Here is a 233,263-nt window from a genome sequence, read left to right on the forward strand (position 1 = left end):
TTCCCACGTTCCTTACCACCACCACCATGTTTTTGTTTCTTTTGAAATGAAGTGTTATTTCCTTGCAGTTTTGTCTTCTTCTGATGGTACGCTCATAAACATATTAATATTATTAGCCAATTTGAGAAAGTTGTTTAAGTGCTTTAATAACCCTGGGTTCCTTTCTCATACTATTTGCCGCTCTTCAAATCGATCTCAGTTGGTTGACTAGTTACCTTCTTCCTAGGGAGGGTAACAATGTACATTGTGCACACTGTGTCTGTAAATTGTACAAACTTTATAGATCCCTGTTTTTTAAACAGAGCACCAACTCACACCTCATTGTCAACCAAGTGACTGAAAACCTCTTATTCTGCTTTCACCTTGAAACTAAAAGCCACTTCTTGACATATTTCCCCCTCACAGATGTTTAATATTGGATCGAGAAATACTGACCGAGTCTAATATTTTTGGGACTGTAAAACACTGAAAATGTTTTAGATGATAATTTTGCAGAAATCTGAAAGCTTTTGCAAGCTTTTTCCTTCAAGCATACAAAGATGTTTTTGCACAGGAGAGAAAGAGGATGGTCCCCCTTTTGCCCACAGAACTGCCTTAATTCTTCACGGCGTAGATTCAACAAGGTGCTAGAAACATTCCTCTGAGACTTTGGTCCATATTGACATGATAGCATCAGACATTTGCTGCAGATTTGTTGGCAACCTTGCACCTCATTCCAAAGGTGCTCTATTGGATTGAGATCTGGTGACAGTGGAGACCATTTTGGTACAGTGAGCTCATTGTCATGTTCAAAAAACCAGTTTGATTTGAACTTTGTGTCATGAAACATTATCCTGTTTGAAGCAGCTATCAGAAGATGGGCCCACTGCGGTCATGAATGGATGGGCAGCCACAATGCTTAAGTAGGCTGTGGCGTTTAAATAACACTCAGCTGGTACTAAGGTGCCCAAATCCTGGATCCCTTAGTGCTGCCTGATTTAGAGGGATCTAATGAGCACCGGTCATCAGACTATTCAACCAGCGGTTTTGAAGCATTAACAAACTCTCACACAGGGATAAGCTTTCCCCCAAATCCAACTGCCTCTGGAGCTTCTGCTCCACCACTTTCCTATGGGACATTTGGGACGTACCCCTCCTTGATGGGTTTTGATAGAAAGCACTAGAAGCCCAGCTATAGATTTGGAGGGTACAGAGCCCTTTCTAAGTATTCAGGATAATTTAGGGACCTACCATCATAAAGAATAAAACAGGTTTTTGATTAGTCTGTTGTCCTGGCAAATGGAAAGAATGACCCCACTGCAAAAACTTGTTCATGTTAAGTGATATCAGACTAGTTGAGCTTGCTGTTCTGCAATTGTGCACTAGTTCTAAATATGCTGCAGTCCAGCTTGTCTCCAATAGAGGACAGCAGTTTGCAGGTTTAAAGGATGAAGAGGTGCAATTTAGCAGTTTACCTCTTACCCAGAGGCATAGCTCACAACTCTGAGCCCTATACAGTACATAAGCAGTCTCGGTAGGCTGCCTGCCTTTCTTGATCTATAACTATCAAACTTTTTATTTTTTTTTTTTAAACAAATAATTGAGCTGACAACTGTGTAACAATCTGTAATGTCAACAGGGTACACAGCAATGATCTGGCATGTATTACATTTAATAAAATCTGTGCAGGTTGTAATCTCCTCACATTTCAACCTTCATTTCTCAACATCCTTTAGTCTACAATTACTTTATGATAAATAAGGCTTGCCTGGCGTATCAGGCTCAAGAGTGCATTATTTTCTTCATGTTTATTTCAGTATTTATGATTTCCCTGGTATAAAAAGCTAAAAACATTTGTATAACACCCTCTGTCTTCTCGTCATCCTTCCCATCAGCCTCAGGGCAACCTTCATTTTCCTCTCTTTTTACTTCCATTGTCTTCTAGCACATCGCTCTCTCACTATCTGCTACACAGACAGATATTAGCCACTTAAGCTGCTTACAGTCTCATACTGTTTTCAACCTGTTTGGTGCTAAGGCACATCAGAGGTCAAACCAGATCATCAAGGCACACCATAAATATAAATAATGTAATTATAAGGATCATTGTGAAAGTTTAAATAAGTGCCCAAACTTATTTGTGTTTATGAAACTGCAACACTAAAATTGTGCAACATGTCCTCCAATCAAAACGTAAGCATCCGTCGTTTCTGCAGGGCCCCGAAATACGACCTATATTTACGTTTCCAAATGACCGCGCCTACCTCCGGCTTCGACTTGCTTGGGTAATGTCGCCGTGGCTCAGAGGGTAGAATCGTACTTTATCAGTCGGAAGGTTGATGGTTCGCGCCCAGGCTGTCATGTCAAACTATCCCACGGCAAAATAATGACTTCCCTACATAAATAACGAATGTGTCGAAATCGATACGTCTTCTTTTGGGGTCTGCCGCACAAAACCGAACACATTTTTTTAGACTAGATGTCGCTTTTTCCCCTTCCAAAACGTAAATATTGGTCGTAATTCGTGCCTGCAGAAACGACCAATACCTACGTTTTCACTCTGAGGACAGGCTGAAATTGTGCTACCTAGATTGAATAGGATTAACAGCAGTATGTTAAAATGCATTGCATTAAATTAGGTTTATATGTGCAATTATATGACATGCAATGTAATATACTTAACTTATGTGCTACAATTAGTTAATTTTAGTGCACAAAGCATTAATATAATACAACTATAATACAAAAAATATATATAATTCAAAATTTTTTATCATGTCCTTTGTAAAGAATTTTCTTTTGCCTGTATTCAAATTTCTCATGCATGTATAGCGTTACCTCGAGGTGCTTCATATGAATACGGATGCATTCAGTATTTCCACTGGGTTTAATCACATGATCCATCCTTATGGCTCAAAGGTTTAAGACACACCAACAGCAGGAGTAAACCAGGAGTATCACATGGTAGCACAGATTATGCAATCAGTAATGCTGTTTGCACCTACACGCAGTAACAATTAACTCTTTGAGGACGTGGCATTGTTTCAGTTTCATCATTCATTGATGCACAGAAGCAACATGCACATATATATTTTATTTATACAAGGTTTCTTTCCTTAAAACTTTCTATAAAAATAAATATGCAGTCCTTTAACAAAGCAGTTTGGAGCAGTCAGCTTTGGGAGGCCCTCACGTTCCTGTCTCTGGACAGATTTTTGGCAAGTTGTGGAGTTGGAGTGGCTGATGAATGGAAACCTGACTGGCAAACAGGTCGTGTACATGAGAACACAGAGGGTCAGATTTGGCCAATGGGCTATGACCACAGAAAAATGATTAAGGACTTTTTTTCCCCCTATAACCTTACCTTTAGACACACTGATGTATGGATGCACTCCTCTTCAAATACTCAAACTTTCCACTGTGTTTGTTGTTCAAACACACCCATAATATGTGATCCAGGGATATCAGGCGGTAGCATAGAGCACAACGCTGTTTGCTCCTGCACACAGTAAGAATGAGGAAACTGCATTGTTTTGTCAACTCATTACTTTATAGAAGCAAAATGCAGATATGGTTTATTTACATTAGGTGTCTTTTTTCAAGCAACCTTTTGTCAGTGTCAGCTGTGAGGCAGGCAGAGGTTGGAACCACAATGCAGGACTCAAAACAGGATTAAACTTAACACACAGGGCTAACAGAGCTGGACGAGACCAGCAGCAGCAGAAACTAGGAATATTAGTTCATCAAAGATACAGACAGACATGAGAGCACGCAGTGGAGAGGGAGCCATAGATGATGACATGACAAAGGACCAATCGCATGAACTGAACTGAGCAAAACTGAACGCAATACACATGGAACAAAGGACTGGCAAAATAAACCCAGGAAGTGTGTAAACTTCAGAAACAGACTGGATGGGAGAGGCACGCACACTGAGGAAAACCCACAATACACTAAAAGAAGCTAAATACTTAAAAACTGAAACACAAAGGAAAAAATACAAAACCTACAATAAACTCCAAACACAGGGCAAAAGGCCCAGGACCATGACACCTTTTATATTTTGAGAGACAGCAGTACTTTATTTAACATTTAGGAGAAAGTTTAAACCCAGTAAACATGATTTATTGAGGGTCCTGTGGTTTAATTGTTACCAAAACAATGTAACTCTATGTAAGTGCACCCCTGGACTCTCATCATGACACATAAAACCTCTCTCCTCATTCTCAACTGGCACCTGTACTTGTAGCACTGTGCAACATATTATGTTGATAGTATTAAGAACTTTTCAGTGGGATATAATCCCAGTAACAAAAGCAATACTTTCAGTAGCGGCTAGTGTCTTACAGGACAAATCACAGAGTTGTCACAGGAATGCAAAATACTGAAAGGAAGCTGAAAGGAAAGGCAGAAGTCTTATGGCATGGATATCATGGAAAAACTGTTCTAACATACCACAGCAAAGACAGGTACTTCAGCATCAAGCAGTGTGTCATTCAGCAATCTCAGGGTAAGTAAGCTTAAACCTTTGAATTTAGTAATCTGCTGTAATCAGATATAATTTTTTGTTGCAACTTTCATTAATGTGCAGGTCAATCCCTTTCACCCTTCTCTTTAAAAAACAAAAATCAGGCAGTACCGTGGAATGATGTCTTTCTCTTTTTTATTTCCATTACAGTACTTTAGACTACAAATCCAGTTTTTAAATGATAGACCACACTAAATGGAGAACTTCAAGCCTTTCTTTAATCAGAAATGAAAGCTGCATTAGGTGACTCTTTTATTACTTCCCAGACAATAACGTTATTCCCCCAGGCTGCCATGTCTACCCATTCACCTTTCACATCCCAGCACAGTGAGTTCTCTCTAAAATGTTTCCTGAAAAACTATTATTACCATTGAGTTTAAGGGTAAACACTTTCTAGTGTGTTCTCTGTTTTCTGAAATGACATCCTGCCACTCACCCAGTTTGATTTGTAAATCGTATTGTCCTGTCTGACAGAGAGCTGCCGTCCTCCTTCAGGGGCTTGTGGGGAAAGATTGTGTACAAAGTGGAGGCAAATCTGAGCTGCTCGATGAGAAAAGACAGCCAAGCAAAGGCAGAGTTTACCCTCATGCACAAAGCAAACCCTGATCCAGAGCTCACGGAACCCTTACAAACTGCCTTGCAATACACTCACAGTCATAATGAACATTTGCTGCAGTAATGAGAACACTGCATGATTGCACTGCATGAATTTCCTGTCAGACTCCACAGCAAAATATGAAAGAAGATGAAGCTCTTCACATCAGGATCAGTAGCCATGGACATTCCAAAAACAGCCTTCCTCCAATATATCCCAGTCTTACAGTACATTCAGTCTGCACATTATTCTAACAGTGGGTCGCAGTTATAAAAAAGCAATATTTTTATTACTGCAATCCGTGATCTTACAAGTCAAGGACTCTTTGCTCATGGAACTTTTTTCGATCCCTGGCTGCTCCAGTCTGCATGCCAAAGTATCCTTGGGCAAGATGCTGAACCACAAGTTGCTCTCTGATGTAACCGTCAGAGTATGAATGTGTCTGAATGTTAGATAGAAAGCACTTAAGCTTAGAAAGAAGTGCATGTATGAATGTGTGTGAATGGGTGAATGAGGCATGTTTGAGTGCTCAACATAAAGTAGAAAAGCGCTATATGAGAACCAGTCCATTTACCATTTACCATTCCACAAGCCAGTCATAACAGAGATATGATAAATAATTAAGTGGGTAATCTACATTTAGGAGTGTGGAAATGTGGTAATATTTCAGGCCATATTTTTAAATGTAATTGAACAAGAAGAATAATACCCCACACATACAAATCCAGACTACAGATAAAACAAAGCAAATACAGACACAAATCATTAACAGTGTACTAGACACCCCACCATCACCATGAAACAAAAGAGAGAGAAAGGCTACGCCCATTTTTAAGCAGACAATGACGATTCACATTCAAACTCAGAAATAAAAGGTTGACAGACTTTATGGAACCTCTTAAGTGTCGCCCTGCAGCGTAAATCTGAGGTGCTCTAGTTTAAGGTGTCCCATCACTTCCTCCACCCATCATTTGAGACAGAGGTGTTGCTTTTGTCCAAATATTTTAAATTATTAGTCCTTGAGGGAAGTCCATACTACTTAAGCTTTATTAGCTCGAGCACAAGACACAACAGAGCTGGACGGGAGCCAGCAGGACAAAACACAAAACTCTCTAGAACTTAGCTTGAACATGAACATGAACATGAACATGAACATGAACATGAACATGAGGGCACACAGCAGGGAAGCCAACGACAAGGACACAACAAAGGACTAGGGAAAAATGCAGACAATATAAACACACCAGGGTGACAAGACAAGAGGGAACAGCTGGGAAGGGCAGGTGCACAGAATGAGACAGGCGAAGCAAAACTGAACACAATACGCAGGGAACAAGAGAATAGGAAAATAAAACAGGAAGTAAATAACAGAAACACAGACTTGACACATGAGGGGGGCAGGCGCACTGAGGGAATCAAAACATAGCAGCAGTTGTCACCCATAACCTGATCTTATTGGTTTTTTTCCAGGAGAAAGCATAACTGCTGTGACCTCAGTTCAAATCATCTCATTGTATAAAGCACAAGTACTGCCTGTATAGAAAGGAAAGTAACTTCGCAAAGAAGGAAAGTTGAAACCAAACACATTCTGAAAGAGCAGGGGTGAAGCCATCCCACGTTCTGCAGGTCAGACTGTCACCAAGATCGTCACCATCCCTTCCACCGAGACTGTATGTGTGGGTAGGTCTATCAATCCTCCTGAAAGTATTTCACGAGTATGCATTATTAGTTTGTCATCACGGATTCTTTCTAGGTCTGTCTGGATATAAAATATGCTTTCAGACCCAGAGATCAAGTTCCCTATATTCATCTTGGCTGCTTTAGAGGGTTCCGATAAGCAGCAGTCATGTGACTATTCAAGCAGTGGATTTAAAGCATTTCCAAACTCTGACTTGCCAGCAGGGATAAGCTTTCTACAAAATCTAGCTGCCCCTGGAGCTGCTGACTTACCACCTTCCTATAGGACATATGAAATGTACCACTCCCTGAATAGTTCATACAGAAAGTCCTAGAAGCTCAGCTATAGAGTTGGAGGGTACAGGGCTCTCTCTCTCACAATTTAAGGAAGTGTTTCAGTGATGATATGGTAGATTAAAAAAGCATTGTATCTAGCCACTTCATTTTTTTTAATGCCAGATATTACGTAGTACCTCAGACAAAATGTACAGCTTTGTATTCATTTATTTTATCAGTCTGACAACAGAAGACTCCCATGACCAATATGTACTGTGATAATTTTGTGTGAACATATATATGTAAACAGGAATGTGTATTATCAAATCATCTGAGCGATGAATAAGACTATACAAATGCAATCCTTTAACAAAGCAGATTGGAGCAGTCTTTGGGAAGTCTTCATATTCTTGTCTCTGGACAGATTTTGCTAACACAGTTGTGCGCAGTCCTACATTACTGAAATATCACTCAACAGATTATTCTAACAGTGGATTGCAATATTTATAAACCAAGATTTTTCTTACTGCCATCCATGATCTTGTGAGGTCTTTTTGCTCAAGGCCATATTTTTGCAGAAATATAGAAAATCTTAAAGTTCTTGTAAACTCATTCCTTCACTTGCACAGACTGGGGAAGAAACAAGTGAAATTTGGAGATTTCAGTATGTATAAAACTATTTAAGAAGGGCTTCAACAGTAACAACATAAGAGACATGATGTTTTACGCTAACAATAATAATAATAGAGATTATGACACAGCATATACCTTTAAGCTTTAAACTCAGATAGTGAAGCTGATGTCTCTTCTGTCTGGAATGGATTCAGGAACGCTGTACAGACTCACTGGTGTATGGATGCCCTTCTCTTTAAGTAAATACTCAAAATTTCCACCGTGTTTAAGCACATGATCCATGCTTATTGTGCAAAGGTTTAAGACACACCTTTAACAAGTGATCCAGGAATATCACGTGGCAGCAGAGAGTATGCTGTCGGTAATGTTGTTTGCACTTGCACACAGTAAAAATTAGTTCATTCAGGAAACTGTGTTGTTTCATCAACATTTCAACATGTATATACATTTTTATTTGCACCAGATTTCTTTCTTTGACCTTTTACATTTCCAGAGACTGCAGTACTTTAACTTTAACGAGCAACCAGGATTTATTTTAGGCCCTGTGGTTTAATTATTACCAAAACTCTATGTAAGTGCACTATAGACCCTTCTGATGATATAAAACCTCTGTCCTCATCCTTATCTGGCACTTATTTCCACAGTATACCATGTCGAGTAGTGTTAAGAACTTTTCAGTTGGATACAATCCCATAAACAAAAGCAATACTTTCAGCCCTGGCGATTTTCTTACAGGACAAATTACAGTTGAATTAACCGATGAGTGCAAAATACAGTCACTCTGTGTAAAGCTGAAGGGAAAAGCAGAAGTCTCATGGACTGAAAATTATGGAAAAACAGTCGTAACATACCACAGCAAAGACAAGTTCTTCAGCATCAAGCATTTTATCATTCAGGAATCCCAGGGTGAGTAAGCTTATGTTTTTCAATTTAGCAACCTGCTGTAATCATTTTTAATAGTGGTGTATTTAATTACGCTAAAGTTTATACGTTCTTGACCTATTTAATTCACCCTGATGGTAAGCAGAAATAATAACAGGAATAATTAATTCCTCTGAGCCTTACAGACCTACTACGTAAATGAGCGGCTCTTCTGAAAAGAGTAGTCCAAGAGGATGATTTACAAACCTTTCTTCAATCAGACATAAAAACCATGTCATGCAACTAATTTGTTGTTTCTTAGGCAATAATGTTATTCCCCAAGGCTGCCATGTCTACCCATTCAGCTTTCAGATTCCAGCACAGTGAGTTTTCTTCTAAACAAAGTGTCTCAATAAGCAATTATTACCACTGGTGTACAAAGATATTTCTTTGATTTCTAAAACAATATCCTGTCTCCAGTTTGACCGTACCTCGTGTTGTCATGTCTTACAGAGACTTGCCATCCTCCTTCAAAGGCTCATGGGGAAAGATTTTGTACAGAGTGGAGGCAAATCTGAGCCGGTCGATGAGAACAGACAGCAAAGCAAAGGCAGAGTTCACCCTCATCCAAAAAGGAAACACTGATCCAGTGCTGATGGTACCCTTACAAACTGCTGTTGAACAAACACAAATGCATCCACTCACATAGAGATTTTCCGCAGTAACAGGAATTAAATATGAACTCACACTTTTCTGTCAGACTCCACAGCACAATATGATTGATAAGAAGATGAAGCTCTTCACGTCAGGATCAGTGGCCATGGACGTGAGCATTCCAAAAACAGGCTTCTGCCAAGGTAGTTTAAATCCTGACTGAAACACACATTCACTCCACCGATTGTTCTAACAGTGGGTTACAATAGGAAAGGCAAACAAAACATAAATAAATTAATCTCACAGCTGAAACATGCGCAGCTCAATGTCCATTTGCTCATGGAACATTTTTATGGCATAAAGATAAGATAATAACTGATGTAGACCACATGCCATGCAAGTGACGACCAAGATATGATATAAACACTTCATTCCTTAAATGCATACAAACAAATGTCCAAATGTAACCGTGATATATTTGGAAGGCCTTTAATTCAAAACTAGACAAAGGTTTAAGGCATTAAAATGCACTTCTGCTCCATTCAGTGCTCTTAGGGGTTTTGCTGCAACAGCTTTATTTTATTAGGACCACTGACCTATAGCTAAAGTAGCCTATATATAAAGTCGATATAATAAGATACCATAATGGATATCAAGTTTCATATTTCGTGAGCAGTATTGCAATTACTTGCATATTCAACCAGAGCGTAACACTCGTGTATAACCTGCTGCTGTTTTTTTTTTCCAGGTGAAGGCATAAAAGTTGTGGCTTCAATTCAGAACAAATCATATCGTGATATTAAGCCCAAGTACTGCCTGTACAGAAAGTACAGCTACTTTGCAAAAGGGAAAAGGAGAGTTGAAACGAAAGACATCCTGAAAGAGGAAGGTGAAGAAATCCCAAGTTCTGCAGGTCAGACTGTCACCAAGATCATCGTCATCCCATCCGCGGAGACTGTGTCAGTCTTAAACTGCAGCATCATCAAAGCTGAGTACAGGCTTCGGGTGGGTAGGCCCAACTATCTTCACTTTTATGTCTTTCTGCATTGATAAGACTGCATGACCATTATGGTAATTATTGACTCCTTCTCCACACAGGTTTATCTGGATGTGAAGTATGCTTCAGACCCAGAGATCAAGTTCCCCATAATTATCCTGCCGGCTTCAGAGGGGTTTTATGAGGAGCAGCCATCTGACTATTTAACCAATGGATTTGAAGCATTTCCAAATGCTGGCATGTTAGGAGGAATGAGCTTCCAACAAAATCCAGCTGCCCCCGAAGCTTCTGCTCCACCACCTTCCTATGGGACATATGGGCTGTACCCCTCCTTGACAGGTTTAGATAGAAAGCCAATATGATATGATTGATTACAAGAATTGTCAGAGTAAGAATAACTGGTAACAGCCTGTTTTAGAGGATATATTTAGAGGATAAGTGTAACTATACCTCAGGTACACTACGATAATCAGAAAATAGAGTAGGTTTCTCAGCTGTTATAACTGTATACAAAAGAAGTCTTAATAATTACCACCATGGAGAAGAAGAGGTTCGTTACAAGACACTGTTAATCTATCATGACTCTGAATATTAAATATTTGCATTATTTTCCCACCTGGAAAATACATTATGAGTGTAGTGGAGTGGAAATAGAAGAATGAGCTTATGTGAATTATACTAAAACTGATAAAACTGAATTGCCATCAGAAATTATGAAGTTAAAGCAGTTGGTGCATTGGCTTGGTTATGCAAAACTTATAAGGCGTGATAAATGTTTCTAAAATTCAATAAATTACTGAAATTTACATTTGTTGATTTGACTTCATCAAACCAAACTCAACAAACAGTGTTGAATAGAGGGAACAAATAAAAATAATAGACACAACAACAAATGTATCAAATTTGTGAAAAATTTCTTAATGTTTAGATAAAATTAAATCTTCCTCTATCACTGCAAAAAAATAAGGCTGGAGAAGAAAAATGATCTCATTCAATACACTTAAAAAAAGTAAATGTTAAATATCAGCAGAGGATTGTTTAAGTGCCCGACAGTCCTGTCTGCACATATTGTTTACTTGACCATGTGCATACTTTTAAATATGATTGGCTGAACTTCTTCCCTGAACCACAGTTGCCCACAATGACTCTACATGGTCATGTAACATCATAGCTTGTCAGGTAATACAGCTACAACCACACATTACAACAATACAGTCAGTTCTACTGTTACTACACCCGTAGGCAAATGTCAAGGCTATTGTGATAAGTGTTTGTACTAACAGGTGGTGTTAGGCTGAACGGCATCAGTGGAAAATATTAGTACAACCAGAGGTCATCTGGGTGGATTCAGTAGTAGTAAATTAAAAATAGTACCACAACGAAAACATTAGTGAAGTGTTCTAAAAATAAATACATAAGAAAAGTCTGCACAGTTTGGAATCAAGCTCATTTTCAACATACTGTAACGTTGTAAACACACTTCCACAGTCGGCGATATTCACAACAAAGGTCGTCTTTATTAGCAGAAAAACGGCTGCTGTAGGCCACAGCCACGCCAACCACAACTACAACAGCGGAACAGCAACACACACACACAGGCAAGCTCTCGGTCTTTTCTCTCTCTCCATGCTGCCTTCACGAACCTCCCGAACAGTCCGAAATCCCACAACATCAACACGCTCTCTAACTAAGAGAATCGCTACATTGCCCCCCCTCACTAAATCCCTCGCCCCGAGGGATCCCGTACAAAGTCTCTGAGGTGACCTGGGGGTCTTCTCTGCCTCTGCAGCCCCCTTGTAGACGACACTTGGGGCTGTGTCTGCTGTCCTGCAGCACCCTGCTTTTGATCTGGGATGGGGTGCAAAAGTGGAGGAAGCTGTGGGGCAGTAGAAGGGGGCACAGTCAGTGAGTCTGGGGCTGTGGCTGTTTCATTTCTCAGGGGGGTTGACTGGACTGGGCGCACATCACCCTTATATGGAGCCAGCCTGTCTCTATGAAGGGCCACTCGTCTCCCCCTAGTCGGCAGCTGAACCCTGTACACCACTTCCCCCAGCTTCTCTACCACTACACAAGGCCCCACCCAGTGGCAGTCCAGCTTAGGGCACCGGCCTTTCTTCCTCCTCGGGCTGTACACCCACACAAGGTCACCGGCCCTGAAGTCTTTCCCTTTTACCCTCAAGTCATAATTCCTTTTCTGTCTCATTCCCGCTTTCTCCAGCTGATCACGGGCAAAAGCATGGGCCGACTCCAGCCGGTCCTGCAGTCTCCTGGCGTATTCCGGACCCGGTACGACTACCGGAGCGTCCGGAGGCCTCCCCAGTGCCATCTCCGCTGGCGTCCGTAGCTCTCGCCCCAGCATGAGCAGGGCAGGCGTACACAAGGTGGAATCCTGCACAGCGGACCTATACGCCAACAAAACAAGGGGGAGATGCATGTCCCAATCACGCTGGTGCTCTGCAGTGAGGATGGCCAGCTGTTTCGCCAGGGTCCTGTTGAAGCGCTCGACGAGCCCATCACTCTGCAGGTGTAACGGTGTCGTCCGGGTCTTTCGCATCCCTAAGCGCTCACACATGACAGAGAAAACAGCCGACTCAAAGTTCCTTCCCTGGTCACTGTGAATGGTTTCTGCCATCCCGAACCTGGCAAACATGCCCTCCACCAGCCTGTCGACCACCGCCTCCGCCTCCTGGTCGGGTATGGCATATGCCTCCGGCCATTTTGTGAAGTAGTCCATGGCAACTAAGACATAACGGTTTCCTCTGTCTGTGCGTGGAAAAGGCCCCATCACGTCCACTGCTACTCTCTCCATCGGGGCTCCCACTGCTAACTGCTGTAGCTGGGCCCGGGACTGGTCTGAGGGACCCTTGTGCGCTGCACAGAGGTCACACCGGCGGCAAAAGTCCTCAACATCCCTCCTGAGCTGCCCCCAGTAGAAACTCTGCCGGAGCCGCCGAAGGGTTTTGGAAACTCCAAAATGCCCCACCCCGGCGGTTCCGTGGGAGGCCTTCAAAACTGCCTCCCTCAGGGCCCTGGGGACCACCACCTGCCACCTCTCCTCCCCCGTAGCTGGCTCCTTCCAGGCTCTCTGCAGCACTCCGTCCTTTACTCGGAGAGCTGAAAATTTCACAAACAGTCCTTTAGTTGCAGGTGAGTATCCAGCCACTCCGCTCCACTGCGGTCTTTGACCAGACTCCACCCATTGTAGCACTGGCCGGAGGTCAACATCCTGCTCCTGTTGCGCTCTCCACTCGAGCGGGTCAATCACCTGTGCCACTCTGCAGGCCAGCTCACCTTCGCTACACCTGGAATCATGCTCTCCCCCAGCCCGGAGCTCCTCCTCCCTGGCTTCCCGCTTTTCGCAGTACCGGCAACCAGCTGGAGCACAGGGGCGGCGGGACATGGCATCTGCGTTGGCGTGGTGAGCCCCCGCTCGGTACTTCACTTCGAAGACGTATGGCGCTAATTCCTCCAGCCAGCGTGCAATCTGCCCCTCTGGCTCCTTAAACGCCATTAGCCACTGCAAGGCTGAATGGTCTGACCGGACAGTGAAGGGCAGGCCACAAAGGTAGTACCTGAAGTGACTTATTGCCCGTACTATGGCCAGGAGCTCCCTTCGCGTCACACAGTAGCGTCGTTCAGCCTTATTAAAGGTTCTGCTGAAGTACGCCACCACTCTCTCCCCCGCTGGCCCCACCTGGCTCAACACTGCCCCCATTCCGACATCGCTGGCATCTGTGTCTAGAATAAACGGCAGACTGGGGTCCGGGGTGGCGAGGGTGGGAGATTCTGTTAGGGCGTTTTTCAGCCGCTCAAAAGCCTGTTCACATCCTGCTGACCAGTCAAAGTCACTATCCTTTTTCTGCAGGCGGAACAGGGGCGCAGCAATACAGGAGAACCCCCTTACAAACCGCCTGTAGTAGGACGCCAGACCAAGGAAGCTCTTTAAGTCCTTCAAGTTTGTGGGGGTTGGCCAGTCCTTCACCGCCTGCACTTTCTCCTCCAGCGTACTGATACCCTCCCCCCCGATTTTGTGTCCCAGGAACTCCAGCTCTTTCCTCATAAAGCAGCACTTATCAGGGTGGAGTTTCAGGCCCGCTGCCGCTATCCGCTGTAGAATCTGCCGCAGGGATGCCAGAGCTGCCTCGAAGGAACTTCCGTGGACCAGGATGTCGTCCAAGTAGACCAAACATTCCTGTCGGGGAATATCGGCCAGCACCTTTTCCATCAACCTTTCAAACGTGGCCGGCGCATTGCATAGGCCGAAGCAGAGAACACGGAATTGCCACAGCCCCCTGCCTGTGCTGAAAGCAGTCTTTGGTCTGGCTGCGGGGCTGAGGGGCACTTGCCAATACCCGCTACGCAGGTCCAGCGAGGAGAACCAGGAAGAGCCGGAAACCAAATCCAGGCACTCATCGATGCGGGGCAGCAGGTATGAGTCTTTCTTAGTCACACTGTTCAACGGCCTAAAATCGACACAGAATCTCATTTTGGGGCTCTTCTTCTTTTTAACCATCACAACCCCCGAGGCCCAGGGGCTGTCGGAGGGTTCAATGACGCCAGCCCTGAGCATCTCCCCGATCGCACTATCAGCCGCAGCCTGATGCGCCAGGGGGAGGCGGCGAGGGCGTGACTTCACAGGCCGTGCATCTCCCGTGTCAATGTCGTGCTGCAGGAGGTGAGTTAAGCCTACCTCGTCTTCTGACAGAGCAAAAATGTCCTTGAACTCCAGCAGCACCTGCCACAGCTCCTCCCGCTGTGGATGATCTAAATCTTGGCAGCTACGTGTCCATATGTCCCTCACTACTGCCAGTCTATCCCCCTCCCCCATTACAGTGTGCTGGTCTGAGGCAGGAGAACCCACCACGGTGGCTAAATCAGGGTCAGGGGACAGGGGTGCAGGGGGGTAGATCGGGGGCGGAAGGTGTGCCTCATGGTGCACCCCCGCTGCTCTCGACTTTGGCGGGTGTAGGTTCGGGGCCTGTGCGGGGCGCACCAGGTCAACCATGGGGCCCCCTGGAAAGGTCAGCGTGTTATTCCCCAGGTCTAAGACACTCTGTGAGGCCCGCAGAAAGTCCAGGCCTAATATGCAAACGTCCTGCACCGCTGCCACCCACACCTCCAAGTTCACTCCCAGGCCCCCCACCTGAATAGGGACCAGTCCTTTTCCCAACATCGGGGCTAACTCACCAGTCACTGTACGCAGTTTTACTGTAGTTGGTTCCAACTGGGTTCCTACCGGCACCACGTCAGGTCTCATCAAGGTCGCAGTGGAGCCAGTGTCAACCAGAGCTGTGCACGGAGCCCCTGCCAGGGTGATGGGGATGTGACAAAAATCCCCTGCACGCGTCCAGCCCACCACCCTCGCGGACTCTGTGCTGTCGTCTGCTTCTGGGGGGAGCTGAGCCCCGCACCCCCAGCTGTACCGTTGGGCTCTGTCCACCGGCGCCCCAGCGGATTGGGACACAGTAGAGGGGGCCTGCGCCGTCCCGCCTACGCAGGCCCTGAGGCGTTTCCCTGAACACCGGCACGGTCTGGGCATCGCACGCTGATGTGGCCCAGCTGTCCGCACGTCCAGCAAACAGGAGGGTCTCGGCGAGGACGAGCACCGCGGCGTGAAGATTGTAGAGACACGCCTCGAACCAGTTCGGTCAATTCGGCCGCCCAAGCTGGCACCCCCTGGCCCGGGGCCTCCGGCACCGCAGCCCCCACCACCGGGTCATACTCGCTATGGTCGCACCCCGCAGAAGCCGCCACGGCCTCCCTCTCCAAGGCCATCTCCAGGGCCTCGTGCAGATTGCGGGGGCGGGAAAGTTGAGTCTGGATTCGCAGCTCACCAGGGATAATGGCGCGGATGAACTGGTCTCTGGCCAGCTCGTTCTGCACGTCGATGGGCATGTGGGCATATGCTTTCTTCGCTAGCATCTCAATGTCATTAGCCAAAGCGCGAAGCGGCTCACCCGGTTGTCTCCGTCTACTCGTCAGTTCGGACCGCAGGACAGCAGGCTGGCCACACTGCCCAAACCGCCGCTGCAGAGCACCAACCAGAGCCCTGTAGTCACCCCTCTCTGCTGGGCTAAGCAGCAGCAAGCATTCCAAAGCGTCGTCAGTGAGGCACAAGGCTAGCTGGAGTGCTTTAGTGTCTTTGGACCAGGCCGCAGCATGCGCTAACAGTTCAAATTGAGCATGGAAGGCCTCCCAGTCAGCCTTACCGGAGTACTTGGGGGTTTTCACATTTGCCTGGCAGGGCCGGGCGCCACTATCGCCAAGCATGGGCCCCGCGCTGTTCGGGGCGGGCGTCTCCGCGCCCGCGTATATTCCTGCAGTCGACGGGCTAAAGCCAGCGGCGGCCGCCAGGCCTCTGTCAGTCCGTCTGAGGCGGGCCAAACGCTCTCCGGCACTGTCCGCTCCCTCAGGACCCAGCGTGCCCCCAAAGCCACTGTCCATAGCCTCTCTCTTGATCTTCGGGCGGGCCCCGGCCACATCTCGCTGCGCTGCCATAGTTAGCGCAGGCTGTCAACTGAGGTAGCCGAAGCAGGGCTAGCCGACGGTTAGCAGTTTGACTTCTGACACCAATGTAACGTTGTAAACACACTTCCACAGTCGGCGATATTCACAACAAAGGTCGTCTTTATTAGCAGAAAAACGGCTGCTGTAGGCCACAGCCACGCCAACCACAACTACAACAGCGGAACAGCAACACACACACACAGGCAAGCTCTCGGTCTTTTCTCTCTCTCCATGCTGCCTTCACGAACCTCCCGAACAGTCCGAAATCCCACAACATCAACACGCTCTCTAACTAAGAGAATCGCTACAATACCAAAGTCTATGGTGACGTTATGGTTAAATGAGTTTTGCTACTTAGAATGAGATCTCATCAGAAACAGACCGACTTCCTCTAAATGCTGCAAAGGTTAGTGGGCCAAAGCTTTCTGTTTAATCAGAACACAAGATTGTTTGGAATAACTTTTATATGAGCGCACCTTCTGTCATTTTACAAAGAGACTTTCATGGTGTAAAGTTGTGTCACTCTGACAGATAAGATGTTACACTGGTTTACGGTCAATAATAACTGCTAAATTTTCTTCATGTTCATGTTTTGGTTGCTTAAAACCTTCCACGATTAGTACCCTAGCATGCTGAAAACGTTTATATCAGTCATCCAATGCGACCATCTGACCAAATGAGTGACTGAGTGCATGCATTATGGGATGAATGAAATCAGAGACATAGCGGAAGGCAAAACCGCGGTAGTGCAAGCCTTCCTCTTCGGGATTGGGACACACCCACCACATACCTCAGAGGCAGTTGGTCTTCTGTACTTGGGAAGGTTTCCTGTCCGCTGCTGCTACTCGTTATGCTGTCCACAGTAAAAAGATTAGAAGTCACATACAAGCCTGTCAATGACAGCAACTCCTTTACTAACGGCGACATCGTTGCCGGGGAAGTCACGCTGGAAGCGGCGAAAGACTTTCAAATAGGCTCTCTGTTCATTAAATTTAAAGGGAAAGCGGAAGTTCGGTGGACCGAGAGGCACGGTAAAACTACCCATGTGTACCACGCAAAAGACAAGTACTTCAGCGTGAGACATTACTTCATTCTCGACAAAAATGGCAAAGGTGAGTCTTGTTTTTTCATTCAGCTCTGCTTGCACGGAGGCTGCAAGTTAGAAAACAAAAACGTAAAGATGAACTATTTTAAGTGAAGTATTGATGAATTCAGCACAGCATAGCTAATGTTGTATAAGACAGCAAATTGCTTGGGAGGGGGAGGGGGTCGTTGCTTCCTGTTGTTGGATAGCAGCGAACAGTGAGCTGCTGCTGCTCTGTGGCGTCAATTTCATGTAAATCTAGCTTAAATTCCACTACAGAGCCTTTCTGAAGTTTATTTTGTATGTAACAAAATTTCAAATTCCAAAAGGAATGAAATTTCAGTGGTAAATAGTAAATGGACTAGTTCTTATATAGCGCTTTTACAACACATGTAAGTGCAGTGCTGATGGTCATCAGCGACTTATATTTGAGACAGAATACACATAGTAAAACTAAAACACCAGACTAGCAGTTTCAGTCTGTCCAGTGCGGTGACTTAAAATATGATTCAGCCAGATGTGAGCAAATGATTAGAGTTAAAATTATGTTAAAATGATTTTTGTAGAAAGCTGCTGGCAAGTCAGAGTTTGGAAATGCTTAAAATGAATTATTTAAGATATTTGTCAAGATTCTTCAGTACCAGCTTCTAAATTGGGGCAGTTTTGGGACAGTTTTAATCCAACTGTTACTTGAAAACTCAAGAAATTCACAGAAATTAATACGTGGCTTGTTTAATACCTGCAGAGCTAAGTAAAATGTTTTTGCCCAGCCTGAATAACTCGTAAATTGAGCCTGACTCAATGTGTTGCTTTCTCTTCAATTTTTCTCTTCAGGGAACGACAGACAGACACTGGTGACAAATGAGAATTCACAAACATGTAAGTATTTCCCGTCCTCTCTCCGCCTGTGGTGGTGCTCACTCTTGTTTTTTTTTTTTTTTTTTTTACTAAAATATAAATGTGCAGCTTGTGTTTTGAGTTCAGTTCAATTTTATTTCTGTGGCACCAAATCCCAACAACAGTCACCTCAAGTCTCTTTATATTTGTAAGGCAAAGACCATACAATAACACACTGCTGGTGATGATTAACTTTAACAGGAAACACTAATATTTCTATCCCAGCAGTTTTATCTGTTACCCGTTTTAAACAAATCTGCCTTTCTCAAGGATGCTGAGTTTTTATTTCATTCAGCAATATCTTGAGTAAGTTGTTGCGCGCTGCGACCGCGTGGTTGGTGGTGTTTCCATGCTGCAAGTCTGTCGCTGACACCTTCTGGCGTGTCATCTACTGCAGAGGTGGAATAAATATCTTTGTCAGGTGTTTACATGTATCAGTATGTCTGCATATTAAAACAGTTAAGATTAAAATGAAGGATCATATCTTTATCTGGTATAAATGTAATATTTTTGACACACTGGAACTCACTGCTGTTGTGGCTAGTGTAATCCTGTTGCGGGTGGTCTGCAGTCTCAGTCTTAAAGTGCTTTATGATCACTGATGTCTAATTACGAGCATAAAGAACCCCCAAAGACGTTAGCTAAGTGTCGCAATTGTGCATTTTCCCCTTGAGGCTTTCTTGAGTGTGAGGAAATGATTGCTTGTTGCGTTACTGAGAGGAGGGCAGCCCCAATATAAACAGGAAGCCAAACCCAGCATGCCATTACGACGGGTTGTAAATTGAACACACGCCTGAACAGTTCTTTTTTTTTTTTTTTTTTTTATTTATCTTTTACATTTCTTTTTGCTTTTTACTTTGTTTTTCAGACTGCAGTGTCGTTGCCCCAGGATGCCACGTCTACCCATTCAGCTTTCAGATTCCTTTCCAGTAAGAAACATTTCTTTAAATGCTTCCAGTAATAGTTAGAGCAAACACAGCCTCATGCTTTGTAGCTGCAGTTGTTACAGAAAAGTAAGCGAACACAGTGGAATTGCCAGATCATTATCAAAGTAATATTTTATTTGCAAACACACTATTAAGTAATTCTATTATTCTTGTCCTCTATTAAAGCATCATCGAACATTTACAGGCAGTGTTTACAGCCAAAATCACATCAACAAAAGCTAATTAGGAGAAGCAGGATTTAATCGATCTGGATTCAAATGGCATGTAAAGAGCACTTTATGCCAATGTGAAAACATCACATGAAAACATCACAGTTATGTCATTTGAATAAACTCAGGCTCAGACGCAGCAAGGCACCATCTGAGCCTGCGTTTATTCCAGTGATTCCCTCATGGATCATTCCTCTTGGATTCTCACAGCAGATCTGGAAATCCAAGGGTTCACCCGTTTTCACTGCCAGCAGGAAATGTTTAAAGGGTGTGTTCAAAAACATGCAGTGCATTCTAAGTATCAGCGTAGCGTTTGCTTGAGTCAGTTGTTTGTTTGCACTTGCAAATGAGAAGAACATTGGACCACATGTTATTTATTAAGTGCAGGAAAACGGTTCATTCTAAACTGATTCCCGTTCTACGGGCTTTTGTGCTTGTGCAATAGGGATTTGCCCTCCTCCTTCAGCGGTGCAGATGGTAAAATTGTGTACTTGCTGGAAGCTGTGCTGAGCAGATCGATGAGGATTGACACGAAACATTCGACTAAGATCAACTTTGTGTCCAGGACAAATATGAACACTGTGACTTGGTTACAGGTATGCAGTGACTTGCGTCTCATTTTCTGTCATTCCACATTGGGAACACCAAGTGTTTAGACCTACCTGGACATGTATTGAGCAGCTTGCTTCAGTATTTGAGAGCTGACCTTGTATAAACACTGGTTTTAAGAGGCACAAAACATAATGTTACTGGGAGCGCCCTTTGGCTTAGGTTTGAAGTTAATCTGGCTGACATAATTTTTAGTGTATCCATGGTAGAGATAATATCTAAATATTTTAACGGATTTAAACTAACGTTAATGTTTTGGGGTTTTTTTTGGTGCATTTGTGTTACATTCTTGCTTTTCTTGCAGACACCCCAGCATGAGTCTAAGGATAAGAAAATTTTTACCTCAGGAAGTGTAGCCATGGATGTGAATCTTGAAAAAATGGGCTTCCACCAAGGTGAGATGCCTGAAAGTGATATTGGCATGTATTCGTGTAATGCCACGACTAGTTCTGACATTTCTGTACTGCATTGCAGGAGAAGGATTAAAGGTTGTGGCCTTCATTAAAAACAGTTCATCTCGTGAGGTCAAGCTCAAATACTGTGTTTACAGAAAACATAGTTTCTTTGCAAGAGGGAAGAGAAGGCTCCATACTAATGACCTCTTGAAAGAGGTGGGAGACCCCATCCCTCCATCTGCAGAAGAAACCGTTACAAGGGTCATTACCATTCCCCATGACCTGGAGCCCTCGGTCCTGAACTGCAACATCATTAAAGTAGAGCACAGACTCAGGGTAAGCAGTTTGAAGTGTTTGCTGAAAATTGCACTAATTCTTAATAATTTATTAATCATTTCAATACAAGTTAGTTATCTTACAGTACTGTGCAAAACTATTGATCCACTTTCTTGTAAATTCTTTAAGTAGTCAGAGCTCTTCTTTGGATGTTGGCTGCCTGTTGTTACTTCTTGTCAGTGTGATCCCAAACTGCTTCAGTAATGTTGAGGCCTAAACTCCGGAGAGGCCAAAGCATGTTCAAATTCATACCATTGATGCCTACTGTTCAAACTAGGCCCATCAAATTTCACACATTTCTTCAATGAATTTAACAGCACTTTGACTAAACAATAAAGTGACTAAAAATACAATTTAAAATTGGTGCATTGCTAAGCTCATCCCTTGAGTTAGGTGCGTTTTGTATGCTTGAGTGATTCATTGGTCAGTGTTAAGTGGCTTAACAAGCAAAAGAAAAAGCAAAACATTCCACAGGTACAAGAACTGGACTGAAAATGAGTGAAAAAGCAGCCAGCGTGCAAAAAGAAACTACGAGAAAGCCTGGAGAACTATTGCTCAAGTCTGGCTTTGTAAAGCAAAATGTTAAGAAACAAGGGGTGGCTCAAAGCTTTTGTATAGTCCTGTATGTCGCTTCTAGTCAAAAAGTTGACTTGAGGGGCTTTTCTTCAAATTAAAACAAAACTTAATAGAAAATACCTGTAATGTAACTGTTTTAGGTGATAGATTATTAATTAAATGTGATAAGCAGGTATCTGTATCCTGAACATGAGCTTAGCAGAGCAGTATTTAAAGCTGTCTGTTCTTCATTTTACACAAGGCAACTTTTGTCTAAAGCTGCTGAAAGCTTTTGAACACAATCCTCGCTCTTTGTTCATGTGTTTGCTGAAGGTATTTGTTCTGCACATGTGAAAGCATAGTAATGTACAGAGGATAGTGCAAAACTAGTCTCTACATAGGTCGCCTTTTTTTAGAGCACGGATCCAATGTTTGCCATGGTTTATTCACTTATTTTTTCTTAAAAAAGCATGAATGTGAACAAAAGCATAATCACAATAACCTGCTAGTAGTAACTGAAGGTAGCAGTTGTGTTTGTGTTTAATAGGTAACATCTGCAGTCCAGCAGGCCAGCATCATGTTTGCAAAATAGATGAGCTACAAAATAGGCATAGTCTGAGACACATAAAATAAGCAAAGAAAGAGCTGAGAGATTTCATCTGTTGAACATGTTGTTATGAAAACTAATGACTAAATCATGCAAATACTCAGTGAAACTTGAACAATCTAACATTTTCCACAGGTCTACCTTGATGTAAAATATGCCTCAGATCCAGAGATCAAGTTTCCTATAGTCATTCTGCCAGCCTTTCAGGCCTCTGCTGCACTGCCACCACCACCTGCTGCCGCTGCCACTGCTCCTCCTGCTGCGCCTCCATTCTCTTCTGGATTCAACCCAAACCCTCCAGTGTGGGGTTATGGGCCACAACCGCAACAACCACCAGTAGTCCCCAATCCATCAGAGTCCCCTCCTCCTTATGGAGCATATGCAATGTACCCTTCTTTGACAGATTTTGACAAGAAATATTAATAACAGGGCTGAAAAGATGCTTAGCCTGATTATATCCTCTTTTTTTTTTTTTTTTTTAAATATTTCACAACTTAAATGTTAAGAATATTTGCATGTTATAGAAACTTGACATAATACATTGAGAAAATGTTAATCACATTTTTCTGAAAATATGCGTATATCTTAAATAACCAGCATACAGTATTTTCTATTCACGGGTTAACAACATGGTGGCGCAGTGGTTAGCATTGCTGCCTCGCCTCCCTCTCTCTCTCTGTGTGGAGTTTGCATGTTCTCCCCGTGTCTGCGTGGGTTTTCTGCGGGTACTCCGGTTTCCTCCCACAGTCCAAAGACATGCACTTACTGGGGTTAGGTTAATTGGACGCTCTAAATTACCCATAGGTGTGAGTGAGAGCATGAATGTGAGTGTGGATGTTGTCTGTCTCTCTGTTGGCCCTGCGACAGGCTGGCGACCTGTACAGGGTGTACCCTGCCTCTCGCCCTATGTCAGCTGGGATAGGCTCCAGCCCCCCAGCGACCCTGAACAGGATAAGCGGAAGTGAATGGATGGATGGGTTAACAACGTTCCACAACAATATATAGACCGAAAATAACATATCATGTACTGTTTTATTTATTCATTTTCACCTGTGTAATAGAGCTTTGAAGGACAATAAACCCTTTAAAGAAATAAACTGTATAAATAAACTGTAAACATGAAGCTGACGTTACTAGACATACTTTGAATTAAATATCCTTTAAGGGGGCATGGACTCTGTCCACATGTACTGCACATAAATTTGTCCCAGTTCTTCATCAGGGCCGTGAGATGATTTGTGGGATGAAATTATTACTCAGCAGCTGTGGTGCAAATTCACTTTGGCCATCAGAATATTGACAGTAACATTTTTGTTTTCAGCATTTTTAGAATTTATAAGTCTTTCCAGATTAATGTTGATCGTGAAGACTGAGGGCTATTCTTAGGCCTTTACTGTGCAGCAGGATTTCATCTTATCCAGGTAAGCTCAGGTTGACCTGGGTTGTCTGTACTACGGTGGTTCGCTACTTACCCGAGTCAACGGCCATGGTAACTTATGGTGTGAACCTAACCTGCTCCGGAGTAGGTTGGGTTCCAGATTAGAGATCAGCAAGTACAAAATTACCACCTACTGACCAATCAGTTCTCACACACACACAGTGGGGGAAAATAAGTATTTGATCCACTGCAGGTTTTGCAAGTTTTCCCACCTGCAAAGAATAGAGAAGTCTGTAATTTTTCATCGTAGGTATGCTTGAACTGTGAGAGACAATCCAGAAAATCACAATGTATGATTTTTAAATAATTAATTTGCATTTTATTGCATGAAATAAGTATTTGATTACCTACCAACCAGCAAGATATCCGGCTCTCACAGACCTGTTAGTTTTTCTTTAAGAAGCCTTCCTATTCTGCACTAATTACCTGTATTAATTGCACCTATTTGAAACTGTTACCTGTATAAAAGACACCTGTCCACACATTCAATCACGCTCCAACCTCTCCACCATGCCCAAGACCAAAGAGCTGTCTAAGAATACCAGGGACAAAATTGTAGACCTGCACAAGGCTGGGATGGGCTACACAACAATAGGCAAGCAGCTTGGTGAGAAGGCAACAACTGTTGGTGCAATTATTAGAAAATGGAAGAAACGCAAGATGACTATCAGTATTAATCGGTCTGGTGCTCCATGCAAGATATCACCTCGTGGGGTAAGGATGAGTCTGAGAAAGGTCAGGAATCAGTCCAGAACTACACGGGGGGGTCATTGACCTGCAGAGAGCTGGGACCACAGTCTCAAAGATGACCGTTAATAACACACTGTGCTGTCATGGATTAAAAGCCTGCAGGCCACACAAGGTCCCCCTGCGCATGCCACCAAAAATAGAGCTTTTTGGTATGCTCCACTCACCGTGTTTGGAGGAAGAAGAAGGATGAGTACAACCCCAAGAACACCGTGAAGGGAGGATGGATGGGGGTCACGTATTGCAAGATTTTGGCCAGCAACCTCCTTCCCTCCGTAAGAGCATGGGTGGGTCGTGGCTGGGTCCTCTAGCATGACAGTGACCTGAAAAACACAGCCAGGACAACTAAAGAGTGGCTCTGTAAGAAGCATTTCAAGGTCATGGAGTGGGCTAGCCAGTCTCCAGACCTGAACCCAATAGAAAATCTTTGGAGGGAGCTGAAACTCAATGTTGCCCAGCGACAGTGCTGAAACCTGAAAGATCTGGATACAATCTGTATGGAGGAGTGGGCCAAAATACCTGCTGCAGTGCCACTTGGTCAAGAACTACAGGAAACGTCTGACCTCTTTATTTCATGCAATAAAATGCAAAATAATGATTTAAACATCATAAAAAGTAATTTTTTTGGATCTGTTTTTTTAGATTCTCTCTCACACAGTTGAAGTGTACCTACAGTAAAAATTAAAGACCTCTCCATTCTTTTTAGGTGGGAAAGCTTGCAAAACTAGCAGTGTATCAAATACTTATTTTCCCCAGTGTATATAAACAATTTAACAACAATTGTATTGTTCTGTAAGCATTAATAAATGAAACCACTGAATGAAGCACAAACTGTGCGTCGCGTTGTCACAGGAATGTATATTCATTTGGTAATGCAGGAAATGTATAAAATGTTGTTCTGCTTGATTCTAATCTGCTGCTAACTCTCTTTTACACTTCTGGAATTGGTGCTACTAGAACAGAACACACGCCGAGAATGCACGTTCAATCAGTCACATCTGCACAGTAAGCTGTAACGTTTAAATTATCCAGTTTAAAGTTTCAGAGCTCTAATGTGCAGCTGTCCCTTTAAAGGTGAACAGTGGCACTGAAAGTGCACTCAGATAATGATTTGCATTAAAATGTTTACTTACACCATTTTCAAAATAAAATAAAAGGCCAGTATTTTTCCGCCCACCCAAATGTGGTTGTGAAGAGAGCATGCTGGTTCTCCACAGCGTGTGTGTGTGCATGGCTTTGACTGTCAGGAGTGTCAGGAACCAGTTGCAATGTAATCTATTTTTGAACCCTGTTGACTTTCCAAGGCTGAGTATCTTTTAATGGCACACCTTGCCAGGTATGATAGAAGAAAAACCGGTTTCACAAGATTTTCATACCTGAGAGTGCATATAAATGCTGGTGTGTGGCTGTGCTGAGGAAAACTGGCTTGAGTTTTTCCCCAGGTTTTCATAACATATTTTGACCTTTTTTTTTTTTTTTTTGGTCTTTTCTCAGTTGAAAATGACCATTAAAAACTTCTCAATCGAATACGATGCCATCAACAGCAAAAACATCTTCACAAATGGAGATACCATTAATGGACGAATTGTTGTGGAGGTGTCGGGTGAAACCAAAGTTCAATCGTTGATTTTTAGAGCACAAGGAAGAGCGAAGGTTGTCTGGACTGAACATTACGGAGAGAATCAAACCCACGTTTACTGGTCTAATGAGGACTACTATGATGTCAAACATGATATCTTGAGAAAATCAAGACAAGTTGGTAATGTATTGACTTAATACAATTATTGATATGTAATACACTGTTCCAAACTTAACAGATGTTTCAAAACAACGCCCACTTCATTTCCAGGCACTGAAGTCATTAGTAAAGGAAGACACGTGTTTCCTTTTTCGTTCAGGATTCCTAATGGGTACCTCTTCTTTTCTTTTCTTAATCTCTAGTTTAGACTTCTGTTCAGTCATTTGAATGCTCTTCTGTTGTATTTCACAGAAGACTCCCATCGACCTATAAAGGAGCCCATGGCAAAATTATTCATAAGGTGAAAGCAGAGCTGAAACAATCAATGAGGCTGACAAAAAAAGCTAAAGTCCACTTCCAGTTTGTATCAAAGGCAGATATGGGTATTCCTGGACTTCTGGTAAGAAATCATTAAGCCTAAAAAACACAACCATTTAATTTTGTAATTAATAGTGTTCAGGCAGAAAAGACCATTACCTTAATGCACTGTTATAATGAGGGGGATCTGCTTTTTAGGAACCTCAGTATGCCTTTAAGGATAAATCTGTCGGTGTTTTCGGCTCTGGAAAGGTTTCAGTGGATGTCCATACTAAGCAGATGGGATACATGCAAGGTAATTATCTTATCTGTAAGAGAAATCAGACACACATTTGGCTCCTCGCTTTTCCTTTTTCAGTTACAGGACATGCCCCCATTGCTTCTTTTGGAAAGTGAGTATGTTTTGGTTAAGTGAAGAGCTCTTATTCCGTAGACACTTCCTCAGGGAAACATCATGTTAAACACTTTGTTTTATTCCGTTCCAACTACTTACACTGTTTGTTAACAGGAAACCAATGTGCATAATTCACTGAGTGGATGGTTTTTGTTACTTATGCCAAAAATGTTTTGGTGGAATTGATCCTTAGATTTTTAAAAGGAACTTGAAGCTGATGGAGTTGAACTTTGTTTTGTTTTTTGAGTTGTATATGAGCTGTATGTAAATGTTACAATGCTGATATGCTACTATTTCTAATACTGGAATAGATTCTCAAAGAAATGAGGACAAACTGCTGGATACTGAGTTTGACTGGAGCAGTGACATATGGTTTCAATTATACATTTGTGGTATATTTGAAAAGATTTTACATGATTTGATAGGTGTGTTTTGGCTTTTTTTTGGCTACAGACAGAAAATGTGAGGAGAATGACACAAAGCAAGGTTTGAACCCATGCTGGCATTTGCCCAAACCAGTCGGTCTCTGAATTGTCCTGGTTTAGCCAAATGCATCCTGATCTCCTGTGCTGAGATATAATTTAGACGTAAAGAAAAATCTTTCTGTGTTTGACAGTAATTTATAGTGATTAGCTTTCCTCAATTTACAGGTGAGGCTATTGTGGTCACACTTGAAATCAACAACAACTCAAAACGTTCAGTGAAGCCCAAATTCATACTGTATGAGAAAAACAGTTTCTTCGCCCAGGGTCACAGGAAACTTTACATGCATGACATCCTTAAGGAGAAGGCTGAGGCCATTGAGGGATCCTCTGGCAGAAAAACTGTGACCAAGGTGATCAACATCCCTAGAGACCTACCTCCCTCCATCCTGAACAGCTCCATCATTAAGCTGGAGTACAGGCTGAAGGTAAACCGCACTAGTAGATCTATTCTTTTCTTTATATGCTTTAATATTGTTTCAGTCAGATAACTAATGGTAGGAAGCTTGGTTGACTTGTTTCTGTATATGTCAGTTCAAATGTTTTATTTGTGCCGTTAGTTGGTAAATGCTGTTTCCTTTTTCTGTTACTGGTGAGTATAACAAATCCTTTCTAAGGGAAATTGTTGTCATTTTCTACTTCCTCTTGTTAATGTTTATAATACTAAATACATGATGCAAGTACTCAAAGGAACTAGGAAAGCTTGCGTCAAACCACTAGAGACCTCTAGTGGCAAAACAAGGCAATAACAAAGCCCCACTGACTAGAACTAGTTAGATACAAATACTACCCAATCATGCATATCAACATTTACAGTGATTTAAAAAAAATCATGAATAAACACTGCTGTTTGTGTGTTATTTTGTTTCTACAGGTCCAACTGGATATCAAATGTGCCATAGACCCAAAGATCAAGCTCCCTATAGTTATCATGCCTGGAGTTCCACAAATGGAACAGCTGCATGCTTCTGCTGCCATTGGATTTGTGAATTTTCGGAACCCGGGAAAACCAGCCTGGGCAACTGTACCCCAGCAAGCACCACCCCAATGTGCAGACCTTCCGCCTGCCTACGGAGCACATGCGATGTACCCCTCTTTCCCTCTTGATGATTACAAGACCACGTTATGAATATCTGCCTCGAACGGGGACGTCACCATTTTAGTCTTCCGAGCCTTAAACATAGACTTGTGACAAATAACTTAATACATACAAAAAAAGCAGAGCTGTGCTGTGTAGCAGCTGATAAAGCTGCCGGCCACCTAGTCTTTGTTACTTTGCTTCCCCAGATTATCAAGATGACAGTTAATCAGAAAATACTGATTTTCACATTAGCAGTTGTTCTCCCCTAACTGCACACAGATTTTGATGTGTAATATTGCTTTGTTTTCTTATTTAATTTAATCTAAAATATTGTATACCTTTAATTTCTGTGAAAAATAATATATTTGCGAGTGTTGGAATATTTTTCTAATAAAATCTTATATCTGAAATGTAAAATAAATATATTTCATTTGTGGTTGGTGTGTGCAGTTTAATGCAGTTTAATGTGCTCAACAATTTTTGTATCTTTCTGGAAGTGTGTGCTGTTTTCAAAATGTTTTCAAAGGATAATGTGATTGTTGTTGGCAACAAAAAAATTAATGAGCTCCCACCTCCTCAATTCTTCCTCTTTTTAGCTCAGATGACAAACTTGACAGATTCAGTTATTTTTACTGGAGTTTATTCTGTGAACTCTGCAGTTTCTATTGTTTCAATAACGTAAAGCACAGTATGACACACGTCTCTGTTTCCAGCTTTACAGTCTTCAAGTCTTAATTCAAAGCAAGGTTTGTATCATGTGTCCTTGTTAAGCCAAAATGCAAAAACCATGCATTAAAAACGAAGTACACCCATTCAATAGGTTGTAGAACCACAGCAATAACTTGACATAATTGTTTTCTGTGTGACTTTATCAGCCTTTCACATTGTTGTGGAGGAACTTTGGCCCATTTCTCTTTCCAAGCTTTAGCTGTCAGACAGATGGCCTCATATTTGACTCTAAAATGCTTTGGTATCCAGAGGAGTCTATGGTGGACTCAATGTATACAACGTGCTGCGGCTGCAAAACAAGCCCAAATCTTCACCCCTCCACCACCTTGCTTGATAGTTATGAGGTGTTTGTGCTGTGTTTGGTTTTCACCAAAGATGGCGCTGTGCACTTTGGCCAAACATCTCTGCTTTGGGCTCATCTGTCCAGAGGACATTGTTCCAGAAGTCTTGTGACTTCCTCAGATGCAATTTTGCAACCCAAAGCTGTGCTGCCTTCTGGCAACCCTCCAAACATGCCATACTTGTTCAGTCTTTATCTAATTGTACTGTCATGAACTTTTGAATTTGAGATGTAGCGCTTGGGTTTTTTGCAGTTTCTCTGAGCACTGCACGGCTTGACCTTGGGGTGAATTTGCTGGGATGTCCACTCGTGGGAGGATTGGCAACAGTCTTGAATGTTTTAAACTTGTGAATAAACTTTCTCACTGTAGAATGATAATTTCAGATTTCTTGGAAATGGCTTTATGACCCTTCCAGATTGATGGGCAGTAACAATTACTTCTTTAGATTGCTGCTGACATCTTTCCTTGGCATCATGTTAACACACACCTGAATGCTCCAGAACAGCAAACTTTTATAGAGGTGCTCACACTAATGCTCAGTTAATTAACTGCATTTGATTAGCAGCACCTGGTTGGTACTTTCCCTCATAATTCTCATGGAAGCAGTCAGGATGCACTTATTTTTTCAGATGCTGCTTCTGCATTTTGACTTAATTTTTGTCAAATAAGGCGCCAGTTTAGCTCAGTGGGTGAACAGGCGATGCCACATGGCTGGAGTGCAGTGGTCTTCCCCTTCTCTCTCCCCACTTTCCTGTCTATCTTCACTGCTCCACCATCCAATAAAGGCAAAAAATAAGCTTAAAATTGTCAAATAAACCACACAGTGCAATATGTAATTTTTTTTGTTTATCTGAGATTGCATTTGAGTAATTATAAAACCTGCTAAAGAACCCAATGCAATAATTTCATATCCTGATACATTTGAATTGAAAAGGGGGCGTGCTTTAAAACAAAAAAACACGATTCTATACGATATGAAATATTATTTGTAAAGTCAGTAGCAATATTGACTGCAGTGTTGACATTACTGCCAATTATATTTCCTTAGGAACACCAATGACATAGGACACATTCATTTAGCCTAATGTAGCCTACAAGGCCTCTGGCTAGAGTTACCTTTTTGAAAGTGACACCTGCAGGCTTGATCACATGATCTTATGTGACACAGATACAGGTTCTGGAGAAGTCCACTGCTCCACTGCATACACCAGCCTTAAGGGCATCCTTATTCATCAAAGAAAGGCTCCGTCTCAAAGGATCAAGTCAAACCTGCTTGCAGTAAACTGATGCAATTTAATTTTCACAAAAAAGAGGATTCTCTCACTTTCACTCCATAACCTCTGGGAAGACGGTTTGATGTAGCCCTGTAATGGCTGTGAAGCATCTCTTTGTGGAGTATGACAAGGTGAACGAACAAGGCACCTTCTCTCCTGGGGACATCCTCTCTGGAAAGGCGATAGTGGTGACGAGCAAGGAAATCAAAGTGCAGTGTTTTTCGGTCAAAGCCAAAGGGAAAGCTAAGGTAACGTGGCACGAGCAAGAAGGAGACTCTGTAGTGGTCCACAGCAACAAGAAGAAATACTTTCATTTTGAACACATTATTCTTCAAGATAAGAAAAAGGGAGATGGTTAGTATTATTGCATTAAAGCTTCTGAGCTGATGGATATTTAATTGGTGTAAACACACATACATGTAACTCTGTGTTTCTTTTCATAAGGTTCAGAAATCATCAGCTCCGGGAGGAATGTGTATTTATTCAACTTTGTAATTCCGAATATGTATGTGTGCCCCTATAACATTGCCTCTTTATATTAAATCTATATTATATAAACACTTTCTTACCATCTGTTGGAATGAAATCATTTCCCTCTGGGTTCTTTCAGAGACATGCCTTCATCTTATGAGGGGAAATGGGGCAGGATTGTGTATAGTTTGCGAGCACAGCTGACTCAGTCAATCTGGCTTGTACACAAAACCAAGACTGAGTTTCCTTTTCGGACCAAATCTGAGTTTCCCTTCGCCTCCAAATCTGAAATGATAATCATTGGACTTCAGGTACAAAAAAATAAATAAATAAAAAATTTGGCCTGAGCTTCACTTGAGCCCTCTTGAATGTGTAATGACTTATTTCAGTATCTTTATATTATACTAGGAGCAACAATATGCATCTAGGATTTCATTTTATGGCTCTGGAAAGGTTACTATGAACGTTTCCTCGGAAAAAATGGGATTAAAGCAAGGTAATGTGATTTCACACAGAATACGTTTTCCTGAGTTTTCCGAGCTATAACTAATGTGCTTTTTCCTTAACATAAACAGGCGAGGCAATGGGAGTCTCTGTGGAAGTCCTCAATGATTCAGCACAGACAGTGATACCCAAATTCTACCTATGTGAGAAGCAGACCTTTGTTGCTGAGTCAAAGAGAAAAGTGCACACCAATGACATCCTGTTTGGGACAGGAGACCCTGTTCCAGCTGAGACCAGTCAGACTACAACCAAAGTTCTGAGTGTCCCTCCGCAGCTCCCACCTACCTTCTTCAACTGCTCCATGATGAAGCTGGAGTACAGACTCAAGGTACAGACTGTGTCTACAGATACAGTATAATGGGATTAAGTTATGGCCCCCATTGTATCATAACACAGTGTCATATTGAGAGAGATCTGACTTTTAAAAAAAAGAAAAGATTTATGGTGACAACAGCGCCACGCAGTGGCTGCATGATGAGGACAGGAAGTGTGAGAGGGAGGAAAGGTTAAGGGGGGATTTCCTCGTGGCTTGTCCACACACTGATGAGACTACATCAAGTGTCACATTGCAGTCCAACCTGTTCCATCATGCCATCCGCTCCAACAGATTTAAGCCAGTGCTTTCAGTAAACACTGGTGCTGTGGTGGAGAGACAGAGCGTACTATACAATTAAGTTTGCAGAGGAAATAGATTTTGATTTAAAATGTCTGTTTTTGTTGTATCAGCACTCACAATTTAAAAAAAGCTTAAGTCATCAAAGCACATCTATTCATTTTTCAGCTGTATTTTAATTTTTATTTCATTTTTACAGGTTACCCTTGATGTCCCTATGTTAAGAGACCCTGTAATCAAACTCCCTCTGGTCATCATGCTGAGTTCACCAAAACCACATCAGAAAAATACAAAAAAGAGATCCATCTGGTTTACAAAACTTCCTGCTTAAAAGGATGTGTTAGATCAGCAGGAAGGGGCTTGCATGCTCTTTGAAAGGAGTAAAATAAAAACATGAGTGACTGCTCTTCGTGGCTGCTTTTAACTAAGTGGATGTTTTCGAGGGAAGTTGGAACTACCTAAAGTGCGCAAGTGTCCACTAGGTGGAGGTGTGGGCCCCATCAGTTAATTAATTTGAGGCTTTTCCCATATATTTATTCTTCAGCTCTGTATTCAACAGCCACGCCAAGGTAATGTGGGTATCATTTTACAGCAGCAAAAGCATAAAAAGTTGGTCGATTTTGCAGAGTTCATAAGTTAATACATTTAAAACCACAGTCAAATGTATCCCCATGTGTCCCTTTATTTTCATTACTGATGAACAGAAACTGAAGCAGTGGCCAACAGGCTTGCAGAATAAACTAAAACTATTAAAGCAACTGAAATAAGAGAGCCCTTGTTCCATGTTTGTACTTAATATCCTAGATAGACTTCCTGGATATTGGTTTTAATATTTCTTCCTGCCGTGCTGAAGAGCACCTGTCAGATCAGACATCAGAGCGGTGCACTGCTTCGTCTTATGTTTATAATTATTCTGATTATTTGAGGAAATATTATGACTATCAAAATCTAAAGAAAAAATGCAAAAACTTAGATACAATTAAAAATCCTTCACTTAAAATCATCCATCCATCCATCCATCCATTTTATTAATAATTTTAATGATTTTATTTATTTTTAGGCTTAATGTATACAAATTCTCATTCTTGAAAAATGGACACTGTAACTGACAAAAGATCATGTGTTAGACTGATATATGAATATATTTATATTTATATATATATTTATTTTATTTTTTAAACATTCTATTTTATTTTATATATTTATGTGTGAATTTCTAAACTGTGGCACTGAAACAGGAGTGGCCCTCCAAACTCATTGTACATTCTGAATAATTACAAACAAAGCACTTTATTCTATAAATACCAATTTATCAGTTCCTATATACTTTAAGATGTGCTCTGTACTTTGGTTGTGATTGGCCTGTCTTTAAGTACTTTATAAACCAAGAGGCAGTTTAATTTGGTGGGTAAAAGTCATGAGATAAACCATTTTTGTTTGTTTGATGTTTGCTTAGTTTTGTTTTTTGTAATTTTGTAATGTTGCCTTTATATATCACCACAATGGATTCTAAATCAAGTAATCAAGATGCGATAGAAGTGAAAACTATCACCTTTAATTCAAGGTGTTTAATTAAAGGGAATTTCAGCTATTTTTATACACAGCCGCCCATTTTCAGATGCTTAAAAGTAATTGGACAAGCTGACATACAGTAATACTAAATATGAGGATTGTTTTTAATACTTGTATGAAAATCCGGTGCAGTCATTGACTGCTTTGACATGCTCTGTTAGGCCTTTCCTGCAGCCACCTTCAGCTGCTGCTTGTCTGTGGTTCAGTTTGGTCTCCTGTAAATGAAAAGCACGCTCTATTGGGTTGAGATCAGGTGACTGACTTGGCCGTTGAAGGATATCCCATTTCTCTGCCTTGAGAAGCTCTTGGGTTGCTTTTGCAGTCTGCTTTGGCTCATTATCTGTTTGCACTGTAAAGGTCTGTCTGATCAGTTTTGAAGGATTTGTCTGAATCTGAGTTGGCATTGGCAGCTATATATTCCCATACCTCCACCATGTTCAACACATGATGTGGTATGCTTCAGATCATGAGCTGTTCCTTTCCTCTTTTCATTATTCTGGTTTCATCTGGTCACACACACACACACACACACACACACACACACACACACACACACACACATATATATATATATAAAACCTTTGCTTTTATATTCATTAAGGTGTCTCTTGATTGCAGACTTTGGTAATGACATGCCGACCATCTTGTGACTGTTCTGCATTTTGATTGCTGTTGTGAAGCGGTTTTCTTGACCAATCCACTTTAGTTGCCTTCTGTTGCTGAACTGTTAAGTGCACTCCTGATCAAGAATAAACCACATTGTGGATTTGGCCACTTCTAAAGTTTTTGTTGTCTCTCTGATGTGGTTATTTTTGGGGTTTCAGCCTAATAATGGCCTCCTTCACTTTATTCAACATTTCCTTGGACCTCATATTGAAAGTTCCTGTAAACGGCTACCAAAATCATTTGCTTCTTTTATCTGATTAATTTGTAATGGAAAAAAAAGCAGCGAGACACAGTGACTCAGAGAGAGCTGAGAATCAGATGTTAAGGGTTTCTCAAGCCTGTCGTTGTCCGTGGACTCGTTTTGCAACAGAGGAAAGTATTTAACAAAGGCACATTCATGATTCTAACAGAACATGTGTTACCCAACCAGCGGTTCTTAAGTGAAACCAGGCACATGTTCCTGACAGAAACTCAGACATCTTTCCTTGCCTAGGAGGGAACAAGATGTTGAGAGCTGAGCATTTTATGGTTGGGATTCATCCTAGAAACATTAGATCTGACTATTGTGGGACCAAATACAGCACACCCACCTACCCACAGAGAGAGAGAAAGAGAGAGGGAAAGAGAGATGGAGCGAGAGAGCAGCGTCTGGTTCTGACTCAGCAAAAACAGGGCTTCACGATTTCACAGTCAGCCCACAAAACAGAGGAAAAAAAAAAAAAGAAATGTCAGAAAAGACCTCAACATTAATGATACAAAAATATGAGCGTGCTCTGCACCGGCTTCAGATTCTAATGTTCTGGACTACTTGTCCACCGCACTGCTATTTTGGTAATTGGAAAATTAAAAATCATATTTCGGCTCACATCTGTTGCGACTGGCTTGTCAGCATGCGTGGTTTGAGTGTGTTAGGAAGTGTATTAACATTTGAGCAGAAACATAAAGTGCAATATGTCACAAGTAGATTTTAGTATATCAATTATTATAAGGAACTGTAATAACTTTGACAGTGCAATGACTATGTGGGCAGAGGAAGACTGGCAGCAGTTGACATATCTCAGCATAAGCTGGGAAAAAAAGAGAGGACATTACAGGATCTAAACAGTTTATGGTTAAATACAGTAGAAATCTGCAGTGTGGTAACACACAGATAGACCAAGCTCATTCTGCATCCTCCACCTGCACGGGGATATCTGCAAAGCAGCAGTGTAGGCCATGTTCTTCAGTGAAACAGAATACAAACTGTCATTATGGTTGAGGTACAGCGTGTGACAGATTCCTCTAATTCCGGGAACACCTGCATGAAGGCGTCTCTAGGGCAGCAGTTTGGTTCAGTCTTTGGCAGCAGTCCTGGTCTTGGCTGTGCTGTAGCAGAGCCTGCCTGGTAACCAGTCTGGCTCCATGTACAGTGCAAGCTGTCAGCCAGCCAGCTCCCTACACACGCACTCACACTCACACACAGAGAGACACTCGATGCACGCCACAGCCTTCCCTGGTTTTGGAGACAGGGTAGGGGAGGTGCGGCCTCTGGCACCTCCCACCTCCGTAGCCAGAGCGAGTACCATGACAACCATGTGAGCCTGCTGGCGACTCCCTGTCTTCATCGGCCACGGTTGCTATGGCAACTCCCCATGGGGCTCCCGCAGATCAGCGGGATGGGCGTCCAGTTGACTAACCCTCTCCCAGCTGGGGAACGGCTGAGGGAGTGCAAGAGAGAGGGGCGAAGAGGAAGGGAGGGTGCATGAATGTGTAGGATGGCACAGCAGAGCCTGGGGAGGGAGAGAGAGAGGTAGAGAGGGCGCTGGAGATGGAGAGAAAGGAAGGAGAGAGACTTCAGAAGGAGAGACACAGGAGACGGGGAGTCTGACCTGCTGAAGCGGCCTATTTCTGCCTACATACAGGCTTTTAGCTTGCCAGCAGACAGCAAAGTGTGCAGAAAATCTTTGGTGCAAATACATATTATGTCTGAATAATTGTCAATGCTTCTTCAGGAGCAGCTTTGATTCAGCGCACAGTCATTTGACTAATTGTGTTTTACCTGTTTTACACGATTCAAATTCTAATCCATCTATCAAAAAAAAAAAAAAAAAAAAAAAAGCTTCCTTAAAATGTGTGTCGTGCTGTCTTTCTTCCATTTTCCATTCGTGTCAGTGACAAGTACCACTTTTTGGGTTTGGACTCAGTGTAATAGGGCCACAGATGGCTCTGTGTCTGTAGTGTGGTTGGAGAAAGAAATGGCATCACTGCGTCCATTGGCTAGAGACTACTGAGGGGCTTTTTCTGCTCTCTAATTGCTCCAAGCTGCGTCCCCTTGAAGGGCCAGAGACACACAGATTTTCATGTGTGAAGGAGCGGGGGCAACCAAAGCTGAACCTGTTTTTAAAGGGGCCAACGTCCGTTAATGCTCGCATTTCACTGCTTTTTAATATGAATAATGTGTTTTAGTGTTGCAAAAATAAAAGGAGGGATTCACTTAAGTGCATTAAAATGAAGTTTTTATTTTGGAAAAGGAGAAAGATAAACTTCCCATTGTAAACATTTTCTGATCTTTTTCCATAAGTGCAGAAAAGTCTGATTTCTTCTTCTTCTTCTTTTTATTTTAATATAAAATCCTTAACATATTTTAAATGTATAAAAAAGTGACACAAGGCAATTCTGTCAGTGTTACAGAAGGCAAGTTGCCAAAAACATTCTATACTAAATTCAAATAATCTACAGTTTCTCCGATTATTTTCTCTATTATACGTGCAATAATACTCCTAAACTAAAACTAGCTCTACATAAAGTGTGACTATATTGTGCACTTGTAGTGGTAACCTTTGGAATTACAAATTGTTTTACTGTTCTAAAAAAATCCCTTGACACAAGTTGTTTGATTACACAAAGGATACAGTATAAAAACAAAAAAAGTGTTCAGTCTTATTTATGAAACTCAGAGAAGCACCCTCCCCTGCATAGGTGGACATTGCATATCTTGCAACCGAACACGCTTTCATGTCGCAGTCCCTTGTTGGTGCAGTTCCTGCAGCGGCGTGAGCGCTCAGACATGCGCTCTAGGCGATGTCCGTACTCTATGGGTGAATCTGCGTGTCTCTTGCGTGCTGCCCGCTCCATGCCCCTCGCCCCTTGGTAGTCTCCAATTAGCTGCTGTGCCAGCCGAACGCGGAAGTGGCGTTGGGTGAACTGCTTGCCGTTGAAGCCTGCTGGTGGCGTGCCCCCTCGGCTCTCCCTCAGGATAATATAGGCGTTGACGATGCACAGGTTGACATAGAACCACAGGAAGTAGCGCCACCACTTCTTACAGGGCCTGCCAACCTGGTAGCACTCCCTCAACTGGTCGCACAGGTCCACTCCCCTCATGTTCTCCTGGTACAACAGCAAGGGCAAAGGTCGAGGAACGCCAAAAGACAAACCTGCACCGTCCATGCTGTCATTCTCACCCTCCCCATCTGTCTCATGCTGCTGGCGGCCTGGACTGATACCAACAATTCCTGGAGCACAGTTGGTGGAGAGGCAGCTGACCACCTTCACATCCCTTGTCACGGTAGCAACCAGGTTGCCACGCTGGCATTGGTAGAACTCACCCTGGGACAGCTTTCCGACATTTCGTGGGCGGAGGACCTCTGGGTAACCTTTGCGTCCGGGCTGAGTGGGCCCACAGGCGTACAACCCGTCCCTCAGCAGCCTCTGGAGCAGGGGCACGGAGGTGAAGAAGCTGTCCATGAAGAGATGGTGGTACTGACCCTCCAGGCCACGCACTAAGGAGGTTACCACTCTGTAGCCCAGGCAGGCTATGGCCTCATCTTCACTGGGCTTGCCTACGTAGATCTTGGCTCTATGACAGTAGCCTGAGCGAGAGTCACACAGCATCCACACTGTCAGCCCCTTTCTCATGGGCTTGGAGGACATGTACTGGGTGGGGGAGAAACGTCCCTTTGTGACAATGGCACACTTGTCTATGGTCAAACAGCGATTGGGCACATACGCATCCCACATAGTGTTCTCCACCATATCAAGGAGAGGCCTGATTTTGAAGAGGCCATCATATCCACGCTCCCCACGCGCAGGCTCTGACTCACGGTCGCACAGCTGGAGATACTGGGTGAGTTTTTCAAAGCGCCTTGCTGTCATTGTCTTTTTAAAGCCTGCATTGCCAATGAAAATGTCACTCGCCCAGTACATGCCAGTGTCTGGAAGCTGATTGATCCCCATAAGAATATTCAGACCTACATAAGCTTTCATCTCTCTAACATCAGTGGGGTGCCAGTGGGGGTCTGATTTTCCACTCCTCCTTTGCCGATAGAGGGCGTAATTGTTTGTTTGTTCTACCATGTGTTCAAAAAGAGAATCTGGGAAGAGTATCCGGAAATAGTCACGGGTGTCAGCATCGTCCCCCAGCGAGTGCTGAGGGCCACTGACAGCGGAGAATGGTTCGATTGAAATTACCTGGTCAGGTTCACCCCAGAAGTCGGGAGAAGTGCAGTCCTCATCCAAGTCATCTTCAAAGCTGAAAAAACTCCTGCGCTCCTCCTCCTCCAAATCGGAGAAATCAATATCCGAATCGTTTGAGGTGGTGTCAGAGCAGTTAGTGGAGGTAGAATAATAGCAGTCCTCCGCATACTCCTCCTCGTCGTGCTTGATCCCATTGCTGCCAGTGACCAAAATTATGTTGCAGCCTCCTCCCGCGATGAAGCTGGCCGCGTCTGCAGTCTCCGCCGCGGCTGCTGTGCTCGTGAATCCATTCTCCCCCTCGCCGTCCTCCTCCTCCCGCACTTCGTCTTCCTCGTCCGAGTCTGGCTTTCTGTACGGAATCTCAAACCACTTCACATCGGCTGAAAGGTTAAGCGGAGAGTCTTGGCTGTCGCACACCGCTGTACTTTCTGTGTCCGCGCTAGTTTCCAAAATAGTAAAAAGCTCTCTCCCTTTTCTTGCCGTCGCCATGTCGGGGTATTAAAGTGCCCCTGCATGAGTCTTTTTATGTATATTTTTTCACCGTGGAAAAATATTCGCACAAACCGGCCATCCGAAATGAACTGATGTGCACTTAACAGCAGCCTCTTCTCAAAAAACTTGCCAGTGGTGGACCTATGCGGCGTCTATAAGCTTGATTCTCATTGTTTCCGCTCCTGGTTTTTCTGGGCTTTGTAGCGCAGTGTGGCCGCAGACGTCAGAAGCTGCATGCATGTCCTGCTTTGTAGGGCGTTTTGCGACTGCAGCTGGTGGGGTTGCTAGTTCGCTAGGCTGGCAGATGGCCGCTTGCTGTTCTAATGCCCGCTGGCATTCCCCACCATCAATAAGCCCGATACCCATTTCTGAGGCCGCGGAGATACAGAAACCTACAGCTTAAAAACCCAAACGTCAAAATCACATGCTGTCAATCAGCTGTCAAATCAAAACAGCTGTGAAAACTTGTGGCTGCTGTAAAACGGATCACAAACTGTAAACGGGACCCGCTTTGCAAACATCTTTATTGTTTTTAAGTTTATTGAGGTTTTTTTTTTTTTTTTTGAATGCAAACTATGATGAGGAGATGCGTGAAAACCCACACGTCGGTATTAAAAGTACAGGGATGGATGTTTACACGCCGTGCAGCACTCCCCATCCATCCATTTGCCAAACAGACTCCACAATGAACTCGGGCAGAGAAGCAGTTTGTTCATTCATAAACATGCTTCTTCCCTCTGACAGGTTCTTACATGAATCTGAAGCCCTATAGGCTATTGTGGAATTAGGGACCTCCCTCTATTTTATGAATGTGGGCAGATACTCTTGTGTTTTACTCTCAGACTGAGGTTGAAGATCTTGATGAGATTGATCCCCCTGCAGGTAGAGGCTTTGACCCAGGAGATGCAGGGCTTTTCCGTCCCACAGTGCCATTTCATTGTTTTGTGCAATGTAAATAAAGATGTCTTATTTCAATTAGTTTTTTCTGTTTACACAATATCCACTGATGGCTCTGCCAAGCACTTTCTAAGAGTCTGTGAGGTTTGCCAGTGTAAGGTATCTTTCACTCTTCATTGCCATTATGCACATATCAGTGCAACAATTGTAGTTATAAACCACAGCTCATAAAAAGCAACCCTTTTATTATTATTGTTTATGTTTTACAGGGTTTTTAATTGGCAGCTCAAAATGACCCTTGCAGTATGTGGTTTAGGGTTAATCAAGGACGCTTTTGATATTTCTGTACCATTACGTGTTATTGTAAATTAAAGCCAATGTACACTACTCTGTGCTGACATAGCTGTGGTAGTTATATATTATCATACATAAACAGCATATTGCTGTGAGTCACTTTCCTACAACAAATGGCAGAATGAGTAAAATAAGACCTTTGCGTTTGACTTGAAATATTAAAACTCTTCTTCATCAGTCATTTGAGTGAGGCCTGGTTAAATCATGTATTTTTCGTTTTGTGGGGGTGGGTGGGGGCTGCAGGAAGGGTCCTTCCCAAATTCTTTTAGCTGTGGCCTGAGTCTACATGGCTGGCTGAGCACTGGGTTGCTGCCCCTGGGCCCTGCAGCAGAGGCACGATTTATGCGTCCTTCCTCACTAGCTTATTGCACAGATTCTTGTTGTCTCAGTGGTATCATATTGCCTCCCTGAGCTAGAGGCCTTGCTGCTGTTTGTATCTGCAGAGAAGGCACTGAATGACGTATGAGCAGCGCACACTGGGAACCAGTATGTTGAAAAACAGTGGAAAATGAGGGAGGCTGTGGACCTTCGATATCCAGCCCAAAAATAGAAGTGGAGGGGGGGTGGCGGCTCACTCCAGCGTTTCCAGGCCCCTGGAGCAGTGCACTGCAGCAGACCCCTCAGAGACTCCTGCGGTGGGGTGGAGAGACGTCAACCAATGGGGGTGCAGGCGTTCTGAGTGCGTGCGTGCGTGTGTGCCTGTGCGGTAAACTCAGCTCCTTCACTGCTCAGATCCTTTTCTTGTGGAGTTCAGAGATGGTTTTTGAGTGAGATCGTGTGTGTGTGTGTGTGTGAGAGTGTGTGTGTGTGTGTGTGTGTGTGAGTGTGTGTGTGTGTGTGTGTGTGTGTATGTGTGTATGTGTGTGAGTGTGTGTGTGCGTGTGCATCTGCTTGCGTGTGAGCCAGTGGTGCAACCACTGCAGCTCCTGCTTTAGAGAGACGGACTCTTCTCTCTGTCATTCCTTGGCAGAGTGTCTGCTTTGCTTATGTGTATGTATAAGTTTGTCAGTGAGGGGCTTGTTATTAATCATAACGTCTTCTTCCACTGATAGCAGCACCCTTAGACTCAGCTGATGTGATTGGAATTAAGAAAGCAAACCATAAGCAGTGTGGTAGATTAGTTAGTAAGCAGACCATCAGATGATTTGATGAGCTGATATTTGACATACGTTTGGGAACTGATTAAATGTAACTTATTAAAGTAACCTAAGGTGCCTTTTTTGGACACCTGTGTATATTATGGACTCTGCGCCAAAGTGTTGCCTGATCATTAACTGGTTTGTAGAGTATTTTTGAACCCTCTCACCTGCTCAAATGCTTGATGATGTGTAATTTTGACCTTGAGAAATATTCACCTGATTGCCCGCCCCCTCCCTTTAGGCAATAGTAACACACTGCCCTCTTGTGTTGGCTGAAGAGAAGTGATCACTAAGCAGTTTTATAAAGTTGGAGACCAAGTTTTTTTTTTAATGATGTGTATTTTATTTTCACTGTCAAATATTAATATGATTATTATGGCCAAGCTCATCTATGCAGTGAAACACATAGATGCTGTATTTTGGTGTACTCAGAGTGTGATGATGTGAAAAATCCAGTGTGCTTTGAGGTCAGCAGTCTTCTCCTGATTTCCTCATTGTTTATTAGTGTTATTTACACTGATAGTGTGTCTCAGAATGAATATGGTAACTACAATGAAGATTTATTAATGATGATAGTGAACAAACTGGCACCCTTTTTGTTCTATGGCAGCCAAGTGTTTGTGCATATTTAAAAATATATATTTGTCTGTAAAAAAAATAACATTTTAATTATGCTCTACGCAGCAGATGAGGAAATACTTTGAGGTGGGCAACAGGTTATTTTACAAAGCAGATAAAGCTGCTGCAGAACTTTATATACTTTGGCCACTAGATGGAGGAAACAGACAGAATACTGAGGGAGATGAAACCAATACATCACGTTTTATTCTCTCTTTGTGTACAGAGTTCTCTTAACAGAGCAGTGGAATAAGGAGTCTCTGTGTATTACTGACCTAAGTTCTCACTTGGCTCTTAGTCCTCACATCATGTGTTCCTCATTATGCCTTTTGTACTGGAACAGGACTCACAGACCTCATCACTGAGGCCTTGGCTCTGCTTTTTGCACAGTTAGCGCTTCTGCAACTTCAGGTCTTAGAAAAAAAAAAATCAGTAAACTTACTTATTCCTTCACTTCATTCATTTTCTCACATAATTCAGCCTTTGTGCGGTAATTTTATAATTTCACTGGCCTTCATTTAAAATGCTAAGTAGAAAATGTTTTATGAGGAAAACCACAGTCTTTTCTGTAGGAAGGTGATGCAAGCTAGGTGAATTTATTATTCTGAGGACTGGAAATGTACAATGTTTCATATACCAGACCCTACTTTTTTATAACTCTAACTTCTCTCTATTAACATTCCTAAAACTGTTTCATGAATTAAACAATGGATGGATAAAAATATCAACATCACTGTCATAAACATCCTAATTGGGTTTATACCAAATTAGAAGCAACTGCTCATTAGTTCAGGCCAATCAGTTTTTGCCCACAAGAATCAGGGTTGCACACAGCTGGCCAGGAGAAAGAACAGACAGTATAAAAACGGGGTGGGCAATTAATTTCTTCAAGGGGCCACACAAGAGTCTGTCACTGTTGTGGTGGGCCACAACAATAAGCTTATAAATTCATATTGAGCAGAACTGAGTTCAGGTTATTGGTCCTAGTATCTCATGTGGCCCTTTGGGAAAATTAATTGTCCACCCCTGGTACAGGTTTGAAAAAAAAAAAGTAATTGCAGGAGTGCCATAAACCTGCATTCTTCTTTAATAGCCAGCAGGAGGAAGCTTCTCTGGTTGCAGAAAGACTTGCAGTTGTATAGCAATCTATGGGGAAATGGCCCTCAGCTTTCCTGCTCTGTGCTCTCACTTCTCCTGATGACTTTATTGGCTCACTCACTATTTTCAGGTCATATTGAATTATACTTGGAGTTTCATTTAGTAAGTTATGGTCATTCGTTCATTCTGTTAGTTGAACCTTGGATTCAGGAGGAACAATGGGGTTTTCATCCTGGCCCCGGAACACTGGACCAGCTCTTTATCCTCTCAAGGATATTTGAGTGTGTGCAGGAGTTGTACAACCACAGCTTGATCTGCCAGCAATAAGTCGGTCCGAAGCGGAGTTCTTGATCTACTGGTTGATCTGCATCCCTACCCTTTCATGACCTCTGGGTAGTGACTGACTGATATTGTGGATACAAGTGGCAAAATTGAGCTTTCTCCAAAGGGTGGCTGGGCTCAGCCTTAGAGATAAGGTCAGAAGTTCAGTCTTTAGAGTAGAGCTAAAGTTGCCAGCTGAGGCGGTTCAGGCATCTGATAAGGATGCTTCCTGGGTGCCTCCTAGGTGAGCTGTCCTGGGCATGTCTCACCTGGAGGAGGCACTGGAGGACATGCTGGAGAGATTATGTCTCCCAGCTGGCCTGGGAACGCCTCAGTGTTCTGCTGGATGAGCTGGAGGAGGTGGCTGGGGAGAGGGAGGTCTGGGCTTCTCTGCTCAGACTGCTGCCCCTGCGACCTGGATGGATGGATGGATCTTAATGCTAAGAGTTAGAAAGAAGAATTATCAAGGAAATGCTCATTGTCTAGCAATTTGTCAATCACAAGTCAAAAGGCAATGTGTGTATGTGGCGTCCTTGGTTTCACAGATCCACCCCTCACTTGTCACTAGTTTCAAAACACCAAGAGGGCTATGGCAAAAACACTCAACTTGAGGCTTCATAACGGAGTTTTGCTAACCAGTGGGTGAAGTCACAGTGGCTACGCCCATCGTTTAAACTGCCTATGGGAGAAAGGGAAACACTGAATGTTGTCAACAGACTTCATGTGCAAATAAAACATACACAATATTCCTAATAATTCCTTCAGTCGACTAAAATGCAGTGTCTGGTGAGGAAAATTGTTGAATTTTAACCTTTATTCTCATGATTATTACTTATTTAAATTAATGTCATTCTTTTTAAGTGTTTCAAAGTTTCAAAAAAAATGCTCTAAGGGAGTACTAAGGGAATTCCCTCTGCCCTCTACCGCTGGGCCTGCATATGGGTGTCGTTATGTTGTTATCATGTGACAAAACACGCAGAGACAGATTGCCACAGTGACGCACCAGAGACCGCGAAATATGGCACTTATGGGGATTGTGTAAGTGATTTGTCTGCTACATGCAAAGAATGACCGGGAAACTTTTCACACGGTAATAAACAAACAAAACAATTGTTTTGAAGAATGTGTTGTTAATCCTCTAACACATGTCAGCTCATAGCGTCCTTTGTCTGCATTCATGGAAAATGAGCGTCACTACTGATCTGAAATGTAATTAATGTTCTCTATGAATGACAGTCAACGTAGAGTGCCTATCACTAGCTTATCCCTTTCAATTGAATACACTGCTACGATTTTATTATTAGCAGTAAATCATGTGTTCGCATCCGAGTCTCCCAGATTAAAAGAACTGTTTTCATGTTGTCTTTAATCAGATCCAAATGTTCTGGATGGGAGAGAATACAAACAAATGGATCATGTGTGTTGTACACAATTACTTTTCAGTCCTGTAAGTAACAAACAACGGACTGATTTCACTGTCAGATCACGACTCACGTCATTCAGAACTCAAAGCTACACAAAGTGAAAGCTCTTGGAGAAGTCCATCTCAACTGCCTGTTTCTTTCTTGCCTTCTTTTCCCATGGGTTTATGTTTCCCTCCTATTGGGTCTGTATTGGTGAGCAATTCAGAAAACCTGCTAACCTCACAGGATTTTTGAGGGAGAACAATCACCTTGAACTTTAAAAGCAGCACATTCATCCCCATGACAAATTCATTTCTCACCACTGGATCCACATTACACAATCAATATGCAGCGGGGGCCTTTGTTTCACGTCTTTTGCAAAGAGCATTTAATGCGTAGGAAAAATGACCTCACTACGGGCTCGCAGATGCTTGACTGCAGCCTTATATGATTTTGAAGCAAGCAAGGTTAATAACTATACTGCCCAGAGCAAGCTGATCCACACCTATGCAACATACTACGAATTCAGGTTCAGATTTGCCATTTGAGATTCTTATATTTCACAGAAACTAAAGAAGTGACTTTACTGGGTGTAAGTGCAGAATGACTGACAGCAACATGCGGTTTAACCATTCATTTAAAGACGTGCCAGTTATCGGTTATCCTCAGGCCATCACATTCTGTAACTGTTATCACTTTTAAAAGCCATTAAAGTTTCAATTGTCACATTACCAGATAACTTGTTTTTCTCAGTTTTACAAGCCTGATTGTGTTCAGCTTCAACAGATGCCAGTGACCACTTGCACAATCTATGACGGCGAGCAAAAAGTTCCAGATCTGCTGCTTCATGAACATCTCAGCGTCAAAGAAAGTTATTGCACCAGGAAGCTTGGACGCCTTAATTTCTTTGCTTGTGTCTTTCTTCTTACTCTTGGGAATTACTCAATGGACTCTGGGCTCTCGTTAATACAGCCTTCTCACATTAGGGCAGCAGAGGGAGGAAGTGACCACATATGGACCTTGTTACCAGCCCTTGATGCAGACATCAGGTCACAAAACAAGGGGCTGCATGGGGTGATGTGTGTGTGCATGTGTGTGTGTGTGTGTGTGTGTGTGCGTGTGTGTGTGTGTGTGTGTGTGTGCGTGCGTGTGTGTGTGTGTGTGTGTGTGTGTGTGTGTGTGCAATAGAAGGACACTCCACACTCTACAAAAGTCTGTAATCCTGCTGTACAACCACAACATCTCCTCTCAGGTCATATCTTTAGGTACTTACAACTGTAATTGGTCCTGCCTTTTGCTTTATCCTTACATTGACCACAGCTGCTGAACTTGATTATAAACAGCTATGTGTATCATCCTTAATGCATAATAATTGTATTACACTAACAGTGATCCTACAGCTTGAAATAAGTGACTGTGAAGGATGAGTTGAGTTTGATAAATTAGAGTACACTGTGGAATAAAAGGTTTGCAGGGTAGACAGCCAGTCTTTTAAGATGAAGAGGACCTGGTTCTCTGAAAGGAAATGACCTATAAACAGACTTGCAAATTTCAGTCCAAACATTCTCATGACTTCTCTAAACAAAAAGAAAAAAAAAAAGGAAAATATTTCACAGTGAGGGAGCTATCACCCCTCTGCAAGTGTTTGGGTTAAACACCTGTGCTGTCTGTAAAGCATAAGTGACAGTTTTCAACCTTGACTTTAAGGTTTAAATGTGGGAACAGTTAATGAATAAATATTATTGACACTATCGAGCAACACATCCATAACAGAGAAATAGCACTATGGTGTGCACTGCTTTTCAAGTAATACCCAGAAATTTACACTGTGAGTTGATGAACCAAGTGGGACCACTATTGTTATTTCATACATCTGTTTATTTTGATCACTTTTTTCGTCAAAGGGGTGACTGAGTGGACAACACACACAGAAAGAAACCTGGTATCTATAACCACAGATTAACCGAGGAAAGGCATGTCTGGTCTTTGAACGTGTATGACTAAAATAAGGACTCATATTTATTTGCTTGCTGTTGCTGTTGTGGCGTCAAAGCCAAGTGTAGGGAGGCTTGTTACTGTGAGACATCTTCCTCTCTCAGCCTGAGTCATGTCTGAGAGCAGGAGGGGACAGAGGAGCCTTTGTAGCACTCTCAGTCTCAGTTCCCACCTCTGAAAAGCTTGGATTTTTTTTGTCCAGTCTATGTTGATTTGCGAGAACATGCAATTTTTAAAAGAACGACATTCCTAGATATTAACTGATCTCTTTTATGCACACAAAAATTCAGGGATCTCTGCTATCAGGTCGGAAATGACAAAACACAGAGCACGTGTTCTACACGTGCAGCCTTGCAACATATTATACAGTGTATCACAAAAGTGAGCACACCCCTCACACGTCTGCATATATTTAAGTATATCTTTTCACGGGACAACACTGACAAAATTTGTCTTTTAAGATCCTCAGAGAGTACTTTGCCATGAGGTGCCATGTTGGAACTTTCAGTGACCAGTATGAGAGTGTGAGAGCTGTACTACAAAACTGAACACACCTGCTCCCTGTGCACACCTGAGACCTAGTAACACTAATGAGTCACATGACATTTTGGAAGGGAAATGACAAGCAGTGCTCAATTTGGACATTTATGTGTGTAGTCTCTTAGGGGTGTACTCAATTTTGTTGCTGCTGGTTTAGACATTAATGGCTGTATATTGAGTTATTTTGAGGGAAGAATAAATTTACACTGTTATATAAGCTGCACACAGACTACTTTTCATTGTGTCAAAGTGTCATTTTGTCAGTGTTGTCCCATGAAAAGATATACTTAAATATCTGCAGAAATGTGAGGGGTGTGCTCACTTTTGTGATACACTGTATACCTTAAAGACCACTGTGGCTTTTTGTGATAAATTTACTGGGAATTCTGTTCTTCATGCAGCAGTTTCATCATTGTATCACATACCAGTCACACCCATGGACAGAAAAAAAAAGTAATGATGATGAAGAGACTCAGCAGAGCAACTGAGAAAAACAGTTCCAGACATTGTGGAATTAATCTAATCTCTTAGACTAAGGACAAAGGACACTTCGGAAATACAGGATCCCCAGAGTATTCTCCAACAAAGAGGTGTTTTGTTAGTGGTTCAGAATAAATTATATTCTGTTTTAGATAAGACTGGAAACTTTTTCTCTTGCACTTTAGTTAAGACTCCTTTTTAAGAAAAACCTTGCTGTTCATGCTTAACTATTTATTTGTTAGTTACTGAAGATGATTTGTGTGTGATTCTGACCTCCAGGGGCTTGATCAGCTATGCATTCTGTAATATAGATAATATTCATTATTCATTATTCTTTATTCTTTATTTTGATCTCCATTAGCTGTAACAATTACAGCTACTCTTCCTGCAGTCTTCACCAACACAATGACATCATTTTACCAAAAAAATAAATAAATAAATAAATAAATAAATAAATAAATAAATAAATAAATATCCCCATCCTCCCAACCTCCCCACCCTTACACACACACACACACACACACACACACACACACACACCTACAATTACACAAATATTCACAAACCCAGAAACTCATAGTTCAATGTAAATATAATTTCAATATGATTATTACAAAATTAGTCACAGGAATGTAATTGATCACCATGTGGTTTTAAAAAACGTGTAAACGCACACTATATGGACAAAAGTATTGGGGCACACTCTAAATCTCTGAATTCTCCTTTGGAATCAACATCTGCACCAGGAGTTTCAGGCCATGGGTTTCCATGGTCGAGCAGCTCCTGTGGGTGTAATGTAAAGGTGGCCCAGTACTTTTGCCCATATTTTTGCAATCTGTCTAGGAGTGCTAATTTCAGTGCAAAGTTGATCCCAGGGCGTAGCACTCACTCATCCGTTTTCTCCTTTGTCCTCTTCAGTTTGTTCTGGGCAAATGTATCCAAAAGGGTTTCAAGGGGGGGCAGGAATTAAATTGTGTGTGGGAGTTGCTTTAGGATCATATTGTTTTAATTATTTTTTATCATAGTGTAAAATATGTAAATTATCCCATGGCTTAATTGCCATTTGGTGAATATGGTATGGTAAGAGCAAAGTGAGGCCCATCAGCAGCAAAGTATAAAAGGCTACCTGTTGCCCAATTAGTGGTTGCTGCTGGTGGAGGCCATGAGTGCTGTATATCCCCTCCGTGTCCTTTCATTACAGCTTTAATCTAAGAATTATTGCAGATTTCATCAGGCTTAAATTGTCTCAGTGTGACTTCCTGATTGAACAGTGATACTGTATAAAACATAGGATAGGATTCAATTATCTTTATTTATTCAATTATCCTTGTTACATCTGTGCCTAAAAGTACTTTTAGTGCTATCAAGTGCCTTTTGAGATGAAAATGAATTGAGGAGCCCATTGCTTTCTTTGTGAATTACTTTGTGTATAAGTTGCTCTGTTTTCTTTACCATCTGCCTCAGCATGGGCATGATTGAATGCTCACATCCAGAAATGCTGGTTTCTCCTGCTTGCTTCAACTCAAAGTAACATTTGAAAATCAGTGCCATGACCCCAGTATGCATGAGTGATTTAGCTCAAGCTGTCCAGGCACTGAGCTTGTTTGGGGAAAAAGGCGAGGTCATCTTACAATGTGTCTGCTAAATGAGCTTGGTAAGAAAATAGATAAATAAAAAGGGAACACAGTTTACACTTTGGATAATTACTCACCCTCTTACTTCTGTGATCTGACAGGCATGTGTTAAAAAGTCCCAGAGACAAAACTTATTTCATGGATTTGTTTTCTTTACAGATAAACAGTTTGAGGAAATAAAGCTATCATAGTGTGAGTGATATTTGGAAACTCTTTACTGTGCATAGATTTAAGCTTCTTACCACTAGATTTCTATTTTGTGTATTGAAGGTTCACTTAAATGTATTACAACGAGAAGTATTTTATTTATCCCACATCTTGAAAATTCTTTTGTTACAGCAGTTGAAATGATGACAAACTACTACCACTACTACTAAATGCTCCCGTTTTCGCAAAGATTTTTATGCTGGATGCCCTTCCTGACACAACCCCCAAGGGATTTGTGTCTACTCCTGGGTTCAAACCAGGAATCTTTTGTTTGTTAGGCTACCACTACCACTATTATTATTATTATTATTATTAATTTATATAGATGTACTGTTTTATTTATGGTGATGTGGATGTGGTACAAAAAATTTCCTAATCTGTCCTTCTGGCAGCTGAGCTGAATCAGGAGGAGTAAGAAATGGTGAAAAGAAAACAAAGAAAGCAAACAAGAGCATGGTGGTGGTAGTATCATGTTTCAGGGCTGCCACTTTCCTTACAGACTCCCATGTTAATATGTCCAACTTTACAGTATTCTAAACACATGTTTACAGCCTGGTACAGAAAGGCTTTGGCCTCTACGGATAGTTTCCCCCTTCACAACAACTGTCCAGTTGATAAATTCATATTAAAACTCTGTATAGTGGAATTAGGGTCATGTCTGCTATAGATATAGCTATTTGCTGTCTGCACAAACAGATCCAGTTCGGAAGTGAGGCCTATCACTTCCGAACTGGATCTGTTTGTGATATTTGTGCCTTTTAATTGAATTATCTGAAAACTAACATGGTCTGCAGTGCGGTACAGACTGTCTAAGAAGTCTGTCTTTCCGTTCAGTTATTTTATTAGTTATTTTACATGTGTTCAGTTTATGGTTACAACTTGCTAAATAAGCTTGCTAGCCTTGCTAGTTGAAAACTCAGCAGTCTACCCTACCATCCAAATATGGAAACCTTTGGCTCTAAAAATAACTCAGGTGGCTGCAGTGAAAATGCCAAAATTGAGTCTTCAAAGTGTTTTTCTATACAGTCTATGGTAGAAAATTGATTCTGTGTATGTCTATAGTGTCCCTCTATCCCTCATAGCTTTTCACTATTTCGCAGTTCTTTAGGAGAAAACAAATGGTCTGAGCAAAGCAAGACTGTTGTTTCCATTGCACAACACCAACTCTTTTGGTTAGCTGAGTGTGAAAACTGTGTGATTGCGGCCCTGTACAACATCAGTGTTTTGTTGAATTTACTTTAACTTTAACTAGTGTGCCAAAGTGTGGCAGGCCAATAAATAAATCAAATCATAGGCCTGTTTGCTAATTAGAAACAGTTCTTTTTTGTTAGACTTTTCATCAGTCTTATGAAGATGCTTATGCACTAAATTCCCACAACTGTACTCCACTGGGTACAATTTCTGATACAGCTGGAGATTATTCATGTTATTATTTCTCAATTTGCAGCTACACCCATAAGTTTTATTCTAAGATGGGCATCTGACTTTTTTTTTTTTTTTCATGTTTTCTTTGGCCAGATGTGTCTCACCACAGCTCCATGAGTTATACTTCTGTCATACATATTACTGTGCCAGGAAGGGCCTGGTGATTTCTATAACTGTGGATACACTATGAATTACACTAGCATTAGTACAGCCCAACAACAAATATAGCATTGTACTGCCTCCATTTTAAAGAAAACCAATAAAAAAGATGAAATGCTAAGAGTAATTTAAAATCAGACCAGTTGAAATGGCCCTGTAAAGAGAATTATAGACCAATAATTTGATTTATGGTTATGTGGGAGAGTTATGATAAATCAAAGATGTTTACAGAGTCTTCTTGTGGAACTAGGAGAATCTTAATTGTACCATGCACAAGATATTCAGCTGCTTTCCACATAGCACTGTGCAATCCCTAATATTTAAAACTTAGTAAATATACAAGAATCAACTTATCTCTGATTTCTGCACACAAGAATTTATTGTGTCTTGAAAATCTTGTTTACTAGAGGCCACAGCGCTTAACCAATTGCAGTTTTACACAGTTTGGCAGGTGTTCATAAGTCCATCTGTCAGTGAACACATTTTTCAACACAATAGCTTCCAAACCCTGCAAGACACAGTAACAAAACTTTACAGGTGTGAAACCAGATTCTTTACAGTGCCAGAGAAGTATGAAAAACCAGATGGATTCAGGCATGACTTGCTGTGTAATCACAGGTAATAAAGTACAATTTAAGTGCCTCCATTTGGGCTTTGTGTCAAAGAGACAATGCTAGAAGAAAACGCTCTTGGCTGGAGAGAGGAGTCGTCAAGTTTTGTTGATGAAACAGCTGCATGTGAATGTATGTGCCGACCCCACACCTGTATATCACAAGGGCTCTAACATTTGTTCGTATCTGCAGTTATTATGTCTGATATTCCTCTTAATCACCAGGCCTCACTCAGCTGTACAAGTGCAAGCTGTTACAGTATCTGTGTTGTTCTATCCTCTACACGGTTCCTATGGCAGCTTCGAGAGTTGCAGTAGTAGAGCTCACATCCCAGCTCATTTCTGGAAACATGCCTGCTGGACTTGGGTGACCAACTCAGCTGCCAAAGTGGAAAAACTCTTTGGTTTTCCTAGAAGTGATAGAGGAACTCAAACTCTTAAAACCACTTCACACTACAGTCACATGCTCCTGATATATAGTATAGTTACACGTTTTCATGTAGTTTTGTGATTATCCCGGGGAAAATTATGGTTCTATAAAGTTGATTTATATGTGCAAATTTGTAATTTGTAAATTCCATTGAAATTTTAAACAAAAGAAAGATGATAAAATAGTCACTCTGTGAATGCGTTTCAAGGTTTTGTGGTTTTGAATACGCCTTGCAAAATCACATACTTCATCACTTGATAAAAAGACAGTGACTAAAGCCAGGATCTTAAGATTGCCACACTACACGTGTGAGCTTATGGGTCAAATGTGTGTTAGTCAAACAGTTAGCACAAAACTGTGACTGTGCTCATAGCAAAACACGAAATCTGCCCAGAACCAGCTACATGGACATAGGGTGTAAAGTGTGTGTGTGTATTTAGTTATATTTTAGATATTTATATATTTATTAGGTACACCTGTTCAGCTGCTTCTTACTGCAAATATCTAATCAGCCAATCACATGGCAGCAACTCAATGACATGGTCAAGATGGCCTGCTGAAATTGTGACAACATCAGCTCAAATAACTGCTCATTATAACCAAGGTGTGCAGAAGCATCTCTGAACGCACAACATTTTGAACCTTGAAGCAAAGTGGCTACAGCAGCAGAAGACCACACTGGGTACCGCTCCTTTCAGCTAAGAATGGGAAACAGAGGCTACATTTTACACAGGTTCAACATAACTGGACAAACGGAAGATTGGAAGAGCATTGCCTGGTCTGAGGAGTCTCAATTTCTGCTGCAATATCAGGGTCAGAATTTGATTTGAACAACTTGAAAGCATGGATCCATCCTGCCTTGTATCAACAGTTCAGGCTGCTACTGGTGGTGTAACACACTTTGGGCACCTTAGTACCAACTGAGCATCATTTAAATGCCACAGACTACCTGAGTATTGTTGCTGACCACGTCCATCCCCTTACAAACACAGTGTATCTTCTGATGGCTGCTAACATGCCATACCACAAAGCTCAGATCATCTCAGTTTCTGACCATATATAACTTTGAGTGCCTCAATTTTATATTGGTGTGCCGTGCAAAGAAACCACTAAAATGAGCCAGCATAACCAGCAAATGGGAACACTTTAATCAAAAAATTTGGACACAAGTGGTCAAAACCAGACTGTGAACCTTCAAACTCCCATTGTTTAATTTGGCTTTTTATGAAGTCACTTTTCAGTGAATGTTTACTTCATGTCATTATGAACTCAGGCAAAGACCTCGGGCTTGCCGGATTTTTGGAGCTGCCTTGGCGTGCAGAGACTCCTCCTGCCACAGGTTAATGAGCCAGGCTGAGATGTCCCAATGAAGAAACTGAATGCTACCTTCAAAGGAGACACACAGAGCCCCAGTTACAGTGGCCACAGGGTGCTGCCTGAGTTAAAACATTTCTCTTTCTGGTAAAAAGATTACATGTGGAAGAGGTTAGAGTGACTAAAAAGGCTTGGGTCTCTCAATGACTCTACATAATATAAAGTTTCAAGTAGGTATACTTGTTTAAGACATCTGGCATCCATAATGGGATCATTCACACAAATTGTCATCAGGCTGGTTACTGACCCAGACTTGCCCTACATGGAGGATATTGGTGTCTTTTAGCTACCAACATCGTTTACTTGTCGTTTGCGCTCTCATGGGCAGAAAACAGTTTTCATGATTCTAATGAGGAAGTGAGGACAGAACAAAGGCTTTATAAAATGAATGTGATGTCAAGCATTTTTAATCTATCATAATGCAGCCTTTGTAATCCTCTGTGTCTAAGAGTTTGGTTGTGTGTCTCAAGCCAGAAGCAGCCACAAGAGAGAACTTGTCCTCCTAGGTATCAGTAAACCAAGAAGCCTCAAGTTTTTAAATATATAATCAAGGAGGAAAATATGGGGTCAAAGGGAGACTGATCACAGAGATACACCAATAAGGAATAATCCACTACTCTTGCATGTTTCCCTCCTTTACTCCCTGTCATTATCTTGCTGACATTCTCACCCTCCAGGCACCTCTCAGTTTTCTTTCCCTCCATTCATCTTTACCGTCCTTTACAGCAATGATTCAAACAGGCTCCACTGAACATTTTATGGGTCAAGGTCTGTTTGGACCCTTCTGGTTCACCCAGCAGGAGATGATAGAGACTTTAACAGCCTGATTGCCTTTGAAGTCCACAAAATGACAGCAAGAAACTCTCCAATATGATCAAAGGAGGACAGAGGCAAGGAAATTAGAGTAATATACTTTGAATATTCTCCATTTTGAACTTATGACTAATGATTTCAAAAACTTATTCTGTACTTATGGTGTAGAGTTGCACTTTACTATTACAAATTTCTGTTGAGGGAAATGTTGGCAAGCACAATGGTATATTCATGGGAATTTAATATTACTCCCCCCAAAATTAGGAATGATTGTACAGCATACATTTCTGATGACTTTAAAAAAATTGAGTGCAAATAATTTTGAATTTACTTTGGATTTTCTCTCATTCTCATGGGGTCAAATGTATACATACAGGCTCAAATTTAATTTACATAGAGTGTAAAAGAAATGCATGTATATTTCTTTATATTTTATGTATTAATTAGGTACCCCCACTAATATATAGTTAAATGTCACGTAGCAAGCCACACCTCAACCAGACATTTTTGGTAGCCACCAACAGGCTTCTGGCATAATTCTGGCTGGATATTTGATTACTCTTCTACATTTAATATGGCACAGACCCAGCTTTTAAGCATAGTCCACTTCCAGCCGTCTAGCTGTTGATTTGAGGTGAAGTTGAAGAATTTGGAGGTAGCCTTCCTCCTTCATTTTTTCATTCACTTTGTGTAACATACCAGTACCACTAGTAGCAAAACAGACCCAGAGCATGATGATACCACCACTATGCTTGACAGCTGGTACAATATTCTTAGGTTTGAAAGTCTCACCTTTACTCCTCCAGACATACCTCGTCATTGTGGCCAAATAGGTCGAACTTTGGTTCGTTTGACCAGAAAACTTTTCTCCAGAAGGCATTTGGCTTGTCTATGTGGACAGCTGCAAATTTCAGTCCAGCTTGAAGGTGTTGATTTTGGAGCAGAGGCTTCTTTCTTGGTTGCCACCCGCTCAGTCCATGGCAATGTAAAACTCACTTCACTGTGTACAATGATGCTGGTGGTCCAGCAGTTTCCAGTTCCTGGGTTGTTCCTGAACATCCTAACCAATGTCATCTCATCTGAGGGTGTCAGTTTGGGTCTCATAGAACCTGGCAAAGTGGTGACATATTTGAATAACTTGTACTTACGTACAGTTGTTTGAATTGCTAATCTTGGTATCTGCAGTTGCTTAGAAATGGCTCCAGAAGACCTTCCCTACTAGTAAAATCCACAATTCTCCTTCTTAGATCTATACTGAATTCCTTGGACTTTCTCATTGTTCAGAGTATTGGTCAGTCAAATGAGTGCTGTCAAACAAATCCTTTTTATGCTGACAAAGAGAAACTACCAGTTGTAGTCAATCTTGATTACTAATGAGAAGTTATTAGGCCTTGGCCTTGTCAGGTTAAAAGACACCGTAGGACCTTCAGTACCACTTATTAAAAGATTTAAGTGAATGCATGTTTACATTTCAGCCTGTATGTATATTTTTGACCCTGTGTGGAATTGAAAAGATCCAAAAAAAATTCATACTTGTGCACCCAATTCTTGTTTTTTAAAGTCATTAAAGATGTATGCTGTACAATCATTGACATTCATGCCCATGATGAGTGTACGTAACCACAAAAGTAAGTCGGAATAGGATATACAAAAATAGCAAGTCTGTAACTAGGACTGTTTACATACTGAGGGCATGACTCAAAAGTTTATGTTCAGTTTAATGAGACTGTAAATGGATACACAGCGCCTTTTGAAAACTGGAATAAACTCTCAAAAATTATTGTTTAAATGCTAAAAAAAAATACATGTCTGACATTTACAGTCTCACTTTGAATTCACTATTCCTGCCTTTTATAGTGAAACTATTTCAGAACCGACTCAGTTTATTAGCTTTATTTTTTCTAATTAAAATGGTAATATATCAAATCATGAGGGAATCGATACCTGATCTGTTTTGTCCACATGGCAGACAGATATGCTTTATGATGTCACTATAACATCACATTTTATTTAGCAGTCAGTTAAATGAGTTTGCTTCACATTGTTAAGCACACTGAGTTTAGAGTGTTTGGTTGCCATGCCACGGCTGGTGGAGCCAAGAAATAAACATAACTTTTAAGGATGAAGGTAATGATGCTCAGCAGATGACATTTAAAACAGAACCCTGACATAAAAAATAGGTCTATTTTCTGTGCCCTTTGCCATTTGACATCCATTTTAATCATTCCTGATCAGCCAATTCAAACATAGAAATCAGAGCATGCATTAAGTGAGCTAAATCCTAAAGTTGTTTTAGGATTTCAGCTCACTCCATTTCTGCCAGATGTTCCTTGTCGTCATTGCTTGGCAAATGTCTCCATAGTTTATGGGAGATTAGGAATAATAATTTTGACCCAAAAAGTGAAGAACAATTACATGTTTAGTTTGATTTTTGTCCCCAAATTACCCTACCAGAGGAGTGTGCAGCTGCCTACCACCAGTTTGTCAGTGTTCTACAGATATTCCATTTTTCCTGTTTGCAATGGGACCAATGATAGGAACTACTACTGCCTTCCTTTCATCATCACCCAAGCCATTCTCTCAGTTCATTGACCCAGTGATATCCTTCCAGTCAACCAGTATCTCTGTTCCCCCAAATAGAAGCAGAGGACTGTGCCGCTGTGTCTGCTGTATCGGTGCCACTGCCTGATAATCACAAATTTACCAGCAGGCTTGATGCTTTATCTTAACCGGGAAGAGCTAAAACGGATGCACACCAATATGGGATCTATGTTCTCGAACAGGGAGTCTGCGTGGGGGGTGCTGGGATCTGGATGCTCATCAGAGACCACAGTATCAAGGGCGTGCATGTCTACAAGTGTCCTCTTTTAGTCTCATCCTCTGTACCCAATAGCAGAACTGGGTGCAGAATTACTTTCATTCCCCCTGCCCCCTCCAAAAAAAAACTATTCCAGGCCAGCATTTTTTTTTTAGGATTTCACCAACTGATCAACTTCTGTGGCTGACAAAACATTTCATGGCTTTTTTCATAATAAATGTATAATTTAAGCCTGTTGAAGGCAGTTTTATGATGTGGTCACATGGAATTGTGGTTTTATGCCATTTATCTTGTACACAGTTCAAAAATGAAATCACCAGAATTTGTCCAAATAAGAAATCACACATAGTTGTAACTTTTCAAACATATCCTGGACCTGTTTCATAGGCTAGTAAATTGCCTCTAGATTTTAAATCAGTCCTTTAAAGGTTTTCTTAGTATGAATGAAATCCCAGCTTTCCTGCTTTTTGACCAAACCATCCCAAGATGAGTTTAGACTGCAAGGTTATAGAAGAGATTATCACAAAATCTTCACCACCTATATCGCTCCAGGAAGATTCCTACATGTGAATAAATAAGTACTTAAACAGTGAAGAATGACACAAATCTGTCAGCAACTTGTATTTATCATATTTGAAGTCATAATAATTACTGACATTTTGTACAGTGTGGCTGAAAATATAAATCATACATATTTAAAAAAAACAAAACAAAAAATAAACCTAAATCAGCCTCAAGCCAGATTTCCAAAAAGGTTATTTAATAAATAGCTGCAAACTAACTGACATTAAAAACATCAGTAGCTCTGAAGAGGCAAAGATGTAGGACAACTAGACACCCGAGGAGCTTTAATACCAATTTGTTTGCTGCAGAATATTATCACCATTTTCAATACAATAGGACCAGGGTTACAAATAGAAGTCAGCATGTAAATCCCTTAACAGATTAAACATTTGTGAAGAGTTTCAAACAGATTGATCAGCTCCTATAGTGACAAAAATGAGGAAAACAAATCTGTTAGAAATGTTTAGACAAACTGTATTATTTGATCCCACAAATAGCAGATAACAGAAAAGCGGTGCACCTCTGCCTCCCACAAACACTCAGATGTACAGACCTGGAAAGTCTGGGCAGGGATTCACACAAATGCTATCAGCTAACCCCTCTCCTCCTCTCCTTCCTCCTCCAGAGACATACACGGTCTCTCCGTGACTCAGTATGTGATGACAGGTCTCTGTTTTTACATTATCTAATTGATAACCAAAGGAGGTCTTATTGTGCTTCTAGGATCATACTGTCCATGTCTCGTCTGTTCACTCCTCCAATGTTTCCATTTGTGGTTTTCTTTAGATTGCTACTGTAGGAACAGTATACTAAAAGCCATAATGACACAGCAGCAGGCCACCCAGGGACTCTTCCGCTCACCTGGAATAAAGAAATAACGAAGCATTTAGGCTATGCCAGGAAACATTTCTGTATATATATATATGTATGTATGTATGTATGTATGTATGTATGCTTACCTATTCTGGCACACTTCCAGAAGATCCCTAGAAGCCTAAAAAAGGTAAAGGAATTACAAAACTTACATTATTTTGATATTAAAGGCTGTATTATTTTAGGGTCTTTACCCACAATACAAAGCGCCTTGAGGTGAGAGTTTGTTGTGATTTGGCACTATATAAATAAAATTGAATTGAATTGAATTGAATTAAAAAAAAAAAAAAAAGAGACCTGTTATGATACGTGCATGTACAATATCTATTAGTCAGGCCTCTGTCACAAGAGGCCTGAGCTACTCCACAAAACCCACACAGCCATTGGACATCAAGAATGTACAGGAAAAGACAGACAGCGGGACAGCACATCGAGTGGGAGCAGAGGCAAATTACACATATTTGACGTTTCTGAGAGGTCTGTGTGTGTGTCTGTGCATTTAAAGCAAGCTTTTTAAACTTTCATTCTGACCAGATGGTGTCAGCATCCCATTGTAAAATTTTCCTCAAAGTAGCTTTTGTATAACTGTTACATTTTCTACAATTTAAACTGTTTTTGAGTGTAATCCTGTTTTTCTTTATACAGCACATATTTTCCTGGAGATGGTATTCCCCTCAGATTTTGTGCCTTTCCCTACCACACAACGATTTGTGAAATGTGTGGCACCAAATCAACACAAATAATGTCTCACGCTTCAGTCAACAAATCAATCAAGGGGGAAAACGATTAAATTATCCCATCTTACATTCTCAGTCTCATGCACTTGTCTGAACAGGATGTCCCTCCCTTTTTAAATGCTGTGTGTATGTGGGAGACTGTTCCTGGGATATGTCAGAATTATTAGAAATAAATTACAGAACTTATATAGCCAAGAATAATGTTGATCCTGTAATGATGAAAACGAGCCCATCTCCTACTTTAAGGAGCTGTTTATTAGCCAAATGTTTCAGACAGACAATCTCTGCTTAATAAAGGAAGTTTTTTTTTTAATATGAGCAAAAACACAGAAGTGAATTACTTTGAGTGCATTGTTTCTACTGGGAAAACTGACAGTGTCAGAACCTTAAACGATGCACACTTAACATTGATGGTGTGTGTTTCAACAATTGACATATGGCTCAGTCACAGTTGAATAAACAGGACAACCAATTGCAAATAGTTATGGTAACCAACTGGTTGTCCAGAAGTTGAGGGTGCTGCATGCTCAACTTCCCCACCTCACTTTTGATTCCAAGTTCATCACACAGGTTGCCTGGTGGGAGGTGGGAGGCAACCGTCTCCAAAACAAATTACAGTCCAGCTTAGACTGACTGCAATTACTCTCTAATCCGTTTCACTCTCAGAGAGAATGGAGAAGTTTTGTTTATAATTGCGACACAACTTTGGTTGTGTTGCTGTCTCAAGCCACTGTTTTCCTTAGTGTGACTAGCAGTATCATTGTGACTGACTGCTGTGTCACTATACTGCAGGAAGCACTGATTAAAATTACAGAAGCGTAAGACTGGGATTTCAAGGGTTTTTCATTGTTCTACCCTGAGGCTGAGACTGCCCACTGTGAGGCCTTATTTTAACTTTCTTCATACGAATGTGTAATCTTTATTTCTCCATCTATTGTGATAAACATTAAGTTTAAAGTTACTATTTAATCCTAACTTTCTATATTTTGCAAGATGACTTCTTACCTCAAAAAAAATTTGCAATAATGCACTTTACATAAATTTTACCATTCTGAATAATTACACAGTGAAATGGAGCATGAACAAGTTTTTCTAAAAATTACTGAGTCAAGCAATATGCCATGATTGCTGATGATGCGCTTAGAAAATATTAATGATTTAGTCATTTTGATCATTTATCCTGCTCAGAAAGACAAAGACAGATATTTTGGAAGCCAATTAATCACTTCAATGGCAGCTGATCTTACCCAGTCTTATTCTTGTCCAGCAGGCTGGGAGCCATTGCTCTGATGTAGGCACAAGTACAGATCAGGAGGAGAATCACAGTTAGCAGTGACTGGAAATTGAAAATAGCTGACTGCAAGATAAAAGAGAATGAAACATTTAGTACAGACATATTTTCAGCTTAGGTCATAACAATTAAAAACAATTGGTGCTGTGACAAAGATGAAGACTGAATGTGCAGAATGCTTTAGAGTCAGTATTGCTGCATTTCCATTAGTACCTACTAAGCGGGAATACTGACTCTACTTGGCATGGTTTGTTGGCATTTCCATTAGCACCTGGTACCAGGTACTAATGGAAATGCCAACCTGGTACCAGGTACTAATGGTACTTTTTAGTACCCACTCAGCCAGGGGTCCAAGCGATCCAAGGAGATCTGAAAATGTGACGTCGAAGAACATGCCACTGATTGGCCAGGGAGTGTTGTCACTAGCGGAGTCATGAGAGCGACTCCTTCGCCAGAATCAACCACACCATTTTTAAAACCCGACAGCAAGAAACTGGAGGCACAAACCAACACTGTGGTTTCCTCTAGGGTTTAATCCCGGGACCTGGGATTCCCGGGAAATGCGATCAGAACCATTTCCCGTTTCCCGGGAAACTGGGAAAAAAGTCGCATTATATAGCCTATAAAATATGCCTGCCCTGAACAATAAAGAAATATCTGTTTAACTTCGAGTGTTTCTTTTCCTCGTTTGCAGCCGCTTACTAACAATTATGAATTAGGATACGGGCCTAATGTGTGAAGAAAGTATCGTGAAATAGATTACTTTAACATATTTCGCTTTTAAAATGGAGTTGAGTAAAATGTATATTTTTTAGGCTATAAGGATTGGCCAGTTTTTCAAAAGACGATTCACAACAAACCTACTTTAACCCTTAGACACGGCGTTATAAATTTGCTGTTGCCAGAATGGCAATGACCAAGTCGTAGTGCATTACTCAAGGCCCTGTGTTATGTCATATTATAGTGTAGTACGGTAGTTAACTTTTCAATGACTATTACAGCGTTCCACTGGTGGAACGGTGTGCACGACAGCACAAGTGGCTGAGCCTTTATCAATGCTGTGTGGAGATGAACCGTATTGTTTTGCACCAGCAATTGTAAAATAGCTTGGCATAATTCCATGTACAATGCAGGAATATTCGAATTATATTTGTTAAGGGAGTGTTGAAGAACGATACAACACTGCATAGCTCGAGCACTCGAATGCCGAGATGTAGGTTTTATTGCATTAATCAAGCCAACGTTGCCCCCTACTAGGCATAACAGGACATAGCTGGAAAGCTACCTCTACAATATCAAAATAGGTTAAGCCCGACACAGGCTACAGAAGGCCTAATTAAAATCAAAATAAAATAAAAAAAAAACCTTTTTCATGGGGATTCCCGGGATATGGCTCGTCTATTCCCGGGATTTGATTCATGTCATTTTTGGGAAAAATATTAAACCCTAGTTTCCTCCCACAGTCCAAAGACATGCAACTAGTGGGGTTAGGTTAATTGGTGATTCTAAATTGCCCATAAGTTTGAATGCAAGTGTGAATGGTTGTCTGTCTGTCTCTCTGTGTTGGCCCTGCGACAAACTGGCGACCTGTACAGGGTGTACCCCACGGCAGCTGGGAGAGGCTCCACCCCCACCCTATGAGAATGATTAAATGTTGCATTAAAGAGAAATCTACTACAGTTAGCGTGCTACCAAACTTCACATGACGATTGAACAGTCAGTGAATATAACCTGCCCTATATTTAACATGAGAGGGAGACAATGAATTGCTGCCAAGAGACTGTATTTTCCTCATACACGGTTTGTGAGCCAATCCACCTCTTCTTGTTGCTCACATTTAAGTGTAATTGCACATCCACTACAGTAGGTGTCAGTGGCGCTCTCATTGTCAAAGTGTGCGCAGTAAGTAATAGCTCTATGGTGTACGTTTTTTTTTTTTGCCTACTCACAGCGTAGAGCAGGCTCTGCCACTATTTATTGTCACGGCAAAGTGTGTGGGTGGGGTGGGGGGCAAAAGGTTTTCTTCTTCCTAGTGGGGCATAACAGAAAATAATTGAGAAGCACTGGTATAGAGGATTGCACCAATGTAAGAACTGAAAGACAATCGGACTAAGAAACAAGAACAGCTTAGCTTCCGCCACTGCCTGCTATTGGAAATTAACCCTTCTAGAGCACACTGCACCGTTGAAATAACAATGAGTGTAACAATTAAATCAAAGTATGTAAATTTAATTTACTTAGCTTCTCTGGAGTTTAGGTAAGTTTGTAGCACATTCAGTGGATGTTGGAATAACTGTAAATAAGAACTCCATTTCAAAGTCAGCAAAAAGTGGCTTGTTGAGTCACTGCAGTCACATAGGAAGAAACATGTTACTAATTTTGTATTAGTTTGTAAAGGTTAGTTAGTGTATGTGCAGACTGACGTAATTAGAAAGGTTGTTTATTGGATGCAATCCTGATAAAAACAAACAAACAAAACAAAAAACAGGTAGAGCAATATTTATTTATAATATTGGAAATAATCATTAAAAGGCTGCTCATCTTTGCTATGAGCAGTAAATTACAAACTCATCTGCTTTGTAGCGCTGAAAAGCAAATGTACACGTTCTAATCTAAGGCACACATGATTTCATAGTAAAATCAAGTGTATTAACAGCTACCCAGTAATTACTCAGTCTTCACCATATATTTTGCAAATAATTTAAACCTTTTTTGTTTTAACCACTTGAAAGAACATCGTCTGCTATCTAGTTACTATAGGGCAGTCTGCTCACTTTTGTTCTAAAAGTTCAGTGGGTGCTAACCAGTCCCAGAATTTCCCGTCTCCTGTTTTCCCAATTGGCTAGGTTGCAGGCCAGATTGGTACTGCAGATATCAGCAGTTTTTGCATGGAGGATCTCACTCCATGGTCTGATGTATTTCAACTCCACATGGACTGCAGCTGGTGATGGAAGTCCTTTTTCTGCTCTGGAGAGTTGCTGTAAGCCACTTCAACCAGAATTTAACAATTCGAGATGCAGTTCACATGCTGCTGCTATGCTGAGCTCATCAAAACTGCAATGCAAAACAAGGACTACTATCGCCAGCTCCATGATCCAAGACTGGAGTTGAAGTGCATTTGCAAGATGAGGGACTCAGTGGAGAGGCTGCTGATTATATTACTCAATTTCTCTCAAATAACTTGGCAAACAAAATATTTAAAACATCCAGCATCCATTCATTTTCTTCCGCTTATCCAATTCACGGTTGGTGGGGTGAGGTGTCGTGGCGTGGGGGCACTGTGTAATTAACTAACTGTCTTAATCTTATGGCACTCCAAAGCAACGAAAGGGCTTTGCATAACTTTCTGATGCAACTCCTTCATTCAAGTAGTGATCTGAATTAATATTTACCTTCAATAGTTCAAACTGCTGTGCTGCTAATTTATAACCATCACTATTTTACAACGACTTAATTGATGTCAAAAGGGACACATCACAACATCTTTGAACTTTTTAAACCGAAATGCTATCTATGCTGTTTGTTGTTATTAGGTTCAAGATGCAAACATACCGTGTAAAAAACGCCTGTCTTTGAATTTCCACAAACTATACGGAAATAATTAACTTTCCAGGTCACATTGTCGCTTAGAAGGTTTAACTCCAAATATCAGTGCACCCTTATAAACACCCTCGTAGTGTAGCGGACCCACGCACACACACGCAGGTGTCCATGCTCCTTGGGTCCAGCTACGTGGCACACGCCTCAAAACATCACGATGCTGACACTCATCATATTTTAAAATCAGGGATAATCTGACTTTGCTGGCAAACGACTCCCACTAGGCAGTGCGTCTTAGCTGAAGATATAAGGTATAAAGTATATGCACGGAAACATTACACGATGGCTGGATTTGCTAAACTTTTAGCCTAACTCAGCTAACCAATATAGCAGCTCGGTAGTTTACATTTACGGTTTGTCATGCAAGCACAAGCTGCTATCACAGTTTATTGCCGATACGGGTCATATCTGCAATACATGTAATAAATAATGCTTAAACGTCGATGTAAAAGCGAGAAAAGAGTTGTCTTTTAAAAAAAACAAAATAAACTTACCATTTTTGTTAGTGGGAATCAAAGCCACATCACACTTCCGCCTCACTGGAACTTACGTAACGAAAGCCGCAAAGCACGGTTTGCGTGACGTAATGACGCACTGCGCCGCAAAACCCTGTTCGCTGATTGGCTGAGAGAACACAAGAGTTGAAGGTTGAATCTTCTGTTGAAGCTGTTAACAGTGAGTGCTGCGGTGATATCAGTTTCATACAAAAAAATTACTTCATTTTCACATCGCAGTTACTAGTCCATAGAGAGCCGTAAGTTCTCTGAGAAGGATTTGAATGTAAGGTGCACCAAAACTACAGTAAATTGAGCCATACTGAGAAAACGCGGGTCGTCTAACACGCTAACGACTGGGAGCCTGGCCATAGCGCTTTTATTACTGAGCTTTTTCCTGTCATAATGCGCTGATAAACTTATTTAAAGTCTAGCAAGATAGCATCTGCAGAACCAGGACGTTGATGTGCTATATTAGTGTAATTAGGCAGTGCAGAATGACAAAATGTGTTATGTATGTATGAAGGGTGAAAAATAGAAATGAGCATCTGTAATAGAAACCAATTGGTACTCCGAGACTACCATAAAATCAAAACTATGTCGTTATTTAAAAATATTAATAACTTTTATGCTGAAACTTGAGTGCTAGCTTGAAGATTTTGAGTATCTCTGACAAAGACTGCAGGCGATCTACAGACAAACATGTAAACACTAGTTTGCTTATTGGTAACGCGGGAGTGGGGTGCTTGTCTGTGTTTTTAAAGTTTTATAGATAGAAAAAGACATTATATGTCTCATATTTCTCTCCTGATGATGTAATACAGAAATTTTTGTGGTCCACTTTTCTCTCAAAGTTTTCACAATGCTGTTCACTCCCTCTCTAACCAGCCATGAAATCTTCCCCAGACGCTTCCCTCTGCAGCACTCCTAGAAATTAGAGGAATAAATTTGTTTACATATTGTTTTCAAGACTGCTAATTATTTAGCAGTCTAAGACAAAGTCTGCCTTCAGTTGTGTTTCTAAGACAAAGAGACGGGCTGGGTTTATATGTAGGCTTGCATTCCTCTTAATGTGGTTCATTTTTATAGTTTACAGTGGACTGATCCATTTTAGCTACAGTACAGTACATGCATATCTGATTACTGCAGTTAAATTAAGACTTGGTGTGTCCTCAGCATGTGCATTTTTTGTTTTCTGTTTGTGAGATATAAAACCAGGCCATTCATAGGTCTATTTGCAAGAATGAAATGGTCCTCAAGCTTTTTTTCAGATGTTCTTGAGTGTTTGGTTGTTTTCAGAGGTGATACCCGAAGGGCTACAGCAAATGTGTTTGGTGCCTACTGTGACCTGATCTGGTTCATTTCACCAGAATACAGAATACCTTTCTTTTGCAAACCACTTGTGTTGTGGTTTCTGTTGTAAAATGTGTGGTTTACTGTAATAGTATTTGTTCTTTCTGTGGACATATTATTAAATTAGTAGAAATTAAAAAAAAGAAAATTTGCAGAACTCCATTGCATGCATTTTTTTGTGATCATGTACCTTATTAGGTTGGCTTGCATGAACATATAATGTGTTCAGCTAAATGATGTTGCCAGCAGTAGTGGTTTTGCCTTCATTATGCCTCCTATGGTTATCAAAACCAGCAGTGGGGGTATAGGTGTTATTCCAGGTCATATCAACTGAGTAGCAATCTAAACATCTAAACTATAGTATTGAAGGTTGTGATTATTTTGAAAGTTCAGATCATTTTTGTGTCCAGTGTCAACTTATTTTCCTACCCAGTGGTGAAAAGAAATCTTACCATCAATAGTCTATAATTATTCCCTCCGCCAAGGAGGTTATGCTTTCGGTCGCGTTGGTTTGTTTGTCTGTTTGTCTGTCTGTTTGTTTGTTTGTATGTCAGCAGGATTACTCCAAAAGTTATGAACAGATTTCGATGAAATTTTGTGGAGTGGTTGGAAATGACAAGAGGAAGGAAGTGATTAAATTTTGACGGTGATCCGGATCACGATCTGGATCCAGGAATTTTTTTAAGGATTCTTCACTATTGCGGGATAGGGGGTTATTGTTGTCTGGGAAAGATGAAAGATTATTTCACAGTATTTAGATACACATATTACAGCGTCAGTGACCCTATGGCCTTGGCGGAGGTTTGCGCTCTCTGAGTGCTTCTAGTTTATAATTGAGTTCAGAAAAAGGTTTCTGCATGTAAGTGAAGGCACACCATGTTGTTCAGCGTGTCCTACATGACCCTGGCCCATCACCACTACATCACCTTTTCCCCTTGTAAACAGCAGGAATATATATTCTAAAAGTTTCTTGTTTAATTACAGTCATTTTTCAAACCTGGTTCTAATGCTGAGGCATCTATCAGTTAGATTATGGTGACATTTCACAAAGTCTGGCTCTGACATGATCAGGGTGTAGCCCAGTTCAGACAGATGTTTTAGCTTTAAGGCCTTGATTTACTGTAGTAAATATTATATTTTCTGTAACTGTGCCCAGTGGCTGAAGCCAATACCTGGAAAAAATAACGAACAAAAGGCCTCAGCCCCGCTCGCTGCTGTTTAGGGCAGCGCTGCTTTAGTCCCTGACTGGTCATAATAACAGTGGACTTGCCAAAGAGTTGTCCTTTGTGTCTTGAACCTATTGTACTAGGGAAAGTCCAGTGAAAGTGCAGTGAGAAGATGGTCTAATTGTCAAGGCTCACAAAGGAGAAAGTTAACTATCTTGGCTTTTTCTTTACTCCTTATGAACTCCTTGTTTAAGACACAAGATACATAATTAGAGACTCTTTTTGTGACTCATTTGCCTGCTACTTCCTCTAAACAGAATTAAGTCTTGCAGTTTGCATATGATACTCTCCAGAAGGAAAGACAATGAAAAGGTTGAGCAAAAAATTACAGAAGGAGTTAAAAAAAGAAGGTAAAAGCTGTGTGTCGAAGCTGTATGGGCGTTTTAGTCGATGATTTAAGCATTCAGATGATTGTGTCTGCTGGTTGAGTAACTGAACAGATGCTAACAGTGAGAAATCAGGCTTGGCTTTGATGGTACTTAGTAGCTCTCCATTCCTGACAGACAGTGCTGTTTGTTTAATAGAAGTCCGTCTGTCATTACCACAGGGTCGCCGTCCCTGAACAACAGATGTTACAGTAACTAATGAGTAGCTGGGCTCACTTTATGAGGTTAAAGTTGATGCCTTCAGCCCCCTCATCTTGGCTGGCCCCTTTGCCTAACCACACCCCTTCGTGAAGCACAAAGGGTCAACTTTAATCTTTTGCACAGTTCCTCGTGCATGCGGCTAAGTATGTGCGTGTGGTGGTGGTGTGTGTGTGTGTGTGTGTGTGTGTGTGTGTGTGTGTGAATAGGATACGTGTCTACTTCTGTGTCAGATCTCATCTCATTTTGATTAACCTTGACCAGTGCTCTGCGAGCATATATGGTGGGGGATACATGTCACATCATAACTTAAAGCACAACGTCCAAAGGCACTCATTTTCATTTTTTCAAACCTGTCCAGTTTGGCTAACTGCCAATTAAGCTGTCCTTTTCCCTCCGTCTTTACACAGTTTGCCCTGTATTTAAGTAGGGAAGCTGTCCAACTCACCTCTCACTCAATGTGGAAGCAGTAATCATACGTTCTGGCCTAGATATCCATAATCAAGTAAAAGTTTACTTGCAATCTAAGAAGAAAAACTTTTTTAAAGAAAATTTAGCAGATATTATTGTAGACCAGCTTTTTTCATAACTAATAATGTAGGCTGTTTCTGGCATTACACTATAGGATTGAAGGAAAGATGTCCTTACTAAGACATAGTAGTATTAGCAAATAATCATCTAATATCACTACTTAAAGTGAACGGATACCACAGTCTGCTGGAATGGCTATGAATGTTTTAGTTGAAGTTGTGTTTCATGAATCTGAATAGGTGTGAGTTGAGAAAAAATATTTAATATATATTTAATACACTGTATTTTAATAGTCATAACAAAAAAAAAACAATAAAGCTTAATCCATTCTGAAGTGGATGTTTAGAAACTTAAATCTTGTACGAAGTTATACAAGGTGTATGTTGGCAGTGGAGGGTAGAAAATTAAAGGCGCCTATTAAGAAATATAGTACTGTGCAAAAATCACCCCTCCTTCCTTTAGATTTTGCTAGGAAAATGGGAAATGGATGCAGCGATTTATTGAAGCATGTGCAAACACACATTCAAATACAATATATAAGGCAAAAACAGAATTGGTACAATTCTAATGAGATTGAAATTCAGTATCTCTGCATTCATAAGTAGATATATTTAGATTCCCAGCACCATTGACTGAAATGCAGCCCCTAACCATGACAGTGTTTTATAGATGGCTGTAGACACTTGCTGCTGTACCTCTTTCCTGACCTTCTCCGTACATACTGATGACAATTTGAACCAAAAATTTAGATGAATCATTCCATAAAACGTATTGATGACTGATTTTCGGTCAAGGTCATTTGTAATTTGGCCTTTTCGTTCTCTTTCTCTACTTAAGAATGGCTTTTTGACAGCCACCCTGCTTCCACTGAGACTATTTCTGAGACTTTGGCCAATGGATTTACTGAAGGGCCAGGTGCATCTCTCAGGTCTGGTGTCAGGTCTTTGCTGGATTCTTTCCTTTTTCTTAAGAACATAACTTTCAGATACTGTTCATCTGCTGTAGATTGTTTTTTTCTTTGGCTAATAGCTCTTTGGGAATCACTTTGCTGGTGTAAAAGTACTATTTTATGTCTGTCAAAGTGTGTTATCTTTGGCATTTTTCACAGATTTTGCTAAAGAAGTATATACAAATTATGTGTTTTTTATCCAACAGTTCACGAGTAACAAAGTGCCAAAAGTCACTTCTCACTAATTTGCTAACTTATCTGTTATGTTTAGAGACAACGCTCACTTAAGTGAGTTAGGTGTCTTTTTTTAATGCTTGAATGATGTATATAAGTCAGTGTTAACTGGCTTAACAAACAAGCAAATAAAACCTTCAAGTGAAAATGGTTAGGTACTGTATAAGGACTTGACTGAAAATGAGTAAAAAAAGCAGCCAATATCTGAAGAAAAGTTTGAAAGACCTCCAGAAATCCTTGAAAACTATTTCTCAAGTGCTCAAGTGGCTGAAGACTTTCACACAGTATTATTATATGTACTGCATACATTTTGTTAATGTACACATTGTATAAAACCAGTGAAACAACTGGTTTGTTTCAGGGATATTCCTCTGTTTATCTTTAACAGCATGTAATTAGTTTCCTGGTGGTTGGAAGGCCGACAAAAAAACCTGCCAAAACATGTTAATCTCCGTGTGGTCCCACTGACTCAGAGAGACCCCCATTGAAGGCAGACACAGGAACGTTTATTACCAAATCCAACTAGTGAAACAACGAACCGCATTGATGCAAATGGAAGATTAACACAACGTTACACCATGAAAATGGATTGATTAGAGGGCTGTCTTCGAAGGAGGTCTTGGGAGCCAAAACTAACAAGCCTACAAAATTTTCTAAACACACTGCATGGGAATTTTTACTGGAAAAGTGCATTATAATGTCATCTTGTTAAGAGTGTCTAAATTTCTGTCTTTGATTTTGCACAGGTCTACGGGACATGTGAGAAACATGAGTGGTACAGTTCGCCAGATTAGTCTAAGTAATGATCCATACACCCCGTACTTCCTGCGAGTGGACTGGGCCATAGACCTGGGTGCTGGTTTCACATTAGCTCTCACTGATGGCAGCTCAGCATGGATTGGAGAAGGTAAAGATTTAAGATGTGAGAAAATAGTTCAGAATAATTATAAATTACCTAGTTTTAGGCTTATGTGTAATAGAGAGACTTGCATTTTTTTTAAATGAACTAGTCTGAGTGGTTACCAGGGCTGCTATTCATCAGTCTGCCATTCATCCAAGCTGTGTAGGCACCTGGCTGACCCCCATATCATAATGTTATAACTGTTGGTCTTTTAACAAGAGGGACAGCGGTGACCTTGTTTCATCATCCTCCTTCTCTCCTATGCTGCAGCTTACAGGTGTATAAAGCAGATTAAAATCTACAAGGCTTGTCTTTGTATATAGTAAGCCACTGCTGAGCTTCTGTGTATATCTGTACATGACTGCCCAGACTCTGGAAGGACATCTGGAACATAACTGCTCCTTAGTTTTCCATTGCTGTCTATCTGCAGCGCTGACAGGTGGAGCTGGAGTTGCAACAGCTACGTGCAGGCCTCTGGCTCGTCAGTGTTCCTCTGTTTCATGTGTTAATTGGGACTTTCAAGCCCACGTTAGCAGCTGTGCAACAGCTGATGACAGTCCCCTTGGTTTCTCTGCATGCTTCCTTTCAAATCCGCTTTCACGTGCATTCATGGGTTACTACATAATTAATGTTTATACTTCTTGTTCTGTAATCTGCTCTTTCCCCTCTGTCCAGTTTTTGTCAGGTGTGCAGCTTTGAAATTATTTAAGAAATGAGAAAAATGTCTTTAAAAAAAAGTTAGATGTTTGATAAATGCCTTTTTTGTCAGTTTCAGAGGATGATATGACAAGGGAAGCCAATGACATAGGAGTCCCAAGGGAGAGATATGTTGAGGATCTTCTTCAGGCACTAACGATAAGTGAAGAAGGAAGAAGGGGACACAAGGAGATCTATTTTTTCAGCCTCTCTCCTGATCACCGTCATCTCTTGTATGAGAAGACTTGTAATGATTTTTTGGTGAGCACAAATTTGGGGTCGATTTCTACAGTGTTACTCTAATAATAATCATTATATGTAGAGCCCTTTATGTTACAAAGTATTCAAGATAAAAAAATGAAGCAACTAGATCATTAAATAAATGAACATGTAACCAGGAAAGCATTTACACTGAAATGTAAATGAAATTCTGAAAATAAGTAGAGTTAAAGCAGGAAAGGCTTTTTATAAAAAGTATACACTAAAAGGAGTGTTGAGTCACTTGGAGTCACAGATAAGAATTTGGTGTTCAAAGGTCAAGGTCACAGTGACCTTTACAAAACTTATTTATGACAATAAGCTTCTCAAGGATTGGAAGACTTTGGAACCATAGGAATCATTCCATGTTGGCTTCACTTTTTCAGACCTAGACACTATATCCTGCTTTTGTACCATCAATGATCTGGCAATCTTGAAATCAGTATTTCTTTCATAGTGAGGCACGAAATCAATGCTTAACTTCAGCGAGTGCCTCACCAGACCACCTTTCTTGCTGTAGAAGCATGTAAAGTAAGAGCTTGTTTTGAATGACCACTGATGCTATGACAGCCTATTATGTAGTAGGAGGGTCCTAGCCCCTCTTGACATGAATCACTATGCTTACCTGCAGGGGCTAGTGTAGTGGTATTTGAGCTTCTGATGAGGTGACACATTTCCACAGAGAGACGCCAACCGGGATTATAGCCATAACCTTGAGTTTTGTTTTTGCTTTCATTACAGTGCAGTGCAAAAGTATTGACAAGGTGGTTTGATGGCTAATAAAATGTCTACAAGAACTGTTCTTGACAAATATTTTAGAACACAAAAAAGATATATCCCTACTGTTTACATCACAGTTGTCAGATAACCTGTTACAGTTATTAAAATCCAGTGTCATTATATTAGAGCATTATGCAGCAATATGGCATCTGAAACACCTCAGTTCCAATGGATCTATTTCCACTACGTCCACTATTGCATTTGCGTACATGTTTTAATGCTATATTTAATGCTAAGGTTATTTTTGGACCAGATATTCATAACAAATGAAAAGAGAGTGCTGCTGTTTTGTGCTTTGCATGGAGGTGTAAAAAAGTGCAGCAGTTGTAACCTTCCTTTCCTGTAGCTTTGAAACAGAGGCTCCGGTCATATTTGCTGAAGCTTGTTTTGTGTCTTTTGGATCAGTGGTACAGTGTGCATTGAGTAAAACACGATGTAGATCTATCAGTATTTCATCTTCCACAATATCATGCGCTCACCTTTTGTTACCGTTCCCCGAGGACATCTAACGACACACAACAAAATCGAAAGAAAGTCTTCTTGCTTTCTTTTTTTTTCTTTTTGTTTTTTTACAGGGGACCATTGAAAAGATAAGGTTTATAGTCTCCCCAGATTAAAGGAGAATTAGAAAGGCTTGGTGGCCTTCAGGCTACAGACAGGAAGTATTCAGTGCAGTTTGCTACCAGTCATCCAAAGGCAATGTTATTAGTTAGTGGTCTAATGGCTTTAGCTTGAAAATGAGAAAAAGGTTGCTGACTCAAGGTTTGTTACATGAGAAGATGGTGTTGGCTTGCATTATAATGTTGTTAAATTTATGCAACAGTGACTGACAAATACTGAAAAAAAGTTCAGAAACATATGTTATATAGTTTGCTCTCATAGGCAGGAGTGATACATTTGCTGAAGTACGTGTCATGGTGCTTTGGCTTGAGTTTGATGTTAGTTTTCCAAACTGTCAGACGGTGCCTCCGGGGAGAAAGTTACTTTGGGATGTTGTGATGCTGTGCTGGCAGAGGAAGAACCCCAGGAGGTTAGGAACACTGTAGTAACCATAAAACCCAGATTTATGGAGAGGGCCATCTCCATCTAGCTATGTTAAAAGACAGTTGATTAGACCCCTTTTCTTTCTTCAGCTCCTCTTTCTTTGTCTCTATTGTTGTGGGTAATGTGTACAAGTGTGCCTTTACATGCATGTGTTCATGCCCAGACATGTGCAGACATACTGTTGGCTATAACAAAAAAATGGCAGGGAGGCCATCAGCCTTAAGGTACCATACTTGACAAAGCTGTTGAGTGAATATTTGGTTTCTGAAAGAGAAACAGAAACACTGATTTCCCAAAATGTACCTCAGTTTTAACACAAAATATAATCAACAATGTCTTGCTTGTATTATTACTGTGAATGTAGTAAGGATATTATTAGAGAAATCCCCAACTGTAATTCAACTGAATCAAGTTTTTTTTTTTCTCAAAATGGTTGCTGATGTTTACAATAATTCGCACATAATTTACGATGCCTTAATTATTGTAACACCTTTTACTTTCTATCAAAAATGCCCAATTACACTTCATTAAATCACCAGCTGTTTTCACGCATGATCTCACAACAGTCTGGGGAAATCAGTCAGAGCTGCTGTGTCTGATCTGCATCGGAGATTTACATTCCTACACGCACCTGTGTCTGTAGAGGAGATAATTTCAGGGCTGCAATGCATGTATGAAATCGACTACTGGAACTCATTTGTTCTTTCACGGGGGGAACCATTGTTGCCAAAAAAGCAACCAGACCACACAAAATGATTGACAGTGGCCTAAAACTCATTAGTCTTCTGTGTGCTTTAAAAAAAAAATGTCGTCAGTGCTTTGTTGTTGCAGTTATCTTCACTATGTGCAGAATGTGTGTGGTAGAAAAAAATTCTCAGAATCCATATGGGGCTATTTATATGAAGTGCAATTTTTTAGTTTAATCTTTTGCCTTCTGTTCTTTGTAGTCCCCCCCCCTTTTTTTTTTGTTTTTTTGTAAATGTCAGAGATTAAAAGGTTTAACATATTTCTCTGGGCTAATTTGAGGGTGCAAGTTTCCTTTAGGAAGAGAAGAAAAGAAGGCAAAGACACGACAGGTGGTAAACTTGACATGACGTTAATATTTTATGATTATAACCTCAGACGCTGGAATGATGAATGCAGCCAGCTATTTCTTGTTAAACTACAACTAAGCAGGTGTTTTACACACATAAGTTAAACATAATCTCCTCCTTATTGCTGTTTAAGTACAAATCTGTCAGAAATTGAACACAGATGCTTGCCTGAACAGTAACTGAAATCTTTTACAAATTAAGGACTTTGCAGTGTTAAATCCCTAAACCTAAGATTATCATTAGGTCACTTGTTAACATATGCTGTCATATTATCAACTAAGATTTTGAGTTTAGTTTTTTTTTCTAGGTCTGGTTGTGTCAGTTGCATTATCTGTGCTATAGTCCTGTAAGGTGGGTTAATTCATTGTATAGTCTTGTATTATTTTTTTTTTTAAACTAACATTAAAAATATAATTGGTCTCCATAAAAATGCATTTTTTCACTATAAGCATTCAGATACAGTGGTTAACAGATATGAGTCTTTGTGTTGCGTACTGTACTGAGCAAATAGGGAAAAAAAAAGAAAAATAGGTTTAGCAATTTGCGTTTTGTCTTTGGCTTATATGCAGTCAAAAACAGTGTTTGCATAATTCAAACAAGCATTAAAATCAATATCTGGTGTGACCGCTTTTATTCTTCAACGCAGTCTGAACCCTCTTATTCAGCGTTCTTGTAATTTCTTTAAGCAGTCTTCAGGAATAGTTCTCCAGGCTTCTTGAAGGACATTGAAAGCTCTTCTTTGGATTTTGGCTGCCTTTTTGTTCTGTTCTGTGTAGCTGATCCCACACTGCTTCAGTAATGCTGAGGTCCGGGCTCTGGGCAGGCCAATCCATGATAGTGTTCCATTGTGTGTTTTTGTATCCAGGTATAATTTACTGCATCATATTTGAGATCACTGTTCTGCTGAAAAATGAAGCCTCAAAGCCTTCACCGTGTTTTACAGATGGCTGTAGACACTCACTCACGGACAGAGCTGTAAGCCTCTCACTGACATCATTCTGATCAAAGAGTAGAAAAAACTGACCCTATTTTTATTATTTAATTTTGATTTTATTTTTACTAGTATTATTATTTGAAACTTTGGCTCTGTTTGCTATTAGCATTTTAACAATATAAATTTCACAAAATAATTTTAACCACTAATAACTCAAACAAGTACAAATCTTTTAATGGATAACTCTAGACAAGCAAACAAATGGTGTAAAAATAGCTAAAAAAAAGTGGCTAGGTGCCTGTATAGGAGAATTACTGGAAATCACTTGTTAATTTATTGTTAATTTTTTTATCTATAAAATCTTCACTTTTGGCCCTTTATATCAATTCTTTTGTAATTTGTAATTTCATTTTTCATTCGAAGTCCTCAGCTCTCAAAAAATGATGGTGCACATGATTTGCTGACATTTTGAATCTGTCATGTTCAAGTATGTATTGGATAATTTCATACGCAAGAATAAGAGAACTTGGGCTCCTCCAGTGAATTTTGTGGCTGGTGTCAAGCTGCACAGCTGGAATCCCCAGTGAACTACACGATAACTTTTATTTGACAAATATAAAACACAGGCACATCTGTGTCTCATTCATTCGCTTGTGGCTTCAATCATCTTCTGTCAGCTGTCAAAAATTATAGTCCAAATCCCCATGCTTCGAGGCTGGTGCTGAAATATGACCCAAAGTGAAAGTGACAGGTTTTAGAAAATCACAGGAAGCTTCTGGATAATGGATAATGGCTTTTTTTCATTTTTTGTGTGTGTGTGCGTGCGTGCGCTTGCGTGTGTGTGAAAATTACGGTGCTATTCATACTGCATTATTGTGTACAATGTTAACAATAGAGCTGTTTGGCTAGACCAGAGAATTGCTTCCTAAATCCACTTTTTGGCATTGCAAATTTTTCATTGCCATGAAGTGGGCCAAATGCTTTATTGTGGTTTGAATTTGAAAAAAAAAGAAAAAAGAAAGAAAGAAAGAAAGAAAGAAAGAAAGAAAGAAAGAAAGAAAGAAAGAAAGAAAGAAAGAAAAAAAGAAAAAAAAAAGCAGTGATTCAAACACCAATAGCAAAAATTAGGACAAATTGGTTGCATGTTTAGCTTTTGCTGTTCCATTGAAGTCTGGGAAACTGGCACAGCTGGAAGCCAGATTTGAACACTAACCTCACAGAAGGGTCGGATACACCAACGCGTCTCTCCTGCTGGTGCCACCTGCAGATTCCTGCAATAGTAGTCAGAGTTGTAGTTGTCTCTACAATGTTAATTTGAATGACTATCAGTGATTCGAATGACTGTTATTCATTTTTTGCTACAACCTCTCTGACGCCAGTTTTCTAAGCAGAAACCAAAGTGACCATTAAGTATTTTCCCATGGTATCTGTGCTCTGGTTAGTTCAACGCCATATCGTCCTTGCTGCTTATGTGAAAGTATGTCTTATCGGGGATGGACTCACTGCTTTCGCCCCTCACTTCCTGCTCTGTATCTGGCCTCACGCCTCTGCAGAGTGGATAAGGGAACTGATAGGACAAACTGATCTTTGCTTCGATGCCCACACGTCAGAGTGTCTGTGCCCACTCTTGCACACTGTCTCTTTGTATCATGTGCACAGTGCTCACCCACTCACTTCCCTGGTCCCTAAGACACAATAGTTATTTCCAGATAGAGAATGAAAAAGGCTGTTATCAGGGACATGTTCATTATATTTCCCCCTTGTTTTCTCTATGTTTTAAATGGACATGAGAGAGTTGACTTGATATTGGTATTACATTCTGCAGTAATTCTTTGAATTATTGTTATTTTCATATCATTGATTACTGGTTCTTGATTAAAGCAAGTTATTCTCTTGTCCTCAGGACCACATTGCGTTTTAGCTCTCCAGCAGTATGCCAGATGGAGTGACACGGAAAGCTTTTAGTCCTCTGTGGCCACAGTGTGTTATGGTATCATTTTCACTGGGGCTGTGTTCCTTTGGCTTTGTCCTCGACACCTATGTCAACATTTGACCTTATGGTCTGGGTTTTTAGCTGGAGACACACACACTAACATAAACAAACAGTTAGACCACACACACTGGACCACATTGAAATGTTGGACAAATTTACATACAGAGAAGAAGATCTGGCTAAAAGTGTGTGCAGAATATGTAGATTATTCATCGCTTGCAAGGTCATAAGAAACCAGATGAATGAGGCATCTCACTTAGTTGTAATGGTATTATCCTTGTCTCTCTGTCCTGAAAGTTAAGTGCTATATGTCATATATCCAGTATTGCTGGAGGCTGAAACAGCTGCTATGACCAGTTTGCTTATTTTAGTGTTTGTTCAGTTCAGCAACACAGTCCAAAAAAAACCAAAAAAAAAACGAAAATGTGGTAGTGGGTTGTGCATCACAGACAAACAGTCTGACCTCCCACATCTTGGCAGTTGCTGGCAGCAGTGTGCAGAATGACCTTTAACTTTATCTCTGTGTCCCAGGAGAGGAGCCCAAGCACAAGAAAATAAGAAAAGAAGAAAGCATTTGTAGTCCTTTGCTTTCTCTCAGTGTTCATTACCTACATGTACAGAAACTAAATTACTGTCTGTCACTGATATCCAGAAATTAGCATGCTGCTTGCCTACATTTTCATATTTAAAGCTCTGTTTAGTGTAATCTCTTCTGTTTCCATATGGTAAAGTTAAATTTTTGTTGATGTGGAATTTGTGTGTTTACGGTCTTCTCAGATAACCTTAGACCAAAGACAGTGAAACACACTACCTTTGGTAGGAGGAGAATAAATAAACAGCAGTTGACTTTGATTTCCAGTGTTAATCTGGTAAATAAAGGATGTTCTTCCAGTAGTTTAGATGTCTCTGTCTGGTGTCTTATTAGGGTAATAGAATGTTGACATACTGGTTAGGAAGATTTGTGATCAGTGTCAGTGGCTAAACCATTGAAGATAAAGTTTGGCAAAGATGCAGTCATTATTATAGATTGAGAGTTCTGTAGAAACTCTAGAGAACAACATTCTTTAAAGCACTGAAATATTAGAGTGTTCAGCAGAGCTTTCACATTCATGAAGCTGAATTATTTATTTATCTTTCCTCTACAGTAGAGCACAGCAGAGATTAAGATGCAAATAGTAAGAAGTCAAGGAGAAGTTTGATCTTTTCTCACACCTCTCTTACATCTTTACTTCAATGTTGTCTTAAAGCTTACTTCTCACAAATTGTGCATATGTGACTACAGACGATAATACAGTTGTGGTCAGAAATTTACATACACTCATCATGGGCATGAATGACATGGTAATTTGGGGGTTTTAATGATTTATTTGAACTGTTCTTTTTCCACATCACAAGAACTTGTACTTGAATATAATTTCTTTTACTGATGATCATACCTGACTATGCTTAAAAGCAGGGTCCGTGCCTGGGAGCCAATGAATTTAAATGAACTCTACCAATTCTGCTAAGAAGAGTGGCAGTGGTATGTATAATTTTGACCTTGTGTGGATTAGAGAAAATCCAAAATAAACTCAAATTTGCGTGCCCAATTCTTATTTTTTAAAGCCATTAAAAAGATATGCTGTACAATCATTCCACTCTGGAAAAAGAACAGTTCAAAGAAATCATTAAAAGCCCAAAACTACCATGACATTTTTGCCCATGATGAGTTTATGTAAAATTTTGACCACAACTGTATGCAACATGTCATAGTGTACAAGCTGCACTTGTTTCAATGTTTCATATTAAGGCCAAATCTCATCTTGCACAATAACTGAATCACAGCTATGTCAGCTTGTTGTTAAATTCTAAAGCTCAGCGTCACACATTTTCCCCCTGCTAGAAGAGCTTGCACTGGATCACTGATGTTGCTCCGCTTTTTTACAAGTTCTTGGGAATAGTATCCGGGTGGTCTTCTCTGAGTCCTGAGTCCATTAAGCTGGCTTTTGTTGTGATCAGTCTGAGCACTGTCAGCATGGACACTGAAGAAGCTGAATATTTTGAGGAGCTTTCCCCAAAAAACTTGCTCAATTTAAATAATTATCACTCTATACTAAATGTATCGCCTGATAATACTAAATGAGATCATTATGTTTTAACAGTCACCACAAGTATAAAGTTGAACAAGATTTAAAAATCTAATAGTTATCAAGGTTGGTCTGTGTAGTGGGCTTCAGATTGACCCAAGACTAGGAAGACCAGATGCAAAATCACAAGGCAGCTTTATTGCTGAGCTCTTAAAAAATACAGAATTATGTAGGTCAGCAGCAAATAATCCAACCAAGTTCCAACACAAAACAGACAACAGGAGAGTTCCACGGGAGGAAAAAACCCTGGATGATCAACTCAGCCAAGGAATAGAACAGTGGAGCTGTTCGGGAGGTTGACCAGGAAACCAATAGAGGAGGCAAAACAGTTCAGTGGGTTGAACAGGCCACTTTGGAGCTGAGGCCAAAAGCAGGGACAAAGCAACAGCCAGCTGGGTGGCCAGCGACAAAGATGGAGCAACTCTGGGGGTTGGCTGGGTGGCCAGTGACAGAGAAACTCTCTCTGAGTAGCCAGAAAGCCTTGCCAAAAACCCTCGGTTGGCATGGCTGGAGGTTGCTACTGCTGACCCTTGAGTAGCATACCTGTGGGCCACCGTCACTGCTGCTGCCACCCCCTGGGTGGCATGGCTGGGGCTGCTTAGCAGGGCACGCACTGGATACTCAGAATGCACAGGTTGCTCTGGATATTCAGGTTTCTCAGGTTGCACAGGATACTCAGGATTCTCAGGTTCCTCAGCTCAGGCTGTGCAGGGCTCACAGCCATCTCTCCTGACGACTGGGGCTGTGCAGGGCACACAGCTGATTCCTGAGGCTGAGGCTGGCGCCTGGTCATGCTCACCCTGGGAACAAAAATGGGTGTAGGAACGGGCAGGGCCTTGGCCACCTTCACCCCTGAAGCAAGGAGAAGTGCAGGGCGCTCAGTCTCTGGGAATGCCTCGGGCAGAGCAACCTAACAACCAGTCTCTCAATGAGCTGGCTGAGGAAAACCAACAGTCTTTGGGGAAGCCAGCTAAGCAGCACAACAAACAGTCTCAGAATGAGTTGATCGAGTCAGTCAAATCAACAACATCATAAATGGTCTTCAAATGAGCTGGCTGATGATCACAAAATACAGTTTTGGAGAGCTGGTCCTGTTCATGAATGAAAATATTGTCGCTTTAGTTGCTGACTAAGAAACACGACACATAAATTTTTCATTTTGGCTGGCTGGGAAACAAAACAATCAGAGGCCAACTCAGAAACTATACACTTAGAGACCAGCTTGAAACACAATACTTTATTACTGGCTTTCTCAGAAACTCTGGACAGCATTTTATTTTCAGTTGTCTCAAAAACACGTTATGTCAGAAACAGAACTTAACTCAATATGGGCCAGATCAGAAACAAGACACATATCTTCAGAAACAAAATACTCGGTTTAGCTATTGGTAGGCTCAAAAACTCCAGATTGTTTCAGCATTGGTCAGCTCAGAAACAAAAACTGTCTTAGATTTAGCTGGCTCAGCGACAAACAAAGCAGTCTTTAAACTTTCTGAACCAAGAACAATAGTCTTAATAGTGTTTTAATTTTTCCTGGCTCAATCCGTTGAGGTGGGATGTGAAGACCAGGCATCGGTAGACTTTGGCGGGTCTGCAGGTTCTGACAGAGAGGCAGGCAAACACTAGGAACCAGTGTCCACTAGCGGTAAGGAGCCCCAACAATGGGAGCCCCACTTCCTCTTCAAAGAGGGGGCAGAGGAAGTAGAGGAAGTAGAGGGTGCAATGGTGGCAAGCTCTGCTTCATCAGTCCATAATTCTCCAAAAAAGAAGGCTGGTGAACAGCAGACTGGCTGTGGTGGTGAAGAGGAACTGGTCTGCTGATGTAGCAGCGAGGAAGACCTGATTTGTTGCAGCAAATCTAAATAAAGTCGAAAAGCCACAAAACTCAAAACCCTGGGTCCAAGACTCAGACCATGACAATAGTTAAATAGTTTAATGGTACAGTCACAGTAGGAACCAGATAGTTTGGCAGTGCTCAAGCCTATTCCAGCTATCACAGCATCCACCCTGGGCAAGTGTTGCCAGTCCATCGCAGGCAGGCAGGAAACAGCTGTGCTTTAACATAGTCTGGAAATCAGCATCTCCCAGACCATGCAGTGACCAGAGGAGAGCAGCGTGCCAAGTGTGATTTGGCACAGCTTATATCAATCCAAACAAATTACCATCTAGGAAACAGGAGGGGTAAATGCATCTCCAGGCCTACAGTTCCCTGGAAGGGACACTGAGCTGGCTACATCATGATTGTTGCTGCCATCGATTTTTAGTTGGTCACTGATCTCTCTGTATTCTATTCCAGATTTGTGTAGTCATACACACTGATGGATCCCTGATGTGGATATGTAGAGATACACACATAGGTCCAAAACTGAAAAATCTAGTGCTCTTGGGCCATTTTATGCCAGTATTATGTTAGGCTAATTGAACCACAGTGCTTAATTTTGCTTCATTGGTCACAGGTTTTCAAAATTTTCTCTCACAGGAGATCACAAGTTTGTTTAATTATGCTGCATTTGCTTTGGGGAAACATTCTACTTGTCACCTTAGAAATATTGCCATTATTGACAGGTGATACAACTTGTAATCATTTAATATTTAAGTGATATTTCGCAAGGATGGAGACCTAAACACCTGGAATAAAGCCCATCTGTTAAGCTACAGCAGTGCAGACTGTGTGACATATAGTTGCTGGAATTTGCATTTGTTCATATTAGATGGTCATGCAGAAAATCATTTTTTCATGTTTGGACATGATCTGCTGCCAAGTCTTTTTTTTTTTTTTTACATTTTTGTACACAACTGGAATTGCAACTACTAGAGCACAGATTAGAAAACTGATCAGTTACTTCTGTAGACTATTTATCACCCAGAAGTTATTCAAACAATAGAATTAATTTCACTTTGATCTGGCAACAAACTAAAGCGATGCCTACATGTCCTTGAGACACGTGGCCATGGGACAGAGTCAGAGTAATATTCAGTGTTTAAATGTATGCACTTTAAAGTTTCAGAGCTCTCAGCTGTCACATTGGAAATAAACAGCACCACCAAGAGTGCACTGAGCGGTGAAATTACATTGTGCACTTGTGATGATCATATCCCCAAATTAATGATTTTATGCAGCCTTAGGCTTACTCTTGTGTCTTGTTTGCACTCTTAGGGTTGCATTTTAATATGTTTGTTTTTTTTTCTACTTTATAGATTTCTACCATCAGTTCTTCTGATAATTGTCTCTGATTTGAGTAGCTCAGTTCATCCATTTTATACAGAAAACGAGTTAGATGATGCATCAAATGCCTCTTTTTATTTGAGTGCACACAGCACCTGAAGTAGAGTCTCTGGGTTAGTGAAGAAAGCTGATAACCCCCATCATGATACTAATTATCTCTGACTGGGATTTTAGGTTTTGTCAAGCGAGCTAACGCACAGGAAGTCTGGCTATGTTGAACTTCCTTTGTAGTAAATCCTTCACGAGCCCTGCTCTTATCACATGTCTTTGTTATTGTCAGAGTTCTGTAACAGCCATTAGTAGTGTTCAAGGCCCTAAAAAACACATTCAGCCACTTCTAAACACAGAGTACAGCTGGGACTGATGGGAGTCTGAGATATCTAGATGGAAGGAGAGAAAAGAGACAGTGGAAATTTTTGAAATTGAAACAAACGCAGAGGACTGCTTAGGAAACAAAATTGGGGGCAATATGAAGCCACTGTCTTCTCAGTAAAACATGTTCAGATTCACCATAAGAGTGGAAAACAGGTGTGTGGCCTGCCAGGACAGAATCAGCCCAGGACAAAAATGACAAGTATTTTATGAGAGCTTTTGAAGACAGTGGCTTTATTGCAGTTTGTCTGCGACCTCACACAGCCAAGTGAAGTTTTAGCACCTCATTACCTTCTGGTTTTTCCGTTCTTTATGAGAAGTACTTTATTTGTAGGTGTGTAAATGGAAGAATCTTCAGGGCAACAAGCAAAGATAATATGATATGCACCAAATTAAACAATGTTTCTATTGTCAATTCAGTTAAAAATTTCCTATTTAAATGTTAGAATTTCTCCGTGTCTCTGGCTGCTGTTTTTTGCCTCAGCCCTGGCCTGTGACTTAGAGCCAAGATGCAACCCAAATGAGGAATGTTTTATTACTTATGAAGCCTGCCTGTGATTCCAAAAACTCACCGACAAAAATCAACAGAGAGGAAACTTGCATACTTTGCAGGTGCCCAGTGAATTCATCTTCTGTTTCTTCCAGACAGAAGAAAATGCCTCCTCATCTTAAAAAAAGTCTCTCACTTGAGGGTAAATGTTATGTAATGTTTGTTGTACCTCTGTATTGTAGAACTGGTTGCAATGACAGAAGTGTGCATAAGCTTACTCACTTTTCGCAGTGGACTGATTTTGGAAGCTAGATGACAGCTTTGCACGGATCATTTTCATACCCTGTTGTAGTTCATGCCAAGATTATGATGCCAAATGTGATTTTCCCAGATAACTTCCTCCAACTTCTAGCAGAGGATCCCCAGGTACTTCAGGAGTAGTCCTAAATCTGTCCTGTTGTTGGGTGCCCTCAAAGGGAGACAAGTGGAAGTTGCTTGTCAGTGCAGAGGAAGAAAGAATAAGTCTATCTTCTCCAGTGACTTGCAAAGGAAACTCTATGTTGAACTCTGTCCTTTGTCTTGTTCTTTCATTTTGCTTTTTGTTGCTGTTCTTCTTTCCCCTTTTACTTCAGGTGCACTTGGGCTCCGTGGAGCTACAGCCATCTCCAGACCCTCTAGAACTGACCCGTGAAATGATTGGACAGTCCTTAAAGCATAGCACAGATCTGGAGACAGAAAACTCAAAATTGTTGGAGGAAAACCGTAAACTGAAGCAAGATCACCAGCGAATACTCGGAGAGTAAGGATCACGAAGGAAATAATTTAACATAATCTCGTAATTTTCTTAAGATGTTCAAGGTTGGCATTTAATGTTGATTGCCTTCTTTGCATGCAAGCTCCTTTTGCTCTTTAAGTTGCCAGCTTGTTTATATCTACAACAGTCACCCAGTATGACGTCATCACTGGTCGCCCATTTGAGAATATTGTGGGTTCCACCCATTGTTGCAAGCTGGGTTTGTGATTTCTGGGAACTTACTTCAAGTGATTCACATGTCTTTAATTTTATTAATGCCTGGTATGTGACTCATTTAAAAAATGTGCTGTTGTTTATCTGCCTGTTGATTTCTTTGTTAATGAATAGAGTACAGGATGAGGTTCCCACAGGGCTGTGGCATTGGCGTCATTTGTCTTTGCAAATTACTATCAGCCAACAAACATGAAACCCCTTGGTTTTAAAACATAGCATATTCTGGGTGGCAGATTAACTCCCGCCACGAGCAGGCAACCGTATGCCTTAGGGCTGAAAGTCAGCGGCCCAGGTTTGACTTCAACCTGTGGCCCTTTGCTACATGTCTTTCTCTCTGCTTTCCTGTCTGGCCTTCAGTGCTGCATTATCCAATAAAAGCCAAAATAATAATAATAAAAAAAACATTTAACATATTCTTATTAGCTCCTGTTTACATGCACATGTGTTTTTCTCACCAGGCTCCAGCAGCAGGTTCAGAAAAAGGAGGTGTTAGAGAGGGAACTGTACTCACGTTTTGTCATGGTGCTGAACGAGAAAAAGGCAAAGATCAGAGGCCTGCAGGAGGCTGTCTGCCAGCTTCAAAACACAGACAACCAGCAGAGAGATGAGGAGGGTGGACAAAGGTCAGCACTGTGTCTGTAAAATGTCATAAAAAAACTGCATGGAATGAAATGCTAGCTACCAGATATTACTGTACAGAGATACTGTACTGGTTTGTCCATTCAAAATTTATCTGTGAATAGGGGCAACTAAAAAATACTAACTATTCTAACAATTTTGATTATCGATTATGAATAAGACAACATTTTTTAACTTTTAATGTAAGATGGGAAAAGACAGCTCTTTCTCAAATTTCAGAAACCAGTACTATCAGGTGATTGTCACTTATGTTTGAAAAATGAATAATCCTAAACCAAAATTGTAATTTTTCTATCGACTGACAAGTATTTTGCACTTTCAGTCTATTTTTCTTGTAGTTTCGTGTTACACAGTAACAAGTAGGTCCTAGTCTGTTAATACCAAGTACAGTTTTCAGTCAGTTAGACTGTATAAAATGATTTTACCAATTTATTTTCAGTGGTGCAGGCTTCACCTTAAAGGGATACTCTCCCTATGCACTGTGTTGTAAATACATGGAACTATGGTCACAGATCATTTAGATTTTGGCCAAACATAGAATAAATCAAAATGTTCTTGTCTTTGTTTTAGATGCACACTTGAAAGTTTTGTTTTCTAAGAAACTCAACAAAGTGCTGTCAGATCCACATGTGTGTTTGCCACACCTCTGGCTATGACTGACTTGTTTTTATTCAAGTCTGTTAAATAGCTTTAATCATTACAGGCCACAGAGTATGAAGTATGGAAGATTTTACTCATAGTTTCTGCTCACATGTCTGGCTTTACCCCTGTCCTTTGTGGTCAGTAATATGTAATACTGAAGGATGATTACTCGAAAGTTTTGCCAGCACAGTAAAATGAAATGCTCTACTGTAGTTTTTAAAGCATACCCACCCATTTTCACAATCGCTTATCCAACGAAGGTCCTGTTTAGGGGTGTTACATGAAACACTTCTTCTTTTGTAATTTCTTTCAGTGACAATCTCACAGCTCAAGGTGAAGACAGTCAGGACAGAGGAGAGGAGACAAGTCAGAGCATCCAGCCCTCTCTGGAGCCAACTATCCTCATTACAGGTGTGTGTGTGTGTGTGTGTGTGTGTGTGTGTGTGTGTGTGTGTGTGTGTGTGTGTGTGTGTGTGTGTGTGTGTGTTTGCTTGAGTCAGAAAACTGCCCTAATAAAAAAGAGAAATTTTTAAAAAGTAATTGCAACAGGTATATGTATCCTCACTGATTAAAAAAAAAAGAGAGCGAGATTAATAATAACCAATGATCAAATACAAAGTGGATATAAACACAGAGAGCAAAAAGAGGCGAATGAAAAAGAAGTACTCAGTATGGGAACCCCTCAGCAGACTAGGCCTATTACAATGTATCTAAGGGAGGGTTCAGGGTCACCTGATCCAGCCCTAACTATAAGCTTGATCAAAAAGCTAAGTTTTAAGCCAAAATACAGAGGGTGTCTGTATAGTTTATTACTAATACTACAGTCACATTAGGAAAGCAGTGGGATGTTGGTGTTGCCATCTACATACACAGAAATTTACATTAACTACTTATATTCAAAGTCCAACCAGAACCTTATAGATTTAAAACTTAAATTCAGAAATTCCTCCACAAATAGTGACATTGTTTCTGCAGGTTGGCAATTTAACTACAAAGTGATGTAGGTGCTTTGCAACCTTGTTTTAATATAGGAATACAACCAGTTGGCAACCAGACGAGTCAAATCTCCTGTTACAGTGAGATGTGTTGCAGACAAATTGCACTCATAGATGCAGATAGACTGCATATGTCTGCATGTGTAAATTAGACAGCAGCTATTTGCAAACCTTTGTCAATCTGTCTGAGAGTGATTGCAGTCATTTCAAGTAAGACAGAAGTTGTTTGGAAATAGGTCTCCTCCCACCTGTACAGTCACCTCGTGATCAAAGGTGGTCGCCCAGAGGTTGAGGGTGTTGTACGCTCAATCCCTGACAACTTGGCCGCCACAATCACTTGCATGGATTGCGAAAAAATTGAATGAAATCACAGGACAACCTTTCCTACTATTTTTTATCTAGTGTGACTGACCATGATATGCTACTTTGACTAAAATGCAACCCTAAATATGCTCAAAGGTCCATGTCAGAGGGTTAAATACACAGCCATTAAATACTGCATGTATTATTAACCCAGAGGTTTAACATTTTGTGTTACGTTTCAGAAGGTCATTGAAAATTCAAGACACAGTTAGAGTCCCGGGGCTTCCACAGGGCAAACAATAAAATCAGAAGGTTTTCACTGTCAACACTTGTGCTCTTGTGACGGCAGAAATGTAACCACATGGGGAAATGATCCCGGTCCCAAATCCATTTTGAGCAATGCATGGTTTTTCAGTATGCCACCAAGGATCAGCAAGCTGTTTCAGATGGAAAACTACTGCTAGCTAAGTGAACCCCCCACCCTACCTTTGCTGTTTTCAAAAATTGCATCGTGGGTTTTATCAAAATGTTGCTTTTGCAGTGTCAAACCACGAACACATTGTGTTCCAGTAGCTACTCACACACACACACACACACACACACACACACACACACACACACACACACACACACACACACACACACACACACACACACACACACACACACACACACACACCATGTCTTGGTGGAGCAGGGTGTGCACGTACTGAACATGGCAAATTTACTCCTTTTCCTGATACTGTGATGTAATAGGTCACAATAGGTCTGATTTGCTAATGATGCAGACTCAAGTGAAGCCCTTGAGTTTTAGCTTTCCTCTCACTGATTTTACTGTCCAGTAAACTTGAAAGTTGAATGTAAGTGAGTATTTGAGGAGTTGAACATAAACTTAAAAGCACACATAAGCAGAGAACATACCCTCTGGTCGCAGGGTTCTGGGAAACACTTGTCAGTGAGTCATAAACCCACACAAGACTGTTGCTGAGATTGCTTCAGCACTGCCGGCCATGAGGTGGTCTTCACCTTCCTGCATCATGCAGCGCTGGAGTAACGTCACATCTGAGTCATACCCCCCTGTACTACAGTGCTGCAATCTACTGGGATAACCTAGATCACTGTATCAATGGTTGTGTTTGTGTTTGCAGCCAAAGTCAAACCACCTCGAGAGAATACAGTTGAAAAGCACATTGATGTCGTTCAGCAGATTGTGTTGTTTGGCTCTAATTTTCTGCACTCTCATTTACAAACACATGCACATACACCCTCCACTCCATGCTCTCTGTCCTGTCTTGGCTTCGGTGAAGATGGATGGAGGAGGTAGATTACCCTGTGTGGGGCTTGGCTCACACGCTCGCTTGTTTGCAGCCCAGAAGGGTTTTATAATGCTTTATTGTATTTTTCAGCTTGTCAGTGACATCTCCAGGCACTTATCTACATGTGCCTTCATGAATCTGTCTTTACACAGAGGCGTTTAACATTATGGGCCTATTTCCAAATTTATAGTAGTATTTATATATTTATGCTTATGCTGCTGTCCAAAGAAATCAGTCTTTGAGCGTTTTTTTTTTTTTTTTTTTTTCCTTGGCCAAAAGCACAGTGGTGGACAAAAACCATATACTCATGCCACTGTCTACTGATATTTGTATTGCATAGCTTTAGAATTGTAACTCCAGCAACTGATTAATTCATAGACACCTTCACAATGACTAGTGGACATGAAATATACAAGTACAGTAATAATATACCTCACTGATATTATTCCAGGTGAGTCCACAAACATGTGGCCATTGCAGAGTGGTACCGGATCAAACGTTAGGCACCACTGCAGATGACATATTTTCCCTTTGGCCTGCTTGCCCCCTGTTGACCTTTGTGCCTCAGGCAGTGTTTTCATGTTGAGCAGAGCTGGAGACTCTCTTTGACCTGCTACCCGAGTTTTAGCATCTGACAACATAGGAAGAATCACTCACAATGAGGTGAGTTGAAGATAAGAGAGATAGAGACTGAAAGAGATAGAGACAGTAGGAGAATAAAAGGACATTAAAGAAACGCATGTCACCTGAGGGACACGTGACTCCTCAGAGGGAAAGAAATAATGAGTCTCTAATACCAGTCCCCACACCTTCTTCATTAAGTTAACTGTGAATACTGAATCTACAGTACCATTACCATTACAGTACCAAGTTTTAGCTTTTAATCAGTTAAGCTGAAGTATGTCTTTGTTCTTAAACAGCAGCTCAATCTATCGATCTTTGCATCTGAATAGGCTAGCAGCAGTGTTGAAGGGCAAACAGGTGTGTTTTTCATTCTGTATATAAACTATTTTATCCAAGTGTGACCAAGATTGTTAGGAATGCCAGATCTTAATTACTGATAAAGATCACACCGCTGAAGGTGTGGAGTCCTCTGGGGTTAACAATGGTTATCTGAGGTAATTTGTCTTTGAACTGCCAAAAATGCACCATAAATGACACTGAGAGAGAATGAGCTTAAGCCATAAAGATGAAGAATTTGGGCTTTTGTAATGTAACCACCCAAGTAATTCCACAAATTTGGAACAAGACATCAGACCATTTTTTTTTAGATTTTTGAAGAAATGTAATTAGACTCTAATAGCCTGTCCATTTCTCTGTATGTGAATTATGAACTGTTTGTGCTCTATGCAGGCCGTAATCTGCTCTGGCAAGGCATCCCCGTTGACCGGACCTTTTCTGATGATGATGATGAAGACGAACAACCGAAACGGAAGCGAAGGTTGCTTCACAGCTCGAGCCCAGAATCGTCTGAACTACTTTAAATTGCAGGTTTGTCAGATAACTAGTGCAACTAATGTGAAATCATCACATAGTTGTTTGATACAAGAAAGGCCTAAAGACATGGTGTGGAGCCTGTCTCTGCAAATAGTAGCAGTCAAGTGTCAGGCCTGTAGTAGGCAGGGTAGGGCCCAAGTACAGGATGTGAGAGACAGAGCTGAACTAAAGAGCATTAATGCTGAGTCTTCTTACAATATCCAAAATGCAAAATCCCTGAGCCAAGGCGGGGCTGGAGTCACCAACTCAACACCTTGGAGACAAATCACTAAACAAAGGAACTCTCACAGCTAGCGGGAAACAGAGATGATGACGCAACAAGGAATTGAAGAAAACACAGATAATATATGCACACGAGGTAAAGAGAGGAGAGCAGAAACAGCCGGAGAACAGGTGAACAGAATTATACCCATGAGACAAGGGGAAGCAAAACTAAACACAACGCACACGGAACAGGAGACTGGCAAAAATAAAACAGGAAGTGTGAAAACAGGGAAACAAATACAGATTTGACACAATACAGAGAGAAACACCAGGAAGTGAAATCAAACACAAAATGTGAAACAAAGGACAAAACAGGCACAGGAACACAGACTGATCAAAGGACATGGCTGACAATGGAGAACTGGGAATCTAATATAACTAAACTATACCCAAGAACACGGTTCTGATAACTAAAGACCTATAAATACAAAATGCAAAACCCATAATGAATCTAAGTCAAAAGCAAATTAAGCAACAAAACAGGAGAAATTAAATAATAATAGAACTTCAATGAACAAATACAAACACTGGGCAAAAGGTCCAGGACCATGATAAAATGTGTCATTCTAAGAGTTTGAATCTTGAATTTTAAGAGAACGTGCAATTATATATTATAGATTTTCGAGTAGCCTATATCAAGATAGTGCCGACATGACACACAGTGGCTCCAGTCTTGCATCAGTTAAAGAATCAATTGTTCCGTGTGACCCCAAATCAAAGTTTAACAGCAATGCAAGAAAATCATTTCAGGCTTCAAGTTTTATAGTGCTTTGAAAGCCCTTTCCCTCAAGTTTCATTCAGCACTTTTTTCCTTTGTAAGTTCTGTAAAACCACTGCAGTGACAGATGTGGGCTGATCTACTGATTTTTTTTATTCACCATTCCTTCCATTTAACCTAATTAAGGAGGATTAAATCATCATCTTGTCGTCATCTGTGTTTAAAAACAACAACAACAAAAAAAAACACTTAAGTATAATTACCAGCATCCAACACTGGAAATTTCTGGATGAAAAATCTCTTCTTCTTGTATTACTGATTATATTACTCCACAGAGGTATAAAGTAGTCCAATCTCTGACTACAACAGTGGTCTTAGAAGTGGCCCTGGGCCACAGCTCCTAAAGAATAGCTGCTGTCTCCACCTGATGAAAAGGCTTGATTAAGAGACATAATTTTATTTGCACTCTTCAGAAAAAAAAAAGCACATAATGATTTTTAATATTGTGTCTAAACATTTAAAAACTGTAGAGTGAAATTTAGAATACCTTTTGTGGTTTGTCACAACACACTGCAGTAGAAAGAGCTGAGGTTGTTGGACTGCTGCCTACAAAAGGGGCTCAGACTTATATTACATCCTGTAAGCTACTAATGTAAAACAGCAGTTAGAAAAGCAACATTCCCCAGACTTTGTCTACAGTCAGAAGAGGCACAGATAAGTGAAACAAAACAGGAACTTCTGTGTCCTGATTACCATTTGTGTGCTTTGCATTGTGTTGTATTAATAATATCAACTTCCCTTTGTTTTTTTTTTATAAATCACCATACAGTATAGTTCATTTAATATTACCTCTGCTGCCTGTGTTGCAGCAGCAATTCTTTTAACTCTGAAAACCTTAATAACATCCGACCACTGGCTGTGTTTGGGTGTTGGTTGGCAAAATGAATAACACTAAAAATCACTGCAGTGTGTTCAAGTCAGCAGTGTGAAAGCAATAGCATTTGAGCTCCATGCAGATACTTCTTCTCTCACTTTTGCATTTAATCAGATTTAATTTGTCTTCCTTTGTTTAAACAAATAACATGAACTTGCTGGGTTGAATATAAATCTAATGTATTTCATTCTGGTTTATATCAATATATTGAACTGTATTTCTCAAAGTACAACTCCATATTATGGGACAAATATAAAATTTAAATCTGATGCATTAGTTCAAACCATATTTTACTTATATTTTTTCTCTCTCTCTCTCTCTTCCCTCTCTACACTTCTGTATTTGCTTCTTTTCCTCCCTGTCTTGTTTCCAGCCTCCTATTTAAATAATAGAGGTGTCCAGGACCAATTGCTAACATAATGAAGAGGTTTCCTCAATCACTATCTTCCTGTGTGGCAAGCTAGGTTTGGGCATTCAAGTCTCACAGCGATACACACAGCCAAGACAGTGACAACCGGGCAACAGTGTCCTGGAGTGTCGAGATTTGATGCCAGAGTTTCTCCCAACTTGTGAAAGTGAATTTAGAAAGCCAGCACGCTCACTGCATCTGGATCGCTTTAACTGTGACAATTACCTACCACATCTCCTAAGAGACTAGCTGCTTGCCTCTCGCTTTACAGTAAAGAAGTGAAAAGCAGTTACTGATATAATCATTTCCCAAATTCTGTGCTGCTGTAAAGACTTTTGCGCAGATGCATCAGTGGTCATGCGATAACAGCCACTTAACACCGTCTGGGGCTTTCTCAGGAACTAATAGTGTTTCTGCTAATAAGCTGAAGAACTTGAATCTGGTGCATGACTATGGAAGTAATTTACAAAGAGTCTGACTTTACCCTGAGCTTGAATTTGACTGCTGTAATCCAACCTTGGCTCAGTGTGATACTGAAGAAAGAGGGGGACAACATGCTACACCCAGAAAAACAGGGTGTCACCACCATGGATCTGAAACTGCTCTGTTGCTGCTTACTCATCGCGTCTTGTTGATGCTTTCCTCCCTCTTTCTATTATGAAAACAAACTCTACAGCATCTCTTTCATTTCCACTTCCTAAACTAGCATTTTACAAAAGATAATTTGACCTCTGTCTATTTTCTCATTTTCACGTGTCCGTTTATTGTGTAGATGTCATGTGGCCCAAATTACCTGAGGGTTGTTTTCCAGACGGTTAATAAGGTTATGTTGTCTCTAACCATCTTCACTTGCTCGCCTTTTCCTTTACATCTGCTTTGAGCTTTAGGTCCTTAGGTCATCGCAGTGTGTTTTCACAGAGACAGTAATGACCGTTTGGATTATTTGACCCTTTTACCTTTGAATTCTGGACCTTCTTGCTGTCATTTTGATGATACCTTTATGTCTGTTTAAAACCACGGGTGGCCGCCAGGATTATCCCACTATGTTCTTCATGGTTTAGTAATCCCCACTGGAATGTCACACTGTCTGTTTACATCTCATCAATAACGTATTCTGAAAGCAAAACAAAGAAGAGTATCAAAGGTTAATTTACAGATGAATGCATGACAACATGTTATGGACAATGAGATTAAGCGGGAAAAGAGACAGCGCTGAATATTTAAGGGATTTCCCTTAGATTATAATGCTTAGTTGTTTGATTTAAAATGCTCTAAGGCAAGATCTCTTTCTTCTTTTTTTGAATGAAAGGTGATGATTCATTTTGAAAGTTTTAAATCAACTTGTAAATGGCCACATTTAATGTCTAATTGTGTATTTTTTATTTGATTAAAATATTTTTCTGTAAATGTAAACACATAAAGGAGATTTTGTTCCCAAATGTACAAAATGTATTTAATGTAAAATGTATATGCAAATGTCAGCCATGAATAAACATTTAGCATTGCAGTATATTTGTCTTTTTGCATTTTCTGATCTATATAGCCTTGCCGAGGATAATTTTGTTTAATTCTGAGGGTAACACTTTATAACAGGGGTTGGCAGTTCATTTTCCCAAAGGGGCCACATGAGAAATTGGGATTGTTGTAAATTGAGCAGAACTGAATTCAGCTTATTGCGACCCATCGCAAACAACAGTCCCAGTTTCCCAGTTAAACAACTTATTTTACTCTTAACAAACAGTAAAATAATGCTGTTTACTAGCTGGCTTATAATTTTGCAAGCCATCTGTGAATGTTATTTGGAAGGCTACTATAAAGTTACAAATTGATGTTTGTAGTAGTTGTTTCAAAGAGGTTACAAGCAGGCAGATAGGGTGGAGTGGGCTGGGGTGGCTCTGGTGTAAATCACAATTTCATTAACTGGTTAACTGGTTAGGTTGACATACTAAAATTTTTAGATTTAGTCATCTAAAACTACTTGATTTGGTTTGGGTAAGTTTAGACACTAAAATTTATTTGGTTAGGTTTGGCCACTGAAAATGATTTCATTTGGTTTAGGCATCTAAAAGCTGCTTAGTTAAACCTGGGAAAATATTGATGTTTGGACCCTGCACATAGAAAAATGTATGCTTAAGTTTACCTGGTGCGTTTAAGTCTGATGACAAGAGCTCTGTCACAGTGTTATTATGGGAGGTGTTGGGAGTGACTGGTCTCTTATCTTCAGCTCCTCATTTAATGTGTAGGTTTTTGTTTGTAAAGGCATCATTTTTTAATAGAATTGTTACAACTCCATGGCCTTCTCACCTGTACAGTCTATATCAGTGTGCTGCACATGCTTCTGCTGCTAAAAGGGCTAACTGTGTTTGTGAGAGAGAGCAATGATGGCTGTGCAAGCCTGAAATTATATGTTCAGTCTCTTGCTTATCATCGTTATTCACTTAGAGTGCACCTGTAGAGTTCCCATTATCCAGGGAAGTGACAGGAGTCTTCCTGCTTTCCCGCCACAAATGTGCAGGGAGACAGAGTGGTCTTTGTCTGTCTGCCCGTGCTCTCACTCTTCACAGTCTTACACTGTAATACTGTATATGAAACAACTTGGTGCTTCATATGTATAAACTTAAGATTTTATCTTATTTGCTAAATTTTATCCCCAAATATGCCAAAAACAATAATGCTTACACTTTACTCATGATGCAGGCATACTGAACCAGCTGATGTATGTTTGTGATTGTTGTACAACCCCAGTTCCAAAAAAGTTGGGACGCTATGTAAATAAAACATATTGCAATGATTTGCAAACTTTATAACTCCCTATTTTATTCACAATAGAACATAGAAAAGAGATCGCATGTAAACTGAGACATTTTACTATTTCATAAAAGATATTAGCTCATCTTGAATTGAATAACAGCAACGTGCATCAGAAAATTTGGGACTAAAAAGAAACAGCTGGAGGAATATTTTGTAACTAATTAGGTTAATTGGTAACAGGTCAGTAATATGATTGGGTAGAAATACTATTTATTTTTTAAGCATTCATCAATGCTGAAAGCTATGTACAGGTTTTTAGAGCAGTCTGGCAATCTGCTCCCATCCAGACGATGTCTTTCAGGGAAGGCCTCACATATATTTCAGCAAGACAATGCTAAAGCACATGCTGCATCTAGTACAACAGCATGGCTTTGTAGTAGAAGAGTTCTTTCGCCAGCTGAAAACATCTGGCGTATCATGAAATGAAAAGTACAACAAAAGAAGCCCCAGGAGCAGCTAGACAAGACTCCCAAAGGTCCAGCAACTGGTCTCCTCAGTTCCCAGATGTCTCCAGACTGTGATTAAAACAAGGGCGCTACACAGCAGTAAACATGTTCCAACTTTTTTTCTGCTATCAAGTTTAAAATTACCATTTTTTGTTTTTTTTGCTTAAAATTGTACATTTTCTCAGTTTAAGCATTTTATATGTTTTCTGTGTTCTATTGTGAATAAAACACAGATTTGTGAGATTTGAAAATCATTGTATTCTGTTTTTTACATTTTAGACAGTATTCCAACTTTTTGGAATTGGAGCTGTGAAACAACAATATTGTGTCATTCCATAAAATTGTATATACTTAACATAAATGATTTATGTTTAATTTTTCCTTTTTTTTCCTGAATAAGAAATGTAGGCAGTTTTATTGGGGGAGTCATGTCAGACTCAATTACCTGCTGCTGTTTTTGCTCACAGTGGGAAGTGCTGATCTTTCTGTGGGGGGTGGGACATATGAAAGTAAAGCAGTGGGCAGGCTCTAAAAGACTGTTTTCACACATGCACTGCAGCCCTAAACTTGCAGCCCCCCCCCCCCCCCCCCCTTCCCCCGAAGGAGGAGCATTTGAAAGTGCACGTCCAACACAGTCGACATTAAACAGTTGTCTGTGTGTGTCAAGTTCTGCCAATTTGGGTCAATGCAAGAATAAGAAAGGTGCCTATTGAATTCACAGTGAGGGGGTGTCATGTGTCTGGGCTCCTGCGTGTTCTCAGGCAACCTCTTTGCCTAGACTTAATAGAATATTTCCAGTACTACGAATGCATGTAATGCACTGTGACAAAAGGGCAACATCAGATGTCTTGATCTGAATGTGCCATGCTGGCCTTCTATTGTTTTTGGTTTTTTATTCTAATGTTTTTGATTATTCTCTTTCTGTAGAATGAATCAGTTTTGCCTTTTTTTTTCACCATTCTGATAGAAATATACGGTACAATTTTATTTACCCTTGCAGTTTCTTACATGTTTACGTGTCCGTGAATGTTACATTTTTTTTAAACTTTACTTAGTAGCTAAATTATGTAGAAATGTCAACACAACATTTAGAGTTGAGTTGTCTCTCATTCATGATGTCTTTTCTGCAGTAGAGCAGAATAGCCAGTGGCAAAGAGTACTCACTTTGTTTCAACACAGTGATTAAAACAGCCTTGAGATAATCACGAATAATGAGGGCCTTCTCTTTGAGATGCTGGTGTGAACTGATTGTCCTCATTATTTGAATTAAGCCAAATGTTCTTCAGGTTTGAAGAGGACGGTGGCTGAACATTAAGTGTGATAATGGCTACCTGCTGCAGAGTGTGCTTGAGGGAAGCTTTTTTCCACGTTGTGCAGTAATAGCTTAAACTTTGTTCAGAAAGAGCTAAAGGTACTCTGTAAATATACTTTCCTTTTATTTTGCATCATAGGTAAAAGTAGTTGACAAAGCAGCAACAGTAAGGTTTCAACACACTTTCAGAATGCAAAGTTTGAGATTTGTTTCATTATTAAAATTATTTATGTTTGCAAGTATTTTGTGTCCCTATCATTGCAGTTCCTTCATGTTCCTTCATGTTCTTGCCTGACTTAGAAATGTACAGTAACTGCCAAGCTATCTTAGGAGTCATGTATACCACCCAAGCATTTTAATGGGCGACCAAAAAAGATTTGTTTTGCAGTTTTACCAAACCATCCTTTAAAATGGTAATTGGAACCATGGAAACCAAAATGACTTTCTACAGTTGACTTGATTTTCTCTCATGACAGGGAATGCATTATGTTATTATCTTGACTTCCTCTTGGTCAGAGACCAAAGAATTGCTGAGCTGCCCATATTGCCTTCTCTTGTGTAGGCCTAATTTCTGCCTGGCTTAATAACTGACTGTCTCTCACTCCCATTTCTTCAGTGGCTGAAGTAACAATAAGAAACATAATTCCACTGGGAAGTTTAGCATAAGGAGTCAATGAATGTTTGCATAGTCAGCGTGAATATCTTAGATCACAGAGTTTTAAAAACCTTAGCACTGAGTTGTCCACTATGACACCAAAATTTAATTTGAATTACTGCAATCTTGAGTCCCATGAGGTCATGAACAGGCTGGGAGGGAATGAGGTTAGAGGATTAAAAGGTTTCCAGATTGTTACATTATGTGAACTGCAATTGGCAAATATCTGTGACGTGGGAATGGTTTGTGTTCGATTATCAACCCCCACCCCGGTTTTAACTCACTTCCTATGTCTTTGTTCCACTGCCATTCATTCAGTGTAAGTAAAAGTGTGCCAAATGCAGCTATTCATAAAGTTCCAGTCTGCTGGGATTCTCAAAATATCACCACAAGAACTTGACATAAAAACTTGAGGTAAAGACATTGTTTAGAAGTTGGAGTTTGCAAACACACACACACACACACACACAAGTCAGTGTAGATCAGTGGCTTTCCATAGAGACAACAATTAGTCCACAGAGGAGGAAATCTGTGTTTTCCCTCTGCCGGTCAGCTGTCCCAACATAACTGACACCTACTTGTTGAGTGAGAACAGAGGAATCCAAACAACTGTCACTTATTCAGGCATTCTCACTGTGACAGTGTGCGGCACTTTAAAAAAAAAAATTATTTCTTTTTCCTTTAAATAATTTTTACGATATTTGGAAGTCATAGACAGAAGTAAGTGTGGCTAGCTGGGAACCCTGTTGCACTTGTCAATTTTTTTCACTTTACAAACGTACTTGGTTATGGGAGCATGCAGAGCTGGAGTCCATCCCAGCTAGTCCCTTAGGGCAATAATTTGCTGGTCCCACAGGGCTAACACAGAGAGACCGACAATATTCACGCTTACATTCACACCTACAAGATTAGAGCTACAATTTAGAATAACCAGTTAACCTAACATGAATGTCTTTGGAGAACCCAGAAAGAGCCCACACAGGCACAGCGAGAACATGCAACCCCCCCCCTACCAGCCAGCCAGCCAGCAGGCATCATTAGGCTGTGATGCAACAGTGCTAACCACTTCATCAATACAGGAACTATTTTGATTTTGGTTTGAGAGCCTTATTTTTATATATAAAGTTATATATATAAGTTTTTTATATATATATATATATAACTTTATATATAAATATACTGAATATATATATATATATATAATATATATATTATTTTATATATAATTTTTTTTTTTTTCGCCATGAGGCCTTTTCTCACTCTTGGTCACAGGTTTAATTTTTGTCTGACACCGAAATTACAGCCGATATAAGCTATCGTAGGACAAGAGCCTGCGTACACCCAGGCCTGTCCAAGACAGGGCTAAGACAGAGAGCATGTTCTTCCTGTACCTGTGTGGGAGGCACGGGGAGAACATGCAGGGACAAACACATCAAGTAAGAAAATGCAGTTTTTCTTTTGTCAGCATATGTCTTGTAGACACAGGACAATTTCCTCTTCCAAGAAATATCGAAAAGAAAGTGATCAGTGGTGACTCTATTGAAAGTAATCAATAATAGAGATCATTTTTCTATGGGATTACATCAGCTGCAATCAGATGACTCTTTACAAAGGGAGTTACACATTACATTAAAAATGCAAAATAAGGAGCCCTGACATTAATGGTGTTCTTTACTCAGTACTAATAGGTGAGATCACACCCATTTTCAAACTCAGCCTTTATTTATTTACAATTAAACACACAATTCTGTGACTACATCTTTCATAGTTAAAAAGTGATGCATTTGCTTGGCACAGTCCTCAAAACTACCTTTAGAGTTCTTCCTCCTTCTGCAGATGCCTCTGGACCCACATTTGCTGATGACACACAGACACACTCAATTTAAAAACAAATTTGAAAACCTTCAAATTTCTGAGTTCAGGTAAGGCAGCTCCCTTTAGGCTGGAGCCCCTTTTATCCTGTCTAAGGTGGCATGTGACCGGATGGCGACCGCCTTTATAGGCAATGTGATACGTAGAGCCTGCACAGCGGATCACCATGATCAAACACTCTTTGATTGGCTCTTTGACCCACTGGTTTTTAGGTACAGAAAAGCAGCAAGTTTTAGTGGTTACTCATACAGGAGAGATGTTGAATACTGTTACTGTTAGTGACTTGCAATGTTTAGCTTAGCAGTGACTCAGCTGTAAAATTAATCCTGTAACCTAAAACTGAGCAGCTGTTAATTCTGCTTAGTTAAGGTGACATATTTCCCTCAAATTATGTCCATTTTCCCCCTGTTGATAAAAGGTTATGAAAGTTATTTCAATCAGTCTTTGTCAGTCTCTATTAACTGTGTTGCAAGCACTTTGGTCTCCGCTTCATGCTCAGAATGCTCTCAGACTGCTAAGTTTACAGGTCTGTTTAAGCATCAGACTTCCTGTGTTTATAATTAAGCTAATCCATTAAAACTGGAACACGTTACATCCAGCTTTCCCTGAATATCTCACCCAGTTCTTCTGTTGCCTCCCCTCTTTCTCGGAGTCTGGCGCCTCAGACTGGTCCTGTTTTGCAGGGGAGAACTGTATTATGGGTAACTGTTGCTGTGCCCTGAAATGATTCCAGTTCACACAGGTATGGAACTGACACCTTTTTACAACTTTTTACAAGGGTCGTCGGACCTCAGGGTCTGGCTTTTCTCAAGAGGCGTTTCACCTCCTCTCTGCCTCTCAGCTGGTTTCAGACAACAATACCATAATTTGTGTGCAATTATTACAATTAGTGCAAACTCTAGATTGACTTTCAGTCTAATTCTAACTTTTAGATAGTGTCATCATTACCACAACAATGATATTCCTTCCTATATTTATATGTGGCATTACTATAAAAAGTACTCTGTACTGTGTGTGTGTTTTTATGAAAGCAAATGACAGCATAATTACAATTTAAAAATATCAATGAGATTTCTGAATACCCAAATGCAGAGTTTTGATGGTTTTGTTTTAAGGTAGATAATGTTTGAGTGGTTGAGAGACAATTCTCTGTGCATGACACTGAATCTTCAGTCTGTTATCCTTGGGTGTAACAAGATGAATAATGTCCAAATTATCAATAAGTAAATAAAGAAAGTGACATTAAGCAGCATTCGTGTTTTGAGGCAATGCAGACTCAAAACAAACTGAATTGTTTTGTATTTTTAATCTATGTTATCACAGAACACCTGATGTTCTTTTTAACAGCTAATGCACATTAATACTGTAGCCCCCATACCTGTTTAGAAGTATCCAGTCATGGTGATCATCAAGCCCCTTCCCCTTATGTGGATAAGCAAGCAAAAAGCCACAAGCTGACCACTATTGGCTGACTCTTTGTTACTCAATAATTATACAGATCAGATATAACACATTTTTATTAAAAATCATCAATTTCTCTTGATGAAAACTTAACTTTCTTCTTAGCACATTAAAAGCTGCATTTATGGTAACTCATCAAATACTTGCGTGAGGGATGGAACTTTGAATTGTATAAAGTGGTTTAGTGGGATGGATGGGAAAACTCCTTCACAGTATTGACAGAAGTATGTTGTGACTCAAATTCAACCAGCCATGTCTGCACCGCCCATTTTCCATCATACAGCCTTGACTTGTGCGCTCTCCACATAGTTGATTTATCTGTTTCTTGATATTCAAATGGCAGCTATAAAATACATTTTAATGTGATATTATTTCTCTTATATTTGGTTACTTTCATGCTATGTCATCTGGCACTCTATAATCTGACATTTGGATTACCAGCCAAAAAGATCGGTGTGATTTGGAAGCAGTCTGATTGGTTGAGGGCATACCTCTAAATTAGGCTTTTTTTTCCCCTCCTCCACTCTGTGTCTCATTCACTTTTTTATGGGCTCCACCTCTTAACACTGTGACGAAATAACAGCGTGAGTTGGGTAAAACTGAAGTTATTCTGTGCCAGCACTTCACGGTTTCAGTCGCTGTGTGCAGTTTATCCCAGAGTGGGACACTACAACTGCGGAGCATCAAGGGAAACTGAAAAGCACGCCGGGTAGATAAGTGCTGTGGACCTATTTAGGCACTTTTCGCGCACGCATGTTGCGCACTGGGACTAATTCGAAATAAGGACATAAATCGATATTTGCACATTTTATGGAATAAAAGTCATTTAAACGTAAGTATTTTTCTGTTTGGTTATTTATTTTTTTATTAAGCATTAATTGAGACAGTTGTTGCAGGATGACTGATTTCTTAGTGTTGGTTTATTGTTTTTTTTTTTTTTTTTTTTTTTTTTTTCATTGTGCATTTTGCTACAATATAAGCAAATATTAATTGAAATGAATAGAAATTTCAGACCACAAATCACTTTAAGACAAACACGCAGAGCTACACTGCTGTCCTTAGATAACCTGCACCGATGTCTGAAAGACAAACTAATTTAGAGGGGGGAAACTAATTAAACTAAAATAATAAAAAAGGTCTGTGAATTGAAGACTACTCCGAAGTTAGAGTTAGAAAGGAGAGTAAAAAATAGACTAAGCACTTCCGTGTCATCATGTCATAATTTCTGTGGAGCATCCAGAAGCAACAGGTGTTCCTGCGGAGGGGAAAAAAAAAGTTACATTAAGCGTCACTAAAACCAAAAGTAGGGTTTTGAATCAGAGACTGCCGTTCAAGCAGATGGTTGTGCTTTCTAGCAAAGGACATCTCTGAGCTGTGCTTGAAGAATCTAACTCCAAAAGCCTGCAAGCAATTAGTTGCCCCTGTGATGCTTCAGTATTGATCTGTGTTTTTTCAGCTTTCTTAGAGAGCGCGAGAGAGAGGGAAAAAAATAAAACAAAGCAAAAAACTTAAGAAACTGCATCAGGTCATGCATATATGGCTAGATTTTAGCCCATGTATATATATATATGCGCAGCCCGTGATACAAAATGATTACACACTGTGAAGAATTGATCCACACAAAGTGTCATTTATTTTCCGTTAGAGTGGGTCTTCTGAATAGGCGTGGGCTCACGGCGGTGCTGATGTTAAGTCCAAGGCGCAGACTGCCATCCTGCAGTATTTTAAAGGATGATCTTTTGAACCTGCCAATTGCCATTAATGAGAGATTGTCTCGCTTTGAAAATAAACAATACTAGTTTTCAGGTCCCTCTGTGACCCACCGCATGTGTTTATGCAGTGGGGGGCAAATGAGGGTGAGGGGCGCACAGCGCCTGTCCTTCTGTCTCCAGAAACTCAGAAGTTCGACCTCACAGGAAGTTTTCTCCTGGGACATTAAATCTCTGTTCTTGCCTTAAGATCTTATTTAGAACAGAAACGAAGTAAAATATTCTGCTCGATAATGTTGGATATTATAAATGCAATATCCGTTACATCTAAGGGCATTTAAAGCATATTTTAGAGAGTGGGATGCCTCCATTATTATCATCGCAATAATTTTCACAATTCTGTGTGAAATGCTGGCTGGATATTTAGCAAATAGGCATGCTTAAGACTTTGAATTTGTTGATTCCTAAGATGCACTCCTTTTTTTATTCAACAGATGATACTGAATTTAAAGCATATCCTGTGGTTGTATTGTCTATGTGAAGCTGCCACTGCAACAGGTAAGCTCTGAACGGGTTACTTCTCCTCTCTTGCTCTCTCCCTCTCCCCCAGCCTAAATTTTGGATGAGCTAATACTTCTCCCTTGGATTTTCTCTGTTTTCTTCTTCCACTCCTCACTCCCCACTCCCCACCCGCCCCCTTCCCCCATTTTTCTCCCCGCCTCTGTCTCCTTCTTTCCTCTCCTCTTCTTGAAGTCTCAGTGGTGTCCCACAGCATCAAGGCTTCAGCTTTTTCTTAATGTAGCCTGCTTGATAAGCTTCTTCTGGTCTTTGGTGTGTGAAACCTGCAAGACTCTACTTAGGGGTGAAGGTCAAGAGGAATTAAGGGTTACAATCTTGCTCCCCAGCCCCCATGGCTCTGCACGCCACTTGTCCCTGTCCCTGTCTCTGTCTCTGGGAATGGATGGAAGCCTTTCATTTAGTCTTTTCTTCCAGTCTGCAAGCTGAACAGCTGTTTTCATCCCACACCTAAGACCCTCTGTTCAAGCACACAGATTCATACCTCTGGGGCTGTCCATCCACAGCATTCCTCCCATTATTCCTCGTGAATGCTTCCGTACCCCATCCAAAAGAGTGTAATCATCTTATTTCCATTTGTGTTTGGAACTTTATCTGACATGCAGACTACACATAATATTGTTCACTGGCATACCTCACCTCTGTTTGTGTGGCTCTACCTGTCAGAATCAGTTAAGCCTGTCTAGACCCATTGGGGCCTGTGCCAATGTTCACGTGGTATAACTCCTGAACAGCTTAAGCCACCAAACTTGGTGATTTTTCCTAAAATTTAACTGGCAACAATTTTATCATAATGAGTCAAATTTACCACTTTTGATGTTTCCATGGTAACACCTTTTTGACAGGCATATTTTACAACCCTTACGAAAATCCACCATGGTTAACTATGGTTTTTATGCAGTAACCATAGTTTTACCATGGTAAAACCATGGTTACTGCATAAAAACCATAGTGAATTTTTGTAAGAGAAAATTTACTGCTATCCATTTAATCAATGTAGTCTCCCAGTTTTCTTGTTTAATTGCACTTTTTAAAAATTACTTTAACAGCATTTTATGTAATTTTATTGAACCTTTATGTCAGGAAAACTTCTGAAGAATAATGACCAAGAAAAGGTTATAAACGAAATGCAGCTTTATTAGAACTTGCAAGTCCTGAGCAGTCACTACACACACTCTACAAGAAGGATGCGAGGAGTGCCCCAGAACACTTCTCTTCATCAGCTTTTATAGTTTACATATCATATTGATATGTTAGCACGTTTCTCTGTAAGGTATATCAATATATCATACATGGTATCATTATTCTTAGCAAAGTGACCTTAAACCTTAGTGTATGTGTGCTCATATCAGTTACTTGCAACTCTCTGTCTGTCAGCTTTTAGTCAACTTCCTCTTTTTTGTGTATCATTAAAATACTTTCAAGCTACTATTGACTTCTCAATATACTAGTGAAAAGCAAACTACATATTTTCTTTCTTAGTATTAAAGGATTAGTGTAACAGTGATTATACTGTAATACGATTAACTGTAAAAGGTTAAAAATGGGATTAACTGTGAAAGGTTAAACATGTGGTTAACATAAAAGATTAATTTTAGCAAAATTTTCCCATCACTTTATTAATTAACATAAATAATTAAAATTATTTCTGCTAATTTGATGACTACATGGAATTATGAAGTGCAAAATCCAAGACTGCAAATATGTTCAGCTCAGGTACATTGTTCCTCTAACTCCATTACTGCCTTGCATGTTTTGATTAAAAAAAATTCTAAAATGAACAAATAAACCATTAGTCCATTTTAATGGTATTTTAGGGTATATATTGAAAAATATATACTGATAGAAAGATGTCTGCTCCAAGATGACAGCAACCACAACAGCAAAGATATTCCTAAAAATACTTTATAATTTTTTATTCTGACCAGAAATACTAAAAATATTTTTGAGTGCCTACAAAAGCTGTTTTTTTTACCAATTTCATGGGAAATGATTTGCAATGCATTGTGGGCTATAGCAATATGGTGACACCCATGTGGTAGTTACATTGAATTACATATATGTGGTGGTTACATTCGTGGTAAAAATGTCTAAACGGACCTCTGTAAGGTATGACACTGCTGATGAAGTAAGAGCTAAGCTAACTGACATCTGAACTAAACTGAACTGATGTATCATTTCATGCCTGGAACACCTCACCCAAGAGGCACCCAGGCGGCATCCTTGTCAGATGTCTGAACCCTATCTCTAAAGAAAAGGCCAGAGTCACCCTTCGGAGGAAGCTCATTTCTGCCTTTTGTTTCTGCAATCTCATTCTTTGGGTCACTACCCAAAGCTTGTGACCATAGTTGATCTTAGGAACGTAGATTGACCGCTAAATCAATCGCTTTCACGCTCAGCTCCCTCTTAACCACGACAGACCAGTACAGAGTCCGCATCACTACAGACTCAGCCCCAGTCTCCCGCTCCCTTCACCCGTCACTCTTGAACAAGTCCCTGAGATACTTAAACTCCTCCACCTGGGGCAGCAACTCATCTTTGAGCTGGAGTGGGCACTCCACCCTTTTCCGGCTGGGGACTAAGGCCTCAGACTTAGAGGTGATAATTCACATGCCAGCCACCTCACACTTGGATGCAAACTGTTCCACTGCAAGCTGGAGGCCATCACCTGATGAAGCCAACAGGACTGCATCATCCACAAAAAGCATCGATGAGATTCTGAGGCCACCAAGGTGGAAGCTTTCCGCTACTTGGCTATGTCTAGAAAAAAAATTATGTCCATAAAAATTAATAACAGAATCAGTGACAAAGGGCAGCCCTGGCGGAGTTCAACGCCCATCGGAAACGAGTCCGACTTATTGATGTCAGTGCGGACCAAGCTCTCGCTGCAGTTATACAGCGACTGAGTGGCTGGATGGGCAAACTCCCATGCACACTTGAAGTTCAGTTCATTTTTCAATATAAGTGACATCATTTTACCTAGTTGGCGTAGCTGACAACAAAGATCTAAGAAGACACTGACACTTTATCAGACATTCGTTCTACTGACGTCATGTATACCTCTGATTGTTAAGGGAATATTGCACATAAAACCAAAATGATAATGGATAATGATAATGATAATGTTACACCAAAGTAGTGATTTATTATTGTGTATACATCATTTCCTGAAAATTTTGTGGCAATACCATAAATAGTTTAGGAGTTGTGGAAGCCCAAAAAAGAATGGTCTGAATAGAGTTAATCCTTCTGTAGATGAAGGACATTTTTTTTTTTAGGAGGAAATCTGACACTGAACTAAGCAGCATCAGTACATGAAGTAATGCAACCATGGTGGCTTCCCTCTTTCCCCGATTATCTATAACTTGATACAAACATGCTGTACATACACTGCACGCAGTGTTGAATGTGTTCCCACACCCATCCTTTTAAAGTTGACGTTTGACTTTCCAAGAGTCAAGTCATCATGCATGATTTTTTTTTAGGCTGGGTGCAGTGGTCACACCCTATCAGTGCAAATGACTTGTGCATTTCATACTGTCTGGTTGGATCTGTTAGAGTAAAAGTAAAGAGTAAAGAAAAGATATTTATTTTGAATGAATGGAAATATAACACAGAAAGACATCATTAAAATGTGAATATTAAATGAACTTAAGCTGCATTTAACTTTTTCCCTTTCAGACTCCACTGCATTATCGATCATCCGACCAGTCACAGGGTCCCTCTCAGGGAAAGTAAATCTTCCCTGCTTCTTCTCCACAATCCCAACCTCAGCACCCGTCATAAGTCCCAATGGAACAGTCATATACAGCGAGGATTACTTGCGGATCAAATGGAGCAAAATACAGGGAGGAACTGAATCCACAGTTTTAGTGGCACAAAATGGGGTCATCAAGATAGGTTCAAGCTACAGGAACCGTGTATCAGTGCCCAGTCACCCTGAAGATGTTGGTGATGCCTCACTGACAATGGTAAAGCTACGTGCCAGTGACGCTGGTACTTATCGTTGCGAGGTCATGTACGGCATTGAAGACACCCAGGATACAGTTAATCTTGATGTCAGCGGTAAGAGATTCACAATATCCTTCCTTTATTATGGTGGAATCAGACAAAAAACTTAGAAAATTGCAGAGGTGGGTTGCTGCAAGGGCTTAATAATAGTGAAACGTCACACAAGTGTTGATAGAAATGTAAACGGGATAAGAAAGCTATGGGCGTCCTTTTGCTTACATTGATAGCAGCTGCTAACCATTAGTTATACAGAGTAACCATAGTTTTTATTTTAGAGATGACGCTCTCTTGAAAAAGAGTCAGATGATTCTTTTGGTCCTTTTCCATATCAAATACAACAGTGCCTTAGTTCTATTGCTTATCCATTCAAGTCAAAATGTGGATGATATTTCAGAGACAGTACATTGCTATAATCTTTGGTGCCACCTTGTCAGTATGGATTTTTCTATTGTAAGGGCACACAGGAAGTGTTAGCAAGTTTGCTTTGTCTGTGAGAGACAGTATTCTTCAACATCCTAAAAATTATAGCATCCTTATGGTGGCAGGGAACGTGGTGAGGTGGGGGAGTGGGGTCATCAATCCTTACCTAGTGTCATGTGCATTCTACATGCTCTCATTTGGGAAGTACTCTGGGAGATATAACTCATGTAGAAAACATGGGTGGGTGGGGGTGTGTGTGGGGTGCTCGGATAGTTTTGGTTTTCACTGGTGTACAATCTGCACAACCTCTTTTCCAACTCTCTGCAATGTTAATTATGACTATCAATCATATCTTTTGCATCTATTTACTGTCCACAAATATGGGGATTTCAGGGCCATGGCATCATGTGGAACTATCTTGTTTGTTTGTGGTGAACTGTATTTCGCATTGCTGCTTCATTTATTGCAAAGATCCTCCTTTCCAAAGAGGCTGAGTGACCCAGTTATTTCACACATAGAGGGTGCTTTGTAAGACATTTGCCATAATTTACAGCTCTGAAGTTAAACTAATGATTTCCAGATCACTCTACAATCAAGTTTTTAATTTCTATTTTCATTTTTTACTTTGTCACTAGGTGTTGTTTTTCACTACCGAGCAAACACCAGCAGGTACACTTTGGACTACCAGAAGGCTGTACAAACTTGCAAAAATATTGGGGCAACCATTGCTACCTTTGAGCAACTGAAAGCAGCCTATGAGGATGGCTTTGATCAATGTGATGCTGGTTGGATTGCTGACCAGACAGTGAGGTTAGCTGCATTTTAATTGCCTGTTCCAGAGACAGCAACACTGCTGTTTAATGACATATACTATATGTTCAGTTGAATTCTGGGTGATCTGAAAGACAAAGACATTAAAATGGTTCTGTTTTTTTTTCTGTTCAGATACCCAATTACAGAACCAAGAGAGGGCTGCCAAGGGAACCTTCCCAATAAACCTGGCGTCAGGTCATATGGAACCAGGAAACCTACAGAGACCTACGATGTATACTGCTATGTCGACAAACTGGAGGGTAAGCAGTGTCATTTAGAAGCATCGACCTGTGTTTCATCTGAAATCAAAAAGCCTTCAAATTATCATCAGTGCTGAAGCACATTTACTTTTACAGCCTATAAAACCACTTTGGAAATGCACTTTTTTTATTTATAATACAATAGGCTGTGACTACAGGCGACTATGGGTGACCTTTCTCTATTTTCTTTATAAGTGGGAACTGAAACATATTTTTTACTGTGGTTTTTAAATAAGACACCAACAAAAATGTGATAATGGGGTTATTAAAGGTTTTTGGCCCTGCTTATGGGGCGTCTTAACTTCACAGCTGACAGTTTCTTTTTTCTCTGTTCACGATCCATCCTGTTATTCCTGTCATTTACTAAAGTGTTTTAACATTTACCTTTGGAGTTGCACAGTGCAATCTTGTTAGTCTATATAATATATGTTCAGATATATATGGCATAGTCTGCAAGGCATGAACCCATCAGTACTGTTACATGATTGGTGGTATTTGATGTCTTGTTTTACTGGGAGCGTTATGTAAATGCATATACTTACCCCTCATGATTACTGTATGCATCAGAGAACAGAAAGTCACAAAAAAGAAATGGAGAGAGATGGTTGACATGTTACAGGGGCCTTATTCTGGAACTGAAGGGAAATTTGGCACACCACAACAACCTGAATATTCATTTCCATTATACTATAATGTTATCTAAGTTTTCTGACCATTTATGATCTAGGAACAGACATTGGCGGATGTGGTTTGATGTGTTTTGAGGTTGTCAAATGTAATAAATTAGTCATAAATTAACTATGAAAATAAATGAGTGAGCTGTAATATATTGTCAGCAATAAGTTATGTAATTCCGAGGAGCTTATTGCATAGATAAAAAAATGGAAACCCCATTAACATACTAACGGTCATGAAGATAATTTCTAGAGCCCAGGAAATGTCCAATGAATCCACTGTGTAAAATACTGAAACCCTGTTGCTTTTAAGGGTATAATGTGTGCTCTCTTTTGTAAAAGGGAATACTTTCCTGTGTGAACGGTATCTCCTAATCTCAATACCCTTGTAAATCAATTGGATGAAACCATCATGGGATATTTGAGACGCTACGCCCAAGACTAACTGAAAACATGCAGTCAGTCAGCCATCGTCTCTTTTAATGTTGTTTGGTTTTAGTTAAGATCTTGGTTTTTAGTACCCTTTTCATTTATATAATCCTGTGAGCAAAGACAAATGTTCATAGTGGTCATTTGGCAGAGATCCCGACATGAACATGAGGGAAGGAAACAGAAGGTGTTATCTGGTTCAGTCTAGCCACTCAGGGGAAGCCTAACCAGCAATACAGACACATTCGTGGATAGGCCATGCACATTTTCAACATTGCTATCCCACCTCAGAATAATATAATAAAGAACTACTGTTGTCCTAAATATGGTTGGTGGGAGATATTTTGGGTCTCTGCCCTGCACAGCTGTGACTTAACTCAGCTGTTTTGGCCTCTTTTGAAAGGTCAGAATGGTCTAAACATCAGTATTTTGAGATTGCTCTAAATGGTAGGCTCTGTCCAAAATGTCTTATTTTTTTTTCTTGATGTGACCACAGATTATTTGTTATTATCTTGTGTATGTGTTTGTCTACATTTAGCCTATGTTTCTTATCATTTCTGTATCAGGTGAAGTTTTTTATGCTCCTGTGACCTATAAGATGACTTTTGAAGAGGCCCTTGAAGAGTGTAGAAACAGGAAAGCTGTCCTGGCAAGCCCTGGACAGCTGCATGCTGCCTGGCGACAGGGAATGGACAGATGTGACTACGGCTGGGTCTCCGATGGCAGCGTCCGACATCCTGTTGCAGTGGCCAGAACTAAGTGTGGTGGAGGCCGACTCGGTGTCAGGACCATGTATCGCTACAGAAACCAGACTGGCTTCCCAGAACCAACTAGAAAGCTTGGGGCTTACTGTTTTAAAGGTAAAAACTCACTCCAAGATGCCCGTTAGTATTTGTTGCATTTGTAAGTCTTACCTACATATACGTTGTATATATTAGAAGAGACAGACAGTGGCTGAAGGCACATACCACTCCCTGAGAAAACCAGGCTTGACTGTAAGGAGCTATGATCTCATCTCCTACATTTACTCACTTGTGCTTCTCCACCCTTTGATTTTCTGTCTTTGCACCACTTTCCACTTTGCAACATCCGAACTAGACCGAGCTTTTCAAAATTCTCTAAAACCTTCTTTGTCCTTCCTCTCAGTCTTTGTCTCTGTTTCATGCATTATGATTACATAGTTTCAGTCACAATAACAACATGAGCAAAGCAGAGGGAGGATTTTCTTCTGGGCATTGCACGCTATGTGCCAGACTACAGCATCCAGTTGACCTCACTGTCTCAAAGTTTGTCTCCCGCCCATTTCTGGGGCAACAGAATGAGCTGAGAGGAAAGTAAAAAAAAAAGTGGTAAACTCTGTTTTCTTTGAAAGCAAAATAATTACCTTTTTTTTTTTATTTGTTTGTTTTTTGATTGAGGAATTATGACCAATAGTTTGCTTAAGAGAATGAGAACAATTTGGATCAGTTTGGGTCTTTATTACTTCCAGCTGGGCTAATCAAGGTTCCTTAAGCTTCATCCTCATACAACCTCAATGTTATTGTGAATCAGACTAAAACAAGTTAATATACTTTTGTCCAAAGATATCAATCTTGGTAATATATAGAGTCAAATTAGCTGCAATCAAAGTTATAACAAAAAAGTAACCAAAGCATAAGATCATGAGGATTTTTTTTTTTTTTGCTAACTCTTGTTACACACTGTGATAATTACTGACCATGAGAGGGAAAGGAATTATCGCTGTGGATCTTTACAAATAGTGACACTTCATGGTTCAGTGGAAGTAGGCAGAATTGGACTTAATCCCTTAAAATGTGAGTGTTCTTAACTAATCAGTTTTCCTGAAGCAACACAAAATGACAGGTGATAGTTGCCATTTAGAGAAACAGCAACAGCAGCTAATGCCATGTCTGTCAGCCTTTTTAGCCTCACTATCAACCACTTTTCCATCTTTCACCTCTCATTTCCGCTGTCAGTTTGCTGTCTGTCATTCTCACTTGTACTTATCAGAGCAGACGGTTGGATAATGGACAAAGCTACTGCTGGACTTCTAAATTCAGTCATCCTCGCTGACCTCTGACCTGGCCTTTCCATCTTTACAAATGAGAGGTTGACAGATAAGCCGCCCACTGCCTGGCCATTTACTGCCCCCGGGCCATGCTAACTCTTGTGGTGATAAATCCTCACAGAGTTCAGAGGGCACGCAAACGGGCCACCTTCAGCTCCTGCTCAGTGTATTTCATGTCAGCCCTCTCAGTCATGTTGTATTTACACCCCCGATGTAAGTGCTTTTCAAGTACCCTCATTTGGCAGGATTCATTCCATCATTTCCTGAATTCCCACGCCTGATGATATCTTCAAAACGGAATACTGTGTAAACCTACTCCACTTAAACTACACAGAAAGACAAAGAGAGAAGAGGTAGTGCAGTGGGAAAAGTAGGATAATTGGTCTCTGATTGATTTTTGAATTGGCCTAAAGAAAACAAAGGCCTCAGTAACGGCAACAGCTCAAAATCACTGGTGACATAATGCACTCCCTCTGAGAGCAGGCACAGTTTTTCCTGTTAGGGAAAAACATATGTCACACCTTACATCAGAGATAGTTTTATGAGGAAAGGGGTCTGCTACGTAATGGTCAGCAGCTGCCTCTACAGATTCTGCCTGTTCCCCAGAGGAATGCTTTCCAAAACTGTTTTGGTGGTTTTTATGTGTAAATTAGATAACAGTGGGCTCCCAGTGGGCTCGGGAAGGCAGAGGAGCACCCAAGAGAATCACAGGAGTGTTAAAAGGACTTATAAATGATTGTCGACAATTTTAAATATTATCATTGAAATCAAGAAGTCAAGGGCTACTCCTCAATGATAGGTCAAAACACAGGTGAACAGTAAGATGATCTGTTGGGTTCAATAGAGGAATAAAACAGGGTAGGGCAGCGCAAACAAAACCATGACACCAACTCACTTAAAATTTATCCATCCATCCATTTTATTGTGCTGGATATGCAGAATTGGATTAATTAGATGCTCAGAGAAACATTTAAAGTGTGCTTGGTTTTTCATATAAATCTAAAGTAGTCCAGACTAGCCTCATTGATTAAGAAAACTTTGAGTGTTTTCCATCCTCTTTAACACAGAGTAAAATGTTGCAAACGTTAACAAACAGTAACTACTATATGACAAGTAAATGTTAGAGTTTTTCTCAGTTTATATTTATAAATTCTGATTATGTGCTTATGTATATTGTATAGGAAGGAGAGTGGATTTCGGCCAGACTTCCTTTGTGGATGTGTCTGTGGTAGAAATCACCACCACCATCAGTCCCACTACCTCCATCCCTTTACTGGAGAGTAGCACTACTCTGACAACCCCAACATTTGAAACAACATCAGAAGCAGATGTTTCTCCAGATTCTCCTACAGATCCTCCATCTATGTTCTCTGCCAGCATGGCGCCGCCTCGCCCCATCCCAGAAGGCCAGGAAGAAGACTTAATCACAACAGTTGCACCCACTATCAAAGAAGACCACGAGGATGATGATAACCATTCAGTGATTCAGGTCAGCACGATCCAGCCTGAGGTCCGTATACAAGATGCTCCTCTCAGCACAAAGCCCATGTTTGCTGAAGGGGAGACAGAGGAAACTATTATAGATTCTGGGAATATCACAGCAATCTCATCTGACCTCACTGACACTCCAACAGAATCAACTGAACTTAGCCATGAGGAAATGTTCAGCTCTTCAGAATCAACTCCATCAGCTCCAACCAGCATGATTCATACACCAGACTATGATTTCAGCTATGATGACACAGAGACTGTTTTTGCCATAGAGGCTCTACCACATCCTACTCTAATTCAACCAGACGGCTCATCCAGCCCATCAGACACCACTGGAATTGATGATACAATCACATCCTTTCTGTCTTTAAATAATACCCAACCTGGCAGTGATGTGAAGGTAACCACCACACTGACACCAGAGACTGCCAGCAGTGTGACACAAACTCTATCTAAAACACGGGATGTTGACACACCGCCAACATCTGAAGTTTCAGCAGGCACCCTCATCCTGATGGACAGTGAAACAGCAGAGGAAGTGAAATCGTCAACAGCTGTCCATGTCTTTGATGAGTCTTTCACTCAGGTGACAGACCACACTGGGGGCATCCTGATGGAGGGTGATACAGCAACAGACCTTGGCACAGAGTTCTTTACATCTGCTCCTCTGGCTTCAACTGTGACTAGCACAACAGCCCATCCAGCTGCAGTGTTCACAGCTGAACAGACCATCCCACTGACCACCACCATCACGCAGATTCAGAATGTTTCAGGTAAGACAATACCTTAAATATTTTAAGCGCTCTTGTGAAATATTTGTGTTCAGTGCAGTTGTTTTTTTTCTAGATTTTGTTGTGATATTAAGGAATGACAAATGAAAAGAAGACTAATGTTACAGGTATAGTTTTGTACATTGTTTGCATGCTGTGTTTTAGGCCCATTTATAGCAATGTTGCTGTTGTACAAGAGCTGCAAACTGGGTGTTCCTCGTGATTTTTTTAAAGAGAAAATTTTTTAAAATTTAGCAGCTGATGAGAATACAGCAAAGTCCTAAATGACCATAGCAAAGCCAACACTTAAAAATTATTCTTTTCCCTCATAAGCACTAATTTTGAGTAAACTGCAACTTAAATTTATAGAATCGAAGATTTATTTATCCAAATAACTAATCTTTAAGGAAAATATGCCTGGTATAAACTGAATATATAACAGTCAAGTAAATTTCATATGACCAGATTCCATTAAATTTACATTGTGCTTATGTAAGATAGTTTTTACATGTAATCAAATTACTTTAAGTCAGCATTTTGGGAAAACTATTTTTTGGGGTGAACTGTGATGGAGTTTCTTCTTGAGAATTTTATTTACATCCAGTAAAAAGCAAACAAAGGGCTTAAAATCTTCTGTCCTTTTTTCTGTATGAGCCATTAAGGGCACTTAAACAATAGTGGTTTAGTTATGGTTCACTGACTTGATCTCTGAATTTTTCTAATATTTAATTGCAATTATGGTCTATGCATACACTTAAACATAAGTAGTCACAGTGAGCGAGGACTCATGCTTGCATGATGTTTCAAATTACCGGTTGTAAGTCTTCACTCATTAAGTAAGAGGGATCCCGTTACCACATGTTTATGTTTTATCAGTGTGCTGAAGTCACTGCTGCTGAAAGACTTGCTTTGCCTTAGGGAACCAGATGTTCTCATGATGATTTTGACACAGAAAAAAATACAGGCAGAGGAAGAAAAAAATGACAGGAGGAGACACATTTAGAGAGTCTGACCATTTTTTTTTTTTTTTTTAATATATGGAGGTAAAAATAGAGAATGAGTGTGACCAGTCTCATAAAAATAAAATTTATGATTTTTTTACTGTTTTTACTGTTAAAGATATTTAGTCACGCTAAAATATATATTTTGGTCATTTCTAATCAGTACATAGACCACATGCAAAGAAATACTTAGCAAGGTGTAATGTCACCAACCTTTATAGATGATTGGGAAACTTTCTAGGGAAAAACCTGGTCTTGTTAGGAGAGACAGCATCCATTCCACTTTGGATGGAGCAGCTCTCATTTCTGGAAATCTGGCCAAACTTATTAACCCCCCAAAATGTGACTATTCAGAGTTGAGACCATGATGCAGAGTTGCAGTCTTACACTCCTCTCTGCAGCTTCTCACCTCCTGTCACCCCCCCCAAAACTCCATCCCCATAGAGACTGTATCTACTCCCAGTCATCTGCTGTGACTAGGCTAGACTATTGTAATTCATTGACAGTGAATAGAAAGAGAGAGAATATTTCTCACATACTAGCTTCTCTTTATTTATTCCTGGTTAAATTTAGAATCAAATATAAAATCCTTCTCCTCACATATGAGGTCTTGAATGATCAGGCTGCAGCTTATCTCAGTGACCTCATAGTACCATATCACACCAATAAAACACCCGCTCCCTTTGGACTGATGCAAAAATACGTAAAAGAAACACAAGTGAAAGTATAAACATTAAACTTACTAAATATTGCTTTCAGTGGTGGTTTTGTTTGTATAACTTCTTAACTGCAAGCACAACAGGACTGAATTTTTGTAGAAAAAATATAGTTTACTTTTTTAATAAAGCTACAAAAGTAAGACTGAGTGACAGTGTAGAGCTGTGGTGAATGAACTGCCAACCACAGGTGTCAGTCAGCAGCCACAGAGTAGACATGAAAGCCTCATGAAGAAGCCTTTAAATTTTGTCCTAACATTTCTTTGTGAAATCCACACAGCAGTGATTAGGTCGTTTCTATAGAAAATAACACTTTATGAGTCAGTTACAGCCAGGGAACTCATCTAGCAATCATCAGTGGCACATCTATATTCTTCTTTACTGGCTTTTTTTTGGGGGGGGGGGGGGGGCAGTAGTGCATGATCTCACATGCAAACAGCAGCTGCATAATTTTTTACTGCTTGAATTTTGCATCTGCGCTTCAAATATTGTTATGGTGACTCATTCCTTGTTCCTGAAGAGCAGTTTGTGTTGAAGGATTGGGATCTGCTGAATTGGAACATGTACAAGTGAATGAACTGGTCATTTTGCAGAAATAGAGAATAACTTTGTGGTAGGTTCTAAGCCTGCCTGAGAGAGTAATGATCTGTTCTCCAAATTATACACGATCAAAGTGCTAGTGTGGCAATAAGGACTGTGTATATCTAGTGTTGTTAGTTTAGATACCAAGAGTATGCATGACATTGCTGTGTGTCACTGCGCTGTATGTGAAAGACATACAAACTCTATCTGTATTTCTGTATTTATACTGCAAATAACTATGCAGCTGCAGTATTTCTCTCCTTGTGTGTGCACTTACCAGCTTGCTGACAGCCAGCCTGGCAGTAACAGAGGTGTGTTGGCAGTCTACCTGAGTAAGCACAGATGCCTGTCTTCAGTGCAGACTGGACACCACCTCAAAAGATGATGTCATTTCTAACTCACAGTCTCCCTTCTCTGTCAGAACAGCTGGAGGCTGCCTGACCAAAGTGGGTGATTATAGCTACTTTTACTGCTACATCATGAGATGTAAGTCAGCTGAGACACTCTCTTTGCTGCCCTCCCAGTTTGTGTGGGAAAAGCTTTTGGAAAATATTGTGGCACTGGGAAGAGTGTGCTGTCTGGCTGCATGGTAACAAAGTGCATAATAATTTAAATGAATAGATGTTTAATGCTCTCAAAATCTGTCAGTGTTATTGTGAACTGTGTGCATGTGTTTCTGATTAATTAGTGACAATTAAATTCATTGTTTAGAGCTTAGTGTTTATATGACATATTATGACTTGTTGAAATATTGGTACTGTGAGGCGTGGCAACCACAGATGTCACAAAACCACCAACAGTACATTCTTACAGTAATTAAACGTCTATTTAACATTCAGTCCACAAAAGCTTGCTAAACAAATCTAAATAGGAGTACTGAACATTTTGAGAAGCAGGCTTAATTGTGTTTTGGTAAAGTGCTAGCTGAGAAGATTGTACTCTAATGATACTTATTAATGCTATTTTGTGCAAAGTTTGTACTTTTAACCCTCTCACATCTATCTATGCAGTAAAATAACCCTCAGCCCTTTCACTTTGTTCAAATTACATTCCTGTAACTTTATCTGTATAGTGCACACATATACTTAGCTTTGCTAAGAAACAATCAGAAACTGTGGAAACTCTAACATCCACAATCTGTGAATGTGAATATGCTCTGGTACTGAATGATGCCACAAGGCCTTGTGGTGCAGGTTATTTTGTGTATGTTTTACAAGACAAGTCAACGTAGTGCCGGTATTGCAGGGTTATTGATAAGTTCTGCTAATTAAATGCACGATGCTATATTATCAGTCGTGTCTCAGAGCTCACCTGGTAGTAGCTAGTGCTAACAACTAACATCACCAACTTACACCAGCTAACATCATAAAACTTTAAGACTGATTTGAAACAAATCAACAAGGCCTGGGTGTGAGTTGCTGTGTTTCCATGTTGTCTCTTGTGCTTCTGGGCCAGCTAAACTCAGCTGGCTTTATTGTCAGCATTCTCTCATGATACACAACGTGTTCTTCCTTGACTATGCTCTAACTGTCCGCCAACTTTCCAAGTAGTATTTGAGTTATCTTTCTGATAGACAACACAAGCAGTGGTGAGGTTTTGTCCCATATCACCTTTACTTACAGTTGTGGTCAGAATGGGCATGAATGTCATGGTAATTTTGAGCTTTTAATGATTTCTTTGATCTGTTCTTTTTCCAGGGTGGTATGTTTTACATCTTTAATGACTTTAAAAAATAAGAATTGGGTGCACAGGCTTGAATTTATTATGGAATTTCTCCAATCTACATAGGGTGAAACATATACATGTACCCCCACTAATATTTGGTTAAATGTCCCTTTAGAAATTCTACCTTGACCAGACACAATCCCCTCCAAAAGTACTGGAACAGTGAGGCCAGTCCCTTTATTTATGCTGCAAAAACGTTTGGGTTTCACATAGAAAAAAATCAATACAAGACAAAAGCTACATCTCAGTTTTTATTTCCAGGTTATTTACATCTAGATCTGATACAAAGTTCAAAAGAGAGCACCTTTTGTCTGAACCCACCCATTTTTCTTTGTAAGCAAAAGTGTTGGAAATAGATTAAAGTGAATAAGACTTCATATTTAGTTGCAAATCCTTTGCTTCCTGCTTTCACTGCCACCACTTTTAGTTTTTCTTTCTTTTTTTTTGGGAGGGGGGGGGGGGGGGGGGGGGGTATTCCCTTCCGTTCCCTCTTTAGCAGGTAAACTGGATGCTCTATAAGGTTTAAATCTGGAGATTGACTAGTCCAATCTAAAACCTTCTGCTTCTTGCACCAGATGAACTCCTCTGTAGTTTCTGTGGTGTGTTTTGGGTCATTATCTTGCCGCATGATGAAGGATCTCCCAACCAGTGTGGTTGGATCATTCTTTAAATTGACAGACAAAATGTTTCTGTAGACTTCTGGGTTCATTGCACTGCTGACATTATGCATGACATAAGCAGTGAAGATTAATGAGCCTGTCTCAGAAAAAGCCATGCAAGCCCAAGCCATGACCTTACCTCCACTGCGTTTCACAGATGAGCTTGTGTGTTTGGGATCTTGAGCAGATCCTTTCTTTCTCCAAGTTTTAGGCTTTCAATCACACTGGTAAAGGTTCATCTTTGTCTCATCAGTCCGTAAAACTTTCTGTCATCAACTGCTGATATTTTCCTTGGTCCATCTGTTCGAAATCTCTTGTTTAGTACACCTGTGATGACTTTCTTGTTCGAATGCTTGTACTGGCTATGGCCAATGTTTATGCAGTGGCTTGGATTGATTTTACTTCTTCTCTCAGCTTGGCAATTGCTTGTTTTTCATCCATGTCTGGTTTTCATGTTGGTTACTCCTCTAACTGTAAATGCACAGTCTGCACAGGCAAAACCCCAAACTGAAACTGAACATAGACATTCAGCGCTATTTATTGTTTGAATAATCAATGTAACAGGATACACCTGGGCAACAAACCACACCTGTCAGTCACATTTTCCAATACATTTGCTCATAAGAAGAATGGGTGGGTTCAGACAAAAGGCGCTATCTTCTGAACTGTGTATCAGATCCAGATGTAAATACATCGAAATAAAAGCTGAAATATTGATCTTTTGTGTCATATTCATTTTTTAATGTCAAACCCAAATGTTTTCAGTCTACACCAAAAATAAAGGGATTGGCTTTACTGTTCCAATACTTACTGATGAGCACCTTGAGGTGGCTGTTTGTTGTGATTTGGTGCTTTATAAATAAAATTGAATTGAATTGAATTGAATTGAATTGAATTGAATTGAATTGAATTGAATTTATGGTAGCCATGAACAAGCTTCTTGCTGGATATTTGACCACTCTTCTTGGCAGAATTGATAGAGTCCATTTAAATTGTCTGATTTCCTGGCACAAGCCCAACTTTTAAGCATAGTCCACAAATTTTCAATAGGGTTGAGGTCAGGGCTTTGGGAAGAAACATTCGTGTTTGGAATTGAGAATCTAGTTCTTCATAAACTCCACACTGTAAAAAAATAATCTTGTCAGAAAAATTCAATTAGGAAAAGGAAATTTTCTCTTCTGTAAAATAAATAAATAAATTTTAATCCTGCTGACAGGGCTCCAATTGCCAACTTTCTGAGGTGACATGCTCTATTCCCTAAGATACAGTCAGGTGAAACAGCATCTGTATATCCCCATTGGTCTCCTATCCAGAACTATCCAGGCCCAACCCTGCTTAGTTTCTGAGCTCACAGGACAGCTGGTATGATCAGGCTGTAAAGTATCTTGACATTTCACTACTACTTGCAGATGTTACATACTCCATCCATCAGTTTTCTTCCGCTTATCCAGGGCTGGGTCGCAGGGGCAGCAGCCTAAGCAGAACCACCCAGACCTCTCTCTCCCCAGCCACCTCCTTCAGCTCATCCAAGGGGATACTGAAGTGTTCCCAGGCTAGCTGAGAGATACAATCTCTCTAGCATGTCCCGGGCCTGCCATGAGGACTCTTCCAGTAGGACATGCCCAGAACACTTCACCTTAGAGGTGCCCAGGAGGCGTGATCTTGTTCTTTCAGTTACTACCCAAAGCTCATGACCATAGATGAGGGTAGAGACGTAGATCGATTGGTAATTTTACAGCTTCGCTTCACTCAGCTCTCTCTTTACCACGATGGATCATTGCAGCATCCGCAGCACTGCAGCTGCAATCCGTCTGTCAATCTCCTGCTCCTATCTCCCTCGTCTCCTCTGAGGGAGATGTTATATAATAATAATAATAATAATAATAATAATAATAATAATAATAATAATAATACATTCTGCCCCAAATGGACACTTGACAAAAGGGTCTTGTTCATGGGAGCGGGAGATTGACTGATAGACTTTTTCCACCATTTCATGAAACAGAAAAAATTTTTATTTTCTTTTTAAAAGGATTTTTCTGCCACCCCAGGTGCCAGAATATTTCCATGATTTAATGAGAATATTTTTTAACAGTGTACGGTCTCAAGCTTTGGCTAGTGACTGAAAAAACACAATGTTGTCAATATAGCAACTTTGCTGCTAGATTTACCAACTTTTCAGACCCCAAAAAGTGACTAGGGACAAATTTAGCAGTTTTTCCTTTTTTCTTTTGGAGAAACCCCAAAAACCTGTGTAAATGCAGCACTAAACTGATTTGAATTGAATTGAATCACTCAGAGCTCCCTTTGGCATTGCCCAGAGCTTGCTTTGGCCCCTTTAGCAACTTCTAGTGACTTTTGAGACAACTGACAGCAAATTTTCTGACACAAAAGTTGGCAGCAGTGAAAGAACGAGATCACAGATACAAGCAGCGTAAATGAGCTTCCTCTATTCAGGTTGGGGGGCTCAGAGTAGAGCCGCTGCTCCTCGAAGGGAGCCAGTTGAGGTGGTCTGGGCATCTGACTAAGATGCCACCTGGGTGAGGCCCCAGGGCAGACCCAGGACACGCTGCAGAGATTATATCTTTTGGCTGGCCTGGAAACACCTTGGTGTTCCCCCAGATGAGCTGGAGGAGGTAGCTCAGGAGAGAAATGCCTGGGTTTCTCTGTTTAGGCTGCTGCTCCCCAAGTGGGAGAAAATAATACATTTTGTTCCCATGATTTTTCTGGTGAAAACTTTCATGATGACACAATATGTCTGTAATTTAATGAACAAATCCATGTGAAATTAGATATATTTTTTGTCATTATGCACTCAATGCATCCAATTTCAGTCTGTTTTTGTGATTTTATTGATATTTCACATATTTTAAAATAATGGGAAAATTCTGTAAAATGTATATAATAAATTCTGTTAAATCACAGAGTTTTATTTTATAGTGCAGTTTGTCCTGCTTGTTGATTGATGATTGTTGTCAGCTGAGGTATTGACTTGTATTTGTGAGTGATCCTGAAGACAAGGTGAAGTTGTGTTTCTTTGGAAAATTTTGAGCAGTTACATGATGCTGGCAGGTGATGAGGACTACACACACAAAGAACGGCTGTGTGTGTGTGTGTGTGTGTGTGTGTGTGTGTGTGTGTGTGTGTTGTGTGCAAAAGAAAGATAGTTTTTGAAGGTGTGTGGGTCAGACAGGTGGGAATATTGCCTGAGTTCCCAGGCCTTACCTGGATTTCTAACAGGTGTCTTTCTGCAAAGCTGAGCTGGTGCAGGTGTTATTGGTTGCAACCAATAATTTTTGCTAATCATCATTTGTGGGAAAGGAGAGAGACAGAGAAAGAGAGAGAGAGAGAGGACAAGAAGCAGGAACACAGAGAAACAAGGAGAGGGAGAAAGAGGTAGAGGTAATTCAGTTTGTTTATGAAAAGATTTTGTATTTTTATGTGAGTAGTCTTTTCCTGCTATTTGCTTGCACATCATGCAAACACTGGTAAGGAGCACGCCACATTGTTATTTTTAGGATTAACCTCAGGTTTTCTTTTTCAAGAAGCCCTATACATATTATGAACTTTGTTAAAATCATGATTCTATGGCTCAGTATCAAGGATTTTTTTCGTAAGGAGGCTAAACAGATGATATCCAGAGAGGAATTGCTTCCCTGTGCAGCAGTTATTAGGTCAGTTGCCAGTTCAGTAAAGTTCAGGTTTTTGTTCACTGTTTCTTATGTGAAGCGCTTTGACTGTAGCTCTTTTCAGTTTTGTGGAGCAGTTTAAGGCCTCTACCTTTTAGACATGAAATGGACTACTTCCAGCCAGACAAATCTTGTTTATTTATAGGAATACATAAACCCAGTTGAGGAAACATAGTGTAGGCGGATATAATAACATTGCTGCAGTGGGAACAGAATGCTGCTTCTGTGTAAGACTTAGGCAGAATGACATCTGCATTTCTTCAGGTAACCTCTTTTTACATTATATACAAGGAGTGGACACAATAATTTGAACACTTCTACAACCCAATCATATCCAGATTAAGAGTTGTACTGCATATACTATGTAACACTGTGCTATGCATGTCAGCTTTGTGATACTGGCATGTTTAGTACAGTAATGTTGAATAAAGAAACCAGGTAGAAATGTTGTATTTTGGCTAACTTTTCATATGTTAACGTTGTTCCTTAGGGTTTTGGCTTTGCTGCATAACCTAAAGTTTCAGTTGCTTCACAATCAAAATCTTCCCTAATTTTCCTTTATTCTCTTTACAGTTGACCAGGCTTTAGAGTCACAGGATACTCAGTCATCTTCCATGCCAGTTGTGCCGGACTATCCCACTACCTCTGTTGCTGATGGTGAGCCAATCATACAAAGCAGAGACCAAGAGCCTCAAACTGCTATAACCATCACCCCAATTATGGAACCTCAGAGTCCAGAAGAAAAAGAGGCCAAAGGTACCCAGATTTTGACAAATATGACAACTCTCGGAGTTAGCAATGAAATAACCATGGCATTTGATCATAATTTGACTGGTTTCTCTGATGGTAGTCCCACTGAATCTACACAGGAACCTACAGCACCTCTGGTTTTTACAGAGACCCTGTATATGGTTGACTATGAGCCTGATAGAATCACAACAGTTGAATCAACACCTCCTCATTTAGGGGATGATTTGACCACAAAAGGCCCAACACAGAAAGACTTAACCTCTGTTATGGCCACAACAGTGGAGGACAAAGGTGTTTCAGAAACTGTACAGATAACTGTGGCTGCCTCAGCTGTCACAGATAATGCTGATTTTGTTCCTGCAGTAACAACACCTGAGCCACAGAAAACCAAAGCAGTTGAAGAATCTAAAACATCAAAGGCTGATGCGAGAACCCCCCCTTTCAGCACTACGTCTATAAAAGAAGAGACTTGGGAGACAGGGAAGACTCCCGCACATGTGAAAAGTGACTCAAAAGTGACTCAGAGCGAAAAGACTGAGGATGAATCCCCTACTACTTCTTCAACCAAATTTCACACATCTGAAGGTAAAGCTGAAATCACAGAGGACATAGAAATAGGGAGCACATCTATAATGCCAATTGTTAAAGATGGCACTCAGTCTGTGTTACAGATTGCGTTTACACCTTCTACTGATGACAATGATGGAAAAACACCAACATCATCAAGAGGCCCCACTCAAGATGTAGAGGGCAGGAAAGAGATCCAGACCCAAGAAGAATTTGCCTTCAACACATCAACTCCTCCTAAAGAGATAGCCAAGACTGAGATCACAGACGAGAGTTCTAGCCTACCATCAACAGTAGAGGAAAGTTCACGGGAAGAGAAAACTGAGATCATTAGAAATGTCACTGCAGTTCCTACGACTTCCTCATTGTTCACAACAGAGAAACCAAGTGGAACAGCAATTGAGGAAGATGACAATACTCTCTCAGATCAGACAGAAAAGACTTCTGTGTCTCCTTTCACTAAGACAGAGACATCTCCAGTTGTTACTACAATGGATGAGGAAATTTCAGGTGACCACACCCAAGACATGTTCACCGCAACCTCGTCTTACAGAGATGTATCTCCATCTGTAATATCATCATCATTAGAAGTAACAGAACATCTGGATATTGATAAGACTCAAGTGCCATCACTTAGCACTGTTCCAGAATCTGAGGCTAAAATTAAAATGAGTGAAACTACTGTGATGGAGTCCTTTGCTTCCCTGAGTCCATCAACTAAAAAACCCTACACTGCATCAGCCCTGACTAGCAAAGATGCAGAGAGTTCTGGAGACACCACTACTGATTTCCCTAAAGAGTCAAGCATCACAACATCTGCAGTGTACTCAAGTGATGCTTCAAAAACTGCTTTTATGACATCTTCATCACTCTACAGTACTCAGACACCAACACCAGTGTCATCTGGAACCCAAGGATCTGTTTCGACAAGTACATCAGATGAATATTCAGTAACACCTGAGGACAGTTCTAGTCTGCCATCAACAGTAGAGGAAAGTTCACGGGAAGAGAAAACTGAGATCATTAGAAATGTCACTGCAGTTCCTACAAGTTCCTCATTGTTCACAACAGAGAAGCCAAGTGGAACAGCAGTTGAGGACGACCATAGTACTCTCTCAGATCAGACAGAAAAGACTTCTGTGTCTCCTTTCACTAAGACAGAGACATCTCCAGTTGTTACTACAATGGATGAGGAAATTTCAGGTGACCACACCCAAGACATGTTCACCGCAACCTCGTCTTACAGAGATGTATCTCCATCTGTAATATCATCATCATTAGAAGTAACAGAACATCTGGATAGAGATCAAACTAAAGTGCCATCACTTAGCACTGTTCCAGAATCTGAGGCTAAAATTAAAATGAGTGAAACTACTGTGATGGAGTCCTTTGCTTCCCTGAGTCCATCAACTAAAAAACCCTACACTGCATCAGCCCTGACTAGCAAAGATGCAGAGAGTTCTGGAGACACCACTACTGATTTCCCTGAAGAGTCAAGCATCACAACATCTGCAGTGTACTCAAGTGATGCTTCAAAACTGCTTTTTGACATCTTCATCACTCTACACTACGCAGATGCCAACACCAATGTCATCTGGAACCCAAGGATCTGTTTCCACAAGTACATCAGATGAATATTCAGTAACACCTGAGGACAGTTCTAGTCTGCCATCAACAGTAGAGGAAAGTTCACAGGAAGAGAAAACTGAGATCATTAGAAATGTCACTGCAGTTCCTACGACTTCCTCATTGTTCACAACAGAGAAACCAAGTGGAACAGCAATTGAGGAAGACGACAGTACTCTCTCAGATCAGACAGAAAAGACTTCTGTGTCTCCTTTCACTAAGACAGAGACATCTCCAGTTGTTACTACAATGGATGAGGAAATTTCAGGTGACCACACCCAAGACATGTTCACCGCAACCTCGTCTTACAGAGATGTATCTCCATCTGTAATACCATCATCATTAGAAGTAACAGAACATCTGGATATTGATAAGACTCAAGTGCCATCACTTAGCACTTTTCCAGAATCTGAGTTTGAAATTAAAATGAGTGAAACTACTGTGATGGAGTCCTTTGCTTCCCTGAGTCCATCAACTAAAAAACCCTACACTGCATCAGCCCTGACTAGCAAAGATGCAGAGAGTTCTGGAGACACCACTACTGATTTCCCTGAAGAGTCAAGCATCACAACATCTGCAGTGTACTCAAGTGATGCTTCAAAAACTGCTTTTATGACATCTTCATCACTCTACACTACGCAGATGCCAACACCAATGTCATCTGGAACCCAAGATCTGTTTCCAGAAGTACATCAGATGAATATTCAGTAACACCTGAGGACAGTTCTAGTCTGCCATCAACAGCAGAGGAAAGTTCACGGGAAGAGAAAACTGAGATCATTAGAAATGTCACTACAGTTCCTACGACTTCCTCATTGTTCACAACAGAGAAACCAAGTGGAACAACAATTGAGGACGACCATAGTACTCTCTCAGATCAGACAGAAAAGACTTCTGTGTCTCCTTTCACTAAGACAGAGACATCTCCAGTTGTTACTACAATGGATGAGGAAATTTCAGGTGACCACACCCAAGACATGTTCACTGCAACCTCGTCTTACAGAGATGTATCTCCATCTGTAATATCATCATCATTAGAAGTAACAGAACATCTGGATAGCGATCAAACTAAAGTGCCATCACTTAGCACTGTTCCAGAATCTGAGTTTGAAATTAAAATGAGTGAAACTACTGTGATGGAGTCCTTTGCTTCCCTGAGTCCATCAACTAAAAAACCCTACACTGCATCAGCCCTGACTAGCAAAGATGCAGAGAGTTCTGGAGACACCACTACTGATTTCCCTGAAGAGTCAAGCATCACAACATCTGCAGTGTACTCAAGTGATGCTTCAAAAACTGCTTTTATGACATCTTCATCACTCTACACTACGCAGATGCCAACACCAATGTCATCTGGAACCCAAGGATCTGTTTCCACAAGTACATCAGATGAATATTCAGTAACACCTGAGGACAGTTCTAGTCTGCCATCAACAGTAGAGGAAAGTTCACGGGAAGAGAAAACTGAGATCATTAGAAATGTCACTGCAGTTCCTACGACTTCCTCATTGTTCACAACAGAGAAACCAAGTGGAACAGCAATTGAGGAAGACGACAGTACTCTCTCAGATCAGACAGAAAAGACTTCTGTGTCTCCTTTCACTAAGACAGAGACATCTCCAGTTGTTACTACAATGGATGAGGAAATTTCAGGTGACCACACCCAAGACATGTTCACCGCAACCTTGTCTTACAGAGATGTATCTCCATCTGTAATATCATCATCATTAGAAGTAACAGAACATCTGGATATTGATAAGACTCAAGTGCCATCACTTAGCACTGTTCCAGAATCTGAGGCTAAAATTAAAATGAGTGAAACTACTGTGATGGAGTCCTTTGCTTCCCTGAGTCCATCAACTAAAAAACCCTACACTGCATCAGCCCTGACTAGCAAAGATGCAGAGAGTTCTGGAGACACCACTACTGATTTCCCTGAAGAGTCAAGCATCACAACATCTGCAGTGTACTCAAGTGATGCTTCAAAAACTGCTTTTATGACATCTTCATCACTCTACACTACGCAGATGCCAACACCAATGTCATCTGGAACCCAAGGATCTGTTTCCACAAGTACATCAGATGAATATTCAGTAACACCTGAGGACAGTTCTAGTCTGCCATCAACAGTAGAGGAAAGTTCACGGGAAGAGAAAACTGAGATCATTAGAAATGTCACTGCAGTTCCTACGACTTCCTCATTGTTCACAACAGAGAAACCAAGTGGAACAGCAATTGAGGAAGACGACAGTACTCTCTCAAATCAGACAGAAAAGACTTCTGTGTCTCCTTTCACTAAGACAGAGACATCTCCAGTTGTTACTACAATGGATGAGGAAATTTCAGGTGACCACACCCAAGACATGTTCACCGCAACCTCGTCTTACAGAGATGTATCTCCATCTGTAATATCATCATCATTAGAAGTAACAGAACATCTGGATAGCGATCAAACTAAAGTGCCATCACTTAGCACTGTTCCAGAATCTGAGGCTAAAATTAAAATGAGTGAAACTACTGTGATGGAGTCCTTTGCTTCCCTGAGTCCATCAACTAAAAAACCCTACACTGCATCAGCCCTGACTAGCAAAGATGCAGAGAGTTCTGGAGACACCACTACTGATTTCCCTGAAGAGTCAAGCATCACAACATCTGCAGTGTACTCAAGTGATGCTTCAAAAACTGCTTTTATGACATCTTCATCACTCTACACTACGCAGATGCCAACACCAATGTCATCTGGAACCCAAGGATCTGTTTCGACAAGTACATCAGATGAATATTCAGTAACACCTGAGGACAGTTCTAGTCTGCCATCAACAGTAGAGGAAAGTTCACGGGAAGAGAAAACTGAGATCATTAGAAATGTCACTGCAGTTCCTACGACTTCCTCATTGTTCACAACAGAGAAACCAAGTGGAACAGCAATTGAGGAAGACGACAGTACTCTCTCAAATCAGACAGAAAAGACTTCTGTGTCTCCTTTCACTAAGACAGAGACATCTCCAGTTGTTACTACAATGGATGAGGAAATTTCAGGTGACCACACCTTAGACACGTTCACTACAACCTCTTCTTATAGAGATGTATCTCCATCTGTAATATCATCATCATTAGAAGTAACAGAACATCTGGATATTGATAAGACTCAAGTGCCATCACTTAGCACTGTTCCAGAATCTGAGTTTGAAATTAAAATGAGTGAAACTACTGTGATGGAGTTCTTTGCTTCCCTGAGTCCATCAACTAAAAAACCCTACACTGCATCAGCCCTGACTAGCAAAGATGCAGAGAGTTCTGGAGACACCACTACTGATTTCCCTGAAGAGTCAAGCATCACAACATCTGCAGTGTACTCAAGTGATGCTTCAGAAACTGCTTTTTTGACATCTTCATCACTCTACAGTACTCAGACGCCAACACCAATGTCATCTGGAACCCAAGGATCTGTTTCCACAAGTACATCAGATGAATATTCAGTAACACCTGAGGACAGTTCTAGTCTGCCATCAACAGCAGAGGAAAGTTCACAGGAAGAGAAAACTGAGATCATTAGAAATGTCACTGCAGTTCCTACGACTTCCTCATTGTTCACAACAGAGAAACCACGTGGAACAACAATTGAGGACGACCATAGTACTCTCTCAGATCAGACAGAAAAGACTTCTGTGTCTCCTTTCACTAAGACAGAGACATCTCCAGTTGTTACTACAATGGATGAGGAAATTTCAGGTGACCACACCCAAGACATGTTCACCGCAACCTCGTCTTACAGAGATGTATCTCCATCTGTAATATCATCATCATTAGAAGTAACAGAACATCTGGATAGCGATCAAACTAAAGTGCCATCACTTAGCACTGTTCCAGAATCTGAGGCTAAAATTAAAATGAGTGAAACTACTGTGATGGAGTCCTTTGCTTCCCTGAGTCCATCAACTAAAAAACCCTACACTGCATCAGCCCTGACTAGCAAAGATGCAGAGAGTTCTGGAGACACCACTACTGATTTCCCTGAAGAGTCAAGCATCACAACATCTGCAGTGTATTTAAGTGATGCTTCAAAAACTGCTTTTTTGACATCTTCATCACTAAACACTACGCAGACGCCAACACCAATGTCATCTGGAACTCAAGGATCTGTTTCCACAAGTACATCAGATGAATATTCAGTAACACCTGAGGACAGTTCTAGTCTGCCATCAACAGCAGAGGAAAGTTCACGGGAAGAGAAAACTGAGATCATTAGAAATGTCACTGCAGTTCCTACGACTTCCTCATTGTTCACAACAGAGAAACCAAGTGGAACAGCAATTGAGGAAGACGACAGTACTCTCTCAGATCAGACAGAAAAGACTTCTGTGTCTCCTTTCACTAAGACAGAGACATCTCCAGTTGTTACTACAATGGATGAGGAAATTTCAGGTGACCACACCCAAGACATGTTCACCGCAACCTCGTCTTACAGAGATGTATCTCCATCTGTAATATCATCATCATTAGAAGTAACAGAACATCTGGATATTGATAAGACTCAAGTGCCATCACTTAGCACTGTTCCAGAATCTGAGTTTGAAATTAAAATGAGTGAAACTACTGTGATGGAGTCCTTTGCTTCCCTGAGTCCATCAACTAAAAAACCCTACACTGCATCAGCCCTGACTAGCAAAGATGCAGAGAGTTCTGGAGACACCACTACTGATTTCCCTGAAGAGTCAAGCATCACAACATCTGCAGTGTACTCAAGTGATGCTTCAAAAACTGCTTTTATGACATCTTCATCACTCTACACTACGCAGATGCCAACACCAATGTCATCTGGAACCCAAGGATCTGTTTCCACAAGTACATCAGATGAATATTCAGTAACACCTGAGGACAGTTCTAGTCTGCCATCAACAGTAGAGGAAAGTTCACGGGAAGAGAAAACTGAGATCATTAGAAATGTCACTGCAGTTCCTACGACTTCCTCATTGTTCACAACAGAGAAACCAAGTGGAACAGCAATTAAGGAAGACGACAGTACTCTCTCAAATCAGACAGAAAAGACTTCTGTGTCTCCTTTCACTAAGACAGAGACATCTCCAGTTGTTACTACAATGGATGAGGAAATTTCAGGTGACCACACCTTAGACACGTTCACTACAATCTCTTCTTATAGAGATGTATCTCCATCTGTAATATCATCATCATTAGAAGTAACAGAACATCTGGATATTGATAAGACTCAAGTGCCATCACTTAGCACTGTTCCAGAATCTGAGTTTGAAATTAAAATGAGTGAAACTACTGTGATGGAGTCCTTTGCTTCCCTGAGTCCATCAACTAAAAAACCCTACACTGCATCAGCCCTGACTAGCAAAGATGCAGAGAGTTCTGGAGACACCACTACTGATTTCCCTGAAGAGTCAAGCATCACAACATCTGCAGTGTACTCAAGTGATGCTTCAGAAACTGCTTTTTTGACATCTTCATCACTCTACAGTACTCAGACGCCAACACCAATGTCATCTGGAACCCAAGGATCTGTTTCCACAAGTACATCAGATGAATATTCAGTAACACCTGAGGACAGTTCTAGTCTGCCATCAACAGTAGAGGAAAGTTCACAGGAAGAGAAAACTGAGATCATTAGAAATGTCACTGCAGTTCCTACGACTTCCTCATTGTTCACAACAGAGAAACCACGTGGAACAACAATTGAGGACGACCATAGTACTCTCTCAGATCAGACAGAAAAGACTTCTGTGTCTCCTTTCACTAAGACAGAGACATCTCCAGTTGTTACTACAATGGATGAGGAAATTTCAGGTGACCACACCCAAGACATGTTCACCGCAACCTCGTCTTACAGAGATGTATCTCCATCTGTAATATCATCATCATTAGAAGTAACAGAACATCTGGATAGCGATCAAACTAAAGTGCCATCACTTAGCACTGTTCCAGAATCTGAGGCTAAAATTAAAATGAGTGAAACTACTGTGATGGAGTCCTTTGCTTCCCTGAGTCCATCAACTAAAAAACCCTACACTGCATCAGCCCTGACTAGCAAAGATGCAGAGAGTTCTGGAGACACCACTACTGATTTCCCTGAAGAGTCAAGCATCACAACATCTGCAGTGTACTCAAGTGATGCTTCAGAAACTGCTTTTTTGACATCTTCATCACTCTACACTACGCAGATGCCAACATCAATGTCATCTGGAACCCAAGGATATGTTTCCACAAGTACATCAGATGAATATTCAGTAACACCTGAGGACAGTTCTAGTATGCCATCAACAGTAGAGGGAAGTTCACAGGAAGAGAAAACTGAGATCATTAGAAATGTCACTGCAGTTCCTACGACTTCCTCATTGTTCACAAAAGAGAAACCACGTGGAACAACAATTGAGGACGACCATAGTACTCTCTCAGATCAGACAGAAAAGACTTCTGTGTCTCCTTTCACTAAGACAGAGACATCTCCAGTTGTTACTACAATGGATGAGGAATTTTCAGGTGACCACACCCAAGACATGTTCACCGCAACCTCGTCTTACAGAGATGTAGCTCCATCTGTAATATCATCATCATTAGAAGTAACAGAACATCTGGATAGCGATCAAACTAAAGTTCCATTACTTAGCACTGTTCCAGAATCTGAGGCTAAAATTAAAATGAGTGAAACTACTGTGATGGTGTCCTTTGCTTCCCTGAGTCCATCAACTAAAAAACCCTACACTGCATCAGCCCTGACTAGCAAAGATGCAGAGAGTTCTGGAGACACCACTACTGATTTCCCTGAAGAGTCAAGCATCACAACATCTGCAGTGTACTCAAGTGATGCTTCAGAAACTGCTTTTTTGACATCTTCATCACTCTACACTACGCAGATGCCAACACCAATGTCATCTGGAACCCAAGGATCTGTTTCCACAAGTACATCAGATGAATATTCAGTAACACCTGAGGACAGTTCTAGTCTGCCATCAACAGCAGAGGAAAGTTCACGGGAAGAGAAAACTGAGATCATTAGAAATGTCACTGCAGTTCCTACGACTTCCTCATTGTTCACAACAGAGAAACCAAGTGGAACAGCAATTGAGGACGACCATAGTACTCTCTCAGATCAGACAGAAAAGACTTCTGTGTCTCCTTTCACTAAGACAGAGACATCTCCAGTTGTTACTACAATGGATGAGGAAATTTCAGGTGACCACACCCAAGACATGTTCACCGCAACCTCGTCTTACAGAGATGTATCTCCATCTGTAATATCATCATCATTAGAAGTAACAGAATATCTTGATAGCGATCGAACTAAAGTGCCATCACTTAGCACTGTTCCAGAATCTGAGTTTGAAATTAAAATGAGTGAAACTACTGTGATGGAGTCCTTTGCTTCCCTGAGTCCATCAACTAAAAAACCCTACACTGCATCAGCCCTGACTAGCAAAGATGCAGAGAGTTCTGGAGACACCACTACTGATTTCCCTGAAGAGTCAAGCATCACAACCTCTGCAATGTACTCAAGTGATACTTCAAAAACTGCTTTTTTGACATCTTCATCACTCTACAGTACTCAGACGCCAACACCAATGTCATCTGGAACCCAAGGATCTGTTTCCACAAGTACATCAGATGAATATTCAGTAACACCTGAGGACAGTTCTAGTCTGCCATCAACAGCAGAGGAAAGTTCACAGGAAGAGAAAACTGAGATCATTAGAAATGTCACTGCAGTTCCTACGACTTCCTCATTGTTCACAACAGAGAAACCACGTGGAACAACAATTGAGGACGACCATAGTACTCTCTCAGATCAGACAGAAAAGACTTCTGTGTCTCCTTTCACTAAGACAGAGACATCTCCAGTTGTTACTACAATGGATGAGGAAATTTCAGGTGACCACACCCAAGACATGTTCACCGAAACCTCGTCTTACAGAGATGTATCTCCATCTGTAATATCATCATCATTAGAAGTAACAGAACATCTGGATATTGATAAGACTCAAGTGCCATCACTTAGCACTGTTCCAGAATCTGAGTTTGAAATTAAAATGAGTGAAACTACTGTGATGGAGTCCTTTGCTTCCCTGAGTCCATCAACTAAAAAACCCTACACTGCATCAGCCCTGACTAGCAAAGATGCAGAGAGTTCTGGAGACACCACTACTGATTTCCCTGAAGAGTCAAGCATCACAACATCTGCAGTGTACTCAAGTGATGCTTCAAAAACTGCTTTTATGACATCTTCATCACGCTACAGTACTCAGACGCCAACACCAATGTCATCTGGAACCCAAGGATCTGTTTCCACAAGTACATCAGATGAATATTCAGTAACACCTGAGGACAGTTCTAGTATGCCATCAACAGTAGAGGGAAGTTCACAGGAAGAGAAAACTGAGATCATTAGAAATGTCACTGCAGTTCCTACGACTTCCTCATTGTTCACAAAAGAGAAACCACGTGGAACAACAATTGAGGACGACCATAGTACTCTCTCAGATCAGACAGAAAAGACTTCTGTGTCTCCTTTCACTAAGACAGAGACATCTCCAGTTGTTACTACAATGGATGAGGAAATTTCAGGTGACCACACCCAAGACATGTTCACCGCAACCTCGTCTTACAGAGATGTATCTCCATCTGTAATATCATCATCATTAGAAGTAACAGAATATCTTGATAGCGATCAAACTAAAGTGCCATCACTTAGCACTTTTCCAGAATCTGAGTTTGAAATTAAAATGAGTGAAACTACTGTGATGGAGTCCTTTGCTTCCCTGAGTCCATCAACTAAAAAACCCTACACTGCATCAGCCCTGACTAGCAAAGATGCAGAGAGTTCTGGAGACACCACTACTGATTTCCCTGAAGAGTCAAGCATCACAACCTCTGCAATGTACTCAAGTGATACTTCAAAAACTGCTTTTTTGACATCTTCATCACTCTACAGTACTCAGACGCCAACACCAATGTCATCTGGAACCCAAGGATCTGTTTCCACAAGTACATCAGATGAATATTCAGTAACACCTGAGGACAGTTCTAGTCTGCCATCAACAGCAGAGGAAAGTTCACGGGAAGAGAAAACTGAGATCATTAGAAATGTCACTGCAGTTCCTACGACTTCCTCATTGTTCACAACAGAGAAACCAAGTGGAACAGCAATTGAGGACGACCATAGTACTCTCTCAGATCAGACAGAAAAGACTTCTGTGTCTCCTTTCACTAAGACAGAGACATCTCCAGTTGTTACTACAATGGATGAGGAAATTTCAGGTGACCACACCCAAGACATGTTCACCGCAACCTCGTCTTACAGAGATGTATCTCCATCTGTAATATCATCATCATTAGAAGTAACAGAATATCTTGATAGCGATCAAACTAAAGTGCCATCACTTAGCACTTTTCCAGAATCTGAGTTTGAAATTAAAATGAGTGAAACTACTGTGATGGAGTCCTTTGCTTCCCTGAGTCCATCAACTAAAAAACCCTACACTGCATCAGCCCTGACTAGCAAAGATGCAGAGAGTTCTGGAGACACCACTACTGATTTCCCTGAAGAGTCAAGCATCACAACCTCTGCAATGTACTCAAGTGATACTTCAAAACTGCTTTTTTGACATCTTCATCACTCTACAGTACTCAGACGCCAACACCAATGTCATCTGGAACGCAAGGATCTGTTTCCACAAGTACATCAGATGAATATTCAGTAACACCTGAGGACAGTTCTAGTCTGCCATCAACAGCAGAGGAAAGTTCACAGGAAGAGAAAACTGAGATCATTAGAAATGTCACTGCAGTTCCTACGACTTCCTCATTGTTCACAACAGAGAAACCAAGTGGAACAGCAATTGAGGACGACCATAGTACTCTCTCAGATCAGACAGAAAAGACTTTTGTGTCTCCTTTCACTAAGACAGAGACATCTCCAGTTGTTACTACAATGGATGAGGAAATTTCAGGTGACCACACCCAAGACATGTTCACCGCAACCTCGTCTTACAGAGATGTATCTCCATCTGTAATATCATCATCATTAGAAGTAACAGAATATCTTGATAGCGATCAAACTAAAGTGCCATCACTTAGCACTTTTCCAGAATCTGAGTTTGAAATTAAAATGAGTGAAACTACTGTGATGGAGTCCTTTGCTTCCCTGAGTCCATCAACTAAAAAACCCTACACTGCATCAGCCCTGACTAGCAAAGATGCAGAGAGTTCTGGAGACACCACTACTGATTTCCCTGAAGAGTCAAGCATCACAACCTCTGCAATGTACTCAAGTGATACTTCAAAAACTGCTTTTTTGACATCTTCATCACTCTACAGTACTCAGACGCCAACACCAATGTCATCTGGAACCCAAGGATCTGTTTCCACAAGTACATCAGATGAATATTCAGTAACACCTGAGGACAGTTCTAGTCTGCCATCAACAGCAGAGGAAAGTTCACAGGAAGAGAAAACTGAGATCATTAGAAATGTCACTGCAGTTCCTACGACTTCCTCATTGTTCACAACAGAGAAACCACGTGGAACAACAATTGAGGACGACCATAGTACTCTCTCAGATCAGACAGAAAAGACTTCTGTGTCTCCTTTCACTAAGACAGAGACATCTCCAGTTGTTACTACAATGGATGAGGAAATTTCAGGTGACCACACCCAAGACATGTTCACCGAAACCTCGTCTTACAGAGATGTATCTCCATCTGTAATATCATCATCATTAGAAGTAACAGAACATCTGGATATTGATAAGACTCAAGTGCCATCACTTAGCACTGTTCCAGAATCTGAGTTTGAAATTAAAATGAGTGAAACTACTGTGATGGAGTCCTTTGCTTCCCTGAGTCCATCAACTAAAAAACCCTACACTGCATCAGCCCTGACTAGCAAAGATGCAGAGAGTTCTGGAGACACCACTACTGATTTCCCTGAAGAGTCAAGCATCACAACATCTGCAGTGTACTCAAGTGATGCTTCAAAAACTGCTTTTATGACATCTTCATCACGCTACAGTACTCAGACGCCAACACCAATGTCATCTGGAACCCAAGGATCTGTTTCCACAAGTACATCAGATGAATATTCAGTAACACCTGAGGACAGTTCTAGTATGCCATCAACAGCAGAGGGAAGTTCACAGGAAGAGAAAACTGAGATCATTAGAAATGTCACTGCAGTTCCTACGACTTCCTCATTGTTCACAAAAGAGAAACCACGTGGAACAACAATTGAGGACGACCATAGTACTCTCTCAGATCAGACAGAAAAGACTTCTGTGTCTCCTTTCACTAAGACAGAGACATCTCCAGTTGTTACTACAATGGATGAGGAAATTTCAGGTGACCACACCCAAGACATGTTCACCGCAACCTCGTCTTACAGAGATGTATCTCCATCTGTAATATCATCATCATTAGAAGTAACAGAATATCTTGATAGCGATCAAACTAAAGTGCCATCACTTAGCACTGTTCCAGAATCTGAGTTTGAAATTAAAATGAGTGAAACTACTGTGATGGAGTCCTTTGCTTCCCTGAGTCCATCAACTAAAAAACCCTACACTGCATCAGCCCTGACTAGCAAAGATGCAGAGAGTTCTGGAGACACCACTACTGATTTCCCTGAAGAGTCAAGCATCACAACCTCTGCAAGTGTACTCAAGTGATACTTCAAAAACTGCTTTTTTGACATCTTCATCACTCTACAGTACTCAGACGCCAACACCAATGTCATCTGGAACCCAAGGATCTGTTTCCACAAGTACATCAGATGAATATTCAGTAACACCTGAGGACAGTTCTAGTCTGCCATCAACAGCAGAGGAAAGTTCACGGAAGAGAAAACTGAGATCATTAGAAATGTCACTGCAGTTCCTACGACTTCCTCATTGTTCACAACAGAGAAACCAAGTGGAACAGCAATTGAGGACGACCATAGTACTCTCTCAGATCAGACAGAAAAGACTTCTGTGTCTCCTTTCACTAAGACAGAGACATCTCCAGTTGTTACTACAATGGATGAGGAAATTTCAGGTGACCACACCCAAGACATGTTCACCGCAACCTCGTCTTACAGAGATGTATCTCCATCTGTAATATCATCATCATTAGAAGTAACAGAATATCTTGATAGCGATCAAACTAAAGTGCCATCACTTAGCACTGTTCCAGAATCTGAGTTTGAAATTAAAATGAGTGAAACTACTGTGATGGAGTCCTTTGCTTCCCTGAGTCCATCAACTAAAAAACCCTACACTGCATCAGCCCTGACTAGCAAAGATGCAGAGAGTTCTGGAGACACCACTACTGATTTCCCTGAAGAGTCAAGCATCACAACCTCTGCAATGTACTCAAGTGATACTTCAAAAACTGCTTTTTTGACATCTTCATCACTCTACAGTACTCAGACGCCAACACCAATGTCATCTGGAACGCAAGGATCTGTTTCCACAAGTACATCAGATGAATATTCAGTAACACCTGAGGACAGTTCTAGTCTGCCATCAACAGCAGAGGAAAGTTCACAGGAAGAGAAAACTGAGATCATTAGAAATGTCACTGCAGTTCCTACGACTTCCTCATTGTTCACAACAGAGAAACCAAGTGGAACAGCAATTGAGGACGACCATAGTACTCTCTCAGATCAGACAGAAAAGACTTCTGTGTCTCCTTTCACTAAGACAGAGACATCTCCAGTTGTTACTACAATGGATGAGGAAATTTCAGGTGACCACACCCAAGACATGTTCACCGCAACCTCGTCTTACAGAGATGTATCTCCATCTGTAATATCATCATCATTAGAAGTAACAGAATATCTTGATAGCGATCAAACTAAAGTGCCATCACTTAGCACTTTTCCAGAATCTGAGTTTGAAATTAAAATGAGTGAAACTACTGTGATGGAGTCCTTTGCTTCCCTGAGTCCATCAACTAAAAAACCCTACACTGCATCAGCCCTGACTAGCAAAGATGCAGAGAGTTCTGGAGACACCACTACTGATTTCCCTGAAGAGTCAAGCATCACAACCTCTGCAATGTACTCAAGTGATACTTCAAAAACTGCTTTTTTGACATCTTCATCACTCTACAGTACTCAGACGCCAACACCAATGTCATCTGGAACGCAAGGATCTGTTTCCACAAGTACATCAGATGAATATTCAGTAACACCTGAGGACAGTTCTAGTCTGCCATCAACAGCAGAGGAAAGTTCACAGGAAGAGAAAACTGAGATCATTAGAAATGTCACTGCAGTTCCTACGACTTCCTCATTGTTCACAACAGAGAAACCACGTGGAACAACAATTGAGGACGACCATAGTACTCTCTCAGATCAGACAGAAAAGACTTCTGTGTCTCCTTTCACTAAGACAGAGACATCTCCAGTTGTTACTACAATGGATGAGGAAATTTCAGGTGACCACACCCAAGACATGTTCACCGAAACCTCGTCTTACAGAGATGTATCTCCATCTGTAATATCATCATCATTAGAAGTAACAGAACATCTGGATATTGATAAGACTCAAGTGCCATCACTTAGCACTGTTCCAGAATCTGAGTTTGAAATTAAAATGAGTGAAACTACTGTGATGGAGTCCTTTGCTTCCCTGAGTCCATCAACTAAAAAACCCTACACTGCATCAGCCCTGACTAGCAAAGATGCAGAGAGTTCTGGAGACACCACTACTGATTTCCCTGAAGAGTCAAGCATCACAACATCTGCAGTGTACTCAAGTGATGCTTCAAAAACTGCTTTTATGACATCTTCATCACGCTACAGTACTCAGACGCCAACACCAATGTCATCTGGAACCCAAGGATCTGTTTCCACAAGTACATCAGATGAATATTCAGTAACACCTGAGGACAGTTCTAGTCTGCCATCAACAGCAGAGGAAAGTTCACGAGAAGAGAAAACTGAGATCATTAGAAATGTCACGGCAGTTCCTACAAGTTCCTCATTGTTCACAACAGAGAAGCCAAGTGGAACAGCAGTTGAGGATGACCATAGTACTCTCTCAGATCAGACAGAAAAGACTTCTGTGTCTCCTTTCACTAAAACAGAGACATCTCCAGTTGTTACTACAATGGATGAGGAAATTTCAGGTGACCACACCCAAGACATGTTCACCGCAACCTCGTCTTACAGAGATGTATCTCCATCTGTAATATCATCATCATTAGAAGTAACAGAACATCTGGATATTGATAAGACTCAAGTGCCATCACTTAGCACTGTTCCAGAATCTGAGTTTGAAATTAAAATGAGTGAAACTACTGTGATGGAGTCCTTTGCTTCCCTGAGTCCATCAACTAAAAAACCCTACACTGCATCAGCCCTGACTAGCAAAGATGCAGAGAGTTCTGGAGACACCACTACTGATTTCCCTGAAGAGTCAAGCATCACAACATCTGCAGTGTACTCAAGTGATGCTTCAAAAACTGCTTTTTTGACATCTTCATCACTCTACAGTACTCAGACGCCAACACCAATGTCATCTGGAACCCAAGGATCTGTTTCCACAAGTACATCAGATGAATATTCAGTAACACCTGAGGACAGTTCTAGTCTGCCATCAACAGCAGAGGAAAGTTCACAGGAAGAGAAAACTGAGATCATTAGAAATGTCACTGCAGTTCCTACGACTTCCTCATTGTTCACAACAGAGAAACCAAGTGGAACAGCAATTGAGGACGACCATAGTACTCTCTCAGATCAGACAGAAAAGACTTCTGTGTCTCCTTTCACTAAGACAGAGACATCTCCAGTTGTTACTACAATGGATGAGGAAATTTCAGGTGACCACACCCAAGACATGTTCACCGCAACCTCGTCTTACAGAGATGTATCTCCATCTGTAATATCATCATCATTAGAAGTAACAGAATATCTTGATAGCGATCAAACTAAAGTGCCATCACTTAGCACTTTTCCAGAATCTGAGTTTGAAATTAAAATGAGTGAAACTACTGTGATGGAGTCCTTTGCTTCCCTGAGTCCATCAACTAAAAAACCCTACACTGCATCAGCCCTGACTAGCAAAGATGCAGAGAGTTCTGGAGACACCACTACTGATTTCCCTGAAGAGTCAAGCATCACAACCTCTGCAATGTACTCAAGTGATACTTCAAAAACTGCTTTTTTGACATCTTCATCACTCTACAGTACTCAGACGCCAACACCAATGTCATCTGGAACCCAAGGATCTGTTTCCACAAGTACATCAGATGAATATTCAGTAACACCTGAGGACAGTTCTAGTCTGCCATCAACAGCAGAGGAAAGTTCACAGGAAGAGAAAACTGAGATCATTAGAAATGTCACTGCAGTTCCTACGACTTCCTCATTGTTCACAACAGAGAAACCACGTGGAACAACAATTGAGGACGACCATAGTACTCTCTCAGATCAGACAGAAAAGACTTCTGTGTCTCCTTTCACTAAGACAGAGACATCTCCAGTTGTTACTACAATGGATGAGGAAATTTCAGGTGACCACACCCAAGACATGTTCACCGAAACCTCGTCTTACAGAGATGTATCTCCATCTGTAATATCATCATCATTAGAAGTAACAGAACATCTGGATATTGATAAGACTCAAGTGCCATCACTTAGCACTGTTCCAGAATCTGAGTTTGAAATTAAAATGAGTGAAACTACTGTGATGGAGTCCTTTGCTTCCCTGAGTCCATCAACTAAAAAACCCTACACTGCATCAGCCCTGACTAGCAAAGATGCAGAGAGTTCTGGAGACACCACTACTGATTTCCCTGAAGAGTCAAGCATCACAACATCTGCAGTGTACTCAAGTGATGCTTCAGAAACTGCTTTTTTGACATCTTCATCACTCTACACTACGCAGACGCCAACACCAATGTCATCTGGAACCCAAGGATCTGTTTCGACAAGTACATCAGATGAATATTCAGTAACACCTGAGGACAGTTCTAGTCTGCCATCAACAGTAGAGGAAAGTTCACAGGAAGAGAAAACTGAGATCATTAGAAATGTCACTGCAGTTCCTACGACTTCCTCATTGTTCACAACAGAGAAACCACGTGGAACAGCAATTGAGGAAGACGACAGTACTCTCTCAGATCAGACAGAAAAGACTTCTGTGTCTCCTTTCACTAAGACAGAGACATCTCCAGTTGTTACTACAATGGATGAGGAAATTTCAGGTGACCACACCCAAGACATGTTCACCGCAACCTCGTCTTACAGAGATGTATCTCCATCTGTAATATCATCATCATTAGAAGTAACAGAACATCTGGATAGCGATCAAACTAAAGTGCCATCACTTAGCACTGTTCCAGAATCTGAGTTTGAAATTAAAATGAGTGAAACTACTGTGATGGAGTCCTTTGCTTCCCTGAGTCCATCAGCTAAAAAACCCTACACTGCATCAGCCCTGACTAGCAAAGATGCAGAGAGTTCTGGAGACACCACTACTGATTTCCCTGAAGAGTCAAGCATCACAACATCTGCAGTGTACTCAAGTGATGCTTCAAAAACTGCTTTTATGACATCTTCATCACTCTACAGTACTCAGACGCCAACACCAATGTTATCTGGAACCCAAGGATCTGTTTCCACAAGTACATCAGATGAATATTCAGTAACACCTGAGGACAGTTCTAGCCTGCCATCAACAGCAGAGGAAAGTTCACAGGAAGAGAAAACTGAGATCATTAGAAATGTCACTGCAGTTCCTACGACTTCCTCATTGTTCACAACAGAGAAACCAAGTGGAACAGCAATTGAGGAACACGACAGTACTCTCTCAGATCAGACAGAAAAGACTTCTGTGTCTCCTTTCACTAAGACAGAGACATCTCCAGTTGTTACTACAATGGATGAGAAAATTTCAAGTGACCACACCCAAGACATGTTCACCGCAACCTCGTCTTACAGAGATGTATCTCCATCTGTAATATCATCATCATTAGAAGTAACAGAACATCTGGATAGCGATCAAACTAAAGTGTCATCACTTAGCACTTTTCCAGAATCTGAGTTTGAAATTAAAATGAGTGAAACTACTGTGATGGAGTCCTTTGCTTCCCTGAGTCCATCAACTAAAAAACCCTACACTGCATCAGCCCTGACTAGCAAAGATGCAGAGAGTTCTGGAGGCACCACTACTGATTTCCCTGAAGAGTCAAGCATCACAACCTCCGCAATGTACTCAAGTGATACTTCAAAAACTGCTTTTATGACATCTTCATCACTCTACAGTACTCAGACACCAACATCAGTGTCATCTGGAACCCAAGGATCAGTTAGCACAAGTACGTCAGATGAATATTCAGTAACAGCAGAAGACAGTTCTAGCCTGCCGTCAACAGTAGATGAAAGTTTACGAGAAGAGACAACTGAGGTTATTAGAAATGTCACTGCAGTTCCTACAAGTTCCTCATTGTTCACAACAGAGAAACCAAGTGGAACAGCAGTTGAGGACGACCATAGTACTGTCTCAGATCAGACAGAAAAGACTTCTGTTTCTCCTTTCACTAAGACAGAGACATCCCCAGTTGTTACTACAATGGATGAGGAAATTTTAGGTGACCACACCCAAGACATGTTCACTGCAACCTCGTCTTACAGAGATGTATCTCCATCTGTAATATCATCATCATTAGAAGTAACAGAACATCTGGATATTGATAAGACTCACGTGCCATCACTTAGCACTGTTCCAGAATCTGAGTTTGAAATTAAAATGAGTGAAACTACTGTGATGGAGACCTTTGCTTCCCTGAGTCCATCAACTAAAAAACCCTACACTGCATCAGCCCTGACTAGCAAAGATGCAGAGAGTTCTGGAGACACCACTACTGATTTCCCTGAAGAGTCAAGCATCACAACATCTGCAGTGTACTCAAGTGATGCTTCAAAAACTGCTTTTATGACATCTTCATCACTCTACACTACGCAGATGCCAACACCAATGTCATCTGGAGCCCAAGGATCAGTTACCACAAGTACATCAGATGAATATTCAGTAACACCTGAGGACAGTTCTAGTCTGCCATCAACAGTAGAGGAAAGTTCACGGGAAGAGAAAACTGAGATCATTAGAAATGTCACTGCAGTTCCTACGACTTCCTCATTGTTCACAACAGAGAAACCACGTGGAACAGCAATTGAGGACGACGACAGTACTCTCTCAGATCAGACAGAAAAGACTTCTGTGTCTCCTTTCACTAAGACAGAGACATCTCCAGTTGTTACTACAATGGATGAGGAAATTTCAGGTGACCACACCTTAGACACGTTCACTACAACCTCTTCTTTCAGAGACATTTCTCCATCTGTAATATCATCATCATTAGAAGTAACAGAACATCTGGATATTGATAAGACTCAAGTGCCATCACTTAGCACTGTTCCAGAATCTGAGTTTGAAATTAAAATGAGTGAAACTACCTTAGACACGTTCACTACAACCTCTTCTTACAGAGACATTTCTGTTTTCAGCATGGTGGAATCAATACCATCCTCACTAGCTGTAACACAACATCTTGATATTGATCAGACTAAAGTGCCATCACTTACAACTACTTTTGAAACTGAAGTAGAAAGTAAAAGCATTGACCCTACCATGATTAAGTTGTTTCCTTCTCTGAGCCCATCAACCAAAAATCCATACACTGCATCTATTCTGAGTAGCACAGGTGCAGAGAGTTCTGGAGACAGCACTGATTTTACTGAAGGTTCAAACACTACAGCAACTATTGTGCAGACAGTCAAAACAATTCATACTTCAGAAATAGCTTTGACTCCTGCTTCATCACTCTACAGCACTGAGGGTTCAACAGTAATGTCTCCTGAAACACAAAGAAACTTTTCTTCAGTTACAGAAGATGAAATTTCTTCTTCCTCAATAACAGACGCTGAGACCTCAGGTGAAGGGATAACTACGAGTCCCATTTCAATCCATGCAGTTCCTATAGGTTCCTCCCTTGTCACAACGGCATCAACAGCAAGTCCAATCACATATTTTGACAATCCTTTCACAGATGAGACAGATAACGCCTTACTTTCCCTTTTTACTGATAAGGCAGTGGTATCTCCTAGGCCCTCTTCATCAAGTTACCAACCTGTAGATCTATTTTCTCCAATGTCTTCTGTCAGTGATACAACTCCAGGTGAAACAACAGAGATTTTAAGCAATACAACTGTTGCTTTTGACTTCATCACTGCGACATCAACACCAGCAACTGCTTTCATCCAGTCTCAAAGAACAGTCACATCCTCTATGGCAACAAATGAAAGCCAACAAGATTTGACTCACAGCACATCACAGCCTGGTGTTGAATCTTCTTCCCGGTTCTCCTATGAGTTCATGACAGGGCACTTTACAGATGCTCACCAGTTATCTACCATGACTGAGGCAGTGACAACTTCTCTGTCTGAGTCAGAAAGAGGTCATTCTACCGATGCAGAATTTTCTGGAGATGACACATCTGCATACACAGATGAAACTTTAGAAGAAGAAACAGCCTCTGAACAGCCCTCTGTGGAATCAGCAACCACATTTAGTCCATCACATACATCCATATTTGTTGATGAAGAAGGTTCAAGTGACAGAGCTTTTACAACTTTCACAACTAATCCCTATACACTTAAAAGTTCTCGGCCAATGGCGATACCCATCATCACCTCAATGATAACCTCTGCCGACATTGACATGGAAAACTCAGGTAGCTTACCTGAAGACTCTGATTTGGAATCAAGTCAGGATGGATCAGGTGGTGACGTATCAAGTGAAACTACTACAAAACCACAAGAAGAATTTACTGTGCAAACAGATGAGACTGAAACTGATGAGACTGACAGCACATCTGACATGGTCAGTGTTGCGTTGTCAACTCAGTCCAGTACACAGATTACCAAAGAATTTGTGTCATCAACCCAATCTGCACCCATGACAAGCCCTGAGATGTACTCTGCTGGTCAGAGCAGTGGGGCAATCACAGATGAAGATGAATGGTCAGGTGATGACTTAAGTGGGTCATTTTCATCGCCATCCTCCACAAGAGTACCTGAACAGCCAGCTTCAGCAGCTTTGGATAGTACAATTTTCTCAACAGGTACAAGTTCAGTGTATACAGAAGATGATGGTCCTGATGTTCCTAAATCTACTGTAACTACAGCGTCTTCTCTATACAGCACTGAGAAGCCATACACAACAACATATGCTATTTCAACTGAAAAATCAGCACCAACTTCAGCTTTGACAGAGACAGAGAGTTCTGGCAACCAAACCACTGTGAACTTGACCTCAAAGTCTTTAGAAGTGGAGAGTGTCACATTTACAGAAGCAGTAGGTGAATCTGCAGGTTTTGTTTCAGCAACACCAACATCTGATAAGAAGGATTTCTCACAGGAGAGTAAAATTACTCCCGCAACAGATCATTCCCTTTCAAGCACTGAGAAAGATGATGTTGCTGTGGCTGAGCACACAACACTATCCTCCTATACAGCCCTGCTCTCCCATACAGCTGATGCCTCAGTAAGCAATCAGAGTGTTGTTGGCTTCGACACAGTAAGCTTCAGTAGTGAGCATAAACAAGATGAATTTACATCAATATCTACCCCAATTCCTACTGTTATGTATCACAGCGTTACAGACCAGCAGGTTGAGATCATTACTTCCAGTAGCAGCCAAGCCAAGGATGGATTAACTGAACAGGCACCCACCATAGTCCTGCATGTATCTAAACCATCAACCAGCACCTCTATCATATTCACAGAGGATACAGAACAGGAAGATAAATTATTCTCTGCAGTTACAGATGGTATGAAAGAAGACAGCTACAGTCCAGAGCCTATTACCAAAGATGATATAATAATTGATGTAGATACTATGTCTATAGTTCCTTCTTCTTCATTTTATCCAACTATTCAGACAGAGGAAGCTGGGGGTGTCACTGCAATTACAATGACCCAAAAGCTGGAGGTTACAGAAGAACCAGAGGGTTCGGGAACTGTTGTTGACACCTTTTTGAGTCCTACGCCAACCTCAGCCAGTGATTCATCATTCCCAACATCTTCTGAATACTTGTTGTCCACCTCAGAATCACCACCTGTGAAAGATGTTTCTACTGTAGAGACATCAAGCGAAGTGAAAGGCACACAATCGCCACAGGCCACACAAGCTATTTCCGTGTCCATGGAGTCAAGCTCTGAAGACATCTATGATTTAACCACACCACATATAGTTTTCTCAGTTGAGACTACCAAACCAGTGCCTGATCTATTCCAAGAAGGCACTACTGAGATTTCCACTTCCTCATCTTTACCTTCTCAAACCTTAACTGAAACAGCAGACTCTAGCTTTGTCACCCCAGTGTCCAGTGAAGATTATGTGGTCACCACAGCTAAAAAAGAAAAATCCATGGCCTCATTACCCACAATTCAGACAACAGCTACAAGTCATGGCATGACTGATGAAACCAGTAAAGCATCTGATGATGAACCTTTAGATGATGGTGACTCTGCAGGAGAAAGCTCCGAGAAAACTTCAACATCGTCTTTGAAAGGTTGGGCCACTGAAATACCAGTAACATCTACACCCTCCTCACTGCTTAGTACTGAGCAAGCCAGTTCTGAGATCATGCATACTCCCGACACTGGCATCACATCTGAGAAAACTGTGCCAGCCACAACAAGCCCGATGTTGTCTAGTGAGATGTTACGCCAAAGTGATGTAACTGCCCAGACTGAAGTTAAAATCACAGCACCGAAAGCTTCGACTGATGCAGAAAGTGGTTCTCATGCTATAATAACTTCATCTCACATGGGGACAGGAGCAGAGCCGGTTGGGATAGAATCTACAACTGTAAAACTTCAAAGTGACATAACTGCCAAACCTGAAGAAGAAGAAACTATAGCTGCTGACTCAGCATCTCCTACAGTGTCAAGCTCTGTAGACACAACACCAGAGAGCTTAAGTGAACCAACTTACTTGCTTTCCTTTGAAACAAAAAAGACTCCATCCCCATCTGTGTCCTCAATGTCTAGCACTCAGATTGGAGGGCTGGTGTCCACTTCAGAAATTACTGACCAATCATCCAAAATGATCACAGAACCTGCCCTTACCACTTCCCTCTCTGCCACTGAGAAGTCAGCTGTAGTGTCACATGAGAAGGATAACTCAACTGATAAAGACAATTCAAGTTATGTCAAAACTCCAATGGAGAGTGAGGAGAGCTTTATATCAACAGAAACAAGTTTAATAATTTCGACAGGAGAAGAAAGTTCAGGTGAAATTAAATCTAGCACCTTTGGGTCTGACTCTGTCACTCCCAGTCTATCCACTGCTAAGATGAATGTGATTACTAGCACTTTATCCTCTCAGCCAGCAAGCACCCAAACAGATGAGCCAGAATCTTTTAAGGTTGAACAAACCTCGAGTCAGAAATCACATAAGATCTTTAGCACTACAGCCTATGCAACACAGTCCCCTGCTGTGACCAGATCTATTAAGCCATTCAATACATCATCATCTTTTAAGTTGGAACCAACATTTTCTGAAAGCAAGGAGACACAAGATGCAGATGTGACAAACACAGAGGCTCCAGATGTCTCTACCAGCTCAAATGAAAAGGAAACTAAACCAGCTGTAATAGCCGAGGCTATCACTGTTGAGGCATTAGCTCCAACCAGTGTGGAATCAGTTTCTAGTTCTCAAGAAGAAGACATGACTACAGCAAGCACTGTTAAGCTGGGTGATGATGAGGTTGAGAACATCTCCCCCGAGCTCCTATCTCCCACAACTAAGTCACCTCATGTCCCTAATAATGAGGCGGAAAGTGGGTCTGTAAGTTCTGAGATTTCATCTCACAGCTATGATAATCTATCTGGCGAACTGATGACTACAAAGATGCCAAAGATTATTGATATAGAACAAAGGCCTCTTTCCCCAGATGAAATCAAGAAAGTATTTAAGGTAAATGCTACAGAAGCTTCAGAGAAGGAGGGTGCTGATATCACCTCTGGGAGAGGTGACATAGATGTCTCTACTTACACTGAAATACCCACTACCACCCAGTTGAGAGCAGTATCACCAGCCCAGATGCAGAGCCAGCTAGATGCATTTGTATCAACCACACCATCAACATTTTCTGAAGAAGATGAGAAACTGGGCAGTGATGTTACTGCGTCACCATCACTTATTGAAGGAATACCACCAAACAACGAGGAGGAAACAACTGCACTGCCTAATGCAGGAGTTGATTTGGGGCACACTGTGGTTGGCGAGACCGTGGATATTCCTGGTATGTTTTTTTTAAACATCTGGCAAAGAAAATACAGCAAAATATTAAAGCTCACATAAATTTCTGTATAATTCATCTTTTATTTTATTTTTTTATCAGGAATTAACTCATGCGCAGAGAACATTTGTCTAAATGGAGGATCTTGCTGGAAGAGTGGCAGCACCTATGCCTGCCACTGTGCTCCTGGTTACAGTGGTCATCGATGTGAGATAGGTAGGACAGTCCTTGCAAATCTCACAAGTAGCATTGCTAGTATTACATTTAATATTACTAGGGCTAGATGTTGTTCTGGTATTGTGCTGTTATTAATTATGTCTGTTTCTTATGAAGATACTGATGAGTGTCAGTCAAACCCTTGCCGCAATGGAGGTACATGTGTTGATGGCTTGGCTTCTTTCACATGCATGTGCCTCCCAAGCTATGCTGGGCTGTATTGTGAGGAGGGTAAGTTTAGAGTTAATTTAACAAATTTTATCTCTAAATTCTTTCTTATTATTCTGTTTCACATCAATAAAACTCATTGGTGGGTTTGGACTGGTCTCAACTGTCTCGACTGAGCTTATGCTATATGCATATAAGAGAGGATAAAAACTTAAACATTATAGCCTCTTTTATGTGATAATGTATTTAGACACTTAACATAATTACTCAGCTGAGCGAACCAGAAAAAAAAGTTATTACATTTTAGACATACCACAGAAATATCATTCTATCTGTATATGGCTGAGTAACGTCTTGTCCTCAGGCTTCAGTCGACTAATTAACACTATCTTTATTTCATGACAATAATTTCTTTTTTACCGTTTCTTTTTAGTGTTGTATGATGAAATTACACTGAAGTTTCTGAGTTCATGCTGGATAAACAAGCTTATCTGCACAAGGCATTTCTGTAATATATAAGAAAAATCTATTTTATTGTTAACAGTGGCACCGTATATTTATACCAAGTGTGATGGACCCAGGGCATCATACAGTATGATTTCTTTTGACCAGTGTCTACACCCTAAATTTTGTTCAGTGAATCCCACCCAGATATGCTACTCAGACACAGCTGCTGTCTGAGTAAATTTTGCCAAAAAACAACTTGAAGTGGAATAACACGAAGAAACATCCTCTCTCTGTTTGTGTGTTAGCCTTCTAAGTTGTAGATGCTAAGATTTTCATTGAGAGTGACCAGGGTGGACAGGATCAGAAATGAGTATATCAGAGGGACAGCTCAGACTGAGCAGTTTGGAAACAAAGTTAGAGAGACAAGGCTGAGATGGTTTGTGCATGTGCAGAGGAGGGCCAGTGGATATACTGGACAAAAGATGTTGAATATGGAGCTGCCAGGCAGGAGGAAAAGAGGATGATCACAGAAATGTTTTATGGATGTAGTGAAGGAGGACATGCAGAGGGTTGGTGTGACAGAAGGGGATGGTAGGGACAGGGTGAGATGAGGCAAACAATCTGCTGTGGTGACTCCTAAAGGGTGCAGCTGAAAGAAGAAGAGGAAGAAGTTTTGCACATATAAATAACTGTTAATTGCTCTGAAAACAATCTGTTTTAGCATATTAATCAAACTTCAAAATAGCCATTGGCACTTAATTGTATTGTCTTCACATCTACACAGCGATCACATCGGCAGTAGGCCTGATGGATCAGTATGCTGTGGTGTAAAGCCTGCTGTACATTTAGTAGGCTGGGTAATGCCATAAATGTTAACTGGTGAGATCAATGCATGGACTGAACTAAGAGCTAACATTTGTTCCTTTGGTTATTTCATGTCTGTTGATCTTTTGCAGATCTCTTTCTGTTTTCTGTATACCTGATCCCCTCTTATTCTGTCTTCCATCAGATACAGAAACATGTGACTATGGCTGGCATAAGTTTCAGGGGCACTGCTACAAGTACTTCCCCCAGAGGAGAAACTGGGACACAGCAGAGAGAGAGTGCCGCATGCACGGGGCTCATCTCACGAGCATCCTGTCTCATGAGGAGCAACAATATGTCAACCGTAAGTTAACGGCAGTTGTAAATAATCAATAATAAGCACAGGAACGTGATAAAAATGATTCTTAATTAAAAAAAAAAAACTTCAACATTATAAAGTTTAAACAGGACATTTTCTGTCATAAAGCTACCTCAGAAATGGATACATGTTGGGTAGGAAAAATGCAAGATAAGGATTCAGGCAATGAAAATGTCCATGCTATCTTGGTCTTTCTCTGGCACTTTCTGTGACTACCCAGTCCTAAAATGGAAATATTGCAAGTGAGAAACATAATCTGTTGTGTTTTACTCTGTAGGTCTTGGACAGGACTACCAGTGGATCGGTCTCAACGATAAGATGTTTGACAATGACTTTCACTGGACTGATGGTAGCCCTATGGTAAGACGGGATGCATTCTCACTTATTTTTGACTCAACAAACATGGCACAGAAGCAGTGTGATGTGATGCTGGCGAAAGATTCAGTCATTTAGGGAGGGTCGTTCTTTTCTGGGAGCTGCGTTCCCTTTCTCATGACACATTCTCCTCCGCCTCATGTCGCTACACCCTGGTGACTGCTCTAGTAATAAATCTGATGGAGGACACGGTGTATTTCCTTTTAACTCATTTAATGAGTGTGAGGCCTGTGCATTAAAAACAAATAGCTTTAACAAAACAAAAAATTTAAAAAAAAGATAGAGAGAAGGAAAAAGGCATGTAGTTTAGAAATGCAGTACTCATGAAACAGACTGAAAGTACATGTTTGCTGTCGTGACTCTAACTGCTGGTCACTTAACAGAGAAGTAGCTGAATGCAGTGTGCTTCCTTGTTGTACAGGCTGTTACTGTAGCTGTTTTTACTTCAAAGATGAACCTCCAGGACCAGAGAAAGGGAGGAAGCATTAAGGCAGCTTAGGGGTTAAAAGATAAGCGCAGGCCTCCTGTGGAGACTGTGTCACAGCTGAAAGATGAGGGGTGATGAGAGTGTGAGTGACACACCGTAGAGAGGAGTTTGGCAGGCGTAGACAGGTATGGTTCCTCTTTATCCCCCCACACACATGAGTGGGCCCAGCCAGCAGGCAACCACCCGGGGGAAAGGCCACCAAGCAGGCAGGCACACAGATGGACAGCACCTGTGCTCAGCTGCAGAAAGAGAAAAAAATCTGGATTGAGGGTGCCCGGGGGGTGGGGGGGTCTGTGTGGGTGGTCACCTCCAGTGGACTTAAACGTAATAAATAAGACTGCTTTTAAACAACTGTGAACTATTTAGAACTGCAAAAGAAAAGAACAGTGATTAAATAATAACTATAGAGCATTGAAACACACAGGCTGGAAGACCCTTGGATGTGTGTTTAGGTGTGGGTGATCAAAGTTTGTTTGATTATTTTGAGGAGGATGCAGGCCTGCTGAGCAGTTGATGGGTCAGCCATTTGTTAACCTGAAGTGAGCCAAGCAGGAAGTCAGTGCATGTTTGTTAACCATAATGAAAGAGGAGCAGAGCCTCGAGGCATGATTGGAGGGGTGGAGGGGTGTGGGGGGGCTGCCACAGCTTTGAAGAAGCCTTTTGAACCTAGAATGTGCTGAAAGACCACAGGTAGCATCAATGCCAGCAAAACAGCTGTGTGTATACTGTATTAATGTATAAATGTACATCTGTGTTTGTGGAATTTTGTACCTGGAGATTTATACTTGTAATGCTTGACATGCAGACTCGTGATGAAATCTCATCACAGACTCATGGTTGCCCATTATCCCAAAGCTCTATTGTCTGAAAGATACTGTAGCTGTTACATTGTATGCCAATCATGTCAAGTAGGTGAAGTCACACCATTTAGTGATACTGAATAAGGTACATAGACTGTACTGACTATAAAATCCAAGCTACTCATATTTTTGTATATATTGTGGGTTACTGTGCCATTTCTAGCATAATAATGCAGCTGGCTCTTCTCTGAACCAAGTTTATGAGCCCATTTTATAAACATTTTCTCTGCTTTTTACAGAGTCTGAAAGGGTTGCTCAGACTTGATGACTTCAGGTTTCTGTTGCTATCAGTTTAAGTTGGTTTACACAAAGATACGCTTTCTCCCTCTTGTGGACAGTAGTTAGAATTGCAGTAATAGACAACGTCCCAAAAAAGCAAAGGATTTAAGGTTTACTTTTGCCTGAAGAGCTGCAGCACCAGTCAAAAGTTTGAACACACTCACCCATCCAAACTTTTGACAAGGTAGAAACAATATTTGTTGTGATTTGGTAACCTTTATCCTACTATTGTCTACAGGTATGCTCATTTTTGCCTAACAAGGAACAAAAAAATCCCCAATTCTGGAAAGAGACACAAATCCCAGGGGTTGTGTCAGGAAGGACATCTGGAGTAATAATCTACTAAATCAAATGTACAGAGCTAAGGGAACAGCTGAAAGTAGCTTGACCCTACTCGTGTCTGTAGATTATTGCACCCTTTGCGGTGCATTCTAATGGTTAAAAGAGCAGCAAAGTATTGCCATTAGGTTTAGAATATGGTTTAATATACTCTCTTATCTGCTCTTATTTCAGCAATATGAAAACTGGAGGCCCAACCAGCCTGACAGCTTTTTCTCTTCTGGAGAAGACTGTGTAGTAATGATATGGCATGAGGATGGTCAGTGGAACGATGTTCCTTGCAACTACCACCTCACTTTCACCTGCAAGAAGGGCACAGGTAAAATGAAAAAAAATTGCTAAATTTGCACCAATCCACTTTTCTTTTTTTCTTTTTTTAAGGCAAATATACATTTCTTCAGTTGCTGGAAAATTCCTCATCTGAATGTCATTGTCTCTTCCGGTTCACAGTGGCCTGTAGTCAGCCTCCTGTGGTAGAGAATGCACGCACCTTTGGGAACATGCGTGAGAGGTATGAGATTAACTCACTGGTGAGGTACCAGTGCCGCACAGGCTTTATTCAGAGACATGTCCCAACCATCCGTTGTCGTGGGAATGGACGATGGGATGTCCCTAAAATCACCTGCATGAACCGTAAGTACAAAAATATTGCTGATATTGTTCTGAGAGTATGGAGGGCCAAAAATGTCAAAACTGAAAAAATAAAATAGAAAAAAATCGAATAAATATAAAATGTATTATTCCATCAAATGCACCATTTTGACATTTATTTATTTTGCATTTACTTATATGTTGTTATTTGGTTGCATTTTTCCCAACCTTCAATATTTTTGTATTTTCATTTGCATTTCTTAATACAGTGAAGGCTGTTTTAATATTTATTTAAGACTTAATTAATCTGTGAGCCTGTTCTAAATGACAGGAGCCTTAAAGCTGTTTTTTGTGTAGCTGGGCATTTTTTCGGTGTCTAACATACATTTTGCTGTTGATCCCTGATCAGCCAACAACAAAAGCTGACCCCATGGCAATCCCTTTAATATTAATATTGAAGCACAAAAAATGTATGTTTTTGGTGCATTTGATAAGATATCAGCCTGTTGACTGAGTTTAAATATGTTTGGTACAGGTTTTTGACAAATAGTTGTATTGGTTGAGAGTTAAATGTGATTTTTCTGCAACAGCCTCAAGCTATCAGCGGACCTTTATCAGACGGCATCAGCACAATAGACTCTACAGCATCAACAACTTCAAAAGCTCGCAAGATGAGTCCTTCCACTTTCATCATCAGCGCTACAGAGGAAGGAGGAATGGAGCATAAGTGGAAGACACGGTGATTACCAAATAACATAGCACAGCCTACCTGAGACGAGAACACATGCCTGAAGCTTGTGTGGAAGGAGCAAAAAGGAAAAAGCACAAGAGAAAACTCATCAAAGAAAGAAAAAGGGATAACCTGCAGTTTTCTTGCATTTTGGATAACGACGGAATCTTACAAAGTGCCTTTTTGTAGAGATGTAGATACAAGACCTTTCTTGTCAAGGGGCACTGTTTTATAACGATGCCAATGTGGATTATAAAAAAAAAGAAAAACAAAACCTTTCAGCTGGCTACTGGAAAAGCAAGAACTACTCTCATTTAAGGGGCAAATTCTACTCTGACATGGTTTGGCAGGTTTTCTGTATAGTAGTTATTCAGATTACAGATTAAAATATCACCCAGGACTGGGGAAAATCTTTCACTGACCGCTGGGTTATCAGCTTCTTTGTGGTGGCAGCTTTTAGTGCCTAATTACCACCTTTCATTTCTCTTCTGCTTTCATTGGATATACTGTATGTCAGTCTAAATGTTTATAAAGAGATTTCTATGGAAAGATTTTTTTTAAAATGTTACTGACATTTCTTTTATATGAGACAGTTCAATATGAAAGACTGCTTTCTAAGTACTTATCGACAAAGCCTTTATCCACAGATGGAAATTGATGACCATCATCTATTTCAAAACGAAAGAAGGGAAGCATGGCTGAAGTAGCCTCTATTTTCTACTCAAGTATGTTCAGTGCATAGCCTGTAATTAGTCTCAGCAGCATGTTTACAATAACTTTAATGCTGTGCATAATCACACACCAGCGACTCTTACTGTTGTCTGTTGTGTGGTAGCTTATATGTATGTTTTTCTTCTTCTTCTTTTGGTATGATTTCTAAAAAAAAAAAAAAAAAAAAAAATCTTTTCTGTTATTGTGGTCAATTAAAATCAGCCGTTGAGAGAATGTATTTTGTGAAACACTCAGAAAGACTTGAACGTAACAGCTGTTTAGGCAGAGATGCATATAATTTATTTTCAAGCTGCTCTTGATCTCTTTACTTGTTTTACTGATAAAATATGATTCTGTCGCTTGGCCCAGCAGTTCTCTTTAAACATTTGTATTGTTTGTTCAACAGGACACCCGCAGCATTCACTGACTAACAGCCTAAAAGAAATTACTCAACCATATCATCAATGTACATGTTTTTAATGCCAACAGTGGACCAAAGAACTCAGAGAGCCACATCAGCAATAATCTGCATCAATTTTGCTCAGTAACATTAACAGACGTGAAAAATTTTAAAGGAGAAATGTTGTTTTGTTGTCTGATTATTTGTGTGTGTTTTAGCCTTAATGTGCACATAATATAATTTTATATTTATAAGTGTTTCTTGTTTTTTTTTTTTTTTTTTTTTTTTTGTTTCTTTTTGTTTTAAATATTATTTTACAATGTGAATGTCTGGGACCTTTGTGAAAAATTTTTTTAAACTGTTTTTTCCCTGCTTTAAATCACCAAACAAATAAAAATAAATATATAAATATTATTTACTTACAAAATTTAATTTGGATTTGATTGTTGTCTGGGTTCTCTCTGGGCTTATGTAGGGTTTTTTGGTAGATTTCATGCAGGTCTAATGTGTCCATAGTTTGATTTTTTTCTAATGCTTTGATAGTGTAGTAACCTTATAACAGTAGTTGTTGTTTCATGCTGGAAAACAGTGTTACAAAATTCAAGCGGGCAGGTAACAAAGTTGAACAAATGTAAATGATTCAGATTTTGTACTGAGGGTGCACTGCAGGGATTTCACCAGCAGGTAGTGCTATCAGTCTTACTCATGAACCTTGAGATTGTGTGCACTATTACAGTACATTTCGTTTTCAATAATACCCACACAACTTGTGGAAACGAAGCATATAATGATGAATTTAAACTTCATGTGAATCACACTCTGTGGAACATAATACCAGTGCACCATTTTTCAAGGCATTGCAGTGTCTTGCACATAAATCACACACTTGTGGAAAACCTATCAGACATGCTCTACAAGCCTGTTGGTAGACAGTTGGTACATCCAGGGGGAGCAGAGAGGAAGTGGCAGTGTGGATTGTAGCAAACATATTGAGCTAAAACTGGATTAGGGGAAAGTGATGCCATGCAGAAAAGGCTGATGCGTCAGAACTGTGGACCTGCATAAGTACACCACGGTACTTTTTTAGTGAATAGTATGACTAAAGGTGGTGTTCTAGAAAAACATCTTGTGTCTACATGGTGGTGCATAAAGGAAACACATGAATTCCCTTGGTGTAAAATCAGAAACGTTTTGACTACATTACCTTTCACTGCTACTCTGGGAGCCCGTCCTTATGCAGCAATAATCACTCGGAGTTCACATTGTTCCTGCCTTATAGCACAGAGCACCATTACCTGAGTAATAACAGGTTGGTCAGTGTAATCTTTGTGTAAGTTAAGGTTGCTGCATTTTTCACTGTGAGTGCCAATTCTGTCATTAGAGGAGACATGACTTGTGATTAATGGCTGCTCCAGTGAGACTCAAACCTGCAGTCCTGCCTCATGGAGGGCAGATGTCTCATGGCTGATCAGCGGAAAAACTTTACCTCTGGGTCTGAGTCTCACTGGGCTTTAGCAGAAGTTATAGGTTTATTTTGGAAATGAAATGCTCCCTAGCGCTTACTGACTTCTTGGGCTTGGCAGGCACCTCAGACTAAAGTATATCATTCACTCAATACTATGCAGATCAGAAATTCTGATTGACAAGCATTTACAGTAGTATGTAGATAAGTAGCTAGACTAGTGCACTGCATTTGATTGGTTGTAGCCAACCAAATGATTCCTGCAAGACAGCGACAATGATGGTTCATTGTCACTGCTCATTGAGCATAGACTGCCCACTGATTTGAGTGTCTGCTTAAAGAAACCCAGCCAGAGGCCCAAAGAAAAGTTCACCTTTATGCCAAATGTTTTATATATATATATATATATATATATATATATATATATATATATACAGCTCCAAAAAAGGTTCCTAAGATGGATCACACATATTTACATTTGTCTAGCATTTCCCTGCTGTATCCACCTAAATCTGACCCCATTCCCAGAGATTCCCACAAGCCTCTTAAAGACTGTGGTACTGTTCCCTTTGTCTGACTTAGTGGTGGGTTGGCAGCCTGGCACTAAAGATAAAAATGGCAAAGAATAAATGAATGTGCGGAGAGTCTAATCTTAAGCCCTTTCGGTGACATGGCTTTACGCCAGATTCATGGCCTCTGATTTGGCAACTTAAACAATCCCATTTAGGTCTCTGCTTAAACTCCAACATCTCCCATAATGCACGATTTTACTCCTGTGGGGAAAAAAAAGGAATGTTGTTAAAAAGGAACATATGAGATTCAAAATGGATTAAAAAATTGTGTTCTTTATTTCAAACAGCTTCATTTGAAAAGGTACATGGTGCTAAGATACAACATCGCCTTTTTTTTTTTCCATGTGCAAATTTCAATTTGAGTTTTGCTATTACAAACAATGCATCACCTCATTATCACATGTGCTCTACATGCAGTGTGTCTGTATCCAGGATTAGAAAAGTTTTGTTGCACCTCTAATTATCAGCTCACACCGAGAGTGTGATTGATCATCAGAATAAAATGACCTGTTAAAAAAACAGAATACCAATTGAAATTTGCAGCTCACAGCATGAATATGTGTGACTGTGCCAGTGGTCATGTGCAACAAAACATTTAATAGTCATACTTTAACTGCTGTAATATTAGATTTTTTTTGGGAATATCACTCTTTTGTTGGAGAGTCATATCTGCAGCTAATCTGAATTAATGTCTTAGCTAGAATCCAAATAATGTTAGAGAAATTATGAGACTGAATCTGTTCTTTTTCTTAAAAAAAAAACCCCACACATGCTAGAAAAACAAAAATAAAATAAACTATTGTTAAACATCATTAAAATGTAAAAACATTTTGTTAGGACAAAAGAGTGCGTTGCATTAGATTATATTGGTCTTTGTACCTGGAAATGGCTCTAATAGAAGCTTCCACAGCAAAAACAGTAACAGACCAAAACATTTACCTTCATTTTCTTGGCAAATAATGTCATCACAGCTCTTCTGTTTGAAAAGCTTTTTTTCAGTTTCAGACGGTAAAAGCAAACATTAACTGCAGCTGATCATTTTGTACAGTGTAACAGGTACCCATAGCTGTAGACTTTGTCAAGAACAAAAATATGTGATATTTTATTTTTTATCGAGTACCTGAACATGAATTTTAATGCAGCTCATTTCAGCTGCAGATGCACGTCTTTGCACTAAATTTTGAGCTTCATCAATCTAATCATTTGTGGGAGACAAACTGAACTCAGATGATGCTGACCATTACCTTCTAACCTCGTCTCTGTCACATTAGTCATACTTTGACACAACAGACCTTTACTTAATACTCTGCGTAAAACCAACGAAAGCCCAGCATAAAAAAATACAAAACACAATAGCTACAAATCATTTTTCTCAATGCTTAGGTGGGTATAAGATGTATGCATGTATATTTTCTTAGGGTTATTACAGCTTCAGAAAGGTATTGAGTTCATGCTAGGTTAGATCAAAAGCTTATCTGCTTCATTGTTGATTTTACTGGTTGTGGCTGTTGCTGCTCTTTGGTGGTCATGGCTTCTTTAGACCTATCTACCCCCTCACTGATCAGCCTTGTAGCAGTACACGCCATAGGACTTCACCGTCTTGTCAGGAAACCCAACAAAACGCACTGCTGTTTCTGTAGGGCTGCAGTTCTTGCGGGGCCTGGAGATGGGGTAGCGGACACTTCCATCAGCCAGCCAGCCAGCATCACAGCGATCGTAGCCCTCGATCTTCCAGGCGGCAAATATTTGGCCAACCTTGGCAATCTCCGCACCGTCGTCTCTGCATGCCTGCACAGCCTCATAGAAGGTCAGCCTTTCAGGCTGGACCAGCCAATAGAGATGTCCTGAGAGCAGATAAAGCAAACAAGAATATTTCTAATAACTGCAGTACTATATATATAGTACATTGATCTTTGTGGTCATTGTGCTTCCTGGACAAATATTTTTTTTATAAACTAACCTTTGAATGCAGAAGCAAAGCAGAACACATCAAATCGGCTAATCTTCTTGTCTTGGCGTCCATAGTTTCTGAGGCCAGGCCCGTTGTTGGAGCCACCACAAGGCTGCCTGGGTTTGGTGATAGGATACTGCACTGTGCCATCATTCAGCCATCCAGCATTGCACCAGTCCAAACCGCCCTTCCATGCCTCAAGCAGCTGTTCATGTGAGGCAATCACAGCATCCTGGTCCTCACAGGCTTGCACGGCATCGTTGAAGTTCAGGTTGTATCTGCCCAAAGGGGGGGAGTATGGGAACACTACACCTGAATGGGGCAGATAAGATGAAATTATCATGATAATGTTTTAAGATATTAGTATTAAGGATAAGTTCTGAATACAAAGGACATGCCATCTAATTAAGGTCTCAAGAAAAAAAAATAGCTTTTACAATCATATTATTCTATTCTTGTTTGTATTGAATATCATTCAGTCATCCATGCTGTAGTTTCAAAACATACTCAGGAAAAATATTGCAGATAGGTTAGAGCTACTTTGACTGCACTTACATAATGCTGGAAAAGGTTAAACGTAATCCCAGAGAGTTTAGTTATTGATCAGGCCATACATATGAATTGAGACGATTTAGTACTCAGGCTACTCTCTGTAGAAAGGGGCTCCGAGCTGACTCAAAACTGCAGAAAGCTCAGCAAAAAAAAAAAAAAAAAAAGGCCCAGAGTAACTGCTAAAGAATCAGTGGAATATCATAACATCTTAGTTCATGAGTTTGTGGAACGTGGTGCATGGAGTGCGGCGTCAGTGGGCAGAAAAGGAGAAAGGGAGGGAGATTTGTGATTCGGAGCTGATTTGCTGCCTCCAGTTTTTACAGTTCATCCAAGTATATCAAGCCATGATGTCAGAGTGGCTGTTGACCAGCTGAAGCTCAAAAATATGGATGATGACCCTTTCTACTGAAATAAATCTTCTACAGAATGTAAGAAAATCTGCTTTGTATGGTGGCACAGTCAAAGCACAGTAACCAAGTAGAGATGGGGTGGACTGATTTCAAATAATCTTTTTTCACAACAGCTTTTGAGAAAATGTCAGAAGAATCTCTGTTAAGAAGAATAATCCAAATCTCCTTGATAGCTGTGCTACTATCAGACCACTGCCATATCTCTATGTATATCGCTACAAATACAGAGGTTTGCAGGATGCTTTTAAATGTCGACCTTTTAGTAGTTCAGGTAGAGAAGCTTGCAGCGATTTTTCCAGTGGTCTCAAGAGATGAGACTTTGCTATCTTCTTAATTGTACGCCACCTCTGTATGATCATCTTATGCAAACTAGGTGTTCAGTTTTGCTGCATTAAAACACTCTAAAGTGCTTTAACTGCATTAATCCAATAAGAGGTGGCAAATGAAAGGACTCCAAAGTAGATTTACACATTAGTACAATTCAGATCAGGAATGCTATGCTAAGGCAGATTTTTAAAATAAATAAATAATACATTATCAAATGCATTTCATGATTAGTGAAAAAAAAAAAAAAATCATAATTATTTTCAGCTGGGTACTTCCTGCCCATCCCTAAAATTAACTATGGAAATAGTAACAAACACAAAATAAAACAGAACTTACCATCTATCAGACCACCTTGCACCTCCAAGATGACCTCTTGCACTGTCTCTTCAATCCCGTTCATGATCTCACATTGGTATTTTCCCATGTCATCCATGGAGACTGCAGTAATTATTATGGAAGCGTCTTCACTGTCAGAGTTCTGCATAAAGACCCGACCGTCGAAGCTCCCATAGGTCTTCTTGTGGTATCCCATTGAAAGCAGAACATCCTCATTCATTGCTTCATCATCTTCCACTTTGGTCCAATGGATCCGGACATTCAAGGATCCACTGTCTGAGGACCAGAGCCTGCAGGGCAGGGTGATGTTGTCACCTAGTTGAGCAGAAACCTTGACTAGAAAAGAAGAAAATATGATATATTTTTTTTCTGTGGTCTGGTCTTGATCAGAATTATGATACTTGGATTAAAAAAAAAATGATTGTATAACTTTTTATGTACTGATTTCCTTTTACATTTTAGCTTTGCAAATTTGGAAATAGAAAATGTTTTTTGGGGTTCTTCCCTCTGCACTTCTGCCCTCTTTGTTACATGTTAATTGTTTGCCTTTTTAATATAATGGCTACACTACATATTTTGGCATGTCTATACTGTTTGTATTACTGTAATATATAAATGCACCATCTGAAGCATTGCCTCACACAAAGCTAGTGAAGAGTCTGGAGTCTGTTTGGTTTATTAAATGTAATATTGGGCACCAGCCAGTCCTCAGCCCTGAAAGCCAGTAATCCTTTTTCAGTCTCCTTCCTGCTGTTGTCAGTCCTTACATTTATAAGCCTTTAGTTCCTCAGCATTAACCCACAAAATGAAGTGCTTTTCTTTCATCCACTACATCTGATTTGTGTTAAGTATGTCAGGCACATAAATAACAGGAAAAGTGAGCAGATAATATTGTTGACAAAATACAGAATCTAGCTGTCATCATTATTTCTTTTACTTATTTCCTCTGTGCACACCCTCTCTATCTTCCCTGTCCAAGCTAGGCCACCCTTTAACTCAAAATGACAGGTCATCTGTGTCTCACCACTGGTTCCCATCTTCTATCTTTAGACCTCACAGGAGTTGCTTAGTTAAAACCCCAGCCAAGAACGAGGGTGGGGGGCTGTCTGTGCCAGACAATAACGAGCACTAGATAAATGTATGCAGACAGGACCGCCGACACCCTCACCCCCATCCACACCCCATAAACACACCACAGTTTAAGCTTTTAACAATCTAACTTGGAAACAGAAGCACAGTAAGGTAAGAGGCAATGCACAAGACTTGACTCATAAGATAAAATCCATTTCCTCTTTACTTGTATTCATACGCAAGCAACATTGTTGTTTAAGTTTGTGGTATTCATTGGAAAAGCTGAGCTACTGTGTGTCTTTTCTTGTTTACTCAGTATGGATGATCTGCATCTAAACTAGTCTGCTTCTGATTTCTGACTGAGGATGCCAGCATTTATGTTGAGACGCTTCACTTTGAGGAGCCACACCTGAGCATGACTGGAATACTGTGTCTCTGGCTCTTCAACGGGAAGCCATTTCCCACATGGCTATTACAGGAAATGAAAAGAGACACTGGCTCTGACTCTGCTCAACCCACAGGCTTCCCCCAACACACACACACACACTCACAGTAGAGTGACACTGAATCAACTTCTTGTCAAAGGCCTGCTGAAACTGTCACAGTCCACGCAGAGGAAGTGTGTCCAGAGTTCGTTGAGTGGTTCTCTGATCATTAGAATTGAGAACTCCCGCGCAAGGAATTAATTAGCAAAGCCAGTGCTGACAGACCTAATCTACCCTTCAGTCCCACCTTACGTCACTTTACACTCCATGTTCTCATTTCTTTTGTAAGGCTGCACATGCCAATTACTACGCCTATTACCAAATCACCACACCCACTGCCTCGCTTGCCTCTTGAGTGGTTAACAAGACGCCAGGTATTTTATGAGTTAGGAAACACACTTCTGCCACTTCTAATTGCCAGTGTCTGGACAAGATTCCTCTTTGCCTGTTTTGTCAGAGAGAAATGACTCACATCTTCTCGGTGCCTCGTAAATTCTCTGCATTGGTAGCACTGTGCATAAAATCCGATTGAAACCTAAGGCATCCAGGATGACTAAACTGCTCATCAAAAGCTCTGGCAAAGCGCGATGCAAACGTCAACACAGACTCACCAGATGTAATTACATCCAGCAGTGATGTCTGAAATTGTTAGACTACAGAATAAAGGGCTTCATTGTAATGCCTTGTGGAAACACTGTTCAACTAAGAAATTAAGACCACCTATGTGAGAGTGTGGAGCAGATTAATTAGATACTGCAGTACGATTACAATGTAATAACAAGAGCTTTGAGTGAACTGCTGATATTAAACGAAAGCACAGTACTGGTAAATAAATTTGTGTTTATTGATATATTCTGGAGCACCCTTGACACTTACAATCACAGAGAGAAAGAAGCATGTTGAAGCAATTCCTGACTTTTAGCTTCTCCTGCGGTTACCTCTAGACAGATATCCCAGAGGAGAATGTGGCCCTGGCCATACTAGACATGCTGCACATATAAAGCAACATTCAGTTGCAGGTAGTAATCCTTCTGGGAAGAGAAGGAAACCTTTCTTTTCTTAGACATTCTCAAATCGTATGTGACCCTTTGAGGCCCAAGGTGGTTCCAAATTGTCACATTTATTGGTGGTCAAGTAATACGGAACCATTATGCCTGAAAATTTTGTCAAGTGTGCAGCAGGAAATAAAAACTAAATGAACACATGTGTAGGACAGAATAATAAATGAACATGTGTAGTGCAATAAAAAAAAAGCTTAACAGCTGCAGCCAAGACCTACTGCCATTTTATTAGCAAGCACAGTTCAGTTTCACTCTGTAAAGTGTAGTTTTAGAACGTGATTAGAACCAGCTGCTTCTTTACAACACTGAACTGTAAATTATATTTACAGTGATCTAGATCCACTCAGTGCCCCGTGTATTCTTTTGCACTGTTATGCTGTAACCCCTGAACTTTTGAAGTTGCTTGAAATTACTAAATGATCAACACTGGCTTAAAACCCCTCTTTGAAAGGCTGGAAATCGACAGAGCACAGCTTGCATGTTTATATCTGCATGTGCACATTGTGCCACACCCTCTAGCAGAGCAAGGGGTGCTTTCCAACATCCCAAAGTGTTGCTCTCTTCTCTTGCTGGCCCACTTGTGTCAGTATGGAGAAAGAATTAACAAGCACAGCTGGGATAAGCACAGCAGGCCAGCTCCTACACATGTATGCCAATGAGCTCTTTCCTGTATTCTGTCATGCAAAACAAGCACAAACACAAGAAGTGTGTGTACACGCTCACGTGCACATGGTAAACATCAGTGGACATGCACCATAGATTGCCATCGGTGATTTGTGAAATTTTTCTCAAGCTTAATAAAACAGTATCAATACCATCAAACATGCCTCTGCGAACATCTCATCTCCTACCCTAAACACATCTTCACCTCAGCCCTCACCCCTTTTCCCCACTCAACCCCAGTAGCAACCAGGCCAGGCTTCAGTAACCAACAACCACAGTAAGCATTAGACTTAACAGACTATTACTTCACAGGAAAAGACAGAGTCATTTGGCTGCTGTTCAGCATGGGGCTCTATACATTTGGCTGTGGGTCATTAATCTTAACTCTGCTCCTGTCAGGCTGCCTGCTACCATGGCTGATTTCCAAAAGCTCCCAGTGGCAGAGCAAGTCAGTAGGTATAAGGACAGGCAATTCCCCATGAGCAGAGAGAGAATACATGGCTCATGTGGCTAATAAAATATGCTGTATGGAACAATGGCAGCTGGCCTGAGCTGAGCAAATGCTTTTACATAATTCGGGCAATGACATCACATACAAATGCTCGAGTAGCACATAAACATGCAAACGCGCACACAAACACACTCTTGTGACGTCACTCGCAAAATTTAAATGTTTGGATGGAAAAAAAAAACCCCATAATTTCTGTTCCCAGAGTGAAACTCTCGTCCTCAAGGATGAGCCATTTCCTCTGCTCCTGGAAGAGAGAGACGGCTGAGACATTCCTAATTTGACATCTACTGAGTCAGCTTGCAGAGATGCTGAAAGCACATTAAATATCAGTCAATACATATAACATGAGGACATCTAGCAAGTCCTTTTTTCTTTCTCTGCAGCAGTAGATCTAGCAGTATTTTATAGCTTGCATGGGGAGCAGCAATCAAATGGTGTCAATCTGCAGGCAGGTGTGAATTTGAAATTACAACAGCATTATGATGGCGTGCAGGTGCTCTCTGATAGTAAGTTTTAATTTTGTGTTTGAAACAAATACTGTCAGTCAAAGGGAATAATAACACTATAAATCACATCATAGTCAGCATTTACATCCAAAAGCAAAAAAAAAGGAACAAGCACTAGTAGCCCAATTTCATCCACTGCAGCACTTGTGACCTATTTTAGGAGTACAACCACTGGTATTAGTCATTCTGTGGCGTGGGTAGGAAGTCCCTGTGAATAACAAGGGTAATTTATTCACCAGCCAGTCCATGCTGTGGTGGTCTGTATGCAGCAAGTCAGTGAGTTTAATGGTGAGTTACATTGTGTCTATGTGAGTGTTACCCCAGAGACGGGTTTGTTACCTACTGCTACAATGACGCTGTTATAAGACAAGCCTTTGCTGGGGTACCACTTTGCCCAGGTTGCTTAGACAGCTCACCGCCCTTTACTTATTCTTCCTGCACACCGTTAATGCAAAATCATGCATTCATAAAAAAAATGATAGGCACACATGTTAAAATATTTGACATCTTTTTAAATCTTACCTCTCTTTAGTGAGGGAGGGGTTGTCTCTTGACTGTACGCACTGCCAGCCAGGGTCATGAAGAGTATAGTGATGCACAGCAACCTCATCATTTTCTCTCTCTTTTGTTTTTTTCCTCAAAGGGATCCCTTCACCAAAGAAAATTAAACAAAATATTAGTAATTAAAATGTATCTTATCTAAGATGTAAATATTTAAACAATTTTTCTTGTCTTTTAATTTTATTAATCTAGCTGCCCCCTTTCCGTTTTTGTTTGCTCAGCAGCTGCCTGTGGTGCTACTGGAAAGTTTAGGCTCCTCTGAGGTCCAGACAAGTGCCTTTTATTGTAGCACAGCATGGTTGAGACCACTCCTTCTCCCTTCAGCCCATCACCATGCATAAGCTCTATACTAGCCCCCCTTTGCCACTTTTTAGATGAAAAAAACCTCCCTCCTTTCTCTTGGGAGAAAGAAAGATAGCGCCAAACTCCGGACAATTAACCTGTTGATAATTACCAAGAGGCTCGGTACATTAGATACAAGAGAATCTTCAATGATTTGTCTGTGGCGTGCTTTGTAATACAACAGCTACACCAGCAAGTAAAACATAGCCTTAAAATATAACAACTCTTTTTCATGACATCCTTTGTTGAAGGACTTGCATCCAAGGTATGCTTTTGGTCCATTAACTCTGATTTACTTGTTTTGAATCGTCTGTTTATTAGCCTTCAATTAAATATAAGTTAAGTGATTAAGTCATGCATAACTCTAAACTTTATGAAAGGCCAGATAACATCTGTCTGCCCGTGAAGAGATGTGAAAAGCACTTGCGATGATGACCTGCAAGTTACATAGAGTTGATGCAAGCCCATTAAATGTTAAAGGGTCATAAAAAGTGATGTATGCATCTCCCTGTGAGTGATGCTTTTATTTTAACCTCCTTTGCTCCTTTTATGTACAAAGTCATCCTCCTCCTGTCTTTCTTTTCCCTTTTGAACTAAACATTTGTAACTAAGAATGTAAGACAAAGTCAGCTAAAACAGACCCTTCCCATAGTTACAGTAAATTGTCTGAGCATGTTTCTCTCAGTCTCCTCTGATGTTCTTGTCAGGGCAGATAGCAGTACCTCAGAGCATTCGGAGAAGCACTAGGGAGGTAAAATGTGGCTCTGTGACCAGCCGCGAGCGAAGATAGCCTGTGTGCTCGCTCCTAAATGTAAAGCCTTAGGAATAGGGGAATATGTTGCAGATGCTTCTCTGGACCTCTCTGATACTAGAATTATAACAGATGGGACATCCCAAACTATGTATTGCTTTCTTTCTGTAGCCTGCCCCATCTGTCAGTCCTTCACATGCATAGAGATGACAGCAGGGTACACTGTGGTGTAAACTGTAGTAATCAAAATCTCCAAGCTTAGATTGGATCCTCTTATTCAACACAGAGGCAAAAAAACAAGTTACATAAGACTGCCACAGGGCCACTGAACAAAGTGAACTTAGGTTTAGACATTATCCCAGTGTGAGGCAGACTTTGAGCTTGAAAGAGCGCTGCAATCACCTGTATCATATGGATTAAATATAGGAAAGGATATCAAAGCCAGTGCAATCTGTAAAAGACTTTTTGGCCAAACTGTAAGTAAGTAGGAAAGCCCTTACCTCCCATCAACTGGCTATTTGTGACAATAATCTAGTACGCATGTTTGAAAGAATTGATTTTTTTGTTATAATATTCCCATCGAGTCCTGCTGATCAAAAAATAAAAGAGGAGCTGTCGTCAGCATTGGCATTATGCATAAAACCAGAAAAGTCAGCAAAATGTGTTAAATAGTTTAGGCTCCAGATCAATTCAAATATACTTAAAATGTACAAGCATAATAAAGCATCATGCATCTAGAAGGCCAACATAATTTTGAGATCTACAGTGTGGCTCTGGGTTTGAAGGAGCTGTATGATTTACAAGGCTTGTGGGCAAATGCATTACAATTTTGGCAGATGCTGAGGCACAGCAGCTAACGTGCAAACTCTACTCATTTTCAGGATCCAAGTAAAAGGTCTTTAACCAAGACATTTTCTTCAGTCATGTAAAGACATTAAATTTGTTTTCAGGATAAATACATTTTCCCTTGTTTGTCCTAAAGGAGATACAGAAAACAGATCTGAATTCCAAACTGAGACCTTTTATATTCAGTGCTGGAAAATGTACCGACACATAACACTCTAAGTGAACCCCTACTTGCAGCATACTAGAAAGAAAAAGCATAAAACATCTTTTCAGTATATGCAGATGCTTAAAAATATGCAAATACAAATGCATCTGTATAGCTTGCAGGATTAGGTGTCCTGTGGAGAATGCGTGGGTCTGCTGTGTCAGAGCCAGGTCTCTGGGCCATGAGCACATTCACAGCTGGCTCTCTGTAGGCTGCACTCTCAGGCTTTAGCCAGGTGGTAAAATTTCTCCGTCCTTCCATCCTTTCCTTCCTTCCTTACATCAATCCATCTATTTTCAGCCACTTATCCTGGTCCAGAGTCATGGGCTGCTATTTGTTAACAAGAATTCATGTTAACAAATAGCACTTCTTTGGATCCTGGCCAAAGAAGGCACTGACAGGCAGGCAGGATAGCACAAAGCATCAAAAGAGTGACTGTTAGGACCCTTGGGAGTCTCTTATATAAACCTCCCCATAACACTAGACAGGAAAAGGTCAAGCTGAACAAGAATGGGTTAACCCATGTTAGACATATTCACATTAGCCACCGCCAAACACGTGTTCCTTATTATCTGCACAGTATGACACATGATTAGGAGATAGAAGAAGTTTACATGAGGATAATATGCTGCTCACTCTTGGTAGTGGAACAAAGAAGTGAAAAACTTGGACTTTAAAAGGTTTTGGGTGGGACGAAAAAGCCAATATGCAGATACGTTAGCAGAGCCTCTTTGACGCCCCACATCTGGCGTTTCACAGTCATCCCCTCCATATCAGATCAGGGAGAAACAAAAAGGGCCTTTTTTCATTTTATGTTTTGTCATGGATATTCTCTGTCAACAGATCCTGAGATGGGTTGAATCAACACCTTCACTTGGCTCCTCTGGCTCTTCTGTGCGCCATCTGTGCGCTCTGACTGAAAGGCAGCCAGGGTGGCTGAGGCAGAAGTGTAGCACCCCACCGCTTTATATTGTGTTCTGACCGGGAACCCCAGGATTGACCAAACTAGGTGGGGTGTGGGTCCGATGCAAAGTGGATACCACGAAGGTTCACTTGTGGACAATGATGTGATGACTATTAAGAAACTTAAATCACACGCTATTTAAAATAACACTGACTCAGATGACTCTTTAACTCCAAAACTGAACATTTACTGAACGTGAACGCAAGATAGAAAACCACACTTTTAAATGCAAAATGTAAGACACAAATGAAACACTAAAACACTTGTATTCTTATAATACCAGTAAAAATATTGAACTCAACCTTTGCTTTTCCCAATCAGTTCGAATGGATTAGGCTTATAAGGGTTAATTCTGACTACTCAGTCATTCAAATATACACAGTCACTTAACAGTACTCATACATGGGCCCCACACACACGCTCGCATTCACACAAACGTTGCAGGCCTGATTGATGCGTGCTGCAGCACAGTGGCGAAACTCCTCTTCACTCACCGATAGCTGCACCAGAAACGTCTGACTTACAGTTCCGCGTTGCGAACCAGCTCACCCTCTCGTCCCCTCCGGACGACAGTCAACCAGTTCTCGTCTGCAGTCTGTTTCCGCTCACCACTCGCCACCGACAGGGCAAAGAAGATGGCGCTCGTCACCACGACGAGCTCCTGCTAGCCGTTAGCTGCTAGCCGCCGATGCTGATGCCTCGCTCTGAATCACCGTCGTCTGCGGCTGCACAGCTGTCGGGCAGGCGGTTTCCCAACGCCTCCTACTAACAGTCACTGGATAGTATTTACTAGTCAGTTCTCTTCTGTTAGTTTATCGTGTGCTAGCGCGCTCCGAGCCAACACTGCTGCGTCCGTTCTCCGTTTTTCTCTCTTCTCCTCTCCTTCCTCTCTCACCACACCCAGCCAAATACAACAGGTAGACATGCACAGACCACCTTCACTGACCACTCAGAAAATACGAACTAAGAGTGTTAGCTCTGTTACATTCAGCAACTTTGTAAGAAAACATTATATTTACATAACATTATTCCTCTTCCATTACACAATACACATTATATGCAAAGTACATTACACTCCTGTTAACTTTGCTTTTATGACCAAAGGAATTAAGCTTATTTAATCCCCATTTTTCCATCCGGGCTACACCCTCCCCCTTCTAGAATGTTTTGATGTCCCCATCAAACCAACAGCTTAGCTAATTTGAATCTCCATGCACTGTCTAGTGAGATTCAATTTAACGCAGGAAGGGCATAAGGCCATAGGGTGACACCAGAGGGTCTGGCAGGGGTGGCATCGTGAATCTCTGTACGTGCCGCTTCCAACCAGCACTCCCTGGCTCAATACCGTTAAGGGCTGATCAGATGGTCTTCCCAGTTCATCATAACTCAGTCTGACAACTGGCTTCTTGACTCTCTTTGTGCGTTCCGTTGGAGGGTCCCTGTCTTCCAGTAGCACCTCCCTCTCCACTGCTACTGCCTGTAAGTCAGTAACTGTACCTTCCTCAGAGTTGTGAAGCAGATTTGGGGAGTCGAGAGCTTCTGGAGTTGAGTCACCCTCCTCCAGTTCAGGAGATGAAACTTCAAGAGGAACTACGCTTGGGGCTTGACCTTGGCCTCGGTCTCTCAACAACAGTCCTGGTCGTGTCAGAAGTTTCTCACAGTCCATATGTAATGATCGTGATGGGCCTGCATATTCACATTCAGACTCTGATGAGAACATGGCATATTCCTGATCTACAGTTTGTTTGGTCGCTGCGAGTCTCCTTTGGGATCTTGTGACCGGTGTCTGAAATGACTCGGGCTCAGTGTCGTTTGGCAGTCTCACTAGATAGCCAATCGGTAGTAAGTGGTTGCGGTGTACTGTCTTTTCTACCCCCAGTCCCTTCTCAGGTTTTACTCTGTAGACTGGTAGGTTGGGAAATTTCTCCACCACGACATATGGTGTAGGTCGCCACTTACTTTTCAACTTGTGTTTGCCGGTAACACCCAAGTTTCTCAGTAGTACTCGGTCTCCTTTTCCCAGAGTCTGCTCTTTCACATGTTTATCATGAGCTTTCTTGTTTCTCTGATGACTCTTGTCAGATGCTTGTGTTGCGAGGTGGTATGCTTGACGCAGATCAGCTTTCAGCTTAGCCACGTACTTGTGATGTGACAAACTCTTTCGATCCTCATCCAGGGCATCAAAACAGATGTCCACAGGTAGATGCGCCTCCCTGCCAAACATGAGCAGGTAGGGCGAGTACCCTGTTGCTTCGTTTTGAGTGCAATTGTAAGCATGCACCAAATGACTGAGACTCTGACCCCATTTCTGCTTTTGCTTCGGATCTAGGGTTCCGAGCATAGACAGCAGCGTACGGTTAAATCTCTCTGGTTGTGGATCTCCTTGAGGATGGTAGGGCGTTGTCCTAGACTTCCGAATCCCCAACATTTTGAGAAGATCTTGAATGAGTTTGCTCTCAAAATCCCGACCTTGATCAGAATGTATCCGTGCCGGAAGTCCATAGTGCACAAAGTATTTCTCACAGAGAATCTTGGCAACTGTGGACGCCCGTTGATCTTTGGCCGGAAAAGCTTGGGCATATCTGGTAAAATGATCGGTTACTACAAGGATGTTGGCATACCCCTGGGAATCTGGTTCCAAGGACAGAAAGTCTATGCATACCAGATCAAGTGGTCCGCTACTGGTAATCTGGTTTAATGGTGCAGCTCTTTGGGGCTGAGCTTTACGCGTGATACATCTACCACAGTTTCTTATGTACTGCTCTACTTCTGCACACATTTTGGGCCAGTAGAATCGATCCCGTATGACTTTAACAGTCTTGTCCACTCCTAGATGACCGGACTCATCGTGCAGCGACTTCAGAACCATGGCAACCAGCTCCCTTGGTAACACTAGCTGATATACCTCATTACCAGATTGCCTCTGCACCTTTCTGTAAAGCAGATCATCTCGGATCACCAACTTATTGGCTTCTCTCTGAAGCAGTACGGCTTCTGAGTTGGCCTCCTTGTCTGGTGAAAACAGGAATTCTCCATTCACAGATTTCTTGACTGGAGCAATCACTGGATCATTATCTTGTGCTTTAATAAGTTCTGCCTTACTTATCTGGGTCAAAGCACTGTGGTCCAATCGAGTGGGGAAAACAAAACACTCTGGGAGTGCCTCAGGGGAAACCCCTAATGACTCGGCATATCCCATGTTCCCTCCTGCCGACTTTCTGCAGGAGATTTGCTTGCAGAGGGCTTTGACACTGTCGAGGGGCATTGCTTTCCACTCGGGGCTCTCCGATGGCAGAGGATTGCGTGACAGTGAGTCAGCATCAATATTAGTGCTTCCAGGTCGGTACTGTAAAGTGAAATCGTAAGTTGAGAGGGCAGCCAGCCAACGATGACCAGTGGCATTGAGCTTGGCTGTGGTCAGAATATACGTGAGGGGATTATTATCGGTCCTCACCGTGAACTGAGCACCATACAAGTAATCGTGAAACTTGTCCACTACGGCCCATTTCAACGCCAGGAATTCAAGTTGGTGCACCGGGTAGTTCTTTTCCGAGGAACTGAGCTTTCGGCTAGCAAACGCCACAGGTCGCAAACCTTCAGGATGTTCTTGATTGAGTACTGCGCCCAAACCATGAAGGCTGGCATCTATGTGTAACACATAGGGCTTGGATGGATCGGCGAAAGCCAGAACGGGTGCATTTGTGAGACAGTGTTTAATCTTTTGAAAAGCCTCTGTGCAAGCAGGACCCCACCTATCTCCAAAGGGTTGATTTACACTGTAATAGGTCTTTTCTGGGACTTTAGCAGTTTTCTTCTTTCTCTGAGTGGGTGGGTAACCTTTGCAGAGCTCGGTGAGTGGTCTGACTTGAATAGAGTAGTTTTTTATAAAGCGACGGTAGTACCCACAAAACCCCAAGAATGACTGCAGTGATGGAAGGTCAGTGGGTTGCTTCCAGCGAGTTACTGCTTCCACTTTGCTTGGGTCGGTGGCAATACCATTTTCAGACACTATGTGTCCCACATATGTCACTTGAGGTCTGCAGAACTGACATTTGTCTATTGCCAACTTCAGTCCAGTCTCTTCCAGTCTGTCAAGGACCTTGAACAGTCTTTGTTCATGTTCTTCCAAGGTTTTTCCAAACACTATTAAATCATCCAAATACACTATGACCTCAAGCATGTGCATGTCCCCAACCGCTTTTTCCATTACTCTCTGGAAGGTTGCTGGGGCTCCTGTTATCCCTTGGGGCATCCTTTCGAATTGGTAAAATCCCAAAGGGCATATGAAAGCGGTTTTTTCCTTGTCGTCTTCTGCCATTGGAATTTGATAATACCCGCTGCGCAGATCCAGGACTGAAAACCATCTGCTTCCAGACAAACAGTCCAAGGCCTCGTCAATTCGAGGAATGGTGTACTGATCAGGAATAGTTCTGCGGTTCAGTGTTCGATAGTCCACGCACATCCGCAACTTCCCCGTTTTCTTTCGTGCCAATACGATGGGTGAAGCATAGGAACTCCTTGATTCCTTTATTACTCCTGCAGCCAGTAGTCCTTGAAGGTGACGGCGCAAATCATCCAGATCAGCAGGGGCCACACGGCGAGACCGTTCTCTGAAGCGGGTGTCGTCATTTAGTCGTATATGATGGTGCACTCCTTTAGCCAATCCAACGTCCCACTCGTCGGTTGAAAACACATTACTTCTCTCTGCAAGTTTCTGTTTCAGCCTCTCTTTCCATTCAGCTGGTATAGGGGAATCCCCAAAGTCGAACAGTGATGGGTCCAGCTGAGATGAAGCTCTTGTGTGTGTGCCAGGGATGTCAGTCACTATATCCACCACATGCAAGTGTGCAACCACAGTACCCATTGGAATGGCAGTGGCTTTGAGGGACTCATTGCGCATAAGAACCAAGAACTTGTCTTTGTCAAGGGTCTTGGAGAACAACACCGTTGGCTGCACTAACACACTTGGGGGAAGAGCATGTGAAGGTGCACGTTCTGTGATCAGGATACTGTCTCCGATCGTGTGTGTTTCTTTGACTTTACAGATGGCTATATGGTTTTTCCCTGCCGGAATAACCAGTGGTCCAGGACCCGTCCACTTTACTTCGGCTACAGGAAAGTCATCATCTGTAGGCAACTCGTACTTAATGGTAGGTAAGGGCTGAGACTGCGAAACGTTCACCTTGCTGGTGCGAACAGTTTTTGGGCTCCCCTCTTTCTGACTTGAAGACAGAGGTCTAATTTTGTGAACATTGGTGCCAACTAGAACAGGTATGGTATCTGAGCAACGAGGATCTGGGCACACTAAAGCAAGAACTGGGACAGCCTTCACGTTCCCTTGGGTCTTTCCAGGCAACTCCAACTCAATTTGGATGTAGCCTCGGTAGGGGTAGCTGGTCTCTGACTCACTTAGGCCCCAAATATCTAAACCAGTGACAGGTTGGAGAGGCACATGAGGCAAGTACCTTGAATACCAACTGTCGAAAACTATCGTTACCTGAGACCCGCTGTCTAATAGGGCAGTGCAGGTTATGCCATCCACCTTCACACAGGCAGTGGAGGGTGGCCCTACGAGTCCTTCTGGGACACCAGCTGTGTGTACACTCACAGCGCTCCGGTTGACCCCTACATTTGTGGTAGTTTGTTCTTTTGCACTACCAGGAGCTTTCTGGCTTGCTTTCAGTTTCCGTTGGGCATGAAGGAGTTTCTGTATCACTTTTGGGTAGTTCTCTGGGGATTTACATTTGGTGGAAATGTGCCCATCTTCGCCACAGCGATAACAGAAAAAGTCACTGGGATCTCTGAGTGCCGTAGCTCTCTGATGCATGCGCACGGGAGAAGTCTGGTTACGGAGTGGTGACACTACGGTCTCTTTGCTGGATTTAACAGACATAACTGAGATCTGCTTTCTTAGTTTCACCACTTCTTTCTTTAAAGCTTGAATGTTGTTGTTCTCTTCCAAGCTGTTGGGCTCTGCCTCATCCGTGGGTGGAAACTCAAGGGAAAGGACACATGGAGCCCCTGACGCAGCCGTGAGCCCACTGACTTGGGTTTTGAGGTCTTGGAGCTCAGCTCTAAGATCCTGGACATATGCCCCTGTGGGTACAGTAGCACTTTTGACATGCACAGCTTTTGTGGGGTTAAGTCTACGGCGGGAGGCTTCATACTCTTCTTCAATGCGCACCTCATTCAGCAGCTGCAAGAAAGTAGGTGGATTATCTCTTCGCTCCCTCAAACGCAAACTTAATAACATCATGTCAGACCTTGTGGCTCCTTTAATGAGTTGATCAAGGCGGGCTTTGTCTATGGAAGTCGGGGACAGACCTCCTTTTTTCACTACTTTGTTCAGGGATCTTTCCATCCTTCGCAGAAACTCAGAAAGTTTTTCACTGGGATGCTGGCATAGCATTCTGAATGAGAGGTACAGTTCTTCTCCTGTCTCTGGTGTGTCAAATGTGTTCTCAATCACATCCACGTACCCTTGGGGTGTGGCCTCTGGGTTATTAAAGCGGACGGCCTGCAATATTTCCAGAGCAGGACCTTTTACACTTTCCATTATTCTCATTTTCTTTTCTTTGTCAGGCCGATCATATTCCTCTATCATCAAACGAGCTTGCAATATCCAGTTCTCCAATGGCTCCTCTCCTGGGGGAGTAGGTACAATCCCTGAGAAGGTTCGTAGCCTCCGGTAGTTGCTATTATCACTTACCGGCTTGGCTGTGCTTTGCAGAAGATCTCCCACAGCTCTGATGATAGCTTCCGGAGTAGAGGCCTGAAGTGGTGGAACAGGGCCTAACTCTGTTGGTGGCACCTGCAAGTCCTCTGCGAGCACTTGGTCAGCTGACCCTTCCTCCTCCTCTGAATATCCAACAATTCTCCATGGTGCATTACTACCTTCCGGCAGGATGTCTAAGGGAATAGCTTTGGGATTTACTTTCTCTCTGCATTCACACAGTACAGTCAAACATTGACTCTGAGGATCGTACATGCGTCCTCTGACTTTAACACGTCCAAGAACTTTAATGGATTGCAGAGTTCCTTCTATGCGTTCAATCTCAGTGTCTTCGGGAACATCTTTGAGCAGAATGGCATGGGTAGGGTTAATGCCCTCTCCTTTACACCAATGCCGTAACTGTGCCATCCCTCTGGTGTACCAATTTCCCTTCTATTACACAGAGTCTGCTTACTGGTTTCCTCCGAGTTTACCTATAGCTTATTTTCATTTCAGATTATCTCTACTTAAAGAGTTGTCTGAGCCAGTAACAAGGGTAGACTAATATTAGCATTTATCCCAGCGGTGCCTCCATTTTATGTAGCACCCCACCGCTTTATATTGTGTTCTGACCGGGAACCCCAGGATTGACCAAACTAGGTGGGGTGTGGGTCCGATGCAAAGTGGATACCACGAAGGTTCACTTGTGGACAATGATGTGATGACTATTAAGAAACTTAAATCACACGCTATTTAAAATAACACTGACTCAGATGACTCTTTAACTCCAAAACTGAACATTTACTGAACGTGAACGCAAGATAGAAAACCACACTTTTAAATGCAAAATGTAAGACACAAATGAAACACTAAAACACTTGTATTCTTATAATACCAGTAAAAATATTGAACTCAACCTTTGCTTTTCCCAATCAGTTCGAATGGATTAGGCTTATAAGGGTTAATTCTGACTACTCAGTCATTCAAATATACACAGTCACTTAACAGTACTCATACATGGGCCCCACACACACGCTCGCATTCACACAAACGTTGCAGGCCTGATTGATGCGTGCTGCAGCACAGTGGCGAAACTCCTCTTCACTCACCGATAGCTGCACCAGAAACGTCTGACTTACAGTTCCGCGTTGCGAACCAGCTCACCCTCTCGTCCCCTCCGGACGACAGTCAACCAGTTCTCGTCTGCAGTCTGTTTCCGCTCACCACTCGCCACCGACAGGGCAAAGAAGATGGCGCTCGTCACCACGACGAGCTCCTGCTAGCCGTTAGCTGCTAGCCGCCGATGCTGATGCCTCGCTCTGAATCACCGTCGTCTGCGGCTGCACAGCTGTCGGGCAGGCGGTTTCCCAACGCCTCCTACTAACAGTCACTGGATAGTATTTACTAGTCAGTTCCCTTCTGTTAGTTTATCGTGTGCTAGCGCGCTCCGAGCCAACACTGCTGCGTCCGTTCTCCGTTTTTCTCTCTTCTCCTCTCCTTCCTCTCTCACCACACCCAGCCAAATACAACAGGTAGACATGCACAGACCACCTTCACTGACCACTCAGAAAATACGAACTAAGAGTGTTAGCTCTGTTACATTCAGCAACTTTGTAAGAAAACATTATATTTACATAACATTATTCCTCTTCCATTACACAATACACATTATATGCAAAGTACATTACACTCCTGTTAACTTTGCTTTTATGACCAAAGGAATTAAGCTTATTTAATCCCCATTTTTCCATCCGGGCTACAGAAGTATAACAGAACTCTGCCTGGGTGCTGGGACAAGTCGTCCATTTGCTGTTTTGGACCTGAAACACATAAACCACAATGCAGCAGTTAAGAAACTCATGACGTTTGAGTGATTCTTCAAATCTCAAGAGGTCAAAAAACACTGAGATGTAACTTGACATTTATATTATCTAACTTGTGATTGATGTCTGATACTGGTGTCTGGGTAGATATTGTAATGTCATATTATAATTTTCTTCTCTGTTGTTACATGCTATATGTTACATTTTATTAAGCCAATGCTGAAATGAGGTCTTTAATTTTTCTTGAAGCAGTCCTTATTCACTAAAACTGTTCCCTTTGAAATCCTCAAACCTTTCCAGGTCCATATCTGTCCTGAGATCCTGGCAAATTTTCAGATACAATGATGCATAAAACCCCTGTTATTACCTGTAATACAGCACACCTAAGATTTCTTTGCCTTAAGAGGACATTGTTTGTTAGCAATTTCAGAAACATTTGTTACTGTTTTATTTCTGTATCCTTCATCTCCTATCTGCATCTGATTGCTAGACTTCTTCTTGTACTTGGCTGCCAAGCTCTCAGTGGGTTGGGCCATGTGGTTGTAGGGCAAACACCTGTGGGAGAGTCCCCACAGTGACAAAACTTGACAAGCACTTATGTCACTTCACAGCTGTAATTCATAATGTCCAGAGTGATTAGTCACCACCGACTGCCTGAATATTGGCTGTAGGCAACCACAATTAAACTTCTAATCGACGTGATAGAATTGAATCATTGTGTCTACATGGATCACTACAGAAAGCACATGTGATGATTTTCATCAATAAAAGATTTACTGGAAACTGATATTTATTATGAACATTTATTAAATCTATGTTTTGGTTTGTTTGTTTGTTTTTTTTTTTACCTAGATGGTGAAGATAGCTCATAGGGTTTGGTGTGGCGGGGGCTTAGAGGGCAGAGTTGTTTTTGCAGTAATCGAACTGTCCTTGGGCAAGACAGTGAGCCTAAAAGTAGGACAATCCCTTCTTCAACCATCACTGAAACCAACCAGCTGATGTCTATCATGGCAACAGTGATCCTTGAGATGCATGGCTATAAGATGAACAGCCACAAGGAGCAGTTTCTTTCATGAATAAGGTCAAGGCAGCAGAGAGGAAAGTCAGCCATCCATCAGAGCTGTAGAAAGGTATGATGAAAAAAGGGGCACTTAAGAAGTACAACAAGCTGTCCATACCTTAGGCCTTAGAAACTGCCAAGCAAAGATCAACAGCCTTGGCTAACCACTTGAAGAGGTACACTAGAGACATAGAAGCCAGGAGAATGAACCAGATGTTCTCCACTGAACCATCCAAACTGTACTCACTGGCAGGGGAACAACATGAAAACAGTCCCTCCACCAAGTTTATAGATGGAGCAATACTGGAAGAGCATATGGGAGAAGGTTGCAACACAACAACAACAATTTTAGTGGCTAGTGGATCTATGAGCACACTACAGCAACCTCCCTGAATGCCAGTAACTATCACAGTGGCAGACATCCAGCAAAGAGTCTCACATAAGAGCTGGACAGTACCAAGCCCTGACATGATTCACACCTACTGACTAAAGAAGTTAACTGTGCTCCATGAGCACCTGGCAGGACAAATGAATCAGCTGCTAATGGATAAGACATGCCCGCAATGGCTGACCGAAGACTGGACAGTCCTGATTCCCAAGGAACCCTAGAAGGGACCAGTTCCATCCAAACTCTGACCAATAACCTGCCTCAGTACAACATGGATGTTCTGTTCAGTCATCATTGCAGTGGCTCAATACATGAACGGGGCCCAGAAAGGAACTGGCAGTAACTGCAGAGGAGCAAAACACCAGCCACTGGTAGACAGGGCAGTCACTCAAGACTGTAAGACCCGACTGACCAACATGTGCACTGCCTGGATTGATTACACGAAAGCCTATGACTCAATGCCTCACACGTGGAGCCTGGAACTATACAACATCAACAGGACCCTAAGAGCCTTCATCAAGAACTCAATGGAAATGTGGAGAACAACACTAGAGGCCAACTTCTAGCCAACTGTTCAAGTCACCATCAAGGAGATGCTCTGTCTCTACTGCTGTTCTGCATAGGCCTGAACCCCCTCAGCCAGATCATAAACAAGTCTGGCTACGGATGCCGACTATGGAATGGACCGAACATCAGCCACCAACTCTACATGGATGATGACATCAAGCTGTATGCCAGGAGTGAACAAGACATTGATTTACTGATCCACACCACGAGGATCCACAGCAGTGACAGCAGAATGTCATTTGGACTGGAGAAGTGTAGTGTGTCCAAACTTTTGAGTGGCACTGTACTATGTAATAATAATAATAATAATAATAATAATAATAATAATAATAATAATAATAATTATTATTATTATTATTATTATTATTATTATTATTATTATTATTATTATTATTATTATTATTGCCTTTGAGGATTTGACATCCCTCCATAAGAAGTGGGATTGAGAGCACTGATGTATTATGTTACACATGAAGATTTCCACACTACAGTATCACACACCAGGATGTGAGCATACATTCCTTCTCTGTTTAAAAGGACTGGGAAATGGGGAAGCTTTGAGAAAATTGTCATTGATATAGTAGAGACCTGTTGTGCCAGTGCCACGTCTGTGTGTTCTTTAAAATTTTTACTGACAATGGAACATTTGCGGTTTCTTTTACTTGCTTTCTATTTTTCAACAAAGTTCTGAAGAATATTTGAAGTAGTATTTACATTTATGTATTCAGTATTAACAGTCTGTTTGCACTATAGTAGTCAAACACTACCTGGTGTGCTCAAAGTGTTTAATTCAGAGAACGCAACGTTTCTAATAAAATGTCCCCAGTTGCACGATGCGTGTTAAAATGCAGTGTAACATGCAAAATCTCTCCTGAGGTCATAAAATAACATAATACCCATTTGTAAATTCCACATAAGAGCTACCTAAAGATAAACAAGAGGGAGGCATGGAAACCCAGATGTAATTGCTGTATGTTGCCGCAGCCCACACATTCCTCTTTATGCTTTCTGGGATGTGTTTACATGCCACACTGGCACAATGAAAGAATTTAGTTGCAGTGGGAAATTTAGTAGAGCTCAACTGGCATTTATCTTTTGGAAAAATAGCAAAAACACAAGTCATGTGACTTATGATGTGTCATTTAAGTAGCTACTGCCACTTCACCCCTCTTTAATTGCTGCTGCAGGTCATATTTTTTATTGCTACTCATCTGTACTTCCCAAACTTCTTGAACTGTTTTATGCCACTTGAAATGTGTAAAACTGCAAAAATTACACACAATTAAAGCTGAGAACAATTTATGAGGGTTAAGTTTTTCGTACAATTTTTAATTCAATTTCCTTTCATTGCAATACAATGATTTTCACATAGTTTATTGAATTTATACAGATTTTCACTTGGAGTAGAAAGAAAAGAGAAAGTAATTTTTGAAAAACCTTGTTGAGCCACAAGGTAGTAGGATGCCAGAATATGGTCAAAAGGGATTTAACTGAGAGGAAAATTCAGCATAAAATGTTACTAAGGTTTGGAGTATCAGGAAACTGTTTGGGTGGATGGCAAATTATTGCACCGTCAGTGATTTACTGAATGACCAAGAAGCCAGCACTTGAGCCCCATATGCTTTTTATTCATGGCTGATTTAAGGTGCAATAAAAAGTCACACAACACACCTAGACTTCAAGGTCTCAACCCAAGCTCTAGCCTAGAACAAGGGTGGGGACACATAGGCACCTGTGTGCGGTAAGCTTTGTGAATAAATGACAAAAATCAGCTTCAGCCAGATCTTTGTTTAGTGCCTTAAAAAGCAGGATAATCTTGTTTCTTTGTGAAGGTGAATAAACCAGGACAGCAGCTTTGTACAATGGGGTCTGTTTCCAATTGGGGAAAAAAAGGTTTTTTTTTCCATCCATTTGCAGATTGGAAACACATGATGTCATTCAAAGTGCAGCACAGAAAATCAAAAGGCAAGCGAAATATTAGTAAAGCCAGAACTAACCAACTCATTTACTAATTTACTTATTGGTATTTAGGAAAACAAGCTGAACATATTAAATTAACCAGTAGAACCAGTAAGTCTCTTCACAGTACAGCTGGAAAACCAAGTGAGAGTTGAAGTGAAATAATGTAAATCACTCCTAAGCTGGCAGTTCAGTAAAATTATAGATACTCTATGCTTCTGGAGACTGAGGGTGAGAATGTTTACAAAGCCAACAGCACCGTGCACAGATTTCCCCAAGTGAAAAGCTGAAGGAACAATCATCCAGTGAATGAAAAATACTCACAATTTAAACTGTATGATTGGTTCTTGGCTTGTGTTTAACAAAGACCTGGAATTATTCCAGCGCAGTTCCTTCATTTAAAATCGATTAGACATAAAACCTATCAAGGGAGCCTAACACAGGGGAAAAACTGATGAGTGCAGATCTCTATTTCTCTGCTGAACACTAACTCTGTAGCTGTTTAGGAAACTCTGTCAGTGTCTAGAACGCTCTAAAAATCTGCATGAATTCATTCATTTAAATCGGTGTGCATGTGTTGAATACATTATAGCAATTTCTTATAGCAAGTATCTTGACTAGTTACAATCTTAGCTTTGTAACTGACATAGCTGATAAATGCTGTTTAGTTGGAGGTTTATGCCTTATCTTCGTTGAAAGTACTACATCCATCTTTTATCTGCAAATGAGTGCCACATACAGTACAAATAGGATGTAGTATGTAGGAGGACGTCTGCTTTTAAACTCAACACGAACTGTTGTTTCTCCCAGTTGATTTTGAGGCTGCATTACAGGCAATCAATATGCATGCGATCCCTGACTGTTTCTTTGTTTCATTGTTGAAAAAACAATTACTTGTTCTTTTGAGTTATTCCTCCACCCATGGTAAAAGTTGAGTATGTGCTACGTGTTTAATGCTGTTGGTTCGGACGTCTTTACTGTTTGTCTGTCTGTCCATCTGTCTTTCATTAAGATTACTCAAAAATCTGAATTTAATGAAATTTGGTGGGGAGAAAGAGCATGAGCAAAGGGAAATCTTTATTACATTTTAGTGCAAATTCAATTCACTATATTACTTTTTTTTTCTTTTTTTTTTAATCGGACATTTGCCATGCTGGAGGACTACACTCTTCAAGTGCCCATCTAGTTATTGATAATTACGTCTTCAGCCAACAGTGCAATGACATAAAACACAGACCCTCCCATCTATCCGGATCCAACTCTCTGCACACCACCCTCACTCCCTGCTGCACACAATTTCCTCACACAGTGGATCCTTTGTGTGTGGGGAAGCAGTGTGAAAAAGTGAAGAAAAGGGAGAGGAACAAATTTGTTCCTCTTCTCTTCTCAGTCCTGCTGAACAGACTGCTGTTTGACAGGAAATAATCCTTGGATTGAATGATACTTGTAAAGCTCATTTTGCACTCAGCATTGCTGGTGTCATCATCACAGCCCATGTCTCACCCTGAGCTACATGCTGATTTATATTCCCATGCAAGGTAACACACGCTGTCCCCTCCTTGCTCAAAAGCATTTAATGGCGTTGTGTTTACCCAAACAAGGCAGCATGAAATATAAATCTAAAACAAAAAATGAAAGAAAGAAAGAATGAATGAATAACAAAAAAATGAGTGTGAGTGTAATGAATAAAGTCTCAAAATCAAAGATTTTCTCTAAGATGACATACTTTTGTCCTGACCGATTGCATAGTTACCAGAAGTGAGTAGTTTCAGTTACAGTGTTGTCCGTGACACGTGAAACTAAGACCTAATCAACAACAACAACAACAACAAAAAGCACCACAAACTGGCTCATAATAACATCTGAAGTAACCCCTGCCTGACTATATATACAGCTGTCAATTCACACCCTGGTTTAGTTGGTACCAATAGTTCAAACCAGTAAACCTAGAAACCAACATGAACATCTGAGAATCATGTAACACTCACTAACCCATCACTAGCCCATCACTAGACCATTTAAACAGCTAATGGGTACCTGCGAAGACAAATACTGTCAACGAAAGATTCCATAATCCATAAAACAAACAAAAGAAAACCCCACTGCTTGGTTTAGCCCAGATATGACAAATATAACATCACCTGCTCTATAAAAGTCAAGAAATGCTTGGTGAATCCCTTTCCCTAATTACTTGATGTGCACCAGAACAAAGACAAAACATTAAGTATGTAATAAAATAATGTAATAAAAGACATAACGTATAACTGTTTATTCGCTTTAATCCACTTTGACGTTAATTGTAACATAATGCTAACACAAACAAACCCAGGATAGTAAGTGAGGCAATGTTGCCTTAGAAATGGGAACTCGCAGCAAACAAACTCTTGTAGAAAAGCAATATGCTGTGGTGTGTAAAATTAACATGTATGAGACAAGTGGAGAGTATGAAAATGTTCTAATTGCTCACCCACGTTGTCACACACTCCAGTGTTAAGTGTGATAGTTTAATAAACAGTGAAGTGTTCAATAAAAAAAAATGCATTTTTCTTTTTACGAGTATTTCTCAGCACACGGCATGCATACAAACGAATGACCAAACAGGTTTTTCCCTTAGTTTTTTGACTGCATGTGTAAACCTCCCATCTTTGCACATGGAGAACATAAACACAGTCCCAGTCCTGGGGTGACCTCAGGGGGGATGAGTTTTCAGGACCACCCTACACTCTAAAGCATCAGTTTACACCGGAAGGCTATCTCCAAACCTCAGATGTGTTCAGGGACTGTGTAGGACATATTCCAGCTGCTTGTATGCTTGTAGGGTTCTCTCCCCTAGTTTTGAATTTAAACAACACATTGGGTTAATCAAGATTTAAATAAATAGGTCACAATTATCTGCTCTCAGTGCCATAGCCTACTGCACAAAGTTCCTTTGTTACCACAAAATATGTCCTTCATCTGGAATTTACTGCGTCAGCATCTTAAAGCTGACAGACCTTGCACGTGTCCAAAATCAAGATCAGTTCAAGATCAGTTCTCAGCACAGCACTGAATCAGAGTTTGTCCCACAATTACATCCAAGAAAGTTCAGATTTCAGCTGTCCAACACTGATGTTCTCTGGGCACAATAACAGGTCTCTTTTATTTCAGGACTGTGTAATTCTCTATTCAAGCCCTTTCCCTTTCATTCGCACAGTTTGTTTCCCATCCACCCTTGCCCTGTATATCTCCTTTCTTCTCTATCACAGCTTTCTCACACTGTTCCTCCTCATTTGTGCACTCCGTGAGCAATACTATACAAAACAATCAGCAGTACTAAAAAGTATTATGCACCACAACTTGACCTAAATGCAAATATGGATACACAAATGGAAGTTGATCTTATGAATCACAGTCTTACATACAGCAATCTTGTCATGGACTCCTGTCCTGCCCTTTAAACCAAATTACAGCCCAAATCTAGGGTATCTCTGTGCGAAATCAGCTTGGTTGACTGCACAAAATAATGTGCAGCTGCCTCTAACTGCTTCCTTCTTCTGAGGTACACACAGCAACATGAAAATAGGTTCCACATGTCCTCTAAACACAGGAGGGAAATGAAAAAAACTTGACCGATGAAGAGAGGGGAAAGAAGAAGAAAAAAAAATGGTAAGATGGCATACGGTTTTCATTCTATGATTGATTTTTGGTGGTTTAATCTTAAAATATAAAAGGTGCAAAATAACTCAAAATTAATCTGGTACTATAACTCTGGCAAAAACAGAGAAACAGAACTATTTCCAAATGAAAACATGTTACTATATTGTAATTGTATCAATTGTAAAACATGGTAAGAGCAAAAACATTTGTTATATTGACAATTTGAATATTGTGTAACAGTATGGTAGAAATATTTCATTTAATGTGATGTTTTGATGTTCTTTGTGTGTCTTGTTGACCTGGTAATTTAGGTTTAACATAACTGCAATATCTGCAATAGAGAAAATCCCAAGTTATGTCATGAAAGCAAAAAATGAACACAAAAAAATTTGAATCAGCTTGAATTCATGGTTGTTGTAATAGTTACCAACAGCAACAGAATTCTATAACAAATAATGTGCTGACGCCTCCTCCAAATCTACCCCTGCAGCAAAATCCATTTCTTTTCTGTCCATCTGTTTGCTTACTGAGTTCTGACCACCTGTATTTTCTTTCCAAAATGCAGCCAAATGCACTGCACAGATCATCTGCTTTTGTTGGCTAAATGTAGCAAACGCACACAAATGCAGTCAACAGCCCATCTGTCAGAATCATGTAAAAGAAAAACACAGTATCATCACAACACTTCACAGGGCTTATTAAATGAAATGACAATGGACCACCGTCACTGGATTTTACTTTTTTGCAAGACACTTTTTGGCAAAAACATGAATTCTGGGAGAGACCCTGTACAGGATCTATCTGTATCATGTACAGCAGAGACTCAAGCTGCGCACGTGACGAGTTAAAAACTTGACCGGTTAAACATTTGAACCACCACATGCTGAGCAATAAAATTGTTTTAGTAGTGCTTCTGGTATACAGTGGGCAAAGAGCTCTGCTGTTTACTTTAATACACCGCTCACTGTAAAACCTTAATGGTTTGTGAGTGGAAAAAACGAGCTGAGGTTGGTTTCGAGATCAGAGAGTTCATATAGCTATCTTTTATCTGTCTTATAAAGTATGGCATGTTACTAAAGATGAAGAAAAAATGAACGTCAAGTAGCTGGCTGAAGTTCTCACGTGGGACCTCATGTACAATGCACAAAGAAGAAAACCCTTCATGTTAGCATGATTTTTGTCTACTCTTTTTGGAGCATAATTCCCCTGGACTGGATCACGTACATGCTGTATTCCCTGCTGGGTTATAAAAATCACTGGCTACTGAACATCAAGCTGCTTCCAATCTATTCCTTTGCCTTTCCCACCAGCAGCAATGTGACAACAAACACGTAGTTCTGGAAACTTTTTTGCAGATTCAATGTTAAATGCATCACTAATAATGCTGTATGGGTGCAGCCTTCAAACAGGAAAATATCAGAGTCTGTTTTTGTCATCTGCCTGATTTATGGTAGCAGTGAGTTTGTAGATGTTCAGAGGTGATTTTTCTTTCAGAGCCTGATGCAATGTGGAAACACTGAATGTGTCTCTGGTTAACAAAACATGATGCAGACTGTGATTTGCTACACCATACTGCCAAAAGTATTCACTCATCCACCTAAATCATTGAATTTAGGTGTTCCAAACACTTCCATGGCCACAGGTCTATAAAACTAAGTACCTAGGCATGCAGACTGCTTCTACAAACATTTGTGAAAGAAAGGGCCACTCTCAGGAGCTCAGTGTGGTACTGGGATAGGATGCCACCTGTGCAACAAGTCCAATTTTTCTCACTACTAAATATTCCACAGTCAGATGTTAGTGTAGAAGTAGAAGTGATTGGGAACTAAAGCAACTCAGCCAGAAAGTGGTAGACCACTTAAAGTCAAAGAGCAGGGTCAACAGATGCTAAGGCGCATACTGTAGCATGCAGACAGGGCCGGCCCAAGACTTGAAGGGGCCGTAAACAAAATTGGATTTGGGGTGCCCTTTATACTGCTTCATTGTCACCTGAGCTTAGTAATGCTGGAGGGCTGAAGTTGAATATTATTTTTTTGGGATGCATTGCTGAATCAGCCCCATGTACACAAGCCTGTTGAAAAATAATGCATTTCTGTATGATACACATTGTAAACTGTCATGTCCACGACATTGACAGTCGTGGACATGACAGATATGGCATGCACTGAGTATCAATGCATGCTGTATCCAATCTAGAGGGGATAGACTTTTTAGGAAATATGTGATTTAGGGTATTTGATCTGCTTTTGGACATGCTATTTTAATCCAAAAAGATGTTCAGTTTTTCATAACTATGCAAATGCACCTAATTACAGACTAATAAATAAGCAATTTGTAATACAGTACCAGCATGCAGCATACAGAATTGCTGAGCATCAATGGAATAATATCACATACAAGTGGCCAGCAATTGGGCCCAGTGCCAAAAGAAGTGCAGTGAATATGTTATTACGCTATTATACTGCAAAATGGCATGGTGGCACCCCAAGACCACAAATGAGGCATGAGAGCAAGTTCTACTAGTCTATCCATGCAACCTGACCACAGCGTGAAAACAATAAAATGGTCACAGGAACAGTGCGTAAACCAGTCGGATTAAACCACCACAGCATCCAGATGCACAGTTATGTCTGAACATGCATGCGTGAAGAAAGCCAAGATATGCCCAGCTAGCATGTCCCGTCCAAAGAACCTTATATTCAACAGTTACTCGTGGAAACACACCTTTGTCTTTTTGCCCTTTTCTTCCTCCAATCTTCTCTTTTTCCCCTTGCTCTACCCCAGAGGGACAGTTCCTTTTCAGCGACATTTCTGTTTTGTAGCCTCATTCACAAATGACCGTAACTACTGCACCATCAAGATCACTTGGAGCACTGTCAGTGTGCTTGCCTGCCCAAACTACCAAATGCACAGTGGCACACGAAGTCAGTCAGCAAGTAGTCTACTCATCAAATTAGTAGTGATACTGTTCTGTCTTGATTGTTTATATGTTAATGATACATAGAATAGAATAGAATAGAATAGAATAGAATGCCTTTATTGTCATTATACAGGATGTACAATGAGATTGGAGGGCCACTCCTGTTCAGTGCCATGTAACAGAAAATCAAACTCTCTAAAATGAAAATAAAAATATTATAAAAATATTATAATCTAGTATAATCAATATGATCAAGAGATATACAGAAAATAAACAATGTGTAAAATATACAAAAAATAGAATGTATAAAAATATATACATACATACCTACATTGGTGCATCTGTACATTGTAAGAAAGTAAATGCGTGTATACATATAATAATGAAGATGATGAATATTGCACTTGGTGAATGAATATTGCACTAGTGAATGAATACTGGATATTACACAATATAGGAATGTTAGATATTGTTCAGTATGAATGATATAATATTGCACAGAGATGTGGGTGTTGCACAGTTACAGTGGGTGAGTGTGTGAGTTCAGGGTAGTGATTGCTCTGGCGAAGAAACTGTTCCTGAGTCTGTTTGTTCTGGCTTTGATGCACCTGTAGCGCCTGCCAGAGGGCAGCAGGTCAAACAGGTCAAAGCCAGGGTGTGAGCTGTCCTTGATGATGTTCCTGGCTCTGCTGATGCAGCGGGAGGTGTAGATGTCCATCAGGGAGGGGAGAGGGCAGCCAACGATTCTTTGTGCTGTCTTGACTACCCTCTGAAGCCTGACCCTGTCTGCCTCAGTGCAGCTGCCGTACCATACTGTGATACAGTACGTCAGCAGGCTCTCAATGGATGAGCGGTAGAAGGTCAGCAGCAGGTTTGAGTTCAAGTTGTTCTTCCTGAGGACCCTCAGGAAGTGAAGTCGCTGCTGAGCCTTCTTGATAACAGCTGTGATGTTATCTGACCAAGAGAGATCAGCAGAGATGAGGACACCGAGAAACCTGAAGGTGTGGACCCTCTCCACACGCTCGCCGTTGATGTAGAGGGGAGCTGGGTCAGTCCTGTGCTTCCTGAAGTCGATGATGATCTCTTTGGTTTTCATGGTGTTCAGTACCAGGTTGTTCTCTGAACACCAGGCTGTCAACTTCAGGACCTCCTCTCTGTAAGCTGCCTCATCTCCCTTTGAGATGAGTCCGACCACTGTGGTGTCGTCAGCAAATTTGACGATGAGGTTGTTATTGTGGGCCGGACTGCAGTCATGGGTGTAGAGGCAGTACAGGAGGGGGCTCAGCACACAGCCCTGTGGGGAGCCAGTGCTCAGTGTGCGGGTGGAGGAGAGATGGGGGCCAAGTCTCACAGTCTGGGGCCGGTTGGTTAAGAAGCTACAGAGATGGCGTCCTCTGTGGATCTGTTTGCACGATATGCAAACTGATGGGTGTCGAAAGTGGGGGGCAGATGGTCTTTTATGTGCTGGAGAACCAGCCTCTCAAAGCACTTCATGATTACCGGTGTGAGGGCCACAGGGCGGTAATCATTTAGGCTGGTGACAGATGACCTTTTGGGCACGGGGATGATTGTGGCTGTTTTTAGGCAGGGGGGGATGACTGCTTGGGCCAGGGAGAGGTTGAAAATCCTGGTGAGAATCAGGGTGAGCTGGTGGGCACACAGCTCACATTATATAACTATAGGATGGTTGCTTTGATGTCTCTTGTGTTAGTGTTTAACTATGCTTACCTGTAGATTATATGACAATCTATTGAGAGTTTTTTTTTGTGTTTTTGTAGTTTCACTCCAGTTCATGGACGTCAGTTCAATGTGATTGCTATGTACGAAGTCATTAAAGGAGCAAGTACGCTCAATTTCCTGGCTCCAGAAAAGGAGTTTGGCTGGCTGTTTATCTATGTTCACGCACAGGGAGTACAACACATAGAGAAAACATTACAGATACAATTGTACAATTCTGGAGTGTTGTGATAGTTTCTTCTTTCTTTTCTGACACTGGCACCTTAAAAAGAAAAAAATAGTTTCCTGAAAAATTTAGGTGAGCTTGGGGGCCCTGGTGGTCAGGGCGCCCTATGCAGCCACATATGTCGGCCTATGCCTCAGGCCGGCCCTGAGGCATAGGCCGACATCCCATTAAATCCTATGGATTAAGAATGGGATGCCACTCAAGTTTATGTCTGTATGAAGGCAGAAGAGCGAATACTTTTGGCAGTTTAGCATATTTACCAGTTTGGGTTTGATCAATGTTAAATTTAAATGTTCTTTGTTTTGTATCAGTACTTGGGCAATGCATAGAGTTTCTGAGCAAAGCTCTTAAACACCTCCACACGTGTGTGGAGGTCCTGGTGGTTTAATATTATGTATGAAGCCAAGTGCATGACAGTTAGCACAAAACCACAGCAGCTGTTACAGTCACAGTATAAAATTATCAAGTAAAGCATAAAATGATCAAATAACAAAATTATTTTCCCGTTTGAGCTTTAATAAGAGTAAGATACTTTAGCTGCTCCCTTATTCACAATAGGTCTCTCTGCATGTTTGACTTTTTGTACACTGTAAACCTGGATAAGTTGAATCTACTTATAAAACCAAGGTAACTCGCTGCCCTAAATTTTTTAAGTAATGAAACAGTTGAATAAGTGCAGTGGACTATGTTCAATGTACTTGAGGCCCTTTTGGAATCAATAAGTTGAATGTACTAATAACAGAGTTTCAGTAACTGAAGATACTTAGTTTAAGCAATCACCACCCATTAATTTAACTCAGCTTGTTAAGTAAGCACTACTCCATCACCAACTGAACTAAATTGTATGTTCTAATTGACCAAACGTATCTTTTATAGTTCGTCCATCCATCCATCCATCTATCCATTCTCTTCCGCTTATCCGGGGCCGGGTCACGGGTGCAGGAGCCTAAGCAGAGAAGCCCAGGCTTCCCTCTCCCCAGCCACCTCCTCCAGCTCATCCGGTGGGACCCCAAGGTGTTCCCAGGCCAGCCGAGAGATATAATCTCTCCAGCGTGTCCTGGGTCTACCACGGGGCCTCCTCCCGGTGGGACATGCCCGGAACACCTCACCCAAGAGGCGGCCAGGAGGCATCCTAATCAGATGCCCGAGCCACCTCAACTGACTCCTTTCGATGTGGAGGAGCAGCAGCTCTACTCTGAGCCCCTCCCGGATGGGGAAGGGCTCAGTTCGTGAAAAATTAAAATGTCTTTTAATCAATCCCCCTATCCTTTTCATGGTCATTGGGGGGTGGTGGGGGGGGGGGGGGGGGGGGTGGATGGGCTGGAGCCTATCCCAGCTGACAAGGCAGTAAGATGCAGGGTACACCCCATACAGGTCACCAGCCTGTTGCAGGGCTAACACAGAGAGAAAACCATTCACACCCGTGAGCAATTAACCTAATTCCAGTAACTGCATGTCTTCAGATTGTGGGAGGAAACCCACGCAGACACGGGGAGAACATGCAAACTCCACACAGCAAGAGGCCCAGGCCAAGGCGGAATCAAACCCAGATTATTTGTACTAACCACCACACCACCGTGCTGCTCAGTAGCAAAAATATTTCTTACAATGTTGAACTGTGTCTGTTTAAATTTGGTAAATAAACAAACATGATAAAACTCAGCCCTGCTGAACACTGGTACATTAACATTTACAAATAACATTTGTCCATGGAACAACAAAAAACTGTACAAATATAGAACCAGAGGGTGAACAAAACCCAAACAAAAATACCAAATATCTACTCTTTCAAACTCCACACAGCGAGAGGCTTGGGCCAAGGTGGAAATAAACCCAGACCCTCTAGATATCATTCTAGCAGTGAGGCAGCAGTGCTAATCACTACGTCACTGTACTGCTGCATATTAGTCCAGTCTGTTAAAACAGGTATAAACCATATTTTTAGCAGGTGCAAAACCTGATGATATTAAGTTGCTTGAATTTAAACACACAATTACAATAAGATAGACCATCAAAAAGTACAGTCTACTCAGCATTAACAAGTAATGTTCACATTTTAGGTAATTTTAAGTAATGTGAACTCAATATTTTTAAGTTGAATCAAAATCTGGGTTTACAGTGTACCAGATGCCCCTTTTGACAGACGTCCAAAGGGATATGCGTCTCCTCCCAGGATCTAACTGGGGATCTTTTGCTTGTTAATCAAATGTGTGAACCACTACACTATGGAGCCACCCATTTTAGCTTAAAGTATTCCTGCTAAATTGCTGCTTACATTAAATATGAACAACTTAGCTTATCCAATCTTTTTTAAACTTCTTACTGTAAAAAAGACTTCCACAGGATCACTGTATTTGTCGCCTGTGTAAAAAAAACACAATTCTTTTCTGCAAACACTTAATAGAAAGCTGACAGTCACAATACTGGCTGTTTTGTAACTACTCCTCTCTCAGCAACACCCTTGACCCCCTTAAAAAGCATCTACACTTGACCACTTGGATGTTCTGACTGATTTTGCACCTACTGTACTGAGGGATAAAGAAGGCTGTTTTCACAGTGGGTGAGGCTAGGACCTGGATCACAGTGTTCTATCAAACATAGCGCTGATTCAGCAAAGACCAAGGCCATAACTGTGAGTCTCTGCTGAGTCATTCTCAGCATGAGCTGATTCACTGTGATGGAGCCCCAGATTTTCTTTCAGTAACAAGTAGATCTCAGCAGGCCTCAGAGGGATTATGTAACTAGCCTGCTTTCTTCTGCATCCTCAGTGTTCTAAACAGCTATCAGACTACTTTAAAGAAAGATCTTCTGAAAGTCAAAATGTAACAGTAATTAAAACTATCTGGAGCCTTTAAGTTGATCAATGGTATAATAAAATGAAACATGGACACAGAAATAAATGATTTTCGGAATGTATGTGTGCACATGTTTCCAAAAGGTCATTAAAAGCTTTTTAAGGTTTTAAGATTTTCTGGCTTTGACTGCAGCTTTTGAAAAAAAAAAAAAAAGCCACTTTGCTGCACTGCTGGAAATGGTTAAACCTAACACTGATGCACTCTTACAAAAGCGTTCAAAAAGCATTTGGTTCTATTTATTTTTGAGGGGTCCCATATGTCTATTTAAGTGTCTGAAACTGCTAAAATGGACTTGTGGGTTTGAATTTTGATGAAATTCTACAGAAATGATTAGCTCATATGCCTTTGACTTTGATAAGCACAAATAAATATTTGGTACTACTAAATGTTTCAAACTCAAGCAATCTGCAGTATTACTAACAAACCAAACCTTGCAATTTGGCAGCAGCCTCTTGGCGGCCACTAACTACACACAGCTAGCCTGCATAGCAATATAATAGCAGATTCATTGCAGTCTGACTGAATATCCTGCTTACTTTAATTACTGTGCTCGGTCACTTTGTGTTTTTTCAATATGTAACATGTATTCACCAGTAGGCTGGTAAACATAAATTCCAGACTGAACTCTCCCTAGCAGGGGCACTGAGAACTTATGCTGATGAGCAGTTGTGTTCATTTATCTACAGGAAACTGGTACATGTAATGCTCACTTAATGACAGCCTGCAGGCAGTGTGCTACAGGATTTGGTAGAGGCACACTGCTGTGCACTTGCCTGAGTAACTGACTCTGGTGTGGTTGCCAGATATTTTTCATTTGGCCTTCACTCAGGATATAAAATATTAAAGTATTAAAGTATTGCATCTTGATAAAGCACAGGTAAAATAATAAACATAACATCCATCATCTGAGCCCACTCATCCTGTGAAAGGTCACAGTGTGCTGGAGCCAGCCTCCCTGCTCAAACTGGGCATGAGTTTGGGTGCAACCTAGAGTATAGACAGAGAACCAGTCAGTTCTTCATTTTGCATGTCCGATTTTGCATGTCTTTGGACAATGGGAGAAAATGATGCCAAACCCTCCTGTAGATAAGACAAGAATATGCAAACTCATCAAAGGCAGCAACAGAAAAACAAAGACACGGTGGACTCAAACTTTGGACATTTTTTTTAAAAATCAGGTGACACTGCTAATGCATGCATAGCTTCACTCCAAATATAAATTAGGATTGTTTCCACAAAACAAATGGATGTGAAAAAACAGGCAGGTATGCTAAAAATAAAGCATGCTATCTCACAGGACACTAACTAAAGCTTTAATAACAGGGTAATAAATAAGTCATCAGGAATTTAATTGAATCTCCCAGAATACTTTCTCTCAGCATGAGCAAAAACCATTAATGCACCCTGGACTCTACTGGTCTAACTCATGCACAAAATTTAATTAGCTGGACCAATAGAATTACATATTGAGCAGACATCATCAATTGTAATCATTATGCTAACTGTGAGCGACTGTCACGGTCCTGGGTTTTGGGTCATTTTGGTTAATATATTTGAGTTTGGGTTTCTGTTTAGACTTTTCTGCTATTCTCTTCTTTGAGGTTTTGATTCTTGTGTTTTGTTGGTGGAGTTTTGATTTCCTGTTTTGATGTCTCATCATTTGAGTAATACTGAGCTTCAGTTTGATTTTATTATTTGAGTTCTGTTTCCTCTTTAGTTTTCATGGGCTTTTGCCATTCATCATGGCTTACTGTCACATTTGTCACTCTGTCTGCTTTGAATCCGTGAATCTTTCTCTCCTGAGAAGTCCAGCGTGCCCGCTCAAATTCGGGTATAAAAATGTGAATTCAGCTTAATGAATAACAATATGATTTTTAGTTTTAAACCAGTTTTTTGGCAGATTTCTAAAATATTTGTGTTTTTTCTTATTTTTATGACAGATGGTCTAATAAATTTGTTGAGCACTGTACATAAAACAATCACAGAGCAAGCAGCTTTAATGTTTCAGGTCCAGGCTGTCAGATTTTCGCTGATGTCAAAAAAATTCCCATTAATGATACTGTAATATCTACAGAAAATAAAAAAAATGCAAAACTTTTAGAAGTAAATTTAATCTATAACCAGCCTTTAACCATAACTGTTCAAAATCACTCAAAAAGCAAATTTACACTATTCTTTATGATTTTATCATATGCACAATTCATGCTTATCGTGATGCCCCAATTTCACAAATTCCCCATATGTTAACAGTGTGTAATTATTTCTCACTTCTGTCATTAAACCTGCTCTAAATGTGCAGTGATGGGGCAAAGATATGACACTCCTAACTGTATCACTGCCGCTGCACACCGTTGGTCTCTGAATGCTCTACACTTAAAAAATTTTTGTTGACTGGAGTTCCTCATTACACAACTAAAATATTTTATGCATTGTTCACTGACAAATGACCAAGCATTTACTTTAGCATCATTTGTAATGATTACGAATCTGTAATGCGGTGTTCCACTTGTTTGTTCAAGTGATTCTTGCACTAATTGAATGTGTGATGCGGCAGTGATGACTGATGCCATTAAACTAGCGTTATCCATTAACCTATTGTGCGTCATGCTGATAAGGACCCATACACTGATACTGCACACCCTCACAGGATAATGTCAGTTGACATAATGTAGATTCTGAAACATGTAGTAATCACTTTACTCGCAGACAGTTTAAAACATGGATGTACCTTCCAGGTTGTAATAATAGTCAATTTGAAGTATTTTAAAACCTCCATTCTTTCTAAAGTCTACCAGATGGTGATAGCTCTAGCTGCGGTTTTCCATACACTATAGAAGTGTATGGAAAACCGGCTGAGTTTATGAGATCATTCACCTATTTTAGGTTATATTGAATAAAATAAAAGATTTTTTTTTTTTTGGTAAATTTTTGTCATACTACAATCCACCTTGGCCAGGACCTTTCTGCGTGGAGTTTGCATGTTCTCCCCGTGTCTGCGTGGGTTTTCTCTAGAAACTCCGGTTTCCTCCCACAGTCCAAAGATATGCAGTTAGTGGGGTTAGGTTAATTGGTGATACTAAATTGACCATAGGCATATGACACATGTGAGTGTGAATGGTTGTCTGTCTCTCTGTGTTAGCCCTGCAACAGCCTGGCAACCTGTACAGGGTGTACCCTGCCTCTCGCCCTTTGTCAGCTGAGATAGGCTCCAGCCAATGACTGTGCAGTCTCACAGTCAGACCTGCCCTTCCTTGGCACATTCAGGTTTTTGCAACCAAGATGGCAATGGTGGAAATCTCAAGGCTTCACAACAGGACTTCAGAAATTAATGGTTGAGATCACAGTAGCTGGGTTCATCTTTTATATTGTCCATGACTGTAATAAAGAGCAATATGGATCCACCTACTGACCCTGTATAAGTAATGACCAATGAAGAAAACAAATGAAATGCAGAGAACATATTGTTCGTGGTCAGTCTGCCCACAGTGTGTGGTGTTACATAAGATGCATTGCTTACTCTGACAGAGCATGCTTATCATACTGTCGGTAGTTGTATGCTTTGCTATTTATCAAGATCTTTTTGTGTTTCATATTGTGAGGAATTAATCGACATTGTAACTCACATGGTAGCTGTGCAGAAAACAAGTTGACTTCCTCTGCAGGGATTTTATTTTGAATAGAATAATGAAATAAAATAAAGACTGATATAGGCTCATGAATAAGTAAGAGGATCCATCAAGAGAAAAAATGAAATCATGGGGCATAAAGAACATTTATTACCTTTGCACGGTGATAAAACTGCACTAATGGCAGTTTTAGGGTTTCTGAGGAGCAGAACTGGCCTCAAGTATCATCCTCTCTGCTTTGGAGTAGAGAAGCATGCAAAACATATGTGACACTAAACTGCACTGACCCTTTAAAAACTTTAAGTTTACCATGAAGTACCACACAATTCTTCTCATTATTACACAGTAAGAGACTGTTGGAATTATGCCCATCTGCCCAAGTTACTGGGTCATCATATTCCTTTCAGGTAGATACTTTCAAATAGTTACTTTTTTCATCAAAACTGAAAAAAAAAAAAAAAAACAGTGATGCACACCTCACCAGCAAACTGTAACTTAAGGTAATTACCTACAGCACAGCATATATTCTATTCATGTTGAAGATTCTTTCCCACCTAAGAGATGGAGTTCTCAAAAAAACTGGATTGCCATTTGTGCTTCTCAAATGAAGTATGGTGTTCCAATGTCAGATTCTGGCTTAAACTCCAGTGTAATTCCTTCCGCAAATTCCCATCGTAGCTTGTGGCAAATCAGCAGCTGGAAGAGGAGACAAGATGGATCGCTAGAGTGACAGCCAGTAAAACACCCACAGAAAATTCAGCAAGGATCCATGACTGACTGCGCAGGCATGCTGCACAAAAAAACCCCCCAAAAAACAGACCTGAACACTGAGACACAAAACCAGTGACAGATTCTTGCGTAGATTTAAGATTTGTAAAATTACTTGTAACATTTTGGTTTTGAGCAATAGTTTTCTGAAGAGCTTGCAAAGTTGTTTTTGCTCGGTTGCCTTTTCACACATTTTCAGCCTTGTCCTTGTTTGCCTGTTTGGTAAGCCACCTAACACTGACACATGAATCAGCCAAACATAAAAAGGCAGCTAACAAGCAATGAACCAGTGCTGTGTCTACACATAACATGCATATAATTTGTTTTATTATTAAAGATGGTTATGCCAAATATTAACTTTCATTAGAATTGTACAAACTCTGTTTTGTCTTATATACTGTATTTCCATGTATGTTTGCATGTTTCAGTAAATCACTGCATCTATTTCCCATTTTCCTAGCAAAATATAAAGAAGTGAGGGGTGGCTCAAGACTTCTGCACAGTACTGCAATTCCAGTCTAAATTTCTGTTAAAGACCTGTTAGACACTAATACACATGAAATATTGCTGCAGACCAAGTATAGTGCACCTTCTTATGGCAGCAGCCTCTACCAGCAGAACAATGAACCTCACCATACCACAAAAAACTGCTCAGGAAAGGGTCAAAGAACACAACAAAGAGCACAAGCTCTGTATGCCTCCAGAACAAGCACAGTCCACTTAGGCTCCACACCACAACTCACAGAAACCAAATGATCCAGATCTATTGTCTGGGTAACAGACACCACAAGAGTCATCTAGAATCCCTGTGTCCTTGCAGTACCGTTTTACTAGGGATGAGCTGTTTGACACAGTAGCAACAAATGATGAGTACAGTCACCAGATTCAGAGGAATTCATCTTTAACTGCATCGAACTGTTTTCCACAAATAGCAGCATGAAAAATGTCTAAGGTTCAGTTCTGATGTTGAAATCCTTGTTTAAATAAGTTTAATGTATCAACAGTACATGCATACAATTTCACAGACATGTGCCCTAATCTGGTTACAGTTTGTTGCTCTAAATCCAGAGCGTCTGATACACACACACACATGCTAAGCACACTAAAAACCTGAAAACATAACAGAATGCAGTTTAGAACAAATGAGCACCAGCTTTGAGAGACTGTGTGACAAGTTCACATTAAATACCAAATGTTAGCCCGGGGAAGTGACTTAGTCATGATAATTGGAAGCTTCAAAACTTCAAACTTAAATAAAAAAAATGCTCAGAGTTCAAAAAGAGACCCTCCCATGCTTCCTCTGTGGGTGTAATGACTCTCCTTCACACTCCTCGGGCACAATGTGGCATTCATACCGATCAGACTCAGCCTGCCTCAAAAAAAAAGTCTCACTTTCTTTCCCCTTTTTCAACCACCCAGCATTGCTTTTTTGGGGGGTGTTTTCAGACGGACTTATTATAATAACATTTTCTAGCTGTGCAAAATGAGAAAGGAGCAATAATGACATTGCTGTCAAAAGAAAAATAAATAGTTAAGTTTTTATAAATGTTCAAAGTAGAGCAAAGAGCTACTGTGAGATGCTGCTAAGTTGTTAGTGGCACTAAGAGCAATGGTAAAGAATCCTTGGCAAAACAACCCTAGAGGCTACACGATTGTTTCTCAATGTGACAACAGAAGACACTATCAGCAACAACAGTTTATAGTGTACCACAAAAAAAAAAAAAAAAAAATCAGGTTGTGCCTGTGCTGTGCAGTAAATTCATGACAAATGAGGGGACATTGAGTGGAATCCAGGTGACATTCTTTGGCTGACTGCCTTTTCTCTGCCCACCCAGGGGAGTAATTTCACACTGTTGAGAGGCTACTGCACACATTTTTCATACAGAAGAAGGAAGCAGCAGAATGAATGGTAGCATTTGATTTCCCGTGTGCGCACCTGGCGACGAGTCCGATTTTGAGAACTTTCATGGATTCATGGATTATAAAACTCTGGAGTTTTCTAAAACAGCTTGACAAGGTGAAATGAAGTGTCTCAGCAAAGAGCAGACAGAAACTACTGTACCGCTGGTATTTTAGTTTAAAAATGAATCACAAAAGCACTTGTCTTTTGTTTTTGCCCTTCTCAGATGGTGCGGGAAAAGCAGGGGAAGACGACAGAATCCACTCTGATATAGGGACGACACCAGCCCTATAATTTTTTCTTTCTGGGTGAATTCTCATAAGAATTATCTATGGTTATGCTCCTGGTTTTTGACAGGTCGATTGAACAGCACTTGCTTGTTTTCTCTCGAAAGATAGGACCCAGTGCAATGGAAAATACTTTGTCTGCTATCATCAAAGGGCACAATAATCCCCTTCGCTGAAATATATAGAACCTCAGACACGAGAAAGCAAAGAAAAAGCCAATGGACCTGAGAGAAATACATGCGCAAAACCTGGCAGAAAAGGAGGCTTTACAACAAATACAACAACTGGGAGCCATCAGAGTTTCAGCTCAACTGTTTTGCAATAATGCAAATTTTTCTGACCAGAATAAACTCTAAATTGTCACTTTAGAGCCTCCTTGGATACGATGTGGAGAAATCCCCCAGGCAAAGGAGCTACTGGAAAAAGAGTCGGCGTTAAAGACGGCCTTTAACTTATGTTTTAGCTCCAACACTAATATTTGCTCCCATAAGAATTTGTACGTGTTAGTGTGTGAGGTAATAAAGCAGAGGAGAGACAACAAGGGTACAATGTAGGGCAGGCTTGAAGAAAGGACCCATTCTGTTCTTATTTGCTCAGGGTCAAAAGTCAAGCACAAACATTTTGAACTTGCTTGCTGCATACAAATACAGCAACAGGCAGCAATTGGAAATAATTTAGTTGGAGGGGAATTTGAGCTCTATTATTCCCAATAAGCAGTCATTTTAAGAATCTTCTAATGTCATCAAAGTGCTGTGCAATGTGAAGTAATGTCAGTGTGAGTTGGCGTCAGTCACTCTAATACAACTCACTTTAAAACATACGATCTCGAAAAGAAAAATTTTAAATTTAAAAACCTTTGACACCCTCTCGATTACTAAAACTCGCTGAGCTTAAATTACTGGCAGCCACCATGTTTCCCCTCGTGTTTACTGGTATGCAAGAAAAACACAATTAGTAGTGACGAAGCAATAGAGTGGAACTGCACTGCACATTCAGTCACAGTTTGCAGACCTCTTGCTGTCTCTCTGTGACAGATTACTTAAATTTCTTTTAGCTTTCAACATTATTCTGTCACCCTGCAACACCCTCCTCAATCACTTTCTGTTGCCGACCATCTCAGTCACACATATGGGCAGGCGCAGCACCCAAGAAAGTTAAATTCCACAGAAATCAGAATTTGTGATCATTCAGACCAAGTGTAAGGCAGGTCAAAGGTCAAAGGCAATCAGTAACATTCAGTGAGGGTGACAAAGCAGCAGACTTGAGTCAATATTGACTTCTTCTGTGTACCTACATTCCTCCTACTGGGAGACCTGAGGCAGACAATACAAGGACAGCAGACTTTTCTGGACCTTTCATCTCCCTTTACACCATCAAGAGTAGCAATGAAAGGAAGAAGGACTCAGATGACTTGAGAATTGAAGAAAACTTCTGCCAAACTTTATAAAAGGCTTCAGAAAAGGAAGAATGAGTAAATCAGCTGTTCTAGCAGACAGGATTTTTTTTTTTTTTTTTTTTAATGAAAAAGGAACGCTTGTCACTTGCTGGAAAAGTACTTTGAGGAGTGTAGACACACATTTGTTCCTCATAGAAAACCTAAGGTCGTCTTCTCGATGGCTTTGATAGGTGTGTTTGAACAGGCAAACGACAGCACAAGGAAATCACCGGCATCCTGTGGGTTACATGCCACATAAGAGTGAGAAGCAGACAGCTGTTTCATCCTTTCCTCCACTGATCCACTATGGGTATCAGATTCCTGCAGATTTGAGTCCTCGGATATGATAGTGACACTTTTTTTTTCACTTGCTGCAGGTCCAAACACACAATTTATACACAAACAAATTAAACTGTTGATTCCAAAAAGCCTTGTCTTTTTTATTATTCTTATTAATATTATTTTTTTTGAACAGTGCAACAGGCCTGAGATGTTGCTGCTTAGTTTCAGCTTTATTGAGCTATGATTGGCTGGTCACAATGATCGCAGAGCATCATCAATCACTGCCGGCCCCAAGGACTTCAGTTTTTTCTGTCCCATTATTAGTCTTTACAGGGCCAGTGCTGTGATGGATATCACCACAGGGAGAATGTCTCTTCTGTGGCTTCTAATGGGGTGAGACCACCCCCACATTCACATACTGAGACAGAAAAGAGCATAAAAATGCCCAGAGAACAGGAAGGGGAGGCAGAGGGGTTAAACAATCAACCATTTGGAGGCTGTAGGTGTTATTATGCATTAGGGCCTGATGCCCTTCACTGACTAAGATGTTTGTCAGCCCACTAACTGAGGAATATGCTACTCTGTGCCGAGGAACGCTGCAGCTCCAGCTTCTTTAAACAGGATATTGCGATTAAAGACTCTGAAAGGAAGATAGATGCAGTGCATTCATCCAAGACAAGATATCTATTCTGCCTCATTTGGTGTTCAGCATGTGATGTACAGTATAAATAAAATCTAAACAGCAGGTGGAGCTGTCTGTACAGTTAATGGGCCAACAACTACACTTTGTTTTTTTTTAGAAGGAAGTGCTTAAGTAGACTGCCTTTGTCTGACTTACTTTACCATTTGTATGAAGCGCCTTATATACTTTATAGACAGGGAAGACATGACATTTTTTTGTCTCAGTCAGCCTAAACACGGCATTTGCTAATATTTGAATAGACGTAATAAAGGTGCTGTGATCTCAGTGTGGAAAATAAACAGCTGATTTTTGATCCAAAAAGAGTCTTATATAAATAAGACTTAAAACTTATATAAAGTTTAATGGCTGAATGTTATACACTATCAGACTAAAGATTAGGTTAAACATAAGATATAAAATCCTTGGACAAACTCTGAAGTGACTGCATGTGTATTTTGTGGACATTTTTCTCTCCCTTTCCCTCCAACATTCGTTTTACCATGCAAAGTAGAATATGCTGTTAGGTGCAGTGTGAGCCAGTGACCAACAGATGGCACTATTGGACACATCATGTTCCACAGAATGCTCCCTCTAACACAAATGGTCTTGAGTGCAGATGTGGGTTGAAAGGGGTAGGAGGATGCAATCAATGCTCTCTGAATGTTCATAATGTAGATGTTCTAGTGTCTGTGTTCTGACCTTTTATGCCCAAACATCACATTTTCCTTTCAAATTTCCACTTTGAAAAATAGTGAGTAGAATATGTATATTCTGCTCAGTACCTTTGAAACCTGCAGTTCACGCCTGTCTCATAGGAATGCTATTTACAGTACATCAGAGAAGCATGGGGAAACAAAAAAAGAGGGGGGGGGGGGTATTTATTTTACCCAGTGTGCTGAAAAAAAAAAAAGCAACCATTATGTGGAGTGCTGCACAATATAACAATGGAGTGAGTCTTTACATAGATGCATGTGTGTTGTAACAACACTGCAAGGTCACAGTGTGATGGCACGCACTGAAGATGTGAACCAGCAGATCCTCAGATGTTTTTTTCATTGCTTTGGTTCAACAGAGGCTTAGTCTTTTGAATGCTGCAACTCACAAATGCAGAGATTTTTTTTTTTCTTCAGATATTTTCCAGCAAGCACCGTGCAGTATCGGAATTATGTTGTGATGGAGAGTAAATTAAATCTAATGCTATACTTACGTACATTTTTAAGATATATGAGCCTATCCCAGCTGCCATAGGCTGAGAGTCATACCTTGGACAGGTCGCCAGTTTGTCGCAGGGCAAACACAGAGAGACGGACAATCGCTCACACCTATGGGCAATTTAGGATCACCAAATGAAACCACACAGAAAGGCCCTGACCAGATGGTGGATTCAAACCCAGGACCTTCTTGCTGTGAGGCAGTACTGCTAACCACTGTGCCATCCTGCTGTGCTGATTAATACATTCAATAAAAATTGAACAGAAACCTGTTTGATCATCATCTTTCCATTTTTAAATGCCAGAAACTTAATGAGTAAAGTCATTAATGGATAATGGCTTGCACCTGAATTCACTTCATTAGCATCATGAACAGAGTAGGTGACCTGAACTCTCCATGAATATGTGAATCTTTGTTGCTAAATTGTGATTGTTGAGACTGTAACTAAAGTTGTCTCTTTAATCTTCCTTTGGCTAATTTTGGATATACCTTGGGGACTGTTGGTGACACACTTGCCATTGTGTTGTTCAGTCTGCAGTCCTGAAAGTGCTACAGGGCTGTCTGTAACTATATTCCTCCTTTTGTGTCCTCTCTCAAGAGACCACATGACAAAAGATGCAGTTAATGAGTTTATTTGAAAGGGGGGGGGGGGGGGGGGGGGGGGGGGGGGGGGGGGGGGGGGGGGTATGTTGAATGGAAGTGGACTTACTGTAATAGAAGCACATGGATGAATAGCAAAGGAGCAAGAATAGAGGTTCTGAGAAGACTTTATTGGTGTTTGAAGGTAAATGAAGCTGTAAGCTAAATGCAGACCACTTAAGCACTTTATGTGATGGCTTCCAAAGGGATTTATGTAGGTGTAGAAACCGAGAGGATACTTAAAAAAAAAAAAAAAGTACATTTTGTTCTTGAAAAACGAAAAAAAAAAAAAAAAAAAAAAAAAAAAAAAGCGTCCAAACAAGTTTGGTATCTTTTTTGAGGGAATATATCCAAACTGCAGTTTTCTTTAAACTTTAAACTTTGAAACCAGGTGCCCATGAACTCCATCAGGGGACCTCCATGATGGTCTTGATTAGGCCCACTGGGTCTTCGGTCAGTTTAGAAAATGCAAGGGTATGTTGAGCACTCTTGAGCACTCTTACCCCTTAACTCTCCCTGCAGCTCGATCCAGCTGTGAGGTCAGTGAGCTCCAAAGTCTTTGATGGACTGGAAAGAGGAAATTACTTTTTTTTTTTTTTTGTGGCCATGATATTAAATGTACACGGTTGGTTTGATTTTAAAGACATCCTTTCAGACTCTTTTGAATGAACTGGGAGGATACATGGGAAAAAAAATATTTTTTCCCAAGTCAACATTTTTTTTTTCCCTGTATCCCCTCTAGCAAGGCTTTCTCTATGATTGTGCTATCTGCTGTCTAAAGTTGGCATAGCTCTTCTTTTTTTCTGCCACATTCTATTAATTTTGTTCTGTTTGCTGAAAAAGGACTGAAATGGTATTGAGGAACAAGCATAATTTACCCCTACTCTTCCTACCATTGCCAACGCCTTGCATTATTGAACACATTGCAGCATGGGCACAGTGTCAGATTTACAGACTTAAGATCAGTTGTAGTGGACAAGCTACGGTCAAGGCTGGTCTGATATAAATGTGCAGCACCATTTGTTAAGAATTTTTCAATGGATCCTGTTAGCTTTTTAACACAGTTGATGTTCAGTTCAGAGGTCATGAATTCTACTGAGTTGAATTGAAGAGTTAATAAAAAAAATGTAATTAAAGAGCAAATTAAACTCACATGTCTCTCTCTGAAATAAAAAGAAATACTAATTACACAAAAATGAAGGGTGATCACTATAATTTCAGTTTGCATTATTAACAAGACAAGTCTTTTGATTGAGTCTGTTGATTTTTTTTTAATCCTGCATTTGGCACACAAGTATTTGACCAGAAGAAGAATTTCTGTGTTTTATCAGTGTTACTGCCAGGCTTAACTGTAGCCCTACAAGATGTGGATCATCAAGCATTTCCTCCTAAAGCACCGGGAGCTTTGCTTTGCTTTTCCACATGAGTAGACAAACCATCCAATACCGAGAATGCTGCAGAATTCTGAAGTATGGCATCTGCGCTGCGCAGGTCAGTTAATGTCAAACTGTAGCTTAGCAGGTGTCTGATTTCTGTCAGTCCTTTTCTTCCATCTGGGTGTTTAGTCTTGCCAGACTATGATATGACTTTCCAGTCAGGTGTGTGATGCACATACTTAAAGAACTTTGAGGTGGATGAATGCCCAAGAAGATTGCCAAGGCAATTAAACTCGTGACCTGGACTGGGTCATGTGGAAACAGAATTATATTACTTCAAAGGGAAAAAAAGGTGGACATAAAGGACTTTAATCTAAACCATTTTTGTCTTTCACTTTCTGCCATGATACAGTTTTCTATCAGCATGCTATATTTTGTGCAACTAACAAATTTTGGAGGGCTTAATTTAATTTGGGATTCAAAATAAATGCAAATGAAAACTTCCTGTAACAGAACAGATAATTTAGAGTTTAGAGTGAAGCATTTGTGAAATGAATATAAATGTGCCATCTGCAGAGCTGAGATCACTGGCCTCTCTTCAAGAAGAGACACAAAAATGGCTCGCATTGTATTCCATCAGCGTCAAAACTGTAGTTCCAAGAAGGCAGCGTACTAACTTGTGCAGTACCTACTACAGAGAAGAAAAACTTCAGCCTAAATATTCAAGTATTTACATGAGTCATTATTCAATCACTGCCACACACCAATGCACTAGATGATGAGGGGTTTAGCGTGGTGCACTGGGAGACACTGAGCTGGAAAGTGAAGTAAGATAAGTGAGCGGGTGTGTTTCTGTGTGCCATGATACCAGCAGCAGTGACTGTTCAGTATGACTGCAAGACCAGATGGAGTCAGAGTTAAGACGGAGTGTTTGATTTCGCCTGTTTTTTTCCCCCCGTCCTCCAGGTGTTTCGCCAGCATCCACGTGGACACTTTGACTCTCTTTTGACAGCCATGTTTGCTTTGCAGCCTGGTTTGCATTTGTTATCTCCAAATAAGTGATAAGGAAACAATTTGAAACCAAATCACTAAATTAAAAAAATAAATCCCTCTCACCTACACACAATTTGTCCCTCTGACTCAGACACATACTGAGTCAGAGGTTGGATCATCTATTTGACCATGATTCAAGCACACATTTACACATTAGAGTTTGAGGAAAGAGTTTTGACAATAAGTCATTTGCCTTTTTGAGAGTTTTTCAAGGGTATTAAAGAAGAATTACAATATAAATAAAGTAGTATGGTTTCAAGTGTGGCAACTGGGCTGATGTTTTTAACCTGCTAGATAATAATGTAGTGTCTTCAGAGTCTCATTTACAGAATTCATGGCTGGAGTCTGTGAGAATTTACCAATTATCTGTGTGAACGCTGTTTGACTTGGATGCAATGCTATGTTTGGCTCCACTGCACAAAAGAGAAAAGGAACTCAGACAGTGCAGCCGGCTCCATGGCTAGCAGGGAACCAACCATTTAAAAGTAGTATGCGTACCATGAAGTGGCAGTGCTGTCCAGCTACACTAAGGAGCATAGTAATAATGATGTTTGGCTCATGCTATATAGCCGTGCAGTAGAAGCCAGTGAAGACTAGCACAGGGATGTTTATTATTTCTATATAGACTTAAAAAGCAGGTGCATGAAGGTTGTTGCTATGCCTCGTGATAAACACAGTTGTAGTAAGAAGTTCACATGCACTCATCATGGGTATGAATGTCATGGCATGTTTGGGCTTTTAATGACTTCTTTGAACAAGATTCTTCTCGTTCAAAGAATGATTTCTTTGAACAAAAAACAAACTACCGTATTTTTCGGACCATAAGGCGCACCAGGTTATAAGGCGCATGATAAAACATATGTAGAGCGAAACAAAAGCGTCGGGTAAGTTGAACTTTATTCAACTCATTCAAAATAACAGTTGTAACAAATACAGAAAAATACATTCACATTTTAAATCATTCATCATCCACAAATCCATCAACTTCCTCATCTTCAGTGTCTGAGTTGAACAGTTGGGCGATTTCGGCATCAAGCATGCCGGGTTCCCTCTCATCATTATCCGAGTCAGTCTTGTTGTTGTTACTGTTTTGTTTTGGTTGCGTCACATAGCAACTATTTAATTATTAAATAAACTCTACCAATTCTGCGAAGAAGGGCAATTAAATATCCAACCAGAATTCAAGAGATTCAAGATTCAAGAGTGTTTTATTGTCATGCGCACAGTAAACAGTCAGTTACACTGAACAATGAAATTCTTACTCTGCACTTCTGCTCTGGCTCAATAATAATACATATTAAAATATATCAAAATGGACAAGCAGACAACTTATATACATGAGGTAAACCATATAGAGGAAGTTGCAGTGAATGAAGTGTGTTTGTTAGGCCAGAAGCTTGTTGTGTCCTGTCAAGGCATATTTAACAAAATATTAGTGAGGGTGTATGTATAAATTTGACCCTGTATGTATGCTTTTGGCCCTGGGTGGATTAGAGAAAATCCAAAATAAATTCAAACTTGTATACTCAATTCTTGTTTTTGAAAGTCATTAAGGATGTATGCTGTGCAGTCATTCCACACTCATTAAGAGCTCCAAATTACTATGCAAATGATGAGTATACGTGAAATTTTGACCACAGCTGTATGTTCTGTGTTGTCATATTAAACATGGCCAGAGTTCCAAATAAATGTCACTGTATGTCCAAGTAATCAAAAGTCCAAAAGTCCAGGTTTCAGACTGCTCTAAATGCTCTGTTTTAGTTTTTTATTATCTTGCAATGATGTCACCGTGGGAAGAGATCCTCATTATTTTCATTGCAGCCTCACAGATCCAGCTGTACGCACAGCAGCACCACCCGCCTTAGAGCTATTGTATGTATGGGGGAGTCAATCAGAAGAAATTTGTGGAAGAAAGCTAATTTTGAACTGTGAATTATGCAACACTCCACCAATAGAGTTCAAGAATAAAAACATGGAATTGGAAATTAGGATAATATAGTTCCCCTTTAAAAAGAAGCAACAAATAGAAACTTATGTTTAAAGAAAGAGAAAAAGATGTTCAGGTGGAGTTGATACAACCAAAGGCCAGTATGTTTAGCTTAATATGTGTGTGACTGTGTGGAGTGTGTGGTTCTATATGCCATCATGACAACATGTTTGTAACAGCAGAAAACCTGCCCCACAAGAAGGCGATAGCTCGTTGCAAGACTTTATCTTCTTGTGTGAGTCAGTTCTTGTGAAGACATAAAAAATCTCAGCGGAGCCAGAGAAATGACGTTCTATAGTATGTGCAAACAGATGGCCTCATGAGCAGAACTGAATCATGTGTTTAAGCTCAAAAAGGAAGACTTGCTCACACATTCACTGCGATATAAAACAGTGACCATTTTCTACTATTTCCTCTTCTCACATTGTATTCTTGTTTCATACCCTACAACAAGTCAGTTTATGACACTGAACATGTGTTGTTACTATGTTTGATGGTATTTGTGAGTTGTTGTATAAAAGAAATGAGAAAAATGAACGGACTGAAATCAGTTTAGAAGAGAAAAAAGATGATAATATAATCATTTTGCCTAAAGCTACTTTTTCTTTGTTCAAACTCTAGAAATGACCTAAAGCGTGCATGCACTGTGCATGCTAGTGAAGCAAACATTGCAGGTTGCACACACTTCAGAAAGCTCACAGTGTGAGGTCGACTTTATAGTAACTAGAAACATACTGAACTAAAAATGTGCAGCCTACAAGAAATAAGAATAACAGCTAGCACAGCCAGCCTGGAAACATTGTGAAAATGAGCTGAAGCTGAAATGAAAATAGAAATTGCTAGAAATGGGATCATTTGGGCTGAAGCTATCAAACTATTACTTTGCAGGCATTCATTTGTTTGTGCGTGTGTGTGTGTGCATGTGTGCGTGTTTATACTTGCGTGCCTGTTTTCGAAGAGAAGTCTTCTGTAGGTCAGAAATTTCTTTGATACAAAGAGTTAGTCACTCAGACAGAGCACAGGTGACAGATATGCATTATGCATGGGAGCGGAAGGAAAGGCTGGATATAAAAAGAACACTAAGATATTCACAGTTACACATACAGTCGAGCAGAGCCATACTGTATTGTTGCTTAAGGCAACTTTATTAAACAGAACCAGACAACCATGGAGTGCAGACTGTGTTTTTTTTTTCCAAACACATTAACACAAAAGAATACACAAACATGCATAAAGCATCTACATATAATACACAAATATTTGTATGAGTCTTTGTGCATGTATAAACAACTCAGAAACTACCCACCACAGCCAACTCCGCTCCTACTCCCTCAGGCTGAGAAGGCAGTCTAAGGCTGCACTTTAGTGCCCAACGGCAGAGAACAACTTTAAAAAGAAGTCTCAGGTCTCTCCATCTGTCTTTCTGTCCTGGGACAGGCAACGAGGGCTACAGTAAAATCGCTTCAGTGATCAAAAATTACAAACCAGATGTCAACAGCAACCTCGGTTTCTTGGAGGATCATGCTTGTCCTGCTGTATTTTTGTGACTGACACTGCAGGTTGAAAGCGTTAGCAATCCTCACTTGGTACAGGTGTTGATGATGTTCGTAATCAGCTGCTGTAGATTAATTATGCAGATTTAATGGTGATAGGAATTTGTGTGTACCCCTCAGTCTCAAGTAAATTTTATGTAAATGAGGGCGCTTTGATCACTTTTGCTCCTGCTGATCTTGATAAGCTCTGCAGCAGGCCCACTCTCCCACTCTTGGCAGTAACTTTACAAATGAATAACCTCTGACCTTACTGAGGAGGACCTATTCTTTAAAATAGTCTAATATTTACATGGTTTTGTCACAAATTATTGATGTAAAACTGGTTCCTCTGAGATCTGCTTTAGCATCTTCAGCTAATTGTTTTGATTTGATCCCACTCTACCATTATGCAGCCATTTTCAAGAAAAAATAAAAACTCCTGGTTGCTGTAGTTTGATTATCAGAGAACAGCAAAAAAACACAGCTAAGTCAGCAGCTAAACAGCGAGCTTCCCAAATGAGTTGTTAGATACAAAAACAGCTAATCAACTTCAAGCATTATGTTTCCTGATGCACAACTCTAAATTAAAACCCTTCTATCTGCTGGATAGGTACAATAGCAGCTGTTTAACCTTATTATTATATTGTTTCTAATGGCTTAGAAAATCAGTAAATACAAGCTTAAGATACAAAGACAAAGGAAAAGCATTTTTCAGCTACCTGATTTCTTCTGTTCAGAATTATTAAGACACCAATAACAAGGTTAACTGAATGCAAAACTTCATGCATGATCTGTGGATGGCTACAAAATTACAATGATAATGAGGTAGACAGCAGTAGACTGCCTCTAACAGAGGATAAGAGCAGTTTAGTAATGGTGTGATGCCATGATGGAGGGGAAATAGCTGATATGTCAAACCTATAAAGCTTCATTAAAACTCAGCAGAGGATTAAAACAAAAACAGAAGGGGTTGCAGGGTGTGCACACTTACACACACACATTATTAAAAAAAAAAAAACCCAACAAGTGGACATACTCCAGTCTTCCGCACTGAGGCCCTTTCTACTAAACTGTGCACAGTGCCTCATAATTAGCGTTTCAACAGGATGGACATTGTTAATCTTAATCTATCCCTTATCTCTGGTTCCAGATGAGAGAAATTAGTGGCCTTCACCCCGTCACTTGGCTCCTCTTCACGCCTTGACCATTTTTCCTTATTACAGCTTTCTGGGACCATGTGGCCCAGCGCGATACCACTGCAGACCATGGCCGGCTCGTTATCCTTGTTCTTTTTTCTTGCTTGATTCATGATATGTCCTTCTATGGCACTGGTGACTTAGCAACATTGATTTTACAATTCAAAGGGTTCTCTGTCCATGTTAGAATATCAACTGACTGCTCATTGGGCTTTTTAAGTGTACATATGCATGCATGGATTCTCACATTCACATAGAGAGGGGTGATGAGTGCAAAGATGCAAAAAAGGGAGGAGGGGGTGCTCTCTCTCATTCTTTAACACACTTTAATATTCCCCTTGCTTGTGTTTGCCCCAAGCATAATCTAGGTGCACCTTAGCATAGTAAGACGAAATGTATCATTTATCATTTGCATCTGTCTTCTATTGTAACCTTTTGCATACAAGGGAATTATTACACTGTATATTTCCCAGCCACATACATACTGATATATTTATCTTTCACTGACAACCAATTCCTGTCTGCCACAATTCTCCCATAGAAGCTAGCCTTTAGCATTTTAGTAAAATCTCACCATCAGAAAGATACACAGGAGCTCATAGTCATTCCATTCACAGCACAGTAATCCCAGAACAGGCTATGCCAAAAACAAGAGATAAATAAGTAATGAAATTGTGAGTGGAGAGCAAAACAACAGGAGAAATCAGAGACAATGCAAGAACATTGGGTGAAAAAAAAAGGGTGAAAAAAAAAAGACGAGCGCTTGTGCATCTTATCGGTGAAAGGTTTTATCATCCTTTCGCCTTCAAATTAAAGCCACAGCCCTGGTTTTGTCTCCGAAGGATGCCACTTTCAGCGTGGTCCTGAACCACCTGATTCATATTTCACTTTATTTTTTTATACCAAATGCATTTTCCCATCAACTGCTGTTTTTTTTCTTGTCCTAATGAAACATCTGCTATGATGGCAGCGTTGTCCTCTCTGGTGGCATACAGGAAAATCACCAGATACACAGTGCAACAATTTTGAGATGATACTTCAGATATTGATAAGATTACTAGAGGTGTTGCTTTTTCTTCCATCAGGTGCCTTATAAAAAAATAATATCATGTCATCAAAAAACATTTGGCTTCTAATTTGCTTTTTTTTTTGGGGGGGGGGGGGGGGGGGGGGTTACTGCATTTAAACTTAGAACAAAAAAGTTATTGCTTAACAATCTTTAAAGTGCCTTTGGTGCATCAAGGTGGCAATAAAATCTAGAGCGCATATCTCACCCACCCCAAATTTTCTATGTGCTGATACTACACTGCATTAGATACCAACCAATGCTGCCATGCTCCCTCAGGTTCAACTACATTTTGGTGTTAGTTGTATGAATGAATCATTTTTTCACCCTATAATTTTCAGCATTTTGGATCATTAGATCTGGAATTCTCCTTGGATGATGAATAAACTTTGCTATGTGACAGAACTTATGGTCATATTGCACACTAATTCTTTTTAGAGGATTGTGAATTATCATCATAAGGTTAGAGCCAACTATGTAAATATTGTCCCTATCTCACAATGGTAAAGAAACCTGTTACAAAATCCTGGATCCAGACCGTGATCTGGATCACCACAAAAAATTATTCCTTGTACCACCCAGACAACTCCAGAAATTTTCATTGAAATCTGTTCAGAATTTTCCGAGTTATCCTACTAAGGGACAGACAGACAGACAGACCAAACATAACCTCCCTCTACCTATCAGTGTGCGAGCTAATTAGTTGCACTCATCAGCGCAGACTGACTCAGACTGATTGTAACATGTTGGTAATCTGTTTTACATTTATAAATTAGACAGTAATTAGTCTAAGAGACTAACCGCAGTCAGTTCAAGTGGGACCACAATTGTTTGGCAGCAGGTTGCCTCCCAATAGACGACCTGTGTAATCACCTTGTGATTGAAAGTGGTCGCCCAGAGGCTGAGGCTGAGGTTGGGGCACACTCCAGGTGGCTGCATTCAAAACTACTTGAATGGAAAATAAATCAATAAATCAGTGCAACCACCAGGTAACCACTTCCTCAATTTAAGGAAGTTGCTGTCCTATAGTCACTCTGGTGTGACTGAGCCATTAGTTGCTCGATCCACCACATTATGTGACTGGAAAACTTCAATTACTGTGTTTTATAGTTTGCTTTCAAATTTATTGCTGATATCCATGTGTTTTATACACATAGTTTCATAATCATGACAGTCCCAAAGGATGGAGCCTACAGACACTGGTGAGGTTAACACAAGACCCCGGTTTTCACAGCATTAGGCTGATATTTGGGCTTTTATCAATGGAATTAATACAACTTAAATTCAAATAAATTCAGTTATTAGTGGTGGTCCTCTGAGGCTTCACCTAGCTCCAGTATCTAAATATCAGAGAACGCATCAGCTTGTTGAACAATTTGGTTTATAACCACATTCCTGCAAAACTAATGAAATTCCCATCAGCCTCAGTTGTACTTTGTGTTTAATGAGAGCTGAAAAGATGGTGATTAAGAGGACTATTATACTTGTAAAATATCAACGTATTAGCATTGTTTTTGTGAGCGTTCTGTCAAGCTGACATTGTTTTTACTCTTTCTACAGCTCCACAAAATCCGCAAGCATGACTGTAGATATGTGAAAAGTCAGAGAGCAATTTGTCATGTTCAGCCTTATCAACACTGTAATTGCAGTGTGTTTTCATGTTTTAAGTGATGCATTAGTGCTAAACACATTCATTAAAAAATCCATTAGACATACACTATGCAGTCTTATAATGTTAACTTGCTGACAGTCTTAAATTCATTAGTTATATACCCAGCAGCAGAGTCCACAGAAGAAAAAATAGGAAAAGTAGAAATTTTATCTTGTTCATAATGTCTCTCAAAGTTCACTGGAAAATTGAAAGTTACACAATCTTGCAATCTTTTTTTTTTTTAAGTAACAAAGGAAAATCAGCCCTTTGAAGGTTAGTTCTAAAAACCATAATGGGAAAATGAAAAACAACAAGAACCCACTTTACAGCTGATACACCAGCCAAAGAGTCCATTTTGTGCTGGCACAGTTATTGTAAATGGAAAAAGAGAGGTTGGATTTAAAAGGTACATAATGAAGATGCCTACTGGAGGGAGAAAAAAAAGTCATGATTACATGTCTGTAACACATTTCCATGGAAATCATCACATTCGAATTTATTCCAGATGAAAGATGAGACGTGTCAGCAAATACGTCATTTAACATACTGTTGTTCATAGGACGTGACGAGTAGCGTTAAATTGTAAGTTTGAACTGTGAAGCTGTTAAATGAAAGGAGAATTTTTCCAGTGAAGACAGACAGTGTGATGGTGTGAAGCTGCATGACATGCGAAATCCAGGGAAATGATTTTGAAGTTCTGAAGAGATCAGAAAGAGCAGATGATGATGGTTCGGAGTGTCAGGCAATGAAATGGTTGCTGCGCGTTTTACAAAAGGACATTGACTGGGTGACAAATATCTTGTCATGCTTGTTTGCCATTTTTTTAAGCAAATGTTTCCCTTTTGATTGATATTAAAATGTTATGTTAACTCTGCACCCTACATTGTTTTCTTTTATATAACTGAGAGGCTGCAAAGATAGAGTGAGCCACAGTCAGCATCCTAAAGATTATTTTACTGCCCTTGTTATAAAACAAAGGCAGAGAATCCAAATGGCTCAGTAATTAAAATGTCATTAATTTGGGGTCTCTTATCAGACCTCACAGACAGCTCTTATTGCAGGCCTGCAAGGAAGATAGAGCTTGCTTGTTCCCAGACAGCACCACATGCTGCTACCATTCACTCATCAGCTTTCTCAATAATGGGATATGTGGCCCTGCAAGAGACTGCCCGGCATTTTGACAATTAGCCAATTACATTTTTGTGTGCAATACTGGGATTAGTTTGCAGAACTAGTCACCTCACACAGATATCTCATTAAAGAAGTAAATGAGGTTTAATGTTCGCTAGCTTTGATGAGTCGTAGCCTTTTCACTTCACTTCACAGAGTCGCAGTTGATGTGTGAACAGGGGTGTGTAACAGAGCATGTAAAAAAAAAAAAAAAAAAGGATGAGTACACATACAAATACAGGATCTTCTATCACAACCATCGGCCAGGGCAGCATATTTTCAATCTAATGTTATAATTAGATATGTGTGAGAGATGCACCGCTGTTTCTTTTGTTCTCACGTTCACATTTCACTGCATTCAGGAAATGAATGTTGCACTTAAAATAACAGTCAGAGGTCAGAGAACTAAAACACAGACACTTTAGGACTGAACACGATGTAAGACATGAACAGTATTGTTACAGCAGTGCACTTGTTTCCTGCTTTTCCCATCCTTTAAAAAAACCCATTTTAACCCTCATGAAGATTACAGATGTTTCTGCCTTGTGCAAAAAATACCAAAATGAGATTTTGAGACATGGAGCCCATAATAGAGCGGGGGGGGGGGGGGGGGGGGGGGCAATACCAGACTGGTGCTCTGATATTATGGGTCTTCTTGTGCTGTTATTCACCCCAGCCACTATTTCTAGATCACTCCCTGAAAATCCATTCTGACCACTTACTGTATAGTACACAGTGCACTCTGTGATTTCTCCACTCTATCTCTGTTATGATCTATGAACATGTGCCATGTTGTTTGCATCTTTGGCTCCTCCCACTAAAGTGTGTGTGGACATGTGCAGGTTTTGCTTCTCCTTCCAGTGTGTGTGTGTGTGTGTGTGTGTGTGTGTGTTGGCTGAGTATGTGTGAGACTGCTGATTGGCTAGTTTGAATAAGTTCAGAATGGATGATTTAATGGACAGCAGCCTCTTCTCCTCCAGCTGACAGCCACCTCACCCCTTTCCTTCTCTCAAACAGCCATCAGCTGCTTTTAGCTCTGAGTGTTTGTGTGAGAATCCTGAACTGAATTTCTTGGTGAATAGTGCGAGCATATTTGTATTCCTGGTGTTGTTGTTGCAAGTCATAAACTTTTTGTAAGTAATTTTGTACACAGAAAATTGTGTATCCACTGTATATATTAAACACTGCAGTAGTTATGAGTGAGAAGGCATTTTTCTTGAAACCCTTCTCTTGTTTATTGGTTAGGAGGGTAGGCTGGAGAACTGTCTTTTATTTTCCATTAGAGGAGAGTAAGGAACATTAGAAACTTTTGTTTGTTGTTTTGGCACCACTCACCCCCAAAGCAAATAAACTGATGCTTAGCATCTTCAGTGACTTTTGTGTTGCTGGCCTTTTTCTTGGGAGTGGTTGGAGTGGGGAGTCACACCTGATATGTCCAAGTTACCCCTAGGCCGGGGACGTAACAACCTCAAACTTGTGCAGAAAGCAATTGTCATGGTCCTGGGCCGTCTGCCCAGCATTTTGTGTTTAGTTCTGTCTTCCCTGAGTTTTGTTGTTTTTCAGTTGTTTTGATACGTTTGTTCCCCTCGTCCCTGTCTCCCCTGCTCCATGGTCTTGTCATGATGTCTTGTCCCTGACCTCCTGTGTTTTCATGTTGAGTTTATTCCTAGTGTTGTGACTAGTCTGTGTCTCTGCCCCGTGTCTGTGTGCCAGTCCCCCGTATGTAGTCTGCGTGCGCCTTGGTTAGTCACTTCCTGTATTATTTTGACAGTCGTATGTTCCCTGTGCTTTGTGTTTAGTTTTGCTTCCCATGTTGTTAGTTTCATTTGCTTCACCTGTTGTTCCCTGCTGTTTCCTCTTGCCCTGATTACCCAGTGTGTACTTAAGCCCTCAGTTTTGTTTTGTTCTCTGTCGCGTCGTCTTCAGTGTTCCCTCGCTGTGTGTCTCCCTGCTCCTCCTCAAGTTTTGGTTTAGTCCCTTCCCAGTATAGGTTTATTTTGTATTTTTCCAATAAATCCTGTTTTTTGAGTCTGCATCCTGGGGTCCAATTCTGCCTGCCACACACACACGCCATGACAGCAATCATCAAGACCTGTTTTAAACTGACCTGGATTTCACATGGAGGAGCATCGCTGGTGATGAGGGTGTTGTCTCTGGCTATGACCAAACATCTTCAGCAGGTCTGAAGAGTCTATAGTTTGTGGAAGTTAGACCACTAGCATTCATGCAATTTTTTTCCCAACAGATTGTGCATTGATTCTTCATCCACCAGGTAGTTGTCATCAACTTATTTTGTGAAGTCCTGAAGCATCTGAGGGACATTCAGAGGAAATGATCTAAACTGTAGTGTATGTCAGTGTGCTGGCTCGGAGAACATTGTGTTTTTTGACTTCATCCACTGGCCAGATTTGCCTCCCAGCAACTTCATCTACTTTGCAAAAATAAAAACCAAGTTGAAGGATTTTGACACAGAGGAGAAGAAGATCCAGCGCGCACCGCAGAGGCACAAGTATAAAGGAACATATTGGTGCTTCTACTGAGAGAGCTAAAAAATAGCAGGCACACTCAAAACAGTCCGGAGGTGTATGAGAATATGACCTTGAACGTGAGATTGGTCTAATTGTGATTAGGTAAGGGACTGACATTTGATGAGCAGAGATTTTTCTTTTTGTTCTCAGAACTTTTTGATCACACCTCCCCACCAGGAGAAGAGGAGAGAAAGCCAGAGCGAACTTCAGGAGAGGTGATGAAAACTATTAGATAATCGGTCTTGTTTGACAAATCAACCTAATCTGATGAATCTCCTCTATCCACTGTTGCCATCTGTTTGACCCCTGAAAAACTGCTCATGCTTGCAGCAGGGCCTACTACTGAGCAGAGCAGGCTCAGTGTGCTGTGTTAGACATGGAGCTCACGATGTAGATCAAACAGGTTGAGCAATGACTGAATGCAGCCAGCCAGTTCACCTGTCCCGGTAGCTGAACAACTGGCATCATCATTCTTGGTGATGTTTGAGCCCAAAGCAAGCCAAAAGAGGTCACGATAGGTGGCCTGACCCGAGCAGATGAGAACACGAGTGAGGACAGCTGCTCTGGACAGATGCCGTCATTTGCAGAGCAAAGCGCACTTTAACCGTCCGGGTTGTCAAGGCAGCCATCGAATGGAGTCACTGCTCACAGAGCCAGCACACACTGACAATGCAGACTCATCCCAAACAGGCACATTTATTAATAAAAAATATCTAGTGGTGTTTCTGTGTGGATGGCAGCATTGCTCTGCTCTTGTTAGTATATTTCCTCTTCTTGTGCTTGTTCAGGATATAGGCTCATACATAATGTAAACAGACGCCATGTTATCACACAATCTGACTGCAGCCAGAAGTCCAGTGAGTGCATTTTTCATCAGGCATGTTTGTGAATCACTGTGGTTATGGATTTAAATAAACTGTCTGCATATTCTCAATTATTACATGTTGTGGCAGAATCACGTCACCATCTCTTGCTTGCATGACAAAGAACAAAAAAAACTAAATAAAATCTTTTTTAAATCCTCCGGTGATTATTAAAATATAATATGGTATCAGACTGGCTGGGACTATTATGAAATTGTTTCTAACATGAGAATGCATAAAATGTCAGTGATGTACATTATCACTTCTCCTGGGCTGTTTGATTGCTATTCCCTTGGATTCTGGTGTCAGACCTGTAGGAATAAAACATTTTCTTTTACTCAAATAACTCTTCAAATCATAGTGAGTCTACAGCTCACTCTATCAGAACACCACAGGCCAACTCCCGTAGTTGATTTAACTGTCATATCACATCTGCATCAGCAGCAGCGCTGCGGAATCTTGTCTTGAAACCCCTCATTAGTGTTTCAGCGCACTCTGATTGCTGATTGACCAGATTGCGATTGCAGGCATCAAAGCTATTTCCTCTTCCCAGTCACATCGCACCTCATATTCCCCTTTTCATTCTCCCCTGTCTCTCCAGCATTAAGGGTCTCTTAGAGTTTGCTTAAGGTCGGACCTGATTATCTGCTTTCTCAAGCTCAGACTTGAAAATTTGTTCTTTTTGTGAACTTTAGGCAGTTGGAGATAAAATTCCACTCTGAAATAGCCAAAAAGCCAAACTCTTTCCCTAAATTATGATCACATGAAATGTTAACACTGAGACTCGCAATCACAAAGTGAACTGGAAACAAATGAAGGTGGTTTAGTCACAAAATGACCATTTAAGATTAAACAGCACTCTTCTGACAAGATTGTGATACATACATACTTTTCTTATGTTACCATATTCAGCTCTTTTGAACATTACATCTACCTACTGTTTACCACCATTAACCAGCAGTTTTTCCTCTTGAAATGAGAAGAATATTTCCTAGAATATTAAATTTCCTTTCTCTGAACTCTGTTTCAGCCCTGAGTATATTTCATGCAATAAATGTGTATAACTGCAGAGATGAGATTGGCGGTTATTCCTTTTCATTTCCTCCCTTCATGTCCCCCCCATGCGGATTTGAAGTCACAAGTTTTCATTCTAGATAAAACCACTGAGTCGCTTCCTGTGTTTTGGTGTTAAGTTTTAATGACATGCAGCATTCATTGGCAGAGATGAGAGGGCGGTTGATTTGAAAGGCTCTCTGAAGTGTAACGCTGCACCCAAATAGCTCATTGGGCTTTCATGCCAATTTGGTATGATCTCTGCCATCTCAAAGTGTAAAAAAAAAAAAAAAATGCTTATGTAAATGAGGAAGATTTTATATCTCTGCACAAATTTAAAGGTCTGTTTACTCATGTGGCTCCCTCAGAGGATACAAGTGGTTTATATATGCTGCTGGAATAACATATAAACATGCAAATAAGCTTATATTATTTTTGCATACAATGGAAGTTTATAATTATCATCTAATATTGTTTTAAACAAAATATATAGAATAAAGGAATTATAATATTTCCTCAAACATAATTAAACAAGAAGAAGCAACAGAAAAATATATGGAAGCTTTTCTTTTTAAAAGATGCTGTAATAGTGATAAACTATAAACAGATGCAAATAAGAGTGTAATGATAATAATGGGATCAAAAGCACTTTTTTCAAAAGCAAATTTCATACATTTTCATTTAGACAAAACTGCAAAGTGTGATTTCAAATATCTATAAGCTAATTTAATTATAAATGAAATCAATGTCATAACATATGAAATTTTTCTTATCAGTAGCTGTAAGATATGAATATACTAACACAAAATGACCTCATAATGAAATGTCAACGGTGTGTATTTCATTTGTTCAGCTATACGAAGACCGTGTTATCAGTAAAGAAGGCACTGCATCCATCACAGTGAAATGTCCTTGAAGTTCAGATCATAAATGAGATAGTATGTTTACCCTCTAGATAACAATATTACCCTTCAAATATCCTCTGCTTTGCTCTGACATTGGAGGATAGGCTGAACAAAGACCTTCCACTGCCTAAACTAACAGTGTTCTTCTCCTTTGCAGCTCTGCATGCACATTCATTCACACATGAATGTACACACATGCACACTTTCGATTGTGTGAGTAATTTGTAAGAAGGTTCATGAAAAATGTTATCTGAGGGATTCGCGTCATGAAAACAAAATTACTTCTGGTTCAATTTAGACTGTTAGGAAAGTGAAGCACTATAAAGACTGACACAAAGATGAGAAACATTAATAATAATGAGAATAAAACAAAATTATCATATACAGTAAAAGTACACCCGTTCAGCGATCACATGAAAGCAATTCAGAGCATTGAGCCGTGTAGACACGGTCAAGATGACCTGCTGAAGTTCAAATGGAGAATCAGAATGAGGAAGAAAAGGGATTTTAGTGACTTTAAATGTGACATGGTTGTTGGTGCCAGATTGGCTGGTCAGAGTATTTCTGAGATTTTCTATTTTCTTTGACTGTGAACTTCCTGCACAGCTATCTCGAAGGTTTACAGAGAATGGTCTGAAAAAGAGATACTGAAATATCCAGTGAGCGGCAGTTCTCTGGGTGAAAATGTCTTGTTGATGTCAGAGATCAGAGAGTGGCCAGACTGCTTCAAGTTGATAGGAAGGTAACAGTAACTCAGATAACCACTCGTCACAACTACAAAGTATGCAGAAGAGCATCTATAAAGCTGTCTCCTCCTTCAAGGTTTATCGTGCTGTAGACAGCACTGGATACCACTCTTGCAAGTGAAGAATCGTAAACTAAGACCACAATTTATATGGACTCAGCAAAATTGGACAACAGGAGACTGGATAAGTGTTCCATGGTCTGATGAGCCTCAATTTGGTGTTGGGGATATTTTCTTGGCACACTTTGTGCCTGGTTGTACCAGTTGTGCATTGTTTAAAATGCCACAGGCTGAGTATTGTTGCTAACCATGCCCGTCCATCTTTATAACCGCAGTGTCCAGCAGGGAGACATACCATGTCACAAAGCTCAAATCTCAAAGTGGTTTCTTGAACAGCACTGTTCTCAAAATGCGTCCACAGTCACCAGATCTCAATCAAGTAGAGCACCTTTGGGATGTGGTGGAACGAGAGAGTCACATCATGGATGTGCAGCTGTCACAGGATGTGAGTACGGAGCAAAGTATCAGAGGAATGTTTCCAGCTTCATATATATATATATATATATATATATATATATATATATATATATATATATATATATATATATATATATATATATATATATATATATATATATATATATATATACATACATATATATATATATATATATATGGCTGTTATGCAGCCCATTTTGCTCTCCCCTCTTCTCTTCTCTTCTCCTCTCCTGTCCTCTCCTTTCCTTGTTCTTAGGTGCTACTAGACAAGTAATTGGATTGTCCTGCCCCTATTTAAGGGGGGTTGGAGAAGAATGATGTCTCTCTCTGTTACAGGCCAAGCAGCTCTTAGACATTTTTTTTTTAAAGGTTGGAGGCAGTCCATCTTATGCATTGCTGTTTCATAGTTTTGTTTATGCATTCAGTTTCAAGAGCATGATTGCACAGTATAAGGATATCATTTCAGAACTAAATTTGTGTGAGTAATGGTGATTTTGCAATGATATTTTGTTTCACTGTGAATTATTGTGTGCTTTTCTTTGTTGTTTTGTTTTTGTACTGCAATTTTATCGTGCTATTTTTTGGTATGTGATAGCATTTGGTTAGCAGAGTTGCCTGGGGATGCTCTCCCCACTTGTGATTGTGGTTTTGTTGTTTTGATAGTCAGTAGTTTTGTTATTAGTACTTTGTCCTGTGTTGACATTGAAATTGTTGCACCACAATTGAGTTTAATCTGGAAAATTTTGTTGTTCAAAAGCTGGAGGCACATATTACTGAAAATTTTAAACTCACTGAAGAAAAGCTTGCAATTTTTTCAGTAAACAAACCAAAAAAACAAAAAAAACAAAATCAGGTTATTGATGATTCTGTCTGGTTTTACTGTGTAGTGGATTATTGTTAACTGGCACAGATGTGGCCATTTCTCCAAAATCTGAAGAGGCAGGTCGTATAGCCAATTGTGTGGCTGGCCCAAACTCCATCCATCTTTGTGTTTCTTTTAGCCAGGCTTAAAAGCTGAATTTCTCGAGTGGCATCACAGCACAGTCTGAGTGTTTATCCTTCCTTTAGGGCATTACAGAGCCAGTCAATTAAGAAACTAAAATATGCAAAACCAAAGTACAAAATAAATGCTGAGAAAATGTGTCAGGTTCAACACCCTATACCACTGCAGATACAAATGTCCAAACCACACAATCATTACCTTGAGGGGTTTATGTTTCTGTTGTTTGATTCTAATTGGGTCCACAGAGTATCTAGAGCAGCAAGCACATGAACCAGCAGACAAAGAAGAAAAAGTGTTTCACCAGTCTACAGGCGACAAACTGAAAGCAGAGTGACAAGTCACAAAATGCAAAAAAAAAAAAAAACGAAAAGAAAAAGAAACAAGTGGTGCACAACAAACCCTGCCCCCGGATTTGAACGTTGTCCATCTCTCAGACTTGTCACTATCCAAACACTGAATCACCGAGATAACACATAGGTCCTACTGTCCATGCCCAGAATTTTTCCATTGACCATTACCTTGAGGTCAAGGCCACCAAGATTTTTAGTAGATACATCTGTGGTGATTTGAACATTTGAACAACATGAAATGAACTTTCTACCTCACATCTTTCTTGAGTTATCACATTGACAAAATTTTCAGTAGATGTCTGACCTTGAAACAGTCTAATCTAGGGTGATCTAGGGGTCACTGGCCATCTTTTGTGCAAATTTAATATGAAGTGGACTGGTATTTTTGTTGTAATGTTGTAAACAAGCAAACAAACAGACTGACAAACAGTTATTGAGGGCATTGATGGCTGTTTGGCATTGGCAGAGAAGATTTGGCAAGTTTTTCATGGGTGTAGCCAACATACTCAACTCTGCTGCTTAACCCACAAATGCATTTTCCTCATAGATGTGGCACCATTGAAACAGGTTTTCAATGGTGCCACATCTATGAGGAAAATGCATTTGTGGATGTGGCACCATTGAAACAGGTTTTCCAACAGTATAAGATTTATTGCCAAGAAGCATTGTTACAATAAAGAAATAACTGACCAAACACAAATTTCCTTACTTTTTTGTGCTATTTACATTTATGTATTTGGAGTATTGAAGGTAAGAGTACTTACTACAAAAAATAGCTTCTGTGAGTTTTATGTCATTAAATTATTATTTCTCATATATTATTACAAAGACAGCATTTTGTTTTTGTAACTTATGTAATTTTGTAATAGTCTTGAAGTTTGAAGTTGCTTTGTCCGGCTAATCATCCTTCCTTTTTCTGATGCTTATCGGGGTCTGGGTTGCACAGACAGCAGTCTGAGCAGAGATGCCCAGATCATCACCTCCCCAGGCACGTTCTCTAACTCTTCCCAACCAACCACCAGGTGAAATCTGCAAATTATCAAAAAAAAAGAAGTTCTTTTAAAAAGCTGGACCGATAAAAATGTAGGTACATTTGAATCATAATGTCTTGAGTCACTTGGACACTTTACCTCCTCTGCCATCACTTTATCCATACAGTCCAGATACATTTTATTTATTACACTCACCCATATAATGCATACCGTGTATGCTATGTACCTTACCGGCTACAAATGTATATAATATTTTGATATCTGTATATAGTGTTTTGATGTGTGTGTATATGTGTGTATATGTAAATGTGTGTATTGACATTGTTTGATATATATATTTATGCATACAGTGCTTATGTATATGTGTATAGTTTTTTTGCTATTTTATTTTTTTTATTCTATTCTATTTTAGTTTTAGTTTAGTTATTTGTTCTTACTCATCCTTTTCATTTTTTCTCTGTACTGAGCTGCTGTAATGCGCAAATTTCCCCATCGTGGGATCATTAAAGTTTTATCTTATCTTATCTTATCTTAAATAAAATATAATAATAGCCTCATATGTGGTAATGAACTGAAAATTTTAGCTCTACTTCCATATGATCTACAATTCATACTGTCCATATATGTGGTAAAGTAGCTAACCACTGACGTAAGGTAATATGATTTATTAAAAGCAGACCACAATATTTCCCCCAAAAAAGACTCGATAAGCAGAAGCATAACACCTCAAAAACTGCAGCTACTTAAGTAAATAAATACTAAATTCTGCCCTGCAGCACAAATGATACCTTTCATATCCTCTCCATAAACACAAACTTTTACTTACTGATGTATAGATCAAGGAACACTTATGGAAACCTGTAGGCAGGTGTACTTTCTCAGTACCACCCTTTTTATATGGAAATAACATATGCATAAAATAGATGCAGTGGTACATCATTATGAGGCCCATTCAGACATAAAACTGTCTAACAGTGCAGGCAGCAACACAACTGCCAGTTGGAGGAAAACATGAAGTTAAAGTTAAAGTTGCTGTCCCTGCTGTGCTTAAGAGTTTTAAAGATGACCGATAGTATGAGATGCACAGGGGAAAGTAGTACAGGATGCAAGTTAATGTTTATTTTCTGCACTTTTTACACATTGCACCAGTTAATATAACTTCATACTTCACTTAGATGACAGTTTATTACTGTTACATGCTAGTTCATACAAAGAGGGAAACAGGACAGCTTCAACTGCTGATTCTACATTTAAGTGCACATGAAAAGAACAGTAGGAAGCATTGGGGTGTGATACATAGTATCAGTGGTAAAATCATGAGTGAGATCAGTGACAAAGAAAACTTAACAAAAGCAGGAATGAGGAGAGAGAGACAGAAAGACTAGAGGTTGATTGTATAACCTTCATGTGGAGGCCCACAATATCAGCCCAAAGTCTCTGCCTGCACTTCTACTGTATTAGAAAATACAGCAGCTAAAACAAACAAGTTTGACTGTAAGAAATTTAATGTACGCTGAGAGAACAATTTAATCTGCTTCTGTGCTTTCCAGTGCCTACAGTAAGGCTATATTTCTGCTCAAGTTTTGTATATATATACATATATCTTTCATACAGGTTTTTAGAAAGGTGACTCTCAAAGGCACTGGACTCACACGTTCCTCTTGACGTGGAATGGAGGCTCATGGGAGCTTGGCTCATGTATCTTTCATAGACTGCTGCAAAGTTTTTGTCACCTCCTTCAACTGGTCACATCATCGCTTAGTGACCTAGAGCTCTTCTTCCTCATTTCCCTTTCAAGCTTTGATTTTTCTTCAGCCCCTCAAATCAGAATATCCGACTAGCCAACCATATTCGAAACAAGACACTACCAGACTGCCACTATCTAAAAAGAAACACCACAATATATTAATGTAAAGCCACTGCAATGCAGTTTTCCCGTCATCTTTATCTCCTAAGACAAAAATTCAGACACTGAACAAGAAAACAGTTTTAATCAATTTTAAACAGTAACTATGGCATTTCCTTTGCTTTTCTTTCATTTTTCAGTCATTTGGATGCTTTGCTGCTTTGGACCACAATGAATACCTTTTATCCAATTCCATCTTAAATTTAAATTAAGGTAAAGCTCTGTAAGTCCATAAAGTGCACTGTTGGAGTAGTATCAGCCCAGACAGCTGGAAAGTCTGTGTATGTCAGCAAGTATGCAGTGTTGCTATACTCTGTTCTGTCATCAGGCCCCACTTTGCCTACTAAGACGATTCTCTGTAATTAGGTTTCATTTGAAACTTTAAACTTGACTCTAGAGAGAGAGAAAAAAAATGTTTTTTTGACCGCTGGGGAGCAGCCAAACAAACTGTATGCTGACACCTGGGGAAAAAATAATCTTATATCTTAAGCTCATGTGTAATATTAGTAAACCAGGGAATTGGATAAGTGGTTAAGAAACTGTTGGATGGATGGATGGATGGATGGATCATTCCTTTAGTGCACTGACATTCCAAATGAATAGACCCAGGCCAAAATACGCTGAACAACAGATAGCAATACCTTTTATGCTTCTATGCATTGAGTTTTATTGAATTTTGAAACACATTACAATAAAGTTCATTTTTCACAAAGAGACAGTTATAGTGGATTTTGTACCCTATTTTTTAGTATCAGGCCTGCAATCTGTCACCTTATTTACTGCATTATGATTCCATTCCTGCTATTGCTGCTTTGAAAAACCAAAAATTCCTACCAATAATCAACTGAATACAACAAAAATGAGGTGACGGCAACATTTGAAAGTGAATATTCATTTGATTCATGGTCAGCATGAATCAGATGCTGACCATTTTAATTCGGATCCAGATTCACTGTGTTTTGAAATGTAAATTCATTATGCTTCATTTGCTAAAGTCATGAAATATAATAACAACCAGTGCCAACAGTTGTGCAAATAAGTCTTTAGCCTTTCCACATACATTTGCTGTGAACACATATTGTGCTGTCACACTGAAATCAGGAAACACGTGTAGTTAAAATTGGCTTCCAGGCATTTACTCTACCACTGTGAAAAGGTTATACATATTAAAATAACATAAATAAAGTAATAAACTCTGGTGACTTGGACACTGATCGCATCCAAGATGCTTCTAAGATGCCCATGTATTACCTGCTTTCACCATTTCTGGTCATGTCACTTCTCACAGAAACAGGAGCTGTTTTTTTCAGCCTCAATGAGACCCCGCTCCACTCGCTGCGTAAGAAGCATTCGAGCTGACCTCAAAAATAGGGGACAAAAGATAGCTTGATGCTTTTAGGAGCTTATTAGTGGCAATTTTTGGCCCTCTTGAATGCACTACCGGTTTAAAAACTGAACCAAAAATAATATTTGCTTCAGTGTCATTAGAGAAGTGAACAGTCCACACAATTGTGGACCAGTTCTGCCAAAAATTCCCCAAAGACTGCACAAACAAGATAACAAGAGAGATATCACAGTGCACTTGAGCAATGAATATGCCCTCAATATTCATTGCGACAAACAAAGCGGCATGCAGATAAATTTATTCCATATGATAAGTGCCACTATATATAGCTCAAACACTGGGTGTACTGTAGTGTTCCAGATACAAAAAGCTCTGGATAAGAGATGATGACAGCTTTCACAACTGAGGTAAGAAAAGTACGTAAGATCACTGGATTAGTTATCACAGTTTACTTCCTGTTTCAATCTGATATTCGCTGTTTCCTTTAACTGTGTCTCTTCCATAAAATTCTTACTTGAACCCAAATCACAACCTTCCCCTAAACCCAATAAAGTTTTGTACTTAACTATAAGGTTAAGTACAAAACTGGGGGGGTGTCTTGTTTTATGTGCAGTACTCTGCAAAAGTCCTTTCTCCTCTCATTCATTGGGAAACGGGTACAGCAATTTATCAAAAGATTTGCAAACATAAATGCAAATACAGCATACAAGGCAAAAACAGAGGTTGCACAATTCTAATGAGCTTGAACGTCAATATTTGGTATGACCACCTTTATTTTTCAGCACAGTCTGAACTCTCTGAGGCAGCTTTCTTGTCATTTCTTTAAGTAGTCTTCAGGAATAGTTCTCCAGGCTTCTTGACGGACATTCAAAGCTCTTCTTTGGCTGCCTTTTGTTCTGTTCTCTTTCAAGTTGATCCCACATCACTTCAATAATGTTGAGGTCCAATCCATGACTGAGTGTCCCATCGTGTGTTTTTCAGGTATGCTTTTACTGCTTTGGCAGCATGTGTGATATCATTGTCGTGCTGAAAAATGAATCCACTGCCAATCAGAAGCTTTCCAGATGGTATTGCATAGTTGTCACTGATTTTCAGTCCAGTTTTGAGTCATTTGCCGTACCTCAGCCATTTTTCACATCTTTGCTGGATTCCTTCCTGTTTCTTAAAGGCATGACTTTCAGATACTGTTCATCTGCTGCTGCTGCCTATCACTTTTTCTTTTCTCCTCCATTCTTCCAATTGCCTCAGATTTTTTTTTTTTTAACAAAACACTGCACACCATGCAAAGACATGCCAAGTTTTAGGCTAATAGCTCTTTGGGAATCACCTTGTTGGTGCAAAAACACAAATTTATGTCAAACTGTGTTATCTTTGGTAGTTTTCAGAGAACTGTTGTTCAGGAACACTGGCTCATTGGAAGCAAAACATAAAGAAATTAAGGGTGGCTCAAGACTTTTGCCCATTTATGCTGTCAAAGGAGTAAGTAGAAGCAGAAGATTAAGTAGAAATAGAAGTTGAGATAATTCTGCCAGAGGAATCATGTTTTTGTGCCTGAGCTTTTTCTATGCCATAGGAGCCAGTTCTTGTTAAACATTTTACTTTGGTCTCCTGAGCTGTTTCTGTTACAGCTCTGTTAGTCTGTTATACATAGAAACATCAGTAGAGTATTTAATGTGAACCAAGACCTGTCATTTCTGCTCACTTGGTAATGTAACATTCTACAACACGGCTGTGGACACACTCCTGATTGGAACAAGTCCTAATCTCCACTTTTCTACAAATAGCTTTTAGCAAATTCTATAGACAGCAAGAGAGACCACAGATTACACTGCACTCTCGCTGAACACATTCTTCCTCATTCTTTCATGGTGGCTATTTAAAAATAGACGTACTGAATCATTATATACTACTCTTGATATATCTAAGGCTATGCAACACCATGCTTGAATAAAGTGCTTGAAATTAATTATGACAAGCGCTTGTACATATTTGATATAGAGTTCTGTGATGCTAGCGTAAGATATTTAACTCAATTTCCTCTCTAGAGTTTGGTGTTCATGAAGTACTTGAAATGAAGCACCACTATTTTATGAATACAGTTTATTCATCTGATCTCTATTTAGTGTGTTATCACATACAGTATCTGCATGTGTTTTTGTTACACACTGCATTGGATATTTATCTGAGTTTTAACATAATGTGCATCTCTTATGATTGAGCACATTTCTCAACATATATATTTTAGGCTTTTTTTTACACTTGGCATTTAGTAAATGAGGATGCCTCCTTCCACCTCAGATTCACAAAGTTTGCTAATCCTTTAAGCCATTTCAGTTTGCAAGGCTAAATTTAATCAGTGTGTCACCAGAGTAAATATGACTTTTCCTTTTGATCACGGTAACAGATTAATGTTCCGCTTGCTTGACAGAAGATAAGAGACACGAAACTGCAAATAAAATGAAAGGTCAAGAAAACAAAGAGGAGTCCAAACACCTATACAAATGCTGAAATTAAAATGGCAAACAATTTTCTCCTGTTTGAAATAAAATTGAGAGAAAAACCAAGAATTGCTTTGAGTACCAAGGTGAGAAGTGAGTAAACAATAAATTATAAACACATGATGGGAAAATTAAACCAACAGAGGGATAAAAACAGGGCGGCACAAAGAAATTGCTTTGCCAGTCAAGCGAGTGGCAACTTTTATTCATGATGTTAGAGTTCTTGGTCTTTTTATGCAATATATGAGTACCATAATATGTATTCACAGTGCATCTTAAAGTATCTAAAATGTCACATGAGAACAATCTTCCTTCAAGCCCACCAAAGGTGACCGTTCCCAATTTAAATGTGAAATCTTTAAGGATCTTTAATGGCATGGCCAGCCCCACCAAACAGATTTTCCCCCTTTTCTAATCACCTTTTAATTCTCCAGTAGCTTCAGTCACCTAGGTTCACAAGCGTGTTACATTACACTGGACTGACACTTCCACAGCAGAAGCATTAGAAGCACTATGTGTCAGCCCCGTGACTCTCATTTTGAAATGCTGCCACAACTGTGGAAGTTACCTCAGGGAGACACAAAATGGCCATCGAATGTCACCATAACTCAGTGAAACATAGGGTTAGATTCAGTAAGCATGGTAAATTAGTGTGAGGCTGCAATCAGGAAGAAAAGCACCAATGGGAGTAAAGAAATTCTGTGGGAGATCTACAGACAATACATGAATTTAGGAACACAGAGGCAGTCAGCTTGTATCAGTAATGAATAATACAGTCTGCAAAGAGCAGTGCAAATCAGCGTGGGGTTGGGAACAAGCACAACTGATGAGGGTACAACTATTCTACTAATGTCACAGGTGCAACTTGTTACTTAGTTGTAATCTGACAAACAGAAGTAGGTCTTATGCACCTGTTTCTCTAAGGAAACAGCATCATAACACGTGACGGTTTTTCTGTGGCTGAAAGTGAGATGTCACAGTTTCACTAAAATCCTTAAAAAATGGCAGCATAATCAGACAAAAATTGATAAATCTACAACAGAAGGTAGGATAAATACATTCAAAGTCCTGAACACAAACTCCAATTCTGACATCCATCCATTTTCATGACCATACAGCGGAGCAAGATCTTCACTAATGATTGCAGTGTCACTCATACATTTGCTGCTCTCATTGCCACTCAGGTACCTCTGTGATTGTGTTGCTTCTGCATGCTGAGCAGGAGTGGTCCAACTTCAAACGGTGTCTGGTTTGTGGCGCACTGCTACTGTCTGCCAGTGTGAGCTCTGAAACATTCATGGCAAACAGCAAAAACAGTAATGCCAGAAATTGTACCAGCAGGGATGGTGGCTGCACTTTAAGCAGCATTGAAGATGCTGCTTAAAGATGCTAACATTAGTTAGCTCAACAGGATCACACCACACCTCTTGTAACTTACTTGTTCTTTTTTTTTCTTTCTTTCTATCGATTTAGAATAACCTCCATTAGTTATTTGCTAATACTATGATAGCAAGTCAGGTAAAGAAATGATCTAAAATTATATAATTAAACTGTACATTGGAAACTTGTTATCAAACATGTTTAAATTAGGGATGTGTGTGACTAATTTAGTTAGCTAGATCTTTGCTGCCCTTGCTAGGTGGTGCCAGAAATACCTGTATACCTACATATTATTTATTACAAGACTAGATACTAGCTGTGCTGACTGCTACTGTTGTGTAGTAAAATGAAGAGCTCCTTTGTCAGAATAAACTGGAATATCTAGTCTACTGCTGCTAGTGCTGCTAAGGTAAGCCAGACTACAAACTAATCAGTACTGTACATTTCAGAGACATTTAAAACACGATTAGATTTTGGTTCCACATTCTGACTTAAGTACATGACGGGACCATCCGGGGAGCACATGAGTGCTGGCTAAAAATGCCTACACGAACTTTAAAACGCTGGTACACATTTGTATTGTTTCCCTCTTTGCAGGCTTCATGCTAGAGGCTGCTAGTTTTATTTATTTATTTTATTTAAACCTTTATTTTACCAGGTAAAATGTTTGAGAGCTAGTTCTCATTTAAACACATGACCTGCTAGTGCTAGCTAGATAGTGAACATGAGCTGTATTTCTGTTCTCATCACACTAAAGCCGACAGGCATTTCCCTTAATGTTAAACAAATCCCACAATGAGTCATCTTAAGATAATCAATAAAAAGTTAGTATCTATTGTATGCTCAGTTAGTAATTGAGCCATTTTGATGGGATGTTACAGAAACATTTATGTGCACAATTTGTTGAGTCTTGAGGCTTTTTTTTTTCTGCTTAAGTCACAAACCAGTTCATTCACAGATGACAATTAAAGTAACAAGTCTTTCTATTTTCCCAAATGGGCATTTAATCTACTTTTTAACATAAGGTTTAAGTGTGTCTCTTTGTGAAATAGCACACACACACACTGGGAAAATCAACTGTTACCCTTTTTGGTTTGCATTGAATGAGTGTAGCTCAGTCTGAGGAGATTGGCTGTGGCTATTGAGAGAAGTTTGAAATGAAAGTACTCGAACTAATTTTACAACAACAATGGGGAAATGTAGTCAAAACAAAACAAAAGAACAGAAAAAAAACATGAAAAGCAAATACTGGTAACTCTGTGAAATACTTGTGGGCTGTGTGGATGTTGCGTTCCCAGTCTTTACAAAGGTGGGAAACTCTTTTTTTTAAAGCTATTATGTTTCCTACCAAAGGAATATCAATGGCATCGAAGATGTAAAAAAAACACAAAGCAACCTTATCATTTTCACAGATGTTTTTATTTGTCAAACTGAAAGAACTTTTGTTTGAAGCAATGTCTTTTTTTTTTTTGACTGTACAGAGTTTCAGACTCTCCTCTGCAGGCTTGAACCTAACTATTATTATGATGGGTACATTTTCTTGATAGTGGTCGACACTGAGATTGAGGAAGTAAGAAATAATATGTGAACAATTGACACTGAAATACAAATACATGATGAG

At 40.6% G+C, this 233,263-nt stretch overlaps 10 protein-coding genes across 11 annotated transcripts; 7 read left to right on the plus strand and 3 right to left on the minus strand.

Annotated features, from left to right (window-relative positions):
• Positions 1-2,154: 2,154 nt before the first annotated feature.
• On the plus strand, positions 2,155-7,114 carry LOC115786159 (arrestin domain-containing protein 4-like). The gene is given in 11 exon segments (XM_030738205.1): positions 2,155-2,264; positions 4,255-4,367; positions 4,370-4,489; positions 4,774-4,834; positions 4,982-5,146; positions 5,237-5,342; positions 6,600-6,661; positions 6,663-6,702; positions 6,704-6,817; positions 6,856-6,879; positions 6,881-7,114. Coding segments are annotated over 11 exon segments (1,149 nt in total).
• A 1,224-nt stretch (positions 7,115-8,338) lies between these two features.
• On the plus strand, positions 8,339-10,562 carry LOC115786161 (arrestin domain-containing protein 3-like). Its single transcript, XM_030738210.1, has 6 exons — positions 8,339-8,594; positions 8,872-8,932; positions 9,063-9,207; positions 9,310-9,406; positions 9,952-10,208; positions 10,302-10,562. Exons 1-6 carry the CDS (start codon positions 8,339-8,341, stop codon positions 10,560-10,562), a joined length of 1,077 nt encoding a protein of 358 aa, XP_030594070.1.
• Positions 10,563-17,509: 6,947 nt separating this feature from the next.
• On the plus strand, positions 17,510-23,096 carry LOC115786012 (arrestin domain-containing protein 3-like). Its single transcript, XM_030738004.1, has 7 exons — positions 17,510-17,819; positions 18,626-18,670; positions 19,557-19,617; positions 20,290-20,440; positions 20,758-20,848; positions 20,928-21,184; positions 22,482-23,096. Exons 1-7 carry the CDS (start codon positions 17,558-17,560, stop codon positions 22,767-22,769), a joined length of 1,155 nt encoding a protein of 384 aa, XP_030593864.1. The 5' UTR covers positions 17,510-17,557; the 3' UTR covers positions 22,770-23,096.
• A 2,927-nt stretch (positions 23,097-26,023) lies between these two features.
• On the plus strand, positions 26,024-28,815 carry LOC115786253 (arrestin domain-containing protein 3-like). The gene is made up of 6 exons (XM_030738323.1): positions 26,024-26,290; positions 26,381-26,441; positions 26,522-26,669; positions 26,786-26,882; positions 27,632-27,891; positions 28,338-28,815. Exons 1-6 carry the CDS (start codon positions 26,032-26,034, stop codon positions 28,590-28,592), a joined length of 1,080 nt encoding a protein of 359 aa, XP_030594183.1. The 5' UTR covers positions 26,024-26,031; the 3' UTR covers positions 28,593-28,815.
• Positions 28,816-30,983: 2,168 nt separating this feature from the next.
• Positions 30,984-32,807, plus strand: LOC115786162 (arrestin domain-containing protein 3-like). The gene is made up of 6 exons (XM_030738211.1): positions 30,984-31,242; positions 31,333-31,393; positions 31,499-31,670; positions 31,768-31,855; positions 31,935-32,191; positions 32,676-32,807. Exons 1-6 carry the CDS (start codon positions 30,984-30,986, stop codon positions 32,805-32,807), a joined length of 969 nt encoding a protein of 322 aa, XP_030594071.1.
• A 4,826-nt stretch (positions 32,808-37,633) lies between these two features.
• Positions 37,634-39,655, minus strand: LOC115786163 (piggyBac transposable element-derived protein 4-like). Its single transcript, XM_030738212.1, has one exon. The coding sequence runs from the start codon at positions 39,653-39,655 to the stop codon at positions 37,634-37,636; it is 2,022 nt and encodes a 673-aa protein (XP_030594072.1).
• Positions 39,656-58,630: 18,975 nt separating this feature from the next.
• tmem167a (transmembrane protein 167A) lies at positions 58,631-65,630 on the minus strand. Its single transcript, XM_030738342.1, has 4 exons — positions 65,533-65,630; positions 61,395-61,504; positions 59,497-59,531; positions 58,631-59,398 (listed from the first exon to the last, which is right to left on the minus strand). The coding sequence occupies exons 1-4, from the start codon at positions 65,533-65,535 to the stop codon at positions 59,328-59,330; spliced, it is 219 nt and encodes a 72-aa protein (XP_030594202.1). The 5' UTR covers positions 65,536-65,630; the 3' UTR covers positions 58,631-59,327.
• Positions 65,631-65,662: 32 nt separating this feature from the next.
• On the plus strand, positions 65,663-94,574 carry LOC115786265 (DNA repair protein XRCC4). 2 transcript variants are annotated; one of them, XM_030738340.1, is made up of 8 exons: positions 65,663-65,713; positions 71,156-71,316; positions 72,080-72,267; positions 84,956-85,122; positions 85,809-85,973; positions 86,945-87,042; positions 90,599-90,736; positions 93,032-94,574. In XM_030738340.1, the coding sequence occupies exons 2-7, from the start codon at positions 71,178-71,180 to the stop codon at positions 90,727-90,729; spliced, it is 888 nt and encodes a 295-aa protein (XP_030594200.1). In that variant the 5' UTR covers positions 65,663-65,713; positions 71,156-71,177; the 3' UTR covers positions 90,730-90,736; positions 93,032-94,574. The 2 variants fall into 2 exon arrangements, with proteins under 2 accessions (XP_030594200.1, XP_030594201.1); XM_030738341.1 differs by lacking the exon at positions 65,663-65,713 and adding an exon at positions 70,071-70,154.
• An 11,038-nt stretch (positions 94,575-105,612) lies between these two features.
• On the plus strand, positions 105,613-156,468 carry vcana (versican a). The gene is made up of 12 exons (XM_030738213.1): positions 105,613-105,625; positions 107,591-107,974; positions 108,976-109,150; positions 109,286-109,413; positions 111,083-111,376; positions 149,572-149,685; positions 149,803-149,916; positions 151,310-151,468; positions 151,761-151,843; positions 153,998-154,142; positions 154,274-154,456; positions 155,005-156,468. The coding sequence occupies exons 1-12, from the start codon at positions 105,613-105,615 to the stop codon at positions 155,139-155,141; spliced, it is 1,929 nt and encodes a 642-aa protein (XP_030594073.1). The 3' UTR covers positions 155,142-156,468.
• A 2,074-nt stretch (positions 156,469-158,542) lies between these two features.
• Positions 158,543-166,967, minus strand: LOC115786153 (hyaluronan and proteoglycan link protein 1-like). Its single transcript, XM_030738199.1, has 4 exons — positions 166,685-166,967; positions 161,866-162,201; positions 160,250-160,552; positions 158,543-160,133 (listed from the first exon to the last, which is right to left on the minus strand). Exons 1-4 carry the CDS (start codon positions 166,773-166,775, stop codon positions 159,844-159,846), a joined length of 1,020 nt encoding a protein of 339 aa, XP_030594059.1. The 5' UTR covers positions 166,776-166,967; the 3' UTR covers positions 158,543-159,843.
• Positions 166,968-233,263: the final 66,296 nt, after the last annotated feature.

This window comes from Archocentrus centrarchus, chromosome 9, assembly GCF_007364275.1.
Source record: "Archocentrus centrarchus isolate MPI-CPG fArcCen1 chromosome 9, fArcCen1, whole genome shotgun sequence".
Lineage (NCBI taxonomy): Eukaryota > Metazoa > Chordata > Actinopteri > Cichliformes > Cichlidae > Archocentrus > Archocentrus centrarchus.

Coding starts and splice junctions, on each gene's coding strand:
- LOC115786161 (XM_030738210.1), top strand. CDS start 8,339: ATGTCGAGTAGTGTTAAGAACTTTTCAGTTGGATACAATCCCATAAAC. Junction 8,595..8,871: donor TATCATTCAGGAATCCCAGG/GTGAGTAAGCTT, acceptor GTTGTTTCTTAG/GCAATAATGTTATTCCCCAA. Junction 10,209..10,301: donor AAGCTGAGTACAGGCTTCGG/GTGGGTAGGCCC, acceptor TTCTCCACACAG/GTTTATCTGGATGTGAAGTA.
- LOC115786012 (XM_030738004.1), top strand. CDS start 17,558: ATGCTGTCCACAGTAAAAAGATTAGAAGTCACATACAAGCCTGTCAAT. Junction 19,618..20,289: donor AGCTTTCAGATTCCTTTCCA/GTAAGAAACATT, acceptor CTTGTGCAATAG/GGATTTGCCCTCCTCCTTCA. Junction 20,441..20,757: donor ACACTGTGACTTGGTTACAG/GTATGCAGTGAC, acceptor CTTTTCTTGCAG/ACACCCCAGCATGAGTCTAA.
- LOC115786253 (XM_030738323.1), top strand. CDS start 26,032: ATGACCATTAAAAACTTCTCAATCGAATACGATGCCATCAACAGCAAA. Junction 26,442..26,521: donor TCGTTCAGGATTCCTAATGG/GTACCTCTTCTT, acceptor TGTATTTCACAG/AAGACTCCCATCGACCTATA. Junction 27,892..28,337: donor AGCTGGAGTACAGGCTGAAG/GTAAACCGCACT, acceptor TTGTTTCTACAG/GTCCAACTGGATATCAAATG.
- LOC115786162 (XM_030738211.1), top strand. CDS start 30,984: ATGGCTGTGAAGCATCTCTTTGTGGAGTATGACAAGGTGAACGAACAA. Junction 31,243..31,332: donor AGATAAGAAAAAGGGAGATG/GTTAGTATTATT, acceptor TCTTTTCATAAG/GTTCAGAAATCATCAGCTCC. Junction 31,671..31,767: donor TGATAATCATTGGACTTCAG/GTACAAAAAAAT, acceptor ATATTATACTAG/GAGCAACAATATGCATCTAG.
- LOC115786163 (XM_030738212.1), bottom strand. CDS start 39,655: ATGGCGACGGCAAGAAAAGGGAGAGAGCTTTTTACTATTTTGGAAACT.
- tmem167a (XM_030738342.1), bottom strand. Junction 59,532..61,394: donor CTGGACAAGAATAAGACTGG/GTAAGATCAGCT, acceptor TACCTTTTTTAG/GCTTCTAGGGATCTTCTGGA. Junction 59,399..59,496: donor CTGGAAGTGTGCCAGAATAG/GTAAGCATACAT, acceptor TCTTTATTCCAG/GTGAGCGGAAGAGTCCCTGG.
- LOC115786265 (XM_030738340.1), top strand. CDS start 71,178: ATGAGTGGTACAGTTCGCCAGATTAGTCTAAGTAATGATCCATACACC. Junction 71,317..72,079: donor CTCAGCATGGATTGGAGAAG/GTAAAGATTTAA, acceptor CTTTTTTGTCAG/TTTCAGAGGATGATATGACA. Junction 85,123..85,808: donor CACCAGCGAATACTCGGAGA/GTAAGGATCACG, acceptor TTTTCTCACCAG/GCTCCAGCAGCAGGTTCAGA.
- vcana (XM_030738213.1), top strand. Junction 109,151..109,285: donor ATTGCTGACCAGACAGTGAG/GTTAGCTGCATT, acceptor TTTTCTGTTCAG/ATACCCAATTACAGAACCAA. Junction 111,377..149,571: donor TGGGGCTTACTGTTTTAAAG/GTAAAAACTCAC, acceptor TTTTTTTATCAG/GAATTAACTCATGCGCAGAG.
- LOC115786153 (XM_030738199.1), bottom strand. CDS start 166,775: ATGATGAGGTTGCTGTGCATCACTATACTCTTCATGACCCTGGCTGGC. Junction 162,202..166,684: donor CCCTCCCTCACTAAAGAGAG/GTAAGATTTAAA, acceptor CTTCTTTTCTAG/TCAAGGTTTCTGCTCAACTA. Junction 160,553..161,865: donor GCAAGGTGGTCTGATAGATG/GTAAGTTCTGTT, acceptor TGCCCCATTCAG/GTGTAGTGTTCCCATACTCC.